We start from the raw sequence: 288,358 nt of genomic DNA, 5'->3' as shown, positions 1-288,358 counted from the left end.
GTACCAACTCAGCACATGACTGGGATGTGTATCCCAAATAGATTTTGGAGGATTTGTCTCTAGAAAATAATGCCAGATCCTCAGAGAGTGATACAGAGGCTGGAATCAGCTGATCAGTCACAGCAGGGTGTGCCAGTTCTTTACAGATTTAAACAGTTCCCTTGAGGAGCAACTGTTTTTCGCAATTCTCCGTGCAAAATACTGGCATCCTGCCAGCCTAACTTTTTTTTTGTTGAAACATTTTATTGTTTTCCAAATCAACAATTACTGTTCATTACACAACGTGGCCCCGTGTCCAAAAGGAGTATCGTCCCTCCTAACCCCAACTCGTTCCCACCCCTCCCCACCCCCATGACAGTGTGCCTCTGTCCCCTGTCTCTCCCCCGATGTGCCCCCCCTTCCAAGGAAATCATGTACGGACGCTCCTGCCAGCCTAACTTGTTGGTGATAATCCTTAAGTATGCCTTTGAAAATATCTCCATATTCCTGAGTTTTGCTGGCATGCCAGGATCGTTCCAACTGCTTGCACTTCCTTTCGCAGTCCCTTGTAGTGAAGACAGGGTTTTGACTGCACACATTGCTATGTTAGCATAAGCGTTTTAGATGTTGAACGCCATCTTGCCACTTTGCTGCTCTTGCACCCGATACTCCACGCAACTGTTATTATAAGTAAAACTGATTGTTTACTCTTTCTTCACATGAGAATGGTCTGTTTTTCACATCCCTAGAATTACACCACGACCTTAGTCTGAACACTGTGTGCAGAAGCTTTCAAGGTCAAATAAAAATGTATGCTGTTGAATTCAGGTTGATCGGCCCACGCTCTAGACACAACAAGCACACAGCTGCAAATATCTGAAACTCGGGTGCCTTTAATATTGCATTGCATGCATGATACGGGCACTTGGAGAAAACCTTTCCATCTACAGAGAGCGTTGCTGAACCTGTGATGTGATTCACCTAAGCTGATCTTGAAGGTATGGGGTTTCCCATTCAAGCCTAGAGACCTTCTATTATTATAAAACTAGCTTCTAGCCAGGGGAGGGTGGTACACAAGGAGCTATAGGACCTGTTACCACTATCATTATAATATGATTTCTCTTTTTGCGTTTTATGGAATTGTAACAATGCTGATTGTTTTGTTTCTAATCATTTGCCTGCTTATGTTAGCCAAAATACTGCATCTTAGAGCACGTAGTTAGAAATAAACATTTTAAACTTTTCCGTGTCTCTGATTACTCACGTTGTGGACTTGTATGACAATAAAGATGAAAGAGTGTTCTTGATTCCCACCATTCCTGAGAGTACCATAAGTCGCTGGTTCTGGGTTTTCTAATCATTGGTAGCTTCGCTGTAGTACGCAGAACGAATGAGACACTGATGCTAGTCGGATAGGGGTTCTGGATACTGAGGTGTGTTTTTGGTACACCACAATTCACTGAGGTCCTGGTTTCCTGCGCATTGTTCTGTGCGTGAGCAGAATCCCCGCAACATGGCGCACCTATCGTTTGGTCTTTTATTCGAGACGCTTTAGTAGTGCTTGTATTTGTCCACGACACCCTCACTCCTGTTTCCGATTGACAGAAGTGACGGATTAACCTACCAATGTGAATAAATTATAGGTTCCTTCAAGCTTGACAGTTAAAAAGGTTTCATTTTGAATTACTTTTTTGTGCTACAGTTTAATATAGATTGTTTTTCCTTTCTGCGTCCTTACTGCTGAAGTTGCTATTGCAGCGCATAGCCGTGCACCGCTCCGGCATCATCTGACGCAGTTTGGGGTGTACTACGATGGAATGTCAGTAATCTTTGTAGTGAGTGCCGATGCATCGTTCCCCTATGAGCTTTTCTACTCTTGTGTTACGTTTCCTGAAGTGGATGCGGATGATAACTCGTTTCACTCTTACACTCCCTTAGCAGTTCCTGCGAATTACACACCATATAGGACACAGGAGATTCTGATTTCAGCATGGCAGCATCGTATTTGGTTCAATGGCGCCCTCCCCCACACCGTAATTCCGGTTCGGTTAGGTCCCTTGTCCAACCCTGGGGCCACTTGGCCAGTATTGGCCGGGTTCACACCTCATCCATGTTATTTGCTAGCCCCGGTGGATGACTTACATCAGTTACATACTTCCTTGATAGTGGTGCATAGGGCTTTGGTGCAATACGTCTCACGCAATCTCCAGGTGGGGACACCTGGAGTTGCGACGCAACCAGTTGGACCGGCCGGGATTTCTATTAATCCCGTCATGGTTAATTCGGTAATGGGCAAGCACACCCAGAATAAGGACGATATGCCTTATTGGCTTGATGAGAAATTTGACCAGCTGGAAGCAGTATTTCCTAATACAACTCCTGTGGAGAAACACAGGATTCTTACAATTCGTTTGCAGAAAGACTTAGTACCTGAAGTAACAGATTATGAGAACTGGGATAAAGTGTTTGCAGCAGTCTATGCAAAGTGCTTCGGCACTCCGTCTATGACTGTGCTGCCCTCCGTGATTAAGCGTGTTCAGGATGCGCACGGTCTGGAGGCGGCCGTCGAGTTGGGAATGAGGCTTGTCGGTGTGTTTGACATAGTTGCTGATCTCATCCTTGCTAACGTCAAGGGAGATGCAGTTAACTTTCAGGTGTCGAATGAGCTGCGCCTCGTCGCCGATGCCGATAAACCCGGCAGTTACCGAAGATTATTGCAGAGGCTTATAAGACCATTGGCCGCAATAGTTTGGGTGTTAAGTCTTTTGCTAAAATAACAGCGCAACCGCAAACTCAGATGTTTAAGTCTAAGACGACCGTCCTGTTTTTCCTAAACAAAATTGGAAAACTAAAAAACAGGGGAAGCAGCAACAGAAACAGGGGTCACGTCCTGCATCACCGATACCAGTGACTACTGAACGCACTTATGAGTTGCGCGATCGCGCACAAATTAGGTCTCCTGATAGATTTCAGGTTCCTGATCAATGTTCTCCTCGTTCTTCACAGGAAACATTGGTCTCACACGCCGGTGGAGGTGAACGCGACAGAGGTCGGGGTGCCCCTCAAGGACATGAGCAGCCCCGCCCAGCTGATGGTAAAGGCAAGCAGGACGACTTTCCACGTCAACAACCTCAGTTTCAGAAAAAGAAAGTTGATGCACTAACAGCGCGGTATGCCACAGATAGTGAGAACACAACTTCGGATCCTGACATGGGCACTAACGCTGCTAGACAGCACAGCGTAGGTTACAATAGTGTGGCAAGCACTGCGTCCATATCTGAAGTCAACAGCAACTGACATGTTTATCACTGTATAAACTGCCGACACTAGAGTGGCTCCCCCTGACAGACTATATGATATAGTCCTTTTAATTGAAGGTGACATACAACGTACAATTAAAGGGATTTTTTGGGAAAATCTGACCTCTACGTATGACATTTTGCTAGAAGAGGCGGACTGGCCCCCACCTTTTGTTTTGGCAGCTCCGAGAGGGGGAGAGGTAATCCTCCCCTCTTTCGCACACACAGTGCCTAAGGAGCAGGCACACAACTTTGTTAAAGAATGGGCTCAGGTGCATGCACCGGCGTTGTACCGCACTCAGGTCGGTTGGGATAAACTATCGGCATGCCATGAGATTCCAATGCGGTCAATGCCACAGCCACAACCCCAATATCCCATGTGCCGGGAAGCTAGAGCTCACATCGCAGAAATCCTTGAGCAATTGGAATATCAAGGCGTAATTGAAACATGTGTGTCACCCATGAATAATCCTCATTTTACTGTAACCAAACCTGATGGGTCGTACCGCCTAGTTTTGGATTATCGGTATTTGAAATCTCATTGTCGGACGTGCGCGATACGGAATACCCATAGTTCTGCCCTCTTTGATAGTCTTGTGAGAAAAAGGTTTAAGACAACACTTGACATTTCAAATGGCTTATATAGTCACAATCTGTCCTCTATTAGTAGTCAATGGACAGCTTTTACTTCTGGCGCCAAACAGAAACAGTTTAAAAGATTGGCCATGGGCTATAAAAACAGTCCGCACGGGTTGTCTCTCTGTTAGAGAGCATTGACCCTGATGCATGCTCGTATGTTGATGATATTTATCTCACAGATGACGAATTATGGCCGCATCTGTGTTGCGTTGACCGCATCATTGTCATGTTTGCGGACTTTGGTTACAAATTTAACTTTGCAAAATCGCATATCGCAGAGTACACAATGTTGTTTTTGGGCTATGAGCTCAACAACGAAAGACGAGGTTTAGCACCTCACTTCCCGGAGAAATGCGCATGTTTGCGCACTCCGACAACTCTGAAAAAACTACAATCCTTGCTGGGTCTTTTGAATTTCGGGCGTACTTTCATTCCCGATTATGCCCAGCGTATCAAACTGCTATATGCTTTGGTACAACCTACTTTTACCAAATCCTGCTGGCTGCCAGAACATTCAGCTATACTGCACTCTTTGCAAGCTGATCTTCTTGCATCTAAATACTTATTGACACGTGATAACAACACAAACCTCGTAATAAGAATTATGCATTGCACAGTGGGTTTCACGTACTTAACATTTAATAAGGGAGACACAGTCCCTATTGCTTACAAGTCACACTTTTACACTTCGGCTGAAATGCGCTTTTCCACTGTCGAGAAAGTATTCACTGCTGTACAGATGGCGATTCTGAAAGAAAGAGCACTGTTGCAGGGAAAACACATGTTGGTTGTCACACCGTATCCTGCCCTTGAGGCGGTGTCGAAGGCCTGTGTACCTAATTCAAAAGCTTTGTATCCACGTTGGATACAATGGGCCACTTCCTGGACGTCTCCGGATGTCACATTTATCTTTAATTCCTCATTGCAAATTCAGAAGTACTTGCAGTATGAATTTGTTCATCCAGCTCCTCAGTCCATGCGTCCGCTTGAGGATTACCATTGTATCATTTACACTGACGGTTCGGCGCAACCGGCGGCGGAATCTAAGCATGCTTATTCAGCGGCCTGCGCAGTACTGGCTGGTACCATTGAGAATGGAGAATTTAAGTCAGATGTCGTGCACACGCAGACATTAGGAGACTGTACCTCCCAGTTGGCAGAACTACATGCTCTGGTGCTTGCACTAAAGTTTGCTGATCCTCGTGTGACTACTCTAATTGTAAGTGACTCTTATTACTGTGTTCAGTCTTTCAACGACAATTTATTCTTTTGGACTCAGAATGAATATCGAGATTCCAAAGTTAGCACAATCAAATATAAAATGCTTTGGGTTCGAGTCGCAGAACTTAAAGAACGTCTGCCTCTCGTTAATGTAATTCATACTCTTGGTCCCCAGGGCATAGGAGTACACGCCGTTGGTAACAGTTTAGTTGATGAAGCAGCGAATACTGCATTGGCGACACATCTAGTAGCGGCAGTTACAAGATCAAAAAGTAAGATTGATGATGACATCTTGGCAGCTATTGCTGCAACAGAGAAGGGAGAAAATTACCCTAGAGGTTTCCCTATTATCATTTAAGTCCTGATAAAGTTCCCTATGTGAAAATTAACGACGTTGGTGACAGATTGATTCACAACGCGGACCGCAGGCTTTCTTTGACAACAGCTGCTCACGATGGTATGGCCTTAGCTCATGCAGGCATCTCAGCGACGGTCACTATCTTGCAACAACGTTACTGGTGGCGCGGATGGTATAAACAGACTCGTGACTATGTCCTTACTTGTGACATTTGCCAGCAGATTAAACCTTTGACTGCTGTGCGTCCACCTCAAACACAGTTGTACATATCTAATAAACCACTTGGGTGTGTTTATTTAGATCACTGCAAACCTTTTTCCTCTGATACTGCGCATAAGTTTATCTAAGTTGCAGTGGATTCGTGCACACATTTTCTATGGGTTTGGCCACAAAGGAGTGCTGATGCTTGAGCTGTCATTAGGGATTTGCATGTCTTTGTGGAAATTTTTGCATGAGGGTCCGGTGTTCTCCTCTAAGGCGCACAAGGAAGCCATGAGGTCTTTGGGAGGTCCAAGTCAAATTTTCGTCTCCATACCGGCCCGAGGGCAATTCTGTTGTGGAACGAATGAACCGTGACTTAAAGCAGTCCTTGGCAGCTAGGGTTTTAGGTACTGGCACAAACTGTTTGGCCCATTTGTATAGCATTCAACGTGCACTTAATAATCTCCCTAGAAGGTCTCTGAGTGGGCGGACCCCATACGAAATGCTCTTTGGCATAAAAAATTTTGTACCGGACCTTGATGGTCTAGACATGGCGGTGTCGGCTGCACCCTTTGACGTAAATGATCATTCTGCTGTGTTACAGAATCTACAAGAGGCTGGAGACAGTCTTGCAAAGGAACATTTGCCCTCCACAACTGATGCTGCCCTTCAGATTCCAGTAGTTGTCTGGCTACCTCGAGTTGGAGACCTGGTCCGTGAGAAGGTGGAGAACAAGAAGGCGTTTGGCCCCTCTTATCATACACCTGTTCCAGTGCTTGGCGTGCAGGGTACAAAAACAGTCATTTTACCTCCACTTCCTGGTTGCAAGGATAACAGGTACATCTCCATTGACAATGTCAAACTACAACGAGTGGCGGATTCTTCTTAGTATGACTCCAGTTGTCTCTTGTCCAGCAATGCTGAGAAATTCTGTTTTGGCTACGGCAAATACGAACAGGCCTGACATTGCCATCGAGATACATACAGTTACTTATCCTTTATTGACTCCACTGGCTGGTGGTCCCCATGAAGATACTGAGTATACCTATCCCACAGATGTTTTATTGCCTGGTGTGCAATCAAGTGCAGTCAACCAGTCACGTTTTTCATTTGACACTAATTCTACAACATTGAGTGTCCCATCGAAAATTTTAATTTTTGCTGTTTGGTTTAAAAGACTTTTTTTAATTGCCCCTTGGACTTACATTTGGCTGGTGCTCATATCTATTTTTTTGTTTATGTCGATTGAATTTGTAGTTGTCTTTTTTCATCTAGTGAATGGACATTATCTTACTGAAAGATCTGCCATTTGATTAATTGATGGAACTTTGGCACCCCACTATTCATCACACATAATGAAAAGGGACCAGACTTTTGTTAATATTACTGCCTGGCCTGTGTTGGATGGGATAGTATGGGATGCTGTAAAATTTTAAATTCATGGCCCTACAGAGGTGATTAATGTCCCCAATGTACTCCGTGTTTCTATAGGGGATGTGGTAAAACAAAACATACGCTCTGATGATTGGGATGTCCAAGCCGTTGAGGCTCTTTTTTCTGATTTGAAATAATATGCTGCTTTTGATGCTGAAGATTTGTACTTGGACTCAGCGAATTATGCAGAGTTATTTTGCTACCAACACTATGGCAATCATTTCCTGCATAAAGCAAATACATTTAAAATGTCGTTAATTATACACAATGGGAACATTGTCCAGCTCCCACTGAAGGTGGTTCAAAAACTCTACTGAAAAAGTTTACATACTTTACAGATTTCAGTGAATGTAATCCATAAGACTTTTATTTCAAAATATCTGCTAAATCCATTTCCTAAGTTAGGCTTACACACACTAAATTACTGTATTCAATGTCCTTTATGGATGAATTAGCTATAGGGGGCTATGAGCTGTGAAAGGATACCATTGATCTTAAATCTGTTTGGGGTTCAAAAAGCTGGCAAGTGTAGGGCACCAAAGCTTTGCATCGTGCATGCCTTATCCGGAACCACATTTTGTTTTTGAATTCTACTGTTTTTCAAACCACTTGCTTTGGATTGGTGACTTCTATAAAAATGAATGCCCCTACCATTCCTCATCTAGGTGCTTATCTGACCTGGGCAAATCACACAGATCTGTCCCTTGATGAATTTCAGTCACTAATTACAAATACATCCTTCAATATTTCCAACTAAGATCCCCAAGGATGGTTATTATGGCAAAAAACTTCAGATTCATGCCAACTTTGTTTTCTGGGTCTGAGATCAGGCTATACACAGGTTAAGGTGGACCCCCGGTTTGAAACCTCCCATTCTGTTGCTACCTATTCAGTAGGCAAATTATGTCAAAACTGGCTTAAACATTCCACCTTGGAGTCAGTTAAAATTAATTTGTCACAATTGACTGACGATGTTGTTTTGAATGATTTTGTTAAAGGCCCTATAGGAGGCAGGTCCAAGAGATGGGTATATGCTATTTACAACAAAGTTTGGAAATTATCTCAAATTGAAGCTGCTTCTAGATTGAGAGCTATTGATCAAGCTAATTTGGAAAAAGTGCTTGCTGTCATTGATAATAGCATGAATACACTTTCTTCCAGAATTTAAACATTGGATAATATTGTTGTGGATATTGTACAGGATGACATGTCTGTTTTATACCATGGTCAAAATCAATTGTGTTCTGTAATGCAGTTTGCATGGACTTTACAAGCATTGAAGGCTGGGAAACTTCCCTGGGACTACATGAATACGTCATCTTTGTTGTTACCATTTAATCTGACTGATAATCAACAATTCATGTCCATGAAGGATGCTACATTTCGCTATTGCATATTGAAAAGTTGGAACCTTTACTATTTTCTGTTGCCGAATCGAACTCGGCTGTATGGCTTATTTATGGGTTAATCACATTACCTTTTCCTTTGTTTAAGTTCAGTTCATGTATGAAACACTATGCCTTAGGCAGATAAGAACCATTGGGTAGCGCTCTTCTCCCTGAAGTTTGGTCACTCCCATTCACAAACAGGTGCCTGGGAGAGGGTAATGAGGTTTATTTAAAAGGAGAGGAATACACTTCTACACCAGATCACTCACTAGTTTGCAAGAATATACAATTGCATGGTGCGAGCAACGTTCACGCACCAAATTTAGCTTGCATTTTGAAGGGAAATCCTGTGCCAGCTATTACACCAACGTTCACATTACTAGCTAACGGTAGTTATTTATCTTTAAATAACGACGCATGTTGCGGAATGCTAGTGGGGATTCCGTACATTGTAACTGTCGCTCAATGTGTAGTTTGTTGTAAAAATGTGCTTTTCCCGCCCCCGCATGGGAGACTCAACATATCCATCTGGCCTTCCATACCAACCTTGAAAGCAGAATTCAACAAGATGAGCAGAATAAGGGCTCTATTGTCCCAAAAAGAAGTCGCCCTAACTTCCTCTCATGAAACATTTGTCCTTCACGTAGCTAACACCCGTACCGAGGTGCATGAGCTTTTGAATCCTGATCTCCCACTTAATTTCGGTGCTCTGATTCACACTATATTCAATGCCTCGTCAACAACTGGCTTGGCGCATTTTTTCAAAGTTGTGGTCTCCGGCCTTGTGACCTCGCTCTAAGCTATATTTGGTGTGATACCGGCATTTTTTCATACTATTTTGTCCAGTGTCTTCGGCGGGCTTCCATTAATCCTCGCCTTGGCTGCTGGTGTATTGCTGTTGGTTTGTTTCTGTGTCACACGACAGCCTAGCCTCATACTTTACTTGCCCAGATTGTTCATTTGAATGGGCCCTGGATTTGTACTTTTCGAACACGGCGTCTCCTGCCTCGAATTATGATCGACTGATGAGTCCCTTAGTGGCTCATGAGTTGGACTGTTCTGGTATCAGGATTATGGCCTGTGCAGCTGCGCATGCAATCCTAGGAAATTGGGATATCTGTGCAGCGGCCCATGACTTCCTGGCACAAAGTTATCTCGAAGAACATGCAAGTTGTCCTCTGATGGTGCTAGAGGCTCCGGCTATCAAAGAACATGTATGTTCATTTACTTTATTGGATTGAAAGGCTGAATCCTTTACTGATGATTATAATGACTTCCTTTTGGAGGCTGTGGCAATATACTGTGCCTATACACTGATGGATTAACTTGGCAAATGTTCATCTTCAACACATACGAACTCAAATATTTTTTACTATTTTTTCCTCCAGAAGAGGCTGTTTACCACCCTTGCTTGAGTTTTATTTTTTAAAACTTTTTTCCACCTCACAATTTCGAACTTTTCACTACCAATAATCCGGTTTTGCAAACTATGAACTTGGTTCTGTCTCGCTTGAACTTGAACTCTGCGTTCCTACATTGCTTACCTATTTTGTTTGTGGTCTGATCAAGGGAGTGTGCCGTGAAGACAGGGTTTTGCCTGCACATATTGCTATGTTAGCATAAGCATTTTAGATGTTAAACGCCATCTTGCCACTTTTCTGCTTTTGCATACGATACTACACTCAAGTAAAACTGCTTGCTTGCTCTTTCTTCACATGAGAACGGTCTGTTTTTCACATCCCTAGACTTACACCATGACCTTAGTCTGAACACTGTGTGAGGAAACTTTCAAGGTCAAATAACAATGTATGCTGTTGAATTCAGGTTGATCGGCACACGCTCTAGACACAACAAGCACACAGATGCAAATATCTGAAACTCGGGTGCCTTTAATATTGCATTGCATGCATGATACGGGCACTTGGAGAACACCTTTCCATCTACAGAGAGCGTTGCTGATCCTGTGATGTGATTCACCTAAGCTGATCTTGGAGGTATGGGGTTCTCCATTCAAGCCTAGGGACCTTCTATTATTATAAAACTAGCTTCTAGCCAGGGGAGGGTGGTACACAAGGTGCTATAGGACCTGTTTCCACTATCATTATAATAGGATTTCTCCTTTTGCATTTTATGGAATTGTAACAATGCTGATTGTTTTGTTTCTAATCATTTGCCTGCTTATGTTAGCCAAAATACTGCATCTTAGAGCACGTAGTTATAAATAAACATTTTAAGCTTTTCCGTGTCTCTGATTACTCATGTCGTGAACTTGTATGAGAATAAATACGAAAGAGTGTTCTTGATGCCCACCATTCCTGAGAGTACCATAAGCCGCTTGTTCTGGGTGGTCTAATCATTGGTAGCCTCGCTGTAGTACAGAGAACGAATGAGACACTGATGCTAGTCGGATAGGGGTTCTGAGAACTGAGGTGTGTTTCTGGTACACCACAATTCACTGAGGTCCTGGTTTCCTGCGCATAGTTCTGTGCATGAGCAGAATCCCCGCAACACCCTCAACTGTAAAGAATACACTTAGCCAAAGTCAGGTGTGTGGAAGAATTGCATGTCTTCAATGGGGCAAAAACATTATTAGCCTTGGAAATGGAATTGCAATGGAAAAATTGGTATCTGCCGGCAGGTGCGGCCTGTTCAGGTAAGAGTCGTAGTGCCTGTTGGGGGGGGTTTAACAGACAACAAGGGAAAATGTATTATTTCTTTAATCTTCCTTCGTTGTCGTCTGTCGAATCCCCCTAACCCAGCCTGACCACCCCACAGCTCTTGCCTGCAAGGGCTGCTCCTGGCTTCCGGGCTAACAGAGTAGACCTTTTCTGGTCTGGCAAGTGCAAATTATTAACAAATTTACTATCATTAATACTTTTCCAAGTTCTAAGCTTAACAGTGGGTGTCCTATGGCCAATAAGATAACAAATGGCCAGATTTGCTGAAAACTTTATAAGAAAGTGTTCTGACCAAGCAATGGGGTCAATCGACTATATTGGAAGACAACAAATCTAAGGTGTGACACCAACAGCATGAGTTCGACCAATTATTTTTTGTGATTACTGTATGGTCTTTAGTTGGTTCTGGAGACTGATGTTGGTAGTATCAAATCAATCCTCAAAGTGAAGATAAAAATGACCAATGAGGAGAAAGTGATGATATCTCATAACAAGGATCAGCAAAGCTTATAGTTCTGGACTGATCTGAGAGTTGGGCTGGGAAGTCTGTAATAAACACACTTCCTATCTTAGAGGTGGAGTTTAACAGGACATGAAATAACATATTTTCCCAAAAATCTGCCTCAGAAGAATCCAGCACTTCAAGAACTATAAAGTTTTAATGAATAATTGCTACTCTGCCCGCCATTCTGGTGGCAGTCACTTTTCACTATGTTTTAGCCCATCCATAGCTAATTCCGGATTGGTGGAGTCATTCAATCATGTTTCGGTAATGAAAAACAAATCAGGTTTTAGACTATAAATTGTATCCCAAACCTCAGAATAATATCTAGGCAGCAATCTTGTATTAAAGTAAATGCAATTTTGAGTAATCACAACCAGTCTGAATTAGGCAATATTTAGGAGTTCTGCTACCATAAGGGATCGATTGGGCTCCAAGAAATCCTTGCTGTCTCAGAATCAGGTAGGCATGACCACCTATAACTACCACAGGAAAATAGTCCTGCTGTTTCCACAAACATGCTCTTACAGCAATTCTCCTTATGCTGCAGATAAATACCACCTACATGTAAACATTAAATATTTCACTAGTGTTTTTGTCACAGGACTGAGACCCCTTATGCATTGGCTGGAAGAACCAGACCAGGTGGGCTTCGTCACACATAGGCAATATTGATAATACTAAATGTATTTTGCACATGAAAGACAAAGCGACATTCCTTAAGAGGGAGATCATGCTCTTGGCTATTGACACTGAGAATGCATTTGACTGTGTGCATTGGCCAAACTTACAGGTAGCACTAACTCACTTCGGCTTTGGTCCACCATTTAGTACCTCGGTACTCAGTAATTATGACCAACCGAGAGCGGTGGTCAGGGTAAATAGACACACTTTAAATCCATTTTTTATCGAATGGGGCACGTGACAGGGGTGCCCACTCTCACCCCTTATATTCGCATTATATACGAAGCCACTGGCCCAATGAATCAGAGATAACCTAGACATTACAGGTGTTGCTTTTCGTGGGGCAAACCACACTCTCAGCCTCTATACGGATTACATAATTGTTGCTGTGGACAACACGATTTCCTCCCTTCCAGTTTTCTTAGCAGAAGTGAAGACTTTTGACGTGACAACAGGGTTTTGTATTAACATTAAAAAATCCCAGGCTCTCAATCTGTCACTCTCTTTGGAGATGGAGGGACGTCTCTCCCAACAATTTCCCATTCAATGTGCGACCACATCACTGCTTGGGGGTCCAATTGGCCACTACCATAGCAGACACTGCTACCATAAACTATTGCCTTCTACTTTGACCGGTACAGCGGGACCTAGCTCAGTGAGCAAAACTAAAGGCTCTACTGGCTAGGCCGGGTGGCAGTCTTGAAGACGTCTGCCCTATCAAAGATATTGTTTTTATTTCAGACCCTCCAGATTGCCCCTTCAGTGGGGATGATTCAAACTCTACAAGGGGAGAGTAATTGCTTTGAGTGGGCAGACGGGCAGCCTAGGATGCGCCGTGAACAAAGCTACAGACCACACGAGGAGGGAGGACTGGGTGCTCCACAATTACCGGGCAGCCCAGCTCTACTTCATGGTTGAATGGACTAGAGAAGAATCTCAAAAGCATTGGTTGTCTATGGATAGGGTGGTCACTGGGATTCATCTATGGAAAGTTCAGTTTCTCCGAAGGATGCAGCGTCCTTGGGGTATATACTCCTTAACAATCACTAGAGCTACACTCGAGGTGTGGGACCGGGTGGCAGAGCTTAGGGGTCTCATGATTTTCCCTTCCCCACTAACACCCATCTCGGGTAAAACTGACTTCACACCGGTGCTTGACCAAAGGGAGTTTCAATCATGGCAGAGCACCGGGTGCTGCACAGTGGGTCATCTCTTTGATGAAGAGGGCATTCTACAATTTGATTGGTTGCATACAGAATATGCGCTTTCAGAGTCCAAGCACCTACACTATTTTCAGATAAGACACTGGGGCACACATCCCTCCATGAAACCTGGAGCACATCGGCCCTTTACCCCTTGTTGGTCTTGGCCCTTTTTTCAGGGTCATCCCTGAACTTTTTGCCTTCCTCCTATATTTTGTCTGACCTGTTTTTGTTGGATTTATGACACTGGGCACTATACCACTGCTGAACAGTGCTAAAGTGCATATGCTCTCTTGTGTAAATTGATGTATTAATTAGTGACTCCATGATTGGGTTATTTGATTTAATTGTCAGACCCTAGTACAGTGCACCATGTGTGCCCAGAGCTTGCAAATCAAATGCTGCTGGTGGGTTTGCAGCACTGGTTGTGCCACTACAGAAGCAGATTGTAAAGTGTGTCTCAGGCCTGCCATTGCAGAGCCTATGTGCTGTTTGTTACTGCCATGCTGACTGACCAATTGCACCCGCTTGCCAGTCCCTAAACCTTCCCTTATCTTCATATCAGACACCCCTATGGTAGGCCCAAGGGCAGGGTGCATTGTAAGTATAAGGTAGGACATGCCCTGGTGTGTGTGGCATGTCCTAATAGTGAATTACAGCCATCTTGGCTATTCACTATTGCAAGGCTACCTGTTCCCCATAGGCTAGAATGGGCAGTTTGATTATTACATCTTATAATCCTAACTGATTTAGGGAACATGGTAGAAATTCGAATTTAGTATGCCTGAACTCAGAATGATAAAATACATCTTTTAGTAAAGTTGGTTTTAACATTCTGTGTTTAAAAATACCACTTTTAGAAAGTAGTTATTTTCTTACTTAACTGTCCAAGCCTGCCTCTGCTAGGTCGTGTACTGTGTGTTTGGTTATGTGAGTGACAGGGGCTGGGGATTCCAGGGGAGAGGGTGAGTCAGCACAGGGCTGAATAGGAAGATCGGCATGTAGATGGGTGGGAGGAGTTGTACCTGGGACCTGAATAGGGCTGTGCCTTCCCTCCTCAATGCTGGCTCCACCTCCTGTGGTGTGTCTGATGTCTCTGCCCTGCACTCTGAAAGGAAAGAAGTAGTCAAGTAAACAAAGTGCTCCAGGACTGACCAGAACTGGTTTGGACTAGGCAAAGGCCACTCTGCCTTCAGAGAACAAAGAGAAAAGTAATATAAATATGAGGACCCTAACACCAAGACTTTAGATCGCTTCTGGAACAACAAGAAAACACCTCTGCCAAGGAGAAGAACCAAAGGAAGCTGTAGGTTCTAGGACTGCCCCCCAGCCAGTGTGCTGTGTTGTTGGATTGGCCTGCTGTGATGCCTTCATTGCCAAGGAGAGGAGAAGGAACTTTTACAGAACTTTCATCATCTTGCAGAATATTTCTCCAAGGGCTTGAACTTGTGCTTGCCTCCTGCTGAAGTCTCAGGGACAACAGACTTCACCACCAGCTCCCCTCTGAATTTCCTTGCTGGAAATTCTATCTGCAGCAGCCTGCGTGTCGCTGGGAGCTGGAAGCGCGACGCTACGGGAAGAAGCGTGTCGCCGCCACAGCTGTAGTCATCGCATCGCCAGAGAAGCGTGCCACCGCCGCATCTCCCAGAAGCGTGCCTTCGTCGCAGCTGTCAGCTGTCGCATCACTGGAGAAGCGCATCGCAACCGTGAGCGTCGCCGTCGCATCATCGGAGAAGCGTGTCGCAGGGCCTGTCGCGGCTACAAAGTACAGAGTCGCCGCAAGGCTGCCAGGGTGTGTCGCATCGTTTCAATGTCGTCACATCAAGGGCACCATCTTATCGAATTGCACCGGATTGTCGCCTCGCATCGAGGCACCATCTTGCTGCATCGCAACCGGGCTGAAGCATGAGAATCTACGCATCACCTCCTCTCCGGTAAGGATCCAGACGCATCCCCTACTCTGCGCAAGCATTGAGGAGCGACGCATCGTCTCCCCCGATGCAAGGAACCAACGCATCTCCAACGCTGTGAGCCTTTTGTTTATTTTGCGTTACGCATCCAGGTACTTTTGAGAGAACTGTGTCGCATTTACCAACAACTTGAACTAAGCTAAATCTACCATCTTTAAGTCAATTTTGAGTACAGTATTTTGGATTTTTGTCATTTGTGGTCTTGTGTTAAGTCTATATAAAGAATACTTATTTTTATAAAACCTGTGTGGTGTCCATCTGTAGTGTTTTCACTGTATTACTGTATGTGTTCACAAATGCTTTACACACTGCCTCTGAGATAAGCCTGTCTGCTCGTGCCAAGCTATCAAGGGGGTGAGCAGGGGTTATCCAGTAGTGTAATCCCCTTTCCCTGACTTAGAAGCAAGGGTCCCTATTTGGTCAAAGGTACCTACCTCTGCCAACTAGAGACCCCCGGTTCTAACATTGGTGGTCAGCGGTGAGGATTTGGACCTGCATTTGTGACTCAAATACAGTAATTAGTGTACACTACTAGTGAATGCAGACCAAATGCGACCACATACTTTGTTGGTAGAGTTTATTTTCCTTGGACTGTTATTTTTCCAGAGAACTGCCAATTCTTACTGCAATGAGTAGACCAGCATCCGTTGCATTTATGGATCTAGATTTGAGGAAGAGAGGTTGGATACCTATAATGCCAAAGAGCTGGAAGCCTTCTGCAGAAAATTGAAAGTTGCTACTCAAGGTATTTCAAAGAATGATGAATACCAATAGGCGCTGAGGGCCTGGGTGGAAGCAAGAAATACCTCTGGGCTTGTGGTGGAGCCAGCTGAGGATGCAGATGGGCAGCTGGATAGGCCGGTGTTTCCAGCTAGGAAAGGGGTACCGTCCCTACCTGGCAGTAGTGTTTCTTCCAAGGACCTGTCTCCCAGAGAGCTGGAAGACAGGGAGAGAAATAGGATGCACAAGCTGGAGATGGCTAAGCTTAAGAGGGAGTGTCAGAGGGAAACAGAGAATACCAGGTTGTCCTTGGAGAGAATGAGAATGGAACATGAGTTGAGAATGAGAGAGCTTAAGTTGGAGCTCGAGAGGCTTGAGGCCATGAGTGCCTCAACCCAGCAACAAGAAATGTGCGTAGCTCAGAAAGTGAGCTTTGCTGAGCTGGAGGTGGAATCCAGCTCAGATGGTGGCAGCAAAATTGAATGTTCTAGTGCTGAGAGAGTAGTACACACACCCAGAGATGTGGCACCTGACTTGGAGGAGGTTAACATACACCAGGAGGTTCAAGGGTCTGAGATAGCTCCAGTGGTATGCAGTGTCCAGGAAGTAGAGTGGGGCACTGGTGCAGGGGGTCATGGTCCTAGTGTTGGGAGAGACACTCCACTGACTCTAGATGAGAGGAGCAGGGAGAAGGGTTCCCCCATGGTTGAAGTACTGGTGTGTGAATGTGGAGAAGAGTGTGGGTTGAATGACAGAGACAGTCAGATACTGTCTTGCCAATCTCAGGAGAGTGGTGTGGAGTACGTGTGCAAGGCACTGGATGGTGAGGTGAATGATAGTTTGGTTAATTCTTATAGGGGGCTGTGTAATCCAATTGTGGGAGAGCATATTGTAAGTCCCTGTTTTCCAGAGCTAAGTCAATACCTGTTGGAGAGTGAGTTATCTGACCCCAGGGAGCTCACATTGGAGGCAGACCTTCTGGTGGAGTCCAAAGGGTCTGAAGAGGCATTGGGGAGTGATCGTAGGAGGAGTGGCTCAGGTATCTTCCAACCCAGCATGGTGGAAGTGGCTCGGAGTAACCCAGTTAGGTCCTGTAGTAGTGAGAGGGGTGTAGGGCCTCACGCCCTGTCTTTAAGGGGAAGGAGTGAGAATGGGTTATGTCCCAGTAGTGCCTAACCTCAGTCAGAGCCTGGATGGTTCTTTAAGGGAACACCAGGTGGGGAGCCTAGTCTGTCCTCATGGGCCACCCGTTGAGGGGGATACCCTAGTGTCTGGTGAAGTGGGAGTGTCTGTAGGCAGGCCTCCATCCATTCTGGTGTATGGCAGTACCGCTCCTAAGTGGAGGGTGCAGAAGTCAAGGTTGAGGGGTGAAAGGGGGAAAGAGTCCCCAGTGGAAGAACCAGTGGTGGTTCAGGGGCCAGCCAGAAGGGCTGAGTCACCAAGGAGTGACCATGGTGACACCACTTCTGTCCTGGGGCATGTTCACGCACTGTCTGATGGACAGGAGGTCGTGAGCTCTGCAGCAGGCAGACTGTCACACGACCCATTAGATATGTGTCACCCTTGGGGGAGGGTATATATACTCCCCAGGAAGTCCTGGTGCGCCGGGCAAGTGTTCAACCGCAGGGTTTGGTCCCTGGGTTGGGAAGCCAGGTCCAGGTGTTGTTTGACCTGGAGGAAGGGGCAACTGTAATCAGTGTCCTGACCGATGTAGCTTCTAGGGGTACCATTCCAGTTGGGGGGTGCAGTGCTCTGGAAGGGGGTGCAGAGGGAGGGAGTCCTCGCCTCTGACCCCAGTGCAGCCTGAGGGTTTATACCCCATTTTGGAGGGCCAGGTTCAGGGTGTCCCTCCTGACCTGGAAGCCCAGTTGCAGGATAGAACCCCGGAACTGGTGGGCGAATTGTGCAGGACACCTGCTACAGGCACCCTGACAATTCTGGAATGGGGTACCGCTCCAGGTGGGAGGGTACAGAGCTCCAAGGAGTTGGACCGGGTGAGGGAAAGCCCATCTCAGTCTCCTGTCCAGACGCCGGGTACAGGCCTGGGGCTGGTGGGTCAGTGCCAGGATGTCATACCTGACCTGACAGGAGGGAGAACGGACAAAGGGTGCCAAGCACCTGGGGCTACTGCCCCTCACTCTCTGACGCCACAGAGGTTTAAGAGCCCTGAGAGGCCTGGGGCCTGGGTCTCATCGCTGACTACAGTCAGTGGCCACTGTGACTTGCTGTCTGTCTGTTGGGACACACCTGTGAGCAAGGTAAGGTTAGGTGCTGCACAGGTGGTGTCCAGAGGTGAGGATAAGGGTTCCACATGGGTTAGCTTGGTGGACCATGAGAGTATGGACAGAGGAATTGAAACAGGTTCAGAGTGGCATAGAACTGGAATATGCCCCTGCAGTTGCGGGCCAGGTCCAGGTTATTTTGCCCAAAGCAGGGAAGCCCATCAGGGTAGTGATTGGTCTCCCCTGCGTTTTGGCTGGAAGGGGGTTGTGTTGGACTTGGCCCTTTTTGCAGGGTCATCCCTGAACTTTTTGCCTTCCTCCTGTATTTTGTCTGACCTGTTTTTGTTGTTTTATGACTCTGGGCACCTTACCACTGCTGAACAGTGCTAAAGTGCATATGATCTCTTGTGTAAATTGATGTATTAGTTAGTGACTCCATGATTGGGTTGTTTGATTTAATTGTCAGACCCTAGTACAGTGCACCATGTGTGCCCAGGGCTTGTAAATCAAATGCTGCTGGTGGGCTTGCAGCACTGGTTGTGCCACCCACAGAAGCAGCTTGTAAAGTGTGTCTCAGGCCTGCCATTGCAGAGCCTATGTGCAGTCTGGTGCTGCCATGCTGACTTACCAACTGCATCCACTTGCCAGTCCCTAAACCTTCCCTTATCTTCATATCAGACACCCCTATGGTAAGCCCAAGGGCAGGGTGCATTGTAAGTATAAAGTAGGACATGCCCTGGTGTGTGTGGCATGTCCTAATGGTGAATTACAGCCATTTTCGTTTTTCACTATTGTAAGGCTACCTGTTCCCTATAGTCTAGAATGGGCAGTTTGATTATTACATCTTATAATCCTAACTGACTCAGGGAACATGGTAGAAATTCGAATTTAGTATGCCTGAACTCAGAATGATAAAATATGTCTTTTAGTAACATTGGTTTTAACATTCTGTGTTTGAAAATACCACTTTTAGAAAGTAGTTATTTTCTTGCTTAACTGTCCAAGCCTGCCTCTGCGAGGTTGTGTATTGTGTGTCTGGTTCTGTGAGTGACAGGGACTGGGGATTCCAGGGGAGAGGGTGAGTCAGCACAGTGCTGAATAGGAAGATCTGTATGTAGATGAGTGGGAGGAGTTGCACCTGGAACCTGACTAGGGCTGTGCCTTCCCTCCTCAATGCTAGCTCCACCTGCTGTGGTATGTTTGATGTCTCTGCCCTGCACTCTGAAAGGAAAGAAGGAGTCAGGCAAACAAAGTGCTCCAGGACTGACCAGAACTGGTTTGGACTAGGTAAAGGCCTTTCTGCCTTCAGAGAACAAAGAGAAAAGTAGTATAAATATGGGGACCCAAACCCCAGGACTTTTGATCACTTCTGGAACAACAAGAAGAAACCTCTTTCAAGGAGACGATCTAAAGGAAGCTGTTGGAGTAGGACTGCCCCCCTGCCACTGTGCTGTGTTGTTGGGTTGGCCTGCAGTGGTGTCTTCATTGCCAAGGAGAGGAGAAGGAACTTTTATAGAACTTTCATCATCTTGCAGAATATTTCTCCAAGGGCCTGAACTTGTGCTTGCCTCCCGCTGAAGTCTCAGGGACAACAGACTTCCCACCAGCTCCCCTCTGAATTTCCTTGCTGGGAATTCTATCTGCAGAAGCCTGCGTGTCGCTGGGAGCTGGAAGCGCGACGCAATGAGAAGAAGCGTGTCGCCGCCGCAGCTGTAGTCATTGCATCACTGGAGAATTGTGCCGCCGCTGCATCTCCCAGAAGCGTGCCTTTGTTGCAGCTGTCTGCTGTCTCATCACCGGAGAAGCACGTCGCAACCGTGAGGGTCGCCGTCGCATCATCGGAGAAGCGTGTCGCAGGGCCTGTCACGGCTCCAAAGTACAGAGTCGCCGCAAGGCTGCCAGGGCGTGTCGCATCATCTCAACGCCGTTGCATCAAGGGCGCCATCTGATCACATCGCACCGAATTGTCGCATCGCATCGAGGCGCCATCTTGCATCGTAACCGGGCTACAGCACGAGAATCTACGCATCACCTCCTCTCCTGTAAGGATCCAGACACATCCCCTACTATGCGCAAGCATTGAGGCGCGACGCATTGTCTCCCCCAAAGCAAGGAACCAACGCATCTCCAACGCTGCAAGCCTTTTGTTTATTTTGTGTTACGCATCCAGGTACTTTTGTGAGAAATGTGTCGCATTTACCAGCAACTTGAACTAAGCTAAATCTACCATCTTTAAGTCCATTTTGAGTACAGTATTGTGGATTTTTGTCATTTGTGGCATTGTGTTAAGTCTATATAAAGAATATTTATTTTTATAAAACCTGTGTAGTGTCCATCTGTAGTGTTTTCACTGTATTACTGTATGTGTTCACAAATGCTTTACACACTGCCTCTGAGATAAGCCTGTCTGCTCGTGCCAAGCTACCAAGGGGGTGAGCAGGGGTTATCCAGTAGTGTAATCCCCTTTCCCTGACTTAGAAGCAAGTGTCCCTATTCGGTCAAAGGCACCTACCTCTGCCAACTAGAGACCCCCAGTTCTAACACCCCTCTTGAGAAGTGGTTAGTCACAAAAACCTCAGATAAGCACCTAGTGAGATCCCCCTTTTACGGGAGGGATGGCAGCATGCATTGGTGGCACTCCCCAATGGCAATAAGGAGACAGAAGCTGCTCATGCTGGTGCCCCACGTGGGTGGGGTCCGGTGGTCCTCATGGTAGTCTTGCGGTGCCCTTAGAGCCGGGCACCTGAATCTCTGTTGGTGCAGTAACTGCGACTGGTGCAACCAAGGGGGACCTTCCTCGTTGTCCGGCTGCTGGTTGCCTGAGGGTTGGTTCCCAGAGGCCAGAACTCGGCTGCTCATGCCACCCCCATTTCCAGAGGTACTTGGGCTTGGTGGGCTGCTCTTCAGCACGTTGTTCACCAGAGGTGTGCATGAAGTTGGCCAGCATGGTGAGGGAGATGCCGCCACCCAAATGGGCAAACTGGGCAAGTTCACCAGGCCTTTGGCACCTCCATCACAATGAGGTGGCGCTGCGCAGCCCATGGATGTTGTCGCGGAGATGGAGGGGGCCGCCCCCTTCCGAGTACGAAAACTATTTTACAAGTGGCTAAGTCGTTGCACCATATGCTGGTGACCTAGATTGGGGAGCTGGGGGCTGACATGGCCCTACTTTGGCAACACTTGAAGAAGATCACAGGATGGGTGACTATTGCAGAAACGCAAATTGTAACACTGGAAGGTATGGTGTGGGACCTGACCTATACTGTCGAAAATCTTTAGGTCCACTCTGGGGTACTGGTATCCCACATGGAGGACTCAGGGACACTCCAGCTGTAACATTGTGCCATTCCTGGTGTTCCTGGAGGGGGTAGAGGGTCAGCGACTGGAGCAGTTCCTGGAGAAGTGGTTGCAGCCCTAACTCCTGATGGACCAGTTAACCCACTGCTTTCTCATCGAGAGAGCACACAGGGATCCGGTGCAGAAGACGCTGTCCAGTGGCACACCGCACCCACTGATAGCACCATTCCTGAATTATAAGGGCAGACACCTTGGGCTTCGGGCCATCAGAGACTTGGTTGGGGGCAAGTACGAAACTACACGGATTTTGATATTTCCGGCTTTTACACAACTGGTTTAGCAGCATGGGTGATTGGTGCCTGGGATGTGGCCTAGAATGCTCGCGACACTACTATGTACTGGGACAGCTGTGATTCGTCCACTATATATACTGAGATGGAACTGTGGATGGGCTGTTGGATTAGCATATTTCTTTCTTGTGTTATTTTGCAAAACAATAATATATATATTTTTTAAAAGATGAGAAATGTCATACCACAGGGCACTGGCTCATGCAGAATGTGTGTTGAACAAGATGAGTGTTTCTCAGAAGACAGTTTTTTCTGGAGTCTGTTCACTTGCCTATATTACGAATGACTTTTGCACTAATTTTTCACATTTTTCACTAGAGTCACGCCAAGATACTTTTTGCAAAATGTACACATAATTCTACTTCATTTTCCAAAATGTTTGTAAAAGTTCTGGTATGATACAATTCCTCGCACATTTACTTTCATTCACCTTAATACCATATTTTCTTTGTAATTGTATTTATTCTCGTGTCGTTGTTTCATACCGATCTTTCATTCTCATTCATGCCTTCTGATGAACATTTCCCAATTATTTTTGTTTTTTCTTCTATTTAATTACCTTGAATGCAACTTGAACTGAGGCATTATTGTAGCCTTAGTTCTGTAGCAATCCATAACTTTAATTAGCATTTAAGTATGTCTATTGGTGTATGCATAATAGCATGAACGCTTGGACTAAATCCAACTTTAATCAATTTCTACTACATAATAACGTTATAACTAGGTTCTGCCCAACGTTCAGTCGAAACGAAAAGATAAGCAATACAGTTATGAATTTACTTCCAATAGTAACTTGGTCTTTTTAATTTCAGACGTCAACATAAGGAATCAGTGGCCTTTAACTTCTATTTTGTTTTGCAGCACAGCCTTTAAGAATGAGCAGATGATTATTTTCTATAGGCTGAAATGCCCGATGGCTAGGAAATACCTTGTGACATAAAATCAATGCCCTCATTTGTTGAAGATTTAACTAATTAATGCAGCTCAGTTAAAGGAAATGGTTCTGTTTATTATTTTTGAGCAAGTGTCTGGTATACGAAATGCAACCAACCCTATCATTAACACATTGTTTATTGAGCTAATCTGATCAATGTACTACTTTAAGAGAACTAAATCCTGGCTGAATTTATAGAACATAAACAAATCTCGAGCAGGTCGGTGCTGCAGGCTGAATTGCTTTGCATACAACATAAACGCTCAGGCTGCTTAGCACACTCAGTGGTGGAACATTGGTGTCATGTGCCCTAATGCATGTAAGAAAATGACTTCCTGCCTCTGATTAGGTTGTAAAAGACAGCTATTTTACGGTAGGTGTGGCCTATTCGTAAGCCAGTTAGAATAAAGTCAGGAATAATTAAAGGGAAATGCACAGGTACTCGCAGAAAAAGTTTGTGAACTGAGCAATGAGGTAGTGGGCAAATCTTTTTAAAATAAATTAGCCTAAAATCATCCGTCACTGAATCTTGACTGAGGAAGTGGATTGAAAAGATTTACATAGTATTGGTAGTCATGGATGTTAATTAGGAGTAGCAGTTACTAAGGGCCACATTATCAAGGAACAGCAATAACATAATCGCGGCTTTAGCGGCAGGAAACTGCCGCCAAAGCGGCGATAATGGACTTGATAATATGCCGCAGAGAATTCCAATAGAAGCCCATGTTGACACCAGAACCTGGGGTTCTATGGGAATTCACAAGGGCATATTATCAAGCCCATTATCGCCGCTTTAGCGGCAGTTTCCTGCCGCTAAAGCGGCGATAATGTTACCACCGTTCCTTGATAATATGGCCCTAAGTTTTCTTTTGGAACCCCTAGAAATAACCTGACTGCTCCAGGTCTCATCAGGCATGAACGCAATAGCAGGAAAATAAGTAAAAAAGACTCTAAAAATAATGGGCGAGGTTCCCACTGGTAACCCTTTCCCTAGTCTGTTACCAGCACACTGTAGCCCGAGGAAATGTTAATAGTGGAATATTAGGTTAACTATATGACATTATTCTTCAGGGAAATGCCTATGCCACCTTTGCTATATCTGCCATGATGGTTTTAACTGATGATGCCCCTAACAACTTCATGACAGAAATATACCTATACCCATACAGAAGGTTAACAAACCTGGAAATATATAGATTGTTTGAAGTTTGGGCCCAACCGGTTTCATGGTGCTTATGATTGACTAGCTATGGGAAGCATACTGTCAGGCATATTCTAGACAGTCAGTGAGTTCCTTATTGGGAGCATAGTGCCACTCTGTTAGATGGTGGGATCTCTGAGGGCTCAGTTGAGCTCTTTACACAGGGAGCTGTAAGTGGGCTGTTTGTTTACATTCATCAGGTGCTAGATTGCTAGATGTTCTGTTCTCCATCATCTGGACACCTGTCATTCCATAGAAGGGTAAAGGGTTACATGTATACATTTACATGTAGCAGGATTCTGGCAGATGTTCTTATTAGGCTTCCAGGTCTACAACAAAGACGCGCTTTCAACCTCATCATTCAGAGAAGAAGTTAACTCCTTCATCCCTGTTCACAAGCCAGAAGTAACCATGATTCTGACTGCTGTGGTGCTGTGGAGTATCTGGGGACAGTTATAGATCACAGTTATAGGTCACATCCGAATATGTGTTTTGGCATTGGAAAGTGGGTGTATCACCCAATGAGTTCTGAACACTACCAGGACCAGGACAGACTTTGACTCCATGCTCCCGTACTTGGGAATAATCCCTACTCTCATCCACTAATGCAGCCCAGAGTGCATGGTAGTTAAAACGTAGGACATTTATACATCGTTTTACATTCCCTGGCTGTGAAAAACCTCCAAAGTTGTTATCCCTTTATCAAGGCTGTCCCTTAGAGAAGCACTGGGTTACATCATAATAACCTATAAAGCATATTTTCAAATTCTAAATTCAAGACTCAAATTGATAGAAATTCAAAATCTAATCTCATAGTCAAATAAGATTTTCCTCCCAAAAACAAATGTTCCTTTCAACTAGTGCCCAGAGTCACCTGACTGTCAATGGCTGTCCTGTGGTGGGATGTTGATTCCTTTCAGACAGTAGACAAAGGGCCTTTGTTGTGGGGAAGGGTGATCTTCGTCTGAGTAGGATGACCTGTGGGGTTGTACCCAGCCCCTTCCTAAGATTCAAAGGGTAGCCTGAGGGCAGTACTCAGCCCCTTCCTGACTTCAGAAGAAGCCTCCACTGTCACTGGTAGATGCAGATCACACCTGGAACCAGGTGTCCTTTGCTTCACTAGGCAGATTGCAGTCAAACCCAGTGGAAAGAGAATTGATCAGAACCAGTTTTAGGGTTAGACAAAAGGGTCTCCTCCACTTACAGACTGACACTGGGTATAAAAGCGGCATCCCCAGAACCGGTAATAAGAAAAGTTCTGGACCTGAGAAGATTCAGAAGAAGACCTGCCCAACTGTCTGAAGAAGGAAGGTTGGACGTGCTTGTCTTGTACCCAGAACGCCCAAGTGTTTCTAATGACTCAGTTGACTGCCCTCCTCTTTGAGCTGCATTGATACAACAAGGATCCAGAGGCCTTTTCTCCTTTCCAGCTGGCCAGATCTAACAGTCCCTGACCTGGTCTCCTCTGCTGGGCTATGTAGGAGTGTGTCCACTCCTGACCCCCAAGTGTTGTCCCCAATGTCCTGGACCCTTGTGCAGCGCTGAATAGAAGGCTTCACCTGAACCGATTCTGAGCGATGCAAGGCCATGCAAAGCCTCACAGCTCCTTGTCAAGGGCTTCACCAGATCCAGTTGCAAGTGATGCCGAGCCCCGCAGAGCCAAGCAGCTACCTATGGAAAGACTCTAAAGATCCATCGCAGAGTGACACGAAGCCTGCAGGGTTGCCCAGCACAGCCATTCCAGCAAATTCAAAAGGTAAAATTTCCAGCCCGCCAAATCTAGTCCTGTATACAGCCCGCGCTCCATCGTGGTCAGCCTGAACGTGTGACTTTGTCCCGGTCCAGTGTGATCAGATACACTTAACTACTCGCCTTTTGGTGCTATTCTTACAAACAACTTTAAAAACTCTTAACTGCTGTCCTATTGATTGGATTTTTTGGTGTCATTTTATTTATTAAAGTTTACTCTATTTTCTAAATTGGTTCAGGATTGCTATTGCCTTGGGTTTTCACTTTATTACTGTTTGAGTACCGAATAAATACTTTACACATTGCCTCTAAGTGAAGCCTGAAAGCTTGTGTGCCAGTCAGTCACCAGAGGATTCAGAACAGGCTTAGATAGTGACTTTTGTGGTTCACCCTGACAAGGAATGTGATTATTATTTGAAGTGGTTTATCACCCCTCTCAAGTAATAATCCAATTTTTTACAGTCCTTTTTTATTTTAGGTTCTTCTTTCCTTTGAAGTAGCTTTACCTCGCTTGCAGTTATGTGGAATCCATTTTCCAGGTCACAGTCATCACTGAAAGTAGATGAAGCAGTCTGCAGAGCAAGGTAAGACTTTAAACTTCCTAAACTTTATAAAATTATTGTTTTTGAAAGTGCAACTGTAATGGGGATAGGATAAGGTGGTGAGAGGACTTTTTGGAATATTTAAAATAACGTAATGGGTATACAAGTATATTATTTATTGTGTATCTTTTTACTGGTAGTTGTATATGGTGTTGTAAGAGCATTTCGGGGTATGTTTCTAAGGTTACTGTTATTGATTGTTTTCAAAATTTAAATTTTCGGGATTAGAAAAGAATATTGTGTTAATTAGGAAGAGAACTAGAGGACTGCAAAGTGGGAAGATGAGTTGCATTTGTATAGCTTTTATGAAGGATTACATACTTATTTTTTTTTTTAAAATACAGTTAGGCCCTTTTTTGTTTTAGTTTCATTTACTTTCAAGAAGAAGGGGATTTTGGGTGCAAGGGAACCCCATCCCCCACATGTCATTTGTAAAGTGTCATTAGAATTGCAAGTCATCATTTTCTTTTCCTTTCCTAAGTGCCATATTGAGGCTAGTTATTTTGGTGAGTGGTTGAATTTTCAGTATGTTTTTTTTTTTTTTAATGTGAATCATTTTTGCAAAGAATGTTCACAAGCCCCTATCATCACCACAACATCACTTTCAGTGACGTTGTGGTGGCGATAGGGGCCTCGCCTTATTCACAACCTCCCTGCTTGCAGACACCCTTGCACTCTAGTGCAAGGGTGCCTGCGTTGGTGCTAAGTTGTGAAACTTAGCGCCATCGCAGAGGGAAAAGCAAGGCTGCACCATTTCCTTGTGAATATGGTGCAGCCTTGCTGTTCCGAAGTGGCGGAGAGAGGTGTTAAACCAAGAAGGCTAACACCTCTCTCCGCCACTTCCTTGTGAATATCCCCCTATTTGTTTTCCGTTGGTATGCGTCGATGTTAATGTTTTGGACAGTTGTACTCAGGAATCAAAACCTTGTCCAACATGTTCTTAAAATGCAGAATAGTGGAAAAGGCCAAATAGAGTAGCAGAATTATCCACAGTAAGTGCAGTTATAATGTCACTTAATTAATAACAGTCTTAAGTCATTGAATAGGAGCACTATTATAAAAAAATATAGCTGCAAACACATAACAAATTAAAAGAGTAAACAGTTATTAACATGAGATTGCAGACAATACAGATAAAGGCCCTGATTTAATCTTTGGCAGACGGAATACTCCATCACAAATGTGACAGACATCCTGTCTACTGTACTGAAAGTGCATTATCTCCTATGGCACTTGTAGTATGGCGGGTGGGATATCCGTCTTGTTTGTGACAAAGTATCACTTCAGCTGAACTCTAAATCAGGCCCAAAGTTTCTTACATCTCTTTAAAGGAATGGCGAAGGCCCCCTCACTGGCATTTAGGAACAGTACATCACAGAGGGATGGATGATCATTTGTCAGTGATGTCATTTGAGATGTCATGAGTGATTTCATTGACCATGTTGTGAGTGATGTAACATGTCAGGTCATAAGCAATGCACGAGTGAAACCTCGTTGCCTGCACTGAGTGCAGGCATAGAGATAGTATTCCTAAATGCCCTTTGTGAATTCCCAAAGTTATAAACCGAGACGTTTGGTCTAAGTTTAGACCAAACGTCTAAGATTACGTTTGTGAATTGGGTGCATAGTAGGCAAGTCCATTGCCAAATGGTGCTCTTTACCAAGTGAAATGCATATTAATGTTCAAAGCTAGCTGATAATGTTCTCTTTAACTGTAGTGTATAGTGTGTCTTGAAGGACTGTGGTGTTCTGAGTCTGGTGCTAATGAGCTTTGTGTAATCTTTATTCTGTGTTAGATGTATGTACAATGTTCTGGGTAAGGTCTGAATATTGTGTGTGTGGGAAGTGATTAATAAATATGTGATATTATAAGCAAAGTGATACCTAACTATATGTCATCTCTGTGCTGTATTGAGTGTGCACACACTGATCTGTTTAACATGCTGGTGCATATTTTGTGCAAGATGCATGCCATGTGGTTTCAGATATATACTGTTGTGATCATAGTGTGTTAGCCAAGTATGCCTGTAGGATGTGTCTACAGTAGACAGTCTTCTCTTTAATGCTTTTTAATTGGAGAAATCCAAACAATAAAAATGCATGTAGCTTAAATGAGAGAGCTTATCATTTGGGATCGGTAATTTTTTACTAATACCACATAGGTGAAATCGGGAAATGTAGGCCTTTCATTTCACTGAGCAACATTTAGGTGGTTCATTCTGGGACAGGACATGGTGGGATGGCAGCTGCACCCTTCCTTGATCATCAGTGAGAGGAGGATGGCAAGTAAGCAAGTATCATTGGTAGAGGAAGCAGAGTACACAATGGTAGGACTTCCTGGGGATCTTTAGGCAGAGGGCACTGTGCAAGTGTTGGCTTGAATGGCTGGTAAATGACATGAGTGGTTCTTCATGGCAGCGGGCTTCACACTGGCATAAAGGTTCCCTGAGGCTGCTCCTCATTTTTGTTTTAGAAAAAAGGGAAATAAGGAACCATAGACCGTTTCGTATCAAACATTTATTTCTGCTACAGAAGTAACTAAAAGCACACTACACAATATCAAAGCGATGTACAAAACAGTCACATTTTTAATGTGCATCTTAAAAAATACAATACATCTAATATATTAATTATCATAAATATTTTAAAATGTATTTTCCAGTAAAAATACATACATAAATCATGTAGGGTGATTTTAATTCCGGACATATCATAATCCTCAAACTCAACCCTCAAAAAGGATTAATACGATTGCAGAGGATCAATATTGTGCTAAAAAATCACAAGTCAAACAAGGGCCAAAATAAAAAAACAATAAAAGCTGCATAAAGACGGAAAAAAACTCCTAACTCATGATGGACATCGTTCAAAATGGTCAGAGACCACAGTGCAGTTTGTAGCTAAGATAGCATTGAATTCCTGTTAGCAATTGCACATTTAAAAATTTATTGTATTTATTTATTTGTTTATATAGCGCCTGAATCGACCCCCGAAGGGGTTTCTCTGCGCTTTGGACGAGTGGCAAGAAATGAGGCTATACTACAACATCAAAAAGTTTTTAAAAAAATTTAAAAAATGAAAAATGTCATAAAGGACCAAAGGCTCACAAAGATAGAGGGAGAGTTTAGCTGTTTTACCTACACTAGGGCCTCATTACATCTTCTGATTCCACCCTCCCTTAATATAGGAACTGAAATCCTTTTAGAAACAACAGAATAAAAGTGATTGAAAAAGGTAAATCGAGCTAGCTCTGGGGGGAGAACTCATCACTTGGACAGATTAAAACTTAACTGGTATAAAACTTGCCAATGGGGGAAACCAAGCTGCCACCTTACAACCCCAATGTCTGAATCTGGTTAGAAGAAGTCTGTCCCAGGAACAATCCACTCATTCTAGATAATGCTAAATTACAGATGCAGCCAGCCGTACCCACAAATCTATGGAGGCTTTGAGTTGACATTGTCCCCAATTTCCCCTTGCATCAAAGACAACACCCAAATAAGAGAATTCCTGAGTAGAAGCAGCAGCATGACCTAGTAAATAAACAATTAGCATCCTACGGTGTTTGGGGCCATAGACCATAGTAAACGTTTTGAACCAATTTGTGGCAAGGCCAAGTGACCCCATAAAACTAACAAAATCCTGAAAAAAGATGTTGAAGCAAGTTTGATGTTCTAGTAAGTAAAACAGTGTCATCTGCATACAACAATACAGGAACCATTTTCTTTCCAATAAGAGGGACGTCCCAAGATTTCCTAGTGAGGGCAGAGCCTCGGTCCATTATGTATAGAAGAAATAAAATCAGAGCCAAAACACAACCCTGGTGCACCGCCCCCCTCCCTCACAAAACTGTTGGGACGCTGGGAGAACACCATGAAAAGCATGTTGAAAATCAACTGGGACACCATCTACCCCCAGGTTGGTCAGGATGTCCCATAACTTAGATTTTACCACGCTGTTGAAGGCACAAGTCAAGTCCACGAAGGCCAGGCAGATGGAGCCCCTCTTGATGACTGTATACTTGCTGATCAGCAGGTGCAGGTTCAGACATTGCTCCACACTGCCTATCCCCTCCCGGAAGCAAACTATAACTACGACATAGATCTTCGGTTGCCATTGTTAACACAACATTCGTTTTTGTGTGTGTGATGGCCATATATGTGGTATAAAAACAACACATTTGGCATTCATGGAAGATTTGGTAGTCTCAGATTGTCACTCATTTCTTAGACAAGTCCTTCACGAGGAATCCATATCTTCCACTCAGCTGTTTCCTGAGAAGGCCCGTGTCAAATAACCTCCAGTATAGGCCAGAGAACAATTGCGCATGGGTGTTTTTCTCCAATACTGGTCTAGAATTGACAAATAATAAGACAGTCTCATGACCAAACTGAGTTTATTCTCGGTATGTTCATAACAATTATGGATTGATACCTGTTCAATCTGTCAGCGTGGGCATGAATAGTGTCACCTTTGAGTTACAGGAAGTTTTTGAAGAACACCATGTCACAATGCATCAATTGTCCAGAAACTAGCTATCTTTTTCATCACTCGTTGACTTTCTGCTTGTCCTGGACCCTGTAAAGTGCTCTGATGCACAAGGCTAGGTTTGTGCTATAGAAATGCTGTGTACATACATATGTTGTTTTAGACTAGGCAGTGGTATTATCAATAGAAAATAGGCGCTTGTAGTGAGTACACCTAATATTAGTGACGTAATCAATTAATGGCGGTGCTCAAGGGTAAGGGAGAACCACTAGCCTCCCAAAAGGATTGTGACCAAAGCCACACAAGTCAACACAAAAAGGTACCTAAGCACACGCAGAAGTAATTTTTGCAAATATTAATGCGTTAATTAAAACATGTAACACAACAAGTGAGTCTCCGTTTCTTTCTTCAATTTAATTTTCAAGTTTTCATAGTGAGTTTGTAGTCTTCACAGTAGTTCCCAAGCCAACACGTGTTTCGTCGCCTCTAGTATTATTGTACATGCGACTTGTTCACGGCTAGGTACAAATTGATATGATAAGTTGACATTAGTTCAGCTGTTATCTCAAGACGTTTGCAAACATTTGTTGATACTACAAACAAATGTGCTCCCAGGGTTGGTGTTGAATTTATGATTTCTTTACGTGGGAGGTGCTATCACAGGCTATGGTGTATAGCATGCACCGTGAGTTCACGGTGCATGCTATACACCATAGCCTGTGATAGCACCTCCTTGAGATAACAGCTGAACTAATGTCAACTTATCATATCAATTTGTACCTAGCCGTGAACAAGTCGCATGTACAATAATACTAGAGGCGACGAAACACGTGTTGGCTTGGGAACTACTGTGAAGACTACAAACTCACTATGAAAACTTGAAAATTAAATTGAAGAAAGAAACGGAGACTCACTTGTTGTGTTACATGTTTTAATTAACGCATTAATATTTGCAAAAATTACTTCTGCGTGTGCTTAGGTACCTTTTTGTGTACATACATATGTTTCAGAAGGCAGTATTTCAACTTTGCAGTCATCTGTGAAAGAGGCATGTCCAGAATCCACATAAAACATAAGGGCGAGGATTATTTGGATAAAGCTCAGATTTGTGCCAGCAGATACGAAAGGGTTACCAAAGGAACTTTTGGAGGGAGGTATATTCTTCAAATCAACTTTTCTTTTGCTTTAAAAGTAATCTTATCATCTCTCAGCCCAATCTCGAAATAAGAGGCAATTTGAAAAGGGACCATTAGTCCTGAGGAGGCATTCTTCTCATTGTGTTGAATTTATAATAGACCCGTCAATGAACCTGATTTTGTCTCACGGAGCCTGGAATTATCCATGAAGTGGAGCAATATAGATCAGGCTCCATTGTTCATCAATGGCATGCCTCGTCCAGCAGAAAAATCCATAGTCTTTAAGCCAGCTCCATTAATTGTGAAGGGCTGCATTTCACTACTGACCGTGCTGAACGCTCCCGCAGGCGGTAGGGTTGCACTGCTAGAGCACTCATTCACGCATGCGCAGCCTAACAAAAATATTGGCTTGTTCTGAAGTAAAAATGAATCATGTGTGGGATTCATGGTCACGATTAGGTAGTTGTTTTTCTGATTCTGTATTGTAATATCTGCTTTATGTACTGAGGGGAAACAGCGCATTCGAAATTTGAGTGTCCAGTAGCAGCTATATTTTTTTCCTACAGAGAAATTTGAAAATGTAGTCGATCACTAAGAACTGCTGAAATAATTTCAATTATTTTATATAATTTTGGCTGTCCAATATACCTCTAGAAGCTCTAAAAAGGAATATTTGTCATCTTCACTAGAGGTAAACTGACTACAAAAGAAAATACAAATTTCTTTGTCGACTCCTAATTGTCCCGCTCACTATATGCTTAGATGCCCAAAATTGATTCCCATCAAACATTTTTATATCAGACTAGATATCCCATGAACATTTCATACATTCAAAAGCTTAATTTGTGGGGTTTTGATGTCCAGGGAATGGAATAGTGTGTCTCGTTGGCACTTCTCCACTAATTGTGAAGCTGCTTACTGATGCCTCAGAGGCTCCTGGTTCGGTGAAGTGACCCGGTTGAGTTGGGTTCGGCTATCAGAGGAACAAAGCTGGGCTACTGAATGGCAGAAGGTGGTCTCAGACAGTGAGTTGGTTGAGCAGGCAGTGGAGCTGGGGAATGGTCTGTGGTGGTCCTGGCATGTGCAGTGAGGCATGCTGGGACAGCGAACTTGGCAGAAATGGTATGTGTGCTCAGCTGGGGGAGGGAGCAAAAACCCAGCCATGCAGGCCTAAAGGCCTGCACCAGAACACTACCAGCAGACACAGGAGGGGAAGGAGAAGAGCATGCATTATGGTACCGGGTAACAGTCCCCGCACAAGGAGGAAGACTTGCACACCCGACACACAGCCAAGAGGAAGTGGGAAACACCACCAGGATGGAGTTGAGGTCCAAAGTACCTTCACTGATCTGTGGGTATCCAAATAAGGGGATGTTCATGGCAACAGTTGCATTGCGGAGGGGGCAGACAGAGCCGGTAAATCAACTGACCGGTGACCGCTCAGCCCTCCACAGGGCTTGGTCGCCCCACTCACTGCTGCCGCTCCTGCCTGCCTCTGCCGCCTCCTGCCTGCAGATTCCTTCGCTCACTGCCAACTGCTCCTAGGAATTTCCCGCTGCTCCTGGGAATTTCCCGCTGCCCGCTGCTTCTTGGAATTTCCCGCCGCTGCCTCCCTGCGGCCCCGCCCCCCTGTGATTCCATTCGCCGCCCCGCTCCTGCCACCCAGCTGCTCCTCTCTCCCGGCTCCTTACTTATGACACCCCCAGAGCGACCGCGCAGCGGACGCGCACAGCTGGAGCGCCGATTGAGCGCTGAAGGTGCGCCAAAGGTAAGCCCGTCTGCGCCTGTCCGCGCCTGGACCGAGCCCAGTGCCAGACCCCCTGGTCCTCGCCCTCGCCAGCACACCCTGCACATCTACGACACCAAAACCCTCCACGCACTCAACGCCGGCCGAAACACCGCCTGCTACCGAGCCACCCCGAGACGCACCCACGGACCCTTCACCTGCCTGACCTGCCGCTTCACCGGCCTCCGACCCAACACCGCACCTGCTAAACCGAGCCCCAGCAACAAACACCTGATGTGCATCCTGCTCAACACCCGCTCCGTTCACAGGCATGCCGTCGAACTCTGGAACCTCCTCGACTCGACAGCACCAGACATCGCCTTCCTGACGGAAACCTGGATGAACGCCTCCTCAGCGCCCGACGTCGCCATCGCCGGCCCGGAAGGCTACAAAATCACCAGGAAGGACTGCGTCAACCAGACAGGAGGAGGCATCGCCATCATCCACAAGAACCCCATCCGCATCACGACCAACTCCGATGACACCTTCACCTACGCCGAACACCTCCACTTCCAGATACACACCGACCCCAAGACCACGCTCAGAGGCACCCTCGTCTACAGACCACTGGGACCACGCACACAGTTCAGCGAAGACATCACAGACTTCGTCAGCCCGCACGCCATCAATTCCACCGACTACATCCTCCTGGGGGACCTCAACTTCCACCTGGAGGACAACAAGGACCGCAACACCACTGCTCTGCTGGACAACCTGGCCAACCTCCGACTCAAGCAACTGGTAACCACCCCCACCCACTACGCCGGCCACATGCTTGACCCAGTCTTCTCATCCAGCAAATACGTCACCTTCAGCCACTCCACCAATCTCCAGTGGACTGACCACAGCTGCGTCCACTTCAGCTTCAGTAAACCGACGACCCACCACCACCCTCAACAAGCCCCCCGCAGGAGCTGGAACAAGATCACCGGCGACCAGCTCACCACCTTCCTCAGCCAGAACCCACCCACCAGCTCAACGGACCCCAACGAAGCCGCCAACAACCACACACAGTGGATCACCAACTGCGCAGACGCCCTCGCACCACTGAAGAAGAACCCCCCCAGCAGACGCGGCAGCAAGAAAGCCTCCTGGTTCACCGACGAGCTCATCACCTCCAAGAAGAACTGCCGCTCCCTGGAGAACACCTGGCGCACCAACCAGACCACAGACAACATGACGGCCCTCAAACACGCCACCCGCAAACACCACCAACTGATCCGCGCCACGAAGAAGACAGCATTCAAGGAACGACTGGACAACAACACCCACAACAGCAAGGAACTCTTCACCATCGTCAAAGAGCTCTCCAACCCCGACGCCGGAAACAATGACATCACTCCCTCGCAAGACCTCTGCGACTCCCTCGCAGCCTTCTTCCTCGACAAGATCGCCAACATTCACAACAGCTTTGGCCCACCAACCACGAACCCCACCACCGAACCGATGCACCCCACCGTCACCCTCCGCACCTGGACCCCAGTCAGCACCGAAGACACAACACGCACAATGAACACCATCCACTCCGGATCCCCTACGGACCCCTGCCCACACCACATCTTCAACACGGCCGACCACATCATCGCACCCCACCTCCGCGACATCATCAACGCCTCCTTCAACACCGCCACCTTCCCGGAGTGCTGGAAACACGCCGAGATCAGTGCCCTGCTAAAGAAACCAACTGCAGACCCCTCCGACCTCAAGAACTACCGCCCCATCTCGCTCCTCCCATTTCCTGCCAAAGTCATCGAGAAGACTGTCAACAGACAGCTAGCCGCCTTCCTCGAGACCAACGGATCCCTCGACCACTCGCAATCCGGCTTCCGAGCCAACCACAGCACGGAGACCGCCCTCATCGCAGCCACAGACGACATCAGATCCCTAATGGACAACGGGGAAACTGCGGCCCTCATCCTCCTGGACCTCTCCGCAGCGTTCAACACTGTCTGCCACCGCACCCTGGTACAGCGCCTGAACAACACTGGCATCCAGGAGAAGGCCCTGGAGTGGATCACCTCATTCCTCGCCGGAAGAACCCAGAGAGTCCGCCTCCCCCCGTTCCGGTCAGCGGCCACCAAAGTCATCTGCGGCGTTCCACAAGGGTCATCGCTCAGCCCCAGCCTCTTCAATGTCTACATGAGCCCCCTCGCAACCATCGCACGTCAACACAACCTCAAGATCATCACCTACGCCGACGACACCCAGCTGATCCTCTTCCTTACCAGCGACCCGGACGCCGCCAGAGCCAGCCTACACGAAGGGATGAAAGACGTCGCCGAATGGATGAAGAACAGACGCCTGAAACTGAACTCAGACAAGATGGAGGTCCTCATCCTGGGATCATCACCCTCGGCCTGGGACGACTCCTGGTGGCCCCCTGCCCTGGGAGCCACCCCCAAGCCAACGGACCACGCACGCAACCTAGGCTTTATCCTGGACTCCTCCCTCTCGATGACCAGAAAAGTCAACGCCGTCTCGTCTTCATGCTTCAACACCCTGCGCATGCTTCGAAAGATCTTCCGGTGGATCCCCACCGAGACCAGGAAGACGGTCACCCAGGCCCTCGTCACCAGTCGGCTGGACTACGGGAACGCCCTCTATGCCGGCACCGCCGCCAAACTCCAGAAGAAACTCCAAGGGATCCAGAACGCCTCAGCACGACTCATCCTGGACATCCCCCGACACAGCCACATCTCCGGACACCTGAGAGACCTGCACTGGCTCCCCGTCAACAAAAGAATCACGTTCCGACTCCTCACCCACGCACACAAGGCCCTCCACAACCTGGGCCCCAAGTTCCTCAACAGCCGCCTGACCTTCCACAAGCCCACCCGCCAGCTCCGCTCCGCCAGCCTCGCTCTTGCCACCGTCCCCTGCATCTGCAGAGCCACCGCCGGAGGAAGATCCTTCTCCTACCTGGCAGCCAAGACATGGAACTCCCTCCCCATCCACCTCCGGACAACACAAGACCATCTCGCCTTCAGGAAGCAACTCAAGACCTGGCTGTTTGAGCAGTAGCGTTCCCCCCCCCCAGCGCCTTGAGACCCTCCGGGTGAGCAGTGCGCTATACAAATGCCTATGATTGATTGATTGATTGAATTGGTGGCACCCAATAGTGCCCGCTCAGCCAGTGCTGGTCGGAGACTGCAATGCAGTGAATGAGAATAGTTGCCACTTGCCAGACCCCAGGTGGGAGTTTGGTGCTGCCAACGCTGGTTCTGATTGGCCCTTACTTTGGAGGCCCTCTTGGACGGGAGAAGTTGTGCACAATTGACAGATTCTGAGATTTAGTATGGGGGGACTCCAAGAAGATTGTAAGAGTGAGCTGGGGTGAACCCTAGTGCAGTAGGCCGGAATTGACCGAGGAGAGCTAGAGAACCTGTTACAACCAAAAATGGTTGACATCCCAGCAGAGAGACAGGAACCCTATGTCATTGCCGTACAGTGCTGAGATGGCGATCAGAAGGGACATATGGAAACCCTGGATGAAGGAAATGTGAGCCGACAAAGACCAAGAGTGAAATATACCTGTCCAAAGTCCAGCCATCCTCAGCCCTCATCAAATACACCACAGCAGCCAATGGATGAATCTGTTGTTACAAAGGACCTCTTGTACCATTTCTTAGCAGACATTAATTTTGAGCGGGCAGTCTGAGAACAGACTTCGAACAGTGCTTCAAGGTGCTGAATTTGAACTTGACCTCTTTGAGCACTACAGTAGATGATTTAGAGGAAATGGTTGATGAGCGATCTAAGGAGCAATCTGTGGGGATCATACATGACCTTCGGAACCAGAATGTTGAAACCCATAGGAAGCTGCAAAACCTAGAGAAGAGTTTACAAATATATAATATATACACCAGGTGCCTGCTGCATCGAGCTGAGGTTGTAATCCTACAAACCTTATCCAAGACCTGCTGTACCATGTCACAGACACACTTGAGATACAGGTCATACAATTAGACTTTACACAATGAGTGCAAGTAGGGAAATGTAGGCAGGAAGCCATCCCTTCTAATGTCACTAGAGGGCATTATTATACTATACAAGAAGAGATCATCTCCGAAGTGAGGGAGAAGGACAAAGTTGTCTTCCATAGACATAAGCCGCAGCTGTACCACAATGCAACATATGAGGGAATTTAGCCCTGTCCCAGACTTTTTGGGTACGCATTTGGTACCGTATCAGTAGGGGTCACCTGGTTCACTTGCTGGTTTCCTAGATGGGAAATACAATTATTACTGAATCACTACAGGAAGATAAATAACTCTTTGATGATGGCATAACTCCTGTGCCTACTGCAGACCAACTATATGACAAAGCTGCAAAAAAGGTCCTTATGGCAGCAGAGGGGCTGGCATCCAAATTTCAGTCACATGGATTTGCACTGAGTTCTTATGGCTGGTGTTATTTGTTACAACACTGGCACAAGTAATGAGGTGTAGAGGAGAGGGAGTGGTGGATCCATGAGGTCAGTGACTTTGAACTTTATGAACATGGGACTCAATACCTCAGAGAGGTTGGGGTTCCCCAGTTGATTAGTCCAGGATCTGTGTTCGTCTGTGCTAATTTGGGTCTGGCTTGATTTGTGGTAGTTTGGATAGTTATTGTTTTTGTTATGTTGGGGGTCCACATGTTTCCTGTTCAGTGCTAGTGAAACCATGATTCAGTGCCTATGATTAGATACATGCGTTTCCCAAGGTCGTCTACCCCATACTACTCACTTGCTGCTCTCTTTCACCATCTCTGGCATGCTGAACTGCACCAGTCTTAATGTGGAAGGTCTAAATGAAAAAGGAACTAATATCTAACGTCAAGAGAAAACTAATTTGTTGAAGAAACACTGGTTTCATTTTAGAGCAAAGCAATTCCCTCACGACTTGTTTGATTAAGGCCCAGCTAAGACCAGGGTTTTTGCAATTATGATTGCCAAATCATGTCAATTCTAAATACTGAGGGGCAGATTTACAAGCCCCTTGCGCCACTTTTGCGTCACTTTAATATGGGAAAAGTGACGCAAAAGTGGTGCAAGGGGCTTGTAAATCTGCCCCTGAAAGTGGTGTTACAGCAAACAAATGATGGACGGAATGCTGACAATGCAAACATTCTCCCCCAGTCAAAAGATCTGGGTTAAATCCATCGTTCTTTTGCCCACTACGCCACCCCAGTTTGGACCCAGCCACATGCAAATCAGTCTTTACCCTGTGCCCCATGGGAACAGTCCAGACCGAACTGCCAGACCATGTCATCCCTGGACCGGAAACAAGCATCCTGAGACCGGTTTCAGGGTATGTCACCCTTCTTCAGCCAGGCTAGCTTGAATCCAGTGGCACAGTGAGCAAGGGACCCACGTCTAGACATACCCATCCCACTTAGGGCAAAAAGTGTTACAGCAAACAAATGATGGACGGAATGCTGACAATGCAAACCTTTTCCCCCAGTCAAAAGATCTGGGTTAAATATATCATTCTTTTGCCCACTACGCCACCCCAGTTTGGACCCAACCATATGCAAATCAGTCTTGACCCTGTGCCCCATGTGGTGGCTCATGACAATCAAAGGTCTCTCACATTAGTTCTCAAGGTGAGCTCGGACGCACAAACTATCTCCAGCATATACGCTCGAAATCCGGTCAGAACAAAATCTATAAACCCACTGGAGGAGATATCTTCTTAGTGGCAGGAGGAAGCGTGATTATTCCGAAGGTTTTCAATGTACTGATGGTCCAGTTGTAAGATCGGTCAGCATTAAGATATGGAGGCAACAGTGAGTGATGAGACCAAAAAATGTCTCCCCAAGATGGGATTGGTGGACACATTGTATCACCATCACCCAGAGGAGATTTATTAAACCTATCACTCACCCACACCCAATGTAGTCTATTTTCTAGCTAGTGGTCACCTGATACATAGAACAACTTGATTTGGAATAGGACACATAGCCATTTTAGACCTTATTTTACCCTCCTCCAGACAAAATAATGTGAGGGCATAGTTCTGCGCACACCTGCATCTCAATGAAGAGAGATGCAGGATATACACACGAGGACAGCTGCATTTGAACTTGCATTGCAGGCACAGGTCCGAACACTAAATACACACTGCTTCATATCAAACAACGCTCCTAAAATAGACGAGGTTCATGGGTCGAGGGAGGGGCAGTGCATTACAAATACTAGCCTGTAAGCTAAGAGTGAAGAGAATGAGTGAGGGGAGAGTAAGAGTCAAGGGTGCACTGGGTAGAATAATGCATGGGATACAGATGTTGTTAGCATCCACTACATGATATACCAGCACTTTGTAACCAATATAAAGCCACGGGGGATTGCACAGAATCACACTTACATGTACAGAAGCTTACATCGAACCAGGGAGCCAGTTTTACGACCCTATCACACGGGGCAGGTGATTTGTAGTAAAGCTCACCTGAAATCAGGCAATGTCCCTAACTATGATTGCTGCATCTCAATATTTCATAAAAGCATCTCTACATCCCCGCTTCATATAGACATGACTATTCAACTTTTCCAGGAGGTAGGCTTGGTTTCCACCTCCATGTCTGAGGTGGTGATCTTGGTTATCCCCCAACCGTAAAAGATCCTTTGCTGTGTAACTCGCACAGGCATCTCACACTCCTCAACTTCAATCAGAAAACATTTACTAATGTGCTGAGAGAACCACCTTCCTGCGCATAAACAATCTTTCCCTGCAATGCAGGTACCCTTGCACTATGGAGAAGGGTGCATGCGTTGGCTCTAGGCAGATAAATTTAGCTCAAGCACAGGGGGAAACGCAGGGCTGCACCATATTGTTGTGAATATGGTGCAGCCCTGCGTTTCAGAAGTGTCGGAGCGCAGCGTTAAGCCAAGGAGGCTATTGTCGCACTCAGTCACTTCTATTGTAAATATGCCCCTGCATATCTTCTTGATCCTCCGGTCCAGCAACAGAGGATGGTCCTGGAATGTGTCAGGAATACAGATCAGAATGCAGGATTTGCCATTAATGTCCTAGCAGGCACTGGCGCACAGTGCTCAAAACTCACCTGCAACAAGCTTACTGCAAATAAGGTAAGGTTGGCGGTATGTGCAGAATATTGCTGCTTGGCAGAAGGCTTCATGTTTATGGAGAGTGCACTACATGATAGTGTCTTATCCATGAACTACAAATTACAGTAATCCTGAAATCTCAAATTGTTTGTAAATGGCAGTATCCAACTTGGATTACCAGGTATAAACTTCCTAGTGTTTAATAGTGCCCTTGCTAGGCAATTGAGTTGCTGTGTTGTTGCAGTTAACATTCTTTCTTCAGAGAGTGTTTACTGAAGGCATCAACATTTACAGATAAAACAAACTTGGAACTCAGTTTTTATGGAAAACAGATTTTGCACTGTTCTTGATTAAACATTTAAAGCCAAAGGCTTTGAGTATTTATGACAGTCTTGTTAACTAGTTTTTTTGCGAAGGTAGATGAGGCATTCTATCATGAAAGCAACATTGATGCTGTAATGTTCATACAAGCTACACTAAGGTATTTGTGAAGTTAAGAAAGCGATGCATGTCTCATTAGGACAGAAATATCAGAGCATTAACAAACGCTAAAAAGAATCAATTAATTCCAAAAGTGCATTTGTATGAAATAAGAAGCAGCTATTTTATTAACATAGAAATTGCTTCAACATCTCCTTGGTTACTTGTACCTTGTATCTCAATTTCAGGAACCAATGTCTGATTCATAACAAGACAGAGAGTTAGTTACTCATAGAACTGATACAACTACATTGTTTAACGGTTGTGGTTAGATGTACGATGTGTGTGACACATTACTAATCACTTCCTTATGTGCATTTAGATATCCATTCCAACCTGCAATAGCCCATACTCAGAAGAGTGACAAGGAAAAGACTAATATCCAGTGTCCCTGGTTTCTCTCTTACCGCATTCTTCTTTCAAACTTTTTTTCTATTTGTCTTACATATCATTTAGTGTGTGGTCTGCAGTGATTGTGATGAGCGGTGAGAGAGTGCATTAATCCCACTGGATTCAGAGTGCAAGGTTAGGGCTTTCCGACAGAAAATGTCCTTTTCCAGTTTGTCACAACTCTCCCAAAGGGCACTTTTCCTCTGCACCCAACTGTCGCACTGCAGAAACGGAAAATATTCCTGAAACAGTTCCTATGATTTTTCAAAATGTATTATGAGTTCATCTGTCGTACTCCAGAGCTTTACGTCATATGACTTCCTCTTTCCATCACCACCACGGAGACAACATGTTTGTTATGTAATAATTTATTCAACATTTTCAAGTGCCAACCGTTGCCAATCCAGGCATTTCCAGAGGCATGTGAGGTCAAACATGTTTCACAAGTGGGTTTAAAAAATTTTTTCCCAATGCATTTCGAATCTTTTTGATTCTTCGTCAGGGGTTAACTACAATGAAAATAGAAAGAACAGTTTAACTGGCTGCTCAACATCTCTTAGTGAAAAAAGAACCTAACTGATTACTCAACTTTCACCCCCACCCGGACCCAACTCTACTACGACCAACCAGTGCTAACTCTAAACAAAGAAAAACCCCCGCCGTGTTTCCAATGGTTGCCATAACAATAATGTGCATCCCAATGTTATACTACCGCCGCAAACCCTGACCCCCAACATCCTCCCACCAAACTAATACTTACAAATAATGTGCCACCCTTATGGATGAATACTATTTACCTTCTCAACGCCACAACCGGCAGCATGACCTCACTCCACTTACTCTTCCCAAAACTCACGCTCGTATTGCCTGCCATTCGGGCCGTTTTTAAAGCAAAAGCTCACCTGTGACCAATCTAGTCCTACTGAACTCCTCCCCCTTGCTGAGCAAAATACAAATCCCACAATGCACTACCCAAGTGTAACGAAACCATAGTTGACAAAATTAAAGTACACCCCCCTAATAAATCCAACGCGTGCAAAGATAATCTATCATTGTGGATAAACTTGCTCGTGTCTTTCCAATTAACTGTATATCAAAAACATAAACGATAAATCAAAAACATGAACGATATTTTACACATCACATTAACAAGAGAAAAAAGAAAAACATTAGAGCAACAAAGTTCAACTGTCCCTTCATTCCGATGCCGTTGTTAGTGATCATTTCATTTGAATGTTAAACTTTCCAAACTCGATCTTCCTCTGTCTCCGTGATGATACTAATTACTTGAACTTCATTTAAACAACGCTGGGGTGCAAGCTCGTTTTGAGGCGTCAACATTGCTAAGCAGATAAATCGTTATTGAGCGAATGCACTCCTTCCCTTAATACGTTAATCTAATTTTACAACTACAATGAATGAAGTGCGTGCAAACAGGTTCCGTGAAAACGCCTCGAATCACGGCTTCATGAAATCACAACTCTCCCAAAGGGCACTTTTCCTCTGCACCCAACTGTCGCACTGCAGAAACGGAAAATATTCCTGAAACAGTTCCTTTGATTTTTCAAAATGTATTATGAGTTCATCTGTCGTACTCCAGAGCTTTACGTCATATGACTTCCTCTTTCCATCACCACCACGGAGACAACATGTTTGTTATGTAATAATTTATTCAACATTTTCAAGTGCCAACCGTTGCCAATCCAGGCTTTTACAGAGGCATGTGAGGTCAAACATGTTTCACAAGTGGGTTTAAAAATATTTTTCCCAATGCATTTCGAATCTTTTTGATTCTTCGTCAGGGGTTAACTACAATGAAAATAGAAAGAACAGTTTAACTGGCTGCTCAACATCTCTTAGTGAAAAAAGAACCTAACTGATTACTCAACTTTCACCCCCACCCGGACCCAACTCTACTACGACCAACCAGTGCTAACTCTAAACAAAGAAAAACCCCCGCCGTGTTTCCAATGGTTGCCATAACAATAATGTGCATCCCAATGTTATACTACCGCTGCAAACCCTGACCCCCAACATCCTCCCACCAAACTAATACTTACAAATAATGTGCCACCCTTATGGATGAATACTATTTACCTTCTCAACGCCACAACCGGCAGCATGACCTCACTCCACTTACTCTTCCCAAAACTCACGCTCGTATTGCCTGCCATTCGGGCCATTTTTAAAGCAAAAGCTCACCTGTGACCAATCTAGTCCTACTGAACTCCTCCCCCTTGCTGAGCAAAATACAAATCCCACAATGCACTACCCAAGTGTAACGAAACCATAGTTGACAAAATTAAAGTACACCCCCCTAATAAATCCAACGCGTGCAAAGATAATCTATCATTGTGAATAAACTTGCTCGTGTCTTTCCAATTAACTGTATATCAAAAACATAAACGATAAATCAAAAACATGAACGATATTTTACACATCACATTAACAAGAGAAAAAAGAAAAACATTAGAGCAACAAAGTTCAACTGTCCCTTCATTCCGATGCCGTTGTTAGTGATCATTTCATTTGAATGTTAAACTTTCCACACTCGATCTTCCTCTGTCTCCGTGATGATACTAATTACTTGAACTTCATTTAAACAACGCTGGGGTGCAAGCTCGTTTTGAGGCGTCAACATTGCTAAGCAGATAAATTGTTATTGAGCGAATGCACTCCTTCCCTTAATACGTTAATCTAATTTTACAACTACAATGAATGAAGTGCGTGCGAACAGGGTCCGTGAAAACGCCTCGAATCACGGCTTCATGAAATCACAAATCTCCCAAAGGGCACTTTTCCTCTGCACCCAACTGTCGCACTGCAGAAACGGAAAATATTCCTGAAACAGTTCCTTTGATTTTTCAAAATGTATTATGAGTGCATCTGTCGTACTCCAGAGCTTTACGTCATATGACTTCCTCTTTCCATCACCACCACGGAGACAACATGTTTGTTATGTAATAATTTATTCAACATTTTCAAGTGCCAACCGTTGCCAATCCAGGCTTTTACAGAGGCATGTGAGGTCAAACATGTTTCACAAGTGGGTTTAAAAATATTTTTCCCAATGCATTTCGAATCTTTTTGATTCTTCGTCAGGGGTTAACTACAATGAAAATAGAAAGAACAGTTTAACTGGCTGCTCAACATCTCTTAGTGAAAAAAGAACCTAACTGATTACTCAACTTTCACCCCCACCCGGACCCAACTCTACTACGACCAACCAGTGCTAACTCTAAACAAAGAAAAACCCCCGCCGTGTTTCCAATGGTTGCCATAACAATAATGTGCATCCCAATGTTATACTACCGCTGCAAACCCTGACCCCCAACATCCTCCCACCAAACTAATACTTACAAATAATGTGCCACCCTTATGGATGAATACTATTTACCTTCTCAACGCCACAACCGGCAGCATGACCTCACTCCACTTACTCTTCCCAAAACTCATGCTCGTATTGCCTGCCATTCGGGCCATTTTTAAAGCAAAAGCTCACCTGTGACCAATCTAGTCCTACTGAACTCCTCCCCCTTGCTGAGCAAAATACAAATCCCACAATGCACTACCCAAGTGTAACGAAACCATAGTTGACAAAATTAAAGTACACCCCCCTAATAAATCCAACGCGTGCAAAGATAATCTATCATTGTGAATAAACTTGCTCGTGTCTTTCCAATTAACTGTATATCAAAAACATAAACGATAAATCAAAAACATGAACGATATTTTACACATCACATTAACAAGAGAAAAAAGAAAAACATTAGAGCAACAAAGTTCAACTGTCCCTTCATTCCGATGCCGTTGTTAGTGATCATTTCATTTGAATGTTAAACTTTCCACACTCGATCTTCCTCTGTCTCCGTGATGATACTAATTACTTGAACTTCATTTAAACAACGCTGGGGTGCAAGCTCGTTTTGAGGCGTCAACATTGCTAAGCAGATAAATTGTTATTGAGCGAATGCACTCCTTCCCTTAATACGTTAATCTAATTTTACAACTACAATGAATGAAGTGCGTGCGAACAGGGTCCGTGAAAACGCCTCGAATCACGGCTTCATGAAATCACAACTCTCCCAAAGGGCACTTTTCCTCTGCACCCAACTGTCGCACTGCAGAAACGGAAAATATTCCTGAAACAGTTCCTTTGATTTTTCAAAATGTATTATGAGTTCATCTGTCGTACTCCAGAGCTTTACGTCATATGACTTCCTCTTTCCATCACCACCACGGAGACAACATGTTTGTTATGTAATAATTTATTCAACATTTTCAAGTGCCAACCGTTGCCAATCCAGGCTTTTACAGAGGCATGTGAGGTCAAACATGTTTCACAAGTGGGTTTAAAAATATTTTTCCCAATGCATTTCGAATCTTTTTGATTCTTCGTCAGGGGTTAACTACAATGAAAATAGAAAGAACAGTTTAACTGGCTGCTCAACATCTCTTAGTGAAAAAAGAACCTAACTGATTACTCAACTTTCACACCCACCCGGACCCAACTCTACTACGACAAACCAGTGCTAACTCTAAACAAAGAAAAAACCCCGCCGTGTTTCCAATGGTTGCCATAACAATAATGTGCATCCCAATGTTATACTACCGCCGCAAACCCTGACCCCCAACATCCTCCCACCAAACTAATACTTACAAATAATGTGCCACCCTTATGGATGAATACTATTTACCTTCTCAACGCCACAACCGGCAGCATGACCTCACTCCACTTACTCTTCCCAAAACTCACGCTCGTATTGCCTGCCATTTGGGCCGTTTTTAAAGCAAAAGCTCACCTGTGACCAATCTAGTCCTACTGAACTCCTCCCCCTTGCTGAGCAAAATACAAATCCCACAATGCACTACCCAAGTGTAACGAAACCATAGTTGACAAAATTAAAGTACACCCCCCTAATAAATCCAACGCGTGCAAAGATAATCTATCATTGTGAATAAACTTGCTCGTGTCTTTCCAATTAACTGTATATCAAAAACATAAACGATAAATCAAAAACATGAACGATATTTTACACATCACATTAACAAGAGAAAAAAGAAAAACATTAGAGCAACAAAGTTCAACTGTCCCTTCATTCCGATGCCGTTGTTAGTGATCATTTCATTTGAATGTTAAACTTTCCACACTCGATCTTCCTCTGTCTCCGTGATGATACTAATTACTTGAACTTCATTTAAACAACACTGGGGTGCAAGCTCGTTTTGAGGCGTCAACATTGCTAAGCAGATAAATCGTTATTGAGCGAATGCACTCCTTCCCTTAATACGTTAATCTAATTTTACAACTACAATGAATGAAGTGCGTGCGAACAGGTTCCGTGAAAACGCCTCGAATCACGGCTTCATGAAATCACAACTTTCACAAAGGGCACTTTTCCTCTGCACCCAACTGTCGCACTGCAGAAACGGAAAATATTCCTGAAACAGTTCCTTTGATTTTTCAAAATGTATTATGAGTTCATCTGTCGTACTCCAGAGCTTTACGTCATATGACTTCCTCTTTCCATCACCACCACGGAGACAACATGTTTGTTATGTAATAATTTATTCAACATTTTCAAGTGCCAACCGTTGCCAATCCAGGCTTTTACAGAGGCATGTGAGGTCAAACATGTTTCACAAGTGGGTTTAAAAATATTTTTCCCAATGCATTTCGAATCTTTTTGATTCTTCGTCAGGGGTTAACTACAATGAAAATAGAAAGAACAGTTTAACTGGCTGCTCAACATCTCTTAGTGAAAAAAGAACCTAACTGATTACTCAACTTTCACCCCCACCCGGACCCAACTCTACTACGACCAACCAGTGCTAACTCTAAACAAAGAAAAACCCCCGCCGTGTTTCCAAGGGTTGCCATAACAATAATGTGCATCCCAATGTTATACTACCGCCGCAAACCCTGACCCCCAACATCCTCCCACCAAACTAATACTTACAAATAATGTGCCACCCTTATGGATGAATACTATTTACCTTCTCAACGCCACAACCGGCAGCATGACCTCACTCCACTTACTCTTCCCAAAACTCACGCTCGTATTGCCTGCCATTCGGGCCATTTTTAAAGCAAAAGCTCACCTGTGACCAATCTAGTCCTACAGAACTCCTCCCCCTTGCTGAGCAAAATACAAATCCCACAATGCACTACCCAAGTGTAACGAAACCATAGTTGACAAAATTAAAGTACACCCCCCTACATTGGAAACACGGCGGGGGTTTTTCTTTGTTTAGAGTTAGCACTGGTTGGTCGTAGTAGAGTTGGGTCCGGGTGGGGGTGAAAGTTGAGTAATCAGTTAGGTTCTTTTTTCACTAAGAGATGTTGAGCAGCCAGTTAAACTGTTCTTTCTATTTTCATTGTAGTTAACCCCTGACGAAGAATCCAAAAGATTCGAAATGCATTGGGAAAAATATTTTTAAACCCACTTGTGAAACATGTTTGACCTCACATGCCTCTGTAAAAGCCTGGATTGGCAACGGTTGGCACTTGAAAATGTTGAATAAATTATTACATAACAAACATGTTGTCTCCGTGGTGGTGATGGAAAGAGGAAGTCATATGACGTAAAGCTCTGGAGTACGACAGATGAACTCATAATACATTTTGAAAAATCAAAGGAACTGTTTCAGGAATATTTTCCGTTTCTGCAGTGCGACAGTTGGGTGCAGAGGAAAAGTGCCCTTTGGGAGAGTTGTGATTTCATGAAGCCGTGATTCAAGGCGTTTTCACGGAACCTGTTCGCACGCACTTCATTCATTGTAGTTGTAAAATTAGATTAACGTATTAAGGGAAGGAGTGCATTCGCTCAATAACGATTTATCTGCTTAGCAATGTTGACGCCTCAAAACGAGCTTGCACCCCAGCGTTGTTTAAATGAAGTTCAAGTAATTAGTATCATCACGGAGACAGAGGAAGATCGAGTGTGGAAAGTTTAACATTCAAATGAAATGATCACTAACAACGGCATCGGAATGAAGGGACAGTTGAACTTTGTTGCTCTAATGTTTTTCTTTTTTCTCTTGTTAATGTGATGTGTAAAATATCGTTCATGTTTTTGATTTATCGTTTATGTTTTTGATATACAGTTAATTGGAAAGACACGAGCAAGTTTATTCACAATGATAGATTATCTTTGCACGCGTTGGATTTATTAGGGGGGTGTACTTTAATTTTGTCAACTATGGTTTCGTTACACTTGGGTAGTGCATTGTGGGATTTGTATTTTGCTCAGCAAGGGGGAGGAGTTCAGTAGGACTAGATTGGTCACAGGTGAGCTTTTAGGTTTAAAACGTTTTTATTGAGACAAAACAAACCATGGGGGAGGGGGATAGGAGGGCAGGATACATGGAATACAATCAAAGAAAAAGGGTGCAACTCCAGAGGGTTGGCAATAGGTAGCGCGGTGGGTCAGGGGGAAAAACACAGTAAATGAAAGCTAGAAATACAAGCTGTGAAATCCCCGCACGCGTATCCGACACCCCAAATCTAAGCAATAAAAACCCCCCCATCAACACCTCAATAGAACACAATCCCCCCCCCTCCCATCCCCCATCCTCCCAGTAACGAAACAACAACACTCCCCCCCGCCCCCCCGTCCTATGGTCCCGCATCAGAGTAATCCTAACCAGGAAGCCCCGCACCCCCCCCCTCCCCGGGGGGTCCCCGTCTCACATGTAAGCTAGTCCGCCGGGGTCACCGGCGGCGTCAGCCTGAGAAGTCTAAGATACCTCGGGCAGGTGAGCTCCCGGAATTCAGTGGACAGCAGCGCTAGAAAGGGTTGCCATAGCTCTTCAAATTGGTCTATCTCCCCCGCAACCGTAAGCGACAGCTTCTCCATCCCCAGCACATGCCAGAGCCTATGCAACCAACCGGTGATGGAGGGGACGGTGGTTGTGCGCCAGTGGATTAGAATGTTCTGAACCGCAGACCCCAGCGCGATTGCGATCTGCCTACCCCTGCGGGACTTCAGTGGGTACATTAGGTCATTGGGGAGGCCCAACAGGACATACGCCGGGAGTCGCGGCAGCTCTATCCCAAAGTGCTTATCCACCTCGTCCAAGACTTCCTTCCAGTAGGCGGTCAGCACTGGGCAATCCCAAAGAATGTGTGTAAGGGTACCTTCCTGCCCGCAGCTCCGCCAGCACCCCCTGTCAGTGTGTTTATGCATTTCATACAGTCTCTCCGGGGTGTAGTACCAGTATGTGGACACCTTAGTAAAGGTCTCCGTAAGGCCCGTGTGATATGCAGAGTGCCGCGCCCGATACGCAATTTTGTCCCATTCCTTGTGGCTGAGTGTCCTACCCAATTCCCTGTGCCAGCGCTCCCTCCCCGGGTTGTAATAGTGAAACAGCGGGGGTTGTAGGTATTTGTACAGATCGGTGATCAGTTTAGCGTCGGAGGTCCGAGTAGCCAACCACCTCTCATACGGTGTAATTGGACGGGCGGCGGTGGCACGCACCTGGGGCTGGAGGGCCCAATGCCGAACTTGCATGTAGCGCAATCTGTCCAGCTCCGTCAGGCCGAACTCCTGGCGGAGTTGCTGGAAAGGAACCACTCCTTCCGGGCCATAGATCTGGAAGAGTGCCCTGCAGCCCGCCTGCACCCAGTGGGAGAAAACCCCCGGCTCCGTCCCTGGGGAGAAGTCCGGGTTGCCCGCAATGGGCGTGAGCGGCGAAGGGAAGGTGGTAAGGCCCCGGGCCTCACCGACCGCATCCCACACACGCAGGGGGACCCGCGTAACAAAGGAAGCGTAAAGATTAGGGGGGCGATGCGCGCGGCGCAGGAATGGAACCTCTTGTAAGGTGCGGCCCGCCACTGCCTGGTCTTGGAAGAGCCAATGTTTGTCGGACTCCCACCTGCTCCACTCCACCAGATAGCGGAGCTGTGCCGCCTGAAAGTACTTACGAAGGTCCGGAATGCCGAGACCCCCCGCTTCCGGAGCAAGCGTGGAGAGGACCCTCTTCATGCGTGGCCTGCGGCCCTGCCAGACAAAGCGGGAGATGTCAGCCTGCATTTGTCGTATCCAGCCCACCGGTGGTTGGAGCGGAAGGGCCCGGAAAAGATATAGTATCTGGGGCAACACCGTCATCTTGACCGCCGCGATTCGCCCCAGCCAGGACAGCAGGCCTTTGTTCCAGCGGCCAAGCTCGTCCTTGATCTTCCTGCTGAGGGAGGCATAATTGGCCGTAACCATCTCCGGTAATGTAGGCGCCAGCAGAATCCCCAGATACGGCACCGTGGACGAGGACCACTGCATGGGGAAGAGCCGCTGAAGATCCCTCCTGGTTTCCGCAGCCAGGGACACGTCTAATGCCATCGACTTGCTCATATTCATTTTGAAGCCAGCCACCCCCGCAAAGGCGTCCAGCTCTCGGAGGCAAGCAGGCAGCGACCTCCTAGGGTCGTCCAAAGTCAGCAGGACATCGTCCGCGTAGAGACTGACAGTGTGGACGTACTGGCCCATCCGGACCCCGACAGCATCCGGATTATTACGAATCCTCTGAGCAAACGGCTCCATGTAGAGGGCAAACAAGAGCGGCGAAGGAGGGCAGCCCTGCCGCGTGCCGCGCTCGATGGCAAAGCCACCGGAGCTACACCCGTTGACCCGCACCGACGCTGAAGGATGCTTATAGCAGTTAAAGACCATGGTGCGGAACTTATCGCCGATTCCCAGTTTCTTGAGGACCAGCTCAAGATACGGCCAGTGAACTCTGTCGAAGGCCTTCTCCGCATCAACGGACAGCAACATCCACTCCCCCGAGATCCTTGAGGCCTTCTCCAGAACATGCGTCACCCTCTTGGTGTTGTCAACCGTCTGTCTGCCGGGCACAAAACCAGCCTGGTCCGCCTCCACCAGGTCGGGGAGGTGTGGACTCAGCCTGGACGCGAGAATCCCCGTGTACAACTTGAGGTCGACATTTAAAAGCGAGATGGGTCGGTACGAGCCGCAGAGGGCCCGGTCCTTCCCAGGTTTCGGGATTACCGCGACCGTCGCCCTCAGGAGATCCGGAGGGATGGCTCCCGGTTCGGAGAAAGAGTTAAATAGCCGAGTAAGGACAGGGGCCACGGCCGTGCAAAAAGTCTTGTAAAATAGCGACGTGTACCCGTCCGGGCCCGGGGCCTTGCCATGTTTCAGCCGCGCGATAGCTGAAATCACTTCCTCAACATGGATGTCCCGCTCCAGGTGGTCAGCCTGAGCCGGATCCAGTACCGGGAGGGTCACCGACTCCAAATAGCCGTCGGCATCCCGTGGCGAGGAGGGCTCCTCAGCATACAGCGCCTCGTAGAAGCCACGGAAAGACTCCGCTACCTCCGCGTCCCCGGAGACAACCCCCCCGTCCGCGCCCACCAATTCTTTCACGACGCTGCGCTGTTGCGCGACCCGGAGCCGGTGTGCTAGGAGCTTGCCACCTCTGTCCCCCCCAGTGTAGTAGGCATGTTTCAAGCGTAGGGCGGCGTACTCCGCCCTGTCAAGATCCAGAGCCGACAGGAGCTTCCTCGCTGCCTTCAACTGCCTCCACACCCTCGGCGCCCCCGTACGGCGGTGGACCTGCTCAAGCTCCCGGACTTGAGCTGTCAGCTCATCCCTCTTCAGTTGCCGCTCCTTATTCTCAGCTGCAGAGATAGAGATGAATTCCCCACGGAGGACGGCCTTCAATGCCGCCCACTGTGTCGCCTGCGAGGTGTCAGTGTTGCTATTGTGGATGAGATAGTCCTGTATGACCTCCCCGATGCGTTGCACCACCGACTTTTTGTGTAGAAGTGTGTCCCGGAGGTGCCACACCCCCCGAGAGGGGGAGGCCGCCGGCCACTGGAAAACGCCGGTGACTGGGGAGTGGTCAGACAGGGTCAGGACCCCGATGTCCGCCGCCGTGGCAGCGGCACGCATCGGTCCACTCACCAGGAGGTAGTTTAGCCGTGAGTAGGTTCGGTGTGCGTGCGAGAAGTAAGAGTAGTCCCTATCCGTGGGGTGCATGGAGCGCCAGAGGTCGTGCAGATCCATTTCCGCAATCCGGGCCCTCCCAGCCTGGGACAGTTCCCCCATCTGCGGGAAGCGCTGCGCCGATCTGTCCATCACAGAGTCAAAGACAATGTTGAGATCTCCCCCCAAGATAATGTGGCGGTCGGGGGAAGCAGTGACATCCACCAGCGCGGAATCTAGGAAGCGCTCTTGGTGATCGTTTGGGCTATAAACGGAGCCGACCGTAAATGCTATGCCTCCCAGGCGCATGCGATACGCAAGGAGCCTCCCCTTCTGTTCAGCACACTTATGCAACACCTCCCCCCGAAAGGAGCTCGCTAGGAGAATGGCTACCCCCGCCGTCTTGTTCACTGCCGAGGAAAAGAACTGGGTAGGGAACTTAGCAGAGCGCATCCTATGGCAATCTCGGGGCAATAAGTGTGTCTCCTGCAAAAGGCAAATGTCCGCCTGCGTCCCCTCCAGCAACGACAGGATCGCTCTGCGCTTCACCGGGTTGTTCAGACCCTGAACATTAAGGGTCACTACCTTTAGGCCCGGCATTCCTCGCGGGGGTCGGGAGCGCCATGCAATGGGCAGGGAATCAGCGGGTGGGGCGCGCGGGGCCGCAGCGCAGGACAAGCCAAAACAAAGCGGGCATAGACAACATCGGACGGGACCTTCCCAACCCCAAAACAACCCCCTCCCCCACCCAAAACACAACCCTGGCAACTAGCCACCCACAAACTCAAACACCCCATAGTCTCAGTCAAGCCCCAAAACGGGCAAGTCCGTAGAAAAGAGCGAAGTGGACATCCAGCCACTCACCTCCAACCGCTCCCCCCCAACCCCCCCGCCCCGTACCAAGCATGTAAAGAAGCTAAAGACATCTCCCCCCGGAGTGTGTGTTAGGCCGTCAAGGCCACGCTAGAGGAGCCGGTCGAGTCCCCGGCCGCCGCCCTCAGGGCGTCGGCCATGTCCGCTCTGATGGTAGGGGAGTCCGGGCGCCCCACACTGGTCGCTGAGCGCCGCCTCGTTGACCTCCGCCGGTTCCGTCTCTCCGAGGACCTCCACGACGGCGTAGCTCCCTCCTCCTCCGCCGCCGTGAGCCCCAGGACACCACAAATGTCTTGCAAGGAGCGTAGCTGGTGTAACACTCCGTTCCACCGAAAAATCAGGCGGAAGGGGTGACCCCAAGAGTACGGCGTCTCATGCTCGCGCAAAAAGTCAGTGGCAATCCTAAAGGACCTGCGTTTCTGCAGAGTGATGGCGGAGAGGTCCTGGTAAAGCGCCACCGGCCGATCCCGGAAAGTCAGGGGCTGTTTCCTGCGGGCTTCAGCCATGATGCGTTCCTTTAGTGGAAAGTCGGGCAGGAAGGCCAGAATGTCCGGTGGAGGTGCCGATGACTGGCGCTGCCGGCCAACCCTATGCGCCCTGTCAATGCTGATGGGAAAGTCCGCAGCTTCCCCCAGGATCTCTCGGAACAGGGCCCGCAGGTAGCTCCCCAGATCGGACCCCTCGTCGGCAGTCGGCACGCCACGCACTCGGATGTTGTTCCTCCGAGATCTGTTCTCAAGGTCCTCGGAGTGGGCCTGGAGCTCCACACACTGTTCCCGGAGGCGAAGAACGTCCTGCTGGAGGTGGACTATCTCCTCCGCTCGCTGTTGGCCCTCCGTCTCCACCGCTTCCACACGCTCGCCAAGGCCCTCCACCTCCCTGCGCACTTCTCGGACCTCGCTGGCCACCTCCCGTTTCAGTGTCTGGAAGTCCTCCCTGAGGGAGCTGAACAGTTCCTCCATAAAGGCCCTCGTGACGGGTGGTTCCCCTCCAGTCACATCCGCCGGAGCCCGGGAGGGCCCCGGTGAGGTCTGCGTCCTGTCCCGCAAGTGCTGGGCCCTGCCAAGCATGTCCGGCAGGGTACGGTCCCCTTTCTTCGGGCCTCCTCTTCCAGACATCGCTAGCTCCGCAGTCGGGCACCGATCCAGGCGCTCCAGGGATGCTCAGCCGCCGGCTAGCACTCGACCTGGGTATCCCCCACGAGTGAAGTCGCTGCGTCACAGGTGACAAAATGGCGGCCCAGTCCGGTCACCGTCAGCCGCAAGAGCTTGTGTGAGACAACCAAGGGGGCCTCAGCAGAGGGGTCTCATCAGCACATCCCTCCGATAATCAGCCCAGCAGCAGCGGGGGTCACTTGCATCCAGCAGCCAGGACTCCGGCGAAGGCTGCCACCACTGCTCCTTCGGGGACAAAATGGCGGCCGGGCGGAGCAGGCCAAAACGACCAGGCCCAACGACACCACCGGGGCCCCCGAGGCACCCCACAGTAAAATAAGTTCCACCACCGGCCCCCGTCTGTCACGCACAGGGGCCCAGATGGTCCAACCCCATCAGGGAGTCCGCTGTACCTCGGCTAGGGGTTAGGGCCTCCGCAGTGCGAGGTGTCGCCGTCACCAGTCTGAGTGCCGGGGCACCCGTCCCAAGCCTTCCACACCGTCGGGTCCCTTCCCGCAAGGCTCCGTCAGTCACCGTCGAACGGCGGGCCAGATCCCCTCCAGATCGCAACTTTCAGCACCAGGCCCAGCCGAGGCGCCCGGACAGCTCTCCAATGCGCTCCGCCCCTCGGGCTCGCCGTCGTCGTTCCTTGGTCTCGATCGAACTTTTTTGGGGGGGTTCCCCCGAGGCGATCCGAACCAAAACAGCACCAATGTGCACCCCTGATGCTCCGCCACGCTCCTCTCCCGTGCTGAGCCTCAGCGGGGGGAGAAAAGCATAAGAAAAGGGCTCTAGCTTGGCCGGGCCGGAGGAGCTACAGGAGGAAGCGTCCGCTCACCCCGCCATCTTGGCCACGCCCCCCCAGGTGAGCTTTTGCTTTTAAAACGGCCCGAATGGCAGGCAATACGAGCGTGAGTTTTGGGAAGAGTAAGTGGAGTGAGGTCATGCTGCCGGTTGTGGCGTTGAGAAGGTAAATAGTATTCATCCATAAGGGTGGCACATTATTTGTAAGTATTAGTTTGGTGGGAGGATGTTGGGGGTCAGGGTTTGCGGCGGTAGTATAACATTGGGATGCACATTATTGTTATGGCAACCATTGGAAACACGGCGGGGGTTTTTCTTTGTTTAGAGTTAGCACTGGTTGGTCGTAGTAGAGTTGGGTCCGGGTGGGGGTGAAAGTTGAGTAATCAGTTAGGTTCTTTTTTCACTAAGAGATGTTGAGCAGCCAGTTAAACTGTTCTTTCTATTTTCATTGTAGTTAACCCCTGACGAAGAATCCAAAAGATTCTAAATGCATTGGGAAAAATATTTTTAAACCCACTTGTGAAACATGTTTGACCTCACATGCCTCTGTAAAAGCCTGGATTGGCAACGGTTGGCACTTGAAAATGTTGAATAAATTATTACATAACAAACATGTTGTCTCCGTGGTGGTGATGGAAAGAGGAAGTCATATGACGTAAAGCTCTGGAGTACGACAGATGAACTCATAATACATTTTGAAAAATCAAAGGAACTGTTTTAGGAATATTTTCCGTTTCTGCAGTGCGACAGTTGGGTGCAGAGGAAAAGTGCCCTTTGGGAGAGTTGTGATTTCATGAAGCCGTGATTCGAGGCGTTTTCACGGAACCTGTTCGCACGCACTTCATTCATTGTAGTTGTAAAATTAGATTAACGTATTAAGGGAAGGAGTGCATTCGCTCAATAACGATTTATCTGCTTTTCCAGTTTGTGGCATTTTGGAATCTGTGAGTAGCATCAACGCCTGAACAGGTATCTTGGTCCTCATAGGATTTTGGATGTTTCTACTCTTTCCTAGGCCTGGGCGGCAAATTCCGTTCCGCTCGCGGAATTTGCGGAATTTCGGTAATTTCGCGTTCCGCTGAGAACGCGAAATTGCCCAAAATTCTGCTTTCCGCGACTTCGCGAAATTTTTTCTTTTTCGCGTTCTCAAAATGCGTGTTCGCGAGATATTTCTCCCCGAGCACGCAAACAGCAACTGTGAACAGGAAAAAAGCATCGCGAACAAGCAATTCCACGTGTTCGCGGAATTTCTGCATGTTCGCGGAGATTTTTTACCGTTTCGCGGAGATTTGCGTAACGCGATTACGCAAATTCCGCCCACCCCTACTCTTTCCAAGGGAGAGGCACTTTTTGATGTGGCTGTAAGGAGAAGGTAGTTAGAGGTTAGTCACTTCTATGTTGTGCCTCGTATTAGCCAAATGAGTTGAATGGGTGTCTATTATACTGTATTCTATTCAGTTTTTTGTTTTATTTGGGAGGGGGCATGCGTCTCCTTTCCTGAGCCTCTCAGGGACCATGTCCCAGGACCATTTTTAATGTTTTTGGGGCTGGTCTGTGTGGCTCCCTTCCCCCGGCCAGTTGTGGTCCCCAGGGGCCCCATCACTCATGGCCTATGCCTTTTTTGGGCATGAGGCCCCCTCCCTTTGACATCCACTGGTCCATAGGACCGCGTTACCTGGGGCTGATGGCAGCAGTGACCTGGGGACTCCAAGACCTGGGGCACTGCAATTCCCAATCTCCAAGAGCACTATTACAGTCAGGGAATTCATGTTTGTTCATGCCCAGTGGGAGCATAGAAAAGCTGCTCCCATTGGGTGGACACAAACAGATGGAGCTGGATCCCACGGCACCGCAAATGGTGTAAGCTGCCCCCCATGCCAAATGGCTGCCAATTGTGGTGGGTGGCCCTGGTGAACACCAGGGCACCCACATAAACTGTTGCTTTTACCCCGGGGGATAGGGTCATCAGGGCCTGTAAAAGCCTCTTGGAGGGGGCCTTGTGCCCCTCCCCTTAAGGAGGAAAGCAGCCCCAGGGGATGCGGTCCCCAGGGCCTGTGGAAGGCTTGGAGGGAAAAGAGCCAATCACCCCCTTCCCCTAAAAAATTAAATTGGCCCCTAGGGATGGGGTCCCCAGGGGCTAGAAATGGCCCAGTGAGTGGGACACATGCCTCCATCTACAGAAAAAAACAGCATACAACACCCCCATGCCCAGGCACACTGAACCTCTAGGCTTATTGGGCATGGTATCCCAATCCTGCCCCCTATATGTTTTTCTAACCTTCTTGCTGGATGGTAGACTGAGTCTCTGAGTCCTAAAATGGCTGCTATCACATCTTTGTTGGTGTGTTGGCAGCCAATCAGATCTTATCTTGAGATCTGTCAGCTCTACGGATCCTCAGCGTGTCATATATACATACGTTTTGAACCTTATTTTCTCTAAATCTTTTGAACAGATTTACACCAAATGACAAAAAGCAAACTTTCTGAACCAAGATCTAGCTTTTTGCCAAATTTAGTATAATTCCCTTCAGCTGGTTTTGCAGTAGTGCTGTTAAAAACCAAAGAAAATGAAATTACCCAACTTTAGTTTTGCCGGCTATCTATAACTTGCGCCCTCACCATGCACTGCTTATGAACTCATATGTTACATCACTTATTATATGTTCAATGATGTCACTGATGACATCTCAAAAGACATTATTGATGACATCACTGATTGCATCACTGACTACATCATCCAATGATTGCAAGAGTTTGATAATCACACTATATGGCATTTAGTACATCTGTGTGTCTATGTCCCCACCTCTGGCCATCTATGGTCAGCTCGCTGCCCCTGCCCTGTCTGCTTTTCCTCTGTTCTCTGTCTGTGTGCCCAGGCACCTTCCACTTACCCTTCATGGTTTGCTTGCTGTTTCTGCCTCATTGCACCCTGTGCTCTGTTCTCCATGTGCATGCCCCTGACCCCTCTCATCTGCTCTCTGTGGTCCATTTAGCTGTCCCTGCCAGTCTGCCCTCTGTGGTCAGCCTGCTACCCCAGCCCTCTATTCTCCATGTGTATGGCCCTACCCCTCCCTTCTCTCTTTCATGATCCATTGTGCTGCTCCTGTCCCTGCCATCCTGCTCACTGTGGTCATATCGCTGCACCTGCTCCCTTCTGCTTGCCTTTCATTCACCATCAGTATGCCTCTGCCCAATCCTACCACCCCTCTGTGGTCAGAATACTGCCCATGCTGACCTGTCCTACGTGGTCAGCTTCCTGCCCCTGCTCCTGCCTCCCTCCTTCCTGACCTTTGTTCTCTGTGTGTCTGCCCCTGACCCCTCCCGCCTGACCCCCATAGTCCAGTATGCTGTCCCTGCTCATGCAGATATTCCCTCTGTCGTCAACTTGCTGCCCTTACTCATAGCCTCCCTCCCCTCCATTTTCCAAGTCTATGCCTGTGCCCTTTACCCTTCCTCCTGTTCTGCATCTTCTTTTGTGCTGCCACTGCCCCTCCTGCTTGCCCTCTATTTTTAGATTGCTACTCCTACCCACCCCTTCCTTGTTCAAGTCCATGCCCATGCCCCCTCTCTCCTTCCCTGCTTGGTGAAATCTGCTGCCAATGCCCATCCTGCTTGTCTTCTGTGGTTTGCTTGTTGTCCCTTCCTCCCTCCCCTGTCCTCTGTTGTCCAAGTCACTCGAGCGCTGGGTGGCCCTTTGTGCTGCCACTGTCCCTCCCAAATGCACTGAATGATTAGTTTACTGCTCCTCCCCTGCTCCTCATGCACTCCATTGTGTGTGTGAGTACCCCTTCCCCCTCCCTCTGGTTTCCATGGCCCTTTAAGCTTCCACTGCACCTCCCACTTGCCCTCCATAGTCTGGTGTGCTGCCAGTGCCTCACGGTCCTGCCCAGCATGGTCAGCCTGCTGCTATAGACCCTGCTCCTTTTGTGGCCTTCCATTGTCTGAGTACTTGCCCCATCCACTCCCTCCTGCCATCTATTGTCCATTGTGCAGCCCCTCCCTCCTGCCACATGGTCCAGTGTAGGGCCATTACCCCTCCTGCCTAACCTGCATGGTTTTCTCTACTGCCACTGACACTCGTGCCCACCCTGCATGGTCAGCGAGCTTCCCCTGCTCTTGCTCTCTTCCCCCTGCCCTCTGAATCCAGCCCCTAGCCTCTCCATGGTCTTTTGTGGATGCCGCTGCCTCTCCCTATTGTCCACCACGGTCCTTTGTACTTCTACTCTCCCTACGACCTGCCCTATGTGGTCAGCTTGCTGCCCCTACCCCTGACTCCCTAATTGTGTTTGTTAATGACCCTAACCACTTCCTCCTGCCCTCCATGGTCCGTTGTGCCCCTCCCACCACCCCTGCATGATGAGATTACTGCTCCTGTTCCCCTCCCCTTGCTCTCTCTTGTCCATATGATGGCTGCTGTCCCCTCGTTTCTGCACTCCATGGCCTGTTGTCCTACCACTGGACCTCCTGCGTGGCCTGTGTGCGTGGCTTGCTGCCCTTGCCTCCCTGCCCTTTGCCCTCCATTGTCTATGTGCACAACTCTGTCCCTCCCTCCTGCTTTCTATGATTTTGTGCGCTACCACTGCCCCTCCCAGCTGAACTGCATGGTCCGTTGTGCTGACACTGCCCCTTCCGCCTGCTCTGGGAGGTCAACATGCTGCCAATGCCCTCTATTGTCTGAGTCCATGCCCCTACCCTGCCTCGCTCATTTCTAGAGGAAATGCTTTAAGTTTTGCAGCTTTGATTCAATGAAGATGGCTTCAGGTGTGCTACACATTTGTCATAAATAGGAATATCAGCAATCCAGATGTTCGTTAGAGCACTGTGGGAAAGTGCAGTAGAACGCTCTGGAATTAGCTGAGAGGCGCTGCTGCTGGTGTTGGAAGTACATGTTTTGCTCAGTATGTTAGACTTTGTTCACATGGCTGAGAAAGATAGTGTGAATTTACAGAACATATGCTCTCATGCTCTCATTGTAGTTTCGGGACCACATTCCATAACCTTTATGACAAAATAATGAGACAAAAAACAGTTTCCGTTCAGACAGTGTTCATCAAATCCCAGTAGAAGATCAGCATTTAACTCAGAGAAATACACCACAATTGCTAAAATTATTTTGGTACCACAGACAAATATTTTATATTGCATCTAAAATCTGTTATAATTCTTTATATATCCTATTATTTTGACTCTTAAAAACAGGCTAACTCTACAATGTATTTCAACAAGGACCATGTCCAATAATCCTGAAATGGCTCCCACAACATGTTGTCAGCCAACAAAGTGAGTGTCCCAAACATACCCTTATAGGCCAGGGTGTGCTCACCCTGCTTCTTTGTGTATTTTTTGTAGTTAATTTTCATACTTTTCAAGTTTGACTTTTGGTCTAAGGTTAGACAAAATTCTAACTTAGACTCAAAGCCTAACTTTACTACTTCTAAAGTAAGACTTTTGGTCTAAGTTTAGACCAAAAGTCTAACTTAGACCAAAAGTCTAACTTTACTACTTGTAAATGCCCTTTGTGAATACCGAAAGTCTTAAAGTTAGACTTTCGTCTAAGATTACTTCTATGAATCGGGCCCATTGTTTGGAAACTTTGTTGAAGATTCGGCACTGGGTCTTATATTTATGCTATCTGGCACTTACTCCAGGTCTTCTGCCTTTTTGAGAAATTGGTTTATTGTTTTTGGGGGGATCCTGCTCAAGCAACCTCCACAATCCTTGTCAGGGTGATAAACAAAATGTCACTAAATCAACCTATGCCTAACGCTCTGGTAGCTTGGTACAAAAGCAGTCAGGATTAACTTAGAAGTAATGTGTAAAGTATTTATGCAAAACACAAACAGTGATAAAGTGAACTATAACGCCTGCGTTAATATGGAATAAGTTGATGCTAATATAGTTAACGATACATTCATTTATAAGAACAAAATTGCATTTTTTTTAATGACATCGCCCGATGTGAATATCACATCAACCCCAACTTGCAAATACGTAGTCATGCAAACACTAAGACCTAGGCCCGAGGTCACTGATAGGTCAAAGGTGGGGTTGCATGTAGCCAGCAGTCAAATGAACGAACATGAAACCTTAGATCAATCCTACAGATAGGTGCAGCAACATTACATTGCTCAAAGGAGATTGGCTCCAATAAAGCACAAATGGCTGGTGGGGTGTAAGTGCGCTCCTAAAACACCATAATGTCAGATGCTACATGAGTTAGGAACATATAGCGAATCAAGGCACAGCACACAAAGTGATCACACACTCCAAATGCCAGCACCTGGACACGTTACCCACTGGCCACATTCTGTCCATGCAAAGTCGAGGCCCATCTGTATTAGACAATTAATTTTTTACTCCAAAGGCAGCAACTTACATTCCTCACCATAAATGGATCACCTGAACTCTTTTATGCCCTACGATAAACTATATAAAAGAGGGCCACAGACGGATTGTATATTGAGACAGTCCTCATATCCTGTGCCTGTAACTATTCTCCCGGATGCAATGTTTAACTAAACAAACAGTTCCTCTTATCTCTTGTTTTTTTCAAGGTATTTCATGTTCAACTAGCACCTGAAAGCACGAAGCGACAATCTCTGTTATCTGGTCGTGTGAGACGAGGTGAAAATCACACATTTATGTCTACCGCGATGGAACGTGGGCTGGATACATGGACCAGGTTAGTCCCGCTGAAAAAGTTACCATGTCAAAGCATGAGGAGTCCAGTCCATGGTGGAGGAGGTTGTAAGGAGCAGGGAGAGGGCAGAGGATGGTCGTTGCTGTAGCGGGAAGAGCAGGCCGGGTGTCAGGGACAGTCGTCACTGTAGCGTGAAGATTCATTCGAAAGTCGTGGGTGGTCATTGCTTGAGCTTCACATTGGTCACCACAGGCTATTGATGCTATAGTGCAGATCTTGCATTTCTGACCGTCACTGGCAGTTGCTGTAGCACAAAGATTCGGGTTCACTTGAGCTTTGAATTGGTGGTAGGCAAGATCTTGGTGCGAATGGGCCCGTTTGTGGTCGAGAAGAAGCCAAAACTTAAGGATTTCTCCTTTGTGGTCAGAGTGGTGACCAAGGGCCAGGATCTCGTGAGGCACAACTTGGAGATCAGGGACTCACTCTTGCTGAGGCCAGCAGGCTCAGATAGATCCAGGTATGTTCAGTTGCAGCAGGTCAGCTGGGCAGTTGCAGGGAGGCCTCTGGAGCTTGGTATGCCCCTGTAGCTTTGAACCACAACATATCTATCTATCTATCTATCTATCTATCTATCTATCTATCTATCTATCTATCTATCTATCTATCTATCTATCTATCTATCTATCTATCTATCTATCTATCTATCTATCTATCTATCTATCTATCTGTCTATCTATCTGTCTGTCTGTCTGTCTGTCTGTCTGTCTGTCTGTCTGTCTGTCTGTCTGTCTGTCTGTCTGTCTGTCTGTCTGTCTGTCTGTCTGTCTGTCTGTCTGTCTGTCTGTCTGTCTGTCTGTCTGTCTGTCTGTCTGTCTGTCTGCCTGCCTGCCTATCTATCTATCTATCTATCTATCTATCTATCTATCTATCTATCTATCTATCTATCTATCTATCTATCTATCTATCTATCTATCTATCTATCTATCTATCTATCTATCTATCTATCTATCTATCTATCTATCTATCTATCTATCTATCTATCTATCTATCTATCTATCTATCTATCTACCTATATATTACCTACTGGCGGTCGCCAGTAGGCAGTTATAGTTAGGACCTAGTTTGCATAGGAAAAGCGTTTTTGGATTTGCAGATTACTTTGGCGCCGTTGACGAATCTTCACGAAATTATAAAAACTAATGGCCCTCTCACTTCAGCTGCTGTGTTGAAAGTTTCAGGGTGATTCATCAACCTGGAGCGGAGAAAAAGGGAGGTCCCAAAACACATTTTCTCCATGATAATTTCCATAGGAAAATGCATACACAGCTACAGCCCAAATTGCTGAGCTGGAATTACACAAAATTTGGCAAAAGGTAGCTCTTGGTCCAGAAAGCACTCTTTTTGTTAAATGGTGTAAATCCGTTTAGTAGGTCCTCAGAAATTTAAAGACATCTCAGATATACAACTGTGGCCGTGGAGGATCCGCAAACCCTCCCGATCTCAAGTCTGCGATCTGATTGGCTGCCAACACTTCAAATCAGGAGGTGTTGACAGCCATCTTGTGACTCGGTTGAACTGAGTCACAAGAAAAAAGATTACAAAAAAAAAAAGGGGGCAGGGTAGAAACATCCTTACCCTCTAGGCCTGCTAAGGGGGACCCACAGGGACCCCCAGGGCAAAAAAAAAGCATTTATAAAAAATAAAGTTGGCGGGAGTCACAGTGGATCTGAGAAAAGGGCTGAAAAAAAAACAAAAGCAGAGGCTCCGTGCTTCATTTAATTAGCCCATCAGGTGGGCCAGGTCCCAGTGGCAATCTGATAATAATGCAGGGGCCATGCGGGTCCGCATGGGCCCGCGCAGCCCTGGGGACTGCCACCTCCCTGTGGCTAAATATGTATAATAAAAAGTGTGGGGGGGGCTCCTGCCCTTCCACGCATCCCCTGGGACTGCCACCTCCCTGAGACTAGCTTTTCAATGCGTGGGGGACTCCAGTCTGCCATGCAGCCCTGAGGACGACCACCTCACCGTGCCTAATGTATTGAAATGTGGGGGAGGCCATACGATCTCCCCTCAGCCCCAGAGACTGCAACTTCCCCAGGGCTACTGTATTGTAATGCGGGTAGGGCACATGGCCCCCCGCAGCTCTGGGGACCGCCGCCTACCCGGGGCACAAATTAAGTAATGATCGGGGTCCATTGCGGACCCCTGGCCCAGGGACCTCCACTTCCCTGGGGCTACAAAATGGATGGGAGGGGGCCACACAGCCCCATTCCAGGAGCCCTCCATGGTCCTGGGGACTGCCACCCCCCCTATGGCCGGTTCCAGCAATGTCCTAGGGTACCCAGCTCAGGACCTTGCAGTTTGCTATAGCTTGGTGGGAGCACTGCTCTAGCAAAGCCATAGCACAAACTGCTTTGCTTCATGGAAGCGAGAGCATGAACAATGCTCTCCCTTCCATGAAGCTGAGCAGAATTGCTTTTGGGCAGAGTTAGCTGCATGCTTGCAGCTCCCTCTGCCTAAAAGCAATGCTGACTGGTAATAGAGAGTAGAGAGCGAGTAGTAGAGAGTAGTAGAGAGTAGTAGAGAAAGTAGCAGAGAGAGAGTAGTAGAGAGTAGTAGAGTGAGTAGTAGAGAGTGAGTAGTAGAGAGTAGTAGAGAGTGAGTAGTAGAGAGTAGTATAGACTAGTAAAGAGTGAGCAGTAGAGTGAGTAGTAGAGAGTAGTAGAGAGTGAGTAGTAGAGAGTGAGTTATAGAGAGTAGTAGAGAGTGAGTAGCAGAGAGAGAGTAGTAGAGAGCAGAAAAGAGTGAGTAGTAGAGTGAGTAGTTGAGAGTGAGCAGTAGAGAGTAGTAGAGAGAGAGTAGTAGAGATTGAGTAGTTGAGAGTGAGTAGTAGAGAGTAGTAGAGAGTGAGTAGTAGAGAGTGAGTAGTAGAGAGAGTAGTAGAGAGTGAGTAGTAGAGAGAGAGTAATACAGAGTCAGTAGTAGAGTAGTAGAGAGTGAGTAGTAGGGAGTAGTAGAGAGTGAGTAGTAGAGTGAGTAGTAGAGAGTGTAGAGAGTGAGTAGTAGAGTGCAAGTAGTAGAGTTTGTATAGTAGAGAGAGAGTAGTTGAGAGTAGTAGAGAGTGAGTAGCAGAGAGAGTAGTAGAGTGAGTAGAAGCAAGAGTAGTAGAGTAGTAGAGAGTGAGTAGTAGAGTGAGTAGTAGAGAAAGTAGTAGAGAGTGAGTAGTAGAGAGAGAGTAATAGAGAGTGACTAGTAGAGTAGTAGAGAGTGAGTAGTAGAGAGTGAGTAGTAGGGAGTAGTAGAGAGTGAGTAGTAGAGTGAGTAGTAGAGAGTGTAAAGAGTGAGTAGTAGAGTGCAAGTAGTAGAGTTTGTATAGTAGAGAGAGAGTAGTAGAGAGTAGTAGAGAGTGAGTAGTAGAGAGTGAGTAGTAGAGAGAGTAGTAGAGAGTTAGTAGTAGAGAGAGAGTAATAGAGAGTGAGTAGTAGAGTAGTAGAGAGTGAGTAGTAGAGAGGGAGCAGTAGGGAGTAGTAGAGAGTGAGTAGCAGAGTGAGTAGTAGAGAGTGTAGAGAGTGAGTAGTAGAGTGCAAGTAGTAGAGTTAGTATAGTAGAGAGAGAGTAGTAGAGAGTAGTAGAGAGTAAGTAGCAGAGAGATAAGTAGAGAGTGAGTAGAAGTGAGGGTAGTAGAGTAGTAGAGAGTGAGTAGTAGAGTGAGCAGTAGAGAGCGAGTAGTAGAGAGTGAGTAGTGGAGAGTGAATAGTAGAGAGTAGTAGAGAGTGAGTAGTAGAGAGTGAGTAGTAGAGTAGAAGAGAGTGAGTAGCAGAGAGAGAATAGTAGAGAGTGAGTAGTAGAGAGTAGTAGAGTGAGTAGTAACAAGTGAGTAGCAGAGAGAGAGTAGTGGAGAGTATTAGAGAGTGAGTAGTAGAGTAGTGGAGAGTGAGTGATAGAGAGTAGTAGAGTGAGTAGTAGAGAGAGTAGTAGAGAGTGAGTAGTAGAGAGTGAGTAGTAAAGAGAGTATTATAGAGTAGTAGAGTAGTAGACAGTGGGTAGTAGAGAGTGAGTAGTAGAGAGTAGTAGAGAGCGAGTAGTAGAGAGTAGTAGAGAGCGAGTAGTAGAGAGTGAGTAGTAGAGAGTGAGTAGTAGAGAGAGAGTAGTAGAGAGTGAGTAGTAGAGAGTAGTAGAGTGAGTAGTAGAGAGGGAGTAGTAGAGAGAGAGTAGTAGAGAGTGAGTACTAGAGTAGTATAGAGTGAGTGGTAGAGAGTAGTAGAGAGTGAGTAGTGGAGAGTGAATAGTAGAGAGTAGTAGTAGAGAGTAGTAGAGAGTAGTAGAGAGTGAGTAGTAGAGCGTAGTAGCGAGTGAGTAGTAGAGAGTGAGTAGTTTAATTTAAAAGGAACACAATGAGGGGGTTCATTTTGCCATCGAAATTATGATTAGTGCTGAAAAAAGAAAAATTAGGGCACATTTTGAGTGACTTCTCAAATCCTCTTCTATTTCATTAAAAAATTCTGACATGCAGACTGAAACATGCACTTTCAATACCAGCAGCAGACTTCCCTGGTGAGCAGTAGCTTTACCACAGTGATCTATTAAGCAACTAGATTGCTAACATTCTGAATTTAAGGCAAATGTGTGACACATCTGAATGCCTTCTTGATGGAATCAAAGTAAAAAACTGAAAGTATTTCCTACTGAGGAGTCTGTAGTAAATGAGGAAATTAGGAAACTTCATAACAAATAAGTCTCCCAAGATGTCCACCAGAGACAAAAGAGCCCAAATGTAGCACAAATATCACCCAGATGTAGCCCAAGTATAGCCCAATGACAGAATGTCCCAGAGTGTTCTAAAGAACAACTAGAGTGCTAACAGTCTTACTTATGACAAAAGTATGGCACACCTGAAGCCATCTTGATTGGAATAAAGTGGTAACACTTAAAACATTTAATTTACTAAGGAACAAACTGAGGGGGTTCATTTTGCCATAGAAATTATGATTAGTGCTGCAGAAAGAAAAATTAGGTCATATTTTGACTTCTCAAATCCTTTTTTATTTCATTAAAAAATTCTGACATGCAGACTGAAACATGCACTTTGAATACCAGCAGCAGACTTCCCTGGTGAGCAGTAGCTTTACTACAGTGATCTAATGAGCAACTAGAGTGCTAACATTCAGAATGTATAGCAAATGTGTGACACATCTGAATGCCTTCTTGATGGAACCAAAGTAAACAAGCATTGAGGGTCTCACCCTCATTTAAGTTAAAGCAATTCTGTTTGTAATTAGGTGGCTTTTTAGCTTTGCTTGTATTAGTGTTTTTCAAACTTTTATGTACATAACATGCATATGTATGCATATATGTATATGTATGCATGCATTTATATTTGTATTTATATAGATATCCAGATTATATATATGTTTATATATGTATGTGTATATATATATATTTTTTTTAGAAAGAACATCCCATTACATCGATGTGTTCCTGATTGAATTAGTGATGAAATTATCTTCATACTTAAAAGATACCACGGCCTTTTCGAACAAATTGAAAACTATCAATTGGAATGAACATCAGATTATGACCACAATAGATGTGATCTCATTGTACACATCCATTTGTCACAAAGATGGTCTTGCAGCAGTGAATACATTTTTGGAAACTAGATCATTGAGCTATTTGGAACATTCACAAATGATCATAGACATGTTGAATCATTGCCTGACACACAATGTTTTTCTTTTTAATGAGGAGACATTTCTCCAGAGACAAGGCACAACAATGGGGCCTTCTTTTGCCCCGACGTATGCCAATCTATTCATGGCAGTCTGGGAACATGGTATTCTACAGAGCAGATACAGGCCTAATATTAAAGCGTGGATGAGGTACATAGACGATTTGTTTATAGTGTGGGAAGGAGACGAGTCGACATTGGAAGAATTCATCCAGAGCCTGAACGAGAATAATTACAATCTATCTTTCACGTCCAATTGGAGCAAAAATCAAGTAATCTACTTGGATGTAGAAGTGTTCATACAGAAACAGAAGCTCTGTACCAGAATCCATCGGAAACCCACGGCGACTAACAGCATCCTCCATGCTAATAGCGGACACCCACAACATCTAAAATGGAGTATTCCATATGGCGAGATGCTTCGCATTAAGAGGAACTGTTCAGAAACCAATGACATAGAGAGAAATCTAGAAGACACAGGTGCTAGATTTCTGGCAAGAGATTATCCCCTGAAAGTCCTAGAAGAATCAAAGACCAGAATAATGGAAAAGCCCAGATCAGAATTATTGAAAGAACAAGATCATCCGGACAGTGATGAAACAATTTGGATCATTCTGGATTTTAATGTTGAAAACAAGTGTCTAAGGAAAATCATTAAAAAGAATTGGAATATACTATTGCTTGACGACTCATTAAAGAGAAACTTACCATCGACTCCTAAAATAACTTATAGGAAGACTTCCTCACTAGGTGACATCCTGACACAAAGTCATTTAAACACAACCGGAAAGGAAAAAGGAACATGGTTGACAACACCTGGATTTTGTAAATGTTCCAAATGCAAAGCGTGTGAACATGGAATTAACACACTCTCGTAAACATTGGTCAACGGAAAAAAGGAATGGATCACTGCACATATCACGTGTGAAACAAAACACGTGATATATGTTTTAGAATGTCCTTGCAAACAACTGTATGTTGGGAGCACCATCAATATATTAAAACTGCGCATCCTGCAACACCTACAAGCAATAAAAAATAAAGATTTGGTGTACCCAGTGGCCAAGCACTTTTCCGAAAAACATCAAGGGAACATTCAAGGGTTACGCTATTTCGGAGTTAAAGTGATGAAACAAAATGAAAGAGGTGGTGACAAAACCCTGGAACTCAGAAGAGCAGAGTCCAAATTCATACTTGCTCTGGGAACAGAAAAACCTTTTGGCCACAATTTGGATGCAGAATTACATGTTCATCTATAAAACCCATGGAAGTCTTAACCTTGACAACCAAATTGGTCATGGAGAAATCAGGCAGGATGAAAAGGATGAGTTCTGAAAAAAATCATGGCTGTGAGAATAAGACTGAAAATAGACTGAACTTTAAAAATATACACAGTAAATAATTGGTCTGTGGAATATCCCGAGCAAATACATATAAAAAATGTTTTTTAAAGTTATGAGAAATATTGAAAATATCAAATTTGGAAAAAGAAAAAGCATTTTTTAACCCTGAAACTGCAATTTTGCACAACATGTGTTAGTTATTTTAACCCGTAGGATCTAAAAATACATCTCATGAGGTTGAAATTGCTATTTTGCACAATATTTTTGCACTATGTGACAGTTACTGCAACTTGTACCTATGAGTCTGAACCTGCTACTTTGCACAACATATTTGCACTTAGTGCTAATTACTTTAATTCTTAGGTTTTAAAATATGTCTCATGAGGCTGTTGCACCTTATTCGATCATAACTTCCTTGTCCAAAGATAGGAATTAATGGTAAATTGAATTGATATCTTGTTGATATGTAATTTGCACATTGCACAGGTCACTTTTTCATCTTTTTCATCTTTTTTCATCTTTTTTCATCTTATTCCATATTTTTAAGAACTTAATTGCTCGGGATTGAGCTACCTGAGGCCATGGTCTTGTTGCAGGGATTCTGCTTATGCACAGAACTATGCATAGGAAACCAGAACCTCAGTGAATTGTGGTGTTCCAAAAACTCACCTCAGAACCCAGAACCCTTTATCTGACCAGCATCAGTGTCCCATTCGTTATCCGAGTTTTATCTCGGCGGTCCCAATGTATAGACAACCCAGAACAAGCGACTTAGGGTATTCTCAGGAATGGTGGGAATCAGAAATACCTGTTCGTAATTATTCTCATATCAATCCACAACAGAATAAACAGAGACACGGTAAAGTTTAAAGAGTTTATTTTATAAACCTCGTGTCCTACGATGCAGTACTTTGGCTAACATAAGCAGACAAATGATTAAGATAAAAACCATCAGCATAGTTACAATACCATAGAGAATGAAAGGAGGAATCATAATAAAATGACAGTGGATGACAGCCACCTTCCTTTCGCTAGTAAACTAATATTATTATTATTAGACTAATAAAAGGTCTCTAGGCTTGAATGGGGAACCCCATACCGTAAAGATCAGCTTAGTGGAATCACATCACAGGATCAGCTTAGACTCTGCTCCTGGGAAAGCTCTTCTTCAGAATAAATAAAAAACATGCAGCACTGCAATATTAAAAGCACTCGACTTTCAGGTATTTGCAGCTGCGTGCGTGTTATGGCTAAATAGTAGGCCGATCAACCTGAACCCAACAACATGCACCGTCTAGCGACCCAGACTGTTTCTTTACACAATTTTCAGACCAAGGTCGCTGCTCACTGTTAGTGATGTGAATAACAGACAGTTCTCATGTGAAGCAAAGTCGAGCAAGCATTTCTCAATTAATAACATGTAACTACAGTGTCGTGTGCAAAAGCAGCAAAAGTGGCAAGATGGCTTTCTAACATCTGATGCGGTTGTGCTAACTTAGCATTGTACGTATATAGATAGCAATCTTCACTACACCCCCCCTTGATCGGACCACTAACCAGTAGGGGCGCACTTTCAAGAACGCAGAGTTCAAGTTTGATATAACGGAACCAAGGGCATAAATCGTGAAAAGTTCGAAGAAAAAAAGAAGAGAAAAAAACCATTTAAAGGGGAAAAAAATATCATCGATGGATGTTCAACGAAATGAAGAGGGAGCAAAAAAACAAAAAGTCATTCCACAGGAATTCTGGATGACCTCCAAGTTAATCCATCAAGGTATAAGCACAATAAGTTGCAACAGCTTCCAAGAGGAAATCATTGGAACATTCTGCAAAATTATCTGCCATCCAATTCAGCAAGGGGAAGGAACACACATGTTTCTCGACAACCGAAGTCTCTAGTACCATCAGTGGACAACTGGTGTGTTCTTCAAGATAACTTCTCGCTAAGAATTCAGCTGCAGCCGTTCCGATGTCCCAATTCCCTAGGACTCCATATGCTGCTCCACAGGCCATAATCCTGACGCCAGAACAGTCCAACTCATGAGCCACTAAGGGGCTCATTAGCCGATACTAATCCGGGGCAGGAGACGCCAAGTTCGACAGGCACAAATCCAGAGCCCATTGGAATGGACAATCTAGGCAATGAAAGACAGGCTGCACACAAGTAAAGTAAGGAAACCGGAAGGAAAATCCATAGGCTATGCTTAAAGTTGCCAGTGGTAAAGTGCCATAGTATTCAAGCGTCCGGTTACGAAGATGGAGCAGCCGTGACATGCTGTCGTGTGACACAAGTCGTGCATCCATAGCGTAGTACGCAGATCAACAAAAGCACCCCAGCTACGAAAGCGAGAAGCAAAGGGAGACCTCAGAAGACGCTGGAAAATATAGAATGAAAAAATGCCAGGATCACACCAAAAATAGTTTGAAAGGAGGTCACGAGGTCGAAGCCTACAATTTAAAAAAAATTAGCCAGGCCACTTGTTGACGAGGCATTAAAGATAGTCTGAATCATGGCCCCAAAATGAAGTTGGAGATCAGTATTCAAAAGCTCTTGCACCTCTGTGCGCGTGTTTGCTACGTGAAGGACAAATGTTTCCCGGGATGAAGTCAACGCGACTTCTTTTTGAGAGAATAGAGCCCTTATTCTGCTCATCTTATTGAACTCTGCTTTCAAGGTTGGAATGGAAGGCCAGATGGATACATCGAGCCGTCCATGCGGGGGTGGGAAAAGGATGTTATTACAGCAGACTACTCTCTGTGATACAGTCACTATGTAGGGAATTCCCACTAACATTCCACAGCAAGCTTCAATATTTAATAGCAAATAACTACCGTTAGCAAGCAGCATAAAAGACGGTGTTATAACTGGCACCGGGATCGCTTTCAGGACGCAAGCTAAATTAGGAGCGTGCACATTGCATGCACCATGCAATTGAATGTGCCGACACACCTTTTAAGTAAACCTCTTTTCCGTCCCTCACACATCTGTACGTGAATGGGAGTGACCAAACTTCGTGCAGGAAGGCAGTACCCAGTTTTTCATATCTGCCAAGGGCATAATGTTTCATGCACGAACTGAACTTAAACAGGGGGAATGTTAATGTGATCAACCCGTGGATAAGCCACACAGCGGAGTTTAATTCGGCAACAGAGAAAGGTAAAGGTTCTAACCTTTCAATGTGCAGCAATGAGTATGTTGCATCTTTCATGGACATGAACTGTTGTTTCGCAGTTAAATTAAAAGAAAGGAACAAAGATGAAGTATTCATGTAATCCCAAGGGACTTTCCCAGCCTTTAACGTTTGCAAAGTCCATGCAAACTGCATAATGGAACGCAATTGATTTTGACCATGATACAAAACAGACAAATCATCCTGCACAATGTCTACCACAGACGAAACAATATTATCTAAGGTATAAATTCTGGAAGACAGGGTGTTAATGCTATTATCTATTACAGCCAATACCTTCTCCATATTGGCTTGATCAATAGCTCGTAGTATGGATGCAGCTTCAATCTGTGATAGCTTCCAAACTTCGTTGTAAACAGCATATACCCATCTTTTGGACCTGCCAACCGCAGGACCCTTAACAAAATCATTCAAATCAATTTTGTCTTTCAATTGTGATAAATGAAGTTTAACAGATGCTAAGGTGGAATGTTGCAGCCAAGACTGGCATAACTTCCCTACTGAGTAGGTAGTTACAGTGTGAGAAGATTCAAAACGGGGGTCTACACAAACCTGTGTATACCCCGGTGCTAAATCCAGAAACCGATGTTGACAGGAATCGGAGCTCGTTTGCCATGCTAACCACCCTTCCGGATTTAATTCAGAAATATCGAAGGATGTGTTGGAAATGTATGACTGCAACGTAGCAAGGGACAGATCCGTATGATTATCCCAATTAGGATAAGCACCCAGACCCAGAGTGGAGGGAGAATTTAATTATTTAGAAGTAGCCAATCCAAAACAGGTGGTCTGAAAAATTGACAAATTCAAAAATAACATATGGTTCGGGATGAGGCAGGCACGATGCAAAGCTTCTGTTCCCTGTACCTGCCACGGTTTAGAACCCCAAACCGATTTAAGATCGATAGTAGCTTTCCACAGATCATAGCCTCCGATTGCCAACTCGTCCATAAAGGACTTGGAATACAACAATTTGGTGTGTGTCAGTCTAACTTTAGACGCAGACTCAGCCGCAACCTTAAAATAAAAGAAAGCCAGATTCGACACGCTGAAATCAGAAAAATATGTGAATTTGTCCACTAACGTGGTAGAGCTGTCCACCCTAGGGGCTGGACAGTGTTCCCATTGTGTATAATTTACAAAATTTCGAAACGTATTTGCTTTGTGTAGGAAATGCGTGCCATAATGTTGATAGCAGAATTGCTCATCATAATTAGCAGTATCTAAATACAAATCCTCAGCATCAAATGCGGCATAAAATTTCAAATCAGAAAACAGTGCTTCTATTGCTTGAACATCCCAATCATCTGAGTGGATGTTTTGCTTAACTACATCACCCATAGAAACAGGAAATACATTTGGCACATTGATTACTTCAGTGGGACCATGAATTTAAAATTTAACAGCATCCCAAGCGATCCCATCCAGTACAGGCCAGGCAGTAATTTTCAGCAAAGTCTGGTCCCTTTTCATAATATGTGATGAGGAGTGGGGGGCCAAAGTTCCATCAATTAGTCTAATTGTAGATCTTTCTTTCAGGTAGTGTCCATTTATAAGTCTAAAAAACACTACCACAAAGCCAATGGACATAAACATAAAAATATATATAAGCACCAGCCAAATGTAAATCCAAGGGGGAATTAAAAAATGTCTTTTAAACCAGGCAACAAAAATCGAAACTTTTGATGGGGCAATGGAAGTCATTGAATTAGTGTCAAAGGAGTAGCGCGACTGGGTAACTGTGGTGGATTGTAAAACAGGCAACGGGACATCCGCAGGATAAGCATACTCAACATCTTCAGGCAAACCACCATGTGTCAGTGGCAATAAAGGACCAGTAACTGTATGCATCTCGACGGCAACCTCAGGCAAGGTGATAGAAGCTGGGGCCACAACAGAATTTCTCAGCATCGAAGGGCAAGAAACTGCCGGTGTCATACTAAGAAGAATCGGCCACTCACTGTAGCTTGACATTGTCAATAGAGATGTACCTGTTATCCTTGCGACCAGGAAGTGGAGGTAAAATGACTGTACGTGTACCCTGTACTCCAAGCACCGGAACTGGTGCACGATAAGAGGGGCCGAACTCCTTCTTGTTCTCCACCTTCTCACGGACCAGATCAACAACTCGAGGTAGCCAGCCGACTACCGGAATCTGAAGCGCAGCATCAGATGTGGAGGGTACGTGTTCCTTCGCTAGACTGTCTCTGGTTTCTTGTAGATTCTGCAATACAGCACAGTGATCATCTACGTCAAAGGGTGCCGCCGATGCCGCCATGTCTAGACCATCAAGGTCCGGGACAAACATTTGTATGCCAAAGAGCATCATGTATGGGGTCTGCCCACCCAGAGACCTTCCAGGGAGATTATTAAGTGCACTTTGCACGTCATACAAGTGGGCTAGCCAGTTCCAGCCAGTACCTAAAACCCTGGCTGTCAAAGATTGCTTTAAGTCACGGTTGATTCACTCCACCACACTATTACCCTCAGGTCGGTATGGAGACGAAAATTTGACTTGGACCCCCAAATTTCTCATGGCTTCTTTGTACACCTTAGAGGTGAACGCAGGGCCCTGATCAGAATGAAAGGTACCACATGCAAAACTTCCAACAAAGACACGCAAATCCTTGATGACAGTACGGGCATCAGCACTCCTTTGTGGCCACACCCACAGAAAACGTGTGCACGAATCCACTGCAACTAAGATATATTTGTACGCAGTATCAGAGGTGAATGGACCGCAGTGATCTTAATAAACACAACCCAGTGGTTTATTAGATATGTACAACTGAGTTTGTGGTGGGCGCGCCGCAGTTGAAGGCTTTATCTGCTGGCAAATGTCACAATTAAGAACATAAGCGCAAGCTTATTATATAAACCGCACCACCAATAACGTTGTTGTAACAGAGATACAGTAGCTGCAACACCGGCATGCGCTGACGCCATGCCCTCGTGAGCCGCTAATATCAAAGATGGTCTGCAGTCCGCGTTGGGAATCAATCTGTCACCAACGTCGTTAATCCTCACTAATGGGACGTTATCAGGACTTAAGCGATAATGGTAACGAGAAGGGAAACCTCTTGGATATTTTGTTCCCTTTTCTGTAGCAGCAATAGCTGCCAAGATGTCATCATCGATCTTACTTTGTGATCTTGTAACTGCTGCTACTAAGTATGTCGCCACTGCTGTTTTTGCTGCCTCGTCAGCTAGGCTGTTGCCGACAGCATGGACACCAACTCGTTGGTGACCAAGAGTGTGAATAACATTCACGAGAGGCAGATGTTCTTTAAGTTCTGCCACTCGAACCCAAAGCGTTTTATGCTTAATTGTGCTGATAGTAATTTTGAGACCAAAAATGTAGATTGTCGTTGTAAGATTGTACACAATAAAACGAGTCACTCACTTTAAGAGTAGTGACTCGAGAATCAGCAAACTCCAGTGCAAGCACCAGAGCACGAAGCTCCGCCAACTGTGCGGTACAATCACCCAATGACTGCGTATGCACGACATCGGATTGGAATTCACCATTCACGAAAGTACCGACCACAATTGCGCAGGCCGCTGAGTAGGCATGCTTCGGTCCAGTAGCCGGTTGCACAGAACCGTCAGTGTAAATGACACAATGGTAATCCTCAAGCGGGCGCAAGGACAGAGGAGCTGGATGAACGAATTCATACTGTAAAAACTCCTGTGTCTGTAGAGCCGCATCAAAGATATATGTGACGTCGGGCGATGTCAAGGAAGTGGCCCATTGTATCCACCGTGGATGCAAAGCCTTAGAATTAGGTACACTTTCTTTCATCACTGCCTCAAGGGCAGGATATGGTGTTACCACCAACATGCGTTTACCTTGCGATAGCACTCGTTCTTTCAGAATCGCCATCTGTACTGCCGTCAGAACTTTCTCGACAGCGGAAAATCGCAGTTCAGCCGAAGTGTACAGGTGTGATTTGTCTGCAATGGGACGGTGTCGCCCTCATTGAACGTTAAGTATGTGAAACCCACTGCGCCCGGCACAATTCTTATGACCAGGTTAGTGTGGTTATCACGCGTCAATAAGTATTTTGAAGCAAGAAGGTCAGCTTGCAATGATTGCAATATAGCTGAATGCTCTGGCAGCCAACATGATTTTGAAAAAGTAGGTTGTACCAAGGCATAAAGCGACTTGATACGCTGGGCATAATCAGGGATGTACGTTCGACTGAAATTCAGAAAGCCCAGCAGGGATTGTAATTTCTTCAGTGTCGTAGGAGCACGTAGGCATGCGCATTTCTCTAGGAAGTGCGGAGCCAATCCTCGACCTTCATTGTTGAGTTCGTATCCCAAAAAAAACACTGTATATTCCGCAATGTGAGACTTTGCAAAGCTGAATTTGTAACCGTAGTCTGCAAACAAAATAATAATGCGATCAACGCGTCACAGATGTGGCCACAACTCGTCATCTGTGAGATAAATATCATCCACATACGAGTACGCATCAGGGTCTATGCTCTCTAACAGAGAGACTACATGAGCGGCAAAGACACCAGGGCTGTTCTTATAGCCCATCGGTAATCTTTTGAAATGTTTTTGTTTGCCGCCCTAGGTGAACGCTGTCCATTCACTACTAAGAGAGCACAGGTTATGGCTATAAAAGCTGTTGGAAATGTCAAGTGTGGTTTTAAACTGTTTTCTCATGAGACTATCAACGAGAGCCGAACTGTGGGTATTCTGTACTGCGCATGTCCGGCAATGAGAGTTTAAATGCCGGTAATCCAAAACCAGGCGGTACGACCCATCAGGCTTCGTCACAATGAATATAGGATTATTCATTGGTGACACACATGTTTCAATTACACCTTGATATTCCAAATGTTCAAGGATAGATGCAACGTGAGGTCTTGCTTCGCGACGCATGGGGCATTGGGGTTGTGGCTGGGGCGTGGACCACAACGGAATCTCATGGCTGGGAGACAATTTATCCCAGCCTACCTGATTACGATACAAAGCAGGTGCAAGCACCAGAGCCCACTCCTCGGCGAACTTCTTAGCTTGGTCCTTTGGCACTGTGTGCGCAAAGGATGGGAGGATCATCTCCTCCCCTCTAGGAGCATCTAAAATGAAGTCTGGGGGCCAATCAGCCGCTGCCAATAGAATATCATAGGAAGAGGTCAGATTATCCCAAAAAATCCCTTGAATCGTGCGTTGTATGTCACCTTGAATTAAAAGGACTATATTATACAGTCTGTCAGGGGGAGCCACTCTAGTGTCAGCAGTTTCTACAGTTATGAACGTATCAGTTGCTGTCGCCACCAGATATGGACGCAGTGCTTGTCGCACTACTGTAACTTCCACCGCGCTGTCGAGCAGCGTCAGTGCCCATGTCAGGTTCCGAAGCTGCGTCCGTACCATCTGTGGCACACCTCGCTGTTAGTGCAGCAACTTTCTTCTTCTGAAACGGGGGCCGTAGACGTGCAGACTCGTCCTGCTTGCCTTTGCCGTCAGTCTGACGGGGTTGCTCACAACTTTGGGCACCCCTTCCTTTCCCACGGTCTCCGCCACCGGATTGTGAAGCCGATGTTTCCTGTGAAGAACGAGGAGAGCGTTGTTCAGAAACCTGAAATCTATGAGGTGACTTAATACTAGATCGATCGCGCAGATCATATTTGCGTTCGCTAGACGACTGTACGGGTAAGGCAGGACGAGACCCCTGTTTCTGTTGCTGCTTCCCCTGTTTCTTTGCTCGCCAATTTTGTTTAGGAAAATGTGGGCGTTAGTCTTTAGTAGACGAGCTCACCTTAGTTTGCTGTACTATATCAGGAATTATCACAGTTGGTTTAACACCCAAGGCACTATGGCCAACGGTCCTATAGGCTTGCGCAATAATTTTAGCGAACTCCTTAGGCCTGTCGAGTTCATCCACGCGGTCCAGCTTATTAGCTACTTGGAACTGCATGGCATCGCCTTTGAGGTTGCCCATTATGACATCGAACACTCCGACAAGCCTCATACCCAATTCAACAGCAGCCTCCGCTCCGTGATTCTCTTAAACATGTTTAATGACAGAGGGTAGTACAGACATAGACGGAGTGCCGAAGCATTTCGAGTAGGTTGCGGCAAAGACCTTGCCCCAGTTGTCACAATCGGCCATATCTGGGACTAAGTCTTTCGGCAAACTAATGGTGAGAATCCTGTGTTTCTCCACAGGAGAGGTATGCGGAAAAACCGCCTCCAGTTGGTCAAATTTATCAGCAAGCCAATAAGGTAACTCATCCTTACTTTGGGGGCGCTTGCCCATTACCGAATTAACCATAACAGGACTAATAACCACCGCATGGTGGTCTGTTGGTTGTCCCGCAAAAGCATGTGCCCCCACCTGCACGTTGTGTGAAACGTACTGCACTAAAGCCCTATGAACTGTAATCAGGGCTGTGTGTAGTACCCGCAACTCAGCCACCGCAATCGTGAGATAGCAGGGATGAGGCGTAAATCCGGCTAGCACCGGCCATGTGGCCCCTGCAATAGACAAAGGGCCCATTCTAGCCGGTGCAACCGCATGGGGAAGGGCACCATTAAACCAAATGGTATGCTGCCAGGCAGAAATAGGAATTTCTTGTGTCCTATACGGTGTATAGAACGCAGGTAGCTGCGTGGGAGTATAGGAATGAGACGTATCATCGTCTGCATCCACCGCCGGAAAAGTCACCCAAGAGTAAAACAACTCATAATGGTATGACGAATCAGCGCTCACCACAAAAATAACAGCCATCCCATTATCCGGCACCCAATACGTTGTCAAATGACGGTGTAGAGGTGCACGAATATGTGAGGCTATATCAACCACCATAAGGACACACCAAAGAGTATCAACGATATCAACAGTAGCATTGGGGTTTAGTAAAAATAACCTTTTTAATGATCAAGCTTGAAAGAACCTATTAGTCGAAACACAGGTAGGTTAAACCCGTCACTCCCGTTAACCGGAAACAAGAGTGAGGGGGTTGTGGACTAATATAAGCACTGCTAAGGCGTTTCAAATCAATCGACCAAACGTTAGCTGCGCCATGTTGCAGGGATTCTGCTTATGCACAGAACTATGCACAGGAAACCAGGACCTCAGTGAATTGTGGTGTACCAAAAACTCACCTCAGAACCCAGAACCCCTTATCTGACCAGCATTAATGTCCCATTCGTTATCCGAGTTTTATCTCGGCGGTCCCAATGTATAGACAAACCAGAACAAGCGACTTAGGGTATTCTCAGGAATGGTGGGAATCAGAAATACCTGTTCGTAATTATTCTCATATCAATCCACAACAGAATAAACAGAGACACGGTAAAGTTTAAAGAGTTTATTTTATAAACCTCGTGTCCTAAGATGCAGTACTTTGGCTAACATACTCAGACAAATGCTGAAGATCAAACCATCAGCATAGTTACAATACCATAGAAAATGAAAGGAGGAATCATAATAAAATGACAGTGGATGGCAGCCACCTTCCTTTCGCTAGTAAACTAATATTATTATTATTAGACTAATAAAAGGTCTCTAGGCTTGAATGGGGAACCCCATACCGTAAAGACCAGCTTAGTGGAATCACATCACAGGATCAGCTTAGACTCTGCTCCTGGGAAAGCTCTTCTTCAGAATAAATAAAAAACATGCAGCACTGCAATATTAAAAGCACTCGACTTTCAGGTATTTGCAGCTGCGTGCGTGTTATGGCTAAATAGTAGGCCGATCAACCTGAACCCAACAACATGCACCGTCTAGCGACCCAGACTGTTTCTTTACACAATGTTCAGACCAAGGTCGCTGCTCACTGTTAGGGATGTGAATAACAGACAGTTCTCATGTGGAGCAAAGTCGAGCAAGCATTTCTCAATTAATAACATGTAACTACAGCGTCATGTGCAAAAGCAGCAAAAGTGGTAAGATGGCTTTCTAACATCTGATGCGGTTGTGCTAACTTAGCATTGTACGTATATAGATAGCAATCTTCACTACAGTCTTAATTATTAATTGTATTCTCTTTTTGATTTAATTTTAAACATCGATTAGATCTAGAGTTCGATCTATAATCCAGTTAGAGCTTAAACTCAGTAGTCTTCTCCATTTTAAATGTGTATACAAACATGAAAATGATTTTGATAACTCTCGAGCTTTTCATGTTTTATATCTTTATGTGAATGTTCTCCAATTCTCTTTTTATCCTGACAAGAGGATGAGTACTTTACTGAAAATACCGCCAATATTGTTTGTATATGACAATATAAAATACAAAACAAACAAGTCAAATTGAAAGAAAAATGGCACTTATATGCCATACTAACACAAGCTGAATGTGGGTTAACATTCTAGCCTATCGAAACAAATAAGGTAATTCCCTTTTTTTATTACACTCTATCACTTTAAAAAGACTGTCTAGATGATGGGACTCTATGGTCCAGTTGAAGGCATTCGCCGAAACGCGTCGAATTATTGTTCCGCCCAGTGGGCGTGCCTCACAGCAGCATTATGGTCCAAGTAGTTCAACGGTTTACATTCCATAGTGGCATGCGGCTGTGTCTTCCAACTGGTTTCAACGGAACAATAATTAGAAGCCGCGAGTGCGGCGCAAGACATTGCAGCTGTGCCTTCTGTGGGACAGCAGAGATCAAGGGCGTTGAAGCTCGAAACATGTTTGGTGCAATTGATTGTGGGGGCGAAGATGTTTTCCCTGCAACTTACCATTAAAGAAGGCTTGAAACACGCTTATGTGAGGCACCTCAATCGTTGGGCGTTTTCAGTTGGAATATATATATATATATATACAAATGTCATTTGAGATGTCATCAATGATGTCATCAGTGATGTCACTGACCATGTCATGAATGATGCAATATGTGACATCAGCAGTGCATTGCGGGCGCGCGAGTTATAGTTAGCAGAACTAACTATAATGGAGGAATTTCTATGGTTTTGTACGAGTGAAATGGCCAGCTAACTATAACACCCCTGAAACCTATGTTTTTTTCTGTGAATATATATATATATACATACATATATATATATATATATATATATATATATATATATATAGAGAGAGAGAGAGAGAGATATATATATATATATTTTTCAACCCTTTCCCGTAGGAGAGAAAACAGGTCGCACTCCGGTAAATCGTTTCAAAGTATTATCCAATGTTTATTTCGCAACTCCACCCATTGTGGAAAACAAAACCAACGCGTTTTGATCTCCCCTGAGATCTTGATCACGGTTACGCACCTCACAAATGTGTTACATATTTAATGCAAAAAGTGCTTACATCATTTTCTGTGTAAACTCATGTGGGGCATTATGGGATACGTAGTTTTCATTTTTACAACACTGCATTTGCGTATAGATTATAACGATTCTAAGTGAAAAAACTATATATTTACTGCTTCATTTATAAGGTATAATCCCAAATAATTATATATTGGAATAATTGGAGAACATATTATATATAACACCAAATCTTGCAATTCATGCCTCTAGTGGCTTAATATTATGACATTGTTATTATTGTTCCATACCTGGAGATTACCCCATAAAAATTCCAAATAAAGTGTATATCAAGCATAAATCAAATAAATGCCAAAAGGGCAAAATGTGTTTGTTAATGATTTCAGTTCTCTATATGTACATGAAAGGCTCAAAAGATGATCGTTCTCTAAATTATAAATTCACATATATCCTGTTCATTTGATTTCTTTAAGCTGCTGTTACAGTGGTTTTTTATCATCATATTCATTACAAATGTGTGTAAAGTTCCTCGCTTTGGTTCAATCCATGCTGTGTTAAAGAGCGTAAATTCAAAATATATCTTGACTCCTTTTGTCTCAGTTTTTTCTCTCTGTCACCGCCTCGTTCCTGTTTTTTGACCTTGTCAATACCATAAAAGGTTAAATTCTTCCAATTACTGTTATGGTTTGTTTCCATGTGTTTTGCGACTGCATTCATTCTGTCCTTGTGAATAGTTGCCCTCACATGTTCTAGAATCCGTTTTTTTAGCTCACATATCGTGCTGCCTACATATTTGAGTTGGCATGGGCATTCTATTATATACACAACATACTGGCTCTTGCATGTAATTAAATCTTGTATCTTCCAGATTTTGCCATCTGCCAGTTTAATCTCCTGAGTGTTTCTCGCGATTTGACATACTTTGCAGTTGTGACACTTTTTAAATCCTTTGCTTTGTAGCCATGATTTGTTCTTTTCCTTATGAAAGTGACTCTGTCTTATCCGATCTTTTAAATTTGCTGCTCGTCGGTATGTTATGTTAGGTGCATTGCCCATGATTGATCCCACAGTGGTGTCCAATTTCAAATTTTTCCAATTTCTTTTTAAGATTTGTCTGATCTGAGTTGACTCTTTTGAAAAAGTAGTTATGAATATTATTGGTTCTGTTTCGCTTTTTTGGATTTCTTTTTCCCCGAGTTATTTTTAGTAATTCCTTTCTGTTTTTTTCGTTAGCTCTTTTCCATCCAATTTTAATTTGTGATTTTGGATATCCTCTTTTTTCAAATCTTTTGAAGGTTGTTGCGCTCTGTTTGGACCATTCCGTTTGTGTTGAGCATATCCTGCGGACCCTTAAAAATTCACCATATGGGATGTTTTGAAATAGGCACTGCTGGTGGAAACTACTTGCATGCAAGGTTGCATTTGTGGCTGTCAATTTTCTATGCAGTGTTATGTGAATTTCATTAGCTTCAATGTAGATTTCTGTGTCAAGGAACGTGACTCTTGTTTCACTCAATTCATAAGTGAATTTGAAATTGGCAGATGTTTTATTTAGGATTTCAAAATATTGTTTAAATTCAAGCTCGGACCCGTCCCAAATGATAAGAAGGTCGTCAATAAAACGTAGCCATAAAATGGTTTTGTTCAGAAAAATATCGTTATCTGATTGCCATGCCCATTTTTGCTCCCACCAGCCCATAGTGAGGCAGGCGAAGCTTGGGCTAAAGGAAAAACCCATCGCTCTACCTTTTGTTTGTTTAACCCCTTCGCTGCTAGGCCTTTTCCCCTCCTGTGCTAAGCCTTTTTTGGGCTATTTGGGGTAGTGCGCGCTTAGGCCCCTGTAACTTTTTGACCACATAAGGTATCCACGCCAAATTTGCGTCCTTTTCTTCCAACATCATGGGGATTCTAAAGGTACCCAGGGTTTGTGGATTCTCCTAGAGGGTTCCCAGAAATTAGTCAAAATACAGCAACATTTTGGGTTTTTTGTGAAAAATGGGGAAAAGTGGCTGCAAATGAAAGCATCCGGGTTTTTCTCTGCAAATGATATCAAAAAAGGGTTTGTGGGGCTGAAATCACAATTACTCCAGCTTTTAGGGAATGACAGATTTTTGTCAGAAATCCAACATTTTTTACACAGTTTTGACATTTTTCTGGGACATACCCTATTTTTGCTATATTTTGTGCTTCCAACCTCCTTCCAGATAATAAAAGAAATGGGCAGAAAAGCAATAATGGATCCTGGAAAGCTATACATTTTTGAAAAGTAGACAAAATTCTGAATTCAGCAAGGAGTCATTTGCGTAGATCCATCAAGGTTTCTTTATAGAAACTAACAGGTAAATATAGGAAAATTTAAAAATTTGTTGAAAAAAGCTGCCTTTTGAGTCAATGTTTTCACCTGTAACTTCTTCGAATTATGACATCTCTTTGAAAGCAATGTACCGTTACATTCGGTGGACCTTCCTGGTTGTGGGGATATATAGGACTTGTAGGTTCACCAAGAGCCCAACGAACCCAGAGTAAAAAACTGAGCAGCATTTTGTAATGGTTTTTTTTTTTGTTCCGGGTATATAGCAATTATTGTGGGAAAATGTGTACATGGAAAAATCGGTATGAAAGACACCTATGTATTTCTGAAATGGGAACAAATTACAGAGTTTAGAAACAGTGCATATTTGGACATTTTCAAAATTGGGAATACTCATACTTGCATGACAATTATTGGTCATTTTTCAAAATGACTTATTTTTTTATACAATGTCATTCATTTGGAAGGGAGTAATGCATCAAAAATCAATAGGTAATAACCGTTGCTTTACAAATCTGAACTACCCTAAGTCTCCCGATAAAAATGGTACCTCACTTGTGTGGGTAGGCATAGTGCCCACGACAGGAAGTGGCTCAAAACCTAAGGTGAACACACCACATTTTCACACTGAAAATGTACACTTTTTTTGCAAAGAGTCTAGCTGTAGTTTTTGAACCCTAGCCCTGCCGGCACCTAGGGAAACCTAGCAAACCTATACATTTTTAAAAACTAGACACCCAGGGGAATCCAGGATGGCATGACTTGACTGCCTCCCACCACGGTCTGTTAACCAGAATCCCTTGCAAACGTAAAAAATTGACAAAAAACCCACATTTTCCCCACATTTCTGTGATGGAAAGTTCTGGAATCTGCGTGGATCCACAAATTTCCACCCACCCCGCGTTCCCCAAAGTCTTACGAGAAAAATGGTACCTCACTTGTGTGGGTCGGCCTAGTGCCCGCGACAGGAAACGGCGCAAAACGCAACGTGGTCACACCTCAATTTTGCAGTGAAAAATGACCCTTTTTTGGCAAAGTGACTAGCTGTAGTTTTTGAACCCTAGCCCTGCCGGCACCTATGGAAACCTAGCAAACCTATACATTTTTGAAAACTAGACACCCCGGGAAATCCAGGATGGGGTGACTTGACTGTCTCCCACCATGGTCTGTTACCCAGAATGCCTTGCAAACGTAAAAAATTGACAAAAAAAAACACATTTTCCCAATATTTCTGTGATGGAAAGTTCTGGAATCTGCGTGGATCCACAAATTTCCACCCACCCCGCGTTCCCCAAAGTCCTACGAGAAAAATGGTACCTCACTTGTGCGGGTCAGCATAGTGCCCGCGACAGGAAACGGCGCAAAACGCAACGTGGTCACACCTCAATTTCGCAGTGAAAAATGACCCTTTTTTGGCAAAGTGACTAGCTGTAGTTTTTGAACCCTAGCCCTGCCGGCACCTAGGGAAACCTAGCAAACCTATACATTTTTGAAAACTAGACACCCAGGGGAATCAAGGATGGGGTGACTTGACTGCTTCCCACCATGGTCTGTTACCCAGAATCCCTTGCAAACGTAAAAAATTGACAAAAAAAACACATTTTCCCCATATTTCTGTGATGGAAAGTTCTGGAATCTGCGTGGATCCACAAATTTTCACCCACCCCGCGTTCCCCAAAGTCCAACGAGAAAAATGGTACCTCACTTGTGCGGGTTGGCATAGTGCCCGCGACAGGAAACGGCGCAAAACGCAACGTGGTCACACCTCAATTTCGCAGTGAAAAATGACCCTTTTTTGGCAAAGTGACTAGCTGTAGTTTTTGAACCCTAGCCCTGCCGGCACCTAGGGAAAGCTAGCAAACCTATACATTTTTGAAAACTAGACACCTAGGGGAATCCAGGATGGGGTGACTTGACTGTCTCCCACCATGGTCTGTTACCCAGAATCCCTTGCAAACGTAAAAAATTGACAAAAAAAACACATTTTCCCCACATTTCTGTGATAGAAAGTTCTGGAATCTGCGTGGATCCACAAATTTCCACCCACCCCGCGTTCTCCAAGGTCCTACGAGAAAAATGGTACCTCACTTGTGCGGTTCGGCATAGTGCCCGCAACAGGAAACGGCGCAAAACGCAACGTGGTCACACCTCAAGTTTGCAGTGAAAAATTACCCCTTTTTGGCAAAGTGACTAGCTGTAGTTTTTGAACCCTAGCCCTGCCGGCACCTAGGGAAAGCTAGCAAACCTATACATTTTTGAAAACTAGACACCTAGGGGAATCCAGGATGGGGTGACTTGACTGTCTCCCACCATGGTCTGTTACCCAGAATCCCTTGCAAACGTAAAAAATTGACAAAAAAAACACATTTTCCCCATATTTCTGTGATGGAAAGTTCTGGAATCTGCGTGGATCCACAAATTTCCACCCACCCCGCGTTCTCCAAGGTCGTACGAGAAAAATGGTACCTCACTTGTGCGGTTCGGCATAGTGCCCACGACAGGAAACGGCGCAAAACGCAACGTGGTCACACCTCAAGTTTGCAGTGAAAAATTACCCCTTTTTGGCAAAGTGACTAGCTGTAGTTTTTGAACCCTAGCCCTGCCGGCACCTAGGTAAACCTAGCAAACCTATAAATTTTTGAAAACTAGACACCCAGGGGAATCTAGGATGGGGTGACTTGACTGCCTCCCACCATGGTCTGTTACCCAGAATGCCTTGCAAACGTAAAAAATTGACAAAAAAAAACACATTTTCCCCATATTTCTGTGATGGAAAGTTCTGGAATCTGCGTGGATCCCCAAATTTCCACCCACCCCGCGTTCCCCAAAGTCCTACGAGAAAAATGGTACCTCACTTGTGCGGGTCAGCATAGTGCCCGCGACAGGAAACGGCGCAAAACGCAACGTGGTCACACCTCAATTTCGCAGTGAAAAATGACCCTTTTTTGGCAAAGTGACTAGCTGTAGTTTTTGAACCCTAGCCCTGCCGGCCCCTAGGGAAAGCTAGCAAACCTATACATTTTTGAAAACTAGACACCCAGGGGAATCCAGGATGGGGTGACTTGACTGCCTCCCACCATGGTCTGTTACCCAGAATCCCTTGCAAACGTAAAAAATTGACAAAAAAACACATTTTCCCCATATTTCTGTGATGGAAAGTTCTGGAATCTGCGTGGATCCACAAATTTTCACCCACCCCACGTTCCCCAAAGTCCTACGAGAAAAATGGTACCTCACTTGTGCGGGTCGGCATAGTGCCCGCGACAGGAAACGGCGCAAAACGCAACGTGGTCACACCTCAATTTCGCAGTGAAAAATGACCCTTTTTTGGCAAAGTGACTAGCTGTAGTTTTTGAACCCTAGCCCTGCCGGCACCTAGGGAAAGCTAGCAAACCTATACATTTTTGAAAACTAGACACCCAGGGGAATCCAGGATGGGGTGACTTGACTGCCTCCCACCATGGTCTGTTACCCAGAATCCCTTGCAAACGTCAAAAATTTACAAAAAAAACACATTTTCCTCATATTTCTGTGATGGAAAGTTCTGGAATCTGCGTGGATCCACAAATTTCCACCCACCCCGTGTTCCCCAAAGTCCTACGAGAAAAATGGTACCTCACTTGTGCGGGTCGGCATAGTGCCCGCGACAGGAAATGGCGCAAAACGCAACGTGGTCACACCTCAATTTCGCAGTGAAAAATGACCCTTTTTTGGCAAAGTGACTAGCTGTAGTTTTTGAACCCTAGCCCTGCCGGCACCTAGGGAAACCTAGCAAACCTATAAATTTTTGAAAACTAGACACCCTGGGGAATACAGGATGGGGTGACTTGACTGCCTCCCACCATGGTCTGTTACCCAGAATCCCTTGCAAACGTAAAAAATTGACAAAAAAAACACATTTTCCCCATATTTCTGTGATGGAAAGTCCTGGAATCTGCGTGGATCCACAAATTTCCACCCACCCCGCGTTCCCCAAAGTCCTACGAGAAAAATGGTACCTCACTTGTGCGGGTCGGCATAGTGCCCGCGACAGGAAACGGCGCAAAACGCAACGTGGTCACACCTCAATTTTGCAGTGAAAAATTACCCTTTTTTGGCAAAGTGACGAGCTGTAGTTTTGGAACCCTAGCCCTGCCGGCACCTAGGGAAACCTAGCAAACCTATACATTTTTGAAAACTAGACACCCAGGGGAATCCAGGATGGGGTGACTTGACTGCCTCCCACCATGGTCTGTTACCCAGAATCCCTTGCAAACGTAAAAAATTGACAAAAAAAAACACATTTTCCCCACATTTCTGTGATGGAAAGTTCTGGAATCTGCGTGGATCCACAAATTTCCACCCACCCCGCGTTCCCCAGTGTCCTACGAGAAAAATGGTACCTCACTTGTGCGGGTCGGCATAGTGCCCGCGACAGGAAACATCTCAAAACGCAACGTGGTCACACCTCAATTTCGCAGTGAAAAATGACCCTTTTTTGGCAAAGTGACGAGCTGTAGTTTTTGAACCCTAGCCCTGCCGGCACCTAGGGAGTCCTTGCAAACCTATACATTTTTGAAAACTAGACACCCAGGGGAATCCAGGATGGGGTGACTTGACTGCCTCCCACCATGGTCTGTTACCCAGAATCCCTTGCAAACGTAAAATATTGACAAAAAAACCACATTTTCCCCACATTTCTGTGATGGAAAGTTCTGGAATCTGCGTGGATCCACAAATTTCCACCCACCCCACGTTCCCCAAAGTCTTACGAGAAAAATGGTACCTCAATTGTGCGGGTCGGCATAGTGCCCGCGACAGGAAACGGCGCAAAACGCAACGTGGTCACACCTCAATTTTGCAGTGAAAAATGACCCTTTTTTGGCAAAGTGACGAGCCGTAGTTTTTGAACCCTAGCCCTGCCGGCACCTAGGGAAACCTTGCAAACCTATACATTTTTGAAAACTAGACACCCAGGGGAATCCAGGATGGGGTGACTTGACTGCCTCCCACCCTGGTCTGTTACTCAGAATCCCTTGCAAACGTAAAAAATTGACAAAAAAAACACATTTTCCCCACATTTCTGTGATGGAAAGTTCTGAAATCTGTGTGGATCCACAAATTTCCACCCACCCCGCGTTCCCCAATGTCCTACGAGAAAAATGGTACCTCACTTGTGTGGGCCGGCATAGTGCCCGCGACAGGAAACGGCGCAAAATACAACGTGGTCACACCTCAAGTTTGCAGTGAAAAATGACCCCTTTTTGGCAAAGTGACTAGCTGTAGTTTTTTAACCCTAGCCCTGCCGGCACCTAGGGAAACCTAGCAAACCTATACATTTTTGAAAACTAGACACCCAGCGGAATCCAGGATGGGGTGACTTGACTGCCTCCCACCATGGTCTGTTACCCAGAATCCCTTGCAAACGTAAAAAATTGACAAAAAAACCACATTTTTCCCACATTTCTGTGATGGAAAGTTCTGGAATCTGCGTGGATCCACAAATTTCCACCCACATCGCGTTCCCCAATGTCCTACGAGAAAAATGGTACCTCACTTGTGCGGGTCGGCATAGTGCCTGCGACAGGAAACGTCGCAAAACGCAACGTGGTCACACCTCAATTTCGCAATGAAAAATGACCTTTTTTGGCAAAGTGATGATCTGCAGTTTTTGAACCCTAGCTCTGCCGGCACCTAGGGAAACCTACCAAACCCACACATTTCTGAAAACTAGACACCCGCCGGCTTCCAGGGAGATATGGCTTGCGTGGATCCCCCAACGTTTCCTTACCCAGAATCCCCTGCAAACCTCAATTTTAGCTATAAAAAAAACCTTTTTTCACACATTTTGGGGTGGGAAAGTTGTGGCATCACCGGGCTCACACAAATTTACCACCACCCAGCGTTCCCCCAGGTCTCCCGGTAAAAAAGGTGCCTCACTTGTGTGGGAGGCCCAAGTACCCGTGGCAGGCAAGGGCCCAAAACGTAGTGAGGCGACATCAAAATGGCCTATCGCAAAACCACCTGGTTTTGCAAGGGGGGTCACTTGGGTTTATGGCCCGGTGCTCGGCGGCCATCTAGGGAAACCTACCAAACCCACACATTTCTGAAAACTAGACACCCGGCGGCTTCCAGTGAGGTATGGCTTGCATGGATCCCCCAATGTTTCCTTACCCAGAATCCCCTGCAAACCTCAATTTTAGCTAAAAAAAACCCTTTTTTCACACATTTTGGGGTGGGAAAGTTCTGGCATCACCGGGCTCACACAAATTTACCACCACCCAGCGTTCCCCCAGGTCTCCCGGTAAAAATGGTGCCTCACTTGTGTGGGAGGCCCAAGTACCCGCGGCAGGCAAGGGCCCAAAATGTAGTGAGGTGACATCAAAATGGCCTATCGCAAAACCACCTGGTTTTGCAAGGGGGGTCACTTGGGTTTTTGGCCCGGTGCTCGGCGGCCATTTAGGGAAACCTACCAAACCCATGCATTTCTAAAAACTAGACACCCGGCGGCTTCCAGGGAGGTATGGCTTGCGTGGATCCCCCAACGTTTCCTTACCCAGAATCCCCTGCAAACCTCAATTTTAGCTGAAAAAATCACTTTTTTCACACATTTTGGGGTGGGAAAGTTGTGGCATCACCGGGCTCACACAAATTTACCACCACCCAGCGTTCCCCCAGGTCTCCCGGTAAACATGGTGCCTCACTAGTGTGGGAGGCCCAAGTACCCGCGGCAGGCAAGGGCCCAAAACGTAGTGAGGCAACATCAAAATGGCCTATCGCAAAACCACCTGGTTTTGCAAGGGGGGGTCACTTGGGTTTTTGGCCCGGTGCTCGGCGGCCATCTAGGGAAACCTACCAAACCCACACATTTCTGAAAACTAGACGCCCGGCGGCTTCCAGGGAGGTATGGCTTGTGTGGATCCCCCAATGTTTCCTTACCCAGAATCCACTGCAAACCTCAATTTTAGCTGAAAAAATCACTTTTTTCACACATTTTGGGGTGGGAAAGTTGTGGCATCACCGGGCTCACACAAATTTACCACCACCCAACGTTCCCCCAGGTCTCCCGGTAAAAATGGTGCCTCACTTGTGTGGGAGGCCCAAGTACCCGCGGCAGGCAAGAGCCCAAAACGTAGTGAGGCAACATTTGGGATAGGCAATGTTGATGTCGCCTCACTATGATTTGGGCCCTTGCCTGCCGCGGGTACTTGGGCCTCCCACACAAGTGAGGCACCATTTTTACCGGGAGACCTGGGGGAATGCTGGGTGTTGGTAAATTTGTGTGAGCCCGGTCATGCCACAACTTTCCCACCCCAAAATGTGTGAAAAAAGTGATTTTTTCAGCTAAAATTGAGGTTTGCAGGGGATTCTGGGTAAGGAAACTTTGGGGGATCCACGCAAGCCATACCTCCCTGGAAGCCGCCGGGTGTCTAGTTTTCAGAAATGTGTGGGTTTGGTAGGTTTCCCTAGATGGTCGCCGAGCACCGGGTCAAAAACCAAAGTGACCCCCCTTGCAAAACCAGGTGGTTTTGCAATAGGCCATTTTGATGTCACCTCACTATGTTTTGGGCCCTTGCCTGCCGCGGGTACTTGGGCCTCCCACACAAGTGAGGCACCATTTGTACCGGGAGACTTGGGGGAATGCTGGGTGGTGGTAAATTTGTGTGAGCCCGGTGATGCCACAACTTTCCCACCCCAAAATGTGTGAAAAAAGTGATTTGTTCAGCTAAAATTGAGGTTTGCAGGGGGTTCTGGGTAAGGAAAAATTAGGGGATCCATGCAAGCCATACCTCCCTGGAAGCCACCGGGTGTCTAGTTTTCAGAAATGTGTGGGTTTGGTAGGTTTCCCTAGATGGCCGCCGAGCACCGGCTCAAAAACCAAATTGACCCCCTTGCAAAACCGGGTGGTTTTGCGATAGGCCATTTTGATGTCACCTCACTACGTTTTGGGCCCTTGCCTGCCGCAGGTACTTGGGCCTCCCACACAAGTGAGGCACCATTTTTACCGAGAGACCTGGGGGAACGCTGGGTGGTGGTAAATTTGTGTGAGCCCGGTGATGCCACAACTTTACCACCCCAAAATGTGTGAAAAAAGTGGTGTTTTCAGCTAAAATTGAGGTTTGCAGGGGAATCTGGGTAAGGAAACGTTGGGGGATCCACGCAAGCCATACTTCCCTGGAAGCCGCCGGGAGTCTAGTTTTCAGAAATGTGTGGGTTTGGTAGGTTTGCCTAGATGGCCGCTGAGCACCGGGCCAAAAACCAAAGTGACCCCCCTTGCAAAACCAGATTAACTGTTGTTCCTACAGCGTGAGAATTTTGGAGTAAAATTGCAAAGAAAATGTGGCAGACATTTTGAGGTTTGCAGGACATTGGGGATAAAAAAAACTTTTTGAATTCACAACAGAGACATCACCATGAACTCCCATGGGTTTTCGACAATATCTACAGTTGGTGGGTTATTCTTACATGGAAAGTGTACCTTGGCAGCGAAACTAAAGACAAAGATTGCTGCACAACCATCTATTCCTCAAACACACACACATACTGGTTGGATTTGGCACGAGGGCGAGTCATGGTTCAGTGTATTAAATTTTATTAACTAGAGATTTCACAAAAATGAAATGCACTGTCAATAATTAAATTCACAGAAAACCAAACCAATGACTCGCAGCTCGTGAGCTGTAAAGCCACGTCAAGGCACCAACCACTTTACAGGCCATTCACACACCTTTCATACGTGATACAAACAAGACCATTCGCACCACCAGGTACAAAAGCAACACAGTACAAAATTCACCAAAAAGGGACACCCTGCTTCAGAAAGACAAATATTACTGCACAGCCATCTAATCCGCAAGCACACACACATACTGGTTGGATTTGGCACGAGGGTGAGTGATGGTTCAGTAGATACAATTGTATTAGCAAGTGATTTCACAAAACATGAAATGCACTGGTAATAATTGAAAGGGCGAGAAACTGAACCATTGACTCACAGCTCGTGAGCTGTAAAGCCACGACAAGGCACCAACCTCTTTACAGGCCATTCATACACCTTTCATACGTGTGAGACATACAAAACCATTCACACCGCCAGCCGCGGGCCCATCACATAACAAAACTCACACCAGCACACAGCGCCATTCAAGGGCCCATCACTTTCACACGCCCACAATCCAGACACAGCAACTACACATGCTGATTGATTGCGTGGAGTGGCACTCAGCCAGCAGTGTGTGTAGTGACCAGCAGAAAGTCACTACTCACACACAGCCAGCCGAGCTCCAGTCCACACACACCGCTAGCAGAGCGCCAGTCCACACACACCACTAGCAGAGCACCAGTCCACGCACACCTCTAGCCAAGCGCCAGTCCAGGCACACCGCCAGCCAAGCGCCAGTCCAGGCACACCGCCAGCCAATCGCCAATCCACGCACACCGCCAGCCAAGCTCCAGTCCACGGACACCTCCAGCCAAGCACCAGTCCGCACACACCACCAGTCCACGCACACCGCCAGCCAAGCTCCAGTCCACGCACACCACCAGCCACGCACCAGTCCACGCACACCGCCAGTCCATGCACACCGCCAGTCCACGCACACCGCCAGCCAAGCACCATTCCACGCACACCACCAACCAAGTGCCAGTCCACACATACCAACAGCCAAGCGCAAGCCTACACACACCGCCATCACATTTAGGATTTTTTTTGAAAAAAATAAAAACACAAACAAATCGCAAATAGATACAAATCTTCTAACAGAAAATCAGCAACTAAATACATTGCACTAACACCAACCTTGAAACAGAATCAAATTATCCAAAGAATACAGACCAGGCAGTTCACTTTACCACTCATGAATGCTCCCAATAATTCTTTCGCGTGTGGTACGCTCTAAAACAAGCAGGGAGATACAGTGCAGGATGAGAAGGACAGTCGGGGCAGTACATACGACTCTCCTTCCGCGTACCTCTTCGCCAACAGACTCTACATCTCCTACTGGGAAAATCTTTTGCGGGTGTGGGAGGAATGTGATCTGGAAAGTGGCGTTCTTTCAATCTAGCAACGTCCTCCACCACTCCAACTCTAGGAACACTTGCCTGTTCCACTACAACAAGGCTGCCTATTACAGACTCCTGAAACTTAGCAAAAGTCATCTTTGACTCAGGGCAAGAATCCTGGAACACAACAAAAGCATTAAACGTTGCCAAGTGTTAAAGATGGATTGCCAACTTCTTGTACCAAATGTAAGCCTTACGAAGAGCAGTGTAAGGTTCCAACCTCTGATCTACTCTGTCAACACCACCCATGTGCCTATTATAGTCTAAAATGCACACAGATTTGCGCGCTTCAGCGACCTGACCCCACACAGTCACAGGTGCAGTGCTTTCATCACGGATGGTAGTCAGCATGTAGACATCTCTCCTGTCTGAAAACTTCACAGCAAGAAGCTCCTGGCAATGCAACGCACTGCACTGTCCCCGCACAAGCTTTTGACAAACAAGTTCTTTCGGGAAACCTTTATGGTTAGAGCGGATTGTGCCACAAGCAACAGTGTCCACTTTGGCCAATTCCCTGAACAACCGCACACCAGTGTAGAAGTTATCTACATATAAATGGTGGCCTTTGTTAAAAAATCCTCTACCAAGTTCCCAAACAATTTTCTCAGTCACTCCAAAAGTGGACGGACAACCAGGGAGGTTAATCCTAGATTCCTTACCGGTGTACACCCTGAAATTAGACACATATCCAGTCCTACTGTCACACAGCATATACAGCTTTATTCCATAGCGTGCCCTCTTACTAGGAATGTATTGCCTAAAAACCAAGCGGCCCTTGAACAACACCAAAGACTCATCCACTGCAATTTCTTTCCCAGGGGCATAAATCTCAGAAAATCGATCAACAAAGTGATCAAGGACAGGCCTAATCTTAAAAAGACGGTCACAATCAGGGTGATCTCGTGGCAACGCTAAACCATTATCAGCAAAATGCATCATCCGAAGCAGAAGCAAATACCTGTCACGACTCATGACTGCCGGAAAAATAGACGTTGCCATCAAGGGACTGCTAGACCAATATGAAGCCATTGATGGCTTCCTTAGCAAGCCCATCAACAAAGTTAAACCCAAGAACTTCTTCATCTCTTCAAGATTTGTGGGAGTCCACCGGGTAGCTCTAGAGTGTGGCTTAAGACTGGCACTGTTGTCCCTCAAAAACTGTTCGGCATACAAATTAGTCTGCTCAACAATCTCGTCCATAAACAACTGAAAAAAATTTACCGGCAAAAAGTTTTCAGTATTCACTCTAGACCCTGGAACACCAGTAAACTCTGGCAATGCCGGCTGCACCATGCCAGGGGCAACCCAGAGGTCACCAATTTCAAAGGGAAGCCTTGCAGCCCCAGCCTGCAGCCCAGATGCCTCTTGCCGCACTACACCAACGGGAAGCCTTGCAGCCGCAGGCTGCAGCCCAGAAGCCTCTTGCCGCACTACACCAACGGGAAGTCTTGCAGCCCCAGGCTGCAGCCCAGATGCCTCTTGCTGCACTATCGGCACATCAGTCTCCTCCTCTAACACAGGCACTTCATCCGCACTAAGAGTATCTTCATCATCCGATGACTCCATACGGAGAGAAAACTCACTGCCAGAATCGTCCCCTGCCTCCTCTCCCTCAGATGCAGAGTCAGTCTCTGAACCATGGTCAGAGGAAGACTCAAACAGCAAACCAACAACCTGCTGAGCAGTAATCCTGCGGCTAGCCATTATACTTACTAAGATAGAAGACTGCACAAACAAGTCAACAACAACCAACAATGTGCAAACCAAGTAAGTAAAGAAATGTGTACCTTTATCACAAAGATCAATGTACTCAAAAACTATACAATTCGATTACAAGAGACAGCTGCACTCGCCAGAAACCACCTCTGCAGTGACACAGCAAAAACCAATGATATCCAACTAGAAAGAAGAAAAAAAAACAAATTACTCACAAGACAACAAAATACACATCGAGCACCAATGCAAAACGTTTTTGACACTCAAAAAACAAACATACTGCTATTATTACACCATTTGCAAAAAAAATTCATGCAGAGAAATCAAACACATTTACATTGTACAAAACAAAGTCTCTTACCAAACTACACAAACAGCAGAACCACCAGTAACAAAACGGCAAACTGGAAAGAGCAAACGCCTTCACCTAGAACAAAAAAGTAAAAAATAAACATTACAATTGCAATTCACAAAACATACAACAATAAACATTATAACATGCTATGTCACTACCCAAATGGTCAATCGGGTTGTGTGCCAGGTGGGGCAGAAAAACAGCAGGAAAAAAAAAGGCTACTCTGTCCCGGGGCGGGTGGGCCAAATACATATTATAAAAAATTGCACCCTGGAAGCAAGGGGTCACTTCGTTTTTTATTTACACTAATTTCCTGGTGTCTAGTGGGCTTTTCTGCCCCCCCTGGGACGAGAAACGGCTACACAAAAGACCGATCTGCCCCCAGGGCGTGCAAAAAAGTCTTGAAAAAAATTTGGCCCCCCAGGAAGCGACCCTTGCCCAAGGGGTCGCTTCCTTTACGCAAAAAAATAACATCCCTGGTGTCTAGTGGGCTCTTCTGCCCCCCCTGGGACCAGAAACGGCTACACAAAAGACCGATCTGCCCCCAGGGGGGGCTGAAAAGTCTTGAAAAATATTTGAGCCCCCAGGAAGCAACCCTTGCCCAAGGGGTCGCTTCCTACAATAACAAACACATCCCTGGTGTCTAGTGGGCTTTTCTGCCCCCCCTGGGAACGGAAACGGCAACAAAATTAAACCGATCTGCCCCCAGAGGGGGCAGAAAAGTCTTCAATAAAAGTTGGGGGACCAGGAAAGCGACCCTTGCCCAAGGGGTCGCTTCCTACAATATCAAACAGATCCCTGGTGTCTAGTGGGCTCTTCTGCCCCCCCTGGGAGCGGAAACGGCAAAAAACTAAACCGATCTGCCCCCAGAGGGGGTAGAAAAGTCTTCATAAATATTGGGGGCCCAGGAAGCGACCCTTGCCCAAGGGGTCGCTTCCTACATTATCAGACAGATCCCTGGTGTCTAGTGGGCTCTTCTGCCCCCCCCAGGGAGCGGAAACGGCAAAAGAATTCAACCAATCTGCCCCCAGAGGGGGCAGAAAAGTCTTGCTCACATAATGGGGGCCTAGGAAGCGACCCTTGCCCAAGGGGTCGCTTCCTTTATCACAAAAACGCATCCCTGGTGCCTAGTGGTGGCATTCCTGCAGCACGATCGCGACGCTGTGCGCGATCGTGCTGCAGGAATGCCCTGTATTGAGACATCAGGGGAGAGGAAATACTCTTTCCTCTCCCCCGATGCCTCAATACTTTGAAAATCACCGCCGCGGCCCCCGCGTCCCCACCGGAGAGCTCCACATACCTCTTGATGCTGCTGGGACGCCTGGAAGCAAATGGCTTCCAGGCGTCCCAGCGCTTCCTGATGACGGCGCGCGCTGACGTCACCAGGAAGCGTGGGGGGGCTCGGGGGTGGCAGCGGAAACTCCTCCGCTGCCATCCCCCTCGGTGGGGTCACGATCGATGCCCCAGGGGGGGAGCGCCAGCACTTCCCCCAGGGGCTGTGCTCATGACGGAGCGGTTCCGTCATAAGCACAGCCCAACCGATGCTCATGACGGAACCGCTCCGTCATGAGCATCAAAGGGGTTAAAGATGTCTTTTCCAAAATGGAACACATTTTGGGTTAAACACATTCTCATAATTTCTTCCAACATGTTATTATGCTGTGTGTAATGGATGTTTCTCTCCTTTAAGAAAAATTTGCATGCAGTAATTCCAATTTCATGATCGATGTTAGTATATAACGATACGACGTCCATCGCTATCAATTTGTAGGTTGAGTGCCAAGGGGTACCATTTAGATGTCTAAGCATGTCCGTGGTATCTTTAATGTAGGAACTTGATTTTGAAACAAAAGGTAACAAAAAATAGTCAATATAATTAGCCATTGGTTCAAATAAGGATCCTTTTGCGGAGACAATTGGACGCCCTGGTGGTCTAGTTCGATTCTTATGTACTTTAGGCAGAAAGTACATTGTCGCTGTTACAGGATGTTCCACTGTAAGGTATTTGCATTCATCATAATCAATTAATCCTTTGTCTAACCAGTTTTTTAGTTTTTTGTCTAAGTATAATTTCATTTTCAACGTTGGATTGGATTTTAACTTCTCATAGTAGACTATCTCATTTAGTTTTTCATATTCTACTTTTTCATAGTCTTGTTTGTCCCAAATGATGATATTAGCGCCTTTGTCGGTCATTTTAATTTCAATCTTATCATCCTGGCTGAAAGCTATCAAGGCCTCACGTTCGTCTATTTTCAGATTGTCTAAATATTTTTGTTTTTTAAGTTTGTAAATGTCTTGTATGATCGCTTCATGAAAAGTAGCAATTTTATTCCCTGGTGGCATTTGTGGATAGAAATATGATTTTGGCTTTTTTTGACTTAGACCCGCTCCCAATTGATTGCATACTGCCTCAAGTTCTTGCATCTAAATTTATTAAAGATAAAAAACTTTTGGAATCTTGTACTGATAGAATGGAGGTTGGTGTCTCTCTCCCTGTATCTTGTTGTTTTCTTTGCATCTCTTTCTCTTTTTCCTTAAACAATTTTGCCAATTTTATTTTTCTTATATATTTATATAAGTCTATCCGTGTTTGTGCCATATCCATGTGTACACTAGGGCAAAAATTCAGGCCACGTTTTAACAAGGAGCTCTCTGAATTTGTAATAGGTCTGCTCGACAAATTTATAATGGTTAATTCCTGATTGTCTTCTAAAATGTTTTCTTCACTCTCATGCTTCGAGTCGTTGCTCCTACTTTTTCTCCACCGGACGCCCCTCCTTCCTCGTCTTGTCTGTTTGTACATGGTCTTCCTTTCCCTCTCCCACGGCCTCTTTGATTTTGCGACTGGAAGCCCCTCGTTTGTTCCCATTGATGCTGTTGTAGGACTCGTCGCATATCCCCCTAAAAAAGACTGCTTACTTTTGTCTATTCTTTGTGTGTTTCTCCTTCGCTTTGATCTGTGGACGTGATGGAGGAAAGACTGTCAGAAGTGCTTCCTGCTTGACTCATATATTCGTGTTGTTTTAATAAATCAAATTTTTGTGCATACGTGAAGATGCGTCCTTCGTTGTAATCTTCTTTATCAAAGCGAAGGAGAAAACACACAAAGAATAGACAAAAGTAAGCAGTCTTTTTTAGGGGATATGCGACGAGTCCTACAACAGCATCAATGTGAACAAACGAGGGGCTTCCAGTCACAAAATTAAAGAGGCCATGGGAGAGGGAAAGGAAGACCACGTACAAACAGACAAGAAGAGGAAGGAGGGGCGTCCGGTGGAGAAAATGTTTTCCGTACGCTAGAGAATCAAGAGACTGCCAAGTGGCGGGAAGCCAAGTCCCTCCAGAAATATCTAGATGCAGGCAGAATCTCGAGGGGGCTAAGAATTATGCTAGGTCCTAGCTATGATACTCCTAACCCACACATGATGGCTGAGTGGGCAGAATGCAACCTGGACTCCTCCCGCAGATTGGTGGAAATACTGGTAAAGTATGCGGAGGTGGACAGGTTGGAGCTACAACAAAAAATTGAAGATCTCAGTGGGGAAATAGAACAACACGGTGATACACAGCTAAAGAATAAATATCATGAAGAAATGACAATAAGGCTCAATAAAGAAGAAGAAAAGATCAAACAAAAAAATATATACAAGTTTCAAAGAGATAAAGACGATTATGCCAGTGGTCAGATATTCACTTTTGCCCGCAAATATAACGTATATAAAAATAAATCTATGAGAGGCAATAGAACACAGCGAAATGGTGAACAGGGGGATGCATCATCAACCTTGGCGTCAGTTTTGAGTTCTGCTGTGGAGAGCGATACTGAGATGGAGAATACTAGAGACAGACCAGTTCCAGGGGCAACTAAACCTTCCTTGGGAGAAGAACTAGACTGCCTCAGAATGAGTCGCAGGGACACTCTCAGATCCAGGGCCACAAAAACAACAAAAACAACAAAAAACGAAGGACCAAGAACAGGAGGCAATGAAGGAGGACAGCCAGAGAAAGGTGGCAGTGGTGGAAATTCGAAACCAGTGAGAGGACGGGGACAATGGAGGAAAAGATAACACCCCAAGAAAGCCAAGAAAGCCAAAATGTTACACAGATTGCAAGGACAGTGGATCAAAACACCACCATTATCAATCTTACAGATATGGAACTCAATCCCTCGGCACAACAGATCCTGTCACTTGGCTTGTCATACTGTCCCTCCACCAATTTTGACTATACGAATACCTGAGCCGACCTGTATATGTTCGTTAGGAAACTTAAATTACAAAAATTTCATCTAATAAGAGCAAGCTCTCCAAGTATGCCACAAACATTACAACATACCATCAACCCAACAGCAAAGGCTGAGATGGGCAGTCTGAATGTGGCCGATTTAAGATCTCTCAAAGACTTATACAATCTGGGTCAGGAATGCGAAACTATTGATGAGTGTGAATCATGTGTCAATACAGGTGAATACCCGGAATTGACAACGCAGTAATTTATTCTCACCAGGTTTTGAAACATGTGCCAAACCAGAAACCATCTTCAAGGAAAAATCTAAATTCACACCCATTATGCCTTGCGATGCTATAGATTTATTCAACAAACAAGTAGTGGCGGAAATCAAACTGGTCTATATGGAGACGAGTAAAAACAACACACCAATCAAAAATGAAGAACGCAAATACCACCAATTGATGCAAAAAATAAACAAGAATAAAAATGTGGTAGTTAGAAACGCAGAAAAAGGGGGTAACGTGGCTTTATGGACACTTGAAGATTACTCCGAAGAGGCAGCTAAACAGTTGAATGATACGAACTGTTACTGCAAAAGCTCCATGCAAATATTTAAACAAGTACAAGACAACTTCTTTGGGAAATTGCTGGCATGGAAGAGCACAGGCCTCTTTAACTTACAAGAATTTAAGTTTTCAAAGAAGGAGAACCCAACCATCCCCCCGCTATACTTTGTGACTAAGGTACACAAATCTATAATGAAACCACCTGGCAGGCCCATAATTTCAGCCTGTGATGGCCCATTAGAAAATATGTCTATGTACTTTGACTCTTTTTTACAACATCATGTGAAATCTCTTAAATCCTATGTGCAAGACATAAGTGACTTCATCCGCAAAATTGAAGAAATCAATTGTCAGAAGAACTATTGCCTTATAGCCCTGGATGTCACGGCGCTATATACCTGCATACACAATCAGGATGGAGTCAAGGCTGTGGAGTATTTTTTGGCTAATCGACCCATAACGTTTGCTAAACACAATCAGACTTATTGATATTTTGTCTGGAGAACAATATATTTTTGTACAAAAATCTAGTCTATCAACAGATACAAGGTATGGCAATGGGGGCCAGCTTCTCCCCCAGCTATGCCTGTCTCTTTATGGGATGGTGGGAGGAGCTGGTCCTCATAAAAAGATATGCCCACACTTTGTCTCATAATATAGTATCTTGGTTACGATTTATCGATCACCTTTTTGTGGTTTCGAATGGGTCAATTCAGAGTGCACAGGACTTTGTTTTAGAGATTAAGGAAAACAACCTGAATGTAAAATGTACATGTGACATTAGCTGCGAAACTATCAAATTTTTACATACCAAGGTATACATCTCCCACAATGGTCTGGCAACTACCATGTTTAGAAAACCCACAGCGGGTAATTTGATACTGCATGCAACTAGTGCCCACCCCCCCCACTTAATTAACAGCATCCTCTATGGGGAGATGTTAAGAATTTGTAGTGAGGAGCAAGATATGCGGGATAATCAAGAAAAATGCAAAAATAGATTTCTACAACGTGGTTACAAGAATCGCTCTATTGAAACAGCAATATCCAAATCTAGATCCAGAGCAAGGCTGGATTTATTAGAATATGAACCCAAGTCAAACACTATTGCGGATGCCACCTTGAGGGAACCTACAAGATTGATACTGGGGTACAGTAGACAGGAAGGACAGATCAGGGCAATTATAAGACGCAATTTGCCCATATTAACGGGAGATCCTGTTATTGGTGGAGCATTAACTAAAAAACCATCTATAACAGTTAGAAAAACAACATCAATGGGTAATGCACTCATGAAAAACAACCCAGAAGATGTGGAATCCCACACATGGTTGACCCCCAGAACAGGTTGCTATAAATATTCCAATTGCAAAGCATGCCAATATGGTGTGAACACTAAAAATTATCATCCTGCCTTTAGTTCAAAGCAACACACCATATCTAAATGTCTGTCATGTAAAACAGAGTATGCAGTATATGCACTGATATGTAGTTGAAACCTTACATCATAGGCGGTACTAAACTGCCAGTGCACAAAATAATTCTCCAGTTACCCGTGGCAAGACATTTTAAAGAACAACATCAGAGTAGCCTCAAACATCTCAAATATTATGTGTTAGACACAGTGCATTTTAACAAAAGGGGTGGTAATAGAGAAGCCAGACTGCGTCGTTTGGAGACCAGGTATATATTAGAACTAGATACCAAACAACCCAGGGGTCTCAATACTTGTGAAGATTTACACACATATCTATGAAAAATACGACCAGTAATTGTTTTAAATTGGGTCCATATTATCCACTTTACATTTGTATTCAATATTTATGTGCGTATTTATGTATCTATCTATTTATTCATTCAGTGGGTATTTAAATGAATAGGTATTTGTGACACATTGTTGAATTGTTGGGCTGTTGTGTGCTGTTACATTGTTTCATTAAACTGTCTCATTATATAGGGGTATTACTGAAACAAGGTCTATGCCCCTTAACTTTAGACACCAGAATAGAGGTATATAACAATTTGTATACATTTTATGAATTAAATAGTTGAAAAACACTACAGAATAGGAGGATTTTAGTTAAGTTATTGAGATTTTAGGTTGGAATGATTTTATAACAATTTTTATTGTGTATATCATTTTGTGGGAATCAGCCTATTGATCTTTTCTAAAATTACCTATTGGTTCTTTGTCCTTCTATCTCTTATATACCGACCATGATGTAAGTAACATTTAGGCACTTATGGGTAAATGGCATTGGCCATACCTAGAACAATGGTCAGATATTTGCTAAAGCTGCTCGCACTATCTGTACACATAAAATTTTAATCTGCACTTCTTTTGCACGTTTGCACACAACATTTACGTACAGGGGTCTTGTTTGTTTAGGATATTGGGGGGCAACCCCTTCTTTTTTGCACTTAGTCACTTTATTTTCACAACGGCAGGAAATGTTAGCATTAATTGGGATAACGAGAAAAAAGACAATTATGAAGAAGGGATTGAGTAATATTAAGATTTATATATATCCCCTTACCCATCAATATTGTTTCAAATAATATTGTTTTAAATAATATATAGGATGTCATCCATATACATATTTATTGGGTAGTTTTATGTATTTTACTGTATTTTACAAAGATTTGTGTCCTGATGGCTATTACAATATTATATGCTCATTTTTAACACGATTTTGGCATTTATGCTGTAATTGATGTGAATGTTACAAAATGTGCAGTATGTTTTCTATTTCAATGCTGTTGCACTTTGCACTTTAAAAGGAGGTATTGCTGCCCATGCGCTGTCATGTGATCAAGGCTGTTTTACTGGCCAAGAACGCGTCATGGCGACAAGGTGATAGCAAAATAAAATCACTTGGAAAGAATTTGGGTCTGCTCTTGCCTTCTGCAAGCGGAAAAGGGGATCGACAGGCAAGCGTGCTGATTTATATATATATATATATATATATATATATATTACCACTGACCGTTCAATCAAGCACGCGTGCACTCCTCTCGTAAAATAATGCGATCTCCAAAGTGCTCCAAAGAATTTATTTTCAATGCATCGAGCAAACAAGAAGCACCCAACGTGTTTCAGCGAAGCCGCCTTGCTCACGTGAGCATGGGAGCACTTTGGAGTCGGCGTTATTTTACGAGCGGAGTGCACGCGTGCTTGATTGCACGGTGAGTGGCAATAGAAAACTGGACTGCCTCGGACCCAGAGGTGCACCGCGGCTTGAGTGTCCCGGCTTCTTCTGAGGGTGAGAAATATATATATATATATATATATATATTATCTACTGGCGGTCGCCAGTAGATAGTTATAGTTAGGACCCTGTTTCCATAGGAAATCCGCAACATTCTATTTTGAATAACTTTGGCGCCGGTCGACGAATCCTCGCGAATTTTTCAAAATAGGTGGGGCGCTACGCTCCGCTCCTACCCTGAAAGTCTCGGGGGGATTCGTCAAGCGGGGGCTGAGATAAAAGGGGGGTCCCAAAACGCGTTTTTCCCATGCATTTTTCCATAGGACCTTTAGACAGAGCTACAGCCCGAACGGCTGAACAGAATTTAATGAAATTTGGCAGAGAGGTAGTCCTCAGGTCAAGGAAGTGCCTTTTGTAGGTTTGGTGTAAATCTGTTCAGTAGATTCTGAGAAAATAGCCTTTAAATCAATATATATATCTGAGCCAGCTTACGGTGCGCTTACGGTGTGCTTACCGTACGCGTACGGTGACGTGCGCGAGCGCGATTCTGATTGGCCGTTAGATCTTAGTAAACATTCGAATCGGTCGAAACCAGGAAGCGGCGGCCGCCATTTTCTCTCTCGCACTCTGACAGGGGGTTGAAAAACAAAGTGCAAAACCATGTAAAGGGGCTGTTTAGACAGCTCCCAAGCACCTAGCCATGTCGAGGGAGTCCCCAACGATCCCCCAAGTGAAAAAAGGGAATTTTAATTTTTTCGAAAATTTCGCCGATTACGCTTACCGTACGCGTACGGTAATAAATAATAAAAAAAAAAAAAAAAATCCACATTCTCACCACCCCGTGTGCAAATGGTGCCCGAAGGGCTCCATTTGTGCATGGCTTATCACAGACGAACAAAACATATATTTTACCTGTCACAACGATGCTCATCATATGTCCTCCATGTGCGCACGGTGCGCGAAGCGCATCGTGCGTTCATGGCCCATCTAGCGTAACGTGGGCACGCACGGAACGAACTGCGTTAAGTGGGCACGCACGCCACAAATGGCTTAAAGTAACTTAGCATTTAAAAAACCGTACAAATTCACTGAAAAAACCATAGGTTTCACACACGTTATAGTTAGGAATTAGCATTTAAAAAACCTTGCAAATTCACTGAAAAAACCATAGGTTTCACACATGTTATAGTTAGCTGGACATTTTACTGATAAAAAACCAATGAAATTCCCCCGTTATAGTTACTGTAGGCAACTATAACTCACGCGACCGTAATCCTCTGCTGATGACATATGTGTCTTTATGAAAAAAAAATATTTGTAATATATATATAGCTAAAATTTAATGGAAGAAGACATGGGCAAATAAGTGTCTAAATACAGTATTAGCATCAGCAGAGGATTGCGGTCGCGTGAGTTATAGTTGCCTACAGTAACTATAACGGGGGAATTTCATTGGTTTTTTATCAGTAAAATGTCCAGCTAACTATAACATGTGTGAAACCTATGGTTTTTTCAGTGAATATATATATATATATGTATATATATATATATATATATATATATATATATATATATATATATATATATATATATATATATATATATATATATTATCTACTGGCGGTCGCCAGTAGATAGTTATAGTTAAGGCCGTGTTTCCATAGGAAATCCGCAACATTCTATTTGGAATAACTTTGCCGCCGGTTGACGAATCCTCGCGAAATTTTCAAAATAGGTGGGGCGCTCTGCTCCGCTCCTACCCTGAAAGTCTCAGGGGGATTTGTCAAGCGGAGGCTGAGAAAAAAGGGGGGTCCCAAAACGCGTTTTCCCCCATGCAATTTTCCATAGGGACCTTTAGTCCAAGGTACAGCCCGAACGGCTGAACAGAATTACTTGAAATTTGGCAGAGAGGTAGTCCTCAGGGCAGGGATGTGCCTTTTGCAGGTCTGGTGTCAATCTGTTCAGTAGTTCCTGAGAAAATCAAAAGTAAAATCATATATATATGTGGGCGCAGCCTAACCACACATCTCATCCTGAGATCAGATTGGCTGTCAGCACTTCATCCAAGAAGTGTTGGCAGCCATCTTGGGACCAATATACATGATAGCGCCTCATTAAAAAGCATTGCAGTTAATAGAAGGTTTTAAGACTTTAGTTACATTATAAATCATTTGTTGATGGTACCATATTCATTTTAGGAATTGGGGTATGTTCTAAGGTGATTTCACCATGTGAAAAAGCCTTCTGCTGGGATATCATGATTGAGAGAAAAATATTTTCTCATGCTTTTCCCACAGAGGTTTGGAAGGTGATCTATAAGCTAAACTGAGAGCTTATTTTCTGTAAATTCACATTATCTTTCTCAGTCATATGAGAATGAAGTCTGACATTCTCAGTACAACATGTACATCCAACAAGGGCAGAGACTGTCAGTTGATTCCTTTGTGTTCTACTGCAGCTTCCCAGAGTGTTCCAAAGAACAACTAGAGCGCTAACAGTCCTACTTATGATAAACGTATGGCACACCTGAAGCCATCTTGCTTGGATTAAAGTGGTAACTCTTAAAACATTTAATTTAAAAAGGAACAAAATGAGGGGGTTCATTTTTCCATAAAAAGTATGATTAGTGCTGCAGAAAGAAAAATTAGGGCACATTTTGAGTGACTTCTCAAATCCTCTTCTATTTCATTAAAAAATTCTGACATGCAGACTGAAACATGTACTTTCAATACCAGCAGCAGTTTTCCCTGGTGAGCAGTAGCTTTACTACAGTGATCTAATGAGCAAAAAGAGTGCTAACATTCTGAATTTATGGCAAATGTGTGACACATCTGAATGCCTTTGGAATCAAAGTAAAAAACTGAAAGTATTTCCTACTGAGGAGACTGCAGTAAATGAGGAAATTAGGAAACTTTATAACAAATAAGTCTGCCAAGATGGCCACCAGAGACAAAAGAGCCCAAATGTAGCCCAAATATCACCCAGATGTAGCCCAAGTATAGCCCAATGACAGAATGTCCCAGAGTGTTCTTAAAAACAACTAGAGTGCTTACTGTCTTCATTATGACAAAAGTATGGCACACCTGAAGCCATCTTGATTGGAATAAACTGGTAACACTTAAAACATTTAATTTAAAATGGAACACAATGAGGGGGTTCATTTTGCCATAGAAATTATGATTAATGCTGAAGAAAGAAAATGAGGGCACATTTTGAGTGACTTCTCAAATCCTCTTCTATTTCATTAAAAAATTCTGACATGCAGACTGAAACATGCACTTTTAATACCAGGAGCAGACTTCCATGGTGAACAGTAGTTTTACTACAGTGATCTAATGAGCATCTAGAGTGCTAACGTTCAGAATTTATGGCAAATGTGTGACATATCTGAATACCTTCATGATGGAATCAAAGTAAAAAACTGAAAGCATTTACTACTGAGGAGACTGCAGTACATGAGGAAATTAGGAAACTTCATAACAAATAAATCTCCCAAGATGGCCACCGGAGACAAAAGAGCCCAAATGTAGCCCAAAATCACCCAGATGTAGCCCAAATATAGCCCAATGACAGAAGTGTGCAAAACACTTATTATTTTGTGTTTTTGCAGTGTTATATAGTGCAGACTTGTCAGGTATTGGAGTGCTTTACATGAGCATTGGTTACATCACACAAGAACAAATTCATTTTGGTTGTAGACATGGGGAGACTAAGTGATTTGACCAGAATCACAGAATGTCGAGCTGAAGCAGAAACTCCAACCTGGTTCCCCAGTTGCAAAGTCTGCAGTTCTGGAAGTAACACCACATCCTCTCCCCTAAGTGCAACATTTAATCAAGTGGTCAACTGGATAAAAAAACATAAAGGTAACAAATAATTTAAAAGTGCTTTCTCGCTATTTGAAAACTCAGAAAATATGTCCTTATTTTAGTCTTTTAGAGCACTAACCATAATTTTGATGCCAATAAGACCCTCTCATATATGTAATTTCTAAAGGAAATGCTCTAGGTATTACAGTTTTGATTACATCAAGATGACGTCAGGTGTTCCACACTTTTGTAATAAATATAGAATGTTAGCAATCTAGTTGTTCATTAGGATACTGTTGAGAGGCAGAGGCCAGGGGCACGGACTCTGAAAATTGAAGGCAGGTAGGAGGGTGCAAAGGCAACAATTTAACCACACTGAGCAGGCAGGAAGGGCCGTGGCAGCACAACAGACTATGGAGGGCAGTGGAAAGGGGGGCAGGGGCAACAAACCAACAATACAGGACTTGCATGAGAGGCTGTGGCAATGTTATAGACCATTGTGGGCAGAAGGAAGAGGCAATGGTAGTACAACCATACATGCCAACAGACCCGATTCAGCCAGGAAACGTCCAATGTTTTTAAGCTCAAATGGGCTTTATTTTATCTGTCTCCTGTCTGCAATCTCCTCTTTTTCAATGTAACTCAAAGGGGAAAATCAATACCCCAGTTTTTTTTCAAAATCTCCCTCTTACCAAGTTCAAAATGTTCGCAAGTATGGTACATTGGATCATGGAAGGAAATGGGGTAGGAACATGGACTTGGATAACAGAGGACAGGAGGGACATGGAGAGGTGCACGAAACTGACCCTGCAGGGCAGGCATCAGGGTTTGCAGCAGCACAATACACCACACAGGGCATGCGGGACGGGAGTGCAGCACAACAATCCATAGAAAGCAAGAGAGAGGGGACAGGACCATGCACATGGACAACAGAGAACAGAGGGGCAAGAGACAGGACCATAATGGACAGACAGGTGAGAAAGCTGCAGCATAACAGACCATAAAGGGCAGGAGGGACGGATCAGGGGCATTAACATGGAACAGACAAGCCAGGAGGGAGGGAGTAGGGGTCTGCACATGTAAACAGAGGGCTGGGGTCAAGGGGGCAGGGCAGGACAGCAAGATAGCCATGGAGGTCAGGCAGGATGGGCACTAGAAGCAAGACACACCATGAAGAGCAACAGTGAGACTGTGATGGCATACACACAGACCATGGAGGGAAGGTGGGAGGGGGTCAGGGGCAGCTAACTGACCACACAGGGAAGGTGGGAGGGGCCATGGCAGCACAGAAGACCATGCATGGCAAGTGGGAGGGTTAGTGGCAGCACAATGGCTATGATGGGCAAGAAGGAGGGTGCAGGGGCATGCACAAAGGACGATGGAGGATAGAAGGGAGGGTCAGGACCTGTGCACAGACAAGAATGTTCAGGGGAAGGGGCCTCACAACAGACCGCACGGGGCAGACAGGAGGAGCAGTTGCAGCACAACAGACCAGGGAGGGCAGAAGGGTGTGGCAGTACAATGGACCATGTAGGACAGGAGGAAGAGGATAGGGGCATGGCATGTGGACAGGCAGGGTGGAGGTGGCAGGGACAGGTTACAGTCATCTGACAATGCTAGGCAGGTGGGAGGGGAGTGGCAGCTCAACAGAACACTCAGAGTAGATAGGAGTGGCAGGTCCATGGAACATGGTGGGCAAAAAGGATGGAGGAGGGGCATGCACAAAGACATCGGAAGGCAGGGGGAAGGAGAATAGGGGCAGCAAGCTAAGCACAGAGTTTAAGCAGGAGGTCAATGATGTGGCATAGAATTGTTCAATGGAGGGCAGGAGGAGGGGACTGGTACATCATACTAAATTGAGGGCAGTGGCAGCACATCAGACCATGCATGGCAGGAGGGAGGAGGCTAGTCCATGGATTCACACATCAGAGGATAGGGAGGAGGGGGATGGGGCAGCAAGCTAACTGTTCAGAGAAGGCGGGTATTAGGAACGTTATTGTTTTAAAACGTGTGTCTGTGCGAACTACTTAAAATATGAACAAGTATGCAGCATAATCTCACTTTTATTCAGGAAGAAGAGGACGTTTGTGACTGTGACTCCGGGCTCACTTGGCAGAAACACCCCCTGACCCTCCACCCCCTATCGCAAAATGTAATGCCCGTGAAAAGGGTAGGTGAACACAGTGTTATATAGAACATAGTCCTGAGAGCACGATTGAAAATGAAAACTAGATATAGTGTATGCTATAAACTATACACCAAAAAGTGTGATATAAGATGAACCGGGCGTAAAATATAATATGCAATACATTGTGCGCAATAACAGATTCATTGGAGAGCGCGAGATAGCACAGGCACTAGCGCGTGCTATGCGATGTGCCTTGGACTATAATATGCACAGGGCAGTGTTGTGTAACCTAACTAGTCTCTAAAGTTGTAATATAAAATATGTGCTGGGGAGTGTAACGTTGCATATGCACTGTGACAAAGATATGGATCCCAGATTGTAATATGTATGGCATAGCACTGTGCGTTATAACATAGGCATCGAGGAAGGCACGTTAGATGGGGCAATATAACCCGTGCGAAGACAAGTGTGGCATGACATATTCACGGGGTGGTGTTACAGTTTACATGGGCTAGAGAGTGTCATAGCATATGCACTAGCTAGTGGAATACAACACAGAGGTATGTGGCACTCAGCAGGCAATGGTGGGTGTAACACAGCATTGGGCTCTGCCAGGAGCGGGCTGTGACTCTCAAGTGATGTTCGTCCCCTTTCCAGAGAGTAAAATAAAAAGTATTACACATCTGGCAGTGGATGTGTGTTTTATTAACCGTGAGGGCGGTTTCTTGCATAGTTTTGGTCGAATTTTTGTCGAATCCCCTTTGAATGGCTTGGTGTGCATGTGTATTAAATGTGCCCGTCAATAGCTACCCATGTTTGTATAAATAAACGACAAGGGTGTCTACCGGGATTAGGCACGGTAGGGCATCAGACATGTCAGAGCTTCACTAGTGGTGTAAATACATTCCACGTGGATTCATTGTATGCATAGTCGCCTTTTAATGAATATCCCTCAAATCGTCATGGTGATAGGTACGTACGGTTTGTCCAGCATGTCCTATTTGTGTCTATAAATATATATTTTTTTAAAATAATAAAAAACAGCGGCCGGCCCTGGGGATTGGGGTCAAAAAAATATAATTAGGAGACAGGCCCTGGGGGATGGGGTCATCAGGGCCAATAAATTAGAATACGAAGGGGAACCACACAGCCCCCCTTCTTAAAAAATTAAAATAAATAAAAGACTGGCATCGTGCCGGAGGCCACGCCCCCTCCTTGCAGCACTCTGCAAACGCGGCCCCTGGCGAGTTGTAAGTTGGGGAATTAATTCCTCTTCAATACTGAGGGTCCCTGAGGGCCAACTAGCCCAACAGGCATCTCCAGTATGCGCCAGGGAGCTGCGCTGCAGACAGGTGTTCTGAGGCCAAGCCCCTTTTTACACCTCTCTGCAACACAGCTCTGTGGTGCTTACTGGAGGTACCTAGTGGTCTAGTTTGACCCTAGGGACCCTTAGGATTCAAGGGGACTTAATCTCTCAACTTAGAACAGCCACAGGGCGCGTTTACACAGTGGTGAAGGGAGGGGACGGGGCCTGAGGTGACGTGTGCAAACACGCACTATGGCACGTTTTAAATTAGGGATATAATTTCCCTTCAATACTGAGGGCCCCTGGGGGCTAACTAGCCCACCAAGTGCTTCCAGTAAGCGCCACTGAGCTGCATTGCAGAGAGGTGGTCCAGGCTGTGCCACTTTTTACACCTCTCTGCAACGCAGCTCTGTGGCACTTACTGGAGGTACCTAGTGGGCTAGTTGGACCCTAGGGACCCTTAGGATTCAAATGAACTTAATCTCCCAACTTAAAACGGACACAGGGCGTGTTTACACAGTGGTGAAGGGAGGGGACGGGGCCTGAGTTAACGTGTGCAAAAACGCCCTGTGGCCTGTTTTAAGAGGTAGTTTTAATCCCCCTGCCCTATTATATACTAGGGGCTTACAGAGGAGGTCATGCTAATCACAGGGGGACCCCAACGCATAATGTTCCCTAGTGTATGTAGGTGTTTTCACTGTATTCTAAGTGTCTTTTAACATAGCACTGGCTCTAGGACTGGTTAGTCAGACTCAGTTAGCACAAGTATCCGTCTGAAAAAGTTGAGGGTACAGGATGATTTTGCAACAAGGATTCTTTCTGCTCTTCTTTTTGTTCTTTCTGCACGTTATCCTTCTTCCTGCACTTTTCTTCGTCTTTGAGGACTTCTGTTGCTTCTTTCTGCACTTCTTTTTTTTCTTTCTGTGCATTTTTTCTTCTTTCTTCACATGTCCTTTCTCTGTAGGCATAGTTAGAAATTAGCATTTAAAAAAACCTTTGAAATTCACAGAAAAAACCATAGGTTTCAGGCACGTTATAGTTAGGAATTAGCATTTAAAAAACCTCAGAAATTCACTGAAAAAAACATAGGTTTCAGGGGTGTTATAGTTAGCTGGACTTTTCACTTGTACAAAACCATTGAAATTCCCCCGTTATAGTTAGTTCAGCTAACTATAACTCACGCGCCCGCAATGCATTGCTGATGACGTCACTCATGACATCACTGATGACATCTCAAATGACATCACTGATGACATCACTGATGACATCTCAAATGACATCACTGATGACATCACTGATGACATCATCCTTGTGATAGAGTGGCAGACCTCCTCTCACCCTAATATAACCTTTGATACACACATTCAAAAATAGAGACTAAAATTTTCAAAACAATGGACATACCAATACCAGTTACAACAACCTCTTCAGTAATTCTAAGATCCACATACACATCCACTCATTCCCCAACAGTCCTATACAGTCACTCATACGTTTACTCACTCATCATATGTACTCATACACCTATACATCCTGTTACACAATGCTACTCATCCATAGAGTTACTCACACACATAGTCACTCATGCTAATAAAGAATCAAACATACATTTACTTGCATATACAGTTATACACACACCACCACACTTACTTCTACGGAAACTTACACATACTTAGTCTTTTAAACAATCACTTATAGAAACACATACTTATTCATCCAGGAATTCTTTCAATATCTCATTCTCACATATACTCACTTATATACACCAATAGTCACATATACTAGTTTAAAACATATGTTTTTACTCATAAAGACACTATTGAGACAGTCATTCACTCACTAACACACCCATACACACACTCATCCACCCATACAGTCCTGCACACATGCTGTCTTCAACACATACAAACAGTGAGTCACTCATTCATGCACCTATGCACTACGTAATACCCCCCACCGAACCATGCAGACACTCAGACTGATACTCAAAAAACCAACTAATAACCTATATAGACACCCATGTAGCTACTCACCAACCCATGCAGCCACTTATACACAAAGTGAGAGACTGATACAGATATTTACATATTTAAACATTACTCACTAAGCCATGTATTCACTATGATACACTTAATCAGTCAGTTACACAATCAATTTTTCAAAAACAAATCATCCATTTAGACACTTATATACCCATTTATTCTTCCATCGACCTTGAGATATACATATATAAAACATATTTAATTTTCAGAAAAACAGACATTCACTGGATGATGTAATCAGTGATGTCATCAGTGATATCATTTGAGATGTCATCAGTGATGTCATGAGTGATGTCACTGACCATGTCATGAGTGATGTAATATGTGACGTCATCAGCAGTGCATTGCGGGCGCGCGAGTTATAGTTAGCTGAACTAACTATAACGGGGGAATTTCAATGGTTTTGTACAAGTGAAAAGTCCAGCTAACTATAACACCCCTGAAACCTATGTTTTTTTTAATGAATTTCTGAGGTTTTTTAAATGCTAATTCCTAACTATAACGTGCCTGAAACCTATGGTTTTTTCTGTGAATATATATGTATGTATATATATCTATATATATATATATATATATATTACCTACTGGCGGTCGCCAGTAGGTAGTTATAGTTAGGACCCCTTTTCCATAGGAAATCCGCAACATTCTATTTTGAATAACTTTGGCGCCGGTCGATGAATCCTCGCGAATTTCTCAAAATAGGTGGGGCGCTACGCTCCGCTCCTACCCTGAAAGTCTCGGGGGGATTCGTCAAGCGGGGGCTGAGATAAAAGGGGGGTCCCAAAACGCGTTTTTCCCATGCATTTTTCCATAGGACCTTTAGACAGAGCTACAGCCCGAACGGCTGAACAGAATTACTAGAAATTTGGCAGAGAGGTAGTCCCTATGTCAAGGAAGTGCCTTTTGTAGGTTTGGTGTAAATCTGTTCAGTAGATTCTGAGAAAATAGCCTTTAAATCAATATATATATCTGAGCCCGCTTACGGTACGCTTACCGTACGCTTACCGTACGCGTACGGTGGCGTGCGCGAGCGCGATTCTGATTGGCTCTTAGATCTTAGTAAACATTCGAATCGGCCGAAACCAGGAAGCGGCGTCCGCCATTTTGTCTCTCGCACTGAGTGTTATTTATCAAACATGATGCCCAAAAACATGTTACGGGGCTGTTTTGACAACTCCCTCCCACATAGTCATGTTGAGGGAGTCCCCAAACATCCCCCAAGAGCAAAAACGGTTTTATTTTTTTTTCGGCAATTTCGCCGAGTCTGCTTACCGTACGCTTACCGTAAGCATATGGTAAAAAATAGAAATAAAAAAAACACTATCCACACTTACCCCACCCCCTGTGCTTTTGGTGGCCGTAGGCCTCCAAATGTACAGGGCTTATTACATCAGTAAAAAAACTATATTTTGGCAACATGAAATTATAAAATCGAAATTAAAAAAAACACTATCCACATTGACCCCACCCCCTGTGCTTTTGGTGGCCGAAGGCCACCAAATGTACAGGGCTTATTAAAGTTGATAAAAACCGTGCACGGAACGCACTGCGTTAAGTGGGCGCGCACGCCTCGAATGGTGTAAAGTAACTTAGCATTTAAAAAACCGTACAAATTCACTGAAAAAACCATAGGTTTCACACACGTTATAGTTAGGAATTAGCATTTAAAAAACCTTGCAAATTCACTGAAAAAACCATAGGTTTCACACATGTTATAGTTAGCGGAAATTTTACTGATAAAAAAACAATGAAATTGCCCCGTTATAGTTAGTGCTGGCAACTATAACTCACGCGACCGCAATCTTCTGCTGATGACATATGTGTCTTTATAAAAAAAAATATTTGTAATATATGTATAGCTAAAAATGTATGGAAGAAGACATGGGCAAATAAGTGTCTAAATACAGTATTAGCATCAGCAGAGGATTGCGGTCGCGTGAGTTATAGTTGCCAGCACTAACTATAACGGGGCAATTTCATTGGTTTTTTATCAGTAAAATTTCCGCTAACTATAACATGTGTGAAACCTATGGTTTTTTCAGTGAATATATATATATATATATATAGATATATATAGATATATATGCATACATATATATATCAAGGTGTATTGAAGAATGAGTGGGTATATGAGTGACTGAATGGATGATTTAATGGATGATTTCATAGGTGTATGACTGACTGTATAAGTGGGTGATTAAACCTGTCTTACTAATACATGGGTGACTGACTAATCTGTATGAATGTCTGTATCAGTCTATCAGTTGGTGTGTAAGTGGCTGCCTGGGTTGGTGAGTCAGTGAATTTCAAAGGTTTTTTAAATGCTAATTTCTATTTGCAATCTCCAAAAAATGCTTTTTCTAAATTTTCAAACTTTTATAAAAATAATGTGATGTTTTCTCCTTTCTGAAATATGTATTTACATTTTTATTGGTTAAGAAGCTTTTTATTTTAGAATTTACAGCTCAGGACACACAGCTTTTGTGTTTGCTGCTCTTGTCTTTATTTCTTTGGTGTTGTTTTGAACACTACTAAAATGGCATCTTCAAATCCTCCTGAGAACATCCTTGGTGAAAACGATGACTTGGAGGAACCAACAAAATGGCAGAAGGAGGGTGTCATGTGGGCATTCATTTCTATTCCACCTGGCGAAAAGAAGGTTAATGCAAGAAAGGTGACCTGCACTCTGTGTCAATGACTCTTATCTCGGGGATCCGAGAAGAAATATTCATGCGGCACATCATCCATGATGAAGCACCTGCAAACTATGCACCCTCGTCATCTAGCGCAAGAATAACATCGCCGAGAGCTGAAACGTCAAGCACAGCAAGGTGATGAGGTTGCAGGGCCTAGCACCTCAGCAGGTACTTGTTCATCAAGCAGAGGACCTGACATTAGACAAGAGTTTACTGGTCTTGAATAAGCCTGGGCAAAGCACTATGCTACGCTTGTGTAGTTTGCGAAGTTTGCGCTACTTCGCACTACGCGAATTGCACGTAGCACAGTGCAAACATGCGTAACGTAGCATAGTGCAGCGGTCATTTTCCGCTTGCTCGCGGTCCTCAATGTCATGTTGGCGACCGCGAGCAAGCAAAATGACATCCCGGCGAGACTTTTTCCTCGTTCGCGATCAGCAACATCAAGTTGCTGATCGCGAGCGTGGAACATAAACCTCCCATTGAATTTCTCAACGCGGGGAGGTCAGGTTTCTCATTGCGAGTGGTCGCGTATGCTCGCAACCGCTCGCAATGAGAAACTACCAGTCCACGTTGAGAAAGCTGCCGCTCGAGTAAAAATCTACTTGAGCGGCAGAAAACTACAGCTCGCACTGTGCAAGATGCCATTTTCAATGATTGCACAGTGCCGGATGCTTGTCCGCACTGTGCAATCATTAAAAACAGCATCTTGCACAGTGCGAACAGGCTACTATGCAGTTTGCAAAGTGCTACGCGTAGCTCGCATAGTGCGAAGTGCGCTTTGCATAGCTACGCGTAGTGCTACTTTGCGAACTACACGTAGGGTTAGTCTTTAACAACGTTGCATCAAATGTAAAAAGACGTATTTGCTATGGTGAGCAGTCAGTAGATGCATTGTTTTTGCAGCAGAAAAACTCCTTTGTTAATAATTATTTTTGCAATGATTTTTAATTCTAAAATGTTAGAGAAAGTTTTCTCAGTATATTCTGTTGTTTTTAAAAAAAAATTAAAAACACACAAAAATACAAAAAAGAGTTCAAAAACACAAAAAAATTATAAACCAAAAAAAGAAAAAATGGTTCTTTGGGTAGTGCATGTGTGATTGCATGAGTCATTACATGAGTACATGAGTAATGCCTGGGTAATTGCAAGAGTGCATGGATACTGGCTGGGTGTTTGCATGAGTGCAGGGGTAGTGCCAGCGTGATTAGAGGAATGCATAGATTGTGCCTGAGTGATTGAAGGAGTGCATAGGTTATTCCTGGGTTATTGCATAAGTGCATGGTTACTGGCTGAGTGATTGGAAGAATGCATCGATAGTGCCTGGGTGATTGGAGGAGTGCAAGGGTGGTGCCTGAGTGGTTGGATGAGTGCATGGATAGTGCCTGTGTGATTGGAGGAGTGCATGGGTAACGCCTAGGTGCATGCAGGAGCCCATCAATAGTACCTAGGTTATTGCATGAGTGCATAGGTAATGTCTGGGTGATTTTATAAGTCCATGGGTACTGCTTGGGTGATTGGAAGATTGTATGGATACAACCTGGTTGAATGGAGAAGTGCAAGGATAGTGTCTGGGTAACTGGAGGAGTGCTTACCTAATGCATGGGTGATTGTATGAGTTGAAGGGTCATGTCAGGGTGATTGGAGGAGTGCATGAATTGTGCTTGGGCAATTGGAGGAGTGCAAGGGTAGTGCTTGGGTTATTGCATGAGTGCATAGGTAGTGCCTGGGTGATTGCATGAGTGTAGCTGTACTGCCTGGGTGATTGTATGAGTGCATAGTTAGCGCCTGGATGATTTTATAAGTGTATGAGTACTGGCTGGGTGATTGGAGGACTGCATTGATACTGCCTGGGTGATTGGAGCAGTGCAAGAGTAGTGCCTGGGTGAATGCGTGAGTGTAAGGCTAGTGCCTGGGTTACTGCATGAGTGCATAGGTACAGCCTGGGTGATTACATGAGTGCAGCAGTACTGCCTGGGTGGTTGCATGAGTGATAGGTAGTGCCTGGTTGATTTTTATAAGTGTGTGGGTAGTGGCTGGGTGATTGAAGGAGTGCTTGGGTAATGCCTGGGTGATTGCATGAGTGCAGGGATAATGTGTGAGTGTTTGGAGGAGTGCATGAGTAATGTCAGGGTTATTGCATGATAAAGGGGTAATGCCTGGGTGATTGCAGGAGTGCAGGGGTAATGCATGGGTGATTTTATAAGTGCATGGGTACTGCCTGTGTGATTGGAGGACTGCATGGATACTGCCTGGGTGATTGGAGCAGTGCAAGAGTAGTGTTTGGGCTCAAGCCTTGAGGCCGCTGCTAGGTGTTTATGCGAATCCTGGCGGTATTTATTCATAGTATCAGTTTGTGAAACAGAAGCGCCCTTTTTAAAAGTGTATACTTGCTCATGAAAGAATTTTAATGTAGAAAAATTGCCTGTTTGCACATTTGCATACTTTGCACGTTTTTTGACGTATGTTAGCCTTGCACATTTATTTTAAACTATAAAAACTGTACTGTAAATTGTATTTTACTTACGCAAACTACTGCTCTGCCCTGCCTAGCTGCCCCTGACCCCGTTCCGTCACGGCTGGTGCCGATTGAGCGGAGGGTCATCGGGGCTGGTACTCACTTCCGGGTGATACCGGAACTTGCAGGTAGCGTTTTAGCTTGCACCCCCTCCTCCCTACTTAGTTCCGGCTAGGGCGCGGAGGCGCGCAGCGCTGATCAAGCCTTGAGGCCGCTGCTAGGTGTTTATGCGAATCCTGGCGGTATTTATTCATAGTATCAGTTTGTGAAACAGAAGCGCCCTTTTTAAAAGTGTATACTTGCTCATGAAAGAATTTTAATGTAGAAAAATTGCCTGTTTGCACATTTGCATACTTTGCATGTTTTTTGACGTATGTTAGCCTTGCACATTTATTTTAAACTATAAAAACTGTACTGTAAATTGTATTTTACTTACGCAAACTACTGCTCTGCCCTGCCTAGCTGCCCCTGACCCCGTTCCGTCACGGCTGGTGCCGATTGAGCGGAGGGTCATCAGGGCTGGTACTCACTTCCGGGTGATACCGGAACTTGCAGGTAGCGTTTTAGCTTGCACCCCCTCCTCCCTACTTAGTTCCGTCTGCGCCCGTCCGCGCTTGACCGCCGTTAGCATTAGTGGTCCCTTAAAAGGTATCTGGAGAGCAGCTTTGGTTTATCGACCTCCTGGTGTTAAAGGCAATTTCTCCAACCAAATACTAGAGTTCATAGCACCACATGTGCTAGCCTCGGAACACTTTCTCCTGATTGGTGATTTTAATCACCATGCAGAGGTATGATTAAACCCTGATACGGACAAGCTAATTACAAACATGAGCTCTCTAGGTCTTGCACAGCTGGTTGATGGTTCCACTCACCGAGCGGGGCATACACTTGACCTCCTGTTTACTAATATACCCGACATTGTTATGGACCCTCCAGAAGCACTGATATGGACCGATCATTACTTATTGAAATTTATCATCCCCATGGTCTCAATAGAGAAAAATAATTTGAAAAACGAAACTGTCCTACGCAGATCTTGGAGTAAGATCTCTCCTCATCTTTTCCAAAAACACTTTGACGCAAATCATAAAGCTGTAAAAATCGACACCAATCTAAGGGCGTTAAATCTGAATAAAGACACTTTAACCACTCTTGATAAAATTGCCCCTTTTAAAAAGGCTAATCCAAAAGCAAAAACAGCCCCTTGGTTTACTGATCAATTAAAAACGACTAAAAACCTATGCAGAAGGGCCGAAAGATTATGGCGGAAAAACAGAAGCCTTGCAAATGAGGAAAGCTATAAAAAACTGCACCACCTATACATGAATGAAATAAAACAGGAAAAAAAATCCTATTTGTTGAACCGAATAGCTAGGGCAGAGAACTCTTCTAGAGAACTTTTTCACATTCTAAAAGATTTCACAACCTCCACTAGCCCACCTACCATACCTGTGTCTCAAGATTGGGCGGATTCGTTGTCAAATTTCTTTGAAGAAAAAGTTATGAATATCCAAAAGACTTTTCCCCCTATATCCAATGATAGTCATCAAACGGAACGACCCTGTTTTTTATCAAATCCATCGGGCCTTTTAGTTAATTTTATTGAATGCGATCATAAAACTGTTATCTCTGCTATGAGAATAAAATCCGGCTCCCCGGCTGACCCTATCCCTGCAAAATATTTTTCATTAATTGCACCCACTGTCCTTGACAGTCTGATCGCACTTTTTAACCAATCCTTAGCTGACGCGGTGTTCCCTTCTGTTTGGAAGGTAGCTAGTGTCAGACCAATTTTAAAGAAACCAACAGCGGACCCTAAGATACTTTTGAACTACCGTCCTATTTCACTACTCCCATATTTTGGAAAAGCACTGGAATCCATTATAAATCGGCAGCTGGTGGACCATCTGGAAAGGCACGAACTTCTGGACCCCTCTCAGTCCGGTTTTCGGGCAGCACATAGTACAGAAACAGCATTGGTCGAGATCACCGATAACATCAGACTGACACTTGACAAACATCAATCTGCTGTGCTTGTCCTACTCGACCTTTCTGCGGCTTTCGACACCATCTCCCATAAGATTCTTGAGCAAAGATTATGGGAGGTTGGTGTCAGGGGAAATGCTCTGAGGTGGTTCACCAGTTATCTATCCGAGCGCACCACTGCTGTTCAGTTGGGAAACTTTGTCTCCAGTGCGAAGCCAATGAAAATGGGAGTCCCTCAGGGTTCAATTCTGAGCCCGACTCTTTTTAACCTTTATATGACCCCTTTGGCCGAACTAATTAGATCATACGGGTTTGATGTCATATCCTATGCGGATGACACGCAGATCCTGGTCACTTTCGGTCCCGACCCAAGTGATACAAAAAGCACTTTAAGCACTGTCTCATCTGCATTGATAATTGGATTAGATCAAACCATCTTCAGCTAAATGGGGCCAAATCAGAGATTGTGCTTTTTGGAAAAGCCAGTAATTATTGGTCACAGGACTGGTGGCCTTCTGAGCTCGGAACCTGTCCTGTTCCAAAGAAAACAGTCCGAAATCTAGGCTTTCAGATGGATGACTGCCTATCTATGCGTAACCATGTTAAGCATGTTATAGGGACCTGCTTTGGCGTCATGCGCAGTCACAGAAAGGTTTTTAGATGGCTCCCCGTGGAGGCGCGTAAACCCCTGACGCAAGGACTGATTACAAATAGAATAGATTATGGTAATGCCCTATTGTTATCCATAAATAAAGACCTCACGGACAAACTCCAGGTTCTACAGAACACAGCTGCTAGACTGGTCCTGGACCGTCCATACAGATCACCATCGGCGGCCTGTTTGAACACTCTCCATTGGCTCCCGATAAAAAAACGGATCCATTTCAAAGTATTGTGTCTCACACATAAGTCCATTTACGGAATTGGCCCAAAATACTGGCAAAAGAAGTTGAAATGGTATCAGCCGGCTAGAAAGCTGCGTTCTAGTGACACGGCATTACTAACTCCGCTGAGAATAAATACCGCTAGACAAGGAGGCCGTTCATTTTCCTTTCTTGCACCGGCTCTTAGGAATAAACTACCTTTCCATCTACGTACTATAAAAGAACATGGCAGTTTTCGTAAACAGCTGAAGACCTGGCTATTTGCTACATAGCCTGGTCTTTTGCCCTCTTGAGCAGTCTGCAGCGCCATGAGACTCTTTTGAGTGATATGTTTGCGCTATATAAATTTCCTTTGATTTGATTTGATTTGATTGTATGAGTGCATAGCAAGTGCCTGGGTCATTGCATGAGTGCAGGTATAGATCCTGGGTCATTGGAGGAGTGCAGGTAGTGCCTTGGTGATTTTACAAGTGCATGGGTAGTGCCTGAGTGATTGAAGGAGTGCATGGGTAATGTCTAGGTGATTACATGAGTGCAACAGTACGGTCTGGGTGATTGGAGGAGCACTTGAATAATGTTTGGGTGATTGCATGAGTGCAGGGGTAATGTCTGTGTGGTTGCATGACTGTGGTGGTAGTGCCTGGGGGATTGGAGGAGTGCATAAGTAGTGCATGGGTGATTTTTATAAGTCCATGCATACTGGCTGGATGATTGGAGGAGTGCATAGATAGTGCCTGGGTGATTGCAGCAGTGCAACAGTAGTGCCTGAGTTATTCTATGAGTGCATAGCTAGTGCTTGGGTGATTGCATGAGTGTAAGGGTAGTGCTTGGATTATTTCATGAGTGCATAGGTAGAGCCTGGGTGATAGCTAGGCCTGGGCGGCAAATTCCGTTCCGTTCGCGGAATTTGGGTAATTTTGCGTTCTGCGGAGAACGCGAAATTGCCCAAAATTCCGCTTTCCGCAACTTCGCGAAATTTTTGCTTGCTCGCGTTCTCAAAATGCGTGTTCGCGAGATATTTCTCCTCGAGCACGCAAACAGCGATTGTGAACAGGAAAAAAGCATAGCGAACAAGCAATTCCGCGTGTTCGTGGAATTTCTGCGTGTTCACGGAGATTTTTTACCGTTTCACAGAGATTTGCGTAACGCGATTGCGCAAATTCCGCCCACCCCTAGTGATAGCATGACTGCAGCGCAGCTGTAGTGCCTGGATGATTGCATAAGTGCATAGGTAGTACCTGGGTAATTTTATAAGTGCCTGGGTACTGGCTGAGTGATTGGAGGAGTCCATAGATACCGCCTGGGTGATTGTAGAAGTGCAAGGGTAGTGCCTGGGTGTTTGGAGGAGTGCATAGCTAATGCTTTGGTGATTGCATGAGTGCAGGAGTAATGTCTGAGGGATTAGAGGAGTGCATAGGTAATGTCTAGGTGATTACATTAGTGCAACAGTACTGTCTGGGTGATTGGAGGAGCACTTGAATAATGTTTGGGTGTTTGCATGAGTGCAGGGGTAATGTCTGGGTGTTTGAATGAGTGTAGTGGTAGTGGTAGTGCCTAGGTGATTGGAGGAGTGCATAAGTAGTGTCTGGGTGATTGGATAAGTGCATGGGTACTGCCTGGGTGATTGGAGGAGTACAGGGGTAGTTCCTGGGTGATTGGAGGAGTGCAAAGGTAGTGCCTGGATGATTTTATACGTGCATGGATACTGGCTGGGTAATTGCATGAGTACAGGGGTAGTGCCTGTGTGATTGGAGGACTGCAAGGTTAGTGTCTGGGTGATTATATAAGTGTATGGGTAGTGGCTGGATGTTTGAAGGAGTGCATGGGTGATACCTAGGTGATTGCACGAGTGCAGGGATAATGTCTGGATGGTTGCATGAGTGTAGTTGCAGTTCCTGGGAGATTAAAAGAGTGCATAAGTAGTGCCTGGGAGATTGGAGAAGTGCAAAGGTAGTGCCTGGGTGATTGGAGCAGTGCATAGCTAATGCTTTGGTGATTGCATGAGTACAGGGGTAATGTCTTGGGGATTAGAGGAGTGCATAGGTAAGGACTGGGTGATTTTATAAGTGCATGGGTACTGGCTGGGTAATTGCATGAGTACAGGGGTAGTGCCTGGGTGATTGGAGGAGTGCAAGGGTAGTCCCTGGGTGATTATATAAGTGTATGGGTAGTGGTTGTATGATTGAAGGAGTGCTTCGGTAATGCCTGGGTGATTGCATGGATGCAGGGATAATGTGTGAGTGTTTGGAAGAGTGCATGAGTAATGTATGGGTGATTGCATGAGTGCAAGGATAATGTCTGGGGGATTAGATTAATCCATAGTTAATACCTGGGTAATTGCATGAGTGTAGGGGTAGTGTCTGGGTGATTAGAGGAGTGTGTAAGTAGTGCCTGGGTGATTTTATAAGTGCAGGGGTTCTGACTGGGTGATTAGAGGAGTGCAGGGGTAGTGCATGGGTGATTAGAGAAGTGCATAGGTAGTGCCTGGATGATTTTATATGTGCATCTGTACTGCCTGAGTGATTGAAGGAGTGCATGTTTAGTGACTAGGTGATTGCATGAGTGCAGTAGTAATATGTGGGTGATTGGAGGAGTGCATGAGTAATGTCTGGGTGATTGCATGAGTGCAGGGGTAATGTCCAGGTGGTTCCATGAGTGTAGTGGTAGTGCCTGGATGATTGGAGTAGTGCATAGGTAGTGTCTGGGTGATTTCATAGGTGCATGTGTACTGTCTGAATGATTAGAGGAGTGCATAGATACTGCCTTGGTGATTAAAGGAGTATAAGGATAGTGCATGGGTGATTGCATGAGTGCAGGGGTAATGTTTGAGAGATTAGAGAAGTGCATAGGTAATACCTCGGTGATTGCAAGAGTGTACAGGTAATGTCTAGCTGATTGCCTCAGTGCAGGGGTAGTGCTTGGGTGATTGAAGGAGTACATAGGTAGTGTCTGGGTGATATTCTGAGTGTATGGGTACTGACTAGGTGATTGGAGAAGTGCAGCGATAGTGCCTGGCTGATTGGAGGAGTGTGGGAATAGTGCTTATCTGTATAGATGAGTGCATAGGTAGTGTTTGAGGGAATGGATGAGTGCAGTAAAAGTGGTTGTAAACATTTAGTTCACATTATCATGCTTATTACATTATTTCATCTTACTTTTGTTACTAATGTAGATACAAAACTTAGTGGAACTATTTTACAGTAGCTTTGTTGTAAACTGAATTTTAAATCTTTGCAAACTTCACCATTACCTTCTGTAAAAAAGAAGAAAAACTGTTATCAAATATAATATTATACTTTTAAGAACACAACATAATTTTAGAATTACATAACATTTTCAGTTTCCCTTCTACTGAATTTCACCATACACAGTGATTTCAATGTAGATCAACATACAACAGTGGGGAAAAAAACAATCAATGAAGTTGTAAAAAAACAAATCTGCATTGAGCATTATTTAGAACATGTGTAACTATGTGTTTACCTATCTACAGTTTCTTAATTACAGTCTTCAACCACATTAAGTCTTTTATTTCTGTCAACTACATTTTGTAAAATATACACTCTCATTTACATTGCCTATAATATAAAGAACAAATATATAAACTACTTGTTTCCAAATACAATTTTCCAACTGCAATATGAATTAGCACAAACAATAATCCATACACTAATTGTTCACATCTTCCCACTAGGCCAAATAATGTTTCCGAAACTTTTGCATTGAAAATATCCAAAATAAGCTGATTATTTTGTGATCACATCTTCCAAATAGGCCGAATGATGTTTTCAAAACTTTGGCATCAAAAATAAAATATATGAATTTGGTAATTTCGAAGGCAACCTACATTTGAATTTGAAATGGGCATCATTGCAAGGTGTCCATCCTGTATTACACTTTAAATACACGGTATAGTGTCCAGATGTTGTAGTAGGTCCCTCATGGACAATAACAGCCACTGCTTTAAAAGTTCTTCCCGAAACTGATGCTCGACTTGCCACAACATTTTTAATTTTGTTTTCCATCTTTCTTCCATGTACTCTACAACATTGTAGCATTAAAATTACATATTTTCCAAATCTTTCTATATGTAATGTTGACAGCATTTCTGATTTACAATGGGAACATTTCATATCTTGATCAGCTATTTTTACCTATTTGTTAAAAAAAGACACTGATTTGCAATCTGGTGTCGTCAAGTATATGAATTTTTCAGTGTCTATTTCAGTGGTAGAAGAAAATTAACAATATTCACATTTATGATTCCATCTGTAACTTAGTACAAACAAGTTTTACATTTCTATTCCTTCATCTTCCAATACTGCAAGCATAAGCATAAGGAATTCGTGTGCATCTTGTTGTACATTCAATGTAGATTTCAATGATCCAGTACATATATCCAAAAGATACCGAATGCCAGAAGCAGGATAGATTTTAGTTCTATCACTTACCAACTTTTGAAAAATATAATGTAGTAAAGAACGTAGGGGCATATGCATCAACCAAACTAATACCGATTCCTTAATAGCGAAAAATAAGGAATCGCCATTAAGGAATCGGTAATTGGCATGCATCAACAGATTCGGTGAAATTTAGCGATTCCTTAAAAATCGCTAAATTTACCGATTCCTTAATAGCGGGGCACGCAAACGGCCTCACTAGCAAATAGCGAGTTCGGTAATACCGATTTGGCTAATAGCGAGTTCGGTAATACCGAATTAGCTATTACCGAATCGGTAATAGCGAAATCGCAAATTGCCGCGTCGCTCCGGGAACGGGCTGATGACATCACCAACCAGGAAATACTGCTGCCCCACCCACATAGCCTCGACAGAGGAGCAGACAGGAGCTGGAAAGAAGGACAGGCTGTGCAGAGTGAGGCCACACAGATTCTGCCATTCACATCACACATCCATCATGTCGCAGGAAGTGCCATCCAGCGCAGAATCTGCACGCAAGCGCAAGAAGAAGTTTTCGGACAGGGAGCTGGAGTACCTCATCGAGGGAGTGTCCAGCAAACACGACCGCCTCTTTGGCAAGCTGTCCCTCAAGGTGCCTGAGACCGAGAAGCGGCGCATCTGGCAGCGCATCCGTGAGAGGGTCAATGCGGTTGGCGTCACTAGCCGCAGCATCGACGACCTTAAAAAACGGTGGTATGACCTGCGGAAGCGCGCAAAAGAGAGGATTGCTGAGAGGCTCCGGGAGGCAAGAAGGACTGGAGGCGGAACAACCACTGCACCATCCAACACAGCCCTGGAGGACCTTGTGGAAGGGACGATAGAGCGGGAAGCCGTCGTGGGGGTGATCCAGATGGACACGTCCGGCGCAGCCACAAGTGCCCAAGGTAAGATGCATGCCTGTGCCACACCCAGCATAGCGTAAATCCATACCCATGCCCCCAGCCCAATCTCACTGTGTCTGCAGCTCTGGCACAGACAGCTCCACACATGACACTACTGCATCTTGGGAGTTGTAGTCTAGTCAGCCCAGAGTGCAGGTACAGGCGTAAATCCTCTGAGCACACACCACATATTTTGTACATGGCTGTAGACTGTTCATTTGTTGGACCACAGAGGGACATTAATGGGTACAACACTATGTAGGTGTAATCATCCCACTAATCATGCACTGTTTCACACACAGATGCATCACCTGGGGACTCTGACGACAGCGACCAGCTGATCATTTCTGAGACACCCGTGGAGTCAGACCAGGAGACTGCGCAGGATGCGCACGCACCACCAACACCTGCCACCCCACCAGCACCACCTCCACCAGCGCCACAATCAACGGCACCAGCACCAGTGCCACAAGCCAAGGCACCAGCACCTGCGCCACAAGCCAAGGCACCAGCACCTGCGCCACAAGCAACGGCACCAGCAAAACAGCCTGCAGCTAGTACAGCCACAATACCGCAGAGGCACAGGCACCAAGTTGCGCCCTTGCAGGAGATGGCAACCCCCCCCCGCAATTGGCACCCACGCAGCGCACATCCACACCACCTGCTGCACCACCTGGAGGCTCAAGACACGCACGGCGTCACAGGGCCCGTCGCAGTTCCGCCTCCTCAGCAGACCAGGATGTCCCAACAACCTCTGCAATCGAGGAGAGGATGCTGCGTACACAGAACCTGCAGGGAAGACATGTGGCTAGCATCAGCTGGAATATCGTGCGCCTAGCGAGGGAGATGCGCGCCATGACTGCAGCAGTCACCGACATGGGCTCCGCGGTCAGGGACATGGGCACGGCGGTCAGGGACCAGACCACTGCGGTTGCTGATGGCAATGCTCAGCTCAGGGAGGAGGTACGTGAGCTCACCCGTGCCATCAGGGAGGGCCATGAGTCCCAGAGGAGGAGTAACCGGCAGCTAATGTTGAGTTCTGCCGCCGCTACCAAGGCCATACAACGGCACAGCAACTGCACCGCTGTGTTGGCACGCCGCACAGTCTCCCTGCAGGTGGACCTTGGGCACTTCTGCGGTGATGTGGCCAAGTCACTGGGACACATCACCACTGCTGTGGAACAACTTCAGAGCAGCACATGCAGTGCTGCAGCATTGGGAGGGGATGACACCAGTGAGGCTGCCTCCAGTGTCAGCAGCGTGTCACTGGCAGAGGCCAGCACAAGGCGCCGAAGTTCGCGTGCCTCCACGGGGACAGGCCGTGGTGAGGCTTTGGATGCACCTGAGCGGAGGCTTGGTGTACGTGGCAAGCGCCACTAGAAATTTGGACATGCTGCAGGTCCATGGTGGAGCAACCATGGCCATCCAATTATTGTGTTTGCACAGGCCTGACTTTAAGGAACCTTTTATTTACATTTATGCAATCGGAGCATGATTCACAATGCTAGTTCTGTTGCACAATCCTCAGTGCTACTGTGCATTAAACAGTTGCACCCAACACCAACTTGTAATGTCTCATTTTACCCAGGGTCAAAAATGATTTTGCATTATGTCTGTCCGCCTCCTATGGCCCTCTGCTGTGTTTGGGATGTGTGCCGGTCGTCGTTGGGCGGGTGGTTGGTCAGCCTGGTGGTCGTCATCCCTGTCCACCTCCATGGGTATCCCCCTTCTGGTGGCAATGTTGTGCAGCATTGCACATACAGCAATTATTCGACAGCATGTGTCTGGTTGGTATAGCATGGCGCCGCCAGTCTTGTGGAGGATACGGAAGCGGCTCTTGAGAATCCCAAAAGTCCGCTCTATCACATTCCTCGTGCTGATGTGTGCAGCGTTGTAGCGATGTTCCTGCCGGGTTGCTGGATTTAGGTATGGGGTGAGTATGTATTCCCGCAGGGCGTAAGCACTGTCACCTAGAAGATAGAAGCATAGACTTAGCATTGGTGATGTACATACATGTGTGGTGTTGGTGTGGGGAAGCGTAGTTCTACGTACCTAACAGGAGTCCCTCTCCAAATTCTCCATTGAGTAGTCGCCTGTGCATTCCACTGTTGCGGAAGATGTATGAGTCGTGTGTGCTCCCTGGGAATTGTGCCACTAGGTCCGTTATGATGTTGTTGGCATCGCACACAACCTGCACGTTGATCGAGCGGTATGACTTGCGGTTCCTGAATAGGTACTCATTTGCTGACGGAGGACATATGGGGATATGCGTGCAGTCGATGCATCCAATCACATGTGGAAATTGTGCCACCTGGTAGAATGCCTGTTTGGTGCGGTCCAACTGCTGTGGGGTTGTGGGGAAGCTGATGTGTGTGTGGAGCATTGTCAGCATGGCATCTAGGAATTTCTTGAAGAAGCGTGACAGTGCGCTTTGCGAAACACCTCCGGCAACCGCAATTACCCCCTGGAAACTCCCTGAGGCCAGTAGGTGCAGGCTGCATAGGACCTGAACGTGCGCAGGGATAGCATTTGTCCTGTGTGTCTGGTGCTGCAGTAATGGTTCCAGGTCTGCAATCAGGCGCATGATCATAGCGCGATTGAGGCGATACTTCTGGTACACCTCGTCCTCATTCTGGCCGAGCAAGGTTATGCGCAGTCTGAACACTCGCTCCTGGACCCTTCTCCTGCGCTGTCCTGCTGCATTGATCCGCATCCTCCTTGCAAGCACGTAGAGGGCAGCCATTTTGTGGGAGCCAACAGGGTCTCCTGGGCCACATTTAAGGGTTTAGTGATTGCCTCAATCATTTGCACATGTAGGAAGAATTTATCCTCATCTTTTTTTTTTTTTTGTAACTTTACCTCCAGGTTTTGATTCCCCTTATTTAGCTCTGGCAAAATAGCGATTTTTGGGATTTTCGTTATTAGCGAGTTTTGTTGCATTGGGGTGCGATTCGTTATTTGCTATTGGCAATTTCCGGGAGCTAATAGTGATTTCGGTAATTGCTAATTCGGTATATAGCGAATCGGTAAATTAGCATTTTGGGTATTAGCGATTCGGTATGTTCGAGGTTATTTATTTAGCGATTCGTTATTTGCTCGGGTTTTGGGTTGATGCATTGGGATTGGGTATTTTTCACGCAATACCGGGAGCTATTAACGAATCGGTATTTTACCGACTGGATTTTGGCTTGATGCATAAGGGTGAGAATTTTTTTACTTGATTTTCCGTAATTTCATGATGAAGATCCTCTAGATAAAACACAACATTCACAATCACATTATCATAGCAGTTGATACCTGAACTATTTTCTAACTGGTATCCTGCAATTTCAACAGTGTACATTTTCTTTGCAGTTTCATCTTTCTCTTGAATTGTTTTCTTTTTTTGAATCTAAGTGGAATGTTTGGCATATTTCCGGTTTGGACACACTACACGTTTCTCATATATGGGATATTTACCTAAGTTAGGAGCATAAAGTCTTTTTAACCAATTGTACTCTCTTATACAATTTACATCAGCACTAATCTTTTTCAAAATCAATCAAGTACAAACCAGATAATGTTCTTACTCGAGACAATGCAAAGTATGCCATGCCTTCTTTAAACACTGTACTTCTAATATTTACCAAAGCACTGTCCAAACTTAAACCCTGAGATTTATGAATGGTTACTGCATATGCTAAAGAAATAGGAAACTGTTTTCTACATACATACAACTATTTTACAAGCAAAAAACAAACAGCACAACATCCAACCTGTTTTACCTCTTCAGTCTGATCAAATGTAATCTTCAAAAATTCTATTCCATCTCTGTTTTGAAAATTTACAAAATCAACAACTTTTCCCATTGCTCCATTTACTAAACCTTTTTCTACATCCAAATTACACCGTAAAATTACCCGACAGTTCAAACATACATATAAAGTCTTTTCTAAACCTGCAGTCTTAGACACAGACTTTTCCAAAAAATCCAATTTTGACCATAATCTCTCTGAGAGAAGAAAAGTAACTCCTTTGGGTTCAATTTTATCAATAGTTTCCATTTCCATTATTTGTTGTTATTCCAATTTCAAAAGTTCTTGATTGAATATAGAACACTCTTGCAGTGTAGGCATTAGGCAAATTATAGACTTCTTTTCTCCAATATTTTTGTACATTATTTCAGGTGCTATGTTTTCATTAGCAAACAAGTTTATTAGTAGACAACTTTGTAAAGCTTCTTTACCATGCTTTGTCAAAACACCAAATTCTTATTTCTTGAAGAAAGTTTCCATAATGTTCATCACTTGCTTGTCGCATATTCTTAATACGTTCTTTATATTCAAAATGAAAACAAATGTTCATATTTCCAATACTTCTCAAAGATTTCCTAGTGTCTTCATGGACAAGTGTTTTAAAAACTGGTTGCCCTTTCACATGAGTAAGTTGTAGTAGATCGCTGAATACGATTACATGTTGTCCTCCAAACAGAACATCATAATCTGTTGCATTCTTAAATGTACAAAGGCAAGCATTAAGTTTGAGACCATGCTCAACTCATCAATGACTAGAAGTTTCATTTTCTTGAGGACTCTTGAAACTTCATAACAAGCTTCTCCAGATAGCTTGTTATATTCCAAATTGAAAAAAACAAAAACAAAAGCAGCATAAATAGTGCCCCCGCCTAAAATTACCACACGCAAATAAACTAAGATAAACCTAAAAACCTGGTCAATAGTACTAGTACAGGAACGGAAGCCTGCCTGAAGTGGAGACAAAATATCAAATTTGTCCATCCTGGCCTGGATTCGGCTTAGTACCATCCTAGCTGAAACTTTCTGTATGCAGTCAATGAGACTTATAGGCCTATAATTACCTGGATTGGAGCGGTCTCCTTTCTTAAAAATTGGGAGAATTACTGCTCCTGACCATGTATCGGGCATAGATGCCCCACTGGCAATAGCATTCACAAGGAGCTGAATGTAGGATGTCCAATTAATTATATCATGGAGGAACAGATCCGCCGGGATGCAATCCAACCCAGGTGCCCTGCCTCTAGAGACTGATTTTAATGATGTTTCCACCTCTTTCTTTGTAAAATACAGAATAGGTTTAATACATGGCAATTCAAAATTTTCCTGTGTGGGGTTCGTCGTTGCAAACTGGGCCTTATAATGGGAAACCCACTGCTCAGGAGCTACATGGTTCACTGGCACACGGCTCGATTCACCCCTACCCCATTTTACGAGATGCCAAAAAGTGACCATGCTTCTCCCTGTACAAGCCTTGAGCAGCTCTGCCCAGTATTGTTCGTCCCATTCCTTTTTAGCTTTCTGTTGGGTGAACTTGTACCCCACCCTTGCCTTTCTTATATCCCCCCGGTTCTTAGATCTTATTGCCCTAGCTAGAATACTATAGGCTTTTCTACATGATTGACCATACCAAGCGGCAGCCTTCGGGCCCGAATGAGTCTGGGGTTTTTTGGCCATAGTAGTAAAAAAGCCTTTAAGCTTCTTAAACAAATCACTGTGGACCTGAGAAACCTTTAAGGTCACCTCCTCTTGAGTTGCACAATTTTGAAGAGTAGCTGTTGCACTCACTACTAACTCACTCATCTGCTGTAAATGCTCTTCTTTTTTAATAACATTAGTCCATTTAACTCTCCCTGTATCATTAGTAAAATATGCTTCTACATATGCAGTTCCTGGCACCTGACTAACAGGAATAGTAATGCCTTTGAGCTGCATGGAAAGAACTAGGGGATTATGATCGCTCTCGGTCCGCTCCCAAACTACCATATCTACTAGGGAGGGCCAAAGTTCCTTGTTAAGGAAAATAAAATCAATGCGACTACTTCGCAATCCATTGTTAAAGGTTTGCGAGCCCTGCCTATCAGAGACAGACCTCCCATTAACAGCCCTAACCCCCTGTTCCAAACAGAACACTTTCAACTGCAATGCTGCCCCTGTCCATTTTTTAATGGGAGGAAGATCCAAATGGGGTATACCCCACTGTACAACCTCCTCAAAACTGAGGTTGACATCATTGTCATCAAGGGGCTCGAAAGAACAATTAAAATCTCCTGCAATTATCATGTTGCTTACACCTCTGTAATCATGTAAAAACATATCTAGGAGAGCTACAGTGGGAGAGACTTTCCCAGCTCACATACCCCTAGCATAAACATTAATAAGCAATAAATCAGGGACTTCTGCCATCTGTAGTTTAATTATTAAAATGTCCCTACTGTCAATATACAATTCCTCCACCCTATAGAGCTCAGATTGCCTCACCCATGTTGTGAGGCCCCCCATGGGTCTTCCCCTCTGCCCCCCTTGTGCTAATTTTGAAAAATTTAAGAATCCCTGACGATAAACATGGTCCATAGCCCAGGTTTCCTGGAAGGTCATTATATCATGGCCTTCAATAAAAATAGACCAGTCCGCTGAGGATATCTTAGAGCATAACCCTGCTACATTCCAGGAGACTAATTTTAGGTCTGGCGTGGAGCAGGGCTTATTTACTTTGCACACGGGGGGCGGGTGTAATCTACAGAGACATTGCCTGGAACCCCCTCACCTAACGAGATACTTATTTGTGTAGATCTACAGTCCCCTTCTTCGCCCACTATATTGTCACCCATAATTCTATCACTCCTGTTGCCCGATGATTCTAATAACATGGGTGCTCCATTATTATAAATATTCGTTATACGATCGACCACACACCGCTCCTTAAATAGGTATGTGTCTGGACTAATGTTGTACTTAATCTAATTTCTGCTTTTCTCGCTCCTTTAAATAGGCCTGTTTTTTTTGTTGTCTTTCCTTTTGAACATTTCTTGTCATACTGAATCTTTCTTAATAATAATGGAGAATATCTGGAAAAAAAAGAAAAGTTTAAACACTTTCAAAAAAATTATTTAATGTTAATAAAATATGTGTATACAAATATTTTCATCTATAAATAAAGAAATACCTTCAATTTAAAAGGTACAAACATATGCAGATATGATTTTAGGAATATGGTGAAACTTGCAGCTGAGACATGTCATGGGTTTTTGCTTTATATTTGTCTAGGCCCAACACCCTGAGCATTACTAGAATGGTGAAGCAGCAGCACAAAAGTGAGGTTTAAGGCTTGTTAGGAGATGGATTAGTTATTACACTACTTTGTATGAGTCTGTAGAAATGTTCACTTGAAGTATGACACAAAAATCTAGGTGTGTTTTAAATGTGAAGTGCAATCTTTCAACTTCTAAGCCCTTTATAGTCTTGTAACTGAGTTAAATCTCTACTTACATATGCACATTCATACATATCATGCATGTGAAGATGATAGACATATAAAACACAGGTATGCATCTATTTGCATATTACTTTTATATACAAATTTGCTTGAAAAATGTACAGACATATGTATAAAATATTTCAGGAATGTGCTGAAACCTACAACTGACACATGTAATACATCTGCCTTAGTGATCGCATAACTCCATAGGAAGAGCTTGGATGATTGTATGAGTGCAAGGGTAGTGGCTGGGTAATTGGAGAGGAGGATGGATAGTGACTCTAATTGCATGAGTGCACACATAGAGTTTGAGTGCATGGATACATGCACAAGTAGTACCTGAAGGCATAGATGAGCGCATGAGTAGTGCCTAGGTGAATACATGTAAAAACAACAATTGATGGACAGAATGCAGAACAATGTCATACATTCACCCCAGGACAGAGATCTGGGCATAAATACATCGTTTTTTTGCTCACCATGCTGTTCCAGTTTGAACCCAGCCATATGCAAATCAGTCTTGACCCTGTGCCTCATGGGAACAGTCCAGCCCGAACTGCCAAGCCAGGTCCTCCCTGGACTGGAAACAAACATCCTAGGACCGGTTTCCGGGTTTCACTCCTCTTCAACCAGGATAGCTTGATTCCAGTGGCATGGAGAGCAAGGGACCCGCGTCTGGGCATACCCTATCCACTTGGGACGACAAATGCAAAAACAACAATTGATGGACAGAATGCAGAACAATGTCATACATTCACCCCAGTACAGAGATCTGGGCCTAAATCCATTGTTTTTTGCTCACCATGCCGTTCCAGTTTCAACCCAGCCATATGCAAATCAGTCTTGACCCTGTGCCTCATGGGAACAGTCCAGCCCGAACTGCCAAGCCAGGTCCTCCCTGGACTGGAAACAAGCATCCTAGGACTGGTTTTGGGGTTTCACCCCTCTTCAGGCAGGATAGCTTCATTCCAGTGGCATGGAGAGCAAGGTACCCGCGTCTGGGCATACCCTATCCACTTGGGACGACAAATGCAAAAACAACAATTGATGGACAGAATGCAGAACAATGTCATACATTCACCCCAGTACAGAAATCTGGGCCTAAATCCATCGTTTTGTTGCTCACCATGCCGTTCCAGTTTGAACCCAGCCATATGCAAATCAGTCTTGACCCTGTGCCTCATGGGAACAGTCCAGCCCGAACTGCCAAGCCAGATCCTCCCTGGACTGGAAACAAGCATCCTAGGACAGGTTTCGGGGTTTCACCCCTCTTCAGCCAGGATAGCTTGATTCCAGTGGCATGGAGAGCAAGTGACCCACGTCTGGGCATACCCTTCCCACTCGGGGCGACAAATTCAAAAACAACAATTGATGGACAGAATGCAGAACAATGTCATACATTCACCCCAGAACAGAGATCTGGGCATAAATCCATCGTTTTTTTGCTCACCATGCTGTTCCAGTTTGAACCCAGCCATATGCAAATCAGTCTTGACTCTGTGCCTCATGGGAACAGTCCAGCCCGAACTGCCAAGCCAGGTCCTCCCTGGACTGGAAACAAGCATCCTAGGACCGGTTTCGGGGTTTCACCCCTCTTCAGCCAGGATAGCTTGATTCCAGTGGCATGGTGAGCAAGGGTCCCACGTCTGGGTACACTCTTCCCACTCGGGGTGACAAATGCAAAAACAACAATTGATGGACAGAATGCTTGACAATGTCATACATTCACCCCAGTACAGAGATCTGGGCCTAAATCCATCGCTTTTTGCTCACCATGCCGTTCCAGTTTGAACCCAGCCCTATGCAAATCAGTCTTGACCCTGTGCCTCATGGGAACAGTCCAGCCCGAACTGCCAAGCCAGGTCCTCCCTGGACTGGAAACAAGCATCCTAGAACGGTTTCTGGGTTTCACCCCTCTTCAGCCAGGATAGCTTGATTCCAGTGGCATGGAGAGCAAGGGACCCACATCTGGGCATACACTTCCCACTCGGGGCGACAAATGCAAAAACAATAATTTATTTGACAGAATGCAGAACAATGTCATACATTCACCCCGGTACAGAGATCTGGGCCTAAATCCATCGCTTTTTTGCTCACCATGCTGTCCTGGATTGAATCCAGCCATATGCAAATCTGTCTTGATCCTGTGCCTCATGGGAACAGTCCAGCCCGAACTGCCAAGCCAGGTCCTCCTGGGGTGGCATGGTGAGCAAAAGAGTGATGCAATTAACCAAGTTCTCTTGACTGGGTGTGAATGTTTTGATTTGTTCTGCATTCCATCCATCAATTGTGTGTCTTTTGCTTCCTCGCCCTAAGTCCGCCGGGTATGCCCAGACATGGGTCCCGGGCTCACTGTTCCACTGCACTCAAGCTATCCTGGCTGATGAGGGTTGAAACCCCGAAACCGGTCCTAGGATGCTTGTTTCCATTCCAGGGAGGACCTGGCTTAGCTTTCGGGCTGGACTGTTCCAATGAGGCACAGGGTCAAGACTGATTTGCATATGGCCAGCTCTAAACTGGGGTGGCATGGTGAGCAAAAGAATGATGGATTTAACCCAGATCTCTTGACTGGGGGTGAATGTTTTGATTTGTTCTGCATTCCATCCATCAATTGTGTGTCTTTTGCTTCCTCGCCCTAAGTGCACCGGGTATGCCCAGACGTGGGTCCCAGGCTCACTGTGCCACTGGACTCAAGCTATCCTGGCCGATGAGGGGTGAAACCCCGAAACTAGTCCTAGGATGCTTGTTTCCATTCCATGGAGGACCTGGCTTAGCTTTCGGGCTGGACTGTTCCCATGAGGCACAGGGTCAAGACTGATTTGCATATGGCCAGCTCTAAACTGGGGTGGCATGGTGAGCAAAAGAATGATGGATTTAACCGAGATCTCTTGACTGGGGGTGAATGTTTTGATTTGTTCTGCATTCCATCCATCAATTGTGTGTCTTTTGCTTCCTCGCCCTAAGTGCACCGGGTATGCCCAGACGTGGGTCCCAGGCTCACTGTGCCACTGGACTCAAGCTATCCTGGCTGATGAGGGGTGAAACCCCGAAACCGGTCCTAGGATGCTTGTTTCCATTCCGGGGAGGACCTGGCTTAGCTTTCGGGCTGGACTGTTTCCATGAGGCACAGGTTAAGACTGATTTGCATATGGCCAGCTCTAAACTGTGGTGGCATGGTGAGCAAAAGAATGATGGATTTAACCCAGATCTCTTGACTGGGGGTGAATGTTTTGATTTGTTCTGCATTCCGTCCATCAATTGTGTGTCTTTTGCTTCCTCGCCCTAAGCTCGCCGGATATGCGCAAGATGTGGGTCCCGGGCTCACTGGACTCAAGTTATCCTGGCTGATGAGGGGTGAAACCCCGAAACCAGTCCTAGGATGCTTGTTTCCATTCCATGGAGGACCTGGCTTAGCTTTCGGGCTGGACTGTTCCCATGAGGCACAGGGTCAAGACTGATTTGCATATGGCCAGGTCTAAACTGGGGTGGCATGGTGAGCAAAAGCATGATGGATTTAACTCAGATCTCTTGACTGGGGGTGAATGTTTTGATTTGTTCTGCATTCCGTCCATCAATTGTGTGTCTTTTGCTTTCTCGCCCTAAGTGCTCTGGGTATGCCCAGACGTGTGTCCCGGGCTCACTGTGCCACTGGACTCAAGCTATCCTGGCTGATGAGGGGTGAATCCCCAAAACCGGTCCTAGGATGCTTGTTTCTGTTCCAGGGAGGACCTGGCTTAGCTTTCGGGCTGGACTGTTCCCATGAGGCACAGGGTCAAGACTGATTTGCATATGGCCAGATCTCAACTGGGGTGGCTTGGTGAGTAAAATAATGATGGATTTAACCCAGATCTCTTGACTGGGGGTGAATGTTTTGATTTGTTCTGCATTCCGTCCATCAATTGTGTGTCTTTTGTTTCCTCGCCCTAAGTGCGCCGGGTATGCCCAGATGTGGGTCCCGGGCTCACTGTGCCACTGGACTCAAGCTATCCTGGCTGATGAGGGGTGAAACCCCGAAACCAGTCCTAGGATGCTTGTTTCCGTTCCAGGGAGGACCTGGCTTAGCTTTCGGGCTGGACTGTTCCCATGAGGCACAGGGTCAAGACTGATTTGCATATGGCCAGGTCTAAACTGGGGTGGCAGGGTGAGCAAAATAATGATGGATGTAAACCAGATCTCTTGACTGGGGGTGAATGTTTTGATTTGTTCTGCATTCCGTCCATCAATTGTGTGTCTTTTTCTAGGTGAATACATGAGTGCAACAGTAGGGCCTCGGTGATTCTATTACTGCATGGGTAGTGCGTTTGTTATTACATGAGTGCATGGGTAGAGCCTGGGTGATTGGAGGAGTGCATGGGTAGTGCCTGAGTGATTGTATGAGTGCAGGGGTAATGTTGGGTGGTTGTATGAGTGTAGTGGTAGGGCCTGGTTGATTTAACGAGTGCATAGGAAGTGGCTGGGTGATTTTATAAGTGCCTAAGTACTGGTTGGGTGATTGGAAGAGTACAGGGATAGTGCCTGAGTGATTGAAGGAATGCAAAGGTAATTTTGGGTGATTTTATAAGTGCATTGGTACTGGCTGAGTGATTACATAAGTACAGGAGTTGTGCCTGCATGATTGGAGGAATGCAAGGGTAGTGCCTAAGTGATTATATAAGTGCATGGGTAGTGGCTGGGTGATTGAAGGAGAGCATGGGTAATGCCTGGGTGATAGCATGAGTGCATAGGTAGTGCCTGAGTGCAGGGGTGGTGCCTGGGTGATTACAGCAGTGCATAGGCAGTGCCTTGATGATTGGAAGACTGCATGGGTAGTGCTTGGGTGATTTATAACAGCATGGGTGTTGGGCCTAGCCAAATACAAAGCAGCAGTCTATTACATGACTCAACTGTAAGTCTCTCCATATTGTTAAAAGCATGCATGCATATGTCTCTACCTTTTCAAATCATCATCATATCTAAAAGAAATATGTATACAATATTTCAGGAATATGGTAAAATCTACAACTGAGACATGTAATAGATCTGCCTGAGTGATTGTGTAACCCCATGGGTAGTGCTTAAGTGATTTTATGAGTGCAAGGGTAGTGGCTGGGTAATTGGAGAGGAGGATGGATAGTGACTGGCTAATTGCATGCATGCACACATAGATCTTGAGTGCATGAATAAGTGTATGAATAGTACCTGAAGGCATAGATGAGTCATTGAATAGTGCCTAGGTGAATGGGTGAGTGCAACAGTAGGACCTGGGTGCTTCTATGGCTGCAAGGGTAGTGCCTGGGTTATTACATGAGTGCATAGGTAGAGTCTGTGTGATTGCCTGACTGCAGGGGTATTACATAAGTAGTGTATGTGTGATTTTATAAGTGTATGGGTACTGGCTGGATAATTGCATGAGTACAAGAATACTGCCTGTGTGATTGGAGGAATGTAAGGGTAGAGCCTGGGTCATTATATACGTGTATGGTTAGTGGCTCAGTGATTGAAGGAGTGCTTGGGTAATGCCTAGGTGATTGCATGACTGCAGGGGTAATGTATGGGTGATTGGAGGAGTGCATGAGTAATGTCTGAGTAGTTGCATGAGTGCAGTGCTGATGTCTGGGTGGTTGTATGAGTGTAGTGGACGTCCATGGGTGATTGGAGGAGTGCACAAGTAGTGCCTGGGTGATTTTATAAGTGCATAGGTATCGGTTGGGTGATTGGAAGAGTACAGGGGTAGTGCCTGGATGATTTGAAGAGTGCAAGGGTAGTGCCTGGGCCATAATATAACTGTATGGGTATTGGCTGGATGATTGAAGGAGTGCTTTGGTAATGCATGTCTGATTGCATGAGTGCAGCGATAATGCCTTGGTGATTGCAAGAATGCAAGTGCAGTGCCTAAGTGATTGCATGAGTGCAGGGGTACTGCCTGGGTGATTGTTTGAGAACAAGGGTGGTATCTGGGTGATTGGACGAGTGCTAGGATAGTGCCTGGGTGATTGCATAAGTGCATAGGTACTGGCTGACTGATTGGAGGAGTGTATAGGTACTGACAGGGTGATTGGAGGAGTACAAGGGTAGTACCTGGGAGATTAAAGCAGCTAATGCATTGGTGATTGTATGAGTGTGAGGTAATGTCTGGGGGATTAAAGGAGTACATAGGAAGTGCCTGGGTGAGTTTATAAGTGCATGAGTACTGCCTGGGTGATTGCAGGCATACTGAGGTAGTGCCTGGGTGATTGTATGAGTGCAAGGGGAATGTCTGGGGGATTAGAGGAGTACATAGGAAGTGCCTGGGTGGTTTTATAAGTGCCTGGGTACTGCCTGGGTGACTGCGGGAGTACTGAGGTAGTGCCTGAGGGATTAGAGGAGTGCAAAGTAGTGCCTTGGTGATTTAATAAGTGCATGGGTACTGGATGAGGGATTACATAAGTACAGGGGTAGTGCCTGTGTGATTGGTGGACTGCAAGGGTAGTGTCTGAGTGATTATATAACTGCATGGGTAGTGGCTGGCTGTTTGAAGGCGTGCATGGGTAATGCCTGGGTGATTACATGAGTGCATAGGCAGTGCCTGGGTGATTGCAGCAGTGCATAGGTAGTGCCTGGATGATTCAAGATTGCATGGGTAGTGTTTGGGTGTTTTTATAACTGCATAGGTGTTGGGCCTAGCCAAATATAAAGCAGCAGTCTATTACATGCCTCAACTGTAAGTCTCTCCATATTGTGAAATGCATGCATGCATATGTCTCTACCTTTTCAAATCATCATCATATCTAACAGAAATATACAAATAGATGCATACCTGTATTTTATACATCTAGTATCTTCATATGCATAGCAGACATGAGAACACATGTGCAAGTACAGACATACAGCAGTCACAAGACCATGCAGACCTTAAACTTAAAACTTGACAGACTGCACTTTACATTTCAAAGAGAGACCTGCATTTCTGCACTCTACTTCAAGTATACATTTTGCCAGACTCATAGAAAGTAGCCTAATCAATAATCCCTCTCGCAAAATATCGTAAAACTCACTTCTGTGCTGCAGCTTCACCATTCTACGAAAACTCAGAATGTTGTGCCTAGACAATTATAAAACAGCAAACTATCAGATATCTCTGCCATAAGTCCCACCATATTCCTAAAACCAAGCATCCTTTTACCTTTAACTATTGCCAAAAGCATAACAATACATGTGTAAATAGAGACATACCTCATTCACAAGACCATAAAGGCTTTAAAACTTGACAGACTACACTTAACATTTCAAACACATACCTATAATTATGCAGCATATTTCAAGTGGCAATTTACACAGACTCCAATAAAGTACCATTATCACTAATAGCTCACTGAACATATCTTAAACATCACTTATCTACTGCTGCTGCTTCACTATTCTACTACTAATCATGTATTGAGCATAGCTAAGAGCAAAGCAGCAACCCTTCACATATCTCTGTTTTAAGTTTCCCCATATTTCTAAAAGCATGCATGCCTGTGTCTGTACCTTTTCCTAGTGCCATCATATATAAAAGAAACATACAAATAGATGTATATCTGCATTTGATAAATCTCACATCTTCAGATGTATAACGCTTTCAGTAATAGATTTGCAAGTATAGATATACCTCACTCACAACACCATCCACATCTTAAAACTAGACAGACTACACTTCAAATGTCAAACAAACACTGACAATTATGCGGTCTATTTGAACTGTAGCTTTCCACGGACTCACAAAAATGAATCCAATAACTAATCTCTGTGCAAACGTGTTAAACCTCACTTTTGTGCTGCAACTTTACCATTCTTCAACTACATAGAGTGTTACACCTAGCCAAAAATAAAGCACAAACCCTTCACATATCTCATCTGTAAGTCTCACCATATTCCTGAAAACATGCATGCATATGTCTGTACCTTTTGCTATCACCATCATATATAAAAGAAACATACAAATAGATACATACATGTGTTTTATAGATCTACCATCTTTAGATACATAACCCACATCACAATGTATCTCCTAGTAAAGACTTTCTTCACTCACAACACTATGCACACCTCCAAAATTCACAGAACACTCTTTCCATTTCAAGAAAATATCAAACTTTATGGGGCATATTTCAAATATACCGCTCTACAGACTTATGGAAAGTACCCTAATCACTAATACCCTATGTAAACATGTTTTAAAACACACTTTTGTACTACAACTTCACCATTCTACTACTACTCACAGTCTTGAGCTTAGCCACATACAAAGCAACAACACCTCTTTCTTATACATCATGCACCTTCAAATGTATAAAACATTTGAGAATACATATACAAGTACAGACATACATCATTCACAACACCATATACACCTTAAAACTTGACAGAGTGCACATCCAATTTGAAAGTGACACCTAAAATTATATGGTATACTTCAATTTTAGGTTAAAAAAACTAATACAAGCTTCCATAATCACTAATCCATCTTCCAATATACACATATTACTATACACAATCCATTTCAAACAACATTTAACTACAATAAAACAAACTACAATACACATCTCCACATTTAATAAAATATTTAAAACATCACAGTTGTTGAATAATTTTTTAAGCTTGAATATAAGATTAATATATAATACACCTCACAAATATATAACACACCTTCCAAATAGTTTTGTAGAATATGCAATATAACAATCTCATAAAAGATTTTCGTATGCAGACAATCAATGTAATGCACGGCTCTTAACAAGGTAAAACCAGTAATGGCAAACTTTTCTGCTCTTTCTCCACAGAAATAAATGTAAGTAACAAATCACATTACTTTCTAAATTATTTCAAATTGTAAAACACATTTCTATTGGTTAGACATATTAACCCTTACCAACTGACTTCTAAAAGTGCCCAAACTGACTCTGCAATTTTCTAGAGTCTCGACTCCACCATGCACCATCACGATGGAGCTGCGAATCCACATGGGAATTAAAAAATATATTACTAATAATAATAGCACTATTTATTAAGAACAGAACACACCATTTCTAAACACAATACTGACTTGGGAAATCTTACTTTAATAACATATTACTTGTCGAAGTTTTATGGAAGAAAGCAGCTAGGTTAATACTGAATGCACTGCCTAGACATGTCACTATAGAGTAGTAAGGGTATTGCCCACCTCACATGGCCAGCTGCCTGAAAGACCATAAAATAAGTTATCATTCACAGGGATATGAGAGGCAACATAATACAGGATTCACTGTGTTTATATAACATGAGATTGATTGGAGAGTCCATACAAGGCTTGTAAAATTCAAGTGTTCTTTCAATCCAAAGTTCGGTACAGCCAAAGTCACAGCCAACGCGTTTCGCCCAAGCATGGGCTTCTTCAGGGCTGTTTGAAATCATACAAAAGGATAGTGGTTGTGGCATTGGTGACTTAGACAGATAAATAAAGTTACTAACAGAAAGAAAATAAGAGGCGTGTTTGTGTCAAAGAATAAAGTAGAAAGGGTGGTGGTAAAAAAAAGGAGGTGGTACACACTTATCAGATGGTGAACTGACCAAGGACCTGATGATGACCGTGAAGGGGGTAAAAGGTAAGGTATAGTGACCGAAAAAGGTACTGAAAATAGTGCCCTTGAATGGCGAACAACCTTAATGATAAAGCAACCATCTCATGTGAGAAAGCGAAACTTCAGAGGGACGGTGATTGTGTACAGGTAAACCAGTAGAAGAGAGAAAAAAAAGACTAAAGCGTGATTAAAAAGTGCGGCTTACCAAAATGTGTCAGTAGATAATGCGCAGAGGCTTACGCGAGATAAAGGTGGATTGTCCAGTAGTCAAAGTCAACCTATAAAGAGTAAGAAATGGCAGTGAGCAATCTGGCCTGGGATGGAGTAGACACTGAGGCATCAAAGTAATAATGTTAGGCTGCGAAGTCAACTAACCTCGCTGTGCTCAGGCACTTGGTAGCAGACGAAAGCAGGCACTGGGTAGATTTTTTATATCAGAAATAATCCAGGGTACTTGGATCTTATGTAGACACAAGACATGAGATAGCAGTTAAAGGTGAACTACAGCGACATCAGTATGTATAGTCAGTCTAGCCAAATGTGCTAGAATAGGCTCAGTTATTGGGCAAAATAGAAAAACGGTAAGAATCAGAGAGCACTCTAGGAGGTGAAGACCGGGGAAAATCAGTAACAGGTGGCATTTCAATAGCAGGTAGCAATATGCAAGAAAAAACATAGTAAGGTTGAAGCACTGGATGTATAGTACAAATAAATATAAAAATATATGTAAAAAATATAAAAAAATATATAGACGGTCACAGCGTATAGGTAATACGATCTGTAAAAACCCACATGGTTTCAGCGCGACATTCTGTAGAGACATGGGAGTCAAGGTGGGCCTAGGGTGCGCGTAAAGAAAAAAGAAAAAGTATCAACCTATGTTGTAATTGTAGACATGAAAACACTGTGAGTTACGACCATAAATAAAATAGAGCACTAGAATATATCGCGTAGGCAATCTGTACGTGATTAGACGGTGTGATTAGTGAGCCCTAGTCTAAGGTAAAGACTCGTAGTGGCGCTAGTATGGTGTTCCTACCAAAAATAAATAAGAAACACTAGGGCTAATGGCAAACAGAGGCGCTCATGCAACAATCTATTTGGATGGAAATACAGTCCCAAATAGTTCTCTTCTTGGAGTTCTTCAATCTGGCCAGGTCTGTCTTTGATGTTTTATATAGGGCAGATAGCCAATCCGAATGTGTGGGGGGAATAGTCTCAACCCATCTCTTGCAGATTTCCCGTCTGGCCAATAATATAGCAAAAAACAAAAAGCCTCTGTTACAGCCAGTGATGTCGCTAAGTATACCAAAGATAACAAGTTTAAGGGTAATCTGTATTGGGTGGCCCAACACAGATGTTAGAGAGATTTCAACCTCCCTCCAGAATACAGAAAGAGATGGGCACTCCCAAAACATATGCACGTCAGGGGCACTCTCCAGATTACATTTTTTACATCTGGCAGGTGAGACTTTAGATATTTTAGAGAGCCTTGCCGGGGAGAGATAGGCTCTATGTGTAGTGAAATAATGGTTCCTCATCAGCCATGCTGGTTTAACAGCTGAGAAGAGAGTATTATAGGAACATTGCCACAAGTCCACCAAATCTATACCCGGGAAGGATCCCCCCCACAACTCTCCGGCTAGCTCAAATTCTCCATCAATAGCTTCTTCAATTGCCCAATAGAAGAACAAAATCTCTTTCTTCGCTATCAGTCTATTAGTCAAGTGTTCTTCTAAAGGGTTACCCAACCCTATCGTTTTTTTTAGATCCTGGAACCAGCTTTGTAACTGCAAGTATTTGAATCTGGACATTCCATCTTCCAGTTTCTCATTTAATTCAGTCCACGATAAAAGTGTTCCATTTTCTGCTAAATCTCCCCATGTTGATAGTCCAGCTGTTTTCAGTGGGATGGCCAACAAGTCTAAAAGACAGTTAGGAGTTCCTGGACCATCCCACAAAGGAGCTAGCCTTGAATAATATTCGAGGCCCGTTAGTTTTTTAATTCTGGCCCAAATCTGAACTGCACCACGTAGGACTTTTAGTCTGACCTTCTTAAAAAAAATGTTGTCTCCATACTTAAATAAAAAGCCTTCTAATGGAAGCCCTGATTGTTGTAGCATAGTCAAAAACATTTTACCTCTATCTGAAGAGTCTGGAGATTTTAACGACATTCTAGAGTGCACTAACTGGAAGGCCCAAGCATAATACTGAATATCGGGTAGAGTGAGACCTCCTCTCTCCCTTCTACGTCTTAATTTTTTCCATGATATTCTGGTGGATTTATAAGCCCATACAAACCCATTAATATCTTGCTGGAACTTATCTATCCATGGTTTCTCAAAATTCAACGGGATTGTATTAAATAGAAAGGTTATTTTTGGTAAGATTATCATTTTTATTAAGTTCACTCTTCCCAAAATAGACAATGGAAGGTGGACCCAACCCTTCATGAGTTTTTGACTTTCTTTTAAGATATTCCCCAGATTTACTGTAGCTATCTTATCTATCTCTGGTACTATTTTAACCCCTAAGTATCGCAACTCACTCTTGGTTTGGTATCGGCACTACGGCAGATTCCAGGTCATTAATTCAGTTTTGTCTGCATTAATCTCATAGCCCGAGACATGGCCAAAGTCTTGTGCTAAATCAATGATCTGGGGAAGAGAGGATTCTAGATCCGAAGAGAGAACGAGGATGTCATTAGCATACAGGGCTACCTTCCTCTCCCATGAACCACTCTTGAATGATGGAATAGCTGCCTCATCTCTGAGACGCTGAGCAAACTGCTCTATATATAAATCGAAAAGAAGAAGGGAGAGGGGGCAGCCCTGTCTAGTTCCTCTTCTGATTTTAAACGCCCTAGTCACTTTGTCATTCACAACCAATCTTGCTGAAGGCTCGCTATATATGAGACGGATGGTTTGACAGAATCTAGGCCCGAGATTAAATTTCTCAAGGACTGCCAAAAGATATTTCCAATTGACTCTGTCAAACGCCTTGGTTGCATCTAGCGCCATTGCTGCTAGAGGAAGAGAGAAGTTAGAGGCCAGATCTATTGCACCAATGAAGTCATGTGTGAGGTCAAAAAGGTTTCTACCTTTTAAAAAACCCTTTTGGTCGGTATGTAGTAAATTCCCCCACCACTCCCCCCAATCTATCTGCCAAAATTTTTGAAAAAACCTTGTAGTCTGAATTTAACAAGGAAATGGGTCTATATGACCCGCATTTTGTAGGGGGTTTATCAGGTTTCAAAATTAGGTGATATTTGCTTCTCTCCATGTGGTGGGTGGCTGGGCCCCGTCGATTAGGATTTGGTTAAAAACTTCTAACATTACAGGGATTATTACATCCCCTAGTTTTTTATAAAGTTCGACGGGAAGACCATCCGGCCCAGCAGCCTTACCCTTTTTACACTCTGAAAGTGCCTTCCTCACTTCTTGAGATGTTATTTCGGCCTCTAAATTGTCACGCTGGGTTTCTCCTAATGTTGCTAACTGGATTGGTTCTAACCAACCTTGAATATGTGATCCACCTGGGTGTATTTCCTCATCATACAGTTCTTTAAAGTAGGTATGAGAGGCCTCTCCTATTTCCTCTTCCCTGCTTATTAGCAATATAGTGTGCACATTCTCAATCTCTCTGATGTTGTTTCTGACTCTATCTGCTTTAGCCTTCCAGGCCAGTAATCTCCCAGCCCCCTCTCCATATTCAAAGTGAGCAAGCTTGCTCACCTCCCACCTCTTGGAGATCCTAGTCTGAATTATATCTTCCAGAGAGATTTTCAAGGATTCCAGATCTGCCACTAATGTCTAACGAAGTTCCTGTTCCTGGTCCGTTACTTTATTAAGCTCCTCCTCCTGCCGCTTCAATTGGTGCTCAATGGATGCAATCTCATCCCTATATTGTCTATTCCTGAAGACAGTTTTGTTTGTGATTATGCCTCTCAGAAACGACTTCAGAGCATCCCAAACAACCATAATATTTGCTGAACCTAAGGTAATATCCAAGAAAGATATCGTCTCCTGGATTAAGTATTTAGTTACGGCATCGTCTAGAAGGAGAGTACGGTCAAAAGTCCATACCTTCTGTTGCTCCTTCCCCTCCAGGTCTAGATCTACCCAAACTGCTGCATGGTCTGATAAATGGGGTGTCGAATAATCAATCTTCTTGATATTTCCTTGTAGGTTACTACTAGTTAAGATATAATCTATTCGTGATTTATGTCTATATTTCTTATTATACTCCCAACTGAGAACCAGATCTCTCTCTCCATATATCACATATAGAATACTGTTTCATCATTGTTTTTAGGTATGTCCTAGATTTGGAAGGGGTGTTAGCCCTACTATTTGATGATTTATCCAATTTTGGATTCAATACTATATTGAAATCTCCTGCAAGAATGATTGTATCAGGAAATTCCAAAAGATTCATGAAGATCGTTTTTAAGGTAGATGAATCGTCCTGGTTGGGGCCATAGTAACTTATTATTGTAATAAGTATGTTATCTATCATAATCTTAGCTATGACCCACCTGCCACTTGTATCTGTTCTAACTTCTAAGAGGGTAGCGTTCGCTTGTTTTTTTATTACGATAGCCACACCTCTGATGTTAGCCGTCTGCCATGAAGAAACACAATGCTCCACCCATTTGAGCTTCCCACAGAACTCACTCATCTCTTTTTTTAAGAGGTGCGTTTCTTGTAAGATGAATATTTGTGCAGGTGAGTCTCTGAGATACTGAAAAAAAATGTCCCTCCTACTTTTGACTCGCAGACCATTCACATTCCAGGATAGACATTGTAAAGTCTTCATGGGGGACGCAGATACTGGGTTTTGACTATACCGACGGAGTTCCAATACCAAACCAGAAATAGAACAAAAAGAACCTCAGCTGAGATAAAAGATGAACGAGTTTTTCTTTTTTCAACCCCCTGCCCCCACACACGTGCTCCCCCTCCCCCATCCCCTCCCCTAACTCCTCCCCACCCTCCCCTGGAGAACCCTACCCCCATTTGCCTGGAAAAATCCAGGTACTGCCGGCCGGTAAACTCTAACTGCTCCAGTTCTATTCTTTAAATATTTTTTCAAAAAAGCTATATGTATCATCTTACAATTTTCTTAAATCAACTTTAGGAGAAAGATCATTGTTTTTTTTTTGTTGTTTTTTTCTTTCCACCTTCTCCTTTACCTCTTTTTTTTTTTTTTTTCTAAATTTCCTTTATCATGCAAGGGGAAACTAAAATGATCATTTTAAATTCTCTAAGAGATCATCGGCTTCCTGCACGGATTTTGCAAAGTACATTTTATTATTAAACGTAATTTTTAACTGTGCAGGGAATTTTAATTGAACAGTTGCTCCTAATCTCTTGAAGTCCTCCATTCTTTTACCCAACTCCCACTGTCTATCTAAAGTAGTACGTGAGAGGTCTGACCTTATTTCAAAGGAGAAAGAGGAATCACCTGACTTAAATGTTTTCAATTTAAGAGCGGTTGATAATAATTTCTCTTTCAAAGAAAAAGTCAGAAAATTAATTAAAATCTTGGCTTCTATACATGTGACTGTTGGCATAGTATTCTCCAAAGTCTTTTGAGTCTTTTGACAGGATGGTTTGAATAACCGGTAATTTAACTTGCTGAGTTGGCAATCCAGGGGCGTTCAAAGAGGAAGAAGAATCCAGGGAGTCTGGGGAGGAGCAGGAGACAGGTGGGGGGGTAGACATGGGAGCAGGAGCAGGTTCTGTGTCCATAAGAAGAGAAGATGACATCCTTGCTGGCTCCTCAAACTCAGAAACCTCTCTTAAAGCTTCTCCCTGTTTTATCACATCCAGCACTTGGGGGAGAACTTTAAAATATGATTTTAATGAGGGCGTAATTTTAATTTTAGCCTCTACACCCTTCTTCTTCTTCTCTGGGATCTTAATGCCCTTCCCTTTATATTCCAGAGATTTCTCCCCGACACCCCCCTCTGGGTCTTTAAGAGTATCTTCTTTGTTCACAAGCTTTGCTTTATCTGTCACCTTCACCCCCTCAAAACCCTCCTGGTCCTTTACCTCTCGAGTATCCGTACCCTGGGCTGCCCGCTGCTTCCTGCCCCTATTAGTTGTTTTATTGTTTATATTTATTATCTTTTTGGACACTTTGGGAGATAAATTACCATCTGGCAGGGGGGGCAATGAGGATGCCAAGGAAGACAATAGCGACGCCGATACCCCTACTCCCCCCAAGCCCCCCCCTTGTCTCCCCTGTCTCAGGCAATAAGGTAAAACGGACTTACCTGGTTTAATAGAGTCCCGGGCCCCCAATACCTCACAATCCTGACTCTCCAGATCCTTCGTTTCAATGACAGCCGGGATTTGCTTGGCTCCCTTTGCCATAGTGACTGCAGCGTCTTCCACGTCTTCCGCGTTCCCCTCTCCCCTCGCCACCTCCTTCTCCAGCATGAATGTTGCAGCTACTCTCCCAGTGCTGACACTGCCTACTATCACTACGCGAGAGAAACCACCACATAGGCGCCCGCGCGTCACAGACCCCCGACCTCTCCTCCACTCTAGCGTGGCCCGGAAGCAGCGCGGGAGGTCCAGGCTCTTTCTCCGGTGGTCCGGTAAAAGCTCTCCATACATCTTGGCTCCTCGTCGACAGATCAGGTACTTCAGAAGGAATTTCCCCCCATATTTTTGATATCGCTTAAAGCATTAATTCTGGAGCGGAACGGCTACCGGCATCAGCCTACGACCGCTCGTCTCGCGGCCGCAATGTTCTCACTGAGCTGTGGCCTGTGTTCACAGTGAATCCTGTATTGTGTTGCCTCTCATATCCCTGTGAATGATAACATATTACTTGTATATAAATTACAATTCCATATTTTAAAACCACAGTCAAGATTCAACCCTTCCCCCATAATGCTTAATCCCAGTTTCCATAGTAACAGTTTGTGCAACATTCAACTGAAGAGGCAGGTCACAAATTCACCATATTTTCAAGTTCAGCACACAAGGTTACAAATGCAAACAGCAGGTGTGGTTGACTTTTGCAAAATTTTACCTTATCCTTTCTACTGTACCTTTCAAACATTTTTAAATAAGCAATAACAAACATGCTTTTTAAGGAAAGTAACATGCACCCTATTTTTGAGCGTACAATGTTCAGAAACAGCCAATCATTTATCTACTTTTTAAAAAACAGCATCTTGCCCACCATTTTAGGTACCTCTCATTCTAACAACTGACTACCTCAGCTACATTCACCTTTTTATTACTTGCAGACATCCCTTCATGATGCTTACAGTATGAATTTTTGGGCACAGCTATGTTTTCTGGTGCAAAAGGTATGCTGAACTCATAAGTATTGACAAACACCTAGCTGTACAAAATGTGGACATTATATGGATTGCACAGAGAGGATTAAAGTGGCACCAATTAATGCCTTTGTGTTAAAACCCCTTTGCATCTCCAACCCCCCGACCTCATGATTGTGCACTGTGGTGCCAATGACCTAAGCACATTGACTGGCGTAGGTCAGGAAATGCTAATGAAGGACTCCTTTACACAATTGATGTTGCTTTTGCCTCAATCTGTCTTTGTATACTCCAAAGACAGAAATGGAAGTAGTCAAATCAATTTTGTCCACAGATTGAGAAAGCTAGGAAGAATGTCAATAAAGCTGTTTATGCTTACCTCAGAGACCATAGGAAGGGCTCCATCTTTAACAACAATATACGTTTTGATATGGAAGACATCTACAGAAGTGATGGAGTACACTTCACAAATCAAGGAAACAGAGACTTTCTCAACAACCTAAAGCTCTGCATCCGCACTTACATGTAGCGACAAAAAACTCATAATAAAAACAAGGGCCCTTTTTAGAGCCACCCTATAACACAATAGTGAATCTATATTTTTTTAACACATGCATACTCTTTTTAAAATTTTGGGTGGATTCACTCACGCACCTGTTGCAAATTCAATGTACTACAACACATTACACTTTACCAGTTTAACTTTACATTTTTTTTTTAGTCGCCACACCAAAATAGAAACCTCTTTTAAAAAAAAAAAGAATTACGGAAGGAAGGCCAGGTGGCACTCCTTCCCTTGGCCACTTCTGGCCCCGGGGAGCCCATCCCCTGGGGCATGGCCCTCTATTTGTAAAATAATTATTTATTTTATCTAAAAGGAGGGGGACCACACATCCCCCCTCCTGAGGCCATTTTTGGCCACGGTGACCCCATACCCTGGGGCTTTGCCTCTGTTTTAAAAAAAAAAACATATATAGAGGGCTGCATGCCTCCCCCCTTTCCGGGGCCACTATTGGCCCCAGGGACCCCATGCCCCGGGTCCTGGTCAGACTTGATTTTTTTTAGGAGCGATCTGCGTGGCCCCCCTCCTGAGGCCAATTATGGCCCCAGGGAGCCCATCCCCCAAGGCCTGGCCAGCCTTGATTTTTTTTTTAGGAGGGAGACACTGGGCAAACATACACTTTAATATGCTGAAGTTGTTTTGCTGTACAATTTACACATTACAGTAATTGTTGAACATATTAATGCATTAACATATATGACAGTTTTTAATGTGTTTAATATTGCAAGACTATATGTTCCCACTGCTTTATAAGTCTTGCTTTCTCACAAAATGAATTTCCTTTCAAATGCACCATTTGCCAATCTTTTTAAAATTATTTCACAGGAGCTACCCTTGACCCCATGTTTGTCCATTAAGCATGCTTTTGTTGCACGCTACATAAAAGTCATACCCAACTTTTGTGCCTCACCACATTCAAATGTCACTAGCCATCACTGGTTTCAGGGTCTAGGAATGCCAATAGCTACCTACCTTTAGTGTGTCTACACCCTTTAAGTGACCACTTCCTATGGAAAGGGACAGTACCTAGCCCTGATAGATCATTTCTCCACCATCTCAAGATGGCGGGTTTTCAGGAGAGGCGTTCCCATCATCTGCCACCTTAGGGCTGGTGCTGGCTGACTGTGGACACTCCTCCTCATTTTCCTGAGTGTCCTCCCTCCAAAATTGGAGCACAGCGGAGGGGTTGGCATCTCCCACTATCTGGGGAAGACTGGGCTGAACTTCAAAGGCAGCAACGCCATTGAAGCTTCCTTCTCTCGAAGGCCATTCAGCCTGGAGGAGGTGTGACGGACCAGAGCAGCCTTTGTTTCAGGCCTTGAAAAGCACAGGCTTTTTCAGTGTGGATTTATTAAGACAATATGTTTGGTACCAAACATCTTTGGGTACAATGAAGCTATCATGTAGCTAGGAAACCCGTAATGACAAGAATCCAGCCCATGCACTTACAATATCCAAACATGCCTCAGATATTGCAGGGTCATATCAGCTCATGCAGATATGTCCACACATAAGATATAGTGCACCATGCATCAGGGCTGTAAGGCCTTCAGTAGGGGTGACTTACATATATCTCTTGCAGTATGTCAGGGCATGTCACGCAGGGCTGTGTGCCATGTTACCTCTTTGGTTTTCTCTGCACCAAGGCATGCAGCCTGCAATGGCAGTGTTCTGGTCTTGGTGAGGGGTCCCTAGGGTGGCATAATGCATGCTGCAGCCCCAGAGGGCCCTCTTTAGTACCCATGCCTTAGGTATCAGGGGTACCTTGTACTAGGGACTTACAGAGGTGATTGAATGGGCGCCAATATGGGTACATTTTTAGGGAAAGAATACTGGTACTGCAAGCCTGGTTGACAGGGATGTAGTACACCTCAGTTAAAGTTGCATCAAAAACCTGGCAAAAAGTGTTTGTGGGGGGCACAGAAACAGACACTCAGTTTCTCACAATAACAATACAATTGACAACAACAATTTATGCAAAACACTGACAAGACGAAATAACACACCAATCCACAAGCCACTCTCAATAACAACTCAAAAATTCAGCACAAACTATCAGACTGTAAGAGAAAGTAAAAGTAACTTTAACACGTCGTAGTTTGCAGAGAGCCACACCCATTGCAACATTTCCTGTTTGTATCCCACCTGTTTCGGACATTTGAGTATTTTTTTTATGACTCAGGCACTTTAGCACTCAGGGGTATATGTATGACCTGAGTTGTGGGGCTAATGTGTGGTGGCTGCACTGTGCAGCGGCACTTCTGTAGTCATTTCCACTCATTGACTTAAATGTGCGGCTTCCTACCGGCACAAGTGTGGCAATGCGCTGCGCAACAGAAACAATGCATGGGTTGAGACCCACACATCTGGCCTAATGTGCTGGATCAACTGTAGAGGTCTGTGTGATGCTTGACCATAAACTTTGGGTAAACTTCCTTTGGGCCTGGACTTGGGTTGCACAACTTGGCAGGTCTGTGTGACAGCAATGTCCAGGTGGTAAATCTGGGTGGTTGTGAGGCTGTCATGTGCCTGTAACTTACTGAAGGTGGCACAGCAGATATAGGTGGTACATCCAATTGCTCATGGAGTCAGCCTGGGTCCAAGGAATGCATGTGTAGTCACTATTACCATGCCCCAGGAAACTGTTGGCAGCACAGCAAGACAGACATTATGGGCTGCAGGATTGCACATCAGTTGTCACAGCCATGATCAGGGTGCACACTCGGATTTTCCCCACAGCCACATGTGCATATAAAGATGGCTCCTTGGTCCTATGTGCCTCGCTATTGTATTCCCTATTCTGACTAGGCTCTCTATTCACACAATGTGTGAGGAATCCATCATTGTGATGTGTCACAATGCAACACAAACTTAGGAAAGCCCAAAAACAGGATGGCTCACCCATACTACAGTGTATTTCCCACATAGTTTGCACATTTCCAGGATTTTTTAACACGGTCAGGTGTAATTCCAAATTGCAACATGTTTTTGTGAGTCAGCCTTGTCTTATGCATAAAGCTAAGCAATGTCCTCCATCTAATGTTGTGGCGCAGGCACTTCAGCACTCAGGGGTATATGCACAACCTTAGTTGAGTGGTGCTTGCACAACGCAACATGCTACATGTGCAATGCACATCTTATATGATATATTCACTCTTGCCCAAGTCCACCTTGTATAGGCCTGTGAGGAATGCAGTGCAAAACAACACAATACATTGCCTTGCTCGGCACCACAAAGAGGTTTCATGACTATTGCATGGGTGTGCCCCTGTAACCTCCATGGTTTGAGACACATTCCCAGATGGACTAAACAAAGGAAACCTGGTAATGTTCCAGAAGGTACAACATTCCCATGAGTGGGATAACAATGTATTGCACCTTTGATTCTACATGTTACTTCATCTTTCAATGTGTGCTGCATTTGGCAGCACACATACATGGCGGAATATGCCTAACAGGACATTTTGCTTATCAAGAAGACGGCACACCTTCATGCACAAATACATTCCTGCATGCAAGAGAAGCACCCTTGCACCATAGTTCCAAGGTGCCTGCATTGGACCTAGCCAGACAAAACAGCACTGACAAAGGGGGGAGGCAAGAATGCATAGTATACTATTAGATGCAGCACATTCCTGCCATTTTCATTTCACACATAACAGTGAGGTAGGGTGACTTCCTCCCCTGCATTATGTGGCCATACTCATATGATGCCCCTCTGTTCACTGTCACAGGACATTTGTGGAACAGTACTGTGATACACATGTGCTACCACCAATATGATGACATGCAGCACACACACACTGATGGGTTCTACACTCCCCGTGGACTGTACATGAGTGTGTGATGGTGAACACACACTACCAGCGCACACACACATTAACCATGTGCACACTGTGCAACTTTATAACATATGTGTTTTGTATGTCTTGAACAGACACAAGCATTCTGCACATGTTTTTATCATGCCCACATATTTTGATCAACATGATGTTAGGCAGGGATGAGGGTAACACACATCAGCAGGCATTTAGAGCAGGTGGGTTAGCCAGTAGATGTTACTGCAGTGACACAAAGTCACATGGTCATGTTCACTACTGCTGCTCACTATATATCATGCTGCCAACCCCGCTTTAGCTCTGTATTTTTCCTGTCTACTCTGTATTTTTCCTGTCAAAGGCAGTAGTAGTACATCGACTCTGAAGGCAGATCTTTGAGTGGCCCTCCTGGTCCAAGAAGACTGCAGTCCATGATGCAGACCTATCCAAAAGCCTTTTGGTTACAACAAGATTTGTAATCCCATCAACTATGCACTTGTACTCTCAGGGCAGGGATAAATGACTCTTACCATGCAGAGGTAAGTCCATAGCCAAAATCCTCTATGTTCAATTTGATAGTGTATGTACACATACATTTATGTGTGACTTTTGACATGGACACTTCACAATTTTGCCATCTCTGTATTCTTCAGGTGATGTGAATTTTACAAAAACATCTCCATTGTCTTACCTCTCTGGGCGAAACCACACATTGCAAGGTCATCTGTTCATAGAGTTGTGTTACAGGCCTTTGAACCTCATTACATTGTTGTGCAATGCATGAAGAAAGTATATTTTGTTAAACTGTGGCCTGATGTGGTATGCATGACAATCGGCCAAGAATTTAGTCACATATATAATGTTTTGATTATCCCCCACAGATTCACATGTGCCTTCTTTACAAATAACACTTTTACATGTTCATCTGATTCTTGGCCTTTGTCCATGACAACTGTCACTCATGGTCTGTGATGGTATCTGCAACAGCATTTGTTCTTGCACAATGCTGCCATCCTGTATGCTACTGCATTGGTGAGACACAATGAGGGGTTTATCTCAGGTATAGGCATATTGGGTGGTTTGGGTGAATTTTGTTCTAACACTCACTGAGTACCATCTTAAGCACACTTTGCTGCTGCAGAATACAGCAAGACTGAGCTGTGCAGCACTGCACTGCTCAAGTGTGTGAGGATAGGAATGGTCAATATGGATGTGGATATGTGGCAAGCCTGGCCTGTCCCTTTAATGTAGAACACTGCATCACATTGCATTGCTACCTTGGTTGATTATTTAGAGCCATAGCCCCATGTTGCTCCATGGTTTTGACCACATGATCATTACATGTTGAGGCCTACTTCTAGTTGAGAAGATGCGAGTGACTTGATGTTTACATTGACTGTGACATAAAAAGCAACACAATATATTCTCATGTTAAACATTTCAGACAATTGCAGACAATTTGTCCATCAGATCAGATAATTTACATAAAGAAATTTACCACAATGTGGTCACGTCAGCGCCGTCCAGCCATTGTCTGGTGGATCTCTTGTCCATCATTAGGGTGACCAGATCGTGCGACCCAAAAACTGGGACATTTCTCAAAAATTGAGGAAGGACTACTAATTTACATCAATAAAGTGGCAAAGAATGACAGTCCTCATCCTCATAGAAACACAGAAGAGGCACTAATAAAATAAATAAGATGTAATGTTTAAAACCAGCATCATACTTACTCATAGCAACTGCTTACTAGCCCTGCTATGGAATACATAAAAAAGTGCCTCACTCGTCTTTCAGTTTACCCTTCCAAAAAACTGGGACATGAGACAATTTTACCGAAATCTGCTGGGACAACTGTTGTAAAACCGGGACGGTCCGGGCAAATTCAGGATGTCTGGGCACCCTATCCATCATCCTTCTCCTCCGCCTCCACTGACTCAATCTCTTCAGGCTTCAACTCCAACAAGACATTAGTTCTCAACATGTTGCGAGTATAATTTTCCACACCAGAGGGGGCGAGTATATCAATCTTCTCCCTGATATGTCTAGGCATCAGAACCTGGGCTTCAGTACACCAAAATGCCCATTCTACCATATTTGTGATCTTGCTATGTGCTGGTTGTAGTGTTTTTCTGGCTCCAAGTGATCTGATTTACTGCTATAGGTTCATTCCTAGGTAGGCTGTGGCAGTGCCAACATGTTTGACTCCCACACATACTTATCTTTGTGAATGTTCTGATGTTGTTGCTAGCCTACATGACATTGACAAAGCCTTTGAATTGTTCACTTACTTTACCATGGGAAATTGCTGCATACATGCAGTGCATTTCCAACATGTAACATGTATAGTTATACAATTTGTTGTCAGCATTCAGCTAATTCTTTCTGCCAGCCAAGTTGTTATGGCGCACTTGAATTGACACAAATGTCTTGCAATGTGGGCTATCTTTGTGTACGGCACACTGATGTTGCTACAAGTAGCTTTCTAATACCGACCTGGACACAATACTTTAGGTGTTCTCATGTATGTGTATGATTCTAACTTGCGGGGGATCTTGTACTTCTATGTCTTGATTATGTCATCATTGGTGTGGCAAGTGAATGTTGAGATTGGTATCCTAAGTACACTCTGATACCTTGTCCTGGCTGCCTTTTATTCTTTGTTAATTACTGTTGTATGACATGTTTGACAGCATTGTGTTTGACTTGTGAGTTTAACATTGATGGATTGTTTTATGCAGGACATGGGGCCATCTTACACCACAAAACTAATGATCTATCACATTTGTTACATATGTCAATGTGGCTTGATACCTATGTGTATGTGTGTATCTAGACTGTCAGTATGACTGAGACATATGTGTGTTTTATACTGTTGTTATCACATTATACCAATTATTGACATTTACACATGAATGGGGCCTACACTTACATTTTATGTCACAGTTTGATTTTGCAACTACTTCTTCCAGTGTTGCTCCAGAAACTTTGATCATCAAACAAGTATACTGCCATGTGTGACACACTCACTCATGAATACATGATTTTTTCACACAATATTAATCTTGGGGAACTTTAACTCATACCGAGACTAGGTACACCATTGAGGAGACACTCATTGCACACTTATCTATTTTGTATACTTTGTACTCATATTGACTTGTTTTGTGTCCCACATGATTTTTATCTTGGTTTGTTAACCAGTGCAGATGATGTGGTCCCATCCATTCACACAGTGTGAGATATCACAATACTACACACAGATGTTCTGTTGTTACTGTCATTGCAAGATAAGTGAGGGAATTACAGAATAGAACATCATTGTCTACACTTTGCAGTACATTGTTTCCACTATGTGCACAAGGCACTAGGGGCCAGATATTTGGCAAAGTGGCACAGTGCAGTTCAGCAAGTCCCCTTGCAGTGCTGAACTGCACTGCGTCACTGCTAAAGGGCAGGAGTGCATAAATTTCAGGCCATACAGCACATTCCTGTCCTTTCACCCTCTACTGGCACACAATGGATTGTCTGCATAAACACAGGCACCCTTGCACCATGGTGCAATGTGTACCTGCATTGCATGCACAGTTGTTTTAGCGCAGGAAAGGGCACCTTCTTGCTTATAAGTAATCCTTAGAGGCATATTCCTCTATCTATGTGTGCCACAGAATACAGCACACATAGGAAGCGGAAGTGACTTGGATGATTTAAGTCATTTATCCTTGTTACACATCAGCTGGGGAGGCATATTTATTTAACACATTTCCAGGTTTACTTGGTTTGGTATACATGACATGCATCATAAACCATGGGAGTTGTATTGTAACACCCACATAGTGCCCATGGAACACCTCCCTTGCACACAGTAATGCAGTACACCCTTTTGTGCTGCGTTGTACTACTCCACATTTTTTATGGCATTCATAGCCATGAAAAATAGCATTGCGTGTCTTCAAATATTTGACTTAATGGTTTACATCACACATGTACCATGATGAATGGTGCAAGTATGAAGCACACCTCTCATACATATGGCCCTAGCTCCATCGACAGACACAGAGATGGCTATTATGTCATACATTTCTTAATTGTAGTTGGTATGCTGTAAATTCCGATTTCCTTAGCAACAAGTAGGCCATTTCCATGTCGCCCAATCTGGAAGTAATTATTGATTATATTTTTTTGGAAGATGTGAGCATCATGCACACTTCTAGGGGATTTGGTCAGCACATTGGTGAACATCCTCAGATGGTCTACAATGGCCTGGACATTGATGGAGTATGTGTCCTTCGGTTCCTTTTCAGGTGGAATGTTTCAGCAGGGGGAACCAATTTCACATGTGCAATCAATGGCACCTAACACATGGGGAAATCCCACAATGGCGTAGAAGCCTCGCATGGTGCCTAGCTTCTGTTGTTGGGTTTTGGGAAAGAGTAGGTACTGGGGTGTGAGCCTGATGATGGTATCCAGCCCAGAGGGCAGAAAGGCAGAAAATGATGGCTGTGATATTCCTGCCTCTCTGGCTCTTGTGATCAGGAAGGAACCGGCTGCCAGCATGACCTGTGGAGGGATGTTGGTGGGCCTGCCAGTTGGTGGTTGGAGACTTGGCCCAATCTTGCGGAGGAATTAAATGATAGACTCCCCCTGAGTCTATAAAATTTGATAACCTCATGCTTCCTCAGGTCAATTAAAGAAAGCGCTGCCGGAACACATGATCCCTTCTCCTTTGCCCCCTACATCGTGGTGGCGGTAGTGGTCTTTTTGCGACGCACAGCTGCAGAAAGGCCACCTCTATGGCGTAGTTGAGCTTGCCAAATAGTTTTGTGTGGTTTGCCTTTTTCTACTACAGCCACTGCATCATTTCCTATGCCTGAGTTTCCGATGCACAATACACTTGAAGCATTTCACGTTTTGCGTGCTGCTTGTTGATGAAGCATCACGCATTGACAAAACCATAAATCTCAATGTGTTAGATTTACATTGCATTTTTGGGGAGAACACCTATCTTGTATATTTTAATTTGTGGATGGCGCAGCAGGTTGAGGCGCATCTATTTTCTGGTGCAGGAATTCAAATACCGCTGCATTTTTGCAAATGCGTCACCTTGTATATATGGACTACCGCTTGCGCTGTCATTGCATCAAAATTAGTGGCACAGCACCCGCACAAACCTCATAAATATGCCCTTTTGTAAATACAAGCTGTGCAAAGAAGGTCAAGTAAGAGTTACTAAAATATTTCACAGCATAATGTTAGCCTCACTGAAATGCACTGGACATGAACTTCTTTGGTACAAAAATAAAAGAGGCAAAATGTGCTTTCAGAAGAATAAATGTTCGAATCCACAGCAAATTGGATGATACATGGCGGTTAAACAGTGCAGCAAGAACAATGTATAATTTCTATAAAGAAAATGAAAAATAAAATAAAAAACCCATAAGTGATGGCCCAAAGCCTTTTCTTAGAAACTACTCCCAGCACTGTCACATGGCAGGGATGCTAAAGACCAGGAGCTTTCTCTCTCTTGCTCTTGGTCATAGTGTGATTAAAAAAAATACATCCTTTCCCCCAAACGTGATTGCCGGTGCCCTCTACCTGTAACCACTGACAAAAGTAACCAAGTGGCGGCGAAAGAAAAAGAAATGCCACTGCATTTAGTTTCACTCCGGTTTCTGAACAAATACTCACGAATCATTTATCAAATTATACCACTGGGACACCCTTTTGATGCACTGCACAATTACATTACAGTGACAAAAAAGCCTCACCATCACAATAAAATGAAAAACATGTAAAATGCACAGTAGGAATCTACTTGGTGCAGCTGCTGACCGCACTGGGGGGAGCGTACGGTGATAGCATTTTATACCCATGCCCATCACTGTATGCTGTATAGAAAACAAATTCGTATTGTCAATGTGTAAATGCATATGCATTATACTTCCACTAAAGAAAACCTTCATTCTTTTTCTCACTCGAAATAAATAGTGTGCGCGGCCATTTTAAATTCTGCATTAGAATGTGTTTGATCTTGTACATTAAACTGGAAGAGACAGGGAGATAAAGCAGCCAACGATATGAACATGGAAACCATTTTATTCAGTCTAGTAAAATACATTTAGCGAAGCTGCTGGTACAATTTCAGCTACATCATTGTGTCTCTGCTATGAGCTCGCCTGATAAGAATCTTCTTCGGTGTATTATTCTGGGTAGCTTTTATACAGTTCTCTCCGAATACCTTCATACACACAAAACTCAGAGGCGCGAGAACAACTCGGGTACCAATAACCACATATTTTAATCTACATTTTGCAACAGAGTTACAGACTTCCAGTTATTGCCGAGTGCTATCAAGAATGTCCATGCAGACAAGTGAACGAGAAAAGTAATGGAACTGTTTGGAATGCAGCTTAGTTATTCCGTCACTTCAACAAAATACTTCTAAAGGAAGAATCATGAGGCCAAAAATTGAGAATATTTTGTAAATGTATGTTGTATGCCCATTTTAGGCTAACGGGATGACACTATCGGGCATATCAGCAACAACCGGCGATAATTATCGCTAAGCGCACTTAGCGCTAGGATAATTATCGCCGGCTAGTGTGGATTTTTATCGCTGAGATAGCGTGCTATTAGCAACGCTTATCTCAAAAGCGATAAAAATCCTAGCGCTAACTGCCTAACGTGAGATTATCGCTGGAAACCCAGCGATAATCTCACGAAGTGTGGCGTTAGCTTGTTGATAGGGCCTCCCATACTTAGCCATGATATCCACCTTCCATAGGATATCATGGCTAAGTCAGTCCTGAAGCAGGTGTAAGGAAAGTAGCGATAACAGGGGTTATCGCTACTTTTCCTGCCGCTATGCTTCATAGCGTGGGGCTTGATGATAGGAGAAATGTCGCTTAGCGACATTTCTCCTGTCATGTCAGGTCAGGAACGCCCACTTTGCATCTCATTAGAGATGCAAAGCTGGGCGTTAAGAATAGGTGCGCTAATGCAAGGCTTCACGCGTTAGCGTGACCATGCTAATTAGGCGATAAAATTATCGCCGCTTTTCGGCCGAAAACGGCCGCAAAAGCGGCAATAATTTTCTATCGCCGCCTTGTAAATATGCCCCTATTTCTCTCCGCCTTCCCAGTTTCGTATGCCAGCATGGATGGCTCTCTAATTCACTTCTATAACTGCAGCAATGCATGCTTCATTACCAGGTTTATGTTCTGCTGTCAAGGTTGATGCTTCAGAAACTTTTGAAAAGATTCCGTGAACCATGGTACATAATCTGATGCAACTACTTGGAAATAGTATCTGCATAATGCTTCTTCCTGTATTGTAATGACATATGTTTAATTAAAGCCAATTTAATGGTGCTCAATTTAGACATTTCGGAAATGTGGAAACCTCTGCTGGCCTGCCAGTTTTTGACATCACGACATGTACCTGATTGACTCAGTACCGAGTGTTCAATTCCCTGATCCCATTTTCTACTACCTTTCGATCGACAATACTAAATACCTTTTTCAGTAGGGCCCAAAATCAGGCAAAATGCAACAGCTCAATTCTTAATTCAAATGGAATAATAAAAAGATTAACTTTATGTTGCCTTATATTTAGTGAGATCTTTCACATTTGGAAATTGGAGCAAAAAGAAATGAAAGCAGTAAACATTGTGTAAAACCAATTTGCTTAATTAAAATCCTAGTGTAAATGCAAAGATAATAGGTTCCTGGTAAGGTTTTAGTGAAAATCCTACTTAATGCAAGCATAACATAACATGTGCTTTAAAGTACACGTTCACCCAACGGTATCAGATGTTTATTGTTACCCAACTCTATTGTTCTTATTTTATCAACCTCAGAAGGCTGAAAGGCTGAGTGGACCCAACAGGATCTGAACCTGTGACCATGAGGTTGAACGCAGGCCCTACAGTGGACAGATTAGTCCACTAAGCCACCAGACCAGGCTCCTGCATTTGCAGCAGCAAAAAAAATTGTTCCTATAAAAATATTCATCTCACTGAAGTCTTTATGTATACTGTCCATGTTAATGAGTCGACCATGCTCAACATTATATGCATGCTGAACCATCAACAGTGGACAATATACAATAAGAGGAAAATATTGTCCAATCATACGTAACTTGTATTTGTTCTTTTCTAGTTTTCTTATCAATTTATAGTCTTGAAGTTCACAATCAATATCTCCATTTTCTCAACATTTGACTTTAGCCAGTTGCTGCCCATCCAGATTCAATATTTTTTCATGGCCAGTTGAAAAGAATGGCTACATCTTAAATTGCTGTCAAGGTGGTGTAGGAAAATGCCTCTTTTTGTACTATCACCTCTATATTTTTGGGATGATGCTGCTGTTTTTTTGCCCCTATGCACTGGGAGTCTGCTACCCAGTGCATGTGCTCTGACCCTCAAAACATGTTTAAATTCACCATACTCCTAATTAGCCTATTTAACTTACCTATAAGTCCCTAGTATATGGTACTAAGTCTACCTAGGGCCTGTAAATTAAATTTCACTAGTGCATTACAGCACACATGCCGCCACCCATTACACCGACAGTGCAAACATGACTACAACCTGCCAAAATATCCCTTTTTGACACGCCTTTTAAATATTATTAAGTCACACCTAAGCAATCTTTAATGCCCAAAAAGCAGAGTGCATAGCATTTACAAGTAGGATATGGAAATAGTGAATGTAAGACATAGCCTTACAGTGACCAGGCCTCAAAAGCTATTTTATCTGTAGCAGTGTTAGCTGTCCTATAGGATGGCATGGTGATACAATATTACATTCAATAATGTTATCTCTCCTTAGAAACCACCGACAAATTTGATTCTTGGACTTCTTGAAATATGTATTAAAAGCTCAAATCACTGGTAAAGTCAGATTTGTACTAAATATTTTATAGAGGTGCTTTTAGAAAGTCACCTTTTCCAAGAATAAGGTCTTGGAAGTCCATTTGCATGAGGTCCCAACTGTCACCCATGAGATGAATGGGCCACTTGATGTGGTGTGAACTTGCTCACAGAGCTGAAAACGGATCTTGGCTGCAGCAAGATGTTGTGTTACTCTGACAGGATGACCATTTGATCTGTTTCCAAGAACTTAACTTCAAATAGGCCTAGCGAGTCACAGGCAGATGTAGCTAACACCTGGGCCTGTCCCCTCCTTCCTCCTCTAGTACGCCAGGCATGAATCCCAGTGAGAGAGGACCTGCCCCAAGAACTGGTTTTGAGTGACCAAAGAGGAGGGTTTGCTCATTTCCCTGGCCACACTTCTAGAGTGACACATGAACTCTGCACAGGGGAGGAAAGGTTATGTTATGTTGAATTTATGTGGAAAGGGCCACTGTGGGATTGTTTACAATAGGGCATACAGGAATGGCTGCAAAAGGGGGTAGGGTTACACCTGGGAACTTTTTCCCTATTAGTTAGGGAGTGGCCAGGGTTCGCCCCCACTCACAGGTTGGTGACAGGCTTAAATGTGGCACCATCGGGCACCCTCTTTAAAACACTACTGGACCTATCGAAGACAGATGAAGGACTGCGACTGGTGTTGAGACCTTTGAGGAGATTTTAAAGGCTGGACCTGCTCCCACTTGTGCCCATGACAAAGAAGTGGCCTTAAAGGGTCAGTTGGGTGTCCTCCTTTTAAACTAATGGTACACAACAAGCTGCTAGAAGCCCTATTCCTGAATAGACCAGCTGACGATGTCCAACTGGACCTGGCCTGTACCCTGCAAGAGGCTTCTGCTGGAGTGAATCTTGACCCCCAAATGCTGTTCCTGAGATCTTTGCTTCCATCCCAATGTAACCTTTTCTACTGTCACTCACAAGAAATTGTATCTTGTTGTACACCAGTATATTTAGTTTATTGGAACCTAGTTCATTTGATTACAGGGGTTGCCAGTTAGTCCATTGCAGCTCAAGGGTTCTTGCAGCATGCTTTCCACCTGCCTGTGTTCCCGAGGTCATCGGATGAGATGCATATGGAGTGATTCTTTTCTCTCTACCTCCCTTCCCCTTTCCCCCCCAAACAGTTACTTCAGATTCAGGTATTCATCACGGATCCTATTTGATGGATAGAGAACGAGTGGTGTGAGCATCTAAGTCCCTGGCCTGAAATCCTGGCACTATCTAAGCATAGCCCTAAATGTAACAACTTTGGCTCTAAGTGGTATAATATACTTCTTTTCTATAAAAAGCAGGGACATACCTATGCAGAAATAATGGAGTTTATGGCTGTGCTATCACCTTCAGTATGACAGAAGGTCCTCAGCTTGGGCAGTCCTGAAGATCTGGTGATGTTCCTTGTGGGATGAGGTCCTAAGTGGACACAATATTATAGTGTAATCTGCTTGCCTGGTATTGGTTTGACCTTCTGTTTGTCATGTCTTAATTCCCTCTTGGTTTTGCGTTCTTTGGGCTGTCTGTTCCTCAGAGAATCAGACTGGAAAGCAGTGTTTTTCTATTATTCTTGTGTGTTTTTCCTCTACCTGCCTTGCTAAACATTTTCACTGGTGCTGATTACTGTTCCTACTATGAAACGTTTGGGGCGGGTCAGCAGCAGGTCAGGATGGTTTTTATCTTTGGTATGCAAGGTTATCTTGGATCACCAAGGATAAAGTTATCCATATTTTCAGGTCCGGCTCATACTGATAAGGTCAACCAATGCTTCCTTTATTATCTTATAGCATCACTCTGTATCTCTCTGGACACTGATAGGCATTCCGTTGGCAAAAATTACTTATTATCACAGTCTGAAAGTCTTCTCTGATTTAACCCAACTCAATGGGCTGTCCTGTCATTTTTTGAGAACAAAATCTTGCGATATGTCTACATTAACTGTAATCCTTTCCTGAATTCCTTGTTGTCGGAAGAAGACAATGGATAACTCTTGATGTTCATGATTAGGTTAGTTCCGGTGTAAGGCAGGGCTATTTTTGCAGCTTGACCCTGCCCGGGGGCTGGAGGCTTGTGGTGGATTACATGGCTTTCATTCACATTCCAATTCTAGAATATGGGGCCCAATGAAAGGTACATATGAATTCCCTACTCTCCTGTAAGGATACTTTGGAATATCCATTTCTTATTGTATTCAGAGGAATGGCAACCAGAGCAGTGTGGTAACAAAGATGCAATAGGATCAAATTAGCCATTTGCCCCCTGTTTAGTGAAAAAGAGCTGTAATTTGGTTGCAGAGGATCCCTTAAAAGCTAGGTCAGGTGGGCACAGGACATCTTGTGCTGCTGACATCTACACCCCTGATGCAGATTGTTTTTTCTGTACAAATCTCCTTAACGGAAGGTTCAGCTGAAGAATGGTATCTCATGGCTTACTCCTCAAAACGTCCGTTACCAGGTACCTTTCCCCTTTAACATCATGTTGAATAGCTGGCTTCATTTCTTCTTTCTCAGCTGAGCTCAGGCTCTCTGCGGCTCTTTTCTCCTTCAACCACAATGCTTGCTTCTGTGTTTGACCCCATCCCTGTTGGGCCACTGTCCATTGAGTGGAGAGTACACAGCCCCTGTTTTCCATCATCTGAGTTCAGTCAAGCAGGTAAGAGCCCCATTGATGCATCACTTAATGCCCTGTATTGAAACCTCCAGTATCACTTCATAAACTGTCTACCTGCAAAGAAGCAATTTTGTCCTTCTGCCATCCTTAGTGATAGAAATAGTATGTACCTAAATAAGCTTTTAAAGCGGACATTACTTATTTTGCAATCAGAAAAGTAATTTTTCATTCCCTGTTACTTTGCAGTTAAACTTTCTAGTGCATGCTCAAGTAAGAGCAAAGACTAGAGACAATGAATGAATAACTTGTGCTTTTACAAGTGATTAGCTTGAGCCTAGACAGCGCTTCTGCTGTCGCTTGGAGACCTGTTGTTTAAGGTTTGTGGAGTTCAAATCTGCCAATAACTTGACATTGCTTTTCATTTGTCTATGTCAGTGTCCTTTAAAAATATCCTTGTCTGCTAGTGGCCAGTCCTGCCTCTTAGTCCCTCATTGTTCTCTTCCATTCCTCCAATGGAGCAGGAACTAAGTACTGTATCATTACACTATGGTTCTCTATCTGTTCTTTGCAGAACTACTTTTTCAAGGTTTCCTGCTCTGTTACTGTTTGCCTGTATTCAGCATTCAGTGCCCTATCTGCTTACATTTTAATACAGCATTCCTCTTTCCCACCTCCTCTTAATGCCACAGTTGTGTTAGTGCTGCCTCCTGCTCCATTGCTTGTATTTTTTCTTAGCCTTTTTTGCAATTTTGGGATATTGATTAACTCCCAGATGGGCTTCTTTTGGTAAGATATTAATTTGGTTTTAGGGTTCCTTTTAAGGGGGGTTGGGCTTCTTTTAACCTTTTTTCATTTTTGGATGTAGACTTTGTTTACTTTGTCAAAATGTTATCAGTGCGGCATGCCACGCTTTATCTTTAAGCATGGCGGCTGCGCATTTCTTTAGTTGTACACAGCGCAGCTTGTTTTCATTTTGGGAGAGTGTGTGCTTAGCAGGCCACAATAACATCAAATTAAACATGGTGGCAGCATTATTTGTGATTCTGCGTAGTGGTGGATATTTTGTTATGATTTATTTATGTCACATAAGTGTTCAAATATGGAGGAAAGTGAGAGAAAATAATTTCTCTCATCCTCACATTCAGGAAGACTAACTAGAATCTACACCCTTCCAAGATGGTGCCTGCTTTTAGCCACAGTGTCTCAACCCTTTTCCACAGCAGGCGGGATGAGTTGACTGGAAACCTGTGCATGCTGGACCTTCCTCCTTTCTCCAGGCTGCCAGTGTCAAGCAGGGAGCATGCACACAGCGCCCCCTGTTCCGAGCCACTCTCGGAGTCTGTGCCAAGAGCAGGGAGGCAGCGAGTCCTCAGGTAGAACACTGCACCCCTAAGGCCCTCTTTGACTGCAGCATGGCTGCTCCTGGGCACTTCGGGCAGCGCTGGTGCTGGCTTTTCTTGCTGTGGTCATCCAGCTGCTGAGAATGTGGCACAGCTCAAAGTTCTACCTCTGCAACCAGAAGGATCTCCAAGATTTAAATAAGAAAAAGCTGAGTCATGTAGTTTATGCATCATCACTTCTGTCTGTGTAGTACAGGTGTGTGTCTCTCCCTTCATGTTACTTGTGTGTGTGGGCTTCCTGTGTCTCAAAGGCTCTTTTTCATTCTTAGGAGCATTTCTGCTCTCCCCCCCTCCCGTGTATGAGATGCTGCTCACTCCAGTCTCTCATGGCTTGCCTCTGCAATTAATGTCAACTTTTGTCCAAAAGCCTGCAGTGCAAATGGGTCTTAACCCTTCCAGGGGCCCACAAACCTTTGGGGGCTTTATTCAGCTCAATGCTGTGGAGATCTGTGAGATATGGCCGACTCGGGGGCCCCGCCGTTATATTTTGAAGTGGGAGGGGGACATGGATTTGCTGGTTCTCTGGAGACTCCGAAGTACTGATGGCCCTTTTTTCATATTTGGGACAGCTGAAAAGAAATCAATACCATTTTAATCACAGACCCTCACACTTTCCTGCCCTTCTATCCTCTTCTATTTCCTCCTCCCCCATCTGTTGTCTTTCTCCCAATTTTTCCATGTGTTCTCACTTCCTAACTTCTCTCTCACAACTTTCTCTCCTCATCCACTCTTCACTTGCCTTGTCTCTCTTCTCAATTGAATCCTCTCTCTTTTGTCACCTTTCACACGCCCCAATCCTTATCCCCCTATTTTGTTTACTTTCTCTCCTAACTTATCTTACCCTCTATTACATCTTCCTTTAATAAACCCCTTTTCTTTTGCGGTTTCTCTCCTGAGCTTCCACAAGTTTGTTCTAATTTCCCTTCACTTCTTTCATTCATTCCCTCTTTCTTCCTTTCAGCCTGACCACTCCCTGTTTCTCCCTTTGATCATCTTGAAGTTTGTTCACAAGTTTGCAAAGGCCTGTGAATGCTCGCTGTATTTGATTATACATCTCTCATTCATTACGACTTTCAGATTCTCCATGTTCAGAGATACTAAATGATACAAGTAACCCCATGTTGTTTGTGACACCCTCAACCAGCTGTTAGTTTTCAGACAACAGTTTTCAGACAACAGTAAGACAACTTATGGGAGTTGTAGTTTTGGTTCTAACATTGTGTTTGCGTTTAGTCCCACCCCTTGGAATGCAAGATGATGTTTGCTTAAAAGTCGGAGCTGGGTAAAAGAGACTAGTGACAATGAGGCTCTTTGACAGCAATGTCTCAGTTGCTGGGGCGTATGACAGTCCCCGCATGCCCTGCTGTACAAGTAAGGTCACACTTCTGGGCCCCCATTCAGTATAAAGCCTGTGGATATCCGTGGGACATAAGAATCTTTGGAGCCCCCATCACATTCTACAGTGTCCCCAAAATGTTGTACTACGACTCAGTGGGCCACATTCTACACTTTGCAATGGATAAAACATTGTGAAAATGCCTATTCCACTATAAGTTTTAAGGGGAATGGAATCAGCAGATTGTCAAACGATTGCAAAACATATGATTTTTATTTTACCTATGAACAGTTACAATGCATACAGTTTTATTACACCCCTCACCCCTTTACTCACGTTGCACTGCATGCTTCTGATCTTCAACTTAAAAGGCAATCGAGTATAAAGAAAAAGGTTTTTTTTCTTATTTGATATTTCATCATCAATAATCACCAAGGCAAGGGGGGAAGAATATCAATTTGTTGGATGCCATATTGGGTAGTAAAACCAATCATTCCATTCATGGAGGGCCCCTTTAAAGGTTTAAGCTCTTCTCCATGAGATTTACAGTCTGAAGATTTTACTACAATGATTTTTCTATTGCAATGGCATATATTCCAACATTGTTTTTTTATAGCCATACTCCTTTTTCTAATGCTTTATAAAGCTTTGTGACAAATACTGCAAGTGAATTCTCCTGCTCCAAATGGGTTTTCGATTATTTAAGCCAGAATGTTGGTTTTGTGAGTCACATTGTAGCTATTGAAGGGTGTTGTAGCCTTCAGGCCATCAGTTTGAATCCTGCTAAGTCTGTTCAATGACAGTTTGATAGTAGTGTTGCTCCTAAAATATGTAATTTTCTGCTCTGACTAGTCACAGAAGCATTATATGAAATAATATATTTAAAAAGTTATTTTTAGGTCTCACTTAGTTGTCTGTCGTCAAACATCTATCAAAGACAGTCTGAACACTTAGAGTGGGCTTTCTTACCGTTGATTGGCTTTCATGTGAATCACATTTCTTGTACTGCCATTGTTTTTCTTGAAAAAAGTGCTGAAATGTACTGCTGCCTAAGTGATTGTTAGTGGTCGAGACTTTTGGAACACCTTTGTGGTTCCCTCACTGGTAGTGAACATATGCAGTTGACTGTAAAAGGATGTACTGTTGTTGTGAGTGACTGTGGGCATAGCAGGATGTGGTTTTAACAACATTAAAGTTTTTTTTTTTACTATGAACTAGTTTGGTTGTATCACCAGTGCTTCTACAGCCTCTGATTATATCACTAGGCATTAGTGGTTGGAGGGACTTTGTAGAGAACTTTGGAAGTGTCCATTCAATGAAATGCTACAGACAGAAGGATATAGAGTGTGTGTTTTTTTGTTTGCCACCCATGATGAGAGGTTGAAGCACTTCATAGATGTTAACATACTACTCTTGCGGAGATCAGCCTAACCCTGCACAATTGGTATCATGTGCTCACCGCATACACAAAACACACTCTGTAAATAGTGTATTGTGCGCTCAGTGCAGCCAAACACAGACTGTAAACAATGCCGCAATACAAGTCTCAAAGAGAAGATAACTATATCATGTTGTGTCAGTTTTTCAATAAAGGTTTTTGAATCTTTCTGCAAAAAGTGCGTGTTTCAATGTATAATATAGGTGATGTAATGTCTCTGGTTATCTCTGCTCATCTCCCCCTCAGATCCCCACCAACCCTGTCAAATTTCCTTCACACTACCACTGATACCTCTCATCTCTCCCTCACACTCCCACTGACCCTGTCATTTCTCACTCACAATCCCATTGCACATCTCATCTCTACCTCGCACTTCCACCAACCCTGTCATCTCTCCTCCACACTCCCACTGCTCCACTCATCTCTCTTCTCGCTCACACACCCCTTGCCCCCTCTCAACTCTCACTCCCACTGTCCTCTCTCATTCCTCCCTCACACTCCCTTCCTCTCTGTACTGCCTGCTCACACATACTGCCTAACTGTATCTTCTTGAGCTGTGCACTCATCCACCTCTTAGTCCCTCCCTCTCTGGGCACCCCTCACACTTGTCTACGTGCTGCTGTCACTTATACTAGGAAGCTGGAAGATCTGCACAGCCCGTCTCTTTTCTTGCTCATTCTATCAGCTCATACACGTCTCTTGGTCCGGTGCCTAACCTCGGTGTCCCGCTATCAGCTGGTGGGTGGCCATTGCCTCTCTGAACACTTACCTTACTTTGAAGGTTTCTTTGGGAAGAGCAACATGTTCCTCTCTCCTTCTCTCTCACCCCTCTCGCTCAATCTCTCTCACACACTTTTCCTCCCTCGCTCATGTGGTTGACTTGTGGTCTTCAAGCACAGTTTCTTTCCTGTGTCTTTTTAAGTTTTCCATCCCTCGATACCACACTCTCCTCCTTTTCTTGGGATGTCTTCTGCACCCTCGTATGCATCTGTTGCCTGCTCTACTCTTCTTTTCTCTTTCTCACACACTCTTTCTGCTCCTCTGTCTGGAGTTCATTCAGCACTTTGTGAAGAAACTACCTATTCCTCTCTGTCTTCCTGTCTATCTATTTTGAGCAGCTGTCACCCCTATCTATCCGCCATGCCACACAATTCCACTCCACAATACACTATTACACCCCACACAATTCAACAACTAACAATTCCAATCCATCCCACATAATTACACTCCACACTACATATATCCACTCCAAACCAAAACACATGGGTAAAAGACATTGTCATTTACAACACCAATAGGCCTAACTCTCTCTAATATGAGATCTAGTGGCATTGCCAATGTTTGATTTTTCCATGTTTCCAGCTGAACTGTAACAATATTGCACAGTACGATCAAGAAACTGGGGCAAGATGGACCATTGTTCCAGTCTTGCCTTTCCCTGGCAGGTTGCAGGCTAGGAGAGTGATTTCAGAGCTGCATGTCCAAGACCCAACCATGCGCTGTTGTCCCATTCTAGTCATGGCTTTTCTTACAGTGTGGGACTAGTCGGAACATATTTACTATGGTTGTCTCTGATTTCCAGTCCAGCTCTGCAAAGAAACAGATGACACTGATGTACACATCACAATCCAAACAACCACTATGCAGACCACCATAGAGATGATCTTGCTAATCTAATGATAGCAGGCAAAAGGAAAGAAGCATACAGCGCATGAGAATGAAAAAAAATGGTCCACATAAAAAGTAATGGATAAGGCGAGCAGGAAACACACATTTAATAGGGATAAAACACTTGCGAGATCCAATCTCAATATCTGACAAGGTGTGAAAACACAGACTGACATGGAAGATCATGCAACAGGAGCCTCCTCCAGTAGGAAAATTCAGATTTCCCCCAGCTAGGTGGGTAGAAAATCGTGATTTTATTAAAGACACGGAGGCTGATATTATGCATATCTATTTCATTGCCAACTCACAGCACCAACTACATAACAATGTTTAGAACTTAGAAAAGGAATGAATAAGAATTCTAAAACTATTTAGTCCCCTGTGAGGCAGCCATTTTCCTTCTTTGTTGATGTGAACAACTCAAAATAGTAAGATACGCTGAAATTTACAAAACCCAGCAAGGAAATCCAAACACGAAAACAACGAATATATAAACTTCTTCAGATCACTTCTTAAAGTCTCCTCCTGAAAGAAAAACATACAAACAAATTAAGGGCGGGTATCTTGGGAGGGATAATACCAGCCTCTGTGTCTTTAATAAAATCGCAATTTCCTACCCACCTAGCTGTGGAAAATCAGAATTTTATGGCAAGGCACAGAGGCCAATTTTATGCATGTTTAAAGCCGTGCCATAATATTCTTAACTGAAGCCTCCACAGGTTTAAAATATAATTTTTTTAAAACTGAATCTGAGGACCAATCTGCTGCTGCTAAATTCTCATTTAGCCTACCACCCAGAAGAAGAGTCTTAGACGCCATAGCACTCCTAGAGGAATGTGTCCCAAACTTACTCAAATCAATTCCTGCCTTTTCCATAACTTCTCTGACCCACCAAGATAAGGTAGGGGTAATACCAGCTCTATGGGGTTGTTTATAAGAAATTAAAAGTTGAGATTCCAGATTGCTCCTCACATTCTCAGTCCTTCTCTCATACTCTCGAATACACCTCACGGCACATCATTTTCTGCATTCATCAAGATACATATAGAAAATAGTCCTAGACATAGTTTTTGTTGTGATATAAAAGCACACACATTCTGGAACAAACCTTTGTCCTGATATATCAAGCGCCCTTACGTCAGAAACCCTTCTAAATGACACAAAACATAATAACATAACCAATTTCAAAGAAAGCTGTTTAAGATTCAAGAATTCGTTCTCAGACCAATTCATTAATTCCTTAAGAACAACATCTACATCCCATACAGATGAACATCTAGGGCCTGGGGGGTACTTTCATTCTAATACTTCTTAAAAATCTCTTCACAACATCATGTTGACCTACCGGCAAACTTTGAAACCAACTCATGCCCAGCTGAAATAGCTGACCTGACAATGTTCACAGTACTATATAATCTTCCTTCAAGGAAGATCTCTGTTAAAAAATGTATCACCTCTACCAGAGGTGCTGATACGGAATCCAAACCCCTTGAAGAACACCAACGAAACCATCTCCCCCAGGCCAACCTGTATGCCTTTGAAGTTCCTGGAGACCATGTTTCCTTGATGAGTTTCGAATTCTCCAAAGATAATCCTGGCACCTGCCAGATTCTCCCGAAATCAGCCAAGCCATCAGCCTTAAATGACCTTAAAGAACTAGCTTGTGGCTCCTCCCCAACGCATCTATTAATATTTCCAGAAAGTCTGGATGAAAAAGAGGGTCCGCAACTAACATCTCCATCACATCTGGAAACCAAACCTGAGAACTCCAAAAGGGGGTTATCAAAACTAACTCTGTTGCTTCCCTTCTCAACTTCAGAAGAACTCTTTGAATTAATGCAAAAGGCGGGAAAGCATAAGCTTTTAAATCCCCCAATGCTGTAAAAATGCATCTACTGCCGCTGCTTGAGGGTCTGGCCTCCAACTGAAGAGCTTTGGAAGTTGTTCACTCTGTATACAAACAGGTCCACCTCCATCGGACCCCAAACTGAATTTATTGCAGAGAACCCCTCCCTGTTCAAACCCCAGTTGCTGAAATCCTTCAGTTGCCTCGAATTCCAGTCTACCACAGAGTTGCTCACCCCCGGAAAATGCCGCGCTTGTATCATGATATTCTTTCCCAGACAAAAATGACAACATTATTTTGCCAGATCCGCAAGAGCCTTGGAACGTGGACCTCCCGGCTTGTTTACATATCTCACCGCTGACACATTGTCCATTTTCAAAAGGACACCACATTTCACCTGGTCCCTCACAAAACTCTTCACTGCAAAAGACCTTGTCAGTAACTCTAGATTTTTGATGTGCATCTCTTTCTCCTGACTTGTCCATTTCCCTCCTGTTGTTACTGATCCACACCTTGTTCCCCAACCCTGAAGGCTGGCATCTGACTCTATGACCCAATCCGCACTCTGACTGAAAATAGCCCTTCCATTCCAAGACTCTAGATTCTCCTGCCACCACCTCAATTCCTCCCTTGTTTCTAAATCCATCTGAACCTTGTCTGAATAACTCAGTCCTCTGTTCACATAAGTCCTCTTCAATCTCTGCAACACATGATAATGCAGGGGAGCAAGAAAACAGCTTGAATTGAGGCAGACAGCAGATCCAGTACCCTGGCAATCTGTCTCAGAGTTAACCACTAGCTCACTAAAGCTCCCCGTACCTCTCTGCGGATCTTTTTTACCTTGACCATCGGCAACCTCAATACACAATCCAAGGTCCAAATCTGAAAACCTAAAAACACCATCTCCTGACATAGGTCCAAATAAGACTTCTTCCTGTTCACCACAAATCCCAAATCTTCTATCTTACGCACAGCCAGAGTAGTATGCTCCTGTGCTAGTTCTTTGCTCTCGGCCATAATGAGTATATCGTCCAAATACACTATCAGTCTCACTCCCCTTGTGCATAGCCGAGCTACAATTTGTCTCATTACTTTTGTAAAATACCATGGTGCCAAAGTTAAACCGAAAGGGAGGCTTTTGAATCTCCACATGGAACCCTTTCATTGGAATTTCAAAATATCCTTCTGACTTTGACATACTGGAACAGTTAGGTAAGAGTCCTTTAATTCTAAACGGGTCAACCAATCCCCTTTCCTTAGGAGGTCTCTTAAAATGTGTATTCCCTCCCTTTTGAAGTGGTTGTACTCCACCCATTCGTTAAATTCCTTGAGATTTATGACAGGCCTCATACCCTTGTCCTTCTTCTCTACAAGAAACATATTGCTTACAAATTCCACAGATGAATCCTCTGCCCTTTCTATTGCGCCCTTCTCAAGCAACTCTTCAACTTCTTTCTCTACCATTTCTTCTTCCTTTTTTGAAAACCTCAATGGGATTGGCCTTTTCCCCTAAATTGGAATACTCACAAAGTCTATCTTGTAACCACTTACCGTCTGTATTATCCAAGGATCGGAAGTTATCCATTTCCACCAGTCTAAAAATTGGGTGAGTCTGACACCCAATCTGAGCGGAATAGAAGAAAGGTCTTTTACCAAACATACCTTGTCTTTGCCTTCTTTCTCCCCTGAATCATCCTCTTCCTTGATTCCTTTGAGGGTCGAAGCTGTGAGTGAAACCCCCTGAGGACTGGAAACCTCCGGGTCTACACCCCTGCGAGAATGAACTTCGCGAAATACCATAACCTTGGCCGGGGAATCGACCCCGCATTCTCCCGGCCGTTCCAAAAACCTTTTTAATATCCTTCTGCACTTTTTGTATTGAATTAAATGCACCTGCATAATGTGCCATCTCTTTAACAAATTCATCTCCAAAAAGGAGTCCCTTTGCCTCCTTGCCTGACTCCTTCCCTGACAACTCAGCCAGCTTAGGGTCTTTTTTCATCAAAAGGCTTTTCCTTCTCTCACTGCAGAGTGACGTGTTTGCGTTTCCCAGCAAATTCACCACCATCTGCACCCATTGCCTTAGCTCTAAAATATCAACAGAGCCCTCTTGAAGGTATGTCTCTTCACAGATGTCAAAGATTTTTGTTAGGGGCCCAAGGATGTCCAAAAAACGGTCTCTACATCCTTTCAACCCTTTAAAAGACCCCTCCTTGGGTCTCTTCCCATCTTATTCAGAAAAGTTAACATTTGGAATCCAGTTCTGGAGTGAAAGCCACCTTATTCACCAAAGAAGGTCTAGGACATTCTGACCGTACCCTCGTACGGACCTCTTTTGGCATCTCCCTTCTAATACAAAATTACACATACTCAGCAACATGTTTAATCGGAACCCATTGTGGAGATAAAGGGAGCTGAATAAAACTTGGATCAAACAACAAATCACCCAGGGAATCCTTTACTTGTTCCAAAATCTTATTCTCGCTCTTCTCTTTTTCAACCCTTTTCCCATCAATGACCTCATCCTCCGAAGAGTCAAATTCAGAAGAACAAGAAATAACAATGTCCCCACTACTAGAGGACTCATCACAGGCAATCGCTCTGTGATCCCCTTTTCTGGCCTTTATAGCCTTTCCATACACCTCCTTAGAGGCTATCCTTTCTTTGCCTTTCTGATAAAAGGCCCCTTTTGGCCCCTTTTTCTTTGTCGGCATTATCTTTTGCCAAATGCCTCCTTTTTTGCGAAGCCTTTTTACGAATACCACTCACTGTCGGTATTTCTTCCACTGACCAGAACTGTCCTCATCCACTTTTTTTAGCAAACCATCCTTCATGCCTATCCATACAATCATCTAACTTCTTTCCCAATTGGGATGCCAGGACAGAAACAGCCTTGTCTACCCAATCTTGCACTTTCCCCTCGACATCACCTTCAAAACTCCTTTCTTTATCCTTAATGATACCTTAACAATTCCTCACAATAAAAAGCCAATTAAATTTATCTCTCACTTATAACCTCTCAAACAACAAAATATATATATATATATCAAATATCACTACTTCCTCTCTAAATGTCACAAAATACTAATCACAATAGAATAATCCCACAATAAGTTAACCTCTCAGCACAAAGAAACTCCTCTACCTGTGCCTGTCACACAAATGTAACTAACACCATCTGATAAAATACTCGCAAAGATAAAAACAGCCCAAAAGATGTCTGCCAAATTTTAACATTATATTCTTGCCTAGTCCCAAACCAAAATGGCCGCCACGTCACATGATGCTCTACGGTGGCCCCAATGCCTCATCAAAGCCTCATCATGGTTGAAAGATTGAACCCCTGAGGTGAGCTTCATTTCTTTACTATTGTTTAATCATGCCCTTAAACAATTGCATACACCAAAATTAATTCACTTCCGCGAGTCGCGCTGACTAAAACGCTTAAGAAGCGATTGGCACGTCTCACATCTCAGAAGCGAGTTGCGCCGCTCAGAGCCAGCGCTCGACTCGTCTCTCTCAGAATAGAGTTGCGCCGCTCACAATGCTCACAACCTGTGCATGAGTCCTCCCATACAATGCGAGTCGCGTGGGTCAAGACAGCACGCGACTCGTCCCAAACGTCATAAGCAAGTCGCGTGGTTCAGAGGCAGCGCGTGACTTGTTTTAAATAATACTTCACCACCAACGTGCAGCTCGAGTCGGCGCGACTAAACACAGCGGACTCGAGCCTACTCGTGCCAATAACGTTAAATCAAAATAAATCCACCATGCCTAATTGGAGCAAGGCGATTGTTAAAAGACGCTCATAAACAGGGACAAAAAGCACAAAACATATAAATTCACGTAAGGTGAATGCCAAATAAGCGCTAAAGTAAAACGCATAATAAATCAAGCCCAAGTTAAATAAAAATTCCTCACACATACACATCTACATAAACCACAACTGTCCATGAACCATCGAACTCCACCTCTCTCACAAAACATCAGGCTCAAAAAACATAATTTGTAAAGAACATGAAAGTGTGACTTATCTGTAGCTGTGAGCAGCAACAAAGAAGGAAGATGGCTGCCTCACAGGGGACTAAATAGTTTTAGAATTCTTATTCATTCCTATTCTAAGTTCTAAACATTGTTATGTAGTTGCTGCTGTGACTTGGCAATTAAAGAGATGTGCATAATATTGGCCTTTGTGCCTTGCCATAAAATCTACACTTAAGCCCTCTGTCATATAACACGGATGGCACACAATGTGGCGTCTAAAGAAAACTGCAAAACATACCGCAACAGCACTAGAAATTATACAATCATCATGTTATCACTGTATATCTCTGCATTTTCCACTTGATACAAAAATCAGAAAACTGTTGTTTTCCATTCAATCTCAGAACAGCTATTGTCTACATCATCTCGGACTCACTAGCAGGCTCCACGCACACCTAATCTCTCCAGCAGATTCTGCCTGGACCATTGCCATGCAGTGAAAATGAACGTCTCATAACAAAATTGGTTCACACTGCACAAGTTCTTTACACATAGCATAAAGCACAGAGAGGATTTGGAAAGAATTCTCATTCCGTTAGAAGGCCATTATAGCTTAAAAGAATTTCCCATCCTGCGGGTTCTTTCTACAGCTGAAGAAAAGCAAAGGGGTGGAAGCTGAGCTGAGAAAATTGCTGTAAAATAGAGTTTATCAAACCAGACAAGTAAAAGTGAACCTGACTTTGAGCAAATTGACTCCTGTCATCTGAGTAGCATTCAACCAGTTATTACTAAGCACAAAATGTACCATGTGAAGAGCCAGCAACTAGCACGGAAACCTGTTCCGATGCAACCAGGTGACATCGAGTACAAAGAATAATTCTCCAACATCTGACGTCACATCTTCAAATATCATATTGAGCAGAAACAAACTTTCATAGTTGACAATGTGATGACAAAATGGCTATGAATACTGTAAAATGTCATATACTGGTGTATAAATCAGAAGAGATTGTGCGTCAAATGTAGCTGCTAAAATCTTACATGGGCGCAACCGCCCTCCGGATGTTAGAGGTGGGCGGAAATTGCGGAGTTTTACTCAGCAGAATTCCACGGAGTTACATTAAAACGAGATTCAGCGGAGTTCCGCAAGTAGTGAAATTTTGGCATGTTGCACTGGTCGTGCGGATTTTTAGTGCCGGGAGCTTATTTTATGCTGTAAAATTTGCACGTACTGCACCACGCGCAGCACCAGAGGGCACTAATTCCTTCTGCCGCTCAAGTAGATTTTCTACTAGAGCAGCAGCTTTCTCAGCATGAACAGTAGCGACCTGCCACGATTGTCTGCTTTGAGAAAGTGTGGCAGAACTCGTCCTAGTGCTCACACTCGCCAACTTAATGTTGGTGAGCCACACACAAGGGAAACTCTGTAAAGTCGCATTGCAGAGTTTTTTCAGAGCTCTGTGCTTCAGGTGGAGCATGAAGTGGGCAAAACTCAGCGAACTGTTCTGGTGGAGTGGAGTTTACCACCCACCCCTAAATGTTACCTTGCCCCAGGCAAAATTGGACAAAGTACATACACTTTTCAACATCATGAAGTTCAAAGGCTTTATACTTCACCCACATTTTCGCTGGTGACAATTTAAATTTTACCACACAGGTGAGACTCCTGGCAAAGTGTCCTGCCCCCATTTGTCTTTAGATAAAATAATTAGGCAAAAAAGTTAAGCTAAATAATTCTTACTAATATTTGTTCATTTTGTGTGTTAGTTGTGGGCCTGACTACGTAGAAGGGAGAACTGGAAATTAGATACCTATTAATACAGACATCAATAGAAGGGTAAACCTAGAAAACAGAAAAAGCTTTCATTAAAAAATTACCTTGACATCTTGAGGTTATCAGAGCTAAAATGTTGTGCCATCAGAATGGAAGTTAAAGCTGTATACATGTAACTGTGTATAGAGGAATGGAGAGAGATGTAACTTATTCCTCCCATTCCACAAAGTCTATAGCACACTTTGTGGATGATGTCATCAGTGATGCCATAAATTATGTAATTTTAGAAGTCTTCAGTGATGTCATCTCTGATTTCATCAGTAATGCTATTTAACAAGTCATGGGTGAGGAAATATGTGAAGAAATAGAAGGGGGGTGCAAGTTATAGTTCACTGAAATATAAATGTAGAATGTCACTTGTTTTGAGGTTAGATTTTGCAACCATAGCTGCATGTTAACTGTGTTATTTTCAGTTCAATCCAAGGTTTTTTAAACAAATGTTAAGCTCTTATTACCAAACCTAACTATAAAGTCACTTTAACCTTTACATTTTTTTCTGTGAATTTCTATGTTGTTTGATCATATTCTAAATTTATTTTTATTTTACCTGAGCTCTGATTATGTCTAAAGTGTGGGTACACCCTGCTCTCAACCCTCCATGGGTAGCAACCCTCCACTGCACATGGCCAAGACCAGACCCAGCAGCAATCTCTTAAAAGATGGTCAATTCCACTGTGCATAGCCTGTGCAATGGTGGTTGTCTGCAGGGTGTGATCTTGTCCTGACCCTTCTATCTTTTTTTTAAAAACATTCAGGAATGACGGAGGGTCCATGGATCCACATGGAAGGGCCAAAATGGTGATCCACAGATTCAGGCATGGGATGTGCAGATTCCACAACACATTTTCTGGTTATTTTTCTTAACTTTTAAACAAAGGAAAGGTGTATTTGAATCCCCTCCACATGGGCCTGGGATCATTGTATTGTCACCACTCCCCCTTACGTGCCTTTTTATTTTAGTTTTCAGGAGTCAGCAACTGAGGCCCAAACCTGCAATGGCCACTGCAACATATTTTTCGAGTTTTGTGACCAGACAATCTGATCTCTTACAAAACTCACCCCAGTCAAAATAAAATCTTTATTGTTTTCATTTTTGGATCCATGGATCCTTCCAGAACCAGCAGTCCAGATATCTATATCTCTTTAAAACCTTCATGCCCTCCCCAAGCACTTTTTAAAAAGCAAATAGCTTGAAATTTGCTCTATTGGAAAGCACAACTTCCTATGGGAATTAACATGTGATATTTCCCTTTCTCTTTGTTCCTGCTTGCAGATAAATGTGAAACTTTCCATGAAGAAGCCAACGTGGATTATCCTAGTTATTGGAATGTTTCATGCAGATTTATCAAATGCTGCCAAAGGTATTAAGAAAACTAAAAATGTCTTTCCTATGGAAACTCAGAACTAACTATAACTACACTGGCACTAACATCACCAGTGTAATATATACAAAAAATTGTTTTGATGTATATTGGTTACTTCCAACAGCAGCACTGATGCATCGGCAGCAGGTGCAAAATCAAGCTCACAATTTAAAAACAGTTTCATTGGAGAAAGACAACATTAACTCTGTTTTTTTCAGTGAAGTTCATTGATTTTTTTATGATGTACTGCATTTACCTGCCATGTACCCATTCTGCAATTTGCACAGCCATGGGTCAGGCCCAGCACTCAGCCCGTTTTGGACGTGCACAGTGGGGATTGGCCAAAGGGCCTGCCTGGGCTTGCACTGGCCTTAATGTGATAGCTGCCAAATTTCATGCAGATTCATCAAACAGCAAGAAAGTTATTAGTGACCTTTAGTGTGCCATTTATCTTCACCCCTCTCCAATAAATCAGCTCAACACTTGACATAACCAACAAAAAGCGAAATATGCTAAAGTCAACTTAACTTCGTGCAAATGCCTCATAAAGTGCCACATTTATTTGGCAATTACCCTTTCTTGGACCTCCCTACTTGAAATCAGCCCCATTGATGCACTTACATAAAATTCAGAAAATCAAGAGGAAGCCCAATATGCTAAGTTTCTGGCAAATTCTGTACAAATCCATCAAATGGTGCCAAAGTTATTAGTAAATAAAAAATGTTTTGACCTCCGATTTAGTCCACCATTGGATCTGTGTGAAACTTGAAACATATGCACTAGATATAACTTTTTAACAGCGTGCCACACTTGATGCAGATTTTTCAAACTCCACAGTTATAAGCAAATGAAATTTGCATTGCCCCTCTTTAGCTTTTCCCCACACCAGATGCATTGACACAAATTTTGGTATACCAATAGAAAACAAATCCTTCCAAGCTTGACCCAATTTTTTATTCTGAAGTTATTAGCAAACAAACAATTTCTTTGCCCACACCTTCTTTTTAACTGGACCCACCTTCATAGATCTGCTATACAGATTTGAAAATAAGAATATTCTCAAAATTCTATGGGGCCAGTCACACGTTTCTTTTTCGCTATACATCATTATGAGTTGTAGATTTACACCTAAGTGTAGACTTACATGTTCAACCCCTAGCTGTTTAACCCACTACAGACTTTACAAGTCAAAAGTTACTACTAGTAAGATGTCATACATAGATGGAAATCTCTGTCACCATGTCAGAGATCTACCTATGTGAACGAATAAAGAAATGATTAACATTTATTATTTTTTTAAAACTTACTACATGTATTCTAATATAACATATAATTGTAAAATACTAAAAAAATCATATTAACAGAGTAGTAATAAAAAAAAATGTTATAGCATATTACCTCATTTAGTTAAATATGTATTTAAATAATTAGTTTATTTAAGTAAAGTTGTTTCATTTATAAATAATATTTCTTAGAGGATAATTAAAAAATACCACCCACAGTACCATTATATTGATATTACATATATATTAAAACTTGTTTACAGTAATGTGTTGAATTAGTTTTAATTATATTATTTTTTAATTCAATATTATGCTTTAGATAAAGTTCATATTACTTTTTGAAATAATACAATTATTATTTATAATTAATATATAATGTTTTAACACTAAACAATGTATGTATATATTTTAAAAGTCAAATCAATTTGACTTATTTATAATAATATCTATTAGGGTGTTATTTAAAGTTCTTTTCTCCATTATTTTTTATAGGAGTGCGTTGTGTTGGATATGAGTGGCTATTTGTGATGCTTGACCTACCCCAAGGCTAGGCTGTAGCACATTACCAACTTTGTTATCACCTTTAAGGTTATATTACCTTTAGTAGTGTAATTTGCGAACAGCAATTGGCTTAATCGTTTATGGGGAGGTGTTTGTTAGTAGATTGTCTCCAAAATTCATCTTTACTTTTCACAAAATCACTTCCATTTTGGTAATAGATACTCTCCATTTTCTCACCCGTCCTCCTGGTCTCTCCCACATTTACTACTAAGGGCCCGATTCTGATCTTGTTTGGAAAGAATTCAGACCAAATTGGTTCCGGAATGCGATCGAGGGAGTCCGACTGAGCAAATACGATGCATCCGGATGCTTACGGATACGATTCGGTCACTTAAATGGGAGTCTTTGTTCCAAATGAGAAAACAGGCTTTCTTTGAAGAAAGGGGTGGTTGGGGAAAATCATGCACCCTGGCCACACTGTGTGTAGTTGGAAATGGGGGTCCCTTGGGTAACCCCAGGGGATTAATTGGGAAGGCCCCGGAAGAAGCGGGCCTGCTATGGGCCCCCAAAGACAGATTTCGCCAGCCGATTTGTTCCGGAGAAACCTATTCAGTAAGGCTGTCCGAATCGGTCATCGTACTCGCTCATTCGGAAACCAAGTCCATGGAGCTGTACGATTCAGGTCCAAAAGACGCGACCTGTCTGAATGCATTTCAGAACCGATTCTGAGAGCCCTACCGGTTTCCAGGAATCATACTTGGTCGTTCGTAAGTGTATCCAATTCGGTCGGAAACCAGGGCTCCGGGTCGGATTCGGCAAAACTGAATCCGATTCAGAGCCCTTCCGAACGACATCGGGATCGACCGCTAAGTAGTAAACTTACAAATGAGAAGATAGATCTACCCACAGAAATGATAAGTGAGGTGGAGTTCTCTACTGTAGGTTTGTGAACTGCATTTTTTAGCAAATGAGTAGTACTACTGTAGTACTAGTTTATGTACAACAAAATGCATTTTGTGAACGGGCCCCAAGTGTCTGCCAAATGTCATGCATATTCTTCAAACCATGCACAATTCATAGGCAAATCAACAAATGACTTTTAAACCAATTAGCTATACAAAAGTGTTAACCCTTTCAAGCCCAGTCAGCACCATTTTTTCCATGTTAATATCTAAAAACCTACTGCACAGAGGTACATCAAGCCAAGTAAGCATGCTTTCTGAATAAAGTTCTACGTTTATGCCTTCTTTTTACTCTAAATCTCTTCAGCTTTATTTTGCTGTATCTGAGAGCCAATTTCCTATGTTAGCAAAAAGAAAAAAGAAAATCCTTTGACTGCAAAACCTCCATTTGTAACTGTCTCATTACCCTTTTTCCCCTATGAAAACTTGCAAATCTGGACCCTAGATGGCAAAGCAGTGACAAATTTGGTGCATGATTCTCACTTTTGCAAAAGTTACAAGCAAATTAACAAAAGCATTTTTAATGGATATTATACGAATGTTCATAAATACAAAGGGGCCAATTACGATCTCGTCAGGAAACCATTCCGACTGAATCAGTTCCAGAATGCTTTCCGGATGACTCAGATCGGGGGAGTCCCATTGACTTCACACACAGGAACACAGGCTCCCATGGAAGAAAGGGGCGGCTGGGGAAAATCGTGGACCCTGTGGCAGGCACCCCATGGTGCCTGCCACACTGTGCATGGTTGGAAAGGGGGGACACATGGATACCCCTACAGGCCTGCTACGGGCCCTGAAATACAGATTCCATCAGCCATTTTGTTCTGGGCAAACCAAATCTGATGGGCTGTCCAAATCTGTCATCATAATTGCTTGGCCGGAAACCGTGTCCATAGAGCTGTATGAATCACCTCCGAAAGGCTTGATCTGTATGAATGCCTTTCAGAACCGATTCGGACCGCCAACAAGGTTTCCTGGCATTGTAATCGGTCATTCTGAACTGGGTCAGCTTTTCCATTGATGTAGTGTTGTTTGGTTTGCAAATAGCTTTGGCCCAGTTTGATACATATGTATCTGCTAAATGCATATGTGTCGATGGCGGCATGCTCCTGAACATCATGCTTCGCCTGCTTGTTTACTATTTCCAAACCCTCCTGCAGTACAAAGGAAAGGACCAGCACTCCAATAACTGCTTTTCCATGTCTTTATTTGGTTGAGGCCTGCATAATCCATTACAGCTGTACAAACCAGCCTTGTTCACAATACAGACACCATAGTCAGTGATTCTTTTACATGCTACCCCCTTCTCTATGTCCAGCGCAGTAAACGTTAATGGAGTACCGCCTCCAATAAACACGGATACCATCTTGTATCATGCAAACATTCCATTCTTAAGGTTACATGCTTTTAAGAAACATACAATTTGAAATTTTGAATTTTGTCCAAATATTTGATAACCGAAATGAGACAAAATACATGGATAATCTCCAAAGACATGACCAAATAAATCAAATAAATCAATCAATAGATCAAATATCTGATTTCATTTTCACATAATTACAATTCAACATTTGGCCACCTGCCACTTTATTCCCAATTGTCAAACAATAGTTCAAACCAATATTCAGAGTACATGATTTGAAGTATCTGATACTCCTAAATAAGAAAGGCATATATTCCTATCTTACAAATTTCTAAATCTTGCACTTACTTTTAGCAATTGATACCTCAATTAATTAAGAGACACCAATTAGTCCTTTCAATCATTTTTGGTATCAAGCTTTATATTATGTTCATAATTAACCTCACTTCTTTAGACATAATTATAGTTTATTTGTCATGAGAGGCATTTAATTTAAATACCCTAAATCAAACAAAGTAATAGATATGTTTAATTCTTCTCCTGTACTTTCTTCTGTATATCAACTTCATCATCCTTGCTCTCTCTGGTTGTTAACCTCCAGTGGGTAAAACATTCATTAAATAGCGTATGTGTTATCATAGTAAATTAATAAAAATAAATTAAAGAAAACATATATCAATTGTTTTATACATTACCATGTCACTTCGGGTTGCAGTGAAAACTGCTGCAGATCATAAAAAAGTGTACAGTTGTTCATCCACATTAGGCGCAAATGGCTCTTTATAGTCCATATCTAAGAGAAATTTAGATTCTGATTTCCCACGTTCATGGTCTCTGTCACCGCCTCTTATGCTCTTGGGTCTCTGTGCTATACCATTGTATTTTAATTTAGTTTCATCCCCTTCATGGACATTTTTTTAATGTCTTCTTGCTACTGAGTATGTTCAGTCATTATTCCTCATTGCCCTCCAATGTTGTAAGATCCTTTTGAGTATACAAAATAGAAAATGTAAACTATATTTCTGCAGATGACGTGGTACATTCCGTAAATTCACCGCTATTGATATCATGATTTGGAAATCCCTGTCAAAATATTGATGATTTTACCTGTTACAATATCATTTCTACATTTGAATATGCAAATAAATTACATTTGTAATGATCAATAATGTAACATCAATCTCATGATAATTCATCCACCTTATAATCAACTTGCCCCAGTGGGCTGTCACTATATTCCTCAGTTATACCCTACAGTCTTATGAAAACACACCCTGTATTCCTGTTGATTCAGATAGGGACATCAACATAAAAACAGCAGTTAGGCCACTAGATATCAATGAAATCAGTAATTATCCAGATGCAGTTCATTAGTCAAAGTATACTGACAATTCTTCCTCAGCCATGAGTCCTCCCAGAGATTTTGTTTCCAATTCTATGATCATATTATATTACAGTCTCCTTAGATTTCTCAATCTGTCTCCTTCTCATCTCATGGGAGGTATCCTGTTAATATCAAAAGACTTGCATATACATGGATTTGAGTGATGGCAGTCTATGAAATGCTTGGCAACAGTATATGTCATATCCTGATTTCTTATCTCCTCTAAATGTTCCAAAATTTTCTTTTTCAGTGGGAATATGGTGATTCCCACATATCTCAGCTTGCATGTTCAATGGATTACGTATACAGAGAATTTGAATTATTGCAATTGATATGTTTTTGACATATTTCATAGCACCCGTGTAGTATATTCTGTTACCTTTTTCGCTGTGTCTACAAACATTACATGTTTTACTAGGAAAAAGGGCTGTCACTGGTTTGAGACAATCAGAATTCTCTTTGTCAAAAGTTACTGTGTAAACACAAGGAGATGATGGACAGAGCGCTGAAACTTTTCAGACACTCACCCCCAGTCACAGATCTGGGTTGAATCCATCTTTGTTCTTTAGCTCACTTTGCCCACCCAGTTCAGACACACCTATATGCAAATCAGACATGACCCTGTGCCTTATGGGAACAGTCAAGCCATAACTGCCAAGCCATGTCTTCCCTGGACTGGAAACAAGCATCCTGTGACTGGGTTCGGGCTAACAGCCCTCATCAGCCAGGCTAGCTTGAATCCAGTGGCAAAGTGAGCAAGGCACCCACATCTGGGCATACCCTGCCAACATATGGTGAATAAAGCAAACACAAGGAGATGATGGATGAAGTGCTGAAACTTTTCAGACACTCACCCCCAGTCACAGATCTGGGTTGAATCCATCATCGTTCTTTAGCTCACTTTGCCACCCCAATTCAGACACAGCTATATTCAAATTAGTCTTGACCCCGTGTCATGATTCTGCCATGTCAGTTTCCTGGTGCACCTTGTCTGGCAACTGTTAACTGTTTTCTATTGATTTTACCAATGCTTGTTGTGACTTTGCCATTTGTCTGTGCCAATGCTTGTTGCAGACTATGATGTTATCAAGGCCTATTGCCCCTTCTCAGCTCCAGTAGTTTACCTGTGAGCTGGAATCTGGAAGCTTTTTCCTGAGCCCTTAAAATAGGGGCCACACCCTCTTCTCTTTGCTGGTTATTGAGAACTCTGAGCTTCAGCACCAGCTGTTCCTGTTCTCCAGTTGCTGAAAGAAGATCCCGATGGCAGCAAGGAGACTTTTGTTTTCTTTTCCCAGGTTGTAGATCCTCTCTCAGCTACAATCAGGTAGGATTGTTCCTTTCTTAACCAACAGCATTGTGATAGGAACCATGGGCCAGATGTAGGTGGCCAAATACCGAGCGGTAACGCAGAAATTCACAGAATTTCTGCATTACCGACCGGTATTTGGCTGAGTGCAATGTAGATGAGTTGAAACCTACTTGCAAAATAAGGAATCGCAAAATAGTGATTCCTTATTTTGCTCTTGCATTTAAGGAATCGGAAATACCGGGCAGTTCGGGCTGGACTGTTGCCATGAGGCACAGGGTCAGACTGATTTGCATATGGCCATGTCTGAACTGGGGTGGCAGAGTGGGCTAAAGAACGGTGATGGATTAAACCCAGATCAGATGACTGGGGGTGAGTGCTTGCAATGTTCAACACTCTGTCCATCATTTCCTTTGGTATTTGCTTTGTTCGCCATAAGTTGGCAGGGTATGCTCTGACGTGAGTCCCTTGCTCGCTTTGCCACTGGATTCAAGCAAGCCTGGCTGAAGACGGCTGAAATGCCAGAAACCGGTCCTAGGAAGCTTGTTTCCGGTCCAGGGACGACATGGCTTGGCAGTTCGGGCTGGACTGTTCCCATGAGGCACAGGGTCAGACTGATTTGCATAAGGCCATGTCTGAACTGGGGTGGCAGAGTGGGCTAAAGAACGGTGATAGATTAAACCCAGATCAGTTGACTGGGGGTGAGTGCTTGCAATTTTCAACACTCCGTCCATCATTTCCTTTGGTATTTGCTTTGTTCACCATAAGTTGGCAGGGTATGCTCAGACGTGAGTCCCTTGCTTGCTTTGCCACTGGATTCAAGCAAGCCTGGCTGAAGACGGCTGAAATGCCAGAAACCGGTCCTAGGAAGCTTGTTTCCGGTCCAGGGACGACATGGCTTGGCAGTTCGGGCTGGACTGTTCCCATTAGGCACAGGGTCAGACTGATTTGCATATGGCCATGTCTGAACTGGGGTGGCAGAGTGGGCTAAAGAACGGTGATGGATTAAACCCAGATCAGTTGACTGGGGGTGAGTGCTTGCAATGTTCAACACTCCGTCCATCATTTCCTTTGGTATTTGCTTTGTTCGCCATAAGTTGGCAGGGTATGCTCAGACGTGAGTCCCTTGCTCGCTTTGCCACTGGATTCAAGCAAGCCTGGCTGAAGACGGCTGAAATGCCAGAAACCGGTCCTAGGAAGCTTGTTTCCGGTCCAGGGACGACATGGCTTGGCAGTTCGGCCTGGACTGTTCCCATGAGGCACAGGGTCAGACTGATTTGCATATGGCCATGTCTGAACTGGGGTGGCAGAGTGGGCTAAAGAACGGTGATGGATTAAACCCAGATCAGTTAACTGGGGGTGAGTGCTTGCAATGTTCAACACTCCGTCCATCATTTCCTTTGGTATTTGCTTTGTTCGCCATAAGTTGGCAGGGTATGCTCAGACGTGAGTCCCTTGCTCGCTTTGCCACTGGATTCAAGCAAGCCTGGCTGAAGACGGCTGAAATGCCAGAAACCGGTCCTAGGAAGCTTGTTTACGGTCCAGGGACGACATGGCTTGGCAGTTCGGGCTGGACTGTTCCCATGAGGCACAGGGTCAGACTGATTTGCATATGGCCATGTCTGAACTGGGGTGGCAGAGTGGGCTAAAGAACGGTGATGGATTAAACCCAGATCAGTTGACTGGGGGTGAGTGCTTGCAATGTTCAACACTCCGTCCATCATTTCCTTTGGTATTTGCTTTATATATAAAAATAGCCTTTGTATTATAATAAACACATTAGATCATAATATACATTGTGCCATCTGGCACTGGGCAGTATCTACAGGAGATTATATACACCTGACAGGGCCAATTGGGCCACTGCCAGAACAATCACAAATCACCAAATGTAAATGTAGAACAAGTAATAAATGTAGAGCACAACCAATAACTACTGGTGAAATACTGAACTAAGGCCTAGATCCTGCAACGTAAATCACACTGTGCAATAATCCTCCCATTAGGCCTAAAACATATTAGGCCTAAAAACCCTTAGCATAACCATTTTACGCACAAACCTCCTAACCATCATTAGAATCACAGATCAGGGCATAAAGGCATTGCGCAGTAGACATCACATTTAGGCATAAACACAGTGTACCCCATCTAGGGGCACACGCACTAAAATGGACCCCAGGCCAACTGGCCTTTCACAGGGGCTCCCAATGCCCAATGTCCAGAATGTCAAGGCGTAAGTAGGGATACTCAATTACCCCTAGGGGCCACAAAAAGCAGTAAAGCCAAGGTGCGCAATTGCACCACCTAAACGTGGCAGCTGCCCACTACTTGCTGGGCAGCTCTAAAATCCCAAGGATGGGCACGGGCACTTCGGTGCCCTCAGGAATCTACCCTGAGACTCTCTAAACCGTTATGCACAACATTGCAGCTGCCCACTGTCAGGTTGGTGGAAATGGCACTGGCCTTCCACGGGCCGTCAGAGCCCTTCTCTGGGGCTCCTAAAACAATGGTGCCAAACGTTGCAGCTGCCCACTGTCCAGCGGGGCAGCTGTAAAACAGCACGGGCCCTGACGGTGCCTATCCGGGACTCCAGCATACAAATTGGCCCCCAACGACAATGTCACAAGCACCGACAATGTGTGGCACCAACACTGTGGTGCCTTCTGCCCCCTCTCACTCAAGGAGGGCGCACCGGCGGATTTCTCAGGGTCCCTGTGGGTAGGGGCAGGCACTAACAACGTGCCTTGGCTCTCTCTCACCCCCGGCCCCTCCTCACCTGTTCAGGCGGTCTCCTTCTCGTCACAGGAGCACGGGGTAGGCTCCCGTCTGCTTCCTGCTTCTATTGCGGCATGCGGGGCTCTCCCCTCCTCACGGGAGCCCCGCTCTGTCTCCGGCCGGTACTTCCACTTCCCCTCTTCTTGTGTACACAGGAGCGCGGTTTAGGCTCCCGTCTGCTTCCTGCCTCCTGGCTAAGCCCCGCCCACGTCTCCACCGAGGTTGCCTGACTTCCTCGCTAAGCCCGGGCTGCGGCAGTGATTTCGGTGATGCGGAGGCAATACAGGGTAGGCTCCCGTTATTTTCAAATAAAGTCACTTGTGGGGTGGGCACCCGCTAGGGGGTTATTTTCAAATAAAGTCACCTGCGGGGTGGGCACCCGCTAGGAGTATTTTAAAAAAGCAGCAAATACGCGGGGTGGGCTCCCGCCTACAAAACAAATGGAAAAGGCAGCAGAAATGCGGAGTAGGCACCCGTCTGCTCAAATATGCCAAAAAGCAGCAGTTATGCGGGGTGGGCACCTGCTTCCTGGAATACAGAGGATTGCAGGGGAATCTCCACGCCGGGGATTCCCATTTTAAAAGGATGGCAGCTCCGTGCTGCAACTAAAATTGGAAGCGCTGCTCCTCAGCTGCAGAGATCAAAGCGCTCTTCAAAAATGAATGCCAAATGCTCCCAAGGCACTAGAGTCAAAGTCCAGGGTCAGAAATGGAGCACTTTTCCCAGCCATGAAGAGCCAAGCGCTCTTCCAAATAAAAGGCAAAGCTCAGAGGGCACAAGGCTGGGCTCAGGCAGGCCAGCACACAGGGCCCTCCAGTAGGGAGGCAGTCCCTTGTGGCAGTTCCTCCTGGAGCCCAGCAGCAGCAGCCCCCAGCGTCAGGACCAGCATAGCAGAACATTTTCACGGGGTCATAGCCCCTTCTTATACACAGATTTCCTTTGTCACCAAGGTGCAGGGCAAGGGGAAAACCAGAGGCAACTGGTTCTGGAGCACTTTGTTTTGCTCAGCCCTTCTCCCTATTGTCAGGTGGGGGCTAGGTGCTCAGACGCAATACAGGGGTGGCGCCAGCATTGTGGAGGGAAGGCACAGTCCTATTCAGGTCCCAAGTGCAACTCTTCCCTCCCATCTAGATGCAGATCTCTCTATTCACCACTGGGCTGACTCACCCTGGCTCCTGGAATTCCCCACACCATCCAGCACCTTTCAATCACAAGCCAGACATGCACTCCACATCAGGCAGGCAGACACACAGCACACAGAAATGCCAACTTCTAAAAATGGCACTTCTCCACCAGTCACAATAAATCTACACACACCATTGAGCAGCATTTATTCTCACGAGTTCGCACATTCTAAACTTGACCCTGCACTCCTCTCACATCAGGAATTACCATGGACACATATTTCCCCCATGCATTCCTATGGGAGGGCAGGCCAATCTCACCACATGCATTCAGAGCGCGCACGCACTTTACACTGGGACACAGAGCTGAAGTGGCTAGGGGTCTAAAACCACTAACACTACATAGGGAAAAAGGCTAGGATAAATGCAAAAAGTTTAGGGGTGAACCTGCCAAAAGGGCCAAGTCCAACAAGCACTCTTGGGGGGATTTGCATACCTGATGACTTTGGCATTGTGTCACATCACACTGAAGCGCTCTTTGGACATTTGCATGTTTGGACTCTGATACATAGCGCTGAAGCACTCCCTTGTGCATTTGAATATTAATCTGCCTCATTAGTTTATGTAATGTGTTGTGTATTGCAAAAAGGTTGTTGGGAGCGACCCTTGGCCCTACTCCAGGCAGGTCGCTCCCCCACGACGCGACAGCACCACCTGTTGCATCTGTGTTCTCCCGCTCGCTGCTGCTACCACTGCCGCGAGTTCGAGGCCCTCCTCCACCCGCAGGCTACCACCTGCGCCTCATCCCTGGTGGCCAGTGGCTGGCCGTAGGTCTGCTGCACTGTTTTGTTTTGTTGCTCTTGTGCTTTGTTTTATTATTTAAGTGTTCGTTTTCTCCTCCTTCGGTTTTACCACTGTTCAATTCTGTGCCCTGTGCCCTCTTTTGCCTTCTGTTTCCTCGCCGATTCCTGCCCCTTTTTTCCCGCTGCTGTGCCCCCTGCGGCCCAGCCCCCCCTGCTTGCACTGTATTTACCTCTGTTTTAATTATTTTATTTGCTCGCTTTTCCTCCTTCCCCTTGGATTCTGTGCCCTGTGCCCTCTTTTGCCTTCTGTTCCCTCGAAGTTTCCTGCCCCGTTTTTTCCCGCCGCTGTGTCCCCTGTGGCCCTGACCCCTGCTCGCCCATTCATCCACTCCCTCCTCCCAGCTGCTCCTCCCTCCCACCTCCACTTCTTATGGCGGCCGCTGCGCGGTGAGGAGAGTGACCCTTGACCCTGCTCCAGGCAGGTCACTCCCCCACGCTGCGAAAGCACCACCTGTTGCGTCTGTGTTCCCCTGCTCGCTGCTGCTACCACTGCCGCGAGTTTGAGGCCCTCCTCCACCCGCAGGCTACCACCTGCGCCTTATCCCTGGTGGCCAGTGACTGGCCATAGGTCTGCTGCACTGATTTGTTTTGTTGCTCTTGTGCTTTGTTTTATTGTTGAAGTGTTCGTTTTCTCCAACTTCGGTTTTACCTGCCTGGCCACCCCGAAGCACACCCACTGCCCCTTCTCCTGCCAGAACTGCAGCTTCACCAGCATCCGGCGAGCCAACCCACTGACCAGGAAAGAACCCAACTACCTCAGATGCATTCTCTTCAACACCCGCTCCGCCAACAAACACGCCGTTGAACTCTGGGACCTACTCGACTCAACCTCCCCAGATGTCGCCTTCCAGACGGAGACCTGGCTGAACCCCTCCTCGGCACCCGACATCGCCATAGCCATCCCAGAAGGCTACAAGATCACCCGCAGGGACCGCACCAATGGAGTAGGAGGAGGAATCGCCATCGTCCACAGGAACACTCTCAGAGTCTCAACCAACACGGACGACACCCTCAGCACTGCCGAACACCTGCACTTCCAGATCCACACTGATCCCAACACCACCCTCAGAGGAACCCTCATCTACAGACCCCCTGGACCCTGACCACAGTGCAGCGACTCCATCGCCGACTTCGTCAGCACACACGTCCTCGCCTCCATGGACTACATCCTCCTCGGGGACCTGAACTTCCACCTCGAGAACAACAACAACACTAACTCCACCACCCTGATTGACAACTTCGCCAACTTTGGACTCAGACAACTCATCACAACACCCACCCACTCCGCCGGCCACAAGCTTGACCCCATCTTCTCCGCAAGCCCCCACATCTCCTTCAACCCCACCACCAAACTCCACTGGACCGAACATCGCTGCATCCATTTCACCTTCCGGAAACGCACCATGCACCACCACACCCAACAGATCCCTCGCCGCTGTTGGAGAAAAGTCACCGAAGACCAGCTAACCACCACCCTCGCCCGAAGCCCCCCCGTCGACCCCACCGACCCCGACACCGCCTCCCGCAACCTCAGACAGTGGATCAATGACTGCGCCAACACCCTCGCCCCGGTCAAGAAACCCTCCAACAGTCACACCCACAAGAAATCCAGCTGGATCACTGAAGACCTCCAGGCCTCCAAGCAAACCTGCCGAAGGCTAGAGAAGAACTGGCACCGTGAACGAACACCGGACAGATAGCCAGCCCACAAGAGCGCCACCCGCAGACACCATCACCTCATCAGATCCACCAAAATGGCCTCCTTCAAAGACCGCCTAGACAACAAAGCACACAATAGCAAAGAGCTCTTCAACATTGCGAAAGAACTCTCCAACCCCAGCTCCAACATCAACAACATCCCACCTTCGCAAGACCTGTGCAACTCGCTTGCCACCTTCTTCCATCACAAGATCGCAGACATCCACAACAGCTTCAATGCCACGACTGTCCCGACAACCACTGAGACCTCCGCCCCCACGACCACATCCGCACCATCCGACTGCTCTCCTGGACCAACATAAATGACGACGACACCATCAAGATCATGAACACCATCCACTCTGGATCTCCGTCAGACCCATGCCCACACCACATCTTCAACAAAGCCAGCACCGCCATCGCACCCCATCCTGGAAAGCCATCAACATTTCCTTCGAGACAGCAACCTTACCGGAAAGCTGGAAGCACACCCAGATCAACGCCTTACTCAAGAAACCCAAGGTGGAACCCAAGAACCTCTAGAACTTCCGGCCCATCTCCCTACTCCAGTTCCCGGCGAAGGTAATCGAGAAGACCATCAACAAACAACAAGGAGAACAGCATCCTGGACCCGTCCCAATCCGGGTTCTGCAGCAACCACAGCACCAAAACTGCCCTCATCGCTGCCACCGATGACATCAGGATCCTGCTAGACAACGGAGAAGCTGGGGCCCTCATCCTCCTGGACCTATCAGCCGCCTTCGACACGGTCTGCCACCGCACCCTACGCAGGAGCGTTCCACGATGCTGGGATCCAAGAGAAGGCCCTGGACTGAACTACCTCCTTCCTCTCCGGCAGGACACAGAGCGTCTGCCTCACCCCTTCCACTCCAAAGCCACCGAGATCATCTGCGGCGTACCCCAGGGCTCATCCCTCAGCCCAACGCTGTTTAACATCTACATGGCACTGCTCGCCCACGTCACCGGGCTGCATGACCTCAACATCATCTCCTATGCCGATGACACCCAGCTGATCCTCTCCCTCACCAAGGACACCCACACTGCCAAAACCAACCTCCACGAAGGAATGAAGGCTGTCACTGATTGGATGAGGAACAGACGACTAAAGCTGAACTTGGAAAAGACGGATGTCCTCATCCTCGGATCCACCCCCTCAGCCTGGGACGACTCTTGGTGGCCGACCGCACTGGGAAAAGCTCCAACACCCACCAACCACGCACGCAACCTAGGGGTCATCCTCGACTCCACCCTCCCCATGACTAAGCAGGTCAACGCCGCCTCTTCCTCCTGCTTCAACACCCTCCGCATGCTCCACAAGATCTACAAATGGATCCCCACCGAAACAAGAAGAACGGTCACCCAAGCCCTCGTCAGCAACAGGTTGGACTTCCAAAACACCCTCTATGCAGGAGCCTCGGCCAAACTCCTGAAACGACTCCAGAACGCCTCTGCACGCCTGATCCTCGACATCTCTCGCCTCAGCCACATCACACCCCACCTGAGAGACCTGCACTGGCTCCCCGTCAACAAGAGGATAACCTTCAAGCTCCTCACCCATGCACACAAGGCACTCCACGACACCGGATCAACGTACCTCAACAGACGACTCAGCTTCTACACCCCCGCCCGCCAGCTCCGCTCCGCCAACCTCGCCACAATCACCCGCATTTGAAGAGCGACCTCTGGTTGCAGATCGTACTCCCACCTCGCCGCCAAGACCTAGAACACCCTCCCAATCCACCTACGGCAGACCCAAGACCTGCTGACCTTCAGGAGACTCCTCAAGACCTGGCTTTTTGAGCAGTAGCGGCACTCCCCCCCCCCAGCGCCTTGAGATCCTCATGGGTAAGTAGTGCACTTTACAAATACTATGATTGATTGATTGATTGAAGTAAAACTGAAATTTAACAGTAGTTAAGACACATCATCACGGAAACATTGTGTCTAAAGCCAAGTGGCTCTTTATATGAATGTGTGCTTTGTTTAGAAACATGGTTGTTTAGCCATAACATTGTATCCGTGAGAATTATAGGATCAGAAATTGTCAGTGAAGCCTGAGAAGACGTACACAATGACTGTTCAATTCATAACCTGCTTTTCTTTTACAGGTATGTTGTCATTGTTTAACCCATGTTAAATATAGTCAAAGAGTTTACTAAGCACGAAAGGAAAGCTAATCAAGGACAACGTCTCGTTCCGGGTCTCCCTCCCCGCAGTACCCTTCCTAATTCCCTTCCTCCCCGTCTAGCCACTTTGATACTCAGTGCTCTTAGGCTTCAATCAAGATTGCTGGAAGGTGGGCTTCTTGAGGGTACTGCTCCTGAGGAACCCAACGGAATTTTACCAGTTCTGACACACTGTGCCTCATTGGAACAGTCCAGCCCAAACTGCGAAGCCATGTCTTCCCTGGTCCGGAAACAAGCATCCTGGGACCAATTTCGGGCTAACAGCCCTCATCGGCCAGGCTAGCTTGAATCGAGTGGCAAAGTGAGCAAGGGACCCACGTCTGGGCATACCCTGCCAACATAGGGCAAACAAAACAAACACAAGGAGATGATGGATGGAGCGCTGACACTTTTCAGACACTCAATCCCAGTCACAGATCTGGGTTGAATCCATCATCGTTCTTTAGCTCACTTCACCACTCCAGTTCAGACACAGCTATAAGCAAATCCGTCTTGACCCTGTACCTCATGGGAACAGTCCAGCCCGAACTGCCAAGCCATGTCTTCTCTGGACCGGAAACAAGCATCATCATTAGCTAAAGAACGATGATGGATTCAACCCAGATCTGTGCTTGGGGGTTAGTGTCCGAAAAGTTTCAGCGCTCCGTCCATCATCTCCTTGTGTTTGCAAAAGTAACTGTGTGCCAGCATATATTTTAGTCATGTAGGTTTTCTGTAAGTAATAGGGAATTTTCTCCATTTTCACACCTATTACAAAAATGGCCATTAGAATGCCTTGACATTAGTTCAGGATATCCTTGACTTCCTTCTACTTATTGGTGTATATCATAACTAATCTAATTCTCCCTACACTCTATGTGTTTCTCTTAGCTTGTTTTCTGGAATGCCCAAATAACAACATTTCCCTTTTCAGTCAATTTGCTTTTGGCTGCACTTCATGCAGGACTTTACTTGGATACCCCGTTTCCCTGAATCTGCTTACTAATTTAGCTTCTTCCTTCTTGCAGGTACGATTACTACTACAACTTCTCTTGGCTCTTATAAGCTCCCTGTAAGGGATGTTCTATATAAATTTGAGATTCAGCTCATTTTCCATCACCCCTACACTCTACTCATCTCTGAACCCTAAAACCCATATCTATGACCGAATTCCAATTATTCCTGACCCCTAAAAATCACTCATCACCATAAATCGTTCCAGCTAAATGGAAGTGTGCAGTAGTCTCTCCTATCCTGAAGAAACCATCTTTGGATCCTCTAAGGTTGGAGAGCTACCGGCCTATCTCTCTGCTTCTGTGGCCGGCAAAATTGGTGGAGGCCCATGTCAACCAGGCTCTTGCCGACCATCTCACCCGTGCTAACATTCTGGATGCTACCCAGAACGGGTTCCGGGCTGGGCATAGCACGGAGACAGCCCTCCTTGCCATGGTTGAACATTTGCGTTCGGTACTGGATGGGGGACAGACGGCGGCGCTAGTATTATTAGATCTGAGCGCCGCCTTTGATACTGTCTCTCATCGCATCCTTCTACATCGCTTGGAGGAGATTGGCATTGGTGGGCTAGCCCTTCAGTGGTTCCGTTCCTTTCTTGCCGACCGGTCCTTCTGCGTTGCTATACCACCGTATCAGTCCAAATTCCATCCCCTGGACCTAGGGGTACCACAGGGTTCCTCGCTGAGTCCCACGTTATTCAATCTTTACGTGAGACCGCTGGCTGATGTCGCCAAACAATGGGGCATGCATATGGTATCATATGCGGACGACACTCAGCTGGCGGTTACCATCAGCGGGGACGCGGACGTGGATGCCCCTCGGTTCCAGAATGGTCTGAGAGAGGTGGCTAGCTGGTTGAATGCCAACTCTCTCCAGCTCAACGCAAAGAAAACTGAGGTTATGGTGGTAGGGAGGGGTAAGGAACTCTGGGGGGAGAGATGGTGGCCTCCGGAACTTGGGCCGCCTCCTACTCCGGTTGCGGAGTTGAGAAATTTGGGAGTGTGGTTGGACTCCTCTTTGAGCTTCGCTGGGCATACCAAGAAAACTGCAGCGTGCTGTTTTGGGGTCCTTCGGGGTTTAAGACCGATCCTGAAGTTTTTCGAACCCCCTACCAGGCAGCTGGTGGTTCAGGCAACAGTCATATCCCGTCTGGACTATGCCACTGCGCTCCTGTTAGGGACAAACCAGGCAGAAATCATCCGCCTTCAGCGGGTTCAAAATGCTGCAGCAAGAGCTGTAGTTGGCCTGCCTAGATCTTGCTCGGTCTCAAGTACTCTTCGATCGTTACACTGGTTGCCGGTCAAGTCTAGAATCCATTTTAAAGTCTTGTGCCTTGCCTTTAAGATTATGAGGGGAATAGCCCCCCAGATTCTTTCGAGTCTTCTAACCTGTTACACTCCGACCCGTTCTTTAAGATCAATGGGTCAAGCGCTGGCTGTAGTTCCGAGATTTAAGCTCAGTCGAGTTGGCGGTCGAGCGTTTCGGGTAAAAGCAGCGGTGCTTTGGAACTCACTTCCGCTTGAGATTCGCGTGATGGATGACCTCTTTCTGTTTCGGAAAGCTATAAAAAACCTTCTTGTTCTAAATTCTACTCCCCTTTCTCTTTTCGACCCCCTTTCTTATTTTTTCTGTGTTAGTTGTGTTTTACCGGTCATGCGCCAGGACGCCCCTTAGCTGGGGTAGCTGTGCGCAATATAAAAGCTCCTAACATAACATAACATAACATAAATATTACTCTTCCCTGAACCCAAAAACCGCACAGTAGTCCTAAACTCCAGCCAAGTTTAATGTAATTTTGGATTTTTCTTTCAAATTATCTTTCCTTTAAAATGTTTCCTATAATTTCTGATTTATTGTTATTCCCAAAAAACGGTTGTTCCTTAAAATTGTTTATACATGATTTGGTTTCCTCCAATGTGGTATCTCAGTTTCCATTTTTAATGAATTCACACACACAAGTTTCAGCATGATTTGACGGCTTAATTCCTTCAATGCTGATTATGAATGAATTAATTGATTTCAATTAATAATTGTATAGCTATTGACACAACGTTCAATTTAATGTATTTCCTTAATTTTTCCTCTTTTTCTCAGTAGCACTGACTTTGGATTATGTATATGGTTTTGTTTAGGGGACACTATGTTTACTAGGAAGTGTGGGAACACAACGTGAGGAGGTTTGCACATTATTGATGTTGATATGGTCAGAAGAAACACATGCCAGCAGGGCCTGATTACTTCCATATTCTTTGTCTCCATATCTTTAGGATACTCCCACTGCGACTATATTTGAGGGGGGATTGTTTCTGACATCTAAAAACTGTCATTACCCAATCTCTCAAATGTTTAAAAGGCTATGATCACAACTTCATGAGTTCAGTGGTTTTTGCTGATTCCTGCCACGTTAGTATTGCTATCATGGTCACAGCACATTAATGAATTTAAAATGTTGATACGGTCAGAGTGCTCCTTATGTTATAAGCATAGACCTTTAATAATAATAATAATAATAATCTGGCATTTGTAAAGCGCGCAGCTACCTACCAACGAAGGTGTCCCGGCGCTGAACTTATACCGCAGAGGAACCCATCCTGGCTTTCCCTGCGAAGTGTCCACTCCTGGGCACCCCCAAGGTGCAGCCAGGCATCCCCTGCGCTGTAGGGGCCGTTGTGGAGATTAAGCAAGCTATTGCCCAGAGTTGCAGAGTGGGACCCATGATTAGAAATGGCACCGAGGCGAGAAATATCAGGTCCGAGGAAATTAAGCCCAAGACCCGCCAAAGCGGGAATTGGACCCTTGTCTCGGGCCGGACCTCTGCATCAGGGTCTGCCACTCTAACCATTGAGCCACACTTCTAAAGGACTTAATTCAATATGCCGCAGTTGACCATAGAAATCATGAATTATAGGCACATGAGCAGAGAGCATTTTGGGCAATAAAGCATTCTGGGCATATACATTGCCTGATTTAAATCTTAGCGGATGGGTTACTTCATCACACAGGTGACGGATATTGCGTCTGACTAAATATAAATCCCTTAGGATATAATGCAATTTATATTTCAGTGAATGGGTTACCCGTCACCTTTGTGACAGAGTAACCTGTTCACAAAGATCTAAATGAGGCCCATAGTCTTGGGTTCACCATCATAAAGTACACAATCTAATGTGGATTTGAAATTCCTGTACCATATATAATAGAACAATATGCAGGTCAACTGTGTAATAATCAATTATATCAAATAATTACCCCTATGTGTTACATTCCGTGAATTCTGTATTTTGATTTAATACTTTATAATGAATATTGTGGCTACTTAAGTATGTCTTCTATAATCATGTTTGATTTTTTATTTGTGTTTGAGTACATTAAAGCACTTTACTTGACAAAGGCTTCACAGCCGAAAAGGGTTGTATCAAGAAGGAATAAAAGGTGTGTTTTTTCTGCAACTCAGTGACGCTCATTTTTGTACATTGAAAGTCGAATTCTACAAGACAATTACATAAATACTAATCAGCATACATATACAGAGTTCAAAGATACATCTAAAATTTGTCCCATGAGCTCCCCTGATAGATATTTTTCAAATGAACTGGAGAATTTGAAAAAAGATAGAAATAGTAATAACTTGGAAAATGTAACTAAAATGGAGGAGGTAGCAATAAAGATTCTACAGGACAATAATTAGATAGCTGTAAAAGCAACTGACAAAGGCTGAAATATAGTTGTGCCAATTAAGTGATGCATCAAATTGTGTGGAGCTGTTAACTGATCCAAAAGAGCGATTGAAATCACAGTCTGGGAAGAAATTAAAACAGTGGCATTACAGATTATTAATCAATAATGGTGAATGCATATTTTTAAAACATCATGACCCAGTGAACCCCACAATATATTTCCTACCTAAAGAGCATAATAGTCTGAACAATCCTCTTGGAAGGTCCATTGTGTATGCATGCAATTACTTGTATGTAAATATCTCAAACTATTTGGGTTACTATCTGACACCAATAGTCAAGTGGGCAAGTTAGCTCATACATAAGAAACACATTGGACTTACAACTTGCTTTGTCTAACACAACATGGCAATAACAACACCTGTTGGTAACAATTGATGTGGTGTCTCTTTATACATCAATAAGACATGGAAGTGGATGCAGAGCATGTGGCCACTTCGTGAATTAACTGAAGATGGAGGAATTAGAACATACAAATATACTCATAATCATTTCAATCATCATGGAGATGATTAAAATGTGTCCAAATAATAATATATTCATGGTCAGGTCATGATATATAAACAAGATTGTGGAACCACTATATGCATTTTATTTTCACCCAGATATGCAAATCTCACAATGGGTTGGTGGGAGAAAGAGGTTTCCTGGGGTGAAACTAATGACCAACTCCTAGAGAAAATAATACTATGTACCAGATATATTGACAATATTTTACTTATTTGCAGTGGATCTAAAATTGAATCGAAAAATACTAAACTAAACAATAAAGGAATAGTCTTAAATTCACTTGCATATCTAGCAATGAACAAATTAACTTCTTGGACATAACGATTTAAATAAGAAATGAATAGATACTACCGTATATTCAAAAGACATCTATGAATAGCATCCTACATGGCTCGGGGTTTCATCAGAAACCACCGTTCAAAAGTATTCCATATGGCTAATTTGTATGGATAAAATCAAATTACTCAAATGAGCAGTACTCGAAACAAAAAAACTGGAAAGTAAAACAGTGCTCTCTTAAAAGAGGCTATTGGAAACAAGATATTGAAAGATGATTGGAGAGATGCTAAGTTAAAACAAGGTTGGAAACCTTGGTTACCACCAAGGCCAAAATGCAGGACTCAAAGGCTCACCAGATAAGACTAACAATAGCTTATAGCAAAGAATCGAATGCTATTAGACAAATATTCCAATAATATTAGAATTTAATAGAGACAGATTCAGTTATTGGTCCAAAGCTAGTCAAAAGTCAAAACACCGACTACAACTTTCAGAGAAGCGCTTTCACTTAAGGATAACAATTTAGAAGTCGCTTCACAACCCGAAGGAGCAAAACTGTCAGGAGAAATCACAGAAAGGATTAGTTGAATGCAAATCATGCCAGGCTTGCAAGATTGGTAAAAATCTGAAAGTATTTTGAAGACAAGGATAACAAAGTGATCATAATTTAAAAAAAGATCACATGTGAATCACAAAATGTTTATATATGTTATGATGTGTAAATGCGGACTCAAATATGTAAGAGGTACAATAGTCCCAGTAAAGAAAAACATTTTAGAACATATTAAAGCTATGCAGTATAAAGATACAGCATATTCAAAGGAAAACACTATATAAACAATAATCAAGAAGATTGGGAAACAATGAGGTATTACCCCATTGACACTATTGTGAAAAATGAAAGAGGAGGCAATCGAACTCCCCAACTGTGACAATTAGATTTAAAATATAACATATGCATGAGAACAAGACATCTTTATAGTCTGAATAGTGACAAAGAACTATATGTACGCTGTTAATTGCCTGAATGTTTCATCTTTACCACTTGAGGAATTATGCCTGAGTGTATATGGAAACTGCAATAAGATGCGAGTAGGCCTAACAGAAAGTATTACCACTCTGGCTTCTACTGATGTGAATGCTTAAAACAGAAATCTAGCTAAACACCCAATATGTTTGATGAGAACTAATGAATTAGGCTAATTAGGTTATAATGATTTTTCAGAACCCCTTTCAAAGGGCAATGGCGCACACAGGAGCTGCTGGGTCTGGATATGGTGGTTGAGGCTTTTTACTGCTGAGGACCCAGGGCATGACCTACTATGGATCCTGAGCAGCTGGGCCAAGTACCCCTTCTTTACTTGACTCTCAGGTTAGTGTGGTCAGAGTAGTCCAAGACTCCCTCATGGGAGAGGTGGATACAGAATAGTGAACATGGGTTCATAGCTCAAAATGTGCCAAGAAGCACTAACAAATCATTTTCTAGCCAAATACTCACTTTGATGGAAAAATAGAAGAATTGTATTTTCTATCTCTATCACCACAAAGGAGAAATATGACATTCACAAACAATTTTTAACTTAAATGGAGGTCCTCCTGAGGTCAAGGCTATTGTGTTTCTTTGGCAGTTCCATGTCTCACTCACTCCACGTGTTAGAGATTGTGGTTATTCCCCATTCACTATTGGTAACATCAAGGGTGTGCCCCACTAGTAGTCAGAGTCTCAAGATCTGACTTTGATTCTAATATTGTTCCAGCGATACCGTGCTACTTCAGCAACAACTTCCTCTAAAGCCTGAAACCAGCCTTACCTGCACTGGCAGGTGTGACATGTTCAGAGTTCCTGAGTATGCCCGACCAGCAGCTGCAGCTGGGTTCATGTGAGTTGCACTCAGCAGGTACAGAGTCTCTTACTTGCGGTCACACTCCAGCAGCGACCGGAAGCTCCATGTGGTTTCTCTTGGGGGGTAACTGCTTGGCTTATCTCTCAGTGGGGGGTTGCTATGAAGATCCTGTTGGGGATCACTCACGGGGTGATGAGTCGCAGATGCTTCTGCAACATCCCTACTTTTCCCCCACACTGGAAGAACACGTGGCAGTCCTTGGTGCTCCTGGTGACCCCCTCTGGCATAAGGGGTCACTGCAAATCACAGTCCACAGGTCTCGGCCCAATCAGCATGGAGAAATTCTCTGAGCTGACCACTCATAGCAGACAGGGTCACTGAATTGCTGCTGCACAATCCTCTGTTTTCCATGGCGGCCTCCCCTGACATATGGGGTCACTGCCTCACTATTATGAACAGGTTTCAGCTGATCCATGCAACACAACACATGACTAAAATCATGGTGGCCCTCTCCTGGCATATAGAAGGTCGCAGACACTGTCCTGCACATGGGTAATGACCAGCAGCGTTCTCTTCACACCTCGCATAGGGAATTTCCTTGACAGGGCTCCCAACTGGAAATCTCTCCCTCAAAAGATCTCCCCTTCTTCACAAGCACACTGGTCTTTCTTCACAAGCATACTGGTCTTGGCAAGCAGGCAGGTGTTAGTGCTCAAGGCTTCGGGGCAGGTGGTTTTGGATTCCCTTCACCCAGCAAGCCTTGCAAGCCAGTCCTGCTCACAGGCAGAAGTCTTGTAGAACTTCCCCACCTCACATAGCCCATCAGATGCTTGCAGATATTAATTTTGGGGTCTCAACCTCCCTTTCTTATAGTCCTTTTCCAGGCACCAAAGATGATTTAGGGTCTGAGTCTTTGAAGATTTATGTTGGAGTTCTGCTTCTTTTTAAGTTTTCACTGCTCTGCGCACTCTTTCCCTTAAAATACAGGCTGTCACAGGAGGAGTGTCCTAAAAGCTCCACCAACCACAACAAAGTTCATTAGAGTTACTGGAGCTCACACCTGGATGTCAGCCATAGTGAAATGTGCAACCAGTTATTTATAGGGCCCCCAGCCCCATTCTTTATGATTCTCTTACCAGCCCAATCTCCTTCCTGAGATGTGTATAGTCCTCTTCCTTGTACCTCTCACTGAATCAAAAAGCACCATTTGAAGTGTACAGGGGAAGCCTCTCTCCCCCCTCCTTACTGTGTGTCCCACACAACTTACAGAAATGCATCAATAAACGTATTTACCTGGGGGGATCTCTCTACCTCCCCTTCATGATTCACCATGCAGGCCAGGTCTCCCAAAATGACACCTAGGGCCGTCCATGTATTGTATCAACTACAGGCAAACACACACATCAAGTGCAGATATACAGCATATGCACACTATCCAGTACTGTATTCTTTATGTAAAGTACCAGACATAGGCACACATACATCTAGCACCTCCTTTTAACATTCATGCGCAGCCCAGCACTGTATCCTTTAAGTACTGTACCACTCATAGGCACACATACTTCCAGAATATGCATTTTAAATGCACACATTTTACCCTTCCAATGTTGCACCACTCAAAGACACACATATATTCAGCATATGCATTTAACATGCATGCACTGCACCCTTCAGGTACTGTACCACTCATAGGCACCTGTGCATCCAGCAAACGCATTCACAATACAGGTATTGCTCAATATTATAATATCCCTGCATTCTACCCTTCCCAGGTACAATTACACCCAATGCAGATACACCTTCTCTCTGCTGGGCAGCACCTCACACCAATCTGATGCAGGCCAAGAGTGAGTTAAGCACACAGCAGCAGAACTTTAAAAATTAGTGAGCATGTAGGCCTCACTCCGGTGACACAGGTTAAAAAGGACCTGTTCATGCCATGCTATACTGCCACAACCACACTTGTGCTGCTTAACTTCTGGTTGAAAGCAGTAGACTTCCAGTTCCATGGGGGTAGTGCTTGGCCACCCCCCAGTCTAACAAGACCACAATCCGTGAGACAGGCCTATGTCATGAGGCACACGCATGATTAATGTTTGCCTATTACAACAAAAATCAGCATTAGCGCTCCAGACATCAGTATGGTTAGGCACTCAGGGCAGGGGTGAACATCCATTACCATGCAGCAGACATTTCTGTCCCAACATGAATGGAATGATAGATCATAGCTATTGGACCTGGCCCTTTCTGCATGGTCACCTCAAGCATTCTGCCTTTACCCCTCCTGTTTTGATGAACCTGTTTTGTTGTTGCACTTTAGCACTGCTAACCACTGCTAAAGTGCTCTCTCCCAGAAACATGGTAAAATTGGCCTACAAATGATTGGCACTTACAAGTTACTAGTATATGGTACTACATGTACCTAGGGTCTGTAAATTAAATGCTACTAGTGGGCCTGCAGCACTCATTGTGCCAACCACTAAAGTAGCACTTTAAAACCTGTCACAGGCCGGTCATTGCACCCTGTAGTGCAATTTTAAACTGCCATTTTGATCAGTCAAATTAAACCTTTTGCGGGGCCTAAACCTTCCCTTTTCTTACTCGTAAGTCACCCCTAAAAGTTGGCCCTAAAGTCCCATAGGGCAGGGTACATGGTAGTTAAAATTTAAGACACAAGGGATTACATTTTACATTTTCTGGTTGTGAAAAACTCCTAAAGTCAGTTTTCAATACCATAAGGCCCATCTATCCCTTGGGCCAACATTAGGTTACCTTACTTCAATTAATAAGTGCTAACATTGGATTGGGTGTAGGTAGTGATATACTGTTTACACTCAAATTAATTGAAATTTAAACTCCTCTTTCATGGTAGAGCTGTGTTTTAGATTACAAGTTTGAAAATGCCGCTTTTAGAAAGTTGCCTTATTCTTGCCCAAATGTTTCTGAGGCCTTCAAATAGTTTCTAGCTGCTTCAGCCTGTTAGTGACTTCCCCATTAAGAATACATTTTGGGTTCGGACAGTTAACAATAGTACCACGTTGTAGCTGAGAAGGGACTTCCAGACAGGATGGTTGGGGTGGAGCTTTAGCCTGCCTCACACTTCAAAAATCTCTGTCTCCAGCACACACAAAGGAACCTGACACCAGGCCTGGCCTGCCTTTTGTCACCCCAGACAGTTTGAAGCCTTGATCAGGGAAAGGGGAAGAACTTTCTAGAACCAGTCCCCTCATACAAAGGCTGGCATGGTCATAAGACTGCAACTCAAGTAGAAAATCTTCTCAAACAGTAGCAAAATGAACTCAAGTAGGTGTGCCCTCTGGTGCACAGTGTGTTGCCATTCATGCAGATTTTACAGTATGGAACCCACTCCCGGTGCTAAATCACAACGCAAGCAGTGCAACATGCCTATTTCGGCCCATTGACAGAACCTCAGGGAGGACCTGGTTTGGCAGTTTGGGCTGGACTGTTTCCATGAGGCACAGGGTCAAGACTGATTTGCATATGACCTGCTTTGAACTGGGGTGACATGGTGAGCAAATTAATGATGGATTTAACACATATCTCTTGACTGGGGATGACGTTTTGATTTATACTGCATTTCGTCCATCAATCGTGTGTCTTTTGCTTTCTCGCCCTAAGTGAGCCGGGTATCCCTGACGTGGGTCCCAGGCTCACTGTACCATTGGATTCAAGCTATCCTGGCTGATGAGGGATGAAACCCCGAAACTGGTCCTAGGATGCTTTTTTCTGGTCCTGGCTTGGCAGTTCAGCCTAAACTGTTCCCATGAGACACAGTGGGAAGACTGATTTACATATGATCAGGTCTAAACTGGGGTGACATGGTGAGCAAACGAATGATGGATTTAGCCCAGATCTCTTGACTGGGGGTGAATGTTTTGATTTGTTCTCCATTCCTTCCATCAATCGTGTGTCTTTTGCTTTCTTGCCCTAAGTGCGCCTGGTATGTCCAGAGGTGGGTCCCGGGCTAACCGTGCCACTGGAATCAAGCTAACAAGGCTGACGAGGAGCGAAACCCCGAAACCGGTCCTAGGATGCTTATTTCCAGTTCAGAGGGGACCTGGCTTGGCAGTTTGGGATGGACTGTTCCCGTGAGACACAGGATCAAGACTCATTTGCATATGGCCAGGTCTAAACTGGCATGTTGAGCAAAAGAATGATGGATTTAACCTAGATCTCTTGACTGGGGGTGAATGTTTTGATTTGTTCTGCATTCCGTCCATCAATTGTGTGTCTTTTTCTTTCTTGCCCTAAGTACGCTGGGTATGACCAGACGTGGGTCCCGGGCTCAATGTGCCACTGGATTCAAACTATGCTGGCTAAGGAAGGGTGAAACCCTGAAACCGGTCCTAGGATGTGTGTTTCCGGCCCAGGGAGGACTTGGCTTGGCAGTTCGGGCTGGACTATTCCTATGAGTCACAGGGTCAAGGCTGATTTGCATATGCCAAACCTGGGGTGGCTTGGTGACTAAAAGAATGAAGGATTTACCCCAGATCTCTTGACTGGGGGTGAATGTTGTTATTTGTTCTGCATTCTGTCCATCAATCGTGTGTCTTTTTCTTTCTCACCATAAGTGTGCTGGGTATGTCCAGACGTGGGTCCCGGGCTTACTGTGCCACTGAATTCAAGCTATCCTGGTTGATGAGGGGTGAAACCCCAAAACCGGTCCTAGGATGCTTGTTTCCATTCCAGGAGTACCTGGCTTGGCAGTTCGGGCTGGACGATTCCCATGAGGCACAGGGTCAAAACTGATTTGCATATGGCCATGTCTAAACTGGGGTGACATGGTGAGCAAACTTGACTTGGGGAGAATGTTTTGATTTGTTCTCCATTCCTTCCATCAATCGTGTGTTGTTTGCTTTTTCGCCCTAAGAGCGCCGGGTATGCCCAGAAGTGGGTCCCAGGTTCATTGTGCCACTGGATTCAAGCTTACATGGCTGATGAGGGGTGCAGTCTCTTCTCTGTCCCATACTCTTTTCCCCCTTAGAACTTTCTTCAAACAGCCCTAGTTAAAGTTGGACGCGTGAAGGCAGGATCAGGGCGGCGTTGGGACCAGTCGCCACTCTGCTCCTGGTAAGAACATGGGAAACTTCAAGTAAGACTCTTGACTATGGGTTTTTATTTAAGATGGTTAAATATTAATTTAGTGATGTCTCCTTTCCATCCCACAGGATAAAGATGTTGTCTATAAAGCGCACCCACTTCACAATCCTCTCTATATGGTGCACATTGTGGTCTGCCCATGCAACATCTTTTTCTCACCAGCCCATGTAGATGTTGGCATACGTGGGGGCAAAGTCTGCCCTATCACCATACCCTGTTTTTGTAGGTACACCTTCTTGTCAAAAAGAAAGACATTGTGTGTGAGGCAGAATGAAAGCATCTTGATAAGCTTCATTGTATGTTGTACCAAATTCAGAGATTGTGACCTCAAGAAGTAACTGCAGGATTCAATACCATATTCATGAGAGATGGAGGTATAGAGAAAACAGACATCCATGGTTACCATAAGATGACTATTCTGCCAGGGGATATCATTGATCTTGCGCAAAAAAACATTTGTGTCCTGTATGTAGGATGGTAGGCTGGTGACGTAGTTGAATAAAAACAAATCCAAAAATCTAGAGCTGTGACCCAATCATGCTTACCATGGGTCTCCCAAGAGAATTATTTAGATTTTTATGAATCTTTGAGAGACAGTATATGACAAGTATCCTCAGGAAATCAACTTTTAAGTAATGATATTCCTCCCTGAACAGTAGGCCATCATCATTTCAATTCTTTAACATATCATCATGATATTCTTTTTGATGACTTTCAATTGGGTTATTTTTTAGTTCTTCTTAGTATTCCTTGATCTGTAGTTGTCTGGTCATTTCTCTGGTGTATTGATCAACACTCAATACTACTATGTTTCTTCCTTTGTCTGAGGATTTCAAGATGATGGAATTGCTGTTTCTTAGAGCATTCAATTCCCACCACTCATTTGCAGAAAAGTTGTTATTTTGTTTCTGGTGTGCTGCAGCCCTCATTTTATTGATGTCCTCGATTAAGAGCTCATGAATACATCCACCAGATTGCCTGTTGGTAACTGCGGCATGAACTTACTTGCTGGTCTCAAGTCACTTTCAATGGTTTGATTTGTTGAAAACCCCATTCATTCTAGTTCTGGAATATCTGTATGAGTCACTGTCTGAGTGGGGCCAATTATATTCCCTGTTCTGTCCAAACTGTCAATTTTCATTATCTCAGGGATATCACCAATGGTGGATTGGGCAGCTGTTTGAAGCGTGTTCATGATATTTCTGGGGGATCTCATATTTCTCAAAGCAAAGTGTTTGTGCAGCTTAAATTTTGTCCTGGATTTATAGGCTTCACCTCTTAAATTCACAAAGTTATGGCTCACTGATAGGCAAAAGCTTAGGCCCAAATTCTTGATCTTTATTTGGCCTGGTGTTACAGGGACACCTGAGATGTTTATCACAGTGTCCACTTCTTTTTCCATCACATCTCATAAGGGGTTACTCCTTGGGATCTTCATGAAACTTTCAAAATGTATACTTTAGTCTGTTTAGGTACTGTGTTATAAGTTTCAGGGTGATCCGTCAAGTGGGGGCTGAGGAAAGAGGGGGGTCCCAAAATGCCTTTTCCTCTTGCATTTTCCAATTGGGAATTTGAACATGACTACAGCCCGAACCACTGAACGGAATTACACCAAATTTGGCAGAAACCTAGATGTTGGTCTTGAAAGCATGCTTTTTGTGATTTGATATACATCCGTTGAGTCGTTTTTGAGATATATAAGGGCAAAAAAATACAGATATCTAGGGACGCGAATCCTCCGTGGGTCCTCTTGACATATGATTGGCTGCCAATACATCTACCAAAAAGTGTTGGAGAATCTGCTTGAAGTAGAGTCCCCCCAAAAAAGTAAAAAATAAGGCAAGGGGGCAGGGTAGGAATGGCCCAATGCCCTAGGAGTGGTGGCGGGGGGTCCCACAGGGACCCTGCCAGTGGTCAAAAGCATATTTTGTAAATTCTATTTTGATGCAGATTCGTGGGTGGATACAGGCAAAATTGGAAAGAAAGACATGCAGTCTCCCATTTGTCTTTTTCAGGGAGCCTCCGGGGGAGCCAAACCCTGGTGGCACGTAAAAACTAAAGTAGGTTTTATAAAACCCCAGGGACAATAAATTATGCAAGGGAGCTCATGGTCTCCCTGCAGCCCTGATGACCGCCACCTCCCCGAGGCTACAGATACAGAAATGGGGGACTCTTGGACCACCCCTCTTGTCCCAGGGATGTCACCTCCCTGGGGTTAAGTAAAAAGGCATGGGGGGCTTGTTGACCCCTCTGCCCCAGGGACTACCACCTCCCTAGGACATACATTTAAAAAGAGGGAGAGGGATTCGCAGCCGCCATTCCCGGTCCATATAAGGCCCCAGGGACCACCACCTCCCCGGGACTGGCCCACAACAAAAATAGGAGGGGTGCTGGAGGGGCTCCCCTTCTGGAGCCATACATTGCCCTGGGGACCATCGTCCCCCAGGGCCAGCTCCTGTTATGTCCCGGGGTGCCCACTAACCCTGGGCGTAGTATGTGTAGTCGCGCTACACGTAGTTACGTGAAGTTGCACATGCGCTTCGCAAGCTATGCGTAGCTACGCACGCGTAGTTGCTTGTCCCGTCCATTTGCAATGCACTTTTCTTGCTCGTGTATTGCGTGTTCGGGAGTCTGTTTGCGTGCTCAGGGTATAGTATCTTGCGAACTTACCCATGTTGTCGCCTATGGGCGCGGCCATCTTGTTTTTCACTTGTCCCGCCCGTTCTCAATACCTTATTTCCTGTTCTGGGTCGCGTATAGCGTGTTCGGGATGCGTATGTCATGTTCGGGAACGCAATTGACATGTTCGCGATGGTTTGTGCGTGCTCGTGGGGAAATATTGCGTGAACTTACCAACGCGGTCGCGTCGGGCGCGGCCATCTTGTTTTTTCACTCAATGCTATGGTTCTGGGGCCTGCTTTTCTATCCTCCCTCAATCTTTGCCATCCTTAGCTTTTTACACTGTTTTTCTGATCTTTTTTATTTATTATCTATCCCTCTCTGTCCCTAAGTCTATATTTTGCATTTTAGTTCTACTTTTACTGGGTTTTTTCTCACTTTTCTACTGTTTTATATTACTTTCTTTTACTCCTTCCCCTAACTTTATTTTTCCCTTATTTTCTTTTGTGCCTCCCGCTCACCCCCAGAACCATGCCTAAGGGTACCAACGGCAATGGCCACTCCAAGGGTAAGGCGCCTGCGCCCAAGTGCCGCCTGCCTTGTGGCAGACTTCGCCGTCCAGGGGTGCAGGCCCAGGAGTTTTTTGGAGAGTTGGATGTGGCAGACCTTGTTTTTTTTGTTCAGCGCCACTTCCCCTTGACCTTGGCAGCAGGCGGCAGGCCTGGCTCCGGGTACCAGACCCAGGAGCATCACCGCCGGTGGGCGAAGGTGCGCCGGGCTGTGTTCCATCAATCAGGGGTCCAGCGCACCCATCACCAGCTGTCCGACATCTTGGACCGGGAGCAAGACCTGCTGGACCTGCTAGGTGTCGAGGTTGTGGGGCTTGGTGAGTAGCTAATATACTAGTAGTATAAGTATTGTGTATAATTTTTTATTGAATAGCAAGAATACTGCTGCTTACATTGCAAGTAAATTATGTTTCAAAATCTTCTGTGATTGTAGGACACAGGTGCTCATAGCTGCTCTTACTTGTTTGCAACTTTGCACTCGCTTGGGCTGATTGATTATGTAAGAGTTTACTTAGAGATCTTAAGTTAGGTATTGCTATTGCTAGAGAGACTCTAGTCCTTCCTTTGTCCTCCTGTCACTAAGAAGAGATAGTGGTGGATGTATTGATAGGTTTAGTTAGTATTAGTTGCTAATTTTTTAGAGGTTTGAATGACGCATCCTCTCTGTCACTGAGTGCTGTTTAGTGCTTTCTCTTGTTTAGTGAGTGGTAAGGCTTAGCAGTGTCACTAGCATGATAACATCAGACGCAACCAACCAACAATTTGGTGTATGCACACATTTATGCAAGTGTCCTACACCTATGCATTTTTGAAGGCTAAAATTGAAATGCAGACTTATTGAACAATTGGCTCGTCCGGAATATGTGGGCTAGGTCAGGTGGTACATAGGCTTAGTTTAGTTAGTATTCTGGAATCAGAATGGAACACTGGATTAATGTTCATAAATAATAAGTAGACGATCTGTGAGTCCCGCAATAATACTACTAGTCGATCAGATGACATAGGTCCATTTTATTGCAATTGTTTCCTAAAATGTTTTTTGAGCATTTTTTTAAATATTTTATTTGTTTCATAGTACACCAATCATTAATGTTTGTCTCTTTCTTTGTTATATCTTACATGATCAGCACCCAGGGGGAAGACAACGGGGTCAAAGGCGGCGGCGGGACAGTCGCAAGAACATCAAGCCTCCCAGGGCCAGGACCAGTCCTCCTCTACCGAGGCCTCTGCTGCTGGCCCCAGTATGTCCTCCAGTGGTTAGATTAATAATTATATTTCCCTAACTTTTACTGCACCTTATTTTTTCCGAACTATTATTTCTGTTTCCTAATTCTATTTTTTTCCAAATCTTCTTCGATCTAGACTGTTTCTAAATTCTTGTCGTCGTTATCCCTGCCTCCAACTGCCTCTGCTATGAGCCTATGACTCTCTGTACTACTACTATTAGTCTGTCTGTAGCTAAGCTTGCCGAGTTGGCCACTCTTTATTTAAAAGGTTTTAAATAAACTCAGATTCACCAATGACTCTAGCAACGGAGTCCAGTCCTTTGGGTTGTCCTCTTCTGGTCTTCTTAATCTTTCTTGAGGCTTTTCGACAATTCCCACCAACAAAATGCCCAACCAGATACTTCACTATTTTTGATAGGATATACTACTACTGTTGTGGGGATTCTGCACAGCCACATACAGAACTATGCACAAGCAAATAGGTTGTTGGTGATAGGAGGTTGGACCTTCCTTACACCTCAGTCAGAAGTTAACCCACCACAATCCCGTGACCAACTAGCTATACTCGCCCATTAGGTCCCCGAACCCGCCCCAAAGATACCCAATGATTAGACACAACCCAGAACATAATAACACCCTTTTGCTCACTCACTCGTTTAAGTCCACCACACCAAATACCACTGAGTCTTTGTGTAAGTTGAAGTTCAAAAGGTTTATTTTCAACTGACAAGCTCTGTACGTTTTTCTACAATTCAGATCATTATATTATACGAGCCAGCTACAAAAGCAAAATACATAAGATTAAAACAATAAACATTGTTACAAGTCCACCGAAGAGTCAGACATACGATCTCTGTGAAAATTCTGGGGTACCCCTCACCTTAGAACATAGAAGTACTGGCTACATGCATCATAAGCCTTGCAAAGCTCTAGTTCGTTCGTAGAAGGGAATCTTCCGCCTGTTATGAGAAAAATTCTGTGTGTTAGATAGTGTAATGCATGCATTTCTCATTCATGCCAAAAAGTGTAGTATGTTATGTTATGGCTAAGGAGTACGGACTGACCAGAACTCCTTAACAAAGTGGCTTGTTTTATGACCTCTTGTACGCAACTCTCAGACAGTAGCTGTATGAGCTCATGTGGGCTCAAAGGCGTCCACAACAAGCTGTGAGGTAAAGTAAGTGTGAAAAAGACATAAAGCTAAAATGGTGCATGGCTCAGGCTAACTTTGCAAAGAGTAGAGGAGACTAGAATGACCCTAGGGACCATAATACTATTAGTTTACTCTACTCTAGTACCCGATTTGGACTAGTGATGTATGTTGTAAATGTATGTATTAACTTTTTTTTCAATCTTGCTAGTGAAAAAGAATGAATAGGGGGAGGTGTATATGGCATCTAAAAATGTGTAATGTTTTTTCTAGGCGTACTACCGACCACCACCAGTGCCGGGGCCAGCGGCGATGCAGCCATTCTGGAGGGAGCCGGAGATGCGGCTGCGGAACCTGCAGGAGCTACAGGGGGTGAGCCTGCAGCAGCGGTGGTTGGTGGTAAGTTATGTTCCTTACTTATTGACATTATACTAGTGGGAAGGGTGTACTAGTGTACACTCACTCACTGTACTGTCGAGACTTAGAAAGTATGAAGTTGCAGTGAACATTAGACAACGGTTGAAGAGAAGACACCCTTTAATTAGGAATGGCATCTGACTCGAACTCAGCTGTGAGTTTATGGAGAAGACTAAAATTCGGATCAGTTCAGATGACCTTGATGGATGTGTTGAACAAAAAGGGAAAGAAGGGTGGAACTAAAGGAGGAAGGACGGGCGAGATGTAATATGACTGGCAGAGAAGGATAAGTTGGAAGCATGCATAGGTGGCTGATAGGAATCAGATGCATGGGTTGTTGAAGGATGGGTGGAAAGTCAAAGAAAAGATGCCTGCATGGGTGCCCACACCGTATGGGTGGATAGGATTGCAAGAATTGTCAGCGGTGTTTGGGTTGCACCCAAAGCCAAGGCAAGCAAGGAAGGACACATGGGTGGTTGTTGGTGAAACAAACTAAGGTTTGTTGAGAGATTATGAAGAATGTTAGACATTTACTTTGAATGTATGGATGCCTGGATGTATTTTAGCATAGGTGGTGACTGTCACTGGATGCAGACCAGAGTCTTTGAAGAGAATGTAAAAGAAACCGCGCCACAATAGCAAAGCCGACTACCGAGGGGAATATAAGTTATATTTCAGAATACTCCCTTGACTCACAGTAGTTTGCAAGCACATCATATATATATATATTGTGCATGATGTATGTAGTTATTAGCACCTTCCTCTGACTCAGAGGACCACTCCCTACCTACCTAAGTTAATTTTACTGTCAGCCAGCCTGCTATTGGGGGTGGCCTATCTGTTGGTTACAAAATCAATCAAAATAAAGTACCTCATGTCATCCCATAAATAAGCAATGATCATTAGATCAGATATATAATCTGCCTTTTTGTAGTAGTCAGGGCAGGGTGAAAGTGAAATTGAGCATTTGCCCTTGATGTAACAGAGAGACTATGTCTAGTGCCACTCGTAATAAAAAATTACGAGCTTCCCCTCTTGCAGACAGTAGCAAATATTAAATAGAACTAACATGAGTCTGCGTCATCATGAGTCAGACTCGAGTATGTTTGTCTTCGGCACAAGCTGACTGAGCTGGCATGTCAGCTACAACAAGGTTATGTAATTGCACTAAACTAAAGAGAAAAAGAAGACTGGTGTACTGTGCCATAGTGCTAGTATAATGCCTGAAAAACTCCCACAAATGTTAGAGGCTGAGGAAGTGGGAGGACAGATACATACCACAAATGTTATGTACTGTGCTTGGTAGTGCTACAGCTACTATGTGTTGAATTAATTTTGTGTTACTGTTTTGCTAAGAGCATTGGTAAAATATTATTATCTGAGTTTTTCTTGATATAGCTCCTCCAAAACCAACAAGGAAGGAGTTGGCAGTTCTAGCCCAGCGCCGGAAGCTGGAGGCAATCTGTGCCAAATCCAGACGGCTAGTGGCTCTGGCGGAGGAGGAGGAGGAGGAGGTGGCAGCAGCTGCAGCCTCCTCCAATGCCCCGGGCCCCAGCCAGGCACCTCCAGTTGTTCGACGCCGCGGTCAGGCAGCCACCCGTCGCTGCCCACCAGCAACAACATCCAGCACTACTGCTGCCCCCGTGGATGCAACTGCAGGGCATAGGTGCGCCGCGTGCTCCACCGGAATGCACGGCTGGAGGAGGTGAAGAAGTGTCTCAAGGTCCTGGAGAGAAGAGCCCGCTGCTAGTAAAGACCCTGTTCAATTGCCCATTTTTTATAGGTTCTTTTGGTGGGTGGGAATTGGGCATTGGGATTATGGACAATTAGACATTTTTTGACTTTTTCACTTTGGACATTGGTTGAGGTTAGGGAGAGGGGTGGGTCAGATGTTGTGGGATTTTTTACATAGTTTATTTTGTATAAAAATGAATAAATTATATATTTTACTTTACATACGATGTGGTTAATGTTTTGTGGGTGGGGTTACTGTTTTACGTCACACTGTTTCCTTGCTGCTGCAGGGCCACAGCCAGTGTTTGATTTAAATAATTGGCTGACTTTGTAAGACACAAACAGATAGATGCGGTACCCCTCACTGATTGATTTGTCCTAGTAGTACGGTCACTCTCCCCTCCTCCTGTCCTAGTCCATTATTATACCTCCCCCAAACATCTTTTCTTTTCTTACCTGTGATTGATGTTTAAGTTAGGCACAGCGATGGCTGCATGACGATGCAGATTGGGTTTCCAAAGAGAATGCAGAATCAGATGCCATGGTTGTGGTGGTAGTAGTAGTAGACACTGGCAGTAGCATTTACAAAAAAAGAAAATGAGACAGTCAGTCGCCTGAGACTCTGGGAGGAGTAGTAGAGCAAAGTAAATAAAACATAATGGTGGAGGGGATAGCCTAGTACAACAAGTTACAAACTGTAGTTGTTTTCAAGTCACTCAACTAGGCCTACACTAGACACAAGCGTAACCTTTAGTGCTGTGTGCAATAGGAAGGATGACAATCGATGCCGGGAATTAATGATGATGGATTACATTCCTTTGTTAAAAAAGTTAACTCGCCATTCGCAAATATATGTATCATCATGGGTGGGCAAGCAGAAAAAGATCCTCCCCCTACCTTGAAAATGAATTAGTGTTGCTTTTGCCACGTCCGCCCCAGCAAGCGTGTGATCAACTATTGGTGTACATTCATGTAGTCACACCTCAATAAATCACACAGCCCGGGGAAGAGGGTTAGGGTTTGATGAATGGTTGGGAAGGGGGGTTTGGGGAAAGGTGTGACAAAGTAAAACAGTACACATGGACAAACAACAAAAGAAAACACAATCTTTGTAGACTACCATATCCATAAATGTGCTAAGGGTGTAAAAGGAAATGCATGCATGATGATGATAACTTGATGGTTAATGATAAGTAACACTTACTAACTACTACTAGACAATTAGACAGTGCAGGGCATCAGTATATATTAATATTAGGCACTTTGCATTGCCTGTCTGCCCTCATAGAGAGACACAGATTACATACAGTTTGTGTTCTGTTCTGTTGTACCAGGCTTACTTTTAAAGATAGCAAAGAAAATTTTAAAATAGCTGTAGGGATGAAATATAAGCAGAGAGAAAACATAATGAATAATAACAACAACACACAGCATTAATGAATGAAGATAAAAAATTAATCAAATTATTTAAAAGATGACGAAAGTTGATACTGTTTCTGTGTTATGATTGTTATCCTGGTCAAATGGGGAGTTGACCGGCATTCCTTTTGGTCCTCAGTCCCTTCCATGGATGCCCCCTCCATCAATTTTGGGTGTCGCCACTGCCTGCCTGGCATATGTAGATACATTGGGAAGGTAAGTGTGCATTGTTTTTCCAAGTATAGCACAGGGTAGATGCTGGCCTGTAAGTGTAAATGGAAAAACAAATGGGATATTCAGAAATCAATGAATACAAAAAATGCATCAATTACGGTGGAGTGCAGCAGGAGTCAGACAGAGAAGAAAACACTTTTAGACTGAGGCGGCATGGATAGATACATCATGTCTGTCTACTCTGTTTACAGCATTTTTTAAGCTACACCAACAACAGGACAGAGCATTCCACGCCACGGCACCAGGCCGTGACCAAACCTCCATTTAGCTGAAAGTTTAACAGAGCCAGACAAAAGCACAGATACAGCAACCTAGCATTTTCAAAATTAGGTGAATAAATTATTATTATTATTATTTATTATTATTTATTTTTGTAAAGCGCATAGTCACCAAGAAGTATCCCAGCGCTAGGAACCCTAATTCAACAGTTCGGCGGTACCGGTACAGTGCAGAGGTGGGGGGGGGGGGGGCGGATGGGAAAAACAAAGACTCCGATTCGTGGGGGGACTTAAGACCTTAGGGAAAGAGATGAGTTTTTAACTGCTTCCTGAAGGGCAGGTATTGCGATTCTAGTCTCAGGTAGCGGGGGAGCGAATTCCAGAGGCGTGCCGCTTGGACCGAGAAACGTCTTCCTCCAGATCGGGCTTTCTTGAATCTGGGGGTGTTGATGAGGTTTTCTGAGTCTGAGCGTAGGGATCTTGTAGTTTTATAACGGGTGATGAATTTGTTAAGGATCGGGGGGCCTTGATTATGTAGTGATTTATGGACTAGGCATAGAGCCTTGAATTTGACTCGCTCCCTTATGGGGAGCCAATGAAGAAGTTTGAGAGCAGGTTTAGCAGAGGTTCTGGCAGGGGTATTTGTGATAATCCGGGCAGCGGTGTTCTGGATTCTCTGAAGCTTGTTGAGAGTCGCTTCCGGAGCGCCCAGATAGAGCACGTTGCTGTAATCAAGCCTTGAAACTATTAGGCCTTGGATTAAGAGTTTTTGGGAATTGGAGGGTAGCAGGGGCAGGACTTTCCTCAGAGATTTCAGGAGACTAAAACAGGTCCCGGCGACCTTCTTTGCCTGTATAGTGAATGAGAGGTCAGTATCAATCCACACGCCCAAACTTTTTACCTCTGTTTTTGGGTCAGGGGGGGGACCCAGACAAGCTGGCCAGATGTTAGGGGAGAGTGAGATACCTTTTGGGCCAAGGAGGAGGACCTCCGTTTTTGTCCCATTTAATTTTAAGGATGACCTATTCATCCAGTGGTGGACCTGCGTGAGGCAGTTGTATAGGTCAGCTGATTGTTGTCTGGGGTGGGACAAGGACACCACTAATTGCGTGTCGTCAGCATAGCTGATAACACTCACTCCGAATGGGGTGATGACCTCCTCCACTGTGGACATATAGATATTAAATAGTGTGGGACTCAGGGAGGAGCCCTGAGGCACACCACATTGGAGGGGCATTTCAGAGGAGCGGGCATTCTTCTCCCAGATCTGGTAGGTCCGTAGGGCCAAGAAGGATGAAAGCCAGGACAGGGCTGTGCCTTCCACACCAACTCCTTTGAGTCTATCAATAAGGAGTTGGTGGTTCACGGTGTCGAACGCCGCACTTAGGTCGAGGAGGATCACTGCCACTGATCCTCCTCCATCCAGTAGTGCTCTGGCCTCCTCCACCGCAGCCAGGAGGGCGATGTCCGTGCCCTGCCCTGGTCGGAAGCCCGTCTGGGAACTTTTTAACCTGTTATTGGCCTCCAGAAACTGCGATAGTTTCCTATTTATCAGTTTTTCAGCAATTTTGCTGACTCCTGGGAGTAAGGAGATGGGCCTGTAATTAGCCAGAATTTCAGGGTCGAGAGTGGGTTTCTTCAATAGTGCTTTTACGACGGCCAATCAATGCATCGCTGTCAGTCATACCACTGCACTAGTCGACTCCACCACTACACGGACATGTAGGTCTACTGTGGTTGTTGACTTATTTACTGTTTTATGCCACTTGATTTGAAATGCCCAAAGTTATTCCATCAATCATCTCTGATCCAACTGACTGACTGCGAAAGTGCGAAGATAGTATGGTCATGACTCATCATCATGGTGTTGTTGTACGTGTTGGCCAACTCCAATTCAGTCTGTAGTATACCGAGTACGACTCCGACTAAGTTTATATTCCATATTATAAATTGCAACAGATATTGGCCTGCAGTAGTAGGGGTACAATTTGCTTTTTAAACAACAAGAAGGGAAACATTGACTGTCACTTGAGTCACTTTTGGTTGGTAGATTAATTGCTAGTACAGTTCGACTTCATGCACAACGTCATCAACATCAACACAAAAAACAGCAATCACTCTGAGTCTGCATACAACACATGCATTGCCAACCTTAGCACATTACCTGTCTTGCTCTTCTCTTTGGCTGTCAGATGCCTAGTTCTTTCTGACAGGTGTGTGTTTTTTTACCGAGCCAGTGGCCTCATTTTTACTCCACATTCATTTTGAGTGTTAGTCGCTGTTTCGGTTTTCTTACTCATCTGTGGCACTTCTTTGTTGCAGTTGAAGTTGGTTCACATCATCATGGTCAGTGCTGTGAGATGGGCCGCGGCCTGGGTAGCAGTCATTGGTCAATTGAATTGAGTTTGCAGAAATGTGACGTCAGCAAGTTTCTTCGAAGAGTCTCTTGTCTTTCTCTGCCAAGTACCTTCTGTTGTGACATTGATGAGGCTTTATGCCTGCCGAGGCGGTAGCCTATTTCTGACAAGGACGAGTTTCGGCTCGGAAACAAAAGGAGGATACCTATAGTCGCGTCCCACTTCTTCTGGAGAGACTGTTAGAGGCAAGAATTTTTCCTGTACTATTCTCCATCCAATGTCTGGCTTGAGGGAAATGTATTTAGGGATAGTCAGGAAGATAGAGCAGGACTCTGAGGAGTGACAGTAAAATGCACAGAGGTGCAACTCCAATAGGGAAATAAAAAGAGAAGACGGTGGTGATGGATTCATTTGTTGTGATTTGATTTGAAGCAGATAAAGACAGATACACACACAAATAAAGGAAGGTAGAAAGTAACAATTTGAAAGCCTAGTTGTCAGGGAAGAGGAGCTCGTCCTCAAACTCTGGTGGTTCGGACAGAAGTAGGTCATGTAACCCACTACTTATTTCATCAAAGTCGCTCTCCTCTTCCTGCTCTGATTCACGTATTTTGTAGTCCGGTGGTATGAAGTGCTGATTCATTTTGATCATGGTTAACCTCTCCATGCTTGGGGGAGAGAGACTGGTCCTTTTCACCATTACAATGGCACCAGCAGCACTGAAAACACGCTCAGCAGAGACACTTGCGACAGGGGAAGCCATATACTTTATCGTCAGCCTGCTGAGAACTGTCCATTGGCTTCTTTTCCCATACCAATACACCAATGGATTTCCATCCATGAAGACCTCTGTTGGGTCATCCAGATAGGCCTGGACTGTCCGCTCAATGCTCAGGGGTGTTCCGATGTGCTCTGCCTCTTTTGCCTTTGCATCAGCACTGGACTTACCATACCCCTGCCATAGAAACCAATCAGTTGCCGATTGTAGTGTGGATGATCCTGTTCTGGCTGTTGATGTTATCGGTAGTGTTGTGGTCGGTGACTGCTGGGAGGCAAACCCACTGCCCTCAGGCTCTGAAGTAGAACTTGACTCTGGAATCTGCCCAAGAGTACTTGTTCTGGGGCGAGGGGCCTCTAATTACCAGCCGTTCGTTTTCAAAGTTAATGGCTTGCTCAGCTATCAAAGTTTTGTACTTGGCAACATCCACTTCTGAAAAAGGAATTACTGCCTTACTGTTCAGAAATACTTTGTACCGTGGATCCAAAATTGCGGCAGTAATGTAATGTGGATGTGACACAATGTTATTTTGAATCCTTTTATTTTCAGATAAGCATACGGCTAAGATTCCGCCAAATAATGTGCGTCTTGTTTGTCATCCACACCTGCGTATGTTTCAGACACCTCCTTCAGCTGTTGCTCTAGCATGTGCAAGAATGGTATAGCTTGGCCCATAGTACAGTCCTCCCTGCTGACTTCACGTGTGAAGACCTCAAAAGGAAGTAGCAACCCTGTCAGGCATTTAACGAGGTCCCATTGGCCCATCTCAATGGTCATGCCTCTCACAGTAGGATCCCCTAATCTTCGCATGACATAAGCATTGAGTGGTATGTACTGCTCAAACAGACGATCAAGCATGTAATAAGTTGAATTCCAATGTGTTGGCACCTCCTCGATGAGTGCTTTGACTGGCATTTTATGCCTATGTTGAATGACCCTCAGCTGCTTCCAGGCTTTAAAAGAATGGCTGAAATGTGTGCATATTCTTCTGCAGGTGACCAGTAAGTTGCTGACTTTGTATTAATTTTTCAGAAAGTCTTGAACAACAATGTTAATGCAGTGTGCCAAACACGGGACCCTGAAATAGCCACCATCTTTCATGGCCCTAACTACATTACTGCCATTGTCTGTGGCAACAAAACCAATGTTAAGCCCTCTTGGGCGCAGCCACTCAAAGACCTTGCTGTCAAACTCATCCAAAATGTTTGCAGCAGTATGAGATTTCTCCATGGCAAACATGGCTACAGTTGCATGTTTGCGAGTGGCATGAAAAATCACAGCAGCGTAAACACCAGCAGATATCTGTTCTCTAACCCTCATGAAAGAGATCCACAGTGCAGTTATGCACATGTAATCAGTGGCTTGGCAACTGGTCCACAAGAATGTTGTCCGGTGCATACAATGAACAGCACTCTGCTTCAAGGCGTTTCCAAGCGATTCCAGCATGTCGTGATGTAGTGCTGGAACAGCAACTCTGGCAAAATAGTAGTGGCTGGGAACCTTCAATTTTGGGCAGATGGCTGTCAGAAATTCCAGAAAACCCACCCCTTCAACAAAAGAAAAAGGGAGAAGGTCCAGTGCTAACATTTTAGCCAGCTTCGCATTGTACAAACGTGCTATTGGGTTGTTGCGTTCGTACTGCCCCTCCACCGGCCTAAACATGTTGATAATGGTGGGCTGCATGGTTTTCCTATCTCTTAGGCTCATTGCTGTCTCAGGCTGACTCTTACTCTTGTGCCACTGAGATGTTGCTGAAGATGTGGTCGACGATACCACTGACTGCTGGGGACAGGGCTACTTTGAATACCACTACCAGAGAGAATGTCTCCCTGTCCTTCCTCTCCCACCGTGATCAGATCTTCTTCTTCTACTCATTTATCCCCACCAACACCAATGGTTGCAGTTTTTATGCCGCGAAGGTGATCCTCCCAGTTGATCAAGTGTTTTTTTTTTAGATGGGTTATTTGGCCTCCGGTACCATAGTTTGTACCAAGCTTCCCCGACTAACAGAGGTATTACAAATGGAGCATATAGCAATGTTCTCCTCTTTTTCGCTAACCGTAAAGAAGTCCCAAACTGGGGAGCTTAACTTTTGCCTCCTGCTGGAGGTGCCACTTCCAATGCCGAAAGAACTGGAGGGTGTGCGTTGAATTTGACTCTGTGCTGTACCACTACCTACTTCTACTGAGGTGGTGGTTGTGCTGGATGTAGGTCACTGACGGGCCTTTGCTTATGCAAATATTGAAGCTGTAGGTCGTGTTGGTGTTACCTGTGTTGGAGGTATGCGTGCTACATCCCTCGCAGCGATTTTGGATAGGGTAATAATGTTGATCTCCATCTCCTCTGGGCCGGGAGTGATGTTCGTGATGACTGGCTCATTATCATCATCATCCTGCTGTTCTACATTAACCTCAATATGTTTAAGGCTTTCAGGAACTTTCCTTTTCCCTAGCCTGGTCTTGGGATGTGTCTCCCTCTCAGACTCAGTTTGTGGCTTCCAAGTGGTATCTAGATCATCAGAAGGGGGGGCTAGGCAAAGAACTTGGACTAACCCTCCTTTTACTTGCTGGGGTTTTGAAAGACAATGGGTCTTCTGAAGGAGTGGCTTCCTCTTCTTCCTCTGCATGAGGCTCAATTTCCTGAACTGCCCCTACTTCGGGAAGAACAACAACTACTATTGTGGGCGGTGGTGGCGGCTGTTGTTGTTGAGCACTTATCTTCTGTGTTTCCTCCTGTGTTGATTGGGTACTTCTCTGAGATAGCGATAAGTTTAGCTCAGGCCCAGCATCACTGCTTTCCACCATTAGGCTGGCTACCTCTTCCACACTCATGTGCTTGGGCCTGGGTTGGTGGGTTGGGGCCACTGATGCGGAGGTGCTGCCCCCAGCTTGCCCCTCGGACACCGCTGCTGCAGGCGTCATTTTTGTTTTCCCCAAAATCTTTTTGGGCGGCACACCAGACTTAAATGTCACTTCCTTCTTCTGTTCCTTCTTCTCAATAGCAACTTTCTTGGTACTGGAGGACCTGCTACCTTCTTTCTTTGGGCCCATATTATTCAGATGTCAGCAGCACTCAGTTGCACAAGTTGCAGAGATGTCTGGTCAGGTCACTCACACATCACGTCGTGTACAGCAGCAGGACGTCTGTCTGGCAGCACAACGGGCGATGATGACACACCTCCTCCTCAGTCTTTTGTGCACCTAAAAGCAAAAAAGCCAGAAGAACATCAGTCAAAAGATAGTACAATCAAACTAATAAATATATAACTTCTTAATGTGTAGTTGTGGTCAAAATTACCTATAATTAACTCAGTGAACAACAGTGTAGCCATTTATGAGACTTTGACAACAAGGCCAGGGCTTTCCTCGTGCGCTGTGTACACTCAGGAGGAATAAGAATAGCAAAGAACAAAAACAAAAATGTTGTGGAGCCTGTTTGGCCTAAATTTGTGCATCATGTGGGATGGATGCAGCATCAGGGAGCTGCAGGTGGCAATGGGGATGGATTTGGAAGCAGTAAGACAAGAGGAACAATGGAAAGACACGCAGGCCTATGTGGCAAAAACAGCACACTACTAACTACCAACACAAAATGGCCCCCAGCCAAATGCTCAGGCCAGCCACAATAACAAGAAAGTGAAGACAAAGGACAGGACCAGGAAGTTGGAGACTCTGGGGAACTTCCTTCCTCTTCTAAAAAATTGTTAAAAAAAAAGAAAAATGACCCCTTGCTCCAAAAACTACATCCAAATGACAACCTGAGGAGTTTTCTTTAACAAAATGAACAAAATCATAGTTTTATGCTGCCCGCAAGATATTCTTTGCCAGATTGCAAATTCTGCGTGTTCGGCATTGCGATCTTTACAAAAAGTCGTTATTGCGTTCGCGAACACGCATATTGAGCGTGCGAAGAAGACAAAAAGTGTAAGTCCGCATTGTCGCGCAGTGCAGAGTTGCCAAAACTGCACGAGCAGAACACCTAGGGTTACCTACTGGCTGAAAAGACCTATTTATTCAACACACACCAAAAAAATGAAATTCCACCCCAAAAACCACATTTTGCAATTTAATCCAATGCCATAAATGATGTTAAAATTCTACTGACAACACAGAAACAGTTTTTATGCACCTATGATGACTACCTCTGGGCCTACTGGCAGACTAGGCCACAAACTTGGGACTGAAGCCTATGGAAAAAGCAAGCACACCGCCTAACTCCACAAAATGGCCGCCACCCACATGGCCAGGCCACAACAACAACAAGCATAAGCCAAGGGGAACAAAGAAAAGACATGCAGACCTATATGGAAAAAGCTTCACACTGCTAAACTACCACCACAAAATGGCCCCAAGCCACATGGATGGTCAGTCACAACAGGCCATGGCAAACAATGAACTCAAGCAGGCCTATATGACCAGACAAAGGAGGCCTGCTAAACAACACAGCTTTAATACAAAAATGCAAAAACAAAAATCAACAGGGCTACGAAAGGTTGGAAAGTTACACAGCAAGCACAAACACACATCCAACAAAGGTATTTATTTATTAACAACACACACACCCAGAAAGTGAAATACACCCCAACCACATTTAGCAATTCAATCCAATGCCATCCAGATGTTTAAAATAAAATTCAACAGACACCATAGAAACATGCACCCATGGGTACCTCTGGGCCCACTGGCTGAAACTTCAAAGAAAAACAACTAGGCCCCTACTGAAACTACAGGCCACCCACAACAACAAGAAATTTAAAAAATGATGAAAAAGGCCAAAATAATTTAGGTACAAGCCCCAATCAAACAAACAAGTACACCAATTCTCCAACTTACTTGTAAAATCTCAATTCCAAAAGTCCTCAAATCCAATCCAATGATATATGATACAGCAGACACAAAAAGTGATCCTTCCAGCTCCAAAATCCAAATGAAAGTGAACAGCACATAGACAAAGCACTGGGAGGAGCCTGCTGGACAGGAACAGGAAGTTGGAGACTCAGGGGCACTTCCTTTCTCTTGAAAAAAAAAGTACAAAAGAAAAAGGACTCCTTGCACAAAAAACTACAGCCAAATCACAATCTGAGGAGTTTTTTTGAGCAAAATGATAATTTTCTAGAAGGTTTTATGATGCTCGAGAGATATTCTTCACCAGATTGTAGTTTCTGCATGTTCAGGATCGCGATCTTACCAAGACTGCTGCCGGAGTCAGCTCGCGTGTCCGAATGACGTGTTCGCGTTCACACACTCTCGCGTGATCGTTCGACCATATTATAAATCTCGTGGTGCATGCATAGAAAATCGAGTCGGCGGCCACAGAATCACGGTAAGTCGTTACCGCGTGCGCGAGAACGCATATTGAGCGCGCGAAGAAGAAAAACTGCTACGCTACATTGCAGATTGCATAGTATTTGGCAACTACGCATTCTACACGAGCTGCGAAGTTACCGAAACTCCGCAAGCGTAGTTCACCGCCCAGGGTTAATGCCCACACCCGAGTACATAGCTGCTTGCAGTGGCTTGGTCGGAGCTTTCGTTCCAAGCCACAGCAAACGCTCCGCTTTCAGCAGGCGAGAGTGGAGAAATAGAGCATTTGCTGTGAAACAAAAGGAGCTGCATGTTTAGCACCTCCCTGTGTGACAAAGCAATGCTGGCTCCTCCAGGAGGCTGGTAGCTAGCAGGGACTGCAGGGGCATTCAGGCTACCCCGTGGTCCCTAATGGAGATGCTGGGCCCCAGTGGCTGGAGTGCCGGGGGTAAAAATCGGCCCAGGGAGGGGGGCTGCACAGGCCCCCTTCACTAAATAAAACAAAAAATTTAAAAAAGGCCAGGCCCTGTGGGATGGAGTCCCTGTGGCCAAAATCAGCCTGGGAGGAGGGCCGTGCGGCCCCCTCCCTATTCCAAACAAGCCTGGCCCCAGGCAATGGGGTCCCTGGGGATCAAATCAGCCCAGGGAAGGGGAGCCATTCTGCCCCCTTCCTAATAAAACCAATAAATGTGAAAAAAGAGAAAGCCTGGCAAGTCGCTGGAGGCCCCGTACCCTTTCAGCACTACTATGTGAATGTGCCCACTGGCACAGGACTAGTTGGGGGATACATTCCCCTTGACTTCTTAGGGTACTTGGGGGTCAACTACGCATCTTGTTACCTCCAGTCAGTCCCACACAGTGGGATTTCAGAAAGGTCATCAGAGGCCCCGCCCCCCTTCTCCGCCACTCTGCAAATGCACCACCTGGTGCACTACTGATTGGGGGATGAATTTGCTTTGAATGCTGAGGGCCCCTGGGGGCCAACAAGCCCTCCTGCTACCTCCAGTAGGAGGATTGCTGAGAGATCATCAGAGGCTTTGCCCCCTTTTGCCACCACTCTGCAAACATGCCTACTGGCCCCTTGGCTACTGACAGTCCTTGGGGGCCAACAAGCCATCCTGTTACATCCAGTAAGTCACACACAGCAGGATTACTTAGAGGTCTTCGGAGGCAATGCCCCCTTTCTGCATCACTCTGCAAACATGCCTCCTGGCACACTACTGGTTGGGGAATGGAGTCCCCTTGGACGCTGAGGGTCCTTGGGGGCCAAGAACCCCTCCTGTTACCTCCAGTAAGTCCCCTACAACAGGATTGTTGTGAGCTGGTCGAAGGTGCTGCCCCCTTTCTCCAACATTCTGCAAATGTGCCTCCTAGCACACTACTGGTTGGGGGATGACGTCCCCTTAAATGCTGAGCGTCATTGGGGGCAAAGAACCCCCTCCTGTCACCTCCAGTAAGCCTCACACAGTGCAATTGTGAGAGTTGGTCATAGGCCCCATCCCCTCTCTCCACTGCTCAGCAAATGCACCACCTGGTGTACTACTGATTTGGGGATGAAGTCCTCTTGGATGCTGAGGGTCCTTGGGGGCCAAGAAGCCCTCCTGTTACCTCCAGTAAGTCCAATATGGCAGGATTCCTGAGAGGTGGTTGGAGGCCCTACCTCCCTTTCTCTATCACTCTGCAAACACAACTATGGGTTAAAAAAACATAGTATTCACCACAAAAAAAACAAAGGTTACAGGGACATTATAGTTAGGAAACAGATTTTTTTTTAACTTAGAAATTCACTGAAAAAAACAAAGGTTACAGGGACATTATAGTTAGGCTCAATTTTCACTTGTACAAACCATAGAAAGTCAGCAGTTAAAGTTACAAGAGATGTTATAGTTAGTCTGACATTTCACTTGTACAAATCCAGAGAAATGAAGCTGTTATAGTTATCTGAGCTAACTTTAACTCTTGCCCCCACAATGCACTGCTTATGACTAGGCCTGGGCTAAAATTTTGTTCCGTTTGCGGAAATTGCGATAATTTGACATTTTCGCGTTCCGCGGAAAGCGCAAAATGTCAAAATTTCCACATTCCGCAGCTTGGCGATAATTTGTTTCTTGCTCGCGCTGTAAAATAATACATTCTCGCGCACGCGCGATCGCCTTACCTGAATCCCTGCGTTCGCCGACAAGTTTTCTTGATCCGGTCGCGTTCTCCATGAGATGTTGTATTGTTTTTAGCCATTTGAGCTGTCTCGTGACAGTTCGCGCCCGCAGTGACGTCATGCGTCACGCGATCATGTCTTTCTTCTCACGATCATGCACCGCGAGACAACTGAAAACAAGATGGCCTCGCCCGCGAGCAACCACATGGGTATGTTGGCGAGCCGCAACCATGCAGAAAATCTCGCGAACATGCAGGAAAAAAACGTACGCATATTCGCGATATTTCCGCGTGTTTGCGATAATTTTTAACATTTTCGCGATAATTTGCGAAAGTGGATTTCGCAAATTCCGCCCACCCCTACTTATGACCTCACATATTACATCACTCATAACATGGTCTGTGACATAACTGATGACATCTCAAATGACATCCGTGATGACATCGTCCACAGCATCTCTGACGCACCCACTCATACCACTGTATAAACTTTTATACACCCACTGCCGCTCCTCACAACCATTCACAAACCCAATCACAGAGCTGTACCAGTACTTACACACCCACTCACTGATTCATTGATCTATACGCATATCTAATCACTCACCCATACTGCCACTCATAGACCCACTCACTCACTATGCTAATTCCTAACTATAAGCTCCCTGAAACCTGTGTTTTTTCCAGTGAATTTCTAAGGTTTTTAAAATGCTAATTTATAACCATAACGTCCCTGTAACCTTTGGTCTTTTCAGTGAATTTGCAAGGTTTTTAAAATGCTAATTTCTAACTTTAACGTCCCTGAAACCTGTGTTTATTTCAGTGAATTTTTAAGGTTTTTCAAATGCTAATTTATAACCATAATGTGATTGAAACCTGTGTTTTTTTTAACTAGCAGTTGCATTTGCAGAGTGGTGGAGAAAGGAGGCTGGGCCTCCAACCAGCACTCGTCAATTCCGCTGTGTAGGACTTACAGGAAGTACCAGGAGGGCTTCTTGGCCCCCAAGGTCCCTCAGGAGTAAAGTGGACTTCATTCCCCGACAGTAGCACGCCAGGAGGCACATTGGCAGAATGGTGAAGAACGGGGGTGTGGCCTCCAAAAACCTCTTAGAAATCCTACTGAGTGGGACTTACTGGAGGTAACAGGAGGGATAGTTGGCCCCAGGGACCCTGAAGAGGCTGGATTGCTGGGAGGTAGTCCAAGGCCATGTCACTTTTCTCCACCATTCTGCAAACATGCCACCATTCTGCAAACATGCCTCCTGGCGCACTGCTGCTTGGAGGATAAAGTCCACATTAGTCCTCAGGACACAAGGGGACCTCATCCCCCTACCAGCAGTGTGCCAAGAGGTGCGTTTGCAGAGTGTTGTAAAAAGGGGCGTGGCCTTGGACCATCTCACAGCAATCCCACTGTGTGGGGCTTACTGGAGGTACCTGGCGGGCTAGTTCGCCCCTAAGGGACTTCATCCCCAACCAAGAGCTCTCCAGGAAGTGCATTTGCAGAGTAGTGGTGAAAGGGGGCAGGGTCCCTGGCGAGTTGCCGGTTCGTTTATTTTTTTTTTATTATAGGAAAAGAGGCTATGTGGCCCCCCTCTTGTTGGTGCTTTTGGGCCCTGGGGACTCCATCCCCTGGGACCTAACCTATTTTTTTATTAAATACAAAGGGAGGGACATGGCCACATCGTTGGGGACCACGGGGGAGCCCTAAGGCCCCTGCAGTCCTTGCAGGCTCCCCACCTCCTGCAGGAGCCGGCATTGCTTTTAGACAAAGGGAGCTGCTAACATGCAGCTCCATTTGCCCAAAAGCTATTCTGCTTTGCTTCATGGAAGCGAGAGCATTTTCAATGCTCTTGCTCCCATGAAGTGAGGCAGTGTTTGCTATACATGGCGGGAGCATAGCAAATTGCAATGTCTCAGGGGTGGGCACCCCGGGACATTGCTGGAGCAGGCCCCGGGGTGCGCGGCACCCCTCCCATCTTCTCTTCAGCCCCAGGGAGGTGGTAGTGCCCGGGCCGGGGGTCTGAAAAACAACCTGCATTTTTTAATTGATGCCCTGGGGAGGTGGTGGTCCCAGGGCTGCATGAGGGGCAGGAGCCCCCCTCACACCTTTTTAAAAAAATGAAGCCCCGGGGAGGTGGCTGTACCAGGCTTGTGGGGGGTTGAGTTCCCCCTGCATTTAATGACTATAGCCCTAGGGAGGTGGTGATCCCCGGGGCTGTGGGGGCCCTGCTTCTTTTTTTAAAAACATTTTGTCCCCACACGACTCCCGACAAGATTTTTTAATGCTTTTTTGGGCCCTAGGGGTCTCTGTAGGACCCCCTGAGCAGGCCTAGGGGTATGGGTGTTTCTACCCTGCCCTTGTTTTTTTTTTTTTACTTGGTTAAACCAAGTTACAAGATGGCTGCCAACACTTCCTGGTTGGAACTGTTGGCAGCCAATCAGAATGCAGGCTAGAGATCAGGAGGGTTCCCGGATCCTCCGTGTCCATATTTTTATATCTGAGAAATGTTTACATTTCTCAGGAACTACTGAACAGATTTACACCATTTAACAAAAAGTCCTTTCTGAATCAAGAGCTACCTTTTTGCCAAATTTGGTGTAATTTCGATCAGCAGTTCGGGCTGTAGCTGTGTCTAAAGTTTCCTATGGAAATTAACATTGAGAAAACGTGTTTTGGGACCCCCCTTTTTCTCGGTGCCCGCTTGACGAATCACCCCGAAACTTTCTAACACAAGAGCTGACCGCTTCATTAGTTTTGACAATTTTTTAAAATTCATCAAGTGGTACCAAATATATTGGCAAAGGAATAAACGCCTTATGAATAGAAACAAGATCCTAACTATAACTACCTACTGGCTACCGCCAGTATTTAAAAAAAAAAAAATATATATATATATATTCACAGAAAAAACCATAGGTTTCAGGGGTGTTATAGTTAGCTGCCCATTTCACTCGTACAAAACCATAGAAATTCCTCCGTTATAGTTAGTTCTGCTAACTATAACTCACGCGCCCGCAATGCACTGCTGATGATGTCACATATTGCATCATTCATGACATGGTCAGTGACATCACTGATGACATCACTGATGACATCTCAAATGACATCACTGATGACATCACTGATGACATCATCCACTGAATGTTGTTTAGTTTGAAATTTAAATATGTATTATATATATACCAATCTGTATTGAAGATTGAGTGGATATATAACTGTCTGGATGGAGGATTTAGTAGCTGTCTGACTGTCTTTTTAAGTGAGTAATTAAAAGTGTCTCACTTAATACATGGATTAGTAACTAAACTATGTGAATGTGTGCAGCACACTAACTACATGAGTGTGTATATTAGTTATTGATTAGTTGGGTGATTATTTGTATGGGACACTGAGTTTGTGTGTGGTTGGATGGGGTGTGTGTAACTCTATGCATAGATGTGTGAATGGTTGATTGACTAGGTATATGGGTTTAAGAGTGCATGTGGAAACAGTTGGTTGGGTGACTGAGTGTATTTATTTGTGTGTTGGTGAGAGAATATATGTTTTAGTTGTACATCTTCAACAAAGTAAAAAAATAAAAGGCATTTTATGTGAGTTGGTGTATATAAATAAGTTTGTGTAAGAGTCAGTGATTGTGAGAGTAAATATATGAATGAGTGTATAATTGTAATGGTGCTTTTTTAACATATTAACAATGAGTTACTATGTGTTTGAATAAATGAGGTATCATTGGATAATTGTGTAAGTGAGTAAATTTAAGTGCGATACATTTTTTTCATGAGTGAGTAGGATGACTTCATAACCGACTAAGATGACTGCTGATGTGTCAATGTCTTTATATGTGTATAAGTGCATTTGATAGTGTTCTATTAATTAATGACTGCATGTATAGATGATTCTGTTGTTGAATGGGTAGTTGTGTGTGTAGACTTAGGAATCAGTGAGTGGGTATGTGGTAACTGGTATTGGTGTGTCAATGGTTTCAAATATGGTACTCTGTATTTTACAGTGAGTGATGAAAGGTTATACTAGTGTATGATGTGGTGTATCGGATTGTCAAGTGGATGATGTCATCAGTGATGTCATTTGAGATGTCATCAGTGATGTCACTGACCATGTCATGAATGATGCAATATGTGACATCATCAGCAGTGCATTGCGGGCGCGTGAGTTATAGTTAGCAGAACTAACTATAACGGAGGAATTTCTATGGTTTTGTACGAGTGAAATGGGCAGCTAACTATAACACCCCTGAAACCTATGGTTTTTTCTGTGAATTTCTAAGGTTTTTTAAATGCTAATTTCTAACTATAATGTCTCTGAAACCTATGTTTTTTTTCAGTGAATTTCAAAGGTTTTTTAAATGCTAACTTTTAAGTGTGATAGTAGTTATATCTATTTTTTTGTACTGATTTTCTACAGTTTTTTAACTGTTTATTTATAAATATTTTAGTCATTAAATAACATATATTTTTCTGAAAATTGCAAAAAAACATTTTTTAATTAAAACTGAAATATTGATTAATTTTCTTGTTTTCATTTTTTATTTTAATATATTTATATAATTTTCTTAAAAAAAAAATCCAATTTTTTTCGCAGTCGCGCACTCAAAGTGTACACATCACGGTGGGTGCGCGCATTCTAGCCGCCATTTTAGAAAAGTCATGAAGGATCCGCGTATGGTGTGCGACGGCTGCGTGTTTTTCAGTTACATCATATGCATTTAATATCACGTGATATGCGCGCTTGCTATGCGACCAGTCTGTGACTCCTGCTCCTGTGCATTCGCGACACATGCGCATTACGGTATGAGATGTTTGCACGCTTGCGGGTCCCACGTGACATCATATACGTGCTGGGGCGCGCTGGGTGTGCGACTCCCGCAAAAAAAATGTATGTTCCAAAATGATATGTATGTGTCTTTAATATACATATTAAGGCAAGAGATTATGTAAGATATTCATCAAAATAATATATTTGTACTTATAAGAAACAATATTATTTTTAAATATATTTTCGCAAAGTCGGGTGCGTGCGTCGTGAGTGCCGAAAACCAGGTCAGCAGAGCTGCTGTAGAGCCAGAGAACCAGGTCAGCAGAGCTGCTCTAGAGCCTAAGAACTAGGTCAGCAGAGCTGCTCTAGAGTCAGAGAACCAGGTCAGCAGAGTTGCTGTAGAGCCAGAGAAACCAGGTCAGCAGAGCTGCTTTAGAGGGTGACAACCAGGTCGGCAGAGCTGCTTTAGAGCCAGAGAACCAGGCCAGCAGAGCTGCTTTAGAGCCAGAGAACCAGGTTAGCAGAGCTGCTTTAGAGCCAGAGAACCAGGTCAGCAGAGCTACTCTAGAGCCAGAGAACCAAATCAGCAGAGCTGCTTTAGAGCCATAGAACCAGGTCAGCAGAGCTGCTTTAGAGCCAGAGAACCAGGTCAGCAGAGCTGCTTTAGAGCCAGAGAACCAGGTCAGTAGAGCTGCTCTAGAGCCTAAGAACCAAGTCAACAGAGCTGCTCTAGAGCCAGAGAACCAGGTCAGCAGAGCTTCTATAGAGCCAGAGAACCATGTCAGCAGAACTGCTTCAGAGCCATAGAAATGGGTCAACGGAGCTGCTTTAGAGCCAGAGAACCAGGTCAGCAGAGCTTCTATAGAGCCAGAGAACCATGTCAGCAGAACTGCTTCAGAGCCATAGAAATGGGTCAACGGAGCTGCTTTAGAGCCAGAGAACCAGGTCTGCAGAGCTGTTGTAGAGCCAGAGAACTAGATCAGCAGAGCTGCTCTGTAGCATAAGAACTAGGTCAGCAGAGCTGCTCTAGAGCCAGAGAACCAGGTCAGCAGACCTGCTGTAGAGCCAGAGAAACCAGGTCAGCAGAGCCGCATTAGAGAGAGAGAACCAGGTCAGCAGAGCTGCTTTAGAGCCAGAGAACCAGGTCAGCAGAGCTGCTCTAGCTGAAACTGACTGACTGACACTGACTGACTGACACTGACTGACTGACACTGACTGTCACTGATTGACACTGACTGACACTGATTGACTGACACTGACTGACTGACACTGATTGACTGACACTGACTGACTGACACTGATTGACTGACACTGACTGACACTGATTGACTGACACTGACTGACTGACATTGACTGACATTGACTGACACTGACTGACTGACACTGACTGACTGACATTGACTGACACTGACTGACACTGACTGACTAATCTCTACTACTCTACTACTGACTCTCTACTAATCTCTACTACTCTCTCTCTCTACTACTCACTCTCTACTACTCACTCTCAACTACTCTCTACTACTCACTCTCTACTACTCTACTACTCTCTACTACTCACTCTCTACTACTCATTCGCTACTACTCTCTACTACTCACTCTCTACTACTCACTCTCTACTACTCACGCTCTGCTACTCTCTACTACTCACTCTCTACTACTCTCTACTATTCACTCTCTACTACTCACTCTCTACTACTCACTCTACTACTTTCTACTACTCTCTACCACTCACTCTCTACTACTCTACTACTCACTCTCTACCACTCTCTACTACTCACTCGCTATTACTCTCTACTACTCACTCTCTACTACACTCTCTACTACTCTCTCTCTCTACTACTCTCTACTACTACTCTCTAGTATTCACTCTCTACTACTCACTCTCTACTACTCTCTACTACTCACTCTACTACTCTCTGCTGCTCTCTAGCACTCACTCTCTACTACTCTACTACTCTCTCTCTACTACTCACTCTCTACTACTCTCTCTCTACTACTCTTTACTACTCTCTACTACTCACTCTCTACTACTCTCTCTACTACTCACTCTCTACTATTCACTCTCTACTACTCACTCTCTACTACTCGCTCTCTTCTACTCACTCTCCACTACTCACTCTCTACTACTCGCTCTCTACTACTCTCTAATACTCACTCTCTACTACTCACTCTCTACTACTCTCTACTACTCTCTCTGCTACTCACTCTCTACTACTCACTCTCTACTACTCTACTACTCTCTACTACTCGCTCTACTACTCTCTCCTACTCTCTACCACTCACTCTCTACTACTCTACTACTCACTCTCTACTACTCTCTCTCTACTACTCACTCTCTACTACTCACTCTACTACTCTATACTACTCACTCTGTACCACTCTCTACTACACACTCTGTACTACTCACTCTCTACTACTTACTCTCTACTACTCACTCTCTACTACTCTCTACTGCTCACTCTCCACTACTGATTCTCTACTATTCGCTCTCAACTACTCTCTACTACTCACTCTACTACTCACTCTCTACTACTCTACTACTATCTCTACTTCTCACTCTCTACTACTCTCTCTACAACTCACTCTCTACTACTCACTCTCTACTACACACTCTCTACTACTTGCTCTCTGCTACTCGCTCTCTACTACTCTCTAGTACTCACTCTAATACTCACTCTCTACTACTCTCTACTACTCACTCTCTACTACTCCACTACTCTCTACTACTCACGCTCTACTACTCTACTACTCTCTACTACTCTCTCTCTACTACTCACTCTCTACTACTCACTCTCTACTACTCTCCACTACTCACTCTCTAGTACTCTCTCTACCACTCTCTACTACTCACTCTCTACTACTCTCTACTACTCACTCTCTACTACTCTCTCTCTACTACTCTCTACTACTCACTCTCTACTACTCTCTACTACTTTCTACTACTCACTCTACTACTCACTCTCTACTACTCTCTACTACTCACTCTCTAATACTCACTCTCTACTACTCACTCTCTACTACTCACTCTACTACTCTCTACTACTCACTCTCAGATACTTTCTCTACTACTCTCTACTACTCTCTACTACTCACTCTCTACTCTCTATTACTCGCTCTCTACTCTCTACCTCTCTACCTCTCTCTCTACTACTCTCTACCTCTACCTCTCTACCTCTACCCCTCCATCCTATACACCTCTACCTCTCTACCTCTCTGTACATGCACACATATGCACATATATATATGCATATATATGCATATGCATTTATATATATGTATGTGTATATATATATTACCTACTGGCGGTCGCCAGTAGGTAGTTATAGTTAGGACCCTGTTTCCATAGGAAATCCGCAACATTCTATTTTGAATAACTTTGGCGCCGGTTGACGAATCCTTGCGTAAGTTTCAAAATAGGTGGGGCGCTACGCTCCGCTCCTACCCTGAAAGTCTCGGGGGGATTCGTCAAGCGGGGGCTGAGATAAAAGGGGGGTCCCAAAACGCGTTTTTCCCATGCATTTTTCCATAGGACCTTTAGACACAGCTACAGCCCGAACGGCTGAACAGAATTACTTGAAATTTTGCAGAGAGGTAGTCCTCAGGTCAAGGAAGTGCCTTTTGTAGGTTTGGTGTAAATCTGTTCAGTAGATTCTGAGAAAATAGCCTTTAAATCAATATATATATCTGAGCCAGCTTACGGTGCGCTTACGGTGCGCTTACCGTACGCGTACGGTGGCGTGCGCGAGCGCGATTCTGATTGGCCCTTAGATCTTAGTAAACATTCGAATCGGTCGAAACCAGGAAGCGGCGGCCGCCATTTCGTGTGTTTCACTCAGAAAAAAAAAGAGTGATATCTTGAAAAGGGGGCAAGGGAGAGAGTTACAGACCCCCTAACATTTGTAAGGGGGTCAAAGAAGGACAGAAAAGTACAAAGAAAACATTTATTGATTTTTAAAAAAATCACGGGGTACGCGTACGGTAAGCTCAACGTACGCGTACGGTAGAAAAAAAATAAAATAAAAGAAATGAAATGCAGATTTAAGAGTTTAGATATTAGGGGGCTCTAAAAAGAGCCGTTGTGTTTATGAAGTGATTTTTTAGTGGTACCTACAAGTAAGTACCGATGCAGAGTCTAAGGTTCAAGAGGAAGACTCTGTTCCCTTCATCAGTGAAGTGCACACCATCTCCTCTATAAATGTCTTGCATGTCGTAACGCAAGTTGTTGTGGTAAATGGAACCCATACCATAGTCACGGAGAAAAGCAGAAACAGATTTGTTGACGTGCTTTCTTGCTTTGTCAATCTGCGGACAGAAATGATTGGACCAGTTCCATTTTTGCCTTTGGCATATGTTAGAAAACACAAAGGCAGTTTTAGGGAAAAGTGAAAACAGTTGTGCAAAGGTGTCCTTCATAAGCATTTCCAGACCTACCCCAGTCAAAGTGCCTAGGTCATTGCCACCACAGTGCACTATTATGAGGTCAGGGTGTTGGATTTGCATGAAGGATTTCACCAATGGCATCAATGGGTGCCACTTTAACCCTCTCTGACCAATCCATTTAATGTCTACATTTGGCAAAGCAAGGTCTCTCACCATATCTGTTTTCTCTGCATACTTTTCACTCCAGAAGACATAGCTGTGCCCTACAATCCACACTGTGAACATCTTCAAAGGAGAACTGGATGCACTCAGGAGGTGTAATTCAGTAGAATGGTAAAAAGAAATGAAAGACAGTTTGGAAATGGGGGCATACATATTTTTTTTATAAAAAAAAAGAACTGATTGGCTGTTTCATACCATTCTACAATAAAAACTAGGCTGTATGTGTAAATTAATAGAAGCATGTTTTGTATTGGTACAGAAAAATGTGTTACCAAAGAACAGTACTATGGATTTGCTGTTAGGTTTGAAAAGTCAAGCACTCTTGCTCTTTGGAAATGAAACATTGTTTGGTGAACTTCTGACCTAACTCCACACAGCAGTGTTTCAAGAGCTGTTGCTATGGTAGCAGGCAGAAGTCAAGTTGGGGGAAGGGTACTAGGCAGAAGTCAAGTTGGGGGAAGGGTACTTTTGGAAAAGGGTTGGTTTTCAACCAATAGAAATGTGTGATTACATTTGAAAAAAAGGGGGAAGCACTGAGATTTGAAATTAACATGTATATGTGTGGAAAAAGAGAGGGAAAGTTTGCCATTATCTGGTTCTGCTGAGAGGAGAGAGGTGTAAAGAACAGAGATCCTGGCTCTGATAATCTGCTGTTTGAGTGCCACATTTCTTTCAGAACTAACTAATTTTAAAGGTGAGTTTAGAGTAGAGGGGATGTATATGGTAAATTAAGAAATGAATAATAGAAATGGAATTCCTTTTGTTGAAGTTGTGTTTATCATTTTCTGTTTTGGGAGAAATTTAAATGTGAGGAACATGTAAAATAATATGGACTATGTTTTCACGATAAATTAAGTTGTACTGGTATAAATAAGGAATACTTTTAGGGTTTGAGGTTGCACTCAGTAATGCAAATACATTCAGCATTACTAAGGCTGATTGCCCTTGCTGGAGTGTAGTCAGTCACCCAGGTTACACATGTTGTTGGTCTCAGAAAGCTGTTTGGTATTGCTCTGGTGATTTTACATTTGCATTAGATGGAAAGGGGGAGGTATTTTTTTATGCAGAAGCAGACTCTTAGCACACAGCCAGCTGCTTACCCTGTGGAATCATGCACAGTATTCACAACCGAGTGGGGTTTGAGGTTTCAGTCAGTAATGCAAATACATTCAGCATCACTAAGGCTGGTTGCCCTTACTGGAGTGTAGTCAGTCACCCAGGTTACACATGGTGCTGGTCTGAAAAAGCAGTTTGGACATGTGCTTTTTTAAGAATCTAAAAAGTTGGTTTAAAATGTGTCAGTCTGTAAAAGTGTTTATCACTTGCCAAAAAAAAGAGTAGTAAGTGTGCTTTCAAATTGGCAAAGAAATTTCGTTTTGTGACTAATATGAAAACATGACTCTGTGTGCAAAAAGGAATTACAGGCAGAGATTTATTGCGTATTGCTCTGGTGATTTCACAGTTGCATTAGATGGAAAGGGGGAGCCATTTTTTGGTGCAGAAGCAGACTCTTAGCACACACCCAGCAGCTTACCCTGTGGAATCATGCACAGTATTCACAAGCGAGTGGGGTTTGAGGTTTCAGTCAGTAATGCAAATACATTCAGCATCACTAAGGCTGGTTGCCCTTGCTGGAGTGTAGTCAGTCACCCAGGTTACACATGGTGCTGGTCTGAAAAAGCAGTTTGCACATGTGCTTTTTTAAGAATCTAAAAAGTTGGTTTAAAATGTGTCAGTCTGTAAAAGTGTTTATCACTTGCCAAAAAAAAGAGTAGTAAGTGTGCTTTCAAATTGGCAAAGAAATTTCGTTTTGTGACTAATATGAAAACATGACTCTGTGTGCAAAAAGGAATTACAGGTAGAGATTTATTGCGTATTGCTCTGGTGATTTCACAGTTGCATTAGATGGAAAGGGGGAGCCATTTTTTGGTGCAGAAGCAGACTCTTAGCACACACCCAGCTGCTTACCCTGTGGAATCATGCACAGTATTCACAAGCGAGTGGGGTTTGAGGTTTCAGTCAGTAATGCAAATACATTCAGCATCACTAAGGCTGGTTGCCCTTGCTGGAGTGTAGTCAGTCACCCAGGTTACACATGGTGCTGGTCTGAAAAAGCAGTTTGGACATGTGCTTATTTAAGAATCTGAAAAGTGGATTCAAAATGTGTCAGTCTGTAAAAGTGTTTATCACTTGCCAAAAAAAAGAGTAGTAAGTGTGCTTTCAAATTGGCAAAGAAATTTCGTTTTGTGACTAATATGAAAACATGACTCTGTGTGAAAAAAAGAATTACAGGCAGAGATTTATTGCGTATTGCTCTGGTGATTTCACAGTTGCATTAGATGGAAAGGGGGAGCCATTTTTTGGTGCAGAAGCAGACTCTTAGCACACACCCAGCTGCTTACCCTGTGGAATCATGCACAGTATTCACAAGCGAGTGGGGTTTGAGGTTTCAGTCAGTAATGCAAATACATTCAGCATCACTAAGGCTGGTTGCCCTTGCTGGAGTGTAGTCAGTCACCCAGGTTACACATGGTGCTGGTCTGAAAAAGCAGTTTGGACATGTGCTTTTTTAAGAATCTGAAAAGTGTATTCAAAATGTGTCAGTCTGTAAAAGTGTTTATCACTTGCCCAAAAAAAGAGTAGTAAGTGTGCTTTCAAATTGGCAAAGAAATTTCGTTTTGTGACTAATATGAAAACATGACTCTGTGTGCAAAAAGGAATTACAGGCAGAGATGTATTGCGTATTGCTCTGGTGATTTCACAGTTGCATTAGATGGAAAGGGGGAGCCATTTTTTGGTGCAGAAGCAGACTCTTAGCACACACCTAGCTGCTTACCCTGTGGAATCATGCACAGTATTGACAAGCGAGTGGGGTTTGAGGTTTCAGTCAGTAATGCAAATACATTCAGCATCACTAAGGCTGGTTGCCCTTGCTGGAGTGTAGTCAGTCACCCAGGTTACACATGGTGCTGGTCTGAAAAAGCAGTCTGGACATGTGCTTTTTTAAGAATCTAAAAAGTGGATTCAAAATGTGTCAGTCTGTAAAAGTGTTTATCACTTGCCAAAAAAAAGAGTAGTAAGTGTGCTTTCAAATTGGCAAAGAAATTTTGTTTTGTGACTATTATGAAAACATGACTCTGTGTGCAAAAAGGAATTACAGGCAGAGATTTATTGTGTATTGCTCTGGTGATTTCACAGTTGCATTAGATGGAAAGGGGGAGCCATTTTTTGGTGCAGAAGCAGAGTCTTAGCACACACCCAGCTGCTTACCCTGTGGAATCATGCACAGTATTCACAAGCGAGTGGGGTTTGAGGTTTCAGTCAGTAATGCAAAAACATTCAGCATCACTAAGGCTGGTTGCCCTTGCTGGAGAGTAGTCAGTCACCCAGGTTACACATGGTGCTGGTCTGAAAAAGTAGTTTGGACATGTGCTTTTTTAAGAATCTGAAAAGTGGATTCAAAATGTGTCAGTCTGTAAAAGTGTTTATCACTTGCCAAAAAAAAGAGTAGTAAGTGTGCTTTCAAATTGGCAAAGAAATTTCGTTTTGTGACTAATATGAAAACATGACTCTGTGTGCAAAAAGGAATTACAGGCAGAGATTTATTGCGTATTGCTCTGGTGATTTCACAGTTGCATTAGATGGAAAGGGGGAGCCATTTTTTGGTGCAGAAGCAGACTCTTAGCACACACCTTTGGACATGTGCTTTTTTAAGAATCTGAAAAGTGGATTCAAAATGTGTCAGTCTGTAAAAGTGTTTATCACTTGCCAAAAAAAAGAGTAGTAAGTGTGCTTTCAAATTGGCAAAGAAATTTTGTTTTGTGACTAATATGAAAACATGACTCTGTGTGCAAAAAGGAATTACAGGCAGAGATTTATTGCGTATTGCTCTGGTGATTGCACATGTGCTTTTTTAGGAATATGAAAAATGGATTCATAATGTGTCAGTCTGTAAAAGTGTTTATCACTTGCCAAAAAAAAGAGTAGTAAGTGTGCTTTCAAATTGGCAAAGAAATTTCGTTTTGTGACTAATAGAGGAAATATGGATTTTTCTGGTCAGTTATGTCCCCTATCTTGGACCCCAACGGTTCTATGTGCATGTTACAAGTACATGTATGTTCCCTCCAGTTCCAGTTATGAAGACGCAAATACATGTGCGTCCACCGTTAACATGTCCTCTGTTGATCCGCCATGAATGGGCCGGATATTCCATTCCTAAGTACGAAAGGCCACCGCCTTTATATGGTTCACTTATGCCATTTTACAGTCCAGGCAAGTAGGCCCTGATTCTGTCATCAAGCTTTTCCTGCCTTCTGCTTCTGAAGCTTCAGTCCGAGCCTGCATCTGTGACCATGAACTTTGTCTCATCCTCTGCGCGGCTCACGATGCCCGACATCAGCTTGCTGCCTGCCAAGAACTGTATTTCACCTTCGGAAATTATCTGCTCCGCTCCCTGCCCAATGCATTCCTGTCTAGTAGTTTAAGTAAACATTCTTCCAGCTACCGAGCAAAGGCCCGGCTTCTCTGTCTTCATACAAGTAATTCATAGCCCTGTTACTATGGAAGATTCCGCCCTCGCATCTAGTGTAGACACTTAGACGCTTGTACACGCACTAACAGTCAGTATAGTCAGTATAGAATAAGATTCTACTCTAAGAGACCTCTCTTTTGGATAACATAGTTCTTTAAACATAGGATGTTAGATATGATTTGGGATTAGGTTGACTTGACCCTCCAGACTTCTGTCGCCACATGTAGAGCTAAATGTCAAGTCCCCTTCACCCCCTAGTTGCACGTCAATCACACGTCATACTGCTGCGCGCGCATTTCTGCCAAGTATTTCTGCTGACATTGCGAAATTCTTTCATGTAACCACCCTCTTATGACATCACATCTGATGACGTTCTTTCATCACTCCCAGTTACGCCTATTTTTGCTACGTATGAATATATTATCACCACTATCAATTGTTACGCCTCTTGTATTGGCCTCACTGTAATGCCTATTGTATAAAAGTAATTGATTGTCAATAACGTATGTACTTCACTTCCTGAACCTTCGTGGTGATGGAACCTGGAGCAACCGATTATAATCGACCATTGGAATAAAGCCCATTTAGAACCTCTAATACCACGGATTCTGCCTCTTATTTACTGAGCTATTTTTATTATGTTTCTGTATCAAATTAAGTCCCGGTAATTAAATTATTTACCACATGAATGGCGCCCGAACAGGGACACTTTCTCATCTCACGCGCCGGCGGTGCGTTGCAGGCCCGGTCTCTTGCCACAGCTGGACGGACAATAACGCGTACCAGCAGGATTTCCTGTATCTCCCTCCGGTCAAGCGGGGGCGACTGAGGCTGCGATCAACACCCAGACGAGGCGGTGAGAAGTGCGAAGTATCCCGACCAGAGCCTAGCTGGGAGAGCAAGATCCGAGGTATACAGAGGCCCACCAGTTCCCGAAGTCCCAAGTCGAGTCCAGTGTCCGAAGCGTTCGAGTCGAGTCCAGTCCGGTTCAAGTTCAGTCCAGTTTCTGAGGCCTTCCGTTTCCGAGCTACCCGGTGAGTACCATTACTGGGGAGGCGTTCTGGCGTGCACATAAGTTGTGCCGGTCCAGACGGGTTTGGGTACACAAACCCGGTCTGCACTGTTTCAGCAGTGTATCTGTACTGTTTAGCAGTATATCTAGTATATCAAGTATATGAATTCAGAATAATTCAGTTCAAATCGAGTATTATGTTTAGTGATTAAGTTTTCTTTAGATCGTCATCATTATTGTTGCTCAGTTAAATGTTAAATGTTAAATGTTTTTAGTACGTTCTGCATATTGTGGTATGAATGACTGTTCATTATTGTGATTACTGTATTAAGTTTGTTCAAGATCAAGTATCAGATCAGTTCTCAATATGCCGCTCTTTTCGAAATTAAGACAGATCACAACTAGAAAAGGGGTACTCGAAGAAGCTGTTCCTATTCCTCCTAGGGACACTCCAGGGTACTTCATGTATCATAAACACGGCTTAGACGCTATATTATTTCTTGATTTATGGGTAGACTACACTAAGGAATTACCAGAAAGTCAGAGGTGGCCCGTAGCGGGGACCTGGGATGCAGAGTGCATCGTGAAAGTAGAGGAAGAATTATGGAAAAAGAAAGCTAGACAATCACAGAAAGACGCCATTGAATTATGGCGTAAAGAATCATATAGACGTACAGAAAAAGCACGTAGACAGGAAGAGAAGAGTAAAGAGAATTCCAATGAAGTCCGAGAAAATCTATTAATTGAAGAAGGTGCACGAGTGAAATCAGAACAAGTAGACAGACAAAGAAATGCCCTTATGAATGGTATGTATCCCCTTCTGGCCGAAGGATTACCTAAGGCTACTCCAGGGATACCAAAAGACTTGCCAACCCCATTATTTCCAATAAAGGTACATCCTAAGGGGCATCCTAGAACCGCAGAAGATGTTTTTCTTTCCTCATATTTAGATGACGCAGCTCCCGAGTATGCTAATCCCGCCCCACATAGACCGCCTGCCAGGGAGGTTCAACGCCAAGATCCAGTACCCGTATCCCTACAGCAACAAGTTCTGACACAAGTTCCGGCAAGCACATCTGTTTCTGCATCTGTTCCTACAGCTACTTCTATAGCTATATCCATGCCTATAGTTGCTGTATCACGTTCAACGAATCCTTTCACACCCGATACCCCAGACGGGGCTACCGGAGGTGCTACCAATATCTTTTCTACGCCACCTAGAATAAATAAACTTACTTTTCAAGAGTCAGCACATTCACGTACCCCCAAACTCATAAATGCCCGTACGCTTAAGGAACTTCTTATAGATTGTAGATATGACCCTGTGCCCGGAAAAGAGGACGAAATGACCCTAGCATCATTACGTATCAGACGAGCCGCAGTGTATTTAGGGAAATTACCAGGAATGACTGCACATCTAGATAATATATACCATTTTGTCCAAACCGGGCGAGATTCTGAATGTATTAACAGAGCTATGGAATACCAGAAAGTGGAAATACAGGGGGAACTGTTGCGTTTCCTCATAAATTGTGTGATCAGAAATCAAGACCGACCGGGGGTAGACCCGGAAGCAATGCAGATTCTTACCAGATGGAGCCAGAATATATCAGAAGGGAGACATGATAAGCAAAACTGTATAATAGCCATGTGCCGAAAGATCCGTAAAGAAATAGAACGCCTACACGAAGAAAGATTAGCGGTAGACCAGTTCGAACAAAGCGAGGAAGAAGCATCAGGACTGCCCACAGGACAGTCAGAAACTATAGCCTATGTAGGTAGAGGAAGATCTTGTAATAGTACTAGATGTCTTACTGATCCGATACGTCCGATATGTCTAGAAAATAACAGGAATTTTCAAACACCAATAATAAATATAAGGTCTAACGAGCATTCATTCCAAGCAGCAGATAAATTACTCCGAGAACGAAGGGGTTATCATTTTCTCGATTCTATGGATGAACAAGAATTAGCCAGGTCAGCTGTCCATTGGGTTGACAGTCCCGGGAAGTATAGTGATGATACAGTAGCACACACATTTTTGAATCTCACCCCAGATGAACAGCGTTTAGCTGGGATTTATATGATTCAACAACTTCTTATACTATATAAAAGCCAACATTCAGATCCTGGTCCCTTACCTGATATATTGACCGAATTACTCACGAATAGATGGAGAGGTTCAGGTACTAAGCTAATTAAAGAAATACTAGAATCAAGAAAGCAGTACATTCTTTTTATATGCCCAGAACATGTCTCACTGCCCATCAAGGAAAGAACCACGTATTACATGGACAGACAGAATCCCTTACGAGAAGTGCACCCAATAAAGGGCGAGGACAATGAGTTTAAACGTGTATATGTATATACGCCCATATCGAAAATAGAATTGTTGGAAATGAAGAAAGTGGTACCCAGTCATGACAAAGACCCAGCGGGTTTCCACCGAGAAATTAAAGACATGTTACTCATGGGAGAGTATACCTATCCCGACATTATGACAATATTAAAGGTATTGATGCCTGCTGGCATTTATGAAAAACTCAAAGAAAAAGAATGGGAGGTAGGAGACCAAAAGATAGATTGGACAGCATTAGAAGCAGAAGAAAAGGCCCGAGGTCCAGGTTCGGGGCTTGGGGACAAAACTAAAGCACTACCAGGTCTACTAGTACAGGTACTGCCACGTTTATTAACCACGAAAAAGGAAGACTGGGGTGCAATTTCAGCCTGTAAACAAAAGCAAGATGAAGACACTAGTGATTTCTATGCACGATTTGAAAAATGTTTTGGTATAAATAGTGGTATAAAAGCAAGTAGCGAATCATACCCACATCTGTTTGTGACAAAATTAGTTGAAAATTCCTTGCCCCAAGTGAAGAACAGAGTATTAAAATTCGAGAGTACCTGGCAAGGTAACACTCCATCACAAATGTTACAAATGTTACAGTATCATCACAATAGAATTAGAGAGGAACAAGATCATGAACAAAGACGCATGAAAGACACGAAAATGAAAATGCTAGTCTCCCAGACTGTTCCAGTTGAAGGACATAAAAAGGGTACGACACATTCTGGCGATTTAGCAGGACCTGTAAAAGGGACATGCAACTATTGTAAACAACTAGGTCATCATGTACACGATTGTCCAGTCCTGAAGCGTAATATCGCCACGGGCATTACAAAAGAAAGACCACGGCCACTTAGACAGGATCAGAATGAACAAGGAGCCTTGCAGCATGCACAGTCCATGCCAGCTCCACAACAGACTATACAGTTTGTGCCGGCTGCACCAGCGCTGCCTGTTGCTGCCACGCAAACCACGACACGACAACTGTACCAGACCGCACAGTATGACTATCCTGATTATCAACGATATGCATGAACAAGCCTAGAGAGGGAAGTTGACTTACCCCTTGTCGAGATCCCTGTAGATCAAGAAGGACCTTATGTACATAGTGAATTATTAGGCCAAGACAGGAAATTTTTACTCGATACAGGGGCAAGTCGAACAACCATAAAACGTAGTGAAGTTCCAGGGGCACCCCTCTCAGGCTCACAGAATATTTCCCTTGGTTTTTCAGGAAAACCTATTGTTAATGAAGTGTCACAACCTCTTCCACTTACGATAGGACCTTTGACCCGAACTACAGATTTATTGCTTACTAAATCATGTCCAGAAAACCTGTTAGGAATAAAAACACTGAAGGCTCTAGGAGCTATAATATGTTGTTCTCCGGAAGGAGTAAGATTGTTTTTACGTGATTTTAAAGGTCATTATGTGTCTAGAGACATGGATCCCCGATTGCAGACTTTACCTACACATCTATGGGCACAAGGCCCTACTGATGTTGGTTGTATAAATATTACACCATATCGAGTCACACTAAAGGCAGGAGTGGTACTACCACGAATGCGACAATACAAGTTACCACCAGATGCTGTAGTGGCTTTACTGCAAATCATTGACGAACTCATTGCCCAAGGAGTGGTTGTAGAAACAGACTCCAATGTATGTAATTCACCGATAATTCCGATTCTCAAACGAACAGATCCGAAGGCCCCGCCAGTATATCGATTGGTTATTGACCTGCGCGAATTAAATAAGTGTATTGTGCCACAATTCCCTGTGGTCCCCGATATCTCATCATTACTGACAGCTATTGATTCCGAAGCAACATTCTTTACTGTAATTGATCTCAAAAATGCCTTTTTCAGCGTCCCAATAGATCCGGAAAGCCAATATTTGTTCGGATTTAGTTTAAATGGACGTAGCTTCAAATTCTCACGCGCACCTCAAGGATTTACAGAAAGCCCCAGCATCTATAGCCAAGCACTGAAACGAGAACTCGACAGTATCCACATGCCAGTTAACACTGCCTTGCTTCAATATGTCGATGATCTGCTGATCACCGCCCGAAGCGAACCTGAATGTGAAAAAGCATCACTGACAGTTTTACAATTTCTAGCCAAAAAGGGGCACAAGGTGTCCCCTTCTAAGCTGCAATTCTGTGTCCAGCGAGTTATTTACCTTGGTCACTCGCTGTCCAAGGAGGGAAGGCAGCTTACACCAGACCGCATTCAGTTAATAGCTAACATGCCAATACCCAAGACACAAAAGGAGGTGCGGGCTTTCATAGGCCTCACTTCATATTGTAGACAGTGGATCCCTCAGTATGCATTTCTAGCAAAACCACTCATTCAGTTGACAACACAGGAGGCAGCCACATCGACTGTTCTCCCTTGGACTCAGGAACATACACAAGCTTTTGAAAGCTTAAAGAAAGCTCTATGCCAAGCACCTGTTTTAGCAACACCATGTTACAGTAAACAGTTTACACTCTTTATTACAGAACGCGAAGGTACTGCCTTGTCAGTACTCACACAGGAACAAGCAGGAGCACACAAACCATGTGCTTATTTTTCTAGTACATTAGATCCCGTAGCTCAGGCTCTGCCTGCGTGTCTGAAATCAGTGGCAGCGACAGCTTTAGCAATCAGACAAAGCGATGCCATAGTGTTAGGACATCCATTGACAGTACAAGTACCACATGCAGTGGAGGTTCTTGTGAATCGAACGCAAACACAACATTTGACTATAGCAAGACTTACAGGGTATGAACTAACACTGTTTCAGCCACATATAGAAATCAGACGTTGTAACACATTGAATCCTGCCACACTTTTACCTGTAAATGGAACAGACCCACTAGCCCATGACTGTATTGATGTTATTACAATCACGACGAAACCCAGACAAGACTTGACAGATGTCCCATTGTCAGACCCAGACCTGACGTTGTATGTAGATGGTTCATGTATGAGAACAAGTACAGGAGAGTTAGTGGCCGCTTACGCAGTCACAACAGATACTGAAATCATTGAAACAAATTGCATAAATACCTTGTCCGCTCAAGCAGCAGAGCTCGTCGCTCTGACACAAGCCTGTATTCAAGCCACAAATAAAAAAGTCAACATATACACTGATTCACGTTATGCATTCGGAGTCGTACATGACTTCGGCGTGCTGTGGCGAGAGAGAGGTTATTTAACTTCTCACGGTGCCCACATTCAGCACGGACCCTTCATTCATGCCTTATTAGATGCAATACATTTACCCATTGCAATATCGATTATGAAATGCAAAGCACATACGAAAGTTACTGATATCATTTCTCAAGGCAATGATTTAGCTGATAGAACAGCTAAACAGACTGCTCAAACTCAAACATCCGACATGACAAAGACAATAGTCCCGACGCCAACACATTGTATGACGGTTAAAGATCCTACTCTTGACGTAATTGATATACAGACACATGCTACACCAGAAGAAATAAAGAAATGGACTGAGTTAGGAGGGATCCAAACGGATCAAGGATGGTTGATGAAGGAAAAGTCTGTGTGGTTCCTTCCTGATTCAATGGTCCAAGTCATTATTAACACTATCCATAGTCCAGCGCATCTAGGAGAGAAAGCTATGCTAGACAGCATTCAACATATTTGGTTCAACAAGCATTTACGAGCTGCAGCCAAACAAAAGGTTCGCACCTGTCTGATCTGTTGCCAGTTCAACCCAGGAAAAAGCGTTCCCGTAGAACAGGGTGGATTTCAGCCTCCTGATCACCCTTTTGAAGTCCTCCAGATGGATTATATCCAGATGGAACGATGTAGAGGATTCAAATATGTTCTCGTAGTTGTGTGTGCTCTTTCCCGTTGGACGGAGGCATACCCGGTTTCAGATTACACTGCCCCGACTACTGCCAAACAGTTGGTTCGAGAATTCTTCCCACGATACGGTTTACCACGTGTTGTTCACTCAGATAATGGCCAGCCGTTCTCATCCGAATTAATGAAACACGTTTCACTTTTGTTAGGCTATCAGTGGAAATTCCACTGTGTCCGACACCCCGAAGCAGCAGGTCTCGTAGAAAGACATAATCAGACTCTGAAAATAAGATTATCCAAAATATGCAGAGAGAAAGGTGTCGACTGGGTAGTAGCATTACCAGTTGCACTCTTTTACACAAGAATGGTAGCACACTCTCGAACAGGGCTATCCCCGTATGAAGTGATCTTCGGCAGACCACCAAATATGTGGGGGACGCCTATACCACGCAAAATAACTGATATTGACTGTAACATGCTGACAGATTACTTGGCTTCCTTGATGTCTGCACTACAATCTTGTCGTTCACAGGTAGCTGCAGCTTTTCCTGACAACACTGAGGTGAAACCCCATGACGTGGTTCCGGGAGACTTGGTCCTCGTGAGGAACTTTGATCGAAAGACTCAGCTGGAACCTAGGTGGAGGTCACCTCAGCTGGTGTTGCTCACAACAAGAACAGCCGTGAAGATCGAAGGCAGAAAAGGATGGATTCATTCAAGTCATATCAAGAAATTTCATGGACTGAAATCAGATGTGAATACCACACCTTGTGTGTCTTCACCCATTGACTCAAAACTTCCTTTTGTGGAAAAAAGTGACTCCGAACATTATAAATTAAAGCTCAGGCCCAATCAGTCGAGCAATTTGATTGTTTAAGTCCTCTCCAAGGTGAAGCGGTTGAATTGTCTCTGACATGTATCCCTTGGACCTGAATAGAGAAAGCACCCGAAAAATGTTGAAACGACAGGCGTACTGTAAATCACTGCGTAGTCATTGCATAGTGACGTTATTAATTTTGTTTTTCTCAAGTCTTTTAATAATTACTGCAAGTATATTGTTGCACATATATTATCCTATTTCTAGACATGTTTACAATGTTACTGCTGAACATTCTTTTAGTGAATTACCTCCGCTTGAATTGTCATACAGATTTGCGCTGCGCAATAACACTTTTATTAGTATGTTACATCATTCCCATCAGGTTAGCAATGCTACAAATTGTTGGATATGTGGCCGACTCCCTCCCTATCAGAACTATAAAGGAATTCTACCTCTTTTTCCATACCCGTTCACACACAACGGCTCCTGTGGAGCATGGTTTAGCTTAATTAATTCTCTGGATTCGAATTCTGCAGTTTATCAAGATAACTGGGTATGGGGAAATTTGAATTTAGTTTTACTTAAGGTCTGCTATCCTAACAAGGAGGGACTTCCCAAAAGAACAGGAACTGATCTAGAAAATGAAGTATATGGATTAGGTAATTTTACGCTTAATCTTATGATCCTAAATGTCGAATCCGAAGCTACTCCAATTTTGCCCGCTATGTCAATATTTCCAGTAAAAGGTGAATTATGTGTAAGAAAGAATGGTTCCATACATATGGGCCATAGTAGATGCACCACTGTAGTAGAATTTAGTGATCAAGGCAAGTCTACATTTAGAGCTTCCCGCCATTCCTATTTTATATGTGGTCAGACGGCATATGTACGTTTGCCTCTAGATTGGGATGGTACCTGCTACATTGGATTCCTTTTGCCACCTGTTTTCCTAGCTCCTCCTGATTATCACAGAAATACTCATTTAGTACACAATAGAGAAAGGAGAGATCTCCCAATAGTCGATTACACTGAAACGGCATGGGAAAAATACACAGATTTCAATAAAGGTCTCTTTCCTTATATAGGTACCGTTACTAATAGTAAGCTGATACGTAGATTGACTAGAACCCTTGAAGCAGTAGTGAACGAAACTATTTCCGCCTTAGGCAATTTAACAGAAGAGCAGTCTGCTATGCGGATTGTTGTGCTTCAAAATCGTCTTGTCCTTGACGTCATCCTGGCCGATAGGGGCGGAGCTTGTAGGGTCATCGGATCAAGCTGTTGCATATTCATACCAGAAAATTCGCCATCTGTATATAAAGCCATAACCCGCCTTCATAAGATTGTAAGCCAGATACACCAGAATCCAGGCACCTGGACTTGGTCCGGTTGGTTTTGGAGCGTGTTATCAGCCTGGGGATGGAGAGTTCTATCCTTCCTAGGTATTGGCCTTCTCATATTATTCAGTTGCTGCTTATGCCTGCAATGTGGACCAGCGATTTGTGGTCTGTGTGCCACATCGTGCATTCCACATCAAGATTTTCATTCAAGATCCCGGAAGAAGAAAGAAGAACAAATGATGCTATATGAACAGATCAATAGATTAATGAAGATTGATATCTCTTGACGGGCAAGTAGGGGACAAGGAGGGAATGTGGAAATATGGATTTTTCTGGTCAGTTATGTCCCCTATCTTGGACCCCAACGGTTCTATGTGCATGTTACAAGTACATGTATGTTCCCTCCAGTTCCAGTTATGAAGACGCAAATACATGTGCGTCCACCGTTAACATGTCCTCTGTTGATCCGCCATGAATGGGCCGGATATTCCATTCCTAAGTACGAAAGGCCACCGCCTTTATATGGTTCACTTATGCCATTTTACAGTCCAGGCAAGTAGGCCCTGATTCTGTCATCAAGCTTTTCCTGCCTTCTGCTTCTGAAGCTCCAGTCCGAGCCTGCATCTGTGACCATGAACTTTGTCTCATCCTCTGCGCGGCTCACGATGCCCGACATCAGCTTGCTGCCTGCCAAGAACTGTATTTCACCTTCGGAAATTATCTGCTCCGCTCCCTGCCCAATGCATTCCTGTCTAGTAGTTTAAGTAAACATTCTTCCAGCTACCGAGCAAAGGCCCGGCTTCTCTGTCTTCATACAAGTAATTCATAGCCCTGTTACTATGGAAGATTCCGCCCTCGCATCTAGTGTAGACACTTAGACGCTTGTACACGCACTAACAGTCAGTATAGTCAGTATAGAATAAGATTCTACTCTAAGAGACCTCTCTTTTGGATAACATAGTTCTTTAAACATAGGATGTTAGATATGATTTGGGATTAGGTTGACTTGACCCTCCAGACTTCTGTCGCCACATGTAGAGCTAAATGTCAAGTCCCCTTCACCCCCTAGTTGCACGTCAATCACACGTCATACTGCTGCGCGCGCATTTCTGCCAAGTATTTCTGCTGACATTGCGAAATTCTTTCATGTAACCACCCTCTTATGACATCACATCTGATGACGTTCTTTCATCACTCCCAGTTACGCCTATTTTTGCTACGTATGAATATATTATCACCACTATCAATTGTTACGCCTCTTGTATTGGCCTCACTGTAATGCCTATTGTATACTCTCTACTACTCTCTCTCTACTACTCACTCTCTACTACTCACTCTCTACTACTCTCCACTACTCACTCTCTAGTACTCTCTCTACCACTCTCTACTACTCACTCTCTACTACTCTCTACTACTCACTCTCTACTACTCTCTCTCTACTACTCTCTACTACTCACTCTCTACTACTCTCTACTACTTTCTACTACTCACTCTACTACTCACTCTCTACTACTCTCTACTACTCACTCTCTAATACTCACTCTCTACTACTCACTCTCTACTACTCACTCTACTACTCTCTACTACTCACTCTCAGATACTTTCTCTACTACTCTCTACTACTCTCTACTACTCACTCTCTACTCTCTATTACTCGCTCTCTACTCTCTACCTCTCTACCTCTCTCTCTACTACTCTCTACCTCTACCTCTCTACCTCTACCCCTCCATCCTATACACCTCTACCTCTCTACCTCTCTGTACATGCACACATATGCACATATATATATGCATATATATGCATATGCATTTATATATATGTATGTGTATATATATATTACCTACTGGCGGTCGCCAGTAGGTAGTTATAGTTAGGACCCTGTTTCCATAGGAAATCCGCAACATTCTATTTTGAATAACTTTGGCGCCGGTTGACGAATCCTTGCGTAATTTTCAAAATAGGTGGGGCGCTACGCTCCGCTCCTACCCTGAAAGTCTCGGGGGGATTCGTCAAGCGGGGGCTGAGATAAAAGGGGGGTCCCAAAACGCGTTTTTCCCATGCATTTTTCCATAGGACCTTTAGACACAGCTACAGCCCGAACGGCTGAACAGAATTACTTGAAATTTTGCAGAGAGGTAGTCCTCAGGTCAAGGAAGTGCCTTTTGTAGGTTTGGTGTAAATCTGTTCAGTAGATTCTGAGAAAATAGCCTTTAAATCAATATATATATCTGAGCCAGCTTACGGTGCGCTTACGGTGCGCTTACCGTACGCGTACGGTGGCGTGCGCGAGCGCGATTCTGATTGGCCCTTAGATCTTAGTAAACATTCGAATCGGTCGAAACCAGGAAGCGGCGGCCGCCATTTCGTGTGTTTCACTCAGAAAAAAAAAGAGTGATATCTTGAAAAGGGGGCAAGGGAGAGAGTTACAGACCCCCTAACATTTGTAAGGGGGTCAAAGAAGGACAGAAAAGTACAAAGAAAACATTTATTGATTTTTTTAAAAATCACGGGGTACGCGTACGGTAAGCTCAACGTACGCGTACGGTAGAAAAAAAATAAAATAAAAGAAATGAAATGCAGATTTAAGAGTTTAGATATTAGGGGGCTCTAAAAAGAGCCGTTGTGTTTATGAAGTGATTTTTTAGTGGTACCTACAAGTAAGTACCGATGCAGAGTCTAAGGTTCAAGAGGAAGACTCTGTTCCCTTCATCAGTGAAGTGCACACCATCTCCTCTATAAATGTCTTGCATGTCGTAACGCAAGTTGTTGTGGTAAATGGAACCCATACCATAGTCACGGAGAAAAGCAGAAACAGATTTGTTGACGTGCTTTCTTGCTTTGTCAATCTGCGGACAGAAATGATTGGACCAGTTCCATTTTTGCCTTTGGCATATGTTAGAAAACACAAAGGCAGTTTTAGGGAAAAGTGAAAACAGTTGTGCAAAGGTGTCCTTCATAAGCATTTCCAGACCTACCCCAGTCAAAGTGCCTAGGTCATTGCCACCACAGTGCACTATTATGAGGTCAGGGTGTTGGATTTGCATGAAGGATTTCACCAATGGCATCAATTGGTGCCACTTTAACCCTCTCTGACCAATCCATTTAATGTCTACATTTGGCAAAGCAAGGTCTCTCACCATATCTGTTTTCTCTGCATACTTTTCACTCCAGAAGACATAGCTGTGCCCTACAATCCACACTGTGAACATCTTCAAAGGAGAACTGGATGCACTCAGGAGGTGTAATTCAGTAGAATGGTAAAAAGAAATGAAAGACAGTTTGGAAATGGGGGCATACATATTTTTTTTATAAAAAAAAAGAACTGATTGGCTGTTTCATACCATTCTACAATAAAAACTAGGCTGTATGTGTAAATTAATAGAAGCATGTTTTGTATTGGTACAGAAAAATGTGTTACCAAAGAACAGTACTATGGATTTGCTGTTAGGTTTGAAAAGTCAAGCACTCTTGCTCTTTGGAAATGAAACATTGTTTGGTGAACTTCTGACCTAACTCCACACAGCAGTGTTTCAAGAGCTGTTGCTATGGTAGCAGGCAGAAGTCAAGTTGGGGGAAGGGTACTAGGCAGAAGTCAAGTTGGGGGAAGGGTACTTTTGGAAAAGGGTTGGTTTTCAACCAATAGAAATGTGTGATTACATTTGAAAAAAAGGGGGAAGCACTGAGATTTGAAATTAACATGTATATGTGTGGAAAAAGAGAGGGAAAGTTTGCCATTATCTGGTTCTGCTGAGAGGAGAGAGGTGTAAAGAACAGAGATCCTGGCTCTGATAATCTGCTGTTTGAGTGCCACATTTCTTTCACAACTAACTAATTTTAAAGGTGAGTTTAGAGTAGAGGGGATGTATATGGTAAATTAAGAAATGAATAATAGAAATGGAATTCCTTTTGTTGAAGTTGTGTTTATCATTTTCTGTTTTGGGAGAAATTTAAATGTGAGGAACATGTAAAATAATATGGACTATGTTTTCACGATAAATTAAGTTGTACTGGTATAAATAAGGAATACTTTTAGGGTTTGAGGTTGCACTCAGTAATGCAAATACATTCAGCATTACTAAGGCTGATTGCCCTTGCTGGAGTGTAGTCAGTCACCCAGGTTACACATGTTGTTGGTCTCAGAAAGCTGTTTGGTATTGCTCTGGTGATTTTACATTTGCATTAGATGGAAAGGGGGAGGTATTTTTTTATGCAGAAGCAGACTCTTAGCACACAGCCAGCTGCTTACCCTGTGGAATCATGCACAGTATTCACAACCGAGTGGGGTTTGAGGTTTCAGTCAGTAATGCAAATACATTCAGCATCACTAAGGCTGGTTGCCCTTGCTGGAGTGTAGTCAGTCACCCAGGTTACACATGGTGCTGGTCTGAAAAAGCAGTTTGGACATGTGCTTTTTTAAGAATCTAAAAAGTTGGTTTAAAATGTGTCAGTCTGTAAAAGTGTTTATCACTTGCCAAAAAAAAGAGTAGTAAGTGTGCTTTCAAATTGGCAAAGAAATTTCGTTTTGTGACTAATATGAAAACATGACTCTGTGTGCAAAAAGGAATTACAGGCAGAGATTTATTGCGTATTGCTCTGGTGATTTCACAGTTGCATTAGATGGAAAGGGGGAGCCATTTTTTGGTGCAGAAGCAGACTCTTAGCACACACCCAGCAGCTTACCCTGTGGAATCATGCACAGTATTCACAAGCGAGTGGGGTTTGAGGTTTCAGTCAGTAATGCAAATACATTCAGCATCACTAAGGCTGGTTGCCCTTGCTGGAGTGTAGTCAGTCACCCAGGTTACACATGGTGCTGGTCTGAAAAAGCAGTTTGCACATGTGCTTTTTTAAGAATCTAAAAAGTTGTTTTAAAATGTGTCAGTCTGTAAAAGTGTTTATCACTTGCCAAAAAAAAGAGTAGTAAGTGTGCTTTCAAATTGGCAAAGAAATTTCGTTTTGTGACTAATATGAAAACATGACTCTGTGTGCAAAAAGGAATTACAGGTAGAGATTTATTGCGTATTGCTCTGGTGATTTCACAGTTGCATTAGATGGAAAGGGGGAGCCATTTTTTGGTGCAGAAGCAGACTCTTAGCACACACCCAGCTGCTTACCCTGTGGAATCATGCACAGTATTCACAAGCGAGTGGGGTTTGAGGTTTCAGTCAGTAATGCAAATACATTCAGCATCACTAAGGCTGGTTGCCCTTGCTGGAGTGTAGTCAGTCACCCAGGTTACACATGGTGCTGGTCTGAAAAAGCAGTTTGGACATGTGCTTTTTTAAGAATCTAAAAAGTTGGTTTAAAATGTGTCAGTCTGTAAAAGTGTTTATCACTTGCCAAAAAAAAGACTAGTAAGTGTGCTTTCAAATTGGCAAAGAAATTTCGTTTTGTGACTAATATGAAAACATGACTCTGTGTGCAAAAAGGAATTACAGGCAGAGATTTATTGCGTATTGCTCTGGTGATTTCACAGTTGCATTAGATGGAAAGGGGGAGCCATTTTTTGGTGCAGAAGCAGACTCTTAGCACACACCCAGCAGCTTACCCTGTGGAATCATGCACAGTATTCACAAGCGAGTGGGGTTTGAGGTTTCAGTCAGTAATGCAAATACATTCAGCATCACTAAGGCTGGTTGCCCTTGCTGGAGTGTAGTCAGTCACCCAGGTTACACATGGTGCTGGTCTGAAAAAGCAGTTTGCACATGTGCTTTTATAAGAATCTAAAAAGTTGGTTTAAAATGTGTCAGTCTGTAAAAGTGTTTATCACTTGCCAAAAAAAAGAGTAGTAAGTGTGCTTTCAAATTGGCAAAGAAATTTCGTTTTGTGACTAATATGAAAACATGACTCTGTGTGCAAAAAGGAATTACAGGTAGAGATTTATTGCGTATTGCTCTGGTGATTTCACAGTTGCATTAGATGGAAAGGGGGAGCCATTTTTTGGTGCAGAAGCAGACTCTTAGCACACACCCAGCTGCTTACCCTGTGGAATCATGCACTGTATTCACAAGCGAGTGGGGTTTGAGGTTTCAGTCAGTAATGCAAATACATTCAGCATCACTAAGGCTGGTTGCCCTTGCTGGAGTGTAGTCAGTCACCCAGGTTACACATGGTGCTGGTCTGAAAAAGCAGTTTGGACATGTGCTTTTTTAAGAATCTGAAAAGTGGCTTCAAAATGTGTCAGTCTGTAAAAGTGTTTATCACTTGCCAAAAAAAAGAGTAGTAAGTGTGCTTTCAAATTGGCAAAGAAATTTCGTTTTGTGACTAATATGAAAACATGACTCTGTGTGAAAAAAAGAATTACAGGCAGAGATTTATTGCGTTTTGCTCTGGTGATTTCACAGTTGCATTAGATGGAAAGGGGGAGCCATTTTTTGGTGCAGAAGCAGACTCTTAGCACACACCCAGCTGCTTACCCTGTGGAATCATGCACAGTATTCACAAGCGAGTGGGGTTTGAGGTTTCAGTCAGTAATGCAAATACATTCAGCATCACTAAGGCTGGTTGCCCTTGCTGGAGTGTAGTCAGTCACCCAGGTTACACATGGTGCTGGTCTGAAAAAGCAGTTTGGACATGTGCTTTTTTAAGAATCTGAAAAGTGGATTCAAAATGTGTCAGTCTGTAAAAGTGTTTATCACTTGCCCAAAAAAAGAGTAGTAAGTGTGCTTTCAAATTGGCAAAGAAATTTCGTTTTGTGACTAATATGAAAACATGACTCTGTGTGCAAAAAGGAATTACAGGCAGAGATGTATTGCGTATTGCTCTGGTGATTTCACAGTTGCATTAGATGGAAAGGGGGAGCCATTTTTTGGTGCAGAAGCAGACTCTTAGCACACACCTAGCTGCTTACCCTGTGGAATCATGCACAGTATTGACAAGCGAGTGGGGTTTGAGGTTTCAGTCAGTAATGCAAATACATTCAGCATCACTAAGGCTGGTTGCCCTTGCTGGAGTGTAGTCAGTCACCCAGGTTACACATGGTGCTGGTCTGAAAAAGCAGTCTGGACATGTGCTTTTTTAAGAATCTAAAAAGTGGATTCAAAATGTGTCAGTCTGTAAAAGTGTTTATCACTTGCCAAAAAAAAGAGTAGTAAGTGTGCTTTCAAATTGGCAAAGAAATTTTGTTTTGTGACTAATATGAAAACATGACTCTGTGTGCAAAAAGGAATTACAGGCAGAGATTTATTGTGTATTGCTCTGGTGATTTCACAGTTGCATTAGATGGAAAGGGGGAGCCATTTTTTGGTGCAGAAGCAGACTCTTAGCACACACCCAGCTGCTTACCCTGTGGAATCATGCACAGTATTCACAAGCGAGTGGGGTTTGAGGTTTCAGTCAGTAATGCAAAAACATTCAGCATCACTAAGGCTGGTTGCCCTTGCTGGAGAGTAGTCAGTCACCCAGGTTACACATGGTGCTGGTCTGAAAAAGTAGTTTGGACATGTGCTTTTTTAAGAATCTGAAAAGTGGATTCAAAATGTGTCAGTCTGTAAAAGTGTTTATCACTTGCCAAAAAAAAGAGTAGTAAGTGTGCTTTCAAATTGGCAAAGAAATTTCGTTTTGTGACTAATATGAAAACATGACTCTGTGTGCAAAAAGGAATTACAGGCAGAGATTTATTGCGTATTGCTCTGGTGATTTCACAGTTGCATTAGATGGAAAGGGGGAGCCATTTTTTGGTGCAGAAGCAGACTCTTAGCACACACCTAGCTGCTTACCCTGTGGAATCATGCACAGTATTGACAAGCGAGTGGGGTTTGAGGTTTCAGTCAGTAATGCAAATACATTCAGCATCACTAAGGCTGGTTGCCCTTGCTGGAGTGTAGTCAGTCACCCAGGTTACACATGGTGCTGGTCTGAAAAAGCAGTTTGGACATGTGCTTTTTTAAGAATCTGAAAAGTGGATTCAAAATGTGTCAGTCTGTAAAAGTGTTTATCACTTGCCAAAAAAAAGAGTAGTAAGTGTGCTTTCAAATTGGCAAAGAAATTTTGTTTTGTGACTAATATGAAAACATGACTCTGTGTGCAAAAAGGAATTACAGGCAGAGATTTATTGCGTATTGCTCTGGTGATTGCACATGTGCTTTTTTAAGAATCTGAAAAATGGATTCATAATGTGTCAGTCTGTAAAAGTGTTTATCACTTGCCAAAAAAAAGAGTAGTAAGTGTGCTTTCAAATTGGCAAAGAAATTTCGTTTTGTGACTAATAGAGGAAATATGGATTTTTCTGGTCAGTTATGTCCCCTATCTTGGACCCCAACGGTTCTATGTGCATGTTACAAGTACATGTATGTTCCCTCCAGTTCCAATTATGAAGACGCAAATACATGTGCGTCCACCGTTAACATGTCCTCTGTTGATCCGCCATGAATGGGCCGGATATTCCATTCCTAAGTACGAAAGGCCACCGCCTTTATATGGTTCACTTATGCCATTTTACAGTCCAGGCAAGTAGGCCCTGATTCTGTCATCAAGCTTTTCCTGCCTTCTGCTTCTGAAGCTCCAGTCCGAGCCTGCATCTGTGACCATGAACTTTGTCTCATCCTCTGCGCGGCTCACGATGCCCGACATCAGCTTGCTGCCTGCCAAGAACTGTATTTCACCTTCGGAAATTATCTGCTCCGCTCCCTGCCCAATGCATTCCTGTCTAGTAGTTTAAGTAAACATTCTTCCAGCTACCGAGCAAAGGCCCGGCTTCTCTGTCTTCATACAAGTAATTCATAGCCCTGTTACTATGGAAGATTCCGCCCTCGCATCTAGTGTAGACACTTAGACGCTTGTACACGCACTAACAGTCAGTATAGTCAGTATAGAATAAGATTCTACTCTAAGAGACCTCTCTTTTGGATAACATAGTTCTTTAAACATAGGATGTTAGATATGATTTGGGATTAGGTTGACTTGACCCTCCAGACCTCTGTCGCCACATGTAGAGCTAAATGTCAAGTCCCCTTCACCCCCTAGTTGCACGTCAATCACACGTCATACTGCTGCGCGCGCATTTCTGCCAAGTATTTCTGCTGACATTGCGAAATTCTTTCATGTAACCACCCTCTTATGACATCACATCTGATGACGTTCTTTCATCACTCCCAGTTACGCCTATTTTTGCTACGTATGAATATATTATCACCACTATCAATTGTTACGCCTCTTGTATTGGCCTCACTGTAATGCCTATTGTATAAAAGTAATTGATTGTCAATAACGTATGTACTTCACTTCCTGAACCTTCGTGGTGATGGAACCTGGAGCAACCGATTATAATCGACCATTGGAATAAAGCCCATTTAGAACCTCTAATACCACGGATTCTGCCTCTTATTTACTGAGCTATTTTTATTATGTTTCTGTATCAAATTAAGTCCCGGTAATTAAATTATTTACCACACTGTGGAATCATGCACAGTATTCACAAGCGAGTGGGGTTTGAGGTTTCAGTCAGTAATGCAAAAACATTCAGCATCACTAAGGCTGGTTGCCCTTGCTGGAGAGTAGTCAGTCACCCAGGTTACACATGGTGCTGGTCTGAAAAAGTAGTTTGGACATGTGCTTTTTTAAGAATCTGAAAAGTGGATTCAAAATGTGTCAGTCTGTAAAAGTGTTTATCACTTGCCAAAAAAAAGAGTAGTAAGTGTGCTTTCAAATTGGCAAAGAAATTTCGTTTTGTGACTAATATGAAAACATGACTCTGTGTGCAAAAAGGAAGTACAGGCAGAGATTTATTGCGTATTGCTCTGGTGATTTCACAGTTGCATTAGATGGAAAGGGGGAGCCATTTTTTGGTGCAGAAGCAGACTCTTAGCACACACCTAGCTGCTTACCCTGTGGAATCATGCACAGTATTGACAAGCGAGTGGGGTTTGAGGTTTCAGTCAGTAATGCAAATACATTCAGCATCACTAAGGCTGGTTGCCCTTGCTGGAGTGTAGTCAGTCACCCAGGTTACACATGGTGCTGGTCTGAAAAAGCAGTTTGGACATGTGCTTTTTTAAGAATCTGAAAAGTGGATTCAAAATGTGTCAGTCTGTAAAAGTGTTTATCACTTGCCAAAAAAAAGAGTAGTAAGTGTGCTTTCAAATTGGCAAAGAAATTTTGTTTTTTGACTAATATGAAAACATGACTCTGTGTGCAAAAAGGAATTACAGGCAGAGATTTATTGCGTATTGCTCTGGTGATTGCACATGTGCTTTTTTAAGAATCTGAAAAATGGATTCATAATGTGTCAGTCTGTAAAAGTGTTTATCACTTGCCAAAAAAAAGAGTAGTAAGTGTGCTTTCAAATTGGCAAAGAAATTTCGTTTTGTGACTAATATGAAAACATGACTCTGTGTGCAAAAAGGAATTACAGGCAGAGATTTATTGGGTATTGCTCTGGTGATTTCACAGTTGCATTAGATGGAAAGGGGGAGCCATTTTTTGGTGCAGAAGCAGACTCTTAGCACACACCCAGCTGCTTACCTTGTGGAATCATGCACAGTATTCACAAGCGAGTGGGGTTTGAGGTTTCAGTCAGTAATGCAAAAACATTCAGCATCACTAAGGCTGGTTGCCCTTGCTGGAGTGTAGTCAGTCACCCAGGTTACACATGGTGCTGGTCTGAAAAAGCAGTTTGCACATGTGCTTTTTTAAGAATCTGAAAAGTGGATTCATAATGTGTCAGTCTGTAAAAGTGTTTATCACTTGCCAAAAAAAAGAGTAGTAAGTGTGCTTTCAAATTGGCAAAGAAATTTCGTTTTGTGACTAATATGAAAACATGACTCTGTGTGCAAAAAGGAATTACAGGCAGAGATTTATTGCGTATTGCTCTGGTGATTTCACAGTTGCATTAGATGGAAAGGGGGAGCCATTTTTTGGTGCAGAAGCAGACTCTTAGCACACACCCAGCTGCTTACCCTGTGGAATCATGCACAGTATTCACAAGCGAGTGGGGTTTGAGGTTTCAGTCAGTAATGCAAATACATTCAGCATCACTAAGGCTGGTTGCCCTTGCTGGAGTGTAGTCAGTCACCCAGGTTACACATGGTGCTGGTCTGAAAAAGCAGTTTGGACATGTGCTTTTTTAAGAATCTGAAAAGTGGATTCAAAATGTGTCAGTCTGTAAAAGTGTTTATCACTTGCCAAAAAAAAGAGTAGTAAGTGTGCTTTCAAATTGGCAAAGAAATTTCGTTTTCTGTCTAATTTCAAAGCATGACTTTGTGTGCACACAGGAATTATTTTTAGAAATTTAATTTGTGAAGGTGTTATTGTGATTTTCATTTATAGGAAAGGGGTTTATAGTATTTTAAGATTTCTAAAGAACATAAAAAATGTAGTAATATATTTAAATAAAATAAAGGAATTTTTTTTTAGTTTTTTTCAGGTATTGCTGAAGAGCAGTGAACAAAATTTAAGATGCCTACAAAATCCAGAGTAAAGAAAGACCACAAAAAAAAACTATATTTGAAGACAACTGGAGGACCTAAGTTAGTTGGAGATGCTCATGTTGGGAAAAAGAAAAAATCTTCTGGTAAGCAAACAAAAGATTTTTTAAAGAACATATTCAAAAAAAGGAAAAATGTACAAAATGTCTGTACTGGAAAGAATGTTTTCAATAGAAAAGGAGAGGAAAAAATTGAGAATTTAGTTAATGCAAATATACCTTCTGCAACTAAAAAGATTAACTTAAACAGAAAAACTGCGTTTAAAGAGATACGTAGAAAAATGTTTCAGAGAAGAGTTATGTCCAATTTGATAAAGGATGTGAAGAAATATAAGCAAAAGGCTAAATTTTACAAGAGAAAAAAAGAAATTGAAGCCATTGCAGCAAAGGCATTAGAATTAAAAAGGAAACTATTCATTTTAATTTTGAATAGGATGCGTACATTAGATAAAATGGTTAATGTACTGAAATCACAAAGCAAAAGGAAAAGAGTAGTGAACAGAACAAACTTTTGTAAAGTGTTTTTAGGAAAATGGATGCATAGTTCAAGTAGTGAACCTTTTTTTAATGAAGAGAGCTATTTTCAAAGTAATAGTTTGCTGCATGCAGTTGACACCAGAGGTCGTGCTTACGAAGTGAAAAATGGTTGCATAATGGAGAAGGAGATAATGGTTCCAAGAGATGAGGTACAGGTGATGGCGGATGAGGCTATGGGGAGACGTCCTAAAGCCCCAGTGTACACTTGGAATTGTAGTAGTATTTGCACTGTGCGTCAGGAATCTATTGATAAATTTCGTGAGTTTCTAAGAGAATATAGTAAAAAAAGTGTAAAACAGAAGATTAAGGTGCTTCAAAGTCTAGATCCATGCAGAGTGAGAGAGAATACTGGTCTGCAGGGTCATTCTCTGGCTTGTCTATCTAGAAAAGTGTGTATTAGTGTTTTCCATCATTTTAGAATGCTGGCTGTTCATCATACTGAAATGAGAAAGTTTGTGAGACGGTTGTATTTTGCTAAAAGTCCAGCAATAAAGTTAGATGAATTGAATAGGGCTCTGTTCCGTGGGTCAGTATCAGATGTAGAGAAGGTTGTTGATGAAATTCAGTTTTGTTACTTTGGTCCTGAACAAAACAGTGCAGAAAAGGACACAGTAAATGAGGAAGAAGTGGAAGAGAATGTAGAACCATTTTAAGTAAGACATTTAATGATCACATAACAAAATTTGAAAAAATCTCTAATGAAAGACCAAATATTACTTGTATTTGTTGCCGCAGAACTCATTATAGAAAACAAACCAGGTATGTTGATCTCTATAGAAAAAGTGAAAATGAAGATAATTATAAGTGGAAGGATTTTGCCACATATATATTTCTTGAAAATTGTTTTGAATTGGGAGAAGTTCAGCGTATTTGTAAATACTGTTACAACAAATTAGAAGAAAATAGAATGCCGACCAGAGCTGTACATAATAATTTAGAATTGGATGTTATTCCTGCAGAACTTTCTGAATTAAATACTTATGAGTCTATACTTATTCAATGTGTTCATCCGTTCCAGACCATAGTACGTATGGAGCCCAAAACTGGTAAATTACCTCATTCAGATTTACTGAGAGGTTTAAAAGGTAGAGTGGTATATTTGCCCTTGGATTTAAAAAAAAATATGGAAACTATTGATGCAGATACTTTGGAAACTGAACCATTAGTTATTCTGGTTAATGGTGTACCTACAAAGAATAAGAAGATTTGGCAGGAGCTGGTAGATGTACGGAAAGTACAAAGAGCAAATTTGTATTTGAAAAGGAATAACAAATGGTATGAATCAATTTATATAGAAGAAGAAGAAGACACAGAAACACCAACTGGGCAAATTGAAAAAGTGGACGAGTCAAAGGAAGAAGAAATTTATGAACATTTTAGCATACATCCTCTTCATTCAAAAGAAGTTATGGGAGACAATATTGATCTGTTTCAGATGAAGAAAGCAAAAGGAACTCCCGTGAGTGTATGGGAGGAGAGCTTGGAAGCTCGATGTTTTCCCCAGCTGTTTCCTAAAGGAAAAGGAGGACGATACGATGAACGTCCAGAACAGATTCCAGCTTCTGAGTATCGGACTACAAGACTATATGCAGAAGATCCAAGATTTCGACAAAGTATTCCTTATTTGTTCCATCTTTTATTTGAAAGCGACTTGTCTGCATTATCATATGCAGTAAATCACATTTTAAAAAGTGGAGTACATTTACAAAATGTGTCTGCTAAGGATTTTATGGAGAAAGTTCAGCACCGAGATGATCATTTGGAAACACAACTGATCAATCTGATGGCTTGTCAGCGTGGGACTAATGAATATTGGTACCGACCCCATGGTGAATTAAAATGCATGTTACGGAATTTAGGAACACCAACATGGTTCGTTACCCTAAGCTGTGCTGAGTACGCTTGGGATGATTTACTAGATTTTCTACGAGAGGCAAATTCAAACATTAAAAACATCGAATACAAGACAGCAGGAGAACTGTGCTCATTGGATCCGGTTAATGTTTGCAGATATTTCAATCATAGATTTGAGGCTATGATGTCCTTCATCTGCAATAAAAAAAATCCACCTCTAGGAGAAGTAGTGGATTTCTTTTGGAGACAAGAGTACCAGGCAAGAGGTGCTCCTCATATTCATATGCTGTTGTGGATCAAGGATGCCCCAAAGTTTGTAACAGATGCTGATGAAGCAGTGTTATCTTACATTGAAGAATATGCAACATGTGCTATACCAAAAAGCACAGAAGAGAAAAAGTTAAAGGAGCAAGTTTTACGTTTCCAAAGTCATCGGTGTGGAAAATACTGTCGACGGAAATACAAGAGCAAAGATGAATACTACACTAAATGTCGATTTGGATTTCCTAGACCTGTTCTTTCAAATGGAAGAGTAAACAGTTTTATGTCATCTGTGAGACATACTATCACAAGAAAATCTCCCAAAAATACGTACAACCGAAGAAGAAAAGAAGAGTCAAAATATATAAATGACTACAACCCAGTCATTTTATCCATGTGGAATGCTAACAGGGATATTCAGTATGTAGCTGACAATTCCATTGCTGTTGCTCGATATGTAACGTCTTACATTACGAAATCAGAAAAAACAGAATTGAAGGAAATGTGGGAAGAGATTTCTCACGAGAAGATTGTCAGTAAGAAGCTGTACAGTTTCAGTTTAAAGATGTTATCGCATCGAGAAATTGGATCCTACGAATGTTCAGATAGGTTATCTTCTGCAAGTCTCTACTCGAAATCAAGAAGAATAATTTGGGCAAGTTTAGGCCTTGCAGCAATGAGAAATCGGGTATTTAAATCTGTTGGAGAAATTGAATATTTGGCCGAGAATGACCCAGAAAGTACAGATATTTTGAAATCAAACATGTTGGACACATATTACCCAAAGAGAAGTCATCATCTGGAGAACATGTGTCTTTATGAAGTGCTGCAGAACTACATTTATTCACGTAAAGCCGCAGAAGACATCAACAATGGAAAATATAAAGTCATTGGTGAGGAAGGATGTTTGGTGAAGCAAACAAAAGGAAGTTTGATAAATCACAGGAAGCTGAGTTGCGACAGTACTGACAAAAAGGAATTTTACTACTTGGCTCTTTTACAGCTGTTTAAACCATGGCGTACAGAGGATGAACTACTGGGAGAATTTCAAAGCTATGAAGATTCTTTTAATGCTTGCAAAGACAGCATACAATGCAGTACATTCTCAACTTATCTGCAAATGTTAAATGAAGAAATTGAACAGGAAACTACAATTGCAGCAGAAGTAGCTAGAGACAGTTCTCAGGACAGCCAAAGTTCAGGAACACTCAGTCAAGATCCCCTAGGACAACCAATCGTTGAAAATGAAGCATCAATAGCCATGAATGAAGTGGAAACGGCTATGAATCAAGCTCAAGAAGAATTTATAGACTTACAAAATTTGGAAAGACAACTGAACGAAGAGCAGCAACAAATTTATGAAGAGATCAGAAACAAAATTGATCAGGGATTTCTACATGAAAAAAAAGAGTGCTCATGCACATCATTTCATCCAATCAGGATGTATGTAAGTGGACAAGCTGGAACTGGAAAAAGTTTCTTAATAAAAGTCATCAGAAGCTACCTACAGCAAAAAACGGATTCTACTTTGTCTTGTGTGGTTACTGCTCCAACTGGGTTAGCAGCATATAACATAAAAGGAATCACCTTACATCGTTTGCTAATGTTACCAGTGGAGCATGAGAACAAAATACAATACAACAAGCTAACTGGAGAAGCATGCTTGGAAGTTTCAAGAGTATTGAAGAAGATGCAAGTTCTCATTATTGATGAGGTGAGCATGGTATCAAACTTAATGCTTGCCTTTGTGCATTTAAGAATGCAGCAAATTCTAAGAACAGACTATGACGTGTTATTTGGTGGAAAACATGTCATAGTTTTTGGGGATCTTCTACAGCTTACTCCAGTTAAAGGACAACCAGTGTTTAATACTGTGACACATGAAGACACAAAGAAGTCATTGGGAAGCATCGGTAATGCAAATATTTGGTCCTTCTTTGAGTACAAGAAACTTACTACTAATATGAGACAAGCAAACGATGAAGAATATGGAAGTATTCTGAAAGATATCAGGATTGGACTACTCACAGAAGTTGGCAAAAAAGCATTACAGAGTCGGCTGCTACATAATTTATTTCCAAAGGAAGAAATAGTTGCAGAGAAGATATACAAGAACATTGCAGAAAAGAAAAGTGTCATCTGCTTAATGCCAACTCTACGTGAATGCTCAATATTCAATGAGGAGCTTTTAAAATTGGAAAAGGAAGATATCAGGAAATTGGAAGCAGTGGACAAAATTGAGGATGGAAGAATTACTATCACATTAACAGGCAAACTGAAAAATAAATTGGATTCACTAGAGAAGAACATTTCCAAAACTGCTGGATTAGAAAAAAATCTATATGTTTGCATGAACTGTAGAGTATTTTTAAGGAGAAATTTGGATGTTGAAAAAGGTTTAGTTAATGGAGCTATGGGAAGAGTTGTGGGTTTTATTAATTATCAGAAAAAAGATGGAATTGAATGTTTAAAAATAAAATTTGATCAGATAGAAGAAGTTAAAGACATTTGTCGTTGTTCAGTTCGTTTCATGCTTGTGAAAGACTTATATGTACGTAGGAAGCAGTTTCCGTTTTCTCTAGCATATGCTGTAACTATTCACAAGTCTCATGGATTGACTGTAGATTGGCTTTTGTGAACATTGGTTCAACTGTGTTCAAAGAAGGTATGGCTTATGTTGCTTTGTCACGAGTGAAAACATTATCAGGTTTATTCATGATAGACTTTGATGACTCAAAAGTTAGTGCTGATACAAATTGTGTAAAGGAGTATAATAGATTAAGAAGAAGCTATGCTCCTCATTTAGGTCAGTATCCTGTGTTGGAGAAACGTGTAGTTTCTCGTAAAAGGAGAAATGAGAATATCTGTAATGAAGATGTAGAGAGGAGGAAAAAAAAGAGGAGTGATGTAATTGCAAGCAAAAAGAAAAAGGAAAATGAAGAACAGGTTGTAGGATATCATTTTGAAAATAGCTCTGGTGTCAACTGCTACGCTAATGTAGTGCTGAATGTTGCATTTTATCTGGAAAGTGTGCAAGAGCAGATAATAGTAAATCAGGGAAAAAGATTCTGTTCTGAGTTGAATCTCCTTTTTCAAAAGCTGAGTAATGATAAAACTCAAATAGAAAGTGCTACTGAAATTAGAAAACTTTTAGATGTATGTTCAGGACGAACACAGTTTTCTCAAAATGTACAGCAAGACGCACAGGAATTCTTGATGTTTTTTCTTCAGGTACTGGAAGAAGAAGGGGTTTCCATTGAAAATGTATTTGGTCTCTCTTATAAATGGGAACATAGTTGTGAAAACTGTTATAATATATGTGGCTCTAATGTTGATTCTGAAAGGTTTATTTATTTAACATTGCCAGAAAGTAAAACAGTCACTTTTGCTAAATTAGTTAAAGATGCTAATCATAGCATGGAATGCGGTGAGTGTCAATCTGACATGTTTTCAACGTTAATTTTAAAAGAATACGGACAGTATGTAATTTTAATGATGCAACGCTGTAAAGCTGATGGTTCAAAATTAGATACTTTAATAAAGAAGTTTACAGGACAGCAATTATCAATTTCAGGAAAAACTTTTGTAACAGTTGCAATAATTTTCCATGATGGACCTACTGTAACTTCTGGTCATTACACAGTTTATCTTAAATGTGAAAAAGGCTGGACACTGTGTAATGATTCCCAATTGATTTTTAAGCAACGTTTGCCTTTTGATTTAGAAAATTCCTATCTAATCTTCCTGAAACCAAAATTTTAGAGAGACTTGGCAAGAACTGTACAAAACAAATTTACCATTTTATTGGATTACCATTGGAATTTTCAAAAAAAATGATTTTACAAATTATCATTTGGCCTAATGGAAAGGTAACCAATTGTAATGTGGACTTTTTCAATTTTTAATGAAACTTTGGAAAACCAAAAATTTAGAAAAAATCGGTAACATCTGCACAATTTAAATTTTGGAATGTTATTGGATTGCCATTGGAAATTTATTCCAAAAAGATTTTTAAAATTACTATTTGGCCATGCGGAAAGGTAAACAATTCTATTGTGGACTTATTTAATTATTAATTAATCTTTTGGAAACCAAAATGTTACAGACAATCGGTGAGATCTGTACAATTTAAACTTTAGATTTTTATTGAATTACCATTGGAAATTTAATCAAAAAAGAATTTTAAAATTACTATTTGGCCTAAAGGAAATGGAATCAGATGTATTGTGGAGTTATTGAAGATATATTTTTGTGATTATACTTCTGAAACAAAAATGTCAGACGGTATTTTAAAGAAATAAGTATTGATATTAGATGATATTTTTTAAGAATATTAATCATTTCTATAAAGTTATGTTTATGCAAAAAGAGATTGTGGGCTTTTTTAAAACAATCTTTGAGATTGTTAATTTTTTTTTGCCCGCTGTTAAATGATGAATGCAATTGCTTTCGCAATTTATAGTGAAATGCAATATATTCTGAAAACAGCAAAAAAAAGGCAACATTTTTTTTTGAAAAATATGTAAATATGTGTACTGTATTATGAAATGTTTTATTAAATATTAATACTTTTTTCTTTTTTTTCAGATTGAGATAGAAAATTTTCGACAACTAGAACCATTTTTAAAGCAATTAAAATTAAATTTAAATTAATAAATAATTTTTTGAGTGGGTATGGTAAGTCAAAAATTTCAAGGTCCCTTTTTTCCACTTCTCCACAATCACATTTTCAGTTTTTCATTGTAGTCTCTCAAGGACCTTGTAATGTGATAATTGATTTTTAGTGTTTTTAAAAAAAAAAAAAAAAAAAACTACGCGTACCGTACGCGTACGGTAAAAAAAAAATCAAAAAAAAGTTTCAAAAACATATATAAAAAATAGATGAAAGGTAAGGTTGGCTCTTAAAAGAGCCGTTGTGTTCATGCAGGGAAAGAGGAAAGAAAGAGTGGGAATATTAGTCTCTACGACAAATGTGCTGATCTATTTTATTGTTCACTAGGGAAACACTGGTCTCCCTATGACAAATTAGATCATGACAAGTGGCGCACCGTATTTCAACCCTCAAAAAACGATGGTTGGTTTCCAGAGGAGAAGAAAAAGGAGATGCTCCCACCACAGATGAAGGGCTCACCTGACCTGCAGAAGAAGGACTCGGCCCTGCAGATGATGGACCAGGCTGAGCTGCTGTGGATGTGCTTGGTTGACTTACTGAAGGGTTACCTTCAGTATGTCGAGCATGTGTCCTTCTGTGTACATCTTTAAGGTGTCTCAACATGGTGTGATTCCCGAAGGAATACTTCTTGTTGGGATTCCCTCTTGAAAGTACACGGCCACACAGCTTACAAGTCACTAAGGGTGCATTTACCTTTTTCTTGTCCTCTGGAAAAGTAAACTACTCCCATATGAAAGAGGTCTTTTCTTTCCTCCTTCCCTGCCTCAAGGTAGTGCTGCTAGCCTCATTCTCAGAAGAGCTCTGCTGGTCTGCCATCGTATCACAAAGACAACCCAGCTCCTTCTCCTAAGGGATCACAAGCAGAAATGAGGGGAATGGGTGTGGTGTAGGAGAGTTCTAGAACTGAAAGTAGTTTCAACCAATCAAAAGTTGTGTTTCATGATCACATGACCAACCGTACGCTTACGGTGCGCTTACGGTACGCTTACGGCAAAAGTACGCATGCGCGTAAAAAAGACACGCGCTCGCGCGCATGCGCATAACAGTCACTCCCCAACACTTCCGCATAACGTGCGCGTGTAGCGTACACGCGTACGCGCCCCACGCGCAGTACGCGCGGCTATGCAAATTGCGTAACTATACGCAAACAGCGTAGATAAATTACGGACATTGCGTAAACCGTACGCTTACCGTAAGCTTACCGTACGCGCACTAAAAAAAAAAAAAAAAAAAGAAATATATATATATTTTCAAAGTTATACTAATATATCTTACCTGTTTGGTTAAAAAAAAAAAAAAAAAACTTGAAATATTGCAGATTTTTAAGAAAAAAAACATAGTGTTTTAAGAGAATACAAAGTAAAAAAAAAACACATTTAATATAAGAATTTATAAAAAAAAAATCATAAAAAATCAATAAAAAAATATGGGAATCACATATGTTATAGCTAAGAATTAGCATTTAAAAAACCATACAAATTCACTGAAAAAACCATGGGTTTCACACACGTTATAGTTAGAAATTAGCATTTTAAAAACCTTGCAAATTCACTGAAAAAACCATAGGTTTCACACATGTTATAGTTAGGAATCAGCATTTAAAAAACCTTGCAAATTCAGTGAAAAAACCATAGGTTTCACACACGTTATAGTTAGCTGGACATTTCACTCGTAAAAAACCAATGAAATTTCCCCGTTATAGTTAGTTAAGCTAACTATAACTCGCGCGCCCGCAATGCACTGCTGATGACGTCACATATTACATTACTCATGACATGGTCAGTGACATCACTCATGACATCACTGATGACATCTCAAATGACATCACTGATGACATCACTGATGACATCATCCATGTGATAGAGTGGCAGACCTCCTCTCACCCTAATATAACCTTTGATACACACATTCAAAAATAGAGACTGAAATTTTCAAAAAAATGGACATACCAATACCAATTACAACAACCTCTTCAATAATTCTAAGATCCACATAAACATCCACTTATTCACCCAACAATCCTGTACAGTCACTCATTTGTGTACTCACACATCATATGTACTCATACACCTATACATCCTGTAACACAATGCCACTCATCCATAGAGTTACTCACACACATAGTTACTCATGCTAATAAAGAATCAAACATCCATTTACTTGCATATACAGTTATACACACACCACCACACTTACTTCTACGGAAACTTACACATACTTAGTCTTTTAAACACTCACTTATAGAAACACATACTTATTCATACAGGAACTCTTTCAATCTCTCACTCTCACATACACTCACTTATATACACCAATAGTCACATATACTAGTTTAAAACATATGTAGTTACTCATAGAGACACTATTGAGACAGCCATTCACTCACTAACACACCCATACACACACTCTTCCACCCATACAGTCCTGCACATATGCTGTCTTCAACACATACAAACAGTGAGTCACTCATTCATGCACTTATGCACTACGTAATACCCCCCACTGAACCATACAGACACTCAGACACTCATACTGATACTCAAAAAACCAACTAATAACCTATATAGACACTCATGTTGCTGCTCACCAACCCATGCAGCCACTTATACACAAAGTGAGAGACTGATACAGGTATTTACACATTTAAACATTACTCACTTAGCCATGTATTCAATAAGATACACTTAATCAGTCAGTAATACAATCAATTTTTCAAAAACAAATCATCCATTTAGACACTTATATACTCATTTATTCTTCCATCGACCTTGAGATATATAAAACATATTTAATTTTCAGAAAAACACACATTCACTGGATGATGTCATCAGTGATGTCATCAGTGATGTCATTTGAGATGTCATCAGTGATGTCATGAGTGATGTCACTGACCATGTCATGAGTGATGTAATATGTGACGTCATCAGCAGTGCATTGCGGGCGCGCGAGTTATAGTTAGCTTAACTAACTATAACGGGGAAATTTCATTGGTTTTTTACGAGTGAAATGTCCAGCTAACTATAACGTGTGTGAAACCTATGGTTTTTTCACTGAATATATATATATATACATATATAAACATATAATCTGCATATCTATATAAATATAAATTCATGCAAACATATACATATACATATATGCATACATATGCATGGTATGTATTTGAAATTTTGAAAAACACTAATAAAAGCAAAGCTAAAAAGCCACCTAATTATAAACAGAATTGCTTTAACTTAAACGAGGGCGAGACCTATTGCATTTTCAATGCTTGTTTACTTTGGTTCCATCAAGAAGGCATCCAGATGTGACACATTTGCCATAAATTCTGAATGGTAGCACTCTAGTTCCTCATTAGATCACTGTAGCAAAGCTACTGCTCACCAGGGAAGTCTGCTGCTGGTATTCAAAGTGCATGTTTCAGTCTGCATGTCAGAACTTTTTAATGAAATAGAAGAGGATTTGAGAAGTCAAAATGTGCCCTAAGTTTTCTTTCTGCAGCACTAATCATAATTTCTATGGCAAAATGAACCCCCTCATTTTTTTCCTTTGCAAATTAAGTGTTTTAAATGTTACCACTTTATTCCAATCAAGATGGCTTCAGGTGTGCCATACCTTTGTCATAAGTAAGACTGTTAGCGCTCTAGTTGTTCTTTAAAACACTCTGGGATTTCTGTCATTGGGCTATACTTGGGCTACATCTCGGTGATATTTGTGCTACATTTGGGCTCTTTTGTCTCTGGTGGCCATCTTGGGAACCTTGTTATGAAGATTCCTAATTTCCTCATTTACTGCAGTCTCCTCAGTAGGCATACTGTCAGTTTTTTACTTTGATTCAATGAAGAAGGCATTCAGATGTGTCACACATTTGCCATAAATTCAGAATGTTAGCACTCTAGTTGCTCATTAGATCACTGTAGTAAAGCTACCGCTCACCAGGGAAGTCTGCTGCTGGTATTGAAAGTGCATGCTTCAGTCTGCATGTCAGAATTCTTTAATGAAATAGAAGAGGATTTTAGAAGTCACTCAAAATGTGCCCTAATTTTTCTTTCTGCAGCACTAATCATACATCCTATGGCAAAATGAACCCTCTCATTTTGTTCCTTTTAAATTAAATGTTTTAAATGTTACCACTTTATTCCAATCAAGATGGCTTCAGGTGTGCCATAACTTTGTCATAAGTAAGACTGTTAGCGCTCTAGTTGTTGTTTGGAACACTCTGGGAAGCTGCAGTAGATTACAAAGGAATCAACTGACAGTCTCTGCCCTTGTTGGATGTACATGTTTTACTGAGAATGTCAGACTTCATTCTCACATGACTGAGAAAGATAATGTGAATTTACAGAAAATATGCACTCAGTTTAGCTTATAGATCACCTTCCAAACCTCTGTGGGAAAAGCATGTGAAAATAGTTTTCTCTCAAACATGATTCATGATATCCCAGCAGAAGGCTTTTTCACATGGTAAAATCACCTTAGAACATACCACAATTCCTAAAATGAGTATGGTACCATCAACAAATGATTTATGATGTAACTAAAGTCTTAAAACCTTCTATTAACTGCAATGCTTTTTAATGAGGTGCTATGATGTATATTGGTCCCAAGATGGCTGCCAACACTTCTTGGATGAAGTGCTGACAGCCAATCAGATCTCACAATGAGATGTGTGGTTAGGCTCCGCCCAGATATATATATGATTTTACTTTTGATTTTCTCACGAACGACTGAACGGTTTGACTCCATATATGCAAACGGCACATCCCTGACCTGAGGACTACCTCTTTGCCAAATTTCAAGTAATTCTGTTCAGCCGTTCGGGCTGTACCTTCGACTAAAGGTCCTATGGGAAAATGCATGGGGAAAACGCGTTTTGGGACCCCCCTTTTTTCTCGGCCCCCGCTTGACGAATCCCCCCGAGACTTTCAGGGTAGGAGCTGAGCGGAGCGCCCCATTAGTTTTAAAAATTTCGCGAGGATTCGTCAACCGGTGCCAAAGTTATTCAAAATAGAATTTTGAGATTTCCTATGGAAACACGGTCCTAACTATAACTATCTACTGGCGACCGCCAGTAGATAATATATATATATATATATATTCACTGAAAAAACCATAGGTTTCACACATGTTATAGTTAGCTGTACATTTTACTGATAAAAAACCAATGAAATTCCCCCGTTATAGTTACTGTAGGCAACTATAACTCACGCGACCGTAATCCTCTGCTGATGCTAATACTGTATTTAGACACTTATTTGCCCATGTCTTCTTCCATTAAATTTTAGCTATACATATATTACAAATATTTTTTTTTCATAAAGACACATATGTCATCAGCAGAGGATTACGGTCGCGTGAGTTATAGTTGCCTACAGTAACTATAACGGGGGAATTTCATTGGTTTTTTATCAGTAAAATGTACAGCTAACTATAACATGTGTGAAACCTATGGTTTTTTCAGTGAATTTGCAAGGTTTTTTAAATGCTAATTCCTAACTATAACGTGTGTGAAACCTATGGTTTTTTCAGTGAATTTGTACGGTTTTTTAAATGCTAACTTACTTTACGCCATTCGTGGCGTGCGCGCCCAGTTAACGCAGTTCGTTCCGTGCGCGCACGGTGCGCTTCACGCACCGTGCACGCACAGTGAGCACGCGGTGCGCTTCGCGCACCGCGCGCCCACTTTACGCAGTTAGTGCCATGCACGCACGGTGGTCATGCGGTGCGCTGCGCGCACCGCGTGCCCACATTATGCGGGATGGGCCATGTACGCACGACGCGCTTCGCGCACCGTACGCACATGGGGGACATATTATGCGCATCGTTGTGAAATGTTTTGTTTATTATTTTCATTTGTTTGATATGCCATGCACAAATGGTGCCCTTAGGGCACCATTTGCACTTGGGGTGGGGAGAGTGTGGATAATTTTTCTTTTTAAACCAATTTTTACCGTACGCGTACGGTAAGCGTAATCGGCGATTTTTCGAAAAAAAAAATATTTTTTTTTTTGGCCTTGGGGGTTGTTTGGGGGCCCGTATATCACTGCTGGGTGAATATTATCTCAATAAACTGCCCCTTTACACATTTTTGGGCTTCATTTATGCTGCCCCACTCAGAGTGCGAGAGAGAAAATGGCGGCCGCCGCTTCCTGGTTTCGGCCGAATCGAATGTTTACTAAGATCTAAGAGCCAATCAGAATCGCGCTCGCGCACGTCACCGTACGCGTACGGTAAGCGCACCGTAAGCGCACCGTAAGCTGGCTCAGATATATATATATTGATTTAAAGGCTATTTTCTCAGAATCTACTGAACAGATTTACACCAAACCTACAAAAGGCACTTCCTTGACCTGAGGACTACCTCTCTGCCAAATTTCAAGTAATTCTGTTCAGCCGTTCGGGCTGTAGCTGTGTCTAAAGGTCCTATGGAAAAATGCATGGGAAAAACGCGTTTTGGGACCCCCCTTTTATCTCAGCCCCCGCTTGACGAATCCCCCCGAGACTTTCAGGGTAGGAGCGGAGCGTAGCGCCCCACCTATTTTGAAAAATTCGCGAGGATTCATCGACCGGCGCAAAAGTTATTCAAAATAGAATGTTGCGGATTTCCTATGGAAACGTGGTCCTAACTATAACTACCTACTGGCGACCGCCAGTAGGTAATATATATATATATATATATATATATGTATGTATGTATGTATGTATATATACAGCTCATCCTAACCTCTTCACAACTGAAATGAAAACAACACTGTACTCCAATTAGAAAGATCAAGAAAATGTAATTAAATAGGTAAGACAAGGGATGAGAAGAAAAAAAGATTGCTCATGGATCAAGGTTTTTCAGGGGTGGGGAGGGGACTCTGCCATTGAAATAAGAAAAAAGGAAGCAAAAGCCATATTTTCAACATTTCCCACGTGGGCAAAAAAATATATAAAAATTAACATTTAAATTTTGTGAATTTCAGATAGGGACACATTTGTGAGTTTTAGTGGAATAATTTAAATTTTGCCCAGGAACACAATACCACCACAACACACACATTCTTACTTACCATGCTTATGTGAAGTAACCTTGCATTCCTGGCCTGTGGGTGGCGAGAGGTTCTTGGTGCAAGGTAGTGCCATTACTTTATTTACCTGTCCTATCACTCTCCTTCCTGTCGCTGAGGTTTGCCTCGCTGTTGTCATTCAGTCTGTACCTCTGCTGTGCGACAGCGAGCCTTGGTAAAAACATTCTCAACATCACAGTGGCAAAACACTGGTTTCGACAATACTAGATTCATTTTGCATAGAGTGCCATCATTCAGGGGCACAAAATAGTTGTTACAATTTCTCCTCGACTCCGTGTGAGGGCTGACAGGAAATCCAGTGTACCCCCTTTCCCAGCTCATTATCTTATCAGAGACCCTTCTGGGCCAGCTTTGCTTCTCCCTCACTTCCTCGCCCCTCGCGGCCTCATGTCTACATCAAATGACTACATCAATTCCTATTTCTATTTATGGCCTCATACCTCCAGTGGGAGGCTTCAACCTTTACATTATGCATGTGTTAGACACAGATGCATTTGAGAGGTAGATACTTGACCTCAATGTGTGATTTCACGGAAAATGGATTTCACTGTAGGTGTTTCAGTAAAGAGAAGGGAGTTAGATGCTTTTGAGTTCATCCCATGCATCCGTCATCTCGCAGTTTTTCCCTTGGGACTTGCTTATCCTTCAGTGAACCACATATTCGCAAAGCAAAGTGCTGTAATTATCTGCTGAAATGGTAAACTGAGTAAAACAAAGGATTCACACGCATCCTGTAAATGACGATTGAGTTCTAATACTTGTGTCGGGCAGATCCCATAGTTTTATTTTTATTAGATACAGCTTCCTGTTTGATGTTGCTAATGATATTTTTGCTTCTTCTTCCCATATGCTTCTTCCCGTATGTGCATCGGTTGTAAAACTTGACTTTGCAGGCCAAAGTTACACGGCCTGTCAGAGGTGAGCCGAGGCGTGTGCATCTGGGTAGTACTTTTAATTATTTAGGATAACATCAGGGTGATGGGAACAAGCCCTGTCAAGTGTGTTGACTTGTCTCTCTGCAAAGAGAGCAGTTGAAAAGGTTCCTTGCACAAATTAAGCCATTGAACGAGGGGTGTATGAGGACGGCAAGCATGCCTTACCCATCAACTATGCACAGCAGAAGAGTGACTATGTGCAGCGCAGAAGCATCAAGAAAGGGTATGGAATACACAAAGAATGTAGGCACTGTTGCAGCAGCGTAGAACGAGCTGCTTCTAGGCGCACTCACTTTAAAATTAGTGAAAAATGGCTAAATAAATGAGGCGCATGGATACACAGTCATTAGTCCACGTCTGTCCCCATTGACCGAGCTATGAAGTATGACACGATTAACTAAATTTAAACCATAGAATTTACTTAAAATATAAATGTTTTGAAATGAAGAATTCTAATAAATCATGCAGGTCCAGGAGCAAGAATCTTACTTTATTTGGAGCATTATTGCAACTCAAACACGATTTTTGGTGGATTCAAGTTTTGATGCCAGTGTTGTGGTATGCGCATTTATTAGCCCTGTTCACTATTGTTAATGACACTGCAGTGCAGTCTCTACGGAGGGGCTCTTTCGTGGAAGGTCATCAATATAACATGGGGGGAGGGGCTATAACGTGAAACACCCTGTGCAGCTGAAAGGTATCCTGTCATTTGGAATGAGGTGTTCAGAATACACCCATGAAGTGCATGGGATACCCAATTCCGGACATATATATACATACCATTAATCGTATTTTGGATAATTTGCAAAGTCGATGGATATTTTTAAATGATGGCATGGATTCAGCACTCTTGGGCACCTTTAAAAGTTGTCCTTTTTGGGATAAATTAGGGCCGATTCCCAGTAAAACAGATTGCTTTGTGCAACAGACGTGGCTGCAAACCACAGCTCCTTCTAAGGGCCCCTCTCCTCCACCCCCGAAATGAAATAAAATCATCTGTAATAAAGCTACTGAGAACTCAGGCAGTGCAAAATGTCAGTGCAAGTTAAGAGCCCGCTGTTCGAAAATGAGATTTCGAAATGAACCTGGGAGCCTCATTGGTATTCAGAGGTGAGCCCGCTCATCACAGCTCTCCTTTGTGCCCCTGATGTGGTCTTGACAGATGTGTGGAATTCATTTTTAGGCGCTCAGTGCCAAGTGTAAAAATCTCGGCAGCGCTAGGCGGTGATTCTCTGTAGATAAAGCGCAGTTTTCCCCCTTATAGACTTCTGGCCCTCCAATCTATTTGTAAATGAAGCGGTTGCAATATTTTCTACTGCACTGCCCATGAGGTGTAATCCATAACGCTGCTACAGGAGTAACACAAAAAGAGAGAGGGAATAGAAGCCCTGACTCTGCTTCTGGCAGCTGTTGTATTAGAGGAAACAAAGCGGCAAGACGATGAGCACAAAGCTCACCAAAAATGTGCACAAGGTGCAAATCCAGCAACCTCAGTTGTATTAAGGGTGTCCAACGTAGATACAGGAAGGTCAGAGCCGTATTGTGGGCACATCGCTTAATCTCCCCGTGCCTAAAAACAAAAAGTATTGGCATAGCTAAAAGGTCGCGCCTTTGGGACCTTATAAGTGTTTAGCCATGAAGCACTCTATACTGGTTGCTGGGCCGCCAGGGATTGAAGATCTATACAATTACTACATCATGCAGTCTGATTCAGGAATACATATCTATGGACAACTGTAGTTCAACCTTGCCTTAAGAACAAATTAGGTATACAGTTACAATAGGAGGGTTTCAAACTAAAACAAGGAAAGGGTCTGTAAGAGGGACTTGAGTGTCTGGTTAAAGACATGCTTTTTCTGGTAAAGTGTATGAAGGAGAGACATACCATCAGATGGTGAGCGCGGTCAGAGTTACTAAAAATGTGTGGTGATGTGTTGCTTTGTGGCCCTACGGAATGCTTAACTGGTTATCTTTCAGTTTCTTATTATTGTAGTTGGTTGTTAATCTTGTAATAATGAGGTAAAATAATTGCCCAGACCGTGTAAGCCCATCGAAGGCGACTGTTTTCTGGAGCAACCACAAATGGTCAAAAGAGAACACCAGAAAAACTCTTTTACAAGGGGAAAGGGAGTGCCCAAAAAATAAAACTTGATTTTACTGGGGTCCTGAAACTATTGCATAATTTGGAATGCAAAATAACAAAAAAGCGAAATTATCAACACAAAGCCCTGGCAAGCATTCCTAATCTGCATGCGTTTATGCTTGTTACAAGCAATGTATGTAGTAGTATGAATGAAACTGAAAGCCCCTAGAAGTATACTATATAGATGTAATTTAGGAAAATCAAAAAAAAATTGGTTAACTCCAAGACTAAACATTTGGCTGGAGTAGCTCAGCACAGTGACGTCACTCTAGACTGTGGTTGTGAAAGTGCAGGATTTTTGTCATTCTTATTCCCCACATTCCAATATCTTGCTAGGGTGGGATAAATCCTCTGCGGTCCTTCAACCATGCCCCTTCCTACATCTACAGACATCCTCTCTCAAACAGCGCATTAAAATTATAAACAGCATGTACCATCAAGCACGCTTCCTCCTATAACACTCTTAAAATACGGAACTCCCTCCTAATGTACACCTGTCCGTCCCTCTAAGTGAGTGCAAGACTGGTCGAAAGAGCCATTCCCAGACATATGCTAACTCTAAAGAGAATATTCTGACCCACTGATGAAAAAAAAGAGCCGGAATGCCGCTGACCGAGGCACCCACAGGGGGCCACTAGAGAGGTCAGCACTCTAGTGTCACCTGGGCACCCCACACCCCCCACCCCCTTTGGGAGCAGGGACTCCGGTTGGAGTCCCGCCTCCTTCCTGCCTGGTCGTGATGCTAAGGGGCGTCACTTCCTGGGTGTCCTGGACTTGGGGGAGGGTATATATCCCTCCCCCACCATTTTGGCGACCTCTTTGATCACCGTGCATGCCGTCTCGAGGGTTGTGTGCTGCCCGTTGTCCTGTCGTTGCTCCTCGTGCGCTCTGTCCACATACACGGTGAGTGCTGCTCAGCCACCAACCCGCCCCGTGCCCGTCCCTGGGCAGTACCAGGTTGCACGGGGGCCATGGCGCAGCCTGCCATGGGTGGGGGGCGCGAACCCTTGTGAAGGCTTTCCGCTTTCTGCCCCTTGGACGTGCAGTCCCCTGGGGGCCCTATCACGGCTAATGCACCCTGTTGCCAGTCTTCGTGCTGCGGGCAACACTTTCCTCCATCTCCCGCGGTGCGGGGTGTAGGGGGTGCCGGGCTATCCCACCCGCAGAGTGTGCCACCCCCTGGGCTCCTCTCCCCATCGGTCTCAATGAGCACCCAGAGCCTGCATGGTTTGGCTACGGGCCACGGCGGGCTCCGGGGTATCTGCTGGATGCACCTGGTGACATCGGCCCGGCTTGCCCACGTGGCAGTCGGGCCGTGGGGGCATGTGGCACGGCTCCCCACTCAGTGCGTGGCTCTAGGGTTCTTGGCAGCAGACCATGGAGTCGGAGATGCAGGCAAGGCTGGCAGGAGGCTCTCCCATCCAGCGATGCGGGGCAACCACCGCCGGCCAGCAGCATCTTCCCTCCCCCGCTCTTGTCCTAGGGCGGCTTCCGGGAGCGGCCACCCTGCCCGTTCCGCGGGGCTGGGGGCGGGAGGGCAGGACAGGGTTTGCCAGGTACCTTGCTTGTGGCCATGTAGACCTCCACCCACCCTCGACAGGGTGCCTGAAACAGGCTGGGAGGGCAGAGGTGAAGACCGGTTCTATCTCTGTGCCCCGCCTATTTGAGTCCCCACATTCCTCAGCTTGGTCCCTGCGGGCAACTCGCAGCACTCTATAATCCCACTACTAAGGGGATTTAGGACCGCTCGGCCTCCTGGCATCCTTCCCGCGTGGGCCGATGCCCTGGCACTAACCCCGCCTCCATGGGTCACAGCAAGGGGGAAGCCAAGCGCCCCCCCTAACATGCCCCCACCTGCCGCGGCACCGTCGGACAGTAGAGCAGTGGACGGGGAGCACCGCTGCCCGCCCCCCCACCCGCCTATGCCATGACCCCAACTCAGCCGGAGCAGGGAGGGAGCTCCTGGATGCTCTCTGCCCCCTCCCCCCTACATCCACATGCCTGCTTGGACCTGTGGCACAGGATTCAGCGGCGTAGCTGGTGTGTTAGAGCACGTCGCTCGCTGCCCCCCCGCAACTACTCGCCCCCCTAGTGGGCCGAGGTCCTGTGGTGGCAGACGACACGAGCCCGGCCAAGCCAACGCTACTAGCGGTGGGGGGGCTGTGCGGCACCCCTCCCCGACCCCACACATTATGCTCCTGCGCCTCAAAGCGGCGGGAGGAGAACCTGCTTCAATCACTAACCCTCCCGCCCACCCTCCCCCCCTGTCCAGAGCTGCATGGCCTGGCCTAGTGACCTTGAACCGGGGTGAGGGATGCTGGCCTGTGCCCACTGGGAGCTGCCCCGAACCCCCCCTCAAGGCAGATCGCCGCCACAGCAATGGCCGGGCTAAACCACCCTACCTGAGGGACTGCACCTGCAATAGGGAGGGAGGGGGGTAACTCACTGAGTAACAGCTCCTGGAGGTCGGGGCACATCCAAACAGCATCAGGGGTAGTGGGCACCGGGTGTGGGGAGATTTGGATACCTGTCACCATACCCCGAGTCCCTCGAACTTGTTGCTCTGGGCGCACGGGGCTTCGTTGCGCCATGCGGGGGCTGGACACCTGGCGTGCCATACCTGGTACTCCAATTGAGAGAGGGTTTGTTTGACATATCCTCCACCACCTCTAGTCTCTCCCTGTATGATATTCTTTCGCTCCGCTGCGTGTGGTCATTTATCTTAATCCTTAAGCGGCCCAGAAGTGGTCTGGGTTTGGGTCACTGGTTGTGGTTGCGTGTTCTGGTCCGTGCGCTCCATCATATATGTTTATCTTGTGGGCGCCCTCCTCCTTTGCCTCGGCTATTGCTTTTGGGAACAAGTCACGTTGGCAGACATCCTGCATTAAACATTCCTCTCCCCGCTCGTCCTTTGTTTTCCAGCTGCAGTGGCACTTCACAAGTTCCTAGTGGAGAAGTGCGGGCTCGAACGTTTGGAGACAAGGTTAAGGTAACTAGACGGGGGGCCCGGAAATTTAGGTGGCCTCCTGGGTGTGAAGGCAAAGCCGCATAGGGCGCAGGTTTTGTTATCCACCGCTCCTTTGCGCTAAGGGAGTGGACACTGTCCAGCGGTCGGTGCTGTAGGACAGCACTGTGCCTCTCGGTGCCTTACTCTTGGTTTTTGTCTCCACTAGCAGGTCTAATTTGGATGGTCAGCTCGATTACGCCGGATTCCACAGGGGAGACACGCAAGCAGCAGGTATATTCGCAGGGAGGACATTTTGGTTGATCAGGCAGCAGCGTACGTAGTTTCTGCAAGCAGGGAGATATGCATGTCCCGTTCCATACTGCATGGTGGCAGACCTGAGTCACAGGATTTGCCCGCGTTTTGGGTGTGTGTGGTCTGGAGGGCTGGTGCATGGGAGGTATGGGGGATGTTCCTTAACCTCTATCTTCATCTCCACACACGGTGACTCCGAAGCTCGTTCCGACCAGCACCAGCAATACATCCCTTTGTCCCCTTGGTGTAAGTAAGTACGGAGCCATGCGGGGGCAAAGCGGGGGTTCCCCGGGACACGAGCTGAGCAAGACGGGCACCGAGGCCATGGCTTTGTTGGCTAAATATTTCCCTTATTCTTCCAGATTGTGAGGCATCCGCAGGACACAGGATGGATAGTCAAGGAGACCCACGGTTTTTCTTGCAGAGGTCCCAGGTTGATGAGACCCAGCCAGGCACCTCCCAAGACGCGTGGATCGCAGCCTTCCTTGACCTGGCCAAGACCAAGGGATTGGCTTGGGCCACAGAACTTTTGAAGGCAAATAATCCTGAGGACTTAGGAATCACCAGTGAAGTCCCACCCACAGAACACGTGCCCAGTGATGAGGCAGGCCCCACTAGGTATAAGAGGACACGCAGACCCATGGTCAAAGACTTCCCAGCAGGGCCTCTGCCAACCAAGAGACGGGCCATGGCCCCCCTCATAGCACCACCCCCCTCCTTCTTGCGCCCCCGGCCCAGGGACCTGGACCTGCACCCTTTCCCCCAGCCAGCAGCTCGCTCCCAGTGGGCTACGCAACAACCGAAGACTTGGGTAAGCTCACAGACACTTTGCAGAGCTTCATGGTGGAAGTCAGAGCGGGCCTAACAGTGGCCAGCTCGTCCATTGGGGGGGGCGTGCCGTTTCTGCCCTTCCTGTTGGAGCGCCTGGGGTCCAGTCCATCGCGCAAGTCTGGGAAGGGGGGGTCAACATGGCTAGCGCTTCTCCTGCTCAGGTTGTGGGATCAGCCGCGGCTAGCCCCACAGAGGTGGGTGGGCAACAACTTGCGGTGGTGGCCACTCCGTCGTCGGCCATTGTAACCCCCCCTGGCACTGCCCCCGGTGGCGACCGTGCCCACCGCACCTCCGGTTTGTCTCCACAATCACGTGTCCAGCAGAGTTGCCCTCTGCAGTGGTGCCCAAGTATCTGGTCACCATGGCGCCACTGCTTTCCGGACGATGCTGTTTGGGGTGGGAACTTCCTTTGGCAGCCAAAGAGGGGTTTTGGAGGAGAGAGTTCATAGACATTTTCACTTTGCTCATGCATGGGGCCGAAGGGGTCGATACTAGTAAAATGGGGCGTAAAGACGAGGACAAGAAAGTGCGTTTCCAATCTTGGCCAGAGAAGAATATTGGCACGTGGGGGCAAGCTTTCACCATCCTGGCGGTAGTGACAATGGAAAAATTCCCTGAGCAAGGGCCGGGGTTATGTCAATACCCAGCATTATCACCAAGGAGGCTGAGACAAGCGGGGGGATGGGATGGTACCGCTATGACTGCGATTTCAGGAAAAACATGGCTATGTGTCCAGAATTGGAGTGGGACCAATTGGAGGTGAGGCTCTGGATCATGCACATGGGAAAGCGCACAGTTGAAGGGACAGTCAAGGCTAGCACTTCCAACAGTGATAAGCCCAAGGACTTGAAGCCGGAAGCGAAGGGCCATTCCCAGAAGTCCTTTTGGGGGGGTCGCGGAGGGGGCAGGAAGCAGGGAGCTAGAACAGTGTACAACGGGACCTGCAGGTTACACAACGCAGGGTCTAGCTCTTGGGGGAAAGCATGCAGGTTCTCTCACAACTGTAGCAAGTGTGGGGCCACCCATCCTGCCTCCTCCTGCTCCAAGAGACAGCTCAGCGGCGCTACCGGCTAGACAGGATAAGTAGACCAGCCTCTCCCTCATGCCCCCCACCTCCTTGCTCCCTCCCACTCCCACCCAGCAGCTTTAGCCCCCTGTGCTCCCTGGAGGTGTGTCTGCTATCCTTCATTTGGCTAAGGGTCCGTCCCCCATCATCATCGCCAACCTCCTCCCCCTGATCCATGAGTATCCTAACACCAAGGACAGTTTGCTCCTCGCTGAGGGGTTTGTGGAAGGATCCGTATCAGGGCCCCCTAGTGAGCAGGGACGCTGAAAACCTCAAATCTGCGAGGGATCAACCTGAGATCGTGCTGGCTAAGATCGATAAGGAAGCTGCCCCTTCAACCAGCCACCACTTCAGCACTTTGTCATCTCCCCACTGGGGATGGTTCCCAAGAAAGAGCCTGGGGCTTTTAGGTTGATCCAGCACCTTACTTATCCAGAAGGGGATTCAGTGCACTCTTGGTTAGATGAGGGGATGTGCTCTGTGTCCTACTGCTCCCTGGACCTGGCGGTGGACATGGTCAGGAGGGCTGGGAAGGGAGCATGGTTGGCTAAGTCAGACATTGAGTCAGGTTTCCACCTGCTGCCGGTCCACCCTGACGGCCAACACCTCCTGGGTTTCAAGTGGCAGGGCAAAGTCTTCTTTGATAAGTGTATGCCCATGGGTTGCTCCGTGTCTTGTGCCTACTTCGAGGAGTTCAGCTACTTCCTGCAATGGGTGCTGATGAATAGGTTCAAGGTTGAAGGCGTAACCCACTACTTAGATGATTTCCTGTTCATCAGGGGGGCAGATACCCAGGAGTGCAGTAGAGGCTTGCAGTGCTTTCAGGACTTGGCTAGGCACCTGGGGACGGTCAAGGGCGAGTCCAGACTGTCTGCGGACAATGTACAGGCGCCGCATCAGGACATTCAGGCATTGCTGGGGAAAGACAAAGCCACACTGGGTGACATCCAATGCCTCTTGGGCAAGCTTAACTTTGCAGCGAAGGTGATCCCTG

This window comes from Triturus cristatus, chromosome 3_2 (assembly GCF_964204655.1).
Source record: "Triturus cristatus chromosome 3_2, aTriCri1.1, whole genome shotgun sequence".
NCBI classification, from domain to species: Eukaryota; Metazoa; Chordata; class Amphibia; order Caudata; family Salamandridae; genus Triturus; species Triturus cristatus.
Note: the sequence above shows the minus strand (reverse complement) of the source record.